Genomic DNA, 288,358 nt, shown 5'->3' with positions numbered 1-288,358 from the left:
ATTTTCAACCTCTCGACTGAAAGAAGGCTTGCATTAATTCCCACCTTTTTTTTATATCTACAAATCAATCTTTTACTAATTTAAACTTGCACGGAGTCGTAGGGAAAAGGGTTAACGTTCCGATTCGCGCGTCATAAATAAACAGAAAATGTAAATCGAGATCGATCGACGCTAATTACGCGAACAAACTGGTCGAAAACGTCCGCGTCGACGGGGGTGCCCCCCGGCTCTTCTAATGTAATTTAATCCGGCGCACTCGTTCCATTTCCGGTGTAAAATTTAAGAGCACGGAAGGGCAGAGGGGGAGGGGGAGGGGGAAGGGATGAATGCTCGAAGAATCGCGAGAGCTGTCGACTCGCATTCGACTCCGGTATCCATCGGCTGTGTTTAATTACGAGTCACCCGGCGTAGTTTCGCTCTCAGACTGCTTCAGCACGGAAGCACTAACTCCTGGTTATCTTAAGCGACATCGCGCACTGGATTCGTATAACTCGCGCCCGGCCGGATAACTTGAGCCTGAATTACTACACCGCGCTGGAGACAGCGCAGCGGGACGAAGGTTGACGAAGAACGGAGGGGGAGGGGGGCAGGGGGCGAGATTAAAATCACCTGGAGACCAATGCAAAGTTTTTAATAACCCTTGATGCTTGATTAAGTTATGACTCTTCGCCGGCTCGTCGCTCCTCTTTCTCTTGTTCGTCTTCGGGCGAAATAAATTTCGAGCAGAAATGCTTAGACCGCGCTCGAGTGAAACGGAGGGGGAGGGGGGGGGGGGCAAGGCACGAAGAGGGTGACCGGGAAGGAAGCAGAACTCGTCCGACTCTGCTGAATTAATGGAAGATCCGGCGGGATAGTTATCTCCGCGGGAGAACGCATGGAAGTTACGTTAACTTGGACGTTTTTAAGCTCGAAGAATTACGGCGAATAAAGGGCGTTCGTCGGAACTCGGCAACGTATTTAAAGCGTCGGTTTAAGATTCATTCGAATCCGGTAACTTCTGCTAGCGTTAACTGAGGATCCTGCTTATTAAAGAATAGTTTACGCAACGATGTTCCGCCGTAGGAATTTATTAACGCAGTGGAGCCCTGTATAACAGGGAAACAAATAAATTCGTGCGAGCTACGGAATTTCATTACGGTGTGGCCAGACTGGCTTAGAAACGTTAAAAAGACATTTTTCTCTTGGACGCTGTCGATTGTAGCTTTTCTTCAGCTTTGCGCATTTATTCAAGAGAGAAGAAGGTTTCTTACACGCTGGTATTATTTACATTTTATCAATTCAAAATATGAAAATTATTATGAAGAGAATATTGAAATTTCTTGAGACGACCGTGTGTAACGTTTAACTTACCACGGAAGTTACAAAATTTCAATGTAGTTTGTAAATTTTTTCTATGAAATTATAGTACTATGTATGCACATTTAGACTATAATTATTCAATATTTTTGTACTGATCTTTAAAATCCACGCTTTAAGAAAAGGTATGCGTCATAAAAGAGAAATATATCTTATGAATAAACTTCAAAACACAACACTCTATACGTATGATGCAAACATTAGGTGTACGTTGCTTCGTAAAAGTAAAAAAGAAAGACTGGTCATTTGACCGGTCATAGTAAGAATGAGGATACAGGGTGCTCTGCTACCCCTGGGAAAAATTTTAATGGGAGATTCTAGAGGCCAATATAAGACCAAAATCAAGAACATCAATTTCTTGTTTGAAGCTTCGTTAAAAAGTTATTAAAAAATTACATTAAAAAATTTCAAATCATTCTGGAAAAATTATTTTCAGTTGCGGGGGTCAATTACAATCAATTTTGGCAAATAGACCTAACCCCGAAATCCTACGCACTTTCGAGAAAAAAATTCGAGTAGGTGTGAAATTTTTTGGCAAAATTAAAAAATTTCAAATCGTTTCAAAAAAATTATTTGACTCCAAGAGTCAATTACAACTATTTTTAGTTAATACACATACCTCGAAATCCTACGTACTTTCGAGAAAAAAATTCCTTACCGAAAATATAATGTCTAATCATACCGTTGATATGTTCTACTGAAATTTCGTGCAAAAAGCAAACAACGCATATTTTGGTGAAGAATATGTAGAAATTCTTAAAATATTCGTAAAGTTGATCCTTAACCCCGTAAAGTAACGAAAACCCCAAAAAGTGGTCCAATTTTCAAACAACCATAACTCCTACAATATTGAATATATTTCAATAAAATGTTGGGAGCAAGTACAGCTCATGGATACCTACAAAAAAGTATTAAACAACTTTTCCGTACAGCGACAAACAAAATTATTAAAAATAGTAAATGAATTTTTAAGAAACCGACGGAGGTCAGGTGCCTAAATTTTTCGGTGAAAAAAAAATTTTCGAATCAATATAAAAAAATTATTTTCGGTTGTGGGGATCAATTACAATCATGTTTGGTGAATAGACATACCCTCCAAATCCTACGCACTTTCGAGAAAAAAATTCATTACCGAAAATATGATGTGAGGCCAGAAATGTTTCATTAATACCCTAATTTATAGGAACTTAGTTTTTAGCAGTATAAGCAATAGATAAAATTGAACACCGTGAAAGATTCACAAGAGCTTGTACAATAAATTAACCTGTTGCCAGACTCTAGTAATTTAGTAAGAGCTTTCGTATCCGAAGTAGTTCGCGTTGTTTCATTTACATCGCCATCGAATGTTTTGATTTCGTAATAAATCAATTCGAGCGGAACCGATGGCGGATTAATACACGACACCTGTTCTTTCTGTTTCAGGCTTTGGCTTCGTCACGTTTCAAAGCGAGGACGTGGTGGACAAAGTCTGCGAGATTCATTTCCACGAAATCAACAACAAAATGGTGAGTCGCCAACCGGGCAACAAAGCCTGTTTGTCGAATGAAGAGAGCACTCTCTCTCCCCACTACGTGCCCGCAGAGGTGGTATCAAACGGTATTTGCCTTCCGCTATCCGTCTGCGGATACGGCGTCGAGTGGAATTAATTTTCCGTATAATTGAGAAGGGCTGCCGTGGTTATTTGCATTTGACACGCACGCACGTGAACACACGTACGCGCGTCCACAGGCGAGTAGATCATACACGGAAGACGAAAAGCAGGTTCTGGAAAGCCCGTCATAGTGGAGATCGCGCAGGTCCTACGGTAATAGACAGTTCTGTTTGTCGTCTACTCCCACCAAAATTCCGCTGACGTCGATCAAGGATTTACCGGATGCCACTTCTCGTTACCCATAAATCCATCGCCTAGACGCTCCTGATTCTGTCAATAATCTTCGAAAACCCCTGTAAGGCATTAGCCACTTACTGGATGAAACAGCCTTCTGCTGAGAATGACTAGATTGCATTAGAAGATTACTCTGATTAATTATCATCGGATCGCCCTTCATTACGCGTGCCAAAACACAGATACAAATAGATTTGTAGCGGAGATGTTGGTCATGGGATTTCTATATCTATTGCATTTCTTTCTATGTTAGACATTTCTTGTTAAAACGGTTGACCTTGTGCAGAGATGCTATAATACTACGGTTCCTATGCACGTCGTCCCGTCCCCATTTCCACTTTCACGAATCGAAGTCTTAGAAACCAAGTACCCGGAAAATCGACTAATAACTGATTAACGGATTAACCGGTTAGTATTCGAGTATACGGATAGAACAGTTACGCTCGATACACGTGCATTAATCGATTGCACGTCGAGAAGAGAATCTAAATTACGTGTTACCGAATATTCTGACAAAGCTCGTAATTCGTGTTGACATACTTGATTCTCAACGAGGTTAACGCGATAAATTATTAATACTGGCGGTATTTGTTAATAGTAGATACTTTAATAACTATTAAAAAACCAAATAATATTTCAACTCTTTCGATCCCTTGCTTCTAGATTTTCTTGAAAATATTAAATAGAATATTTACTAAATATTTACTGCTTGTACAAAACTAGTATGGCATAGTATTGTTATTTGTTAATGTCTCTGTATCGCTTTATATTATTACTATAGATGGATGAAACTGGCCTTTTAAGAGAAACAAGTTTAAGTAGCTTTGAATGGGCAGCTGAATTTAATTCGATTAGAATTTCGTTCTAGGAAATCTGTCTGGACCAGTTGATTGCCATTTGACGTTAATATGTATACATTCTTGTATAACTGAATATTAGACGCCTAAACGGTTACGTGTTGAAATCTATCAAATCAACGTTGTCCACGACAAACTGACTAATATCCCCCGTTGTGTTCTCTATTACTATAAACACTAATCCCAAATAATAAATGGGCTTCACAGTAATGTTTGCCTGAACCAAATCGTCCCATGTTCCATGTTTGTCGATTTTTAAATTTTTGGAAAGGTCAAATCCACTGTGTTCTATGTATTATAAATCCCATTCAGTGATTTAACAGCGCGACAACTAGAATCCTTTCCAGAAGGTAAAAATGAATGTCCTTCTAATGTACACTCAGAGACAATAGGTCTAGGTGAAGAAGAATAGTCTCTGAACGATTCAAACTCTAGAGGGTTAAAAGCTTAGATCAGACGATGTAACAAAACATACGTTTCAAAAAATCTAATCTGTACCTAAATTACACGAGTCACACGAATCCCTATAAAATGCCAATAAATTATACAACGTTTAAATTTTATAGTATGTTATAAATCCAAGGAATAAATTATTAATTATTAAATGCGTACCATTGCGTTTTGGAAATGAATTCGATACGTGTAACCTATATGCGACAACTTGCGTGATTCACTATGAAATATTAATGTTCTCTCGCTGATGCAGATTTCATAGTTATTATTAGTTAATAATTTATTCCTTGGATTCATAACGCGTATTTTAATTAAAATATCCTGATACCATGGGCAGAACATTGATATTGCATAGCAATTCGTGCGACACGTTAAATATACACGTTGCGTATGTAGGTTGATCGCGTTGAAATTAAGTGTTTCGAAACGATCAAGTCGTCGTATCGCACGATTGACAGTATAGTGGTTACACTCTTCTACGTTGTGCATACCGCGGTAAGACCAATCGGCATATCGATAATTAGAAGCAGGACATACATTTGACGTACCGTATTCTCGTAAAACAGAACTAATTAAGGTAATTATTTACCACGTTAACGATGTCATCGACTACAATGGCCTTTAAGTATGCCGAAGAGGGCAGGTTACTGCGTAGTCTCAACCAATAGTCAAGAGTCTCAGAGCCTCAACTGAAAAGTTGGCATTTGGATTGAAGGACTGTGACGTCCATAACGAGAAATTTATAATAAAATCAATCAATTTTTCATGTACCAATCTTTTAGTTCAACATATCTAGATTCTCTTTTATTCTTGCCAAGACTTCCAATTAGTAGAATGAGATCTATTTATCTATAGAGTGTTATAACGTGTATTAGAAGACGCGATTGTATTCTATGATGTAGACTTTAAACACTTATGGCTTGATAACTAACAGTGAGAGACCATTAGTTTTGTCAGTAGAATATTTGTAAATCTATCTTCTTTAGTGTGTATACTTCAAGGTTTGTGAAATCGGTGAGGACGTTAATATTGTAAATTACCTGAATTAATGCCGCACAGTATACTGTGCATCCGCCAGATGTTGACTATGTACGGGAATGCGGGTTCAATTGATGTCTAAGTACCTATTCTAGTTCAGAGTCTAATAATTTCACCTTCCATAATACGCATTGTCGCTGTTGATCGAAATGATCAGTGGTATGTGTTAGGGAGAACCTATAGGTGGGGGACTATGAAAACGTCAAAGGTGGGGTCAGGGAAGTACTTGCTTCGCTTGACCCTTGTGCCATCTGACTAGTCATATTCTTGCAGTCACAGAGTACTTACACGAATCATACGCAAAAAGAACATTAGAGGAAGATAAATTTGTATGTTGGGCTTCAATAGTGGACAATATTGGGTCAGAGTTGGGCACATTTTAATCACAAACAACCAAGAGTTCGTTCAAATATCATCTAACTCTGCAGGAAAACAGAAAACCAAAAAATCAGGTGATCTGTTTATTGTGCTTACGATCTCAAAGGTTCTTTTAAACCGAGAAAAACTAGTTTACGAGTGACTCTGACTTCTTTGTTCGTTATTCGTGTATGAAATTTGCCCAACGAGACATTCGAGGCTCTCACAGCTTCAGTTCTGACAGTTGATACTGATCGAGTATTCTAGCGTTCACAGTATGTCCAACGACGAATAGTGTCGTTTCAGGTCTAAAGTTACCTACTGTGGAAAGCTCGTCCAGTATCGACTGTCAGAATTTGTTCGACTCTATACCGGGTATGCTGAAGGTCACTACTGACGATCCGTTTAAATTTCAAGGTCGAGTGCAAGAAAGCACAGCCGAAGGAAGTGATGCTCCCGGCGAACCTGGCGAAGACGCGAGCGGCCAACAGAGGCACATACGGTGAGTTGGTGATGGTCGCGACACCCACCCCCACCACCTATCGTTACGCGCCGTATCCCCTCCCAACGGCCGCTGCCGCGGCTGCACATGCAGCTGCAGCAGCCTCCGCTGGAACTCCCCACCACCACTTGCTCGCCCCGATAGTCGCTACCGCCGCACCAAACGCGGCCGCTACCTACCAATACGCCACCGGCGCAACCGCGCCTGCGGCTGCAGCTGCGGCCACCACCGCGGCCGTCTACGACGTCAAGAGGGCGCTCGCAGCAGCGGCTGCGGCCGCGGCCGCGGCCTCATACAGGCCTCATCCGGTCGCAGCCGCAGCTGCCTCACGGGCCGCCACTCTCACTTACTCCATGAGCGATCTGTTAGGCGTGCAGGGTCTCGACATGGGTGCCGTTTACCATCCGATTCCTACTATCGGTCTATGACCGACGATACTCACGCCCCTCTCGCGGCCCCAGTAGTATGGACGCGCGACAGGGGTACCAATTTCGCGTATCGGCTGCCTATTAACACAGGAGAACTGGGAAAAAGTGCCCCTGAGTTAAATCCAGATTTATAGAATTTTTTGGAAAGGTTATTCCACCGTTGGTCTGATAGCAGTATTACGTTTATTTCTCACGCGTCGTATCGCTCGGGGGCGTTCTTTATAGACACTTGCAGTACAGATACTCGCTTCAAATACATTTTGTAGTGATATTTTCAATTTGATATTTTGAAGTAGGAATTGTTTGATAGTTCTTGCATCGTTGTTTTTCTTTTAAAGGGATTTTCATTTTTGGTAGCAGAAAAATATTGAAAAATGTAAGAGGCCCTTTCTGAAGGTCTGTTTTTCAAGAAAGCTGACACTTTTAATTAACCCGTACGAAAATTAATTAAAGTTGGCTGTGTGTAATGTTAAAATGAATGGTTTTATAGAAGTCCAATCACTCTTTTTCATGTATTTTCTAACGAAAGATATAATTGCTCCTATTTCAAATATTCGTTGCCCGTTAGATCGTCAATTAATTGTCTATAAATTCTAATTTAAAGCAAACAAAAGAAGCAAATTTCAATTTATTTTGCTGTTATTTTTTAATTTCAGAACAGTCCAATTTATTCATTTTGCAGACCAATTTACGAAAAATGAGACTCTTTAAAATTAATAATATAACCGTTAACTGAATTCAACGCTGCGTCGAAATCTTGGTACGAGAAACTATACATGCAATTATTATATAATACATATTACAAGTTCTCAAGCAAGAATTAATGATAACCCTCTGCAAAGGACAGTCATCATAATCAATAACTGAAATTTCTTTCTGTCGATATTATTTGCTCTTAGAAACGTTCAAATTGTGGCCATTCATTGAAAACCAAAAAACAAATATTTTTTCATCACAGTACGATGGGTTTGGGTTAATTGATATTCTACCGTATCTATTACCGTCCAATTAAATAAATAACCGATTGTACAATTCATCGATATTATGATATTTATTAAATATACCCGGCAAATGGACGCTACTTCTTTGTTGATATAAATGAATAAAAATTTCGCGTTTCACGAATTATTTTAGGAAGTTCGCGTCTCTCTGGCAATAGTTGCCAATGCTTGTTATATTCTTCCAGCGTCCTGAATTTAAAATTAATTTGTTGAACGTTATTATTTATCTAAGCGAACAATTTCAATGGTGTTGTTTTTTAATCTTATTATATAACAGTGGCAGATTGTAGTCGCTTGGTTTCAATACCGTAAGACTGAGTCAGTATTCGATGCATCGATGCAGCGTTAATTTCAATTAATTTCCCTCGGATTAATTCAAATGTGTCAGTTTTTTAAAAAAATTATCCTATAAAACTAGGAAAAATAATTCAACGAACATAGAAGTGCCGTGATTGCAAAACATCAAAGCGAGTAACTGTACTTTTGCTGTCCTTTGTTGCGTAGACTTATCGGTTTGGACGTTGGTGTAGGTGGAACGTAGAACACGCAGGAATAGGAGCGTAGATTTTTATTTTTGGTACCAACTATATGGAAAATTCGTGCCAAAGAACGGTACAAATTCGGTAGCGTAGTTAGTAGTGTCTTCGTTAGACGAAAGTTTGACAAATCAATGCAAATGGTGGGCTGAAATTTTGTTGAATTGAACTTGAATGGTATCCCGTTTTTATTAATATCGTTTCTAAGTAAAAGAATTGTTTTTACGTCGCCGTGTCTTTACTTAACGATACACAGTTTTTTTAAGCGGGATACCGTGTGCCTTTTTACGGTGCACGAATACATTCCTGAAGTAGGACTTGTTGTCGCCTTCGTTTTCCAGAAAGTATTAGTATTAATATTCCATTGCTGTTGATTTCCCACCAGGCGTAGAAGCAGATCAAAGACATATCGAAAAGTGCAATAACGTATAGACTAGACGGAACCATTCCTTTTATTCCGTAGATTTGAGTGTGGGGAACGAGGAAATTCTCGCGAGACTGCTCGAGAAGCTCAGTTCGGTAATACTGTGATCGTAGTGAGAGAAAAAAAGATGAGAAAAAGTATTAAACCGCGTAGTGGATCATAGGTCTGTTCGACAGAACACGGTTAGTCACCTATGGGGCCTCATTTGTCTCGTAGCCAAAGAGTAGGTATTATAGCAACGAAACAAACGCATCGCAAAAGACTGGTAGTGTTTTCGTAGTCGATTAGCAAGGCAAATAGTAGGACAATAAGAAGAAGTGTTCAAATTTTCGAAAAGATACGCAAACGGGTTCGTTTCGGTGAGCAACGAGCAGGTTATCGATATATATATATCGAATGTCCCTTCTCTCCGATAAACGCGTTTAATTTCGTTCTCTCGTTAATTGGAACCTCCGATTACCAATGAAATCGAATTCAGAATAATTGCCAATAATTACACCGATGACGTTCGATTCGGAATAGGTCGACAGTCCATCCAGTTCTATTGAAACGTCACCAAAGAAAATTTCTCGAATTAACAGTATCGGCGTTAATTTATTGTAGACGTTTCAATGTTCTCTAAAAAATCATTTTCTCGATGCACGAAGGCAAGTCGAAGGTGTAATTAGCTTAACACTTTATGTTTATCAAATGATTTATTTATCCTCTATTGCATGTTTCAACGTTCAGACTATTTGCCTGCTGCAAGGCATAAATGAACATTTTTCTGAGGAGAGAAGGGGACGAAGTGTGGAAATAGGAGGGAAGAAAGAGTCGGTGGCAAGATGTCGGGTGTCTAGATACCTTTCGAGAGAACGAAGAAGATACAAATTCCTGCCTCGAACGACTCGCGGTCGCGACAACACGTCAATTTACACGTAGATTCTAGACAAGCTCGTAGAAACTTGAACGAGAAGCTTTAAGGTAGAAAAGTTGCCGTTCGAGGTGCCGAGGCGTCGAATTCGAACGGTAATCGGGAAGGGTCTCGAGGCTTCGATCGTCGTCGACATTCTATTTTCCGCGAACGCGAGGGTCGTTCGCTCGATTTCGTGAGCGCGGGGGCGCCCGTTGTCGAGATCGCAGATTGCGAGAATCTCGTCGATGGAAGAAGGGAGAAGACGAAAGGAAAAGGATATATATTTATTCCCAGGTAGCGGCACGCCGTGTATTGTTCCGTGAAGGAGGTGAATTTCTGATTTGCGCGCGACGATTTGTCGCCAGGCATAAATAACAACGCGAATACGTGAATGGTGAAGGCGGATAGCACGTCGGGAGCGCGCGGCAAATGGTCGGCGATAAGTATTTCTCATTCGTCGCGCCTTTCAGAGTATTTTTCGCAATGAATTTCATGAAATTTCATAATGTCGAGAAAACTAAAGAAACCCGCTCCAATACCGTGTACACGTAAAAAAAAATGGAGAGGGACGCGCGAGGTCGGATCTATCTATATGTATATAAATCCGCACGCGAATCTATATACATATACATACACACGCATATAATTAACGTGCATAATTATATGGATATACTGAAACGGAGAAAGGGATTAAAAAAGAAAGAAAAAAAGACGAAAGAAAAAATAAAACTGAATCCATTTTTAGATAACGGCAGACTATATACATATTATATATTGTTTTGTATCTATGTATTTGGTAAACGTCATATAGTATTTGATATTGATATCGATATATTTTGTGAGAGGCGCATTAAAACCTTCTAGTTTTTGTAATAGACCTTACCAGATATACATACCGAAGCATATCTATATCTCTATCTTATACATATCTAGGTAATTAGGTAAAACTTTATGTTGGTACAGACCTTAGTTTATTTAATGACATTTTTTAGGTGATCTAGGTTCGAATTAGTTAGAGCGAATAATTTTTGACGAATTACTATACTATGTATACGTTCCTATCATTGAGACTACTAGTTAACTATAGCTTTTTGGGAAGTCACTATGATACCGTTAGTTTAGATATATACTTTAGGTGTTTCTTCGTGGAGGATCTCGAGCCTCTCGTTTTCCGATCGTCGCCAAATTCGTCTCTCGTTCGAGAATCTGTACAAATTAATATCGATTTCCCGCGAGAAAACATATTTCGAGTCGCGAAAAACAGCCAGAGAGAGAGAAAAAAAAAGGAGAAACGTAGCGTTTTCCACGAAGAATGCATCCTATCAGCGGCTTCAAAGAGACCTATTACAATGTACCTATTACTTAACAAGCTACGTTACATAGTATGTTTATATTACGTTACACGTAATATTATACCTCTCTATAGGGTATATACTAAATATATGTCGTGCGTATACCCGTCTATACCTTATACCCTATACCCCTCGGTAAATACCCCCCCCCCCCCAACTACCTATTACTCGTTATATAGTATTTAACTCTTCTAAGCTATATAGCATCATTTACCTTAATAATAATGCGTGAGACGTGTGTCCTAGAAAGTACGTACTTTGCCCGAGAGGCTCAACAGTGTCAGTTTCGTAAGTAGACCAGATCTTAACATGCGGTTACCTTTCTGTTCACCTTTGTAATGCTTTGTTGGGCCGGATTTTGGTTGTACGGGGAACGTAGCGTTGCGCATAGACAACAACAACAACAACAACGACAGCATAGAAAAAGAACAAAAATATATACTCGGACGAAATGTGCGCCTACGTCGCAGAATTGGCGGTCGCAGCGCAAGTACACGAACCGGAACGATACAAAAAAAAAACAAAAAAATGAAAAAGGATTAAAGAAAAAAAAAAAGAAGTATTTGCGTTTCTTGGCAAATGTTTTTTCGCAACATTCTCTTTCTCTCTCTTCGGAAACATCCAGCGAGGAAGGATCAAAGAAATAGCCGTAAAATTCCGATAGAGTAACTCAATGGGATTCCACGTTGCCAAAGCTATCGATGTGACGTAAATGTTAATCGAGCGGCAACTCGATCGTAAACTCGAGTGGAACGAGCTTTATACGCTCCTCGAAACTGTAAGAGACTATTAATGTTAATGTCGTACGTAAACGTCTGCTTTACGTGAAATCGATTTGTTGCATCTGAGAAAGTACACGTATATTATTATTATTATTATTATTATTATATGCATACATACACGAATTAGCTATAATGACGACTATACATATATACCTACACGTCGCAATATACACACTGCAAATATTTATATAAATGAATAAATATATATATATACACATAAATTATATATATACATATATATAAATATCTAACATAAAAATCTATTTACGTATTATACACGGAATCGATATCTGCCAATATGACAGTGAAATTAATGATATTTAAATAAACACAAGATAATGTTTGAAGCACATGCGAAGTTTTTCATTGTCGTTCGGACGGATTTTGGAAAGAGAGCAAAGTAGAAAAAAAAAAAACGAACTGAAAACGAAAACGATGTCACACGAATGATAAAAGTTGTTGCGTGCTTGACGTAATCAAAACCAGCCCGGTAGAAAGACATTAGGTACGGAATCACTAATACTATTAATATGTATCAGTGTATTTTAATGGCTAGAATAAATGCTCTTATACTTTTTCCATCTGCGTATATTGTGAGAGCAGCGTCGATATGGACACTAGAATAGTGAATCAGTAGTGTAGTAATTGTGGTCGGTGTTTTTTTTCAATATTGTATCGTCGATTTAAATGTGGTAGTGGTGTCGATAATGTGTCGCGTGCCTCGACGAACGAAGTACGATTATCATAAACATCGAGAGCATATGATAAACAAATTTTTGTCGATTCGTCCGATTTTGCAAATGAATATTCAAATGTCTTCCTCGCGATCGCAAGACACATTACCGGCCCTTAGTCGATATCTAATAAGCTACATAGTCAGCCTAGCAATTATTACTTAACGGTAAATGATTAACCAATACCTTGAAGGCTACAATAACCATAGATCATAGGAGGGTTTATTTTGTCGTAGATTGGAAACACCTCGGCCGCGCGTAGTTACTAGTACCTTGTCACAGAATTTAGTCGATGCGCTACATAGTCGATGCGATATACATCTATAAATAGTCAGAAACTTAGTTGTGTGGTCTTTTCAATTAGTATAAAATTATGAAATTTCATGGATGCCTTAATTTCTATCTTTCTATTCTACTGTTCTCCACACTATTTCTTCTTACTATGTTTTTCCTTTCTCTCTATCTAACCTAGAAGGCTTTTAATCCTGATTTCTTGTTTCGAACTTTGTTTTCACTTTTTATTTACCCTTCTCTCATTGTTTGAACCTAGTCATCCGTTACACACGAACCGTCTATTCCGACGAATTTCTGCAACGCTTTGCTTCATATTTAACTTGTCTCCATGTACATATCTTAATTGTCTACGCATACCTTGGCCTGCACGAAGAAAAATATTGTGCACAAAACTTTTATCGGACACGTGAAAAATTAAAAAAAAAAGAAGGAACGTTCGATACGTTTCTCTGTTCTTTTATTATCGTCGTTGCTTTCTATCGACGATATCCTTTCGTCTATTTCCAATCCACCCGATACTTTTCTTCGTGCTTAGTTGCAGAAATTTTTATTGAGACTTAAAAGATCATTGCACTAACCGATATAAAAAAAGTAAATGGAGGGAAAAGAATGATACGAATAAAAAAAGACAAAATTTTAACTGTTTTGATCAATCTGAACTCGGTATTAATGTGATCTGTTTTTCCTTATAGATTTTATGTGGTCCCTGGGAGCATTACCTGATGGTGAGTATAAAATATGCACGAACATGTACACCAAAACGACTCCGATGTCCAGTGACATGTCTACCGTTTCTTAACACGTTTGACGTAAGACCATCGTTGCAATATTCACGAGCCGATCAATCACAAAGGATCCGGAAATATCGTGTTTGTTACTTACGTTGTTAGTTCGAGTCACCGGGCTCGTGCATTATTAACACGCCACCGGGGCTGTCTAGTCGTTTTATATGTTAACCGTGCAAATATTCGTCAATTCGAAGATACATTCGTTCGGTAACGCAATTATTTGTCCAATACCTAAATTGTCACGCGCTCTTTGACATCGCGCGAGAGGAATACGTAAATTGCATTGAAAGCACGAATTGCGTCGAAATTAAATTAAAATATTAAAAGCAAACGTGCACGGATTATTGACTATGCAAATCACGGGGATGATAATTTTATCGTGCACTTAATTGAAAATATTCTAATTAATATTACGGCGTGTAACCGAACAATATTTAATATATCAAATTTTATACAAAAATATTTTTTTAATTTTTTTTAATTCTATTATATATTGCTTTATTGTACGTTCGAAAATTTTTAATTTTGCACTGAAATTACGAGGTGATCGAACTTTGTTTAAAAGAATTTTTAAAGGAACTATTTATATTTCTTTATACGACAATTGTAGATTTCGAATACAGTCGAATCTGTAGAATGTAATAGATAAAATACTTATTCTTTGTTCATAGCTTCAAAAATTATTGAAACTGTAAAAGGATTACATAGTATCGTGTAATTCGTGGTATTGGGAAAAGGACGATTTTTTTGTACAAGAATAAATTAAAATGTTAGGATGAAATTTTTCTATACGAGGTTTTATGAATTAGTAATTACGGGTGCACCTGTTTCGAGCCTCGACTAAATAGATTTTAATATAGAGCTCTGTATTTATATTAAAATTACATTAAAGAAGTGATTTACGCTAAAGTTAGTACAAATCTCCTGATATTCAAAATCATAATGTTTTCGTGTAACTAACAATTTATTACATTAGTTTGTATTTAAACATCTCTAATAAAACAATCAGAGTAACATAACATCAAAATACTAAAGAGTTGAAGAGAATGTTTCCAAATAGAATTCAAAATTAGTGTGAGAATGTTTATATCTTCAAAAGTAATAATTAGATTGTGGATCTTTGTGCAAATTTATATTTTTATTGATAGAATTAATGAAATGGGAACTTCGTAGAGGGTTGTCTCGACCTCTGAATAAAATAATTCATATTTCTTATATTTTTGCATGTTAAGTAAATTCTACAATTTTTCGAGAATTAAAATTACCCATAATTGGATAAACATCATATGGGAGTAAGAGTCATGTAAATAGAGAATATAAAAAAACAATTGTCTATACTTAAATGCACTTGATTAACACTAACAAAAGGATGCAATCTATCCTGTAATAATATCTATTTAATGATTAAAAATGTTCTTTTGGTTGTAAAAAAAATGTTACATATACGAATGAAGGAGAAAAATTATACAATGATATATTTAATAGCATTTGCACCACGATGATTTCGATGAAATACATACTACGTACGGATGAGAAGTTGACTAGACTGATCTGTTATAGTATAGACTACTTCCTGGGCGACTAGAAAGAAGATTGCATTGCACGTTTGCGAGAAGTTGGCTAGCGGGACGGCACAGGGGTCAGGGGAATACTTTGCTTGCTCCACCCACTTTCATCGTACCACCAATCAGACCCACATTGCTTTCGCTAGCCAACATCTCGCGAACGCACTGTACTATAAACAGAGTCAAACCAGCTAATCAACTTCACATATCTGCACAGTACATTACATAACTGCAATTATTTATATTCGTACAATTATCAATTGATTATATATTCAATATTTCACACATTGCAACTCTGTAGCTTTCATCATCTTATAGAAGCACGTCAAAATAGAAAGGGACACGTGAAATTGCAAACTCATATGTAACAATTTTATCTCTCACTTTTAATTTATTTTTGAAATACCCCCTTGCCTCACCACGAATTACAAGACATTCTGTAGATAGACAAAGTTGCCCTCGATACATGACGATATTAACCCCTTCCCGTACTTTAACGAGTCTGACTCGTGATGATTTTGGCCCAAACATGAATATCACGCGCCTGACTCGCGAACAGAAAGTCGACCCAAAAGTAAACATTACGAGCCAGGCTCACGGACCGCAAATGACGAGTTAATTCCTATCAGTACGCCACGAGAGTCGGTCACGATTCTTATAATCTCTGTTACAAAGCAGTTTATCATCAGTCTAGTCTATTTATTGCGCGTTGACGCCTACCGTTTGGACCCGGATTTCGAGCTAAATGACACGGGAAGTGGTTAATACAAACTAGCAATGCATATTATAGCCCTAGAAACGTCGGAGTAAGCCCGAACCAAGAGGAAGAAACAGAATTTAACAGCTTGTTTTGGTCTGTTCGCAGGTTTCCCAGCGGCGTACGCGGCATACGCGGCAGGCCGTGGCTATTCTGGGTACCCTAGTTTCGGACTGCCCTACCCGACAGGTAACCACCTTAGCCTTAACCACCTTAACCACCATAATGCGGCCCACATCGCGCCCTTGAACCTGAATTTGAACCTCATACAGGCGCAGCCTGCCCCCCATCATAATCCGCCTACACCGACACCGCTCTTTTACCATCCCAATTTGGACCTCTACAACGCCATGCCTCTGTGAACTAACTTGTTATAATTAATAACAATTCGACTCGAGCTATGCGCACACTCTAACCCATTGCTACACCGCTAACTGTGCTCTCTCGCTGTCGCTGACGTCTACCGATGTCGTCGATCGATCCGAATCGACCGTGTACGCGTGGGTGTCGGGCGAACTGGTCGAGCCTCGGCTGATATCAGCCGAAGCCAGGCTGGTTCGAAGGAGAGGGTTCGCGTCGAGGATCTACGTTGCACCTCCCGGAGCCTTTGTCTCGAGAACCGGGTTCCCCCGGCCGAAACTCGGCGCGAACAAGGGCTCCGCGCGGCCAGGAACTTTCCGAGACGCGCATTACCCGGCAAACTAGCGCCCGATTATCCCAGGGTTCGTGCTCCTTCGAAACCACCCTCCGCGCGACGAGACGCGAGATCGAACGCGTACCATTTTTTCGCGTTCCGCCGCCCCCATCCGCGTCGAGTCGCATCTAGATAAATCTTTTGCATCGGGGCGAGCGGAGCGCGTCGACGTGGCTGGGAATCTATTTTTTTTTTGGCCAACGACGACTCGTTCCTCGGGAACACGGTCCCCGGTGCGCCTTACGTCCTCCGAAAGTGGGGGACAGTGTACATTATTGGGCCAAGCTTGCTCCGTGATCCGACGATCAACGACTTCCGCCGTGGAAGTTTCGATCGACGAACCGCCAACACCGAGACGCTCGATACGAAGGAGCGGTGAACATTGTACAAAATCGCTATAAATTATCGTATCGGTACAATCTTGTCGAGTTAAGATTTAAGATAGCGGGTAAGGAGGTTTTCGACTCTTAGGGAACTGCCCCGTTCCGTATCTGATCGACGAGACGATCGAGGAACGATCGAGGTACGATCGATTCCGACCGCGCGTGTCCATCGACGTTTACGAATTCGCGAGCAAATTATCGCTCGAATGGGATTCCTTTATCGATGGCGGTAGTATCGTAAATTCGACGGGTTCGCAATATCTCCGAAGAATTGTGTCGTTTTTATTCGATAGCGATAATCGGTTTTCGGGATTGCATAGCTTTTTTTTTACGATTAAATGGCGTTCGCAAAACCGCGAGGCCTTGTGTTTGGCGACTTACGGTAAATCGCACATTGTATAAACTCGTGTTATCTGGTGTTACTTTTTCTTATTTTCGTTCGTGTAAATATGCAAGATGAACTTGATAAGGGAAATGTATATTATTTAGTTTGATGGATTAAACGCGATACGATCTTGATTCTGTATTAATACAATTTTTCTGCCATCGGGTTGAGCCTGAAGGGAATCGTACAACCTCGTTGTTCGAGCCATGTCTTAATACAAAATTGAATTAATCTTATCGTATTTGCACAAAAGGAACGAATACTGTGCAATGCCCTTATTAAGTCACGCTTCAAATATGTTCGTCGTGTAATCGATGCATTAGAAACATTTACTGCGAAAACAAAATAGCAGGACGACTCATACATCTAACATCTTTATTTTTGTCCGTCCAGAAAAAATTGTATCATAAAATTAACGACGATGTCTGAATATATGTCACGTACTATACGAGAATTCGATTGACCCTAATGAATGTAGAAACTGTCCTTCTACAATGGACTTTATAATATTCTTCTACAGAAGTATCTCAAATTGAAATGTATAAATTTAAATATCCATATTAAATTGCGAAGTGAATCAGGAATATAGGATAATATAATTAAATTTCTCGGAAAAGTTAAAATTTCCCAACAGCTTCGGGAGTTGGTGCAATTTCAATCATCATAATCAAGTTTGATAATTTAAAAAGAATGGTAATAATGCAATTATTTAATTGGCGTAGAATTTTTAGGCAATATATCGTTTTTAATGCTCGCGTTTGCGCTGTGAATTATAACCGTAATACGATTTTCTATGCTTTTGCGAGGTTTCTATATACGCACAGCCTGCCGACGTAAAAACGTTGAAAAACTCAATTTACCAAACTAGGACAAGATAATGAGTGGTTGATGTATGGGAAAAGTTAGGTCGTTAAACCGACTCTGTATTTCTTAACTCTGCATTCAATAGCGGATTGCGTGCCTTCAACTATCAATAACAAAACACTCTGCTGTCATAGAATTTTCTTCGAAAGCATCGAGGCTGTGCGACGTAAAACGCTATGAAATTGTTCTCGCTAATCGATTAATCAATTTCAATTAAAGTCTTTCCTCGCGAGTCGTTAAAGCAATGTTTTCCAAATTAGGGCTGTTCAACAATCTAAGAATAGGGTACTTTAAACACGTTTCTATATTTAAAAAATTTCATCAGAATTTAAAAACACTATTCCATTTAATAAATGGGCACTTCCCTAAATTTTAGTTCAAGGAAATTATACAAACATGTTAACTTGAGTCTTCGAAATTCTTTAATTAAAGTGTAGTAACTGTCATTTATTTATTCATTTGCACAAGAATTTTATAAATATTTAGTTTGTCCAGATGCTTCTTTTAAATAATTCTTTCTATATTCAGTAAATAAAATAATCAATCGAAGTCAATGAAACTTCGTTAACGTAAACATAACAAAAATGTTTCGTATATAGATTAGTCCTAAGTTAAACGATCAAACTGTGATTGTTGTTCTATGAACAAAATTAATAATTATTTATATGACATTTATATATTATTTTTATTCATACTACACACTGTTACAGTTTAACCATTTAACTTGGAAATATCCTTCTTTAATGGTGGACCGGGGATATAAAAGCAATGGAAAAAATGTGTAATCATGCGCTGTATTTGATCTTGCTTTCGAGTTACAGCTACTTTTATGCTGCAATAATGTACATAGAGCTGCTTAAGTATATAGAAAGTGCTCGACATGGCCACGTTTAATTCGAATATACTCCTACAGTGAAATTAACAAGACTCGACGAAGTATTTTAACGCTAGCAATAGGTGTTGAGTAAACAATTATTATCAGTTGTTATAGGAAATAAAAATTCAGTGAATTCAAACCTAGGTCGAAATAGACATCTACTTTTAATACAACTTCTTTTAATAATTCATTCAATCGAGTACTCAAAAATTGACTAATTAATCTCCCATTAAGAGATCATCCCTCTGTGGAAGTTGCAAAATTTAGCAATTTTCATGAATTTTCTTAAATCAAATCCAACATTGTGATTCTTTTTTGTAGTTTATTTAACTATATTTTAGGTATACAATCATATTTTTTATACAGTTTTATGTAATTGTTTTTCACTGACGTAGATAATTGTAGTTCTCAAAGTGGTCCAAAACCGAAAAATTGAAAAGATTCCTAATCAATACATTTATCTCTATCATCCATGCAAAAATAAACGATTTATATTAAAAATTGGCAAAATGGTGAATGCTGAAAGTCAAAATTCTATTTTTTTTTTTTAGCTATGATACACTCAACATAAAAATATAATTCTAGTATCGACGAGAGCTAGTAATACGTGGAATAACCCATACGAATTTTAGAGCAATCGGTCATGTAGGTTAAAAAATTATTAGTAACTCGAGAACAAGATCAAATAAAACGTTTATACGAAGTTTTTTTTACTATTTCAATGCTCTCTGTCCACGATTAAAGTAGGTAGCACATACGGCGAAACGCTTTGTACATCTCGGGCGCGAAAGGAAGTTTGGAAAGCACTATGTCGGAGCATCGAATCCGATCGAGCAAGTTAACCCCCGACGAAAGAACTTTGCGCGCCGGCAAGCGAACGAAAATTAAATTAATTAAAGAAAAACCTCGATACGGAAACTCAGTTAGCGATTGAATTTGCGATCGTAAGCGGGTTGGAATTACGCGGACGTATTATGGCCCCGTTTGGAGTTCGCGCGAAGAGATCGGGTCGCCAACGGAACGGGGGCGCAGCTGATTTCGCGCAAGAACGGGAACCGTTTAAAGCTTCGGCCGCGCGAGTTTTCCCAAAGATACATTTAAATCCGGCAGTCTATTAAATCGATCGTAATTTAGGATTAATTGCGCGATCGCGGAACGGGGTAAAATGTCATTGTTAATATCAGGTAGGGGTAACGGGAGCGTGTATCGATTGCGAACGATAGGCGAGGGAACCGCGCCGCGGTTGACCCTGCACGCATAGATATACGTATATGCAACACATATACACTAGAGCAATTAATAGGAAACGTTTCGAAAATGAACGCATCCGTGGCTCGGTATCGACTGATCTAAATCGAAGCGGTTGATTGGAGGTAGTTGCGGGCAAACTTTTCGGGGTCAAGCGCCCTTCGCGTGGAATTCGAACTCGAAATGAAAATCCGCGGTCCATAACGGACGAAGAAAACCAAAATGGAGATCCGTCCTCTGTCCGTGTATCGGGACGGAAATTCACCGACGGAATCGTGCGCTTATTGTTCGCTTCGTTCGCGTCTTGAACGAATCCCAATAACTCTATCATCGATCATTCATCTTTAATTTCGTTTATTTCGGTTTCACGTTCATTAATTCGCGTCGTTAAATAAAAGGTAAACAGGTGGTACTAATCACGTCTGGGCTTTCGTAGGCGTAACACTAGTCTCAAAGAAGCTTCTTTTCGATCCCGTAACTTTACCCTTGCCCTCTGCTGTTCAGCCGTTGCTCTTACACGTCTTACTACAGCCCATTTGTTCCCTTCTCTTTCGTCCATTTCTGGCCATTTGTCTGTCTTGCTCGTCTCTCTTCGCGAACTGTCTCTTTCTCTTGTCTCTTTCTCTGTTCCACTTCCTTCTTTGCGCGCGTGCACCTTGAGTAGATGGTCCGAGAGAAAAAGTTTGAACTTGTTGGTCCCCTGCACTTGTGTACCTCCTCCCCCTAAGCTAGCACCGACGCTGCTCCTCTGTGTTAAGCATGGCACGAAGATAGCAAGGCGGTAAACACATAACGCCCAACGGTAGCGGACAAACTGCGACAGGTGTCCCGTGCACGTCGCCCGGACGTAAATTAGCGGCGAGAGAAAGGACGTGGACGTCGCGTGCGGACGATCCGTTTCCCTCGTCGACGTCGAATTCGACCGGGCCTCCGACATCTTCTCTTCTCTCGCGAGCACGTGCTTGGAACGATTCGCGATAGACGGGCGGAAAGAGAATTCATAAATAATGCATAATGTTTTTCGGACGTTGGCCTCCATCCCTCAGAACGAATCCCGGTGTCTTCCTTTCCTGTGGTGTTCCTGTTCCTGTAAACGTAACCGTATCCTTGCTTCCAGCCCTCCAGAGACACCGATGTCGATGCTTCCTCCAATTTCCCTACGCCGCCCGCTATTTAACGCATTTGAATAATCTTTGCCCCGGGAGGGGAGGACAGCAATCGCGCCTCCTCGTCTCTTTCGCTTCTCTCTTGTTGCGTATGGTTCACGAGGCATGGCGGTAGATGGAAAAGTGGATATCAGCCCACGATGATCGATCACCGTTAAACGAAAAACCCAAACCCGCCTTGAAAGTCGTCCGTACAACACCAATGTCCGAAAAACATTCGTTGGTTAGGCCACCCTCCGAATACGAAAGAGGGTTGGCCCGTTGCGCGCGAACGAATCTCCTCGAACGGTCGAGGATATTTCCACGGGAGTCGTTCGTATTTACATTCGACAGGAATTCTCTTTAGACCGTGCTGGAACCAGAAAACGTATTGTCTTGCTCGCTCGTATGACCGACGTTTGTTTCTGGAATCGATTCGTGAGGTGTCGTGTAGAGGTAATAACGTTATCAACAGGAAAAATTTAAGTGCGATTTAGCGAGATGTCTTGGAGTACGATTTCAAGTTCGGAAGGATTCGAACACCTTCTCTTTTAAATTTCTATAGTTTCATGCTTGATCCCTTGCTGACTAATTTGACGTCGTCCTTGTATTGTCTTTGAGATTTTGTTGATTTTTTCAGAAACAACGTGATATTAAATTCAATGTAGCCGTAGAGGAAAGAATCGTTATACGAGCCTCCGTTATCTGAACTGAGTACATTCTTTTAGAGTATACCTTTTGTGATTGAAATGTTTTTCCATAATGGTGAAAATTAATTTAGAAATATTGATAACATCAGCGTGATGCAATGACAGTTTATACATTGAAGAATAAAAGGAGAGACACAATTACTGGTATTGCGAATGATTTTAATAGGAATCATCCAAGTATTAATCGTATTAACACTAAACCTACCACGCTCGGCCAAATGATCGTTTTTAAAATTTCGTTTAGAGTTTCTAACATATAATATCATTTTAGCGACATTTAACTTCACGACCTTTCTTATATTAGATAATGTACAATAAATTTTTCAATATTTATAATTTTTTAAATTCTTCTATCTCCCTATTTGTTTTAGAATAGACTGACAACGAGTATTAAAAATAGTCAAACTTTAGATGCGTACAGTTTCGAAGCTACTGGTGTTTTATTAATAATTGAACCATTGTTAAAAATGGTAAGGCCTCCTCTTTAAAATGATTTTTGTTTTATGTCGATCCGACTTTCCGTTTTTGAGATATTTTAATTTATGTAAAAGGTAATTTCTAAAATTCCGCTCTCCGCCTTAGAAAAGGCTATTAACGCGCATTAAAAATACTAAAACTTTAATTACGTGCATTTTCGAAATTATTGGCATTTTCTCCATTATTGAGACAATGTTAGTGGCGGCAAAGCTTCCTCTTTAAAATGGCTTTTGGTTTTTGTCAATCCGACTTCCCGTTTCGGAGATATCGTAATTTATGTAAAAGGTAATGTTTCTAATTTGAACTATCTCTGTCTTCGTCTGACGCGTCGCGCCGGACCTCTCTTTCACGTACGTGACTCGTGACCGAGTGGTCGAGTGACCTAGCTACTACGAGCACGTGCCGGTCAACGACCTTAACAAGACCGTAGTAAGAATGTAAACAAACGTTTCGAATCCTTGTATCTCCGGAACTAGCCACCGCATCGACTTGAAACTAAAATCGCTATATCTCTGGAACTAATAAAGCTATCGACATGTTCGAACGTTCATTTTAAAGGGCATTTCATCCTCTATCCAATGACTCTAACAGCTACTATCATTTTTGCTGTCTTCTATGTTTATTTTCACATTTACTTTGACTCTGCATATCCAAAGACGTTTCAGCAATTCCTATTGATTATACGACTAATCTTGTATAAAACTGGATTATAAATTGTTTATTTAATTGAAAATGAATTTAAATTTGTATACAGGGTATTAGCATAACTACTACGCCATTTTTTCGTAAATACTTGTTTTCTCTAGAATTAACTAGGGTATCGACTTGAAAGAAAATTTGTTTTCAAGAGCATTTTATCTTCTATCTTATGAAAATGACTGATTTACTAAAATTATTAAAGTACTGATGCACGTTTAGAGTAAAAGTATTGAATATTTTTATACAGGTTCTTAGAATTCTTGCTTTCAATGCTTTAAGAAAAAATATGCGACATAAAAGAGAAGGATATCTTACGAATAAACTTCAAAATATAACATTCTATACATATAATGCAAACATTAGGAACACGTCGCTTCGTAGAAGAGAAAAAGAAAAATCATTTGACAGGTCATGATAGGAATGGGTGTACATGAAGTATCAGTAGGTTTAGTGTTAAAAATAGGGTCAATGAGATGTAGATAATGATGGGCTTAAGCACTCATTTAAATAACGACGTAATTGAAATTTTATGTATGCATGTTAAAGAGACTTGTGAGATCTAGCAATCATAAACTTTTAAAAAGTCGTTTGTTTATATTATATCAGAAGAGTAAATAATCAATTGTCTGGAAGTGACCATGATCACAATTCGTGTCTCTTCATTAGTTCAGATAGTGGAGGTACTCTAAATGTATATAAGAAGCTTAGGGTTAACTCACAAAACAGTAATTCGTTGAACCTCACCCTTTCGCCCTGCTTTTTCTACTGTATATCATGCTTTTGTCAACACTAGCTTGTATATTTTTCATTATGGTTAAATAACACTGAAATAAAAAGCAGTGGAAGTTCCAACTGTCCTTAATATTTTAGATGAGTAACTATAGGACATTCTTCTCGAATTGTCACGCTATATTGAATTTCATCGATATAACGTTACAAACTTTTTCAATTTGCACTAACAAAGTAAATAACGATTTGTAAATATTATAGTACAATATAAGATTGAATTTGTAGACTAAATTATCAGAATTCCATGTCGCTGAAGTCACAATCTGTAGGTCGTAGAATCGAGGTTCAATTAGTGCATAATAAATTAATCTAACATAACGAATTAAGTCACCACTTAAAATGAATTTAGCAGCTTTATTCCTCGTCGACGTCACCCTTAAACGTATTCAAAAAGACAGCTACACAAAAATTTCTCGCGAGTAGGCACATGGGGCACCGAGCTCGCAGTTTTTCCGCTACGACGCGCCAACTCCGTGTGTGATAACCCTGACGACCCGTGCTGACTGGAGAAACGAGTGCGTTGTCTAACCAACAGAAACCTCGAAAGACTGGAAAGAAAGAGAGACTGTATGCACGGAAGAGAGAAAGAGAGTATTTGCTTGGAGAAATAAAATAACTAGTATCGTGTGAGATCTAGGGACTTAGGGGGTTGGTGGTACTTTCAGGTGCCTTGGGACTACCGCACCTATCGGCCGGGGACGCGGCGCTACACAGCTTCTCCACAGAGTACAGAATCATTCCCGAACAATGAGCCCTAGAAATACGAAAAGACCCCGAAACGAAAATCGAAACGGGAAACGAGAACGATGTAAAAGAGCGCGATGTGTGTGAGAGCGTGTGTACGTGTGTCGTGATGCCAGGAGAAGAGCGTGAATCGAGATCGAGACGGAATTTCGGGGGCTGCAGGTTGCGTGGTAGGAAAGGAAATGGAGATGGGATGTTCCAGCCGATAACGTAGTCCTATCTTCTTCGTGTCGATGGAAATGTCGTCGTATGTTGGGCGACAAAGCAAGAGGCAGAAACTCGCGAAACGATCGAGTGGAGTACTTGTTCCTCCTGCTTCTTCCTTCCACTTTAGACTACTCTTCTAATAACGCGACACGCGGTTTCATCGTGCCTCTCGTACAGTCAACTTCGACGAACCGGCCTAACGACGCCTTCGAACGTGGTCGTGATAACGAGTTTCCTATTTTTTTTCTCCCTTTCTCTTTTTGGTGCTCTTGCTGCATCTCTGATGAATTTCAGCAAGATCTCGTGAGGCACAGGACCAAAATCAGCTGGAACATCCCTCTTCTCGGTTGCTTTCTTTTTCCGTAGAATCTCGCTGTCTAGCGTTCTGAACGATGTGTTTCATTCTTCTCTCTCTTCCTTTCCTTTGTACGAGACCTGACGACGTTGGACAGTTTCTTTGATGGTCCCCAGGCGTGAAAGAGTCTGAAAGGATGCGACGCGTGTACGTAGTATTGCGGCGTCCGCAGCGAAATTGTACGTCGATCGCGAGCTTACCGTTATTTTATTTATCATTTTGGACCATGCAAACTTGTCGATATATTTGTTCCTCTATTCCGAACGAACGTTTTTCTTTTCCACGCCTCTCTCGTCGCGTCTGTACTGTTTCGTGAATAATAAATCGGCGAAGTAAATGTTGTTTTTTTTGTAAAATATATTTGTTCTTACAATTGGAGAATATTCGTTTCATCGTGCAACTCCGAGAGAAGGTCGAGTGTTGATTAAAATCGGATTAAATCGGTTTCAATTTTAAACACATATTAACCTAATACTTATAATCTTTGAGCTAATTGAAATTTCTGCTTTCGACGGGCATTAAATTAATGGCTATCGCGATTTGTTAAATAAACGCGGTACAGCCCAGTTTAATAACGGAACTCTGCACAACCGTTTCTCAGGATAAGTTTTTTTATTATTTCCGTAAATCGATAGTCTGATAAATTCGGTTAAAAGTTATTCTTTGGCCGTGCGACGCATTCAAATCGCGCAATATATTCTGTAAACATTTTCGTTTTGATTTATTATTGACTTCTTTATCTTTCCGTCGCTGCATATTGAATACGGCTCCAGACTTGAAGAGAACCAATTTCACGAATACCGCTGTGAATTTGATTAATACCGCGACGAATCCTCGTTTTTGCGACTGAATAAAATTTTTCCTATCGTTTGAAGAGCCAACTAGTCCATGCTAGTTCCGTACTTTTGCGAAAATTCATTCTCTCGTGTATTGTTTCGTTGACTGAATATAGTCTGAACTAATTGACAATTTTTATTCGAAAACATTATATTTGCATACTGTTGCAACGAATCGAGTAACTAAAGAGGGGCCTTCGATCTTTCAAAATCTTTGTCTAGGTGAAATCAACTCGACAAATCGTATACAAGGTTCAATGAAAATTGGCAGGATTAAATTCTGGAAGTTCATACATAGAATCAGCATGAATTGTATATAGTAATGAATAGATAAATTAAATACAGAAATATAGTTTTCTATAACTTAACCCCTTGCTATACAATGATGAGTCTTGAGTCGTTACAAATTTTATATATTCAAATCGACACATTTTTATTCGTAAAATCTATTCTTCTTCTTGGCCATTCATCGTATCAACAAACTTAAACAAAATTAAATAGTATTTGAAAAATTATTAGAAATTAAATCGTACGTCAAAGGGTTAATTTGTACATTCATTTGTCTCCTCATTTACATTATTATATAATAATATTAGATTAATATTGAAAATGAGTACTATTTGTTTAGAAAATTTCTTTTCTATTGTTTAAGGATCTGGATATTACGTTTCGTCCCTGGTTTGATCATGCGTCGCTCGTATGCAGCTGTTTATATTTCCTGCCAATTCTCGTTGAACTGGTTATAGGGTTAGAAATATACAGTTACTCCCACTCGTATTCGTACACTATAAAGGTCATTTACTATAAATAAAAAATGCTGGTTTTTTTATGAATTGAGTTGTTTCTGAAACTGGTATAAATTTGTGTTTGAATAAATTAAATATAAAACTAATTAAGGATCGTGTCATGGTGAAAACACCGGAGCTCGTGTGATCAGAGAAGCTGGAAAAGCACCGCGTATTATTGATTTGTTTATTGTTTACAGTATTGTGTACTGTTTATATTATACCTCTCTATCGGTTTTGTAATTAAAAATAGTAATAATATATGTACTTCGTGAATAGAAGACCATTTGATAAAAATAAATGGGAAAGAATTCATAAGAAACAATTTCTTTTCATTTATAACGAATCACCATTACAGTGTACGAATACCAGTGGGAGTAACTGCATGAAATGGAATATTCTTATCAATAAATTCTTCAAACCAAGTATCATACAAATCAAAATTTTATCGAATAATGGCAACTGCCAAATTTCATAAATTGTTCAAAAATATACTCCTATAAATTCCCCTTTTCCCCAAGCAGGAATTCTAAATCCACCTTTGCGAAGATTATTTCAATAACGAATTCTTACGGGGATGATATCAGTAATTACAGTTATCCGGGTATCCGCGTATTCTCGGATGCTCCTCCATTACCAGAGCTCGTTCGGTGGCATCTTTGGCCGGTTGCCTTCCGATCGACAATTCCGTCTGCATATCATTATTCATCATCCATCAGGACGCTTTACCATCGGCCTAGCCAGCCGCGATAGACTAGTTCCCGAGCACGATCGATGGGGGTTCTCTGAAAATACTCTTTCAACCCGACGATATTTCCACACGTACATCAATCCGATGTACGACTGGTATACGCGTACGCGCATACACGGGGAGCAGTGCAACGTGCGCGTACGCGCACACGTTGAATCGAAACGCCCGTCCTTTCATTGGGGAGCCTGGCCGTGCAAGCGTGGTGGGGCATCGAGGGAGGGAGGGAGGGGGGGGGGCGAGTAAAGGGGTTGGAACCCGGGGGTTTGTACGGGCAGGAGAGGTGCACCGTCGTATTTCACAGTCATTACCGTAACGTGTTACCGTGCGCGCTCGTTGCGCCACGCAATAAATCGTCGGTTACCGTTACCATGGTTGGCGCGCAAGGAGGGTACGGGGTGTTCGAGGGGCGGGCTCGGGTGTTATTGTGGCGCTCCAAACCCCTCCGGCGTTCGTATTAACCCTCGAGCTACCCATGCGACGCGGTCTCTTCATAACAATCGTAACCTCTTTTTCTTCTCTTTCTCCCGTTCGCGCCTGCGGTACTTCCTTCGTCGCGAGACAACTCGAAGGAAGCGCGACGGATCGCCGATCCGGCTGGACAAAAGTTACTTTTTGGCGACCGTCGCGGAATCATACAGGAGAAATAAATTAATTTTCGTCGTACTTAGAGGACAGAATTTATGTCGTTATACAGTCACGAAACACTTTTGAAAAAGAATTTTATCGGTCCTTGTTATTGAACTCGTTATTATAGTCGATAATCGAGTTAAATAACAAGATAGAGTTCTTCTTTGAAAGTCGTCCCGCAAGTTATAATAGCATCTCTTTATTCCTTACACAGCAAGAGAAGATATTTATTTCTCCTGAAGCAATGATCCATAATGCGTATACAATACAAGAATAATAATACAACTCTAAATATCAAGTTTTACTTATGCAACTATGTTTTGAAAATACTAAAATCGTATAAGAATTTCATAAAAATGGAATCATCAACGTATTCATACACATCAAAATGTTAGTCCCAAATAGGTGTTGCTCGACCCCCCCAAATATCAATAAAATTCTATTTTAATTTCGATTTCCTCATTTAATTGTACACTCGTTTAACGCTTCGCCCGTCACTGTTTACCCCTACCTGATCTCTCGCAGTCGTTCGTTTCGATTTAGAAATCACCCCAGCTGCGAATAACGAACTCTTCTCCCGCGACGTTATACTTTGTACCGTTGTATGCTTTTCAATGGCTGCACTCCCTCCACTGTACCATACACACCGTAACTGTTGTACATAATTTCGCCCGTGGCGGGAGGAGGCAAAGCCACGCGTCGCAACTTACGAGAAACCTTGACTTCTAGCTAAGAATCCCAAGCGTTCGAAGTTTACACGTGACGCGTGACGTCCCAAAGAATTTTCCAGCGTGGGCGTTGAACGCGCGAAAACGCGTGCACGCGAGGGGTCGCGTCTCGTTCTCGGGACGAACAGAATCTCTGTATTCGTACGTGTTCGGTAGAAATACGTTCGAATTAGCATGTATACACGAGGGTGGTCGGAAGGCGATCTCGAGAACGTCTCTCGTTCGCAGAGTTGCACGGTGGGTCAGGATTCGTTCGTGACTGGTCGAAAATGAACGATTTCAGCGAGGACTCCGCGTAGGAAAATGTTCAATGAACTAAAAAATTTCTGTTATATTTCCGTTCCAAATTGAGAAAATCAAAAACCTTTTTTGATCGTTTAATTGATCGCTGCAGCTAGCAATGGTATCATCGAAATTATTGATTGATGGGTTTGATAAAATGTTGCGTTGTAAATTGAGAACAAATAGAGGTAATACCACTAATTGTTACAACAAACCGTAAATGGAATATTTATTAATTTATCACTGTAACAGGTAAACAAAATGAAGAAAATTACGTATCGTATAAAGCCAACTTACCCAGTGATTTTGTATACATTAACTGTTGTAAGGATCATTGTAAGTGGGCTTGTTATAGAATTTACGAAAGAAATTACTTATTGAATGTGTTACGAGCTATAAACCTCGCTAAAATCAATCGATCATTTTTGTCACGTTATGAATGAACTCTGACCTACTGAATAGTGGCCGCTTTTGGATCACCGTGTACATACGCGCGTTTATACGGTTACCAGTGGACGCGTGAAGATGCCTGTGTGTGTGCGTGTTATGCTTTGCTACAAGCGATAATTGGAAGAAGTTTAAAATTTTCTTTTTTGTTATAATTGGTTTACAGTAAACATGTTTATAGTTCATAACAAATACTGAATAGTGAGATAAAATATTAATTCAAAAATTAATTTGTATTCAATTTAAATTTTATATAAGAAGAAACCTCTTGATGTATAGATGGAGGAGTTAGGAAAGATCTCTGAGGGCGTTGAGGGATGAAAAATAGGGATATGATACTTTTTAAATAAAATAATACTATAATAGTTTATACTTTCATTTTAAAAATATGTACAGTGTAGATATATAGTAACCGATAACTTGATTATGCTCGGCCACGTATTTTCCACGCACACACTCAAGCATACACGCGTGAAAATATACATAATTATATATATAAATAAAGAATATATATATACACATGATTAATATAAATAAGAGAAAGAATTATATACATATGAATATAAATAAAAATATAAATATAAATATATATATATATATATAAATACAAGGGGATATATATATAATACAAAGGGAGCTATGTAAATTAATGTTGTTCATATTTGTTGAGATACAGATCGTATATAAATTATCGATCGAATATTATTCATTTCTACGATGACGATCGACCGCCATTGGTCAATACTTTTAAGTGTCACTACTGCAATACGCGGCGTTATTTATTGGATCAGCCTTTCTAATTTTTTACGGGAACCGTTGATACTCTGTCTCCATTTTATTTTTTCGTATTTCATTTGTATATCGTACGGTGTTTCGGATGTCGAACAATCGTTGTTGTCGCAAACAACGCGATATTGCGGCGCTTCTAATTACAAAAAACAATTTGACTGACAAGCCCGGCTTTTGTTCGTCCGCGATTGGCCGCGGCCATGTTTCCGAACACGCTCGCCAATCGGTCGAAATGATCGTATTGTCCGGGCCCGTGAAGCTTTTTCATTTCCATCAGTATCATTTGCAAGAAACGTACATTCTCGATCGATGGAAGTGTGACGGATCGATACATGAAGTACCGATTTAACGTTTTTTTTTTTTTTTCTTGAAAGCCTCGGTTACCGAGTATCGATTCGTAGTATTTAAACGACGTAAATAGCCTACAGTTATTAAACTAATCGAACTTATTGCTCGTGCACGATGAACCATGCCCAGAAACGATACGTTCGCGAACCGAACGGTTCCATGCGTCGATACGTCACGGATTTTTCTACCCAGAACAGCGTTGGGAAAGCGTCGGCTGAAAGCTGCCTGAGCAAGCACAATTTTACCAGAAGATTGTTCGCGAAACATTCTTCCCGATCGAGTCGAGCGAAAATCACCGCTGCCCTTACCCAACGCTGGGCAACAACGAATCCAAACCGAGTCCCCTAATTGCTCTGGTATCCGCTGAAACTCGATTCAGAAATAACCGACCGAAATAAAAAAAAAAAAAAAAGAAAAACTACCCTCTTCTCACGTGAATCTCTTGACCGGAAGTTACGAAAATGTTCACAGACGCATGGCTGGCAAACTCTGTGGTCCTTCGTCAAGCAAAGCGTCGTCTGCCTCTACCCCCATTCCATTAGGTACTGTTAAAGACACAAGATATCGAAAGATAAACGACACGCGCACGCCAACACACTCCAGTACACGCCGTACACACATGTACACCAATCTATATAACTACACGATCACACACGCAAACACGAAACGTGCGCGAGCACACGCGTTCACCGCGCACACGAGTATAGCTGCGATTTCAAGGGAAAAAGAGTAGTTGCGAAAGTGCAGCGCTGCTTTCCGCAAAAAAAGTTTCACGTTCGAACAGAGAGGAACGAAGGAAAGCCCCTGCGAGGAAAGAAACGGGTAAAAACACGTAAACACCGAACCAACCCCCTCTCAAAAAAAAATAAAAAAAAAGAAGAGAAAAGAGAGAAATCGATGCACGCGAGACGATCGTCGAGAATTTGTCCAGCTCCCGGAGGCTCCGACGTTCTCTCTTTTTTCTGTCCCTCCATTTCATCAACTTCTTCTTCTCTCTAACCAGTAGAATTAGGTAGATAATGTGTACTCCTATACTGTCACTTCGAGAGGAAACCATAACGAGGAAACAGAAAAGTGTAAACAGAGATGAACGCACGTCCGAATCTAGGATGCCCAATGGCGAGGCTGCGCGTCGTCGCCCGTTGCTTCCGGAAACGTTCTCGTTCGTAAACGTGTCCATTATAACGGGACTATAGATTCAGAAAATCGGGTCTTGATATCGTGTTTCGGAATGTCGAACGCCGACGCGCGTCAGCGTCGCCAGCCAGCCAAACCAATAGCCCCGGTGGAAGTAAAAAGCAACGATTAACACGAACAAAAATGAAAGCCGTCAAGATCATTCTTGCCCCTTCGTTATCGTGCATGCGTATGTGTAGGGGAGGGAAGGTAAAAGACGAAGCGGACAAAAAAAGACACGTCTGTTTCGAAGAAAACGCCAATGATCGCAAAGTCCGGGGTAGACACTTGTGCGAGGAGAGTACGATCCAAGAGCCAGTTTCCGAAGGTGATCGCGCCTGGGTCGCAATAAACGTTTACAATTATCATCCCGCCCCCCTCACGTTCCTTTCTTTCTCTCTGTCTCTTTTCCCCTTTACCCGGATTCGAGATCCATTCCCGACGATCCCTCTCGCCCTCCGCCACGATCCCGTCAGCCTGGAAAGAGTTTTAACGTGTTTCTCTCTAGTAGACGTTTGATCTTCGTAGTGGTTGAGATGTAGTCACGTTCTATGTAATCTCTAAGCTAAACACTTTAATCGAAAACACTTAGAGTAGGTCATATAGATATAACGATATAGGCGTTTCCGGGTGTTCAAGCTGAAGCATCCTGCCGGTGCCCGATGGTCGACGTGAACGCGGCTTAATGGACTGTCATTAGGCTAATCGAATTTTCCGTAATGGCAGTCGTCACCTAGAGCGGTTAGGTGTTTTAAAGCGGACCCACGATTTATTGCATAACTCTTTGACGCGTGCAAATCAAGTAAATCTTTGTTTAATTGATTGGATCGAAAGTATCGGTTGCGAAATGTTTTAGAGATGAATTCGACGAGACGAGTTTAGATTTCTGTGAAGCTTAACGAACCATGTTCAGGGTTTTGCGGTGCATTTATTTGAACAGTAAATTCAATTGAAACGTTTTAATAAAATCCTCGATTACGTCCCCCGTGTAGATGTAGAAAGAATCGTACGAAATGTGACCTCGAGCGAAGTAGAATTGGCAGGATGCTGACGTTGCGATACCGCAGTCTCTTATCCAGAGCAAGTTACATATTGCTAAACGTAGAGTAAGGCATCCGCTAAGTTAGGCGAGAGTAAAAACGTAAGAAAGAGAGTACCGATCCTCGTAGAAGAGATTACCGCACCGAAGCAAACTGCCCAGAAACAGATTCAACGAAGAAAAATTTTTCTGCTTTTTGTATCGTTATCCCGTTTACCTTTCACTGCCTGTTCAATGTCTTCGATCTCCGCCCTCCACCACCTTCCTGTCGAACATTGAAAATTGGAACGTAAAAGCAAGGACAGCGAAAAAGACACACCCCCTCCAGAAACTCGCGACCGCTGTTGTCGCGATCAACATCGATTTAAAAGCGATCGCGTTCCCAGCAGATTGGATTCCGTTGCAACCTAAATTGTTGACGTTGAATTTTCGACGAACGCCTTAATTTTTTCGATATCGTTTGTTCCGTTCGCGCACGCGTTTTACGAAGTATCCGATACGACGTGGAAAGAGTATTTCATCCGCGAAGCCAATTATTATAAAACATGCACGCTAGTAATTAAGGCGGGATTTTAATTAGTTCCACGGGCAAAGCAGTTTAATATTTCCGCGGTATTCCATTGTCAAGCTTACCGCGTTGTTGCAAACAACCTCCGAGCAAATGATTTCGAAAAAAATTGCAATCCGGTCGTGGATTCTTAACCGCTTAACGTTCGCCTTCGTTTTTTCTCAGATCGATGATTAACGATTTTTTAAAAATATAAACGATTTTAGTTTCTGATAGCATTTGCGTTGGTTATACTTAAGTTGGATTAGTGGAAAAACCCAATATCGTATAACGTAAGAGCGTTAAGGGGTTAATAGAACGATTAATATCGCATTAACGCGACATTTACGTCGACGCCGTCTCCTGCAGCTCGTACGCGATCGCGCACGTCGCGTTACAGCGAGAAGGGTTAACGATTATAATTAATTGCGATAAGATTCAAGGACGAAGATTAATTACGCGAAGGGTATCCGATACGTTTCACCGCGCGGCAAAGTCCTTTCTCAGCCTTGCTTTCTCGATCTTCCTTCCCTTAATGTTTTATTCTCCGCCTCTTTCACCCTCCGATCCTCGTCCCGTTGTAACGTAGAACGCGTTCGCGAGAAGCTGTGATTCCGATTTCGATTCTGTTGTGTTCTCGAGTCGTCGTGAAACGAACAAAAAAAAGAAAAAAAAAACTAATAACAGAAAACGAAAGACAGAAAATTCAGCGATCCTGACGGGGGATCGCGACCCACGAAACAGTGTCGGTGGTGTATACACGATAACACGATACAAATTACGCGCACGAAACGGAGAAGTGAAACTTAGACAGAGAGTTTTGCCCGTCCTCTTGCGCGAAGATTCACGAGGAAATCGAATCAGGTTCGACGCTCGTTCCCACGAATTATAATAATTGCTCGACGAGCCGGGAGCGTAAATAACGAATAAATAAATAAACGAAACGAAGTACGTCGAGGATTTTGTGAGTAATTAAGAAAGAGAGAGAGAGAGAGAGAGAGAGAGAGAGAGAAAGAGAGAGAAAGAGAGAGAGAGAGTGAGAGAGAGAGACATTGAGTCGATGGTGTAATAAGCTGATGCCAAAGAGAAGACACATCTGTCCTGAGCTTATACATATGTTAACGACACGATGCTTAAAACAATATTATTGATACTTTTATGCGTGGCTATAGTTCGCTCGCGTTAAACGTCACCGTCCTCCTAAAAGAAGAATAAAACAGAAAATTGTTCGTCGCGATCACTGTGCGAGAATTCTCGGCCCTCCGTTGCTTCCATTATTGATTATCTCGGTCGATCCCTGGCGATTATCGTTTGCTGCTGCCAAACAAAAAGTAACGAATTAAAGCGGAGAAAGAATAACGTGCGTTTGTCGCGGTACTCAGAACGACGCGGTTAACGTTATCGAGCTATGGTCCGATTGTTGCTATTCGTAAGATTGTTGTTATATCGCTGTGATCGCGCGTGGGTTTCTATAATACGTTGCCCGATCCGGAATCCGATCGATCGACCGCCTTTTGCGCTCACCGAATTATTTGCGTCGACGAGTAAGTAAAAGCGCGTAACGCGCGAACGCTCGAGAAGAGGCATCCGTAAGAATACTTGAAGACACGCGTCGTTCTCGTCACCGAGCTTGGAAAATTGGGGAAACGTTCGAAACATTATACCGTCCATGATGTTGAAATATTTATGGGAAAAAAAAAGAAACGCGCGATAATTGAGGAAACGCGTTCCGCGTATCGGTTACCGGTTGTGCTCGTGGTCTTTCCGTTGCGCCGAATCGTCCACGTTCGGAGATTTCGATGAGACAAAAGATCGATCCGTCGCGTGGAGAGGAGAGATTTTATACTTATTTACTCGATCAATCGATAATCGTCGATCATGAAAATATTTAACGTCGTTAATTTTATCGAATGATATATTTTAATGCTGTTTAACGAATTTTACCATCGACGAACGTTATTATTATTCGACTCTACGTTTCTTATCGCTCGAACAATTCGTTTCCAAACCTCCGTTTCTCATTGTTGCACCGCGAGTTGGCGAATGGGTATTTACGCAAGTTGTTCTCAGGAAGTCACTTCAAGTTTTCTTACCCATGCTTAACCGATTACTATTCGGCTCATTGACCGGTGATAATTATATATTATACATATACATACATACATATATCTTTCTTGATGTAAATTTTTTAAAATGACGCTTCTTCTTTGAAAACCCTATGCTCTAACGACGATGCGCCTTGGGAAGGATGTTTGTAAGGATATTCCGAGACACCACCTAACCAGGGTTCGGGCAATTTATTAAAAAACACCAACGATAAGACGAGAAACAAATTAATAAGAGGACATCCGCAGTCACGAGAGTTTTGTAAACGTTTCATGGGTACTCGGTAATAAGAGAAAAAAAAAATAAGAAAAAAAAACAAAACGTAACACCTAATGTCCATCAGAGATCACTCTGGAGCAAAATGAGAGAAACAAGTTTATTTACACGTGCGTACATATTAACGACACAATGTATTGATTCGCTGATGCTCTATTATTATAATAATTAAGGATTATAAATAATGAATGTCTGTAATAAATAAAAACTACCACGCAAACGGATGACATTGAAAGGGGAAAGAACATCCATGGTGTCTGATGCTGAGGGAAAATAACGAATTTGAAAATTCAAAATGACATTTGAAAATTTAAATAATAATAAAGATAAAAAGGAAACGAATATTTTTCTTCTCAGCGTGGGACAATGCTTTTCAGTTCGACTTACTATGAGCTAGGTGTTATCTAACGCGATCGGTACGCTTCCTTCTAGAGCCACCCCCGATGTATCTGATCGTGTTTCCCGATTAAATTTTTATATTTTTCCGACGTTCGTTACTTCCCATCACACTGCACTCTTCCGATGAAATTTCATTATATTCCGACATTAGGGAACAAAAAAAAAAAAGTACGGATCATGCTATTGTATACACGTGGACGAGTGCAGTTCTGGCGGTACGGGTACGCAACGAGGAAAGTTGAAGGCAGAACAACTTTGACTTGAATTTTCTAGGACGTACTCGAAACTTGCGATGCTGGATTAAGCGGGCTCCCGTCGTCGATGAAACAATATCAAACATCCCGTTACTCGCATCTCTGTAATTAGAATTCGCGTATTAACGTTTCGTGCTGTTTAACACAACTGTTTTTTTTTTTATCGCTGAGTACTGACTCGTTGTCGACTCGAAAGCTGGAATACCCAAATGCGAACCTCGTCGAATAAAAGAAAATATTTTTCGCGATTCTATTCGAATTAAAAAAAGAAGAAATTTTAATTCTCTAAAAAATTTACAAGCTTCTGTAATGTTTCGTTTATAAAACGGTGCATGAAATTGCGTTGTTACGTAAATACGTGATGTGTCTGTTTCACGATGCTTAATCCAGTAGCAGAACGGTACCTCTCGCGGGCGTACGATTAGCGTGAACGTAACCGTAACCTTTAATACATGTTAAACTTCCATAATCGCGATGTACCGGGGAAAAGTGTGCATAATATAAGATCGGTGATGTCTGTTGTTGGGTAGGAGCGGTCGTGTACCGCGCACTGGGGCCAAGGGTGGGCCGAGTGTCCGTGAGCCCCAGCGGGGGTTGCACCGGTAAGCTTCAACCCCAAAGTGCCAGGTTGTTCCACCAAGTTCTCGTGTTCTCGCTCGTGTTGACGGTAACCGTAATCCGTAGTACGTAGCACGTACCCAAATTCCACGTATACAAACACAAACAAGACACACACGCCCACGCACCACCACCGAGAACGAGTCCGTAAATATTTCTTTAGCTCGTCGTTATCGCCTAACTCGCGTTCGGTTAGGCGACAGTCTTCCAGGTGTTTCGAAATTTTGTAATGCTTCGAAATGAAAGCATTGGAAGCTCGCTCGAGAACGGCATTATCGTCCGGTCGATATGCTAATTATTAAAGTACAATGGGAGTCGGTCGATGGTCGAAATATGTAGATAATTAGCTAGTCGACGTCATAACGATATCATGCTTTGTTTGTATGAAAACAACGTCGCGGGATACGAGAGCCGCCGGGGATACCTTTGTTCAACAATTAATTCGCGTGTATTGAATTTAAATCTCGTCAAATCTGGTAAATTAGACGGTTCTTTCGACTCGTGTGAATCCCTGTTGCTCAAAAGTTTGAAAAATTCTTTCATCGTTAAAGTAAATCAGTTTTCGTACGTTTTACGAAGAGTATGGATAGTAGTTACGCATTACTCAAGTATAATCTGAGACTATAATTACAAGTGTATTGGTATTTAATTCTCAATACGTCATTGTGACTTTGTTGAGTAATAACTTATAACTTAAAGGTTTTTATTAAAATTCAAGTACCAGTTTGTATCAAATTATCAATTTCAATCTCTTCAGGAGTTAAAAATAATTCGAAGAAGATTTCTTGATTATCAACAACATTACTTTCAAAGTGGAAATACAAAAGAAAATTTTGAATGTAGAAAAGCACAAATAATTTAGATATATCTTTATATTAGTACAATGATCATAAAAGTTGAATAACTAGTGAAATTAAACACTTGGTAACTGAATCTGCAGAACTTGGATGTGCATATTTTACAGATCCAGTAAAATTTCCTCGATTAACTTAAAAGTGATTATCTTTATCCTGTTTCTAATAGGGCACATTAACAATCCCTCTTTATGAACTCCTTAAAAAAATAAAAATTTGTACCTGAAATGTTATTTAATAATGGAGGTTTATAGAACAGCATCAGAGAAATTAATTACCAGAAGAAACATATTTAGTAAAACGATTAACCTGAATAGTTTTTCTTTTATATTTCATATTTTCCTTTCTGTGTATATAGATCGAAAGGGGCTTCGAACTTTCTAGCAGCAACGTGTAATAATTTTTATTGAAATTCGAGAAAATGTTATGAACTCGATTCTAACCATTCACCGGACATTAAAGATCAAATTGTAATTTCTGCTTAGAAATCTGTCGAAATCTTTTGCAGTTTGACCATAAATTCCGAGCAACGTTTACGACCTTCCGATAACATCGGTGCACTCGACAGAAACACACACGCATACATCATAACCATAAAACTCACCAACCCTTACATGTTACTTGTTCCACGTTACTTGTTCTTAATTAATTGGATACGAATCTTTGTTGACAATTAGTTATTTTAGGTACCCATAGTTCGAGCATTGTTATCGATAGTGTTTATATTGAATTGGTAGGAATTTTGGTATATATACTGTTTTATATATATATATACATATATACATATTACAAATTATGGAATGCTTAGGAGAAAGAACGCCGTATGTTAGTTGTGCATCCGTTTGTTCGTTGTTTCGCCTGTAACCATTTCGTCAGCGAGGCCGACGATATACATACGTCGTCACGTGAATATCCGATCGCGTGACGAGACTGAAACGAATATTCATGGAAAAAAAGAGGGAAAACGAGATTTGCATCGCCTGAAAAATTGAGCGTTATTCCAACAAATTTTTATCCACATTGTTATTTGAATGTGATTTTGCAAGTTGCTTTGATCGGTCGTTATTCGCGTTGTATTCATCTTAGGACTGATTACTCTGAAATTAGTTGCGGACAAAATTTTATTCGAATAATGGACCAGATATAAACGACGCATAGTTTCGTTTGAATATCAATTTGTTTAATCGACCAGCTATTTTAAGAATTTCTAAATTAAATAGTAATTCAAATTGTTGTTATGTATTATGTAGAGTCTAGAATTGTAAATTAGAAGAATTTAAATACATAATGACGGGCTCGATTAACTATTGTTCCCTTTGTTTACTGATTCTATATAATCCTATGTTCAAATCAATCGTGTTTGCATTAACTACCATCATATTAATTCGAAATTCAGGCAATTTCATAGCCCAATTAATTGGCGAGAGTATTTAAACGATAAAACAAATCTCTGGTCGAACGTCGTACTGGACATATTAAGGTTTAGGAGAAATCAAATTGTGTAGTTTAATTTGTATTTTCGGAATAGCAAGTAAATCACTTTTACGGTGTCAAAGCATGTTGAATATTTAAAACAACAATATTTAAAAGACATAAATATTTTATCGATTTATTAACTAGTACAATCTGGACACTCGTACGTTATTCTTGTGATGAAATTATTTCGAAAACATACCTTCGTTTTCTAAATAATTAAAAATGCCATTCGACAGACAAGTGTTCCGCGAATAAATATTCGGCATAAACGATTGATCGACTGCTTAAATTTTTATTTGCGTGAAACTCCGTCCGTTACTTTCTTTCGTCGTCCATTAATCGAATAAGATTCCATCCGTCTTTGACATAGATCGCTGAACGCAAACGCGGCTGAAATTAATTACAAACGAGTGGAGAGAACGCGCATCTCTGCGAGATCCTCAGTTCTTTGCGAGTCTAACTGAAAGACACGGACACCCGGTCGTTTCATCGTCGCGAAAGGGAGAGAATCCGAAGAAGACGACTCAGAAAGGAAACTTGTTCCAGATTTTTAATGCGACTGGATTAATTCTCGTATATTCCCGTCGCGCAAAGTGTTGCCAGGAATATTAATATCGAACCTATTAGATTGAAACGAATCGACGTAGACCAGGGATGGGGAACCTGCGCCATTTTGAGGTGCTACATCCTACCTTTTCGCGTGTAAGTCCATTTATATTCACGTGGACCAATAGTGTTTTGTCATTGCTTTTTATTATAAATTTATGTATCTTGTAACGCATTTTGGTTTCAATCTACTAAATCATGCTTTTCAACCCTTTCTGAAAACCGTCCTCAAAATATATTATTTGTTATTCTGTATTATATATAAAATTAACAAGTAATTCTTACGTAGAGATGCATAATAATTATAAGTATAAAATCTTTTTCATCTAGTATCATATATATTATTAGTTCTTCAAACAACATTCTACTAAAATTACTTCTGCCTATAAGAAAGAAAAAATATTTCCCAGAATATATTCCATCGTATTTTTATCAAGATAAAAGAATCTTATACAGGTTATCAGATGACAAATTGATATTTTAAAAAAGACAAAAATATTAAGCTTCAAATACCTGCTTCAATAAATTGATACTAAAATGCGTTATATTTATTCAACGAACATACAATTATCGAAGGTATTAATCTTCTTAAAAAAGTTAACCGCTCTTATCGATCTATAATGTTCTCGTTTCTCGTTTGGTTCCTGAACGCGGAAAGAAACGTGTAATAAAAATAAAAACAATTGACTCTAGACAGGATACAGAGCTATCAGGGAACCCCATCCGACTTTCAACAAAATTTACAATTGTTCCAATAAAATTATTAGCTGAATATTGACAAGTATTCTAGCTAATATCAATTTTAACAATGATGAATCTATACGTTAGATTTTTTAATTATCTCCTACTGTTGGAGAAAAAGGTAGGTTGGGGTCCTCGGAGTTCTCTGTATCCACCATTAAAATTTAAAAATCGTTCTAAAAAATAGACTGTCCTTATTTACCCCATCGTTCCACAATTGGCGCGTCAGCTCTTTTTTTCTCGCTCGGTTCGCGGGACAAAACCCGTAAAAAAGAACATAAATTATTTCATCGTTCATGGGGTTCGTAAAAAGGCACGAATTTATAAGTAGGCAAGTATCTGATTGTTATCTTGGCAGCATCGCGGCCTTCCAATGCCAAAAGGTTCCCCACCTCTGACGTAAACCGAAAATAATCTTTCGATTCGATCCCGTGTTTTCCGCCGCTGGAAAAACACATATTTTACGCGCGGTCGGGCGGAATTTAATTCGCTGAAAAGATCATTGACCGGATGTTTTTCACCGTCGAGCGGATTTATTCAAACAATAACACGCGCCGCTTCCATCGCGACCGTGTCGGCGATTAAAGGTAGGGGAAAAAAATATAATAGAATTTTGAATCTGTTACGAGATGGGGGGAGGGGCCGATGCGCGAATAAAAACATCGACGTAGTTAATCACCGGCGATTCAGGAATTTCAACAATTTCCGCGATGCTAGTTGGCCGAACGGGCCGGAGAAACGGGGATCAACGAGAGGAAAATAAAAATAAACAGCGACGGAACCCGATGGGGATCGTTCGATAAACCAGATTTCCTGGTTAATCGAAAACAAAGTTCTCCCGCGTAATCCACGCTGCTCTGTAACACCCGATCGCGCGACGGGGAAGGAGGGAAGGGGGAGGGAAAGGTATCTCGCGGCGTTGATCCTTGATCACCGATATAATTAGTATTTCAAACGAGCGTGGAACGTTTCTCGACAGGCAAGTATCGAAGAAGCGATTTAGGGGCGGCCGAACGATTTCACCCGTGCGTCGAAACTTTGAATTACTTTTCGTCGACTCTTTTCAATCTTCCTCACTCGATCCCGTTCGTCTGCCAACCCCCGTTTCCGTTCCTCGTAATGCATTTCTGTTTCTCGAAGCGACTTCTGTTTACTCGGATTGATACAAGATTCCCGAAACTTTCTGGCCGAGGCTGACTTTCTTCTCCGCGGATCCCCGCGAGAAACTTGGACGTTGTTCGGATGTACAGGGTGATCCTAGAAACTGGGACGTGTTGCAGCTCTTTTCCAACCGTGGACGCAAAAAATAAATACTGGGGATAGTTTCTAGACTAACCTTTTCTGATGCAACTCTTTTTCTAGAGAACATATTTTTACAGAGATCGTTTCTATAGACGTCATTCTGCATAGAAAAGTATTCAGGAATCGTCATTCAGAAAGTAGTATTTTGTGGCTATATTCCTCAATATTAATTTTAAAATTGCATTGATCGAGCACAAATCTATCTTAAACCTATCTAATTCATTATACTAAACCGATCTAGTATAACGGATATAATTTTAATATAGTAATATCTTTGTATTGAAAAGTGACACTGAAACGTAACAAAATATTATGTTTTCAATGGTGATACCTCAATATTTTTATGTACAGGATAAGGAAGATATGTAAAACGTAATATCACAAAGGGATAGTCCCCACTCAGTATTAATTTTATATATCCTCGATTGAAAAAGAACAAGTTTCCAAGCATCGTTCCAATTTTTAAAATCACCCTATGCGTTTATTTACATCATTTATTCGAATGTAATTTTAATCGTCATAATTTACTCGTTGATCATGGAAATCTTATTTGATTAGTAGGCACAGAACGAAAATGAGGAACAGTGATTCACGAGTATATTTTTATCGTTATTACTGTATAATAGATTGAACAATTGTTTGAATAATTTTTCAGCTAAATAATCGCTGGTGAAATATCCATTCCAAACTTGTGCTTCAAAACCTGTATCTATTGAATCCCTGTAAAAATTATCTCAATGATTGTTTAACCGAACAAGTTGTTCCAGTAAAAATATATTCGTATACCAAATGATTCTCGTTCGTCGAATCTATTCGTCATCTATTCTTCAAATAAGATTCTATTCGGCCGCTTCTAATTTCTAAAAAAACGTAAGAGTACGTGATTGTTATCTATCCTTCTAATTGGATACAATTACGACCTTGTTTGTTGACTTCTTCGATATTTCCCAGTCACAGAAAGATGAACTGTCTTCGACTTTCATTTTCCGATTGTCCACATTCGCGTACTATGTTTTCCTTCTATGGTTGTTGCACATTGTCCCTGTTGAACGTGGACGCACGTGCGATGCTTGACGTTTTCTGAAAGAACCATTACAGAGATTAGAATATTAACCATGTTACTATATCGGTATGTCGGGTGTACTAAATAACTGTTTTTCAAATAACAAATGTAGCGTAAGAGTCTCCATTAAACTGTATTCTTCCTATATTCTACTTTTTACGTGTCGTACTCTTCTCCATAGCACCTAGAATAGCTGAAAAGTAATGGTAACGAGAGTTTTTTTAACTAATATGTATACATATACGTATATATATATACATACACAGATACTATATATATACTATATATTTAAATCCCGTATCTCGTACTGGTGTTGGATGACTGCCTAGCTCATAGTAAATAGATACTTCCAAGATTTCCAGTTTTATTATTCGTATGAGTAAAGAAGCCTAACCGCTACATTAGTTTTCACTAGAACTTAGCCTAACGTCTTTAGACCTGTTTTTTGGAAACGACGTATAAACGAGAAATTTGTGTGTACAATACGTATGTAGCATGGGAGAGAAAAGCTCAAAATCCTTTCCGGACCGACCGCAAACACGGAAAGGATTTCCATCGGTGAATGAGAAGGTATGGCCTGTCCTGAATTATGGCCTGGTCCCGACTCTCGTACGCGATCATTGTTCGACAATTTCCATCGGGGAAGTGCATGCATTCAGGTTCGATGTCTGTAGTTCTAGTGAAAACTGCAGTCCGTTCACGTTTTGAAAATAAAGTTTCTCCTTGGCCGCGGGACCCATAGCCAGACAAGAGTGCCAGCAATCGAGAATATCCACGATTTCGTTTCGTTTCTCTTTTCTTCTTTTTTTTCCAATTTACCGCCGTCGTCTGTTCGTTTTCGCGCGCTTGAGGCCTCGACGCGCCTGTACACGCTTTGTTCCGTTTCGAGCCGCGATTATTCGATCGTTTTGGTCCTGTATCGTCGCCTTAGCACCGGCTATGGGTCAAACTTTGTACCGCGATAGACACGAATTAATTTGAGTCGAGTAATCGCAAAAGAGGAGGGGAGACGTCTGGGACAGGACTGTTGCCGAGAACGATGACGAAGACTACCTCGAAGATGCAGTCACCTAGGGGCGAGTAATCTACCATCTACCTAAACCTACTGTCTCTTAGAAACGTCGTCGTATATAAAGTGGTTTTTTATTATTATACATTATTCATAGTAATCAGACCTAGTGCAACCACGACGGGGCGATCGTTGATGATCGATCGGTACGTTTCGCCGACTATGAGCTACCTCGATGTCGACGGTTAGGATCCGAGCGAACCAGTAACCTGTCACAATTGCCCTAATGCTTGCCGCGTCGATTGTTCGTTGAATCGTCAAAAATGAAATCCTCCCGTGGTGGTACAATAACGTAGACAAATTAGACAAATCGAGCTGAACGGATACAAATAGTCTCTGGTTAGAAGCAGTTGGTAGTTAAAGAGAGTCGTTGTCAAATTGACTTTTGTAATTTAACGTTTACAGTAATTACTATAGTTATCGTTTAAGGTTGTCAACGTTGTAACGCGAATCCGATTCGAACGTATCGATTTCTATGGCCGGTCAAAATTCAAACGAGCACGAAACGCGGATCAGTTGACAACCTTAGCGTTGTTTAGGCTCTAGTCAGAGTTACGATCTGAAATAGAACACGTCGACCGACCGTAAAGAGTATCTTTATCCATTGGAAGACAATTTATTAAGTGTCGTCTCAGTTTGATTAAATGGTTATAGACACAGTAGTACGAACAAGGCGAACCTGGAGGCTGTGGCTGACCAAACCGCAGCCTCGAAGTCGTCGATCCATAGTTCATAGATCAATTTGATAGAACAGTAGATTAGTGCGTAGATAGTATGAGAGTGAAACCTTTCTTTTGTGTGTCGTGTGTATATCCGCAGATTTAACTGTCCAATATCTCTTTAATACGTATATATACATATATTTATCCTTTTCATTGTACTGACCACCCGCTGTATCTACGAATAGTAATTTTTTGATATACTAGTTACTAATACCTGTTACTTCGACCGCTGTTACTGTTTAAACACCGTTGGAATTTACTTGACACTAGTGTTAGAACGCTAATTAGTATAGCCGAGTGAGACCACACTTTTTTGTCGCGTACGTAGTATTAGAGATCTCGACGTTTACAATCGATATACTTTCACTATATTTATGCCTATACATACGTTGAAGGTTTACGATTATTATATTCGATATTTTATCGTTGAATTACGTGTGTGTAGTTTAGGATGTGCAGATTAACCATGTTAAAGTGTTTCCTATGTTGACGCTTCGCGTTCTCGTCGCTGCACGAGGGCGTGCCAACTAACAAGCCCCGCTGATAATCAACTTTAACCAACGACGTCACTGTTGATTCAACACGTGATTTGTCCAGTGTGTTGCTTCTGTCCGAGCCGTGTGCTTGAAATACTTTCGGGAAACAAAGCTGCTTTTTCACTTTCACGAACCATCGAGTCGCGATCGTTGAACGCTATACCATCGTCGCGAAAACCGCAGTGATACGATCCCGATGCGATCGAACGCCACGATCGCGTTTTAAACGCTTTACCTTCGAGGATCGTTCCTGCTAAACGATTACGAATCACCGCGAAAGTTTCATCAATCGATTGCAAGTCTTTGCAAATCTTAATTTTCCTCTGCTTGTAATAACAACGATGTTGTGTTGTCCTGTGTCGTTGCACACAAGCAGAGCGGTCCCTTGATCAAAAAAAGATCGAAAATGTATAGTGAAATTTTTTCGTACGAGGCTTCCTTTTCGAGATAATTAATCTCGAAAATTTACGGGGCGCACGGCTATCGTAACAAAATTCGATTCTCGTTGCGAATATTTCTCATTTATACATACAATATAGCTTGTGAAAAGAAATTCATTCTCCAAGATGAAATACTGGGAACAGTTTGTAAGTGTATAAAATAATATTCCAGCGCGAACGAGTTTGTTAATCAAACGCGCGCGTGCTCCATATATCTTCAAAATCAATTATCTCGAGAACGAAACCTCCTTCAAAAAAACTTTATTCTACATTTTTTACTTAGTTTTTGACGAGGACCTCGATTTTATACTGTATTGGTGGTTTAAAGTGCTGCTGAATATTCCACGTTTATTTGATATCGATTACGATGATCAAACAGATTGTAATTATCTGTCTTCTTGATTGTGTAAACGTATTGATCGCCAAAGGTTTGACTTACTTCGAATACGGCAAAACTAAATATTCCTAAATGTATTAAATTTATTATTCGCAAGGATTCATCTACATTTTTAATGGTAACCAAAAACTATCGTAAGATTATTCCGGTATTTATACAAATATTTTTTGTTTCTTAAAGTACCTATTAAAACTTTAAATACATATAAATATCAATGCTTTATAAATATGTTAGGAATTTATTTTTTCTTGAACATAAGTAATTTAATACATTTAGGACAATTTAGCTTCGTTACATGTAAATCAAATCTACGGTGTCCAATGAAGATATTAAACAAGCGTATAATAATCAGTGAATTACAGTATATTAATACAGTATACATAACGCAGTTGGTGAAACGCTATTTATCCTATATTTGTAACTAACATTTCAGGAGGACGTATTTATAACGGTATTCGAAAATATATCTTCCAATATCCGATCCCCTTTCACGAAAACAGTTCGATGATCGTGCAAATATTATGCACTCGAGGAATATGTACACGGAAACACGCTGTTTGAGGCGCGCGTGTATTTTATTGGCTGCGCGTATCAATCGCGTGGCACACCGATCGACGAGTAATTTTATCCCCAAGCGCGTAATCGACGTTTTTCATTACTTAAAAACTGTTGTCGCGAGCCGCTCGCGAAACGATCACCCGGAAGACTTGAATCGCGGAGATTAATATTTCGATCACTGTCCGGACGTCAGTTTCAATTTTTGCGCCTCCGAAGCACGGCGCCAATTTATTAAATCGATTCCAGCTATCTCCTCGCTTTCCGTTAATTTCTCAAGCGGAACATACTAATTCCATAAAAACATCGCCCGAGGCGTCGGAATGTATTTCGATTTATCTCCCGCGTCCGGTTTTTGATTTACTCGAGTCAGTATTACACGGATCGAGGAATTAATTGCCCGGCCGACGCGATACGACAAAACGTTGGCCACGCGAACGCCGCCCGTTTGAAATCACTCTCCTGTCGGGATGTCACAGTTTTCTTGCTCGCCGATATTTCATATCCCGCGAGTGGATTTCGCAGCGCAACCCCCTTATCCGGACTCTCAATCGTATATACGTCAGCTGGAGATACACTCGAAATAGATGAACTCTTGGCCTAGATCTTTATGCGTCCGTCGTTTCGATGAAAACGATCGAACCGTGCCTCTAAGAATCTCCGCCAGGCTTCGAGGACCGTATATTACGGGCACCTGCGCTTTCAGGCTCGCGTTTTTCGTCGCGGACACGGAAACCAGTTGCCCTATTGACGCCCCATGGTCGTGAAATCCAGAAACTCGCCACCTATTCCCGCCCTCCCTGACACGTGGCCCCTTTTTTTTTTTCTACGAAACGTCCGATAAACGTATACGGGCAAGGTTTTCCGGTTCATTCGTCATTCCGCCCGACAGCGCTCCGATTTCGTTCTTTATGTCCGCGCCCCTGTTACGACACGGTCTCGAAGCTGCAACGACCAACGAGTTTCCACTGCCCGAATGTTCGCATTAAGGGTTTTCCTCGTGTCTCGGGCTGAAAAAGATTGATATTTCTGCCATTCTTTTTTATTGAAGCACGCTGAACAGTCTTAGATACCAGTATACATCCTTCGAACTATTGACTTCGAGTTTCGAGGCACGTAAGTTTACTAATTACTATTATTATTCATTTAGTAATCCATTAGTACAAAAAAAGTGATATGTAGGGAAAAAGAAAATAAAAATTATACAGATTTTGTAGTAGTACTACGACAATATAGATATATGCTTGCATCTAAGACCAAAATTGTGCAAAAATTTTTTTTCAAATTTGAGGTTTCAAACGCTTTTGAAATAGTAAGGCAAAATTTAAAAACTAAAACATGAGAATTTGCATTTTTTATTATAATGAAAACGATATCTCGGAAACTAAGGAATCGTTTTGAAACTTTGGTTACATGTAATGATTATTCCAATATGTCGAAAACTTTCTTCTATAATTCAGTTTTTTCTAACTCAGATGAAAGCTACATTATTTGATGAAGTGCAATTGTATTACTGTTATTAGAACTGGTTTAATATTAAATTAAGTTGCATGAAAAATTCGCGTAGTATTTACAAAAGCACATTAATAAGTAGAAAAAAGTTTCTGTTTAATATGCTAGATACTTTTGCTCAGAGAAAAGTCTGAAACAGTTTCCATTTTTTACCCAGAGTCACGAGGAAGCACCCTCAAGGAGTTTGCTTAGTTTGGAGGTAAACGAAATTGATTTTGAGTCTTTTATTTATTTGAATTCACACGACTACGTTTATGCACAGTAAAAATATTTTGGATGATCAGAAGAATAATTATCAAATTAAACATAGTTTTCTATGTAACTTTTATATAACTTCAAGGTAACTTGAATTTACAGTTTAACAAAGATGTATCCAGTTTTCTTAAGAAAAAATTTAAAATATAATTCAATTTTTATGGCTCTGATCTAGGCTTACTGTTCAATACATTATTATTACAGAATACACTGCCGATTATAAGTTTGAGATCGACCTCTTCGTCCTGATGCAATTTATAAAATATGAATCTAACGAATTTAGCACACTGAAATTTTAAGTTATGCTCATATTTTATGAAACACACTGCATCAGATGATACAGTAAGCAAACAACTATAATTTCCATTTAGCTGTATCTTCTAATGAGTAATTTCCGTCTATCTGCATATAAAATGATACTTGAATAAGCGCTTCGTGTCACCATTAAGTTAGTTGCACATATTATCTGAGTCAGTGTTTCTCAAGCTACGTTCTACGGGCACCTGGAGGTCCACGAGTACTCAAAAGAAAAGAAACAAGCGTAAAACAGTAATTTATTCTTATCACAAACATCCTACAAAGCGTTTTCTGTCGTCAATAGAAAATTAAATTGAGGAAAGCTTGATAGTTTGAAATAGCTGTAATTTTTTGTCTACCTTTGTCAATATCATATTTTACACTTGTAATATATTCCTTACTTATCATTCTGCTTCTATAAAAAGTAATCAACAATACTAAACTTTGTTGTACTATTATGTAAAAAAAATTAATTTACTATTAAAGAATATTACAAAAATCAGACAAATTCCTTCAGTAGACAATGCATAAAAGATTTAAATTATTTCAACATAAATACCTTTTATTCAGAAATAGTTTTCAAATACATGGAATAATTAATAATTCAATTTTATTCACTGAGATCATTCATTAGAAGATGTAGTCCGAGAAACACTGATTCACTCTACATAATATGGCGATGATATATGAATAGATAATTATACCTCGTGAATATCTTTGAACGAAAGCTACTTTAAGGTTCAGACAAACATAGAATACGGGATCGAACAATTACACAAATAGTCAATGTCATCTTATCTCGATAAAAGATAGAAGCCTCGAAATTTCGAATACGGAATATCAAATTCTCGTGAAACGAATCGTGTTCGATTCGGTTAAAGGTCGGTCTGAAATTTACAAACGGCAGTAAATCATGTATTCCGCGCGTTTAAACTTCTCCCGGTCGCCTATCGGTTAATCGGATCGTAGACGAAATTGTCGTGCATCGCGTACAACCATGGTGGCTTTATCGAGGACAAAAGTGCTGGCAAAACGTTTTCCGATGATTTCTTATTATTTCGTGACTCCCGTGTCGCTTTGAGAGTCCGGTTAATCCAGTGACGCAATTTCCATTCATAGTCCCGAGCGTACAGGGGGTAAAAAGATACGAAGTCACGTAAATCGTTACGCGATAGAGGCACGCGGCGAATATTCCTCTGTAGCTGCAACGGACCCAAAACTTCCGGTTGTAGCCCCGATAGAGAGAAGCCACACCATTAAGCGGCGTGATACCCCCATACAAATCACGTCGATCCGCGATTTATGGTCCGTTCACCTCCCCTCTCGCTATCGTGTTATCAGTCCGGCCAGTTACCAGTTCCTGAAACGAGATTCCACCCTGAGAAACACTCTGTTTTCACGCTGTCCGAACTTGATTCTTCCCTTTCGCGTAAACGACAAGTTTGGACACTGTCGCGTTCGATTCGAAGCGCGATTGAAAATTCCTCAAAATTCCATACCGTTTCGAGAACAAGAGGAAAGAAGAAATTCAACTCTTTCGACTCCGCGATTCGTTGAATCGCCCTGCAATCTCCCTCGATTCCCACGAGACTCGTTGACTCGAAGCTTTTCTTTCGGATTCGATGTTTCCTCTAGCTCCTATAGACTCTCTAACCATCTGCTGCGATCTTTGTATACGGAACCACTAACCCAATTAACCTGGAACTGGCTTTAGCGACGTTTCGTAATATTTTATGTTTCGTAGAAACTTTCAGCTACCTCTCATCGATTCCTTCCTACGTACATCCAACGTTTCCAGCGCTTATTTCCGCGAAACGAACCTCTTGTGCAAGTCGATCCAAAGGAGGGCTCGAAAAATCTAGGGGCAAGCAGTACTCTCGACAGTAGAAAAGGAAATGTTCGATTAACTCTGATCGACAAATCGATTCTATCGGAAGAATATGGGATTTTTCGTCTGAAAATTACAATTAGTTGCGTCTTTCGTTATCTCTTGTGCAAAACAATTGCAAAAGCATAAAGACTTTGACAGATAACGATAGCATCTCTTCTTCTATTATAATATTTTACGTACGCTACTAACACGCTCACTGTCCACTACGTAAATTTATAGCGTGCAATCAACATTTTTCTTTCATTACCAAACATCTAATAAACATAAATAAATTTAATAAATTGTACAAATTCACACAAGACACAAGGGTCTAGAAAAGTCCAAGTTTGGCTGCCATTGGTATTTCCTTCTAATTTTTATTCACAAAACGACACAGTACAATTTCTCTAGAAAATTCTCGGTCACCCTGAAACGCACACGCATAAAAAATTCGTATTTAAATTCCCCAGTGGAAAATAGGAGAAAAGACTGAATAGCCTCGAAAAGCTGTGTGGGCAGCGAGCGATGTTGAAACAAAAAGACGCGTATTGCACCGCCGGAAGTTGATTCTCAGGCGTACGTTAAGTGGACATTTTCTCTGCTTTCGCCAGTACTTGCGTCCTGCCCCGTAACCTTCGACCCAGATTTTGAATCGCACCGCGCTTTCATCGATTTAATTTCGCCCTCTTTATTTGGTATCGCTGCCGATTCATCACTCCCGATTCCCGCAAGTCCACGCAGATTTCGAATCGACCCTTGTACACGCCTCGCCGTCGCTTTGTACGACTCCAACAATGGCTATAATTCACTGGCGTGTATCCCCGTTTTCATTCCCCGTCTTTTCACCGTGTCCTGTCCATTCTCACTGTTTCCCGCGCCGCTCTTTCGCCGTCGATGTTCCGCGCTAATGTTTCGACGGACCGCCTTTGCGCGTCCAGACCGACTTTAAACCATTTACCCGAGATCCCTTGTGCGATATTTTTTTTTCCTTTTTTCTTTCTTTCTTTCTTTCCTTTTTTTTTCTTTTTTTTTTTTTGTTCTTACCCCGATTCCAACGCTAAACGCTCCGCTCGCGTAATGCGCGCGGCGGCGTGTTTGCCCCGCGAAAAGCGAACCGCCGAGGAAAAATTGCGGAACGTGACGTCAGACCGTCCGTATTCATTGACAGCACAAAACACGCTGGTATTTATTCAACCGGCTTAAAAGATCCTCGAGTTTTGTTCCCGCGGATACCCGCGTACGCGATGAAGTTTTTCTTTGCGCGCGTCGTTATAAATTCCGTGTTATCGGGCACGACCGGGAGTAATTAATGCCCCTGTAAGTAATTAACGTACGAAGATTACCGTCATTCTCGCAACGTATTTCGCGGCGCCCGGAATAAATCTGATCATAAATATCGATTCCTAACCCGTTCGGTAGATACGCGATTTGAAAAAGACGAATCTCACTGCCTTTATCGAGCGTCTGTTCGATCAATGTTTCAGTCGACTTGAGTTAAAATGATTTTCGTGAATGTCACTGCTATGATGCATGATGAAAAATAATAGATTTTATGATATTTACAACTACTATATTATTTCACATAAACTATTTGCTGGCACATTTACAATTACATTTATTGTTTGTCGATTTAGTTTCTATAATTCTGAAGATGATTTCGAACTGGTAGATCGAAGCATTCGTAGAATAGACGCTTGATCGAGATTGGAAAATTTGTCTCTTTCATTATATCTACAAGCTCTAATACTAATGACTTATTATTTTACTCCCTAATTTCGCGAAAGAAAAACCGTGGTTTTTAGTTTTTGACTTATATAAGATTATTCAAGATTACCAATCATTTATTACACAATGTCGGTCAAAATTATGGGACCACCTGCATTTAATATTTTTTTATCAAAGATGTCCTGAATGTCCTATTATTTAGAAAAATTAATTGTTGCGTTTTACGTTGAATTTACGTACGTATAAACAGGAGTTTCAGATGTGAACGTTTAACTCGAAACATCCAAATGAAAGACATAAAACCGGTTTTTTCATTAAAACAAAAATTCACGTAACTTCTTTTACGACACGTCAGTATTTGCTTGCTTCGGAACAAACGCACGTAGAGCAATTAAAAAACTAAAAAAATTTTTATTGTCTGGCTTACTAAATCATCGTAGAACGAGATTCTCTGCTTTCAGGATTCTTTATGGTCTCATACTTCTGACCGGCAGTGTAATAACAGAGATTGCATTGTCCAATTTTCTCTCGCGGAAAAACCACGTTTAGCCGCATCGAAATGTTACTGTTTACATTTGTATTATATTTATTTCCATCAAACTAGATCTCCACGATTCAAGAAACACATCGTTGGCTGTTTCCTGAACCAGCGAAAGATCAACTCATCACCCCCCATTTTTAATATACTGGGCGATCGCGTTATCGTCATCTAGAATTTTTCTTTTCGATGAACGAAACACATTCATTCAAATAAATCTCGAAAGTTTGTAATAAATTTCGAATCACGAATCTTATCGCAATTTTCTTTTTAATCGAATTGCACATGCTTTTTGATATTATCGATTATTGGCTGTGAGTTTGAAAAATTCAATAACTTTGATTTAAAAAATCAGATCGTTAATATAAAAATAGTAATATGAAGTAGTAAATAGTTTCTTCTACTTTTTCTTTACATCGTTCTTTCGCGAGACAAATTCTAGAAAATGATGACATGAATCCCCGGTATATGTGGTATTTTAATTGTTAGCACTAACTTAACTGGCTGTATTTATTTTATAAATATAAAAACTTGTTCTCGGAAGAAGTCAGTTTTTAATATATCAATACAATAAAGCATTCATGCCACCGAAGTATCGAATCCAAATAAGAGAATGTATAGAATCATTTTCTGAGATATCATATGAACTCCAGCTACCAGTTAAGCATGTGCTTACAATTTCAGAAACGCCCGGTATAAGTTATCGAGGAAATTCAGTTAAAAAGATTTTAATTTATTTTCTCGCCACCGCCCCCATCGTCCCCTTTTTTGTTTTATCCCACATTCTCAGCTCTCTTCTTGTTCTTTATTAATGTCAGGAGTGCCGGCAGTGTACTACCACGGAACCGGAAGTGAGAATGCGAGCCGCGCGTATACGGAGACACCGATGCAACACGTCCAACGGACTGCAATCCGGAAGAAATGTATGAAGTCGACATTCACTTTGGACTGGAAATACGCATTACGCCTTCTTTCCCCACTCTCATCTATGTCTCTGTTTTTCCAATTATCTTAGCAACTCTGACTATTTTTTTTGTACCTCTCTATTTTTGTATCCTCCTCTTCTTTGTCTGTCTCTTTCATTTTTTTCACTCGTCTTTCGAACATCGATCGCCCAATGCTTCAGCTTCCGCGCGTACGCGAAAATTCCGGTTTATGGTTTTACCGTCCGTTTCGCCAATTATCACCCTCGATCGTTCCCCGTTCCGCATCATTTATCGCGATTCATACATTTCTGCCCCCCGACCCCTTTGAAGCCCGCGTTCGCGGAAATAACAACGACGAAACGCTATTCGACGAGTCGAGCTCTACTCGGGGGAGCACACTATCGTAACCAGTTTCGCCCAATCAATAGCCCATTGGTTCTATTATTACATGACAAATATTTGATGAGCACTCGTCGCGTCCGTGCGAACGCGATATTCGATCTTGTCGATGAGACTTCGAGGAATCCTCCTGTTAATATTGCAGCACACGGGAAATATTCTAACGAGAAAACATCCGTCGCTACGAGTCTGACTGGCACACAGCGACGGAGCTTGAATTACCGAAGCCAGAGATTATAGTTTCAGAATAGTACGATCAATCGTTTACAAGATATTTAACGTTAAAATTTTAGCGTCCATGTTCGTCTGCTGAGATAGTGTCAGGTTCACGGAAGAAAAGCTCTGAGTGGAATTCGACGCAATACGCTAACTCTGTGACGTTTGTGAGCTAAATTGCATTGGTGGATGCATGATCTTGTGCAATAGGTACTCGATCATTTGAAAAGTATCGTACTTAATAATTAGATTATATAGACATTGAAATTTTTTTATGCATAAATATGCAAGGTGTTCGGCCACCCCTGGGAAAAATTTGAATGGGAGATTCTAGAGCCCAAAATAAGACGAAAATCAAGAATATCAATTAGTTGATTGAGGCTTCGTTAAAAAGTTATTAAAAGTTATTAAAAAATTAAATTAAAAAATTTCAAATCATTGACGGAAAAATTATTTTCGGTTGCGGGGGTTAATTACAATCATTTTTGTTGAATAGACATACCCCCGAAATCTTACGCACTTAGGCGGAAAAAATTCTTTACCGAAAATATAATGTCTGATCATGAATGATGATTCCCTTGAAATTCGGCGAAATTGAAAAGTTCAAATCCGTCTAAAAAAATTATTTTTCGTTGCAGGGATCAATTACAATCATTTTTGGTTAATACACATACCCTCGAAATCCTACGCAGTTTCGAGAAAAAAATTCCTAATCGAAAATGTAATTTATGGCCAAAAATGTTGCCCAGAAATTTCATGCGAATCTTTAAAATATCATAACTTCTGAACAGATTGGAGGATTTTAATGTTTCAAACGGCAAACAACGCGTATCTTGATGAAGAATATGTGGAAATTCAAAGAATATTCGAAAAGTTGTTCCTCAACCCCGTAAACTGAGAAAAACACCATAAAAATGGTCCAATATTCAAAAGACCATAACTCCTATAATAATGAATATATTTCAATGAAATTTTTTTCTGAAACAGAGCTCATAGGTACCTACAAAAAAGTATTAAACAACTTTTCCATAGGGCGTCAAACAAAATTAATAAAAATGTAAAATAGATTTTTAAGAAAAATCGACAGGGGGTGCTTAAATTTTTCGGCGAAAAAAAAATTTCAAATCATTCTGGAAAAATTATTTTCAATTGTGGGGATCAATTACAATCATTTTTGGTGAATAGACATACCCCCGAAATCCTATCCAATTTCGAGAAAAAAAATTTTTTATCGAAAATATACTGTGTGGCCGGAAATGTTTCTATAACTTTTTAACGAAGCCTCAATCAACAAATTAGTATCCTTAATTTTCGTCTTATTTTGGCCTCTAGAATCTCCTATTAAAATTTTCCTAGGGGTAGCCGAACACCCTGTATATAAATTGTAGAAAATACAAGTTACAGTTGCAACAAAAATATTTAAGAACACGATGCAAACATATGTTTACAGAAACTGTCTGCATTGATTTCAAGTTCCGTATCAATTCTTGAAATACTTCTCACGTATTATGGAACATTCTATATACATTTGCATTATAACTGTCTACTCTTTCTCGTGAAAACTCTTTATTATCTTCTCATCGTGGATAAACAGACTGGCAAAAATTGAAACGTTGCTCGTAAAAATTATTAACCGTATTCCCCTGAAACTATAACGACTGGCTTCAATATTCCACGATTCCGTCACTGTGCAGAACCCGAATGACCGGTCGAACTTGCGCCGAGGGGATGTTGCCTTGCAAGTAAGCGCATCGAGAAAGTCGTTTCTATTGTCCCCGGGCCGTTTCTTACGCGAGCATATTAACCAGACCGGCGTAATAACGTCGTACGCGAGTGTGCTTCCGACCGGATTCCCGGGCGAACCACTGTAGAGAAACAAAAGGGCGCAGGCAAAATGGAAACGAAGGAACGAAAGAACGGTCGGAGGAGAAGGTTTAATCCGGGGGATCGCGAAAGCGTCGCGACGCAGAAGGAAAACCGTGCTCGATCGTCGGCACGGTTTCAGGGGGAGGATCAGCGACGAAGCAACACACATGGAACAATCACGTCTCCGACTTCCTTTCGGCCCCTATCGCTTTGACGTCGCAATATTTGTTCTCTCGTTTAATTAGCCACCGGCTTGAGTGGCGGACGAGACAGACGCGGCGAAACGCGCGTACGCGTTGTGCATCAAGCGCGGAGCAGTTGTGATCAGAGTTTTATGTTTCAGTGGATCTTACCAACGGACAGCTCACCCCCAACAACAACACGCCCTTGCTCACGCAAGCTCTTTCTGGTACGTCTAAAGTTTTCCATTCTTTTCGGCTTCGATCGGCTACCGCTTTCTTAATTTGTCTCGCATTAAAGAAGGGCTCCCCTCGGGGGTGGGGTTTTTCTGTACATCAGAATGCACGGCCGATATATATATATATATGTATAGGTTCTAGCTGGGAACGACGCACGGTTTCCGATTCTTGATCGCTTTTCATTTATCGAGTCACGCGATAGAGAACGAAAGCAATAACAGGAGAGAATACGACGATAGCTTCCACGGGGCTTCTTACGAGGCCCTTCGTGATTGCTAGATCGAGACGTTACGATATACCAACGGGATCCGGTATTACGGGGCGTTGCAACGGGACTGGAACTCGTGTAATTCAATCCCCTTTCGTGATTCGATTCTCGAGCTTTAACCGAAACAAGCTTTGCATTACGCCGTAATGGCAAATTGCAACCCTAATGCGGCTTCTTCGTACCTCGAACCGTGAACGCGCGCTAAGACTCGCCGCCCTTCGCGGAACTTGCCAAAGGTTACGCCTGGCTGTACGCGATCGTTGTGCTCGAATCGTTTCTTAATTCGCGGAACAGCGACTTCTTCGAATCTCGAACCGACGGAGGACGCGATTGTCTCACGATGTTCGATTTCTTTCGATCGATCTGCATCTTGGTAGCGCTTTGTGTCGAAAATTTTTCACCAGTCTGGACGAAATTTCTAATCATCGAACGTGTAAACAGGTGTATGACGAAGTCCTTTCGAAGTTAATATAGTTCAACTAATAAAAGAGTCAAAGAAAATTATATAGGGACGAGTAGTTCAACACATTCAATGTGCAACAACAATTTGACTCTCGTAACATTTTTCTAATATATTTAAATAGGATCAGGTGTCCATTTTGTCGCTGATAAATGATGCATTTTCGATGCCACTGCCAGATATACAACCCCCGCGCCATTTGTCATCCGCCTCCGAATTTGACCGTAGAACATGTTTAATATTTATTGCAATATTCGATTTTCTCCACACGATTACCTTACCCATACGAAACGATGATATTTTTTGACTAGTCTATGAAACCTACAATTTCCTTTCTAACGCACAGATTCTTTCGAGAACTTCTATTATAGATAAAGAATATATTTTCTTATTTAATCGTTCTTCAACATCTGCCGCTATTTCCGAAACAGTAACTTCATTATACTTGATATTATAATATTTTTCGTTTCCACATTTATTAATGAAACGTCCGTAGCACACCCGATAACAAATTTCTGCTAAAACCGTGCTCCCCGAACAATAGTTTCTCGTATCACATTTCCCCTGAGTTATCGCAGAACTCGAAAGACGATCAACAATTTCCTGCGAGGAACGACTGTTTGAGGTCTCGCGGAGGGTAGATTGCGCGGACGAAATTTACGAGAAGAATGCTTCTAAATAAGTGAAAGAGATCGCCGCGATTCCTTCTCGAATTCTTTCTCAAGAATCTGGCGCTAATTTCTGGAAAATGGCTGCTAGTTCGAGCACCCCTCGCTTCGACGCGTCATGAAAAGACTTTCTTCTTGACTCGCGTACAGCTAGGTCAGTGATTCTTAACCTATATGCTGACACTAAATTTCTTCAAATTTGTTAAGTTGCCACAATTAATTCAATATTTAATTAGATACACTAGACACTTTAGTCAGCATTAAAAAGGCTATCGACTTATTTTTTCTTCGAAATACATCATATTCATATAAACACTTCTCTACACAAAAGGTTCTAGAACGATTTAATAGCGAAAATGGGGTTGAAAGATTAAATTATTTGACCAAAACAAGCGTGGAATCTAGCTATTATATTTCTGCGATTACTCTCGACAAAGATCTGTATTGGATTTTCTTTTCTAAGCCGTGCAGCAATTCGAAAGATATCAGAAACTTCTTCTAAACCGTGCCATGAGCTTAAAAAGGTTAAGAACCACTGAGGCAGGGCGAGGTGGGACGGGAGGGGGCGATGCAATCCAGACAGCATGGAAGAAAAGCAGCACGGAATACTGAAAAGTGTCACACATGTAGGACGGCGAGATGCCGGCAGCGAAATACGGCGATTCCACGGCAACCCTTTTATTTTTTATTCGGTTTTTCCCCCGTCGCAGAATCTGGCCTGATCCGCTCGCCTCGTTCATCCCCCCGTCCCTCCCACCGCGTCAGCGCCACCCCTGCCGTCCACAATCTCCTCTCAAATAAATCAAACTTTTGAATCGCGCCCCGGCTTCCTCTCCATCGACGAACCCGGCCACCGGCAGAAAACTTTGTAACCGGCCGCCATTGTCAAGAGTTTAAAAGCTGAATGGGGTTTTAGATTGTACATCGAGCGCTTTCGGTTTGTCATACTCCGTCCTCCGTCTTTTCTTCGAGCGAGTTTTCGAATTCCTTCGCGTTCCTCACCCCCATCGTCGCGCAATCTTTCGTCCTCCGCGACTTCTTTCTCGTCATCTTCGTATTTTTTCCCCCCAACTTTATTTCGCCTTCGTCGTACGCCCTCGCGGCATTACGCCGCGGACGTAACGATTTGTCGTGCAATAATTTCTATTCGAAGAAAATAAGACCATCCGTGCAAGTTCCATCGAGTCGGACGTTATAATCAACCTTTGTCAGGCAAATATAGTGGCTCGAACACGCGGTCCCATTGCTGGATGGGAGAGAAGCCATCTTTGTAGTCCAACAATTCGTTCATAAATTTGTACAGTAGATTCTAGTGAACTGGTGAAATACAATGTTCAATTCTTGCTTTCGTTAATGGGAAGGTTAACGAGACTATCTTTTCCTGCAAAACAACTATCGTAAATACGACAGTTCTGTAATCGCAAAGTCACTGGAGTTGAGGCACAAAGTCGTTGAAGTCGGCCATTTTGAATGACAATACGACACTATTTAATGACCATCGTTGCAACTAGATGTGTGACGCATTTTGGGTTAATCGTTACGTCTAAGGCCTCTATTGTATACCATGTATGGTAATTAAGTTCCAAAACCACGCTAATAGAAAGAAGGACTTGTATTTCTGATAAATAATTCAAATTTTCAACATCCATCGAGTTCCTTTCACTGTACTTATTATTTCGAGAGATTCCAACATATCGTTGACCATCAGGTCATTTTACAAGTCTCTACATTTGTTTTCTTAAACAAATTGTTTCATAGGAAAATATGTATCGTTTATGTTATTGTATAATTAGTAATCGACTTCAAAATAAATTTTATGTTACCTATTATTTTTCTTTTATTTTCTAATCTGTTTAATTTCAAAACTAACATACTAAGAATTCATTGAAATCAGAGCGATCGTCTAAAAAATACATAATTATTGAATTCTTGTTACGCTCATTTTTAACTAAAAAGTATTTACCTTGCCCAAGCCGATTTAACACTAAACCTACTGGCACTTCATGTATACCCATTTCTATCATGACCTGTCAAACGACCAGTTTTTCTTTTTCTGTTTTACGAGGCAACGTAACTTTTGCATCATATGTATAGAAAGTTGTGTTTCGATGTTTATTCGTAAGATATCCTTCTCTCTTATGTCAACAAATTTTTTAATTTTTAACGGATAGAAGATAGAACGCACTTGAAAATGAATTTTGTTTCAAGTTGATACCGTAGTTAGTTCTAGAGAAAACTAGGCTAGTAAATACTCAAACATCCTATATTTAAATTTAAATTAATTTTCAATCAAATAAACAATTTATGATCCAGTTTTATCGTGCACTAGTCGTATGATCAGTAGGAATTTCTAAAACTTCTTTGGATATATAGTGTCAAAGTAAATTTCAAAATAAACATAGAAGATGGCATAAATTATAATAGGTGGTATAGTCATTGGGTAGAGGATGAAATGCCCTTTAAAATGAGCGTTCGAACTAGTCGATAGCTTTATTAGTTCCGGAGATATAGCGATTTTAGTTTCAAGTCGATGCGGTGGCTAGTTCCGGAGATATAAGGATCCAAAGCGTTTGTTTACTTTCTTACTACGGTCTTGTCAAGGTCGTTGACCGGCACAGTCACGAGTCACGTGCGAGAAAGAGAGGTCTGGCGCGACGTGTCAGACGGAGACAGAGATAGTTCAAACTAGAAAAATTACCTTTTACATAAATTACGATATCTCCGAAACGAAAAGTCCGATCGTCAAAAACCAAAAACCATTTTAAAGAGGAAGGTTTGCCGCTTCCGACGATGTGTCAATTATTAATAAAACACTAGTAATTTTGGAACTGCACGCTTCTAAATTTGAACTATTTTAATACGCGTTGTAAGACTGTTCTAAGACAGTGGAAACTTAAGATTTTCTCCTTTCGTCTTTGCTATACATATATTTCCTATTTACATCGGAAGCTAACCAGAATTTGATACCAAATTATGTCCAGTTCAAATATAAATCATTCAACCGGTCAGATGCCCGGTCGTGGTAGGCAAAACAGACTACATATAATATTTTTCTCAATAAACAAACAATAAGAATATATGTGAATATTGTAAAATTCATTGTACGTATACTATAAGGAAACTCGTCAAGTTAAACAGCGGTAAAATAATATTGTGTGTTAGAAATTCTGAACAAAATTTAAAAAACGGTCATTTGATGACCGGTCGCGGCAGGTTTAGTGTTAAAAGCTTGCAAAATGACCTGATACATTTCATCATTAAAATTTAGGCTACCAGATATCTCCTAATAGCTTCAGATTTGTATTTTCATAAACAATCAGTACCCAGGGGTTTAAAATATTATTTTAAGAGCTGGTGTAATAGTTCTGAATCTACACAATATCTTTTTACAAGATCAAAATTTTTGGTATCACATTTACAAAATTTAAAAAACGCCGGCCATGCAAAGGTTTAAATATTCTACAAAATTGTTGCGTTAGCGTCGTCGTCCTCGATTCTCTTTGCGTTTCACGAGGTTCTATTCTTCGTCGATGGTCGTCTCGTTCCGTCCACGGACGGACAAAGTTTCGCTCCAATAATAATCTCTTTAAAATTATTCGAACAACGATCCAGTTAAAAGTTTAATCGACAAACGTCCTGACGCTGTTCCCGAGTTCTTTGGAATGCGCGCGCAAAATTCATTCCTTTTTCCGTTCGTTTTTGCAGCATGTTCCCTTTGTTATAATCGAACTAACACAAATATCGCGGGATGCGGCACGATAGCGCGAGTCAGATGTAAACGATTCCTCTCACGAGCGAAAAACAGGACATTAAACGGGTGACTCGAACTAAAAAGCACGTGCTCGACGTTGTTTCTGCGTTAGCCGGCGCGTTATTGACTCGTGGAATTGCGTTGCTTGCTCTGGCGACGCATGCAACGCCCGTATCTGTGCTGGCGGTTTCTGTTGCTCCATTACGCGCAAAGCTGTCTTGTAATCCGCTTATTCAGTATCTCCTTTTATCTGCTTCTTCCATGTTTACGTGTGTCACGATAATTTGTCTCCGTCGGAGACTTTATTGTACCACTCTTTGTGTATGTATCGTTGTGTACGCAGTGTCATGTGTCTGTCGGTGTAACTCGTCCTCATTCATCGGTGTGAATCTTTTTATTTTTTTACGGAGAAAAGGAAACGTAGACGATCGTTGAACACGTATTTCTTTTATGTGTAAGCGATATAGCATAAAGTGTCGCGCGAAATCGTATTACATCGAGATTGTTCATTGTGCTGCGGGATATACACATGTACAGAAATGGTAGTACAGTGATGCTGACTGCGTGATGAGTTTGTTGTTGACATTGTAAAGCGTGTTTTGTGATTTAAGTAAATTAGATACCATAAGTTTTCTATTAGAGCAAAATATGAGTAATAACGTAGAGGTGTATTAGTTAATATCGTTGTTTGGAAATCGTAGAGCCACACCAGCGGAGAAATCCAAACAGTTACGCGAATGATTGTAAACATGCAGATCGACACGTTTGCCTTTGTAGCATGCTGTTAGTGTGTCTTCGTACGTGTATGTGAAATGTATGACAATTAATTGTGTAAGACGGAAATTAAATGACAATCGGCCGTTTCGCGTTGGAATTTGATAAATGTTCGCTGTGCCCGATCGTTGGTTCGAAACAATGAATATTTTTCTCTTTGATTAGAATAATTGTACAGGTTGTGTCAAACCGAGACGAATCGAAACATCCAAATTGAGTGTAACAATAAAATATGCAAAATATTTTACCATTAAGTAATCTGAAATGTGTTAAAAATCATAGAAGTAGAAAATTTGTCTAAAATTTTTAGAACTGACTAAAATTAATTTAAATTGAATTTTGGGATTTTTCCTATTTAAAGAAATATGGTCTGTTTAACGATGTATCTTCTTCTCGGATACAAGTAAAAGATACAGATTTTATAAGTCATTTGTTAAATAGAATTCAGAATTTGAAGCATCAAGTGACGAAAATAAAAAGTTACGACCTCGTTTGAGGATTAATTTAAACATCCCTAAATTTTTATTTTCTACGTATGCAAAAATTGCACCACAGATTGTAAAGTGATAAAGATTGTTTTGATTTCTATTGCTATGGAAAATTGTCATGTTTCAATTCGTTCACCATACACCTGTACGATTTTGGACAATGTCATGATAAGCAAAAAAAACAGCAAAATTACGATACTTAAACACTGAGTGTATTGTTATACTCTAAAAACGCCCACGAATCAGTCATCGAGCCGCTCGAAACGCGTGCAATTGTTCTTCAGTCATGAGAAATCAAGTCAGCCGGATCTGATTGCGGTTCGTGTCGCGATTAATTTTCCTCGGTCGATCAGCTTCAAAAAACAGAAGAACGTTCTCGCGGTACGAATCCGTCGATAGCCCCCAAAAAATCCGGAAAACGCGTTTTCGATCTACGATTATACTGGGTGTCCACTTGAGAGCTTTTTCTGGACTGCTTCTATTGAGCATAAGACTATCTAATACAGTGCTCTCCAAACTAGAACTCATAAAAGTTCTCTGGGGTTTCATTAACAAGGAAAAACCGCGATGCAAAGATGTCGCCCACGACAGACCAGAGACTCTGGCGTCAAGGAACCCGAGGCATCACACACGACATGTGTTTAGTAACACGTTATAGAAGCAAGTCTAGTCCTACTATTTTCCGAAAATTTCAAGATGGTTGTCATGGCTGACCTCTATGACAACGTACTGTGCAGAGATCGTAAGTTGCCAAGTGCCCACAGACTACTGGTAAATCTTCACGATGAACATCCGGAATGTCCGAATAACCGGTATATTAACCCCAACTATACTTCAGTAAATATTATGGATTATATTTCACACAAACAAAGAAATCACAGCCGCATGCATCTAGCAGTGACGCCGATACTAAATAGTTGACGAATAAACCGTAGGAATTTTATATATTTTATTTTTTATTAATAAATTGTATTACTATATTGCCCACGGTTGTGTTCATTAAAAATCAAAAATAAATTTTTAAGAAAAATCGGTAGGGCGTAGGTGGCTAAATTTTTCGGAAAAAAAAGTTTTAATCATTCTGGAAAAATTATTTTCAGTTGCAGGGGTCAATTACAATCATTTTGTGTTAATAGACGTACCCCCGAAATCCTACGCATTTTCGAAAAAAAAATTCAGGAAGGTGGACAAATTTTTCGACAAAATTAAAAAATGTCAAATAGTTCTGGAAAAATTATTTTCGGTTGCTGGGGTTAATTTTAATCATTTTTGGTGAATAGGCATACCCCCGAAATCCTACGCACTTTCGAGAAAAAAATTCTTTACCGAAAATATGTCTGACCATACCATTGACATGTTTCACTGAAATTTCATATATATCTTCAAAACACCATAATTTCTGAACGGATTGGAGGATTATAATGTTTCAAAAGGCAAACAACGCGTATTTTGGCGAAGCATATGTAGAAATTCTAAAAATATTCGAAAACTTGATCCTTAACCCCGTAAAGTAAGGAAAACCCCATAAAAGTGGTCCAATTTTCAAATGACCATAACTCCTACAATAGTTAACATATTTCGTTGAAATTTTGGGAGAAAGTAGAGCTCATGGATACCTAAAAAGAAGTACTAAACAACTTTTCTGTACAACGTCAAACAAAATTACTAAAAATCAAAAACGAATTTTTAAGAAAAATCGACTAAGTGCTTAAATTTTTCGGAAATAAAAAAATTTCAAATCATTCTGGCAAAATAATTTTCAATTGTGGGGGTCAATTACAATCATTTTTGGTGAATAGACATACCCTCGAAATCCTATCCATTTTCAAGAAAAAAATTCTTTACCGAAAATATACTGTGTGACCAGATATGTTTCACCGAAATTTCATGCGTATACCTTTTCAGTGATTATATTCTTCGTTGCTATCATTCCATATGTAGGTATAGTTCATTTATCCGACATATTTGATTTCCCGGGATTGCCCTAGTCTTGAGTATGCCGGATAATCGGAATTTTACTCATGAATGAGATTAACTTAGCTAATAATGACAATCCGTGCTACCGAAGGTGGTACAGATAATTTCATTCGTCGACGACTTACGATCGCTGCATAGTGCATCCGCGAAAAGATGAGTATCTCCCATAGTGCCCAACGCATAGGTTGGTAGAACACGTCACGCGTCTCTAAACTAAAATAGAGCAGGGACTTAGGCACTTAATCAAGTTCTATCACACAGTAGAAGTCGGAAGCAGGCGCGCGAGGGGCTCCTACGCCGAAGAGCACTGTTGGAGTAAGCACGCAATTGATAGTATCGGTTCTTTCGCACGAACATCCGTAAGTCGAGCATGCGAGTGTCGAGTCGATTGTCCAGTATGGAGGACTCCCGTTTGCTCGTGCGGAAAGGCTCTCTTATCCTCGACGACCGGTCTCGGAAGAGCAAAACTGTGGACACCCAGCGTTAGTCGTGACGCGTCCGCGCGAGTGAAACGGGAACGTCGGCACGGCTGACGGTATTTGGCCGATGCAGGCTGTCGCGTCACGTGGAATGGTATAAAAATTAAGGCGCGTTCGTTGCAGTGATGAACAACTACCAGGCGGCCGCAGCGCAGGCCGGATTTCCGCCGGCGTCGCCTCACGCGGCCGGCGGCCACGGCGGGCCACAGGGTCGATCTTTTCCTGCGGCCAACTCGCCGGGCCCCATCGACATGTATAGTTCAAGCGCCGCAGCCGCAGCAGCAGCCGCAGCCGCGGACTCAGCAGTTGCCAGCTACGTCCAGGCCGCAGCTAGTCCGCAGCCCCCTACGACCGCGTTCCCTGCGATCGCTGTGTCCCGTGCCCCGCTCAACTACAGTCCCGTAAGTCCACTCTACGATCCCCCCTTTGGCCCAATCAGGCCCGCGCGCCAACAGTGTTGTCGAGCACGGTACAGTCCGAACGGAATTCATTGACTACTCAAGGCCTCGCTTTCCCCCCATCGAGTCACGCCAGACGAGAAGACTGAGACTCGGAGAGCGAAAGAATCGATTTGGGAGGCATTCTTCCAACTCTTCTCGCCTCTGACGATGGATCAGATTGCGACAGGGTTGAAAGTAACGATGGGGATGAAAGAGTGGAAGCTCTTATTCTTGGAATCTTTCATAGATATTATACTTTAACACGTTCATTGTGGAGAACACAGATTTACTTACTTCTGAGACTAACTTTCTTGTCGGGATAGAAGTATAGAAAATGATTCATCTGGTTCATAGAACAAGAGACAAAAATATAGTTTAACCACGTTGCTAGTCTTATGTGTAAATAGAATAGAATAATACAAAGTTCATACAATAAAATAATTAGCAAATAAAGAAGTATTTATTGTAAACAAGTATCTCGTAAAACGTGTCGAGAATGTAACTTCATATGTTAGTCTGAATAAAATAAATATTCAATATTTAATGACTATTGACTATGGATAATATATCTGAACAATGCGAATTTCCTTGTTAGGAAAGGATAAAATGTGATTATTATATTTATACTTATTATGTATTTATTACACAATGAACGTGGAAAATAATTGGGGCATGACTATACTCATCCGATTCTAATGTGTTTTTGCAGAATGGTCACATACAAGTTTTTGTTACTACCTGTAGGGATTAAGGGCAGAAACTCGATAATTTCAGAGACTATTCAAAATAACAGAACATGGGAACGTATTACAGTAATCTCCATATAAGCGAAATAATTAACAAACTGGTATTCCTTATTTTTTACTGCTCTAAAAACTTGCAAAATTCCATCGAATTTGAAGGACACTTTCCAGAAGGTCTTTGTGAGAAAGATAAAATAATATTGAATATTCAAAGCCATATTTTGTACTATATCTTTATGAGAGTATTACCAAAATATTGGTGAGGTTTCTTCATAGAAATTGAGCACAAAAACAGCCTCGTGATTTATTAAAAGACTTTCAACTACGTATTACTGAAACCAGTTCGAAATAGATCGTGTTTAGATTTATTTTACTCATAAAAATTTCACCACCCCATTGAAAAGACAGTGATAAATATAAAAATTACTATTTTCATCAATAAATGAAAATTGAACCGACCTATTTATCTTGCCATGAAGAAATATGAGCGTGGTTTCATTTTTTATTGTAATTTCGTTTCAGTTATCCGGGGAAAAATTGTTTCACTTAACCGAAAATTACTGTACATCATACGATACATTACTGTATACACTTATACATGTTATGAATTTATTTAGTGCCTAATTGTAATGCTTTACATGGTGAAACAAAGACTTGCATATGACTATCCTGCTAGAGCACGTCAACATCAAAGGAAATATTTCGAATCCTTTCCTCGTCAATGGCCTTCAGAAGTCAATTAATATTGTTCCAACTATAATCGTGAAGGGTCTAAACAGTCAAGTGGTACGAGTCTGTCGTGAGTTAACTCAAGGAGAGAATTGAGATGCAAATGTATCGGTCCATTACACGCGATTAAATTAATTTGGGAGAAGGAATTAGTGAAGATCATATATAGCTTCCAAAACTCCCGTAGTCTTACGGTTGTTCGATGGCGAACATATACCACTTAGCGCGCAGACCCCTCGCTTAATGAGAATATTTTCGCTTTCCAACCAAATTCGTATTTGTTATATACATCTGAAATTTTTAATAATAGAACTAAATTCTTAATCTAACAATTTCATCATTGGAAAAATATAATCAGGCTCGTTTTATCATGCTTGAGGTATAAATTTTCTGTTACAATTTCTTCAAATTGTACAGTTTCATTTACTTGAAGTATCAAATGAAGTTTTTAATTTCCGAATCTGATCACAGCGAATTACAATATTTTTTACAAGGACGAAAATTTCAACAATTAAATCGTATCGCCAGCTTTCGCAATTGAATCGATATTTATTTGTATTTGTGCTCGACTAACACTGTTTCCCGGAGAAGTATCCTATTGTTACCAAATATGCAAAGTAATAAAAGGGAAATATAATTCCTATGGAGGAATGAAAACGATCGTTGCACACTGATTGCAACAAATTTCTCTCGATTGCTATTCATTTAACAATTTGTTTAACTTCCACGTCGGGAAAGAACTTTAATTATGCTATCCGTTGATTGTGAGAGTCCCGACCGATCAAACTACATTTTCCAAGTGTTCAAAGTTTTCAAGAGCTAACCGTACTAACAGCATCGGATTATTAAACTTGTGTGTGACATTTTTTCCCACCCACTAAACGTACATCGGAAAGGTATTGGGATAAGATACAAAAAAAAAAATAAGTTGAGAGGTCCGAGAGTATGGTGCAAGTTTTTTTATTAGAGTTTGTAACTTATGTTGCTGCAGCTTAGATTGCAAAACAGCTCCGAACGCTGAGCTTCTCAGTTTGCCAATATTAAAACTTTTCTTTTCATTTTTTCTCTTCATTTTATATCTCCTTTTTAATACTTCCAATGAATTTTAACATTCAACGATGCAAACTTTTAGGATTGAGTATCGCAATTGCACGTAGTACACAAAAGTTATTTGAAGCTCACGAATAACCGTAGAACCTTATTTAATGTGCAATTGCACGAGAACTTTAACGAAACATCTGTCATTCTTGTTTTAGGGTCCTCTAATACCAGCGGCGTTCACTAATGGCTACCATTGAGCCTTGTTAAGACCTAATAACAGGTACGTAGTTACGTTTCCTCGCGATTCCTTGTAAAATCTTTTTGCCATTACTTCGAATATTTCATGTCACGTGATATTTAATGCCAAAGAGCTTCTCTGTTCGATAAATCAACCGCTCGTCGTAGGACCCCCGTACGATATGGAATTTGAACTGTTGCAAAGTATATGTAGTATAAATAGTTTATAGATAGTTCGTAATTGTAAGCACATCATCTTCTATATTCATCAGAAGCTATTTCAGTCGACACCGATCGAAAGATTATAATGTCTTCTGTTGTTTTTCCGAATTTAGCGCATAATCTTATGAGTACGGTAATGGAAAACCTTCATTCTTTTGTAGCAAACTGCAAACACGTTCACCATAAATTGATATAACAATAAACACCATATCCAGATCATTTTCTTCCTAACGATTAATTGTAAGGTTCAATCTAATACGCTATGTGGAATAACTATTGTTTATTTAACTACTGTGCTGGGAGCGAGATGCTTTCGTGATACTGGTAATTAAACTGGTACTTCGATGATGAAGTTCGCTAGCAAAGATAAATTTAATGGAAAGTATATCACGAAGGAATCTCTCTTTCCAACTTGTCCGTTCACTTTCAAGCACTCCAACAATAACACGATCCGCTTGCGCTGATTCACAAGATCATGGCTTACTTTCGACGAATTGCGTAGCGTATTGCTCCCGCGCGTACGTGAATTATTATTAACAAATGCACGATTTTCTTTTCGTCAGGATGGACGAGAGGGCAGAGCGCAGCACGGTCGACTGACGGTACAGTGAGCGATGTAAATGCCTTGGAAGAACTTATCACAATGAACGATCTCTGGACGGAGGAGGATGCGTACTACCACGAACAACAACCGGAAGAATCGCGATTTAGGTTTATAATATGTACGTAGAAGAGCGTAAAAGGTTTCCAACTGCGAGGAGGCTTCGTACTAGCGAATATATATAGCATCGATCGATTCCGCCAAACTGAAATCGATCGAAAGAAAATTACGCGATCTTCGAAACGAGACGGCGAAACGCCGAAAAACCGAAAACCGCATTAGGAAGAAAGGAAACAGGACGAAGACGAGAAGAAAAACGCGAGAGAAAAAAAAAAGGAAAATTGTACGTCCCGATCCGTGTCCAGAGCGTATGCGAGAAAAGCGATATAGAAGAGAAATCAGGGGGGGAAAAAAACGGCGAAAAAATGAAAAAAGCAAAAGAAACACAAAGGGCGAAAAAGAGCTGCGTGCAGCTAAACTGTGGCCGAAACTGCGTATTTGATGCCCGTTCTCCGACATTAATAAAGAATAATATAATAATAATAATGAATTAAATTAATATTATTAATTACTAAACAATTAAGCGACTAAGTCTAGAGTATATAAATACTATATATATAAATATATAAATATATATATAAAAATATATATATATATAAATAATTGATAAATATTAGACGATAACGTATGATCCTTAGTATTTAAGGGAAGACGAGAGGAGGACAGGAGGGAGAAAATACCAACGTACATACGAATATTATTATAATTACTGGTTATTATGTATAACATTATGGCGATTACAATGATTAACAAAACAAAAAAAGAGGAAGCCGCGGCGCGCAAGCTCGCGCGCAATATACATATATATAAATATAAATATAAATATGAATATAAATATAAATAAAAAAAAAAATATATAATTATTATACGCGTACACACGTTCGCACCCGGGAAGAGCGTTTTCCTTCCGGGCTTTCGTGGTTTAGGACGTTCAGATGCGGAGAGAGAGAAAGAGTAGAAAGAATTTTTCGAGGACGGCCGAGAGGGCGAAACGACGGCGCGGAAGGAAGAGGAAAGGCCGGAAAAGGGGGAGGGAGAGGGGCGCGAGGGGGTTGGAGGGATTAGGTGGAGATGACGAGGGCGCCTAGGCAGCCCGGAGTGGCTTCGCCCTTTTTCTTTGTTTCTTGCGCTCGCGCGTGTCCGCCACTTCTCGACGTGCTCTTTGCCGACTGAATGCCGGAATGGTACTTCTCTCGCCCCGGCGTCGTCGAACCACTCTTCTCTTTTCCCGGGTGTGCAACGAGGGAGAAAAAAAAATGACGGAAAGAATAAAAAGCACGGAAAGAGAGCGCGGAGTGGGGGAAGAGAAAAAAAAGTTACATACATGCATAGACACCGCGCGTCACACGGACGACGCGATGACGCGCGTTAGGATTACATTTTCGTCGTTGCGAGGAGGCGAGAAAGGCAAACGCGAGGGCTGAGAACCAAGATCGACCGATTCGGGGTTTCGCAAGGCTATGTAGTTAGACAAACAGAAAGAGAGATAGAGAGGGAGAGAAAGAGAGAGAGAGAAAGAGAGAGAGTGAGAGAGAGAGAAAGTATAGAACGCGTGAGAGTGAGAATGTTCGACTTTTGAGTTGACACGCGCATCGACGAGCATAGACGGAAGAAACGCTGTTCGAAAAAAAAAAAAATGGGAGACGTTAGACTCGCGAGGTCGCAAGATGGCGGCCGAACGAGAACGCTGGGTCCCGAGCGTTTGTATCGTCGAAAATCTGGCCTCATTCAATGCCGAAACGATGACCGTTGAATTCAATCGGCTGTTGTATAGCTGTCCAATCGATTTACTTGCATTAACGTCGGTACATACATACATATTACCCGTACGCGAATTATTGTATCATTGATTTACCATAATGGCGTATATGCATGACCCTATAGAGGAGCCAGTGGAAAACATAAGCAACGTTCATCGACACGTCTTTCACACACATTCACTGTAAACGTACATAAGACGCCTACACGATCACCCACACTTACACACACACACACGGATACGTACAATTGTATGTACACAGAGGCGCATACCGAACACCGTACACTCGCCTGTACAAGCGTCGGCGGCTTCAAACGAGTTCCACGATCACACGTCACACCCGAAAGAACTCATACACAACTCCATAATGTTACGCGACACAAGATTGCATTAAAGGGAAAAAAAATATATATATATACACACACGCATGTATACAGTTATTATACCGTTCGTCCGCAATGTACAGAACGTTAGTTAAAGGCGAGATCGCGAATCGCTAATATAACACGCCACGGGCGCGTTGTACGAGGAGCAGAGACGACAGAAGGGAGACCGCGAAATGGACGATGCTCCGACGAAAAGCGAAACTGTGCGTCTGTTCCTCGGATGTGTGAGAGGTACGAGAGAAAGAGAGAGAGAGAAAGTGACGGGTACGTGTGCGCGAGAGAGTTGTTTAAACATTAGGATTTACGAACACCGGTCATCTAAAATGCCATTGATGTAAAGTATAAGCGGGCTAGCAAGGAAAGACGCAAACGTGAGAGTATGAGAATAATAATGTACGTAGCCTTAATCGAAGAACGACTGGACACCAAATCTTGCGTTCTTTCGCGCTTCGAGTATTCGCTGATTGGACGGGCAAGGAACGAGGAATAGAAAAAAAAAAAAGAAGAAGAAATAAAACGGACGCTCCATTCGAATATATTCGCGATTGGATTAGGTTAATTGTGCCGCGAGGCGTAATATCGTTCGGGAAGCAGGGAGGTGTCGCGCGAAACAATGTCCCTTTTTTTCTTTCTTTCTTCCTTTCGGTCCATTCGCTATTATTGCCGTTCGCGTTGTTCCGTGGCAACGCGCGATCCTCCGAGGCTCGAAGAGCGCCGGAACGCGCTCGGAACCTCCCTACTTCCGGCGCAGGGAGAACCGTTGACGTGCATAACTCGTTCTGCGGACTAATTCACGTAATTCTGTTGGTATCGCTGATCCCAATGCTGTTTCTTACGAACGCTATTATTATTACGATTATTGAATTCTTGCGAAGTGAGAGTCGACGAGCGATTAATTATAATTACGAGAGACGACGGATACACGTGCGACAATTATAGTGCGGTTATTATTGTATTCAACAACAGGGTAAACTAACAAAAAAATGAAAAAAAAAAAATGAAGAAAACGAAAAAAAGCGTCGATTTTAAAATTGGGACGCGTGTCACGTCGAACGGCGGCCATTTTGTTTTTCTGTGCGCGGGTGTGCGTGCGCGCGATGAGAAAATCGAAAACTGTGAGGAGGAAAAAAAAAAATGATAAAAAAAAAACAAAAATAACATATAATACAAAATAAAATTAAACGAACGAGTCAATTGTCGCGAACGTTAGCAATACTTCGTCATGACCACAAATGATAAAAAATGGCAAATAATGAATTAAACTAAAAACGAAAAAAAGAAATGAGATGAGAATAAATAATGTACACGACTAAACTTATATCGCGGGTAACTAATATTCTTAAGTTGGTGACGCGTACGCGCGCGACGGGTGATCCCGCTCGTTCTCGAGATAGCGGACGTTTACCGCTTTTTAAACGCAGAGGGAAAATGCCGATTTCTTGCAAGCGAAACAAAATGGTAGCTGCTTCGTTACGCAACCCAGGAATTAACACGATTGCTGCGTTTGAGGGAAAAAAAAGAGTATATGTTTCTGACCAAACGTGGTATTCGGTGAAAATAATGGATGGAAAAGGAACGAGACGAGAGAGATAGGAATAACATCGATAGGTCGTAACCTGCGCAGAGAAGTAGCGAAACGAAGTAGCGAGCGTTTGGTTGACGGTACAGGGTTCAGATGTTTTGCGGTTTTGCCATTCGTTTCCCGAATTTCGGCTGTATTGCATAGATAACGCGGAACGGACTTCATCGCGAAGGAACAGAACCGGGAAAAGCGTCGTAGTTTTGCAAACATCTTGCGTTACTTTCTTTCTTTGTCGTTACGTTCGGGAGGCAATTAAGTTAAGCGAGCGTTAAACAGCCGTGTCGGGCGCTTCGCGAATCGCGGGATCGCGCTAATTGTTTAAATAGACGGAAAGAGATGGACTTCGCAAAAGAATAAAGGAATACACGTATATATATATACGAGAACTTGACACTACGGTTCGAGGAACGTGAAAATTTTTAATGGGATTCGTCGTACGTAGATTCGAGGGTTGCTGAGATCTGAGCAAAATGGCAAAATAAGAAACGCAAGGAGCACACACGCATATACGCAAAAAGAAAAGAGAGGTCATAATTAAATGTACAAGTTGTAACTTTTCGCAGTTAGAGTGAAAGGCATGCTCGAAAGGATTTTGGGTTCCTCGTGGATTCCTGACTAATTAAATTATGAAAACGACTGTTTGCAAGGTCTCGTAATATTTCAAAATATTGGTTGAATTTGCTTCGTGCATAACATACGACTGTGATGTTCGTTATCGCTTTTAAACGAAACGTTTTAATGTTATTTGTTTCACTTACTTTGTTTCACACGATGTTTTTGGCAGTCGGTTGTTGCTTTTCTCGACGACAAAGCGGAAACAGCTTTTAACGGGAACCCAGACGACTTTCAACGAGCATCCTTTGAAAGAGAATTATTATATATAAATATATACATATTCGAAAGAGATCTACGATCAATTATTAATTAGAACAAACAGGCAAAGAGAATGCGATCGACATACATGCGTGTTAATTGCGATGGCGGGGGTAAGAAAAAAAAAGAGTAGCCAGGGGAGGGAGAAGTGGTAGGGAAAAAGAAAGCAAGAGCAAACAAAATATATGTGAGTACAGTCCACGCGTTTATATTTATAAATATGAAATACATTAATATTGAAATATTACGTCTATATCTACATCTAGTATATATATAAATATATATAAATATAAATATACATAATGAACGATTAAGAAAGGCAAGAAGTATATTATGTCTATATAATAAACGATTAAGGCGACAAACAAACAAACAAAACAAAAATATGATGATTACAGAGATGAACAGATATATTGAGCCATTGTTTTATGCATTTGTATATATATATAGTTATTGATGTTTTAAAAGCTAATTATACTATTGTACTGAAAATTTTCCGATCACCAACGATCGTGAGAGAAAAACAGAGCGAGGGTGCAAACCGGGATTGGGCGAGAACCAGAAAGTTAGACGCGGAAAGGAGACACGAAACGAGGGGAAAGGAATGCGACCGAGGCGAGCTCGTTGTGCGATGCAGTCCAGTCTCTTTGTGATGCTTTTTCTTTTTATCGGGGGGATTTTTCGCGAAGAAACGAATCGAACGCGGCAGAATTAGGGCAAAGAAAGTAAAAGTTAGGAAAAACACGTCGCTCGCTGATCGATCGAGCTCGATCACTCGTCGCGCAAATTACACGCTCACACGAACTCATATACACGTATGTGAACACACAGACACAGACACACGTATTTATATAAATATAAATATACACGCGTATAAGTGATAAGTAATATTTACGATAATCGAAGAAAGAAATATATATATACACAGCAAGAAAAGGCGGGAATGGAGGTCACATTGTAAAGAGAGTGCGAGGAAGATGTTAATTAATTAATTAATTAAATCGATTATTGTCGTTCCGTGGTTGAACGGTGAAATGGAAGTCAGAATCACACGACTAAACAGATTTACAAGTAGAAACAAGTTTTGGTACACAGGCGACACACAGGCAGTTACACGTATTTAGATACGTATACGTGCATGTATACAAAAAAAAAGAAAAACGAAAAAATGCAGTGAAATAGCAGCCAGTTTATGGTAACTTAGTCTAATCGTCGCTTGAGTGCGAGTAGCGGTTGTAATTAACATTTTTCTTGTTCTTGTTACCATTACAATTATCGTCATCGTGGCGAACACGGTTTCTAAAGGAATGGGTAATGCAACACGAGTACCAATTGGTTTCTGATTTATCCTGTTACTTGTACAGTTGGGAAAAAATTCAGTTTCGTCGTTCGTTTCGATTCTCGTTGATGATAGTTGTAGTCGTGAATGATTTCGATCATTTCGTAAAAACCGAGTCGAAGTATCGTGATGTCGTTCGATCGTACGATATTTCGTAGAGGATAAAGCAATATCGAGTAATAATCGAACGAAAAAGCCTCAGTAAATGAAAACAACATAATCCATAATGCATTTAAGGGATCGTACGCGCAAAATTGTTTAAAAATTGATCGGTTCAATGGCGGCACGGTATGCGTTCACGATTGAATTCGTACCGTTCGGGCTTGGCCGAAGAGCAATAGTCGCTCGTGCGTGTACGATCAACATTTTAAAATAATCTTTCACCTTCTCCATTAATAATAAAGATAAACAGTTCCTCTTTCGGAACAGAGACGAACAGAGTGGCCCGAACGATTTAAGCGCCATTTTTAATTCTATCATCTTCCAAACCATACGCTCTATTGCATGAATTATACGTTACACGTTACAAATTATAAAACGATATTGTTTCACGGTTGTTCGTGCGTCTGTAAAGTAATTAACATTCGAACGGAACAATAAACGACTGAACTGGATGATAAAAACGTCAGTCTCTCGAACCCCGTAAAACGTGTTTCGACAAATTTTACAGGGTCGTTTCCCTCGGAATCAGGCAATTTCTCGGATTTAGGATAAAACTGTTTCATCACACTTCTCAACCACGCGTTTCCCTACGACATAACGAGAACAAATACCGCTCGAGGCAAATTTACGCGCGCACACACCGGCACGTGCATGCAAAACACGATCGAACTCATCCGAACAAAACAAAACGTACACGCCGAAATTTCTGCACGAACTAAATAAAAAAAAAAAACAAAAAACCAAAAAAGCAAAGAAAGACAAAGGGGAAGCAAGGGGCAAACAAAAAAAAAAAAACTGAATAATTTCACTTCGTTTCACGGATTCGTCGATATCGATCCTTCGATCACTTTCTGCGCACCCTCTATTTCTTGACTGCTGATATGTTTCCTAGAACGGCTAGTTTAGCGTACTTTTTGCTGTGCGACGCGAATACGCGCGATTTCGTTTTGGTTTCCTCAACTGACAGAAGCTGACGCGACAGGAAGTACATACGTGCGTTTGTCGTACGAACGAAACGCGCGCGCGCGATGTCACAATGTTCGAAAACAAACCCCCGTCGCTCTACGCGCGATGTGAATGAGTCGAGTAAGAAAGAGAGAAAGAGAGGGAGAGAGAGTGTGTGCGTGTGTCTGCATGAGACAGGGTGTATGAGAGGAATTCGCAAAAGTCCGTAGATAGATAGACAATTTTCGAAACATCGTTTTCATGCGTACGAGAAAACATCACCGAAATCTTGCTGCGACACGACACCGCGTTCGGGCAACTTTCCTCGCCAGAAATAATTAATATTCGGCCGAAATTTGCCCGGCACCATTTGTCTCTGGTGTTCGTTCAGCCTCCCATAGTCTCGTTGCAAAATGTCGAACGGGGGAGAGCGATCCAACGAGTGCACGATGCACGGTCGATGGAGTTTCAAGTCAGTTGTAATATAATCGATCGACACGGGATCGTGACCTTTGGTGACGTTCGGTGAAACGTCGCAGCCAAGATATAGGGTAAAGGATCCTACAGAGGAGTTTACTTTTACTCGCGCGTCAAGGGAACATGTGGGCTTACGAAGCTCACGCGTTTATTATTATTATTATTATTAATATTATTATTTTTGTTTTTCTTTTCTGTTGACTTATGTATTGTAAGAATTATTATTGCTATTGATCATCATTACGACTAATGTTATTATTGGATAGTATTACCACAATACGTCCGCTATCGTTTGCTATCTGTCAAAACGCAATAATCGCTATGTTACGAATACGATTGTCCGTTGTATTCGAGGTGACTTCGTTTTTTCAAGTTTTTACCGAGTACGCGGCCCGGACGAAATCGCCCACGCGGCTCGTCGGCGATATCAACGATGAAGCATTTTTGTAAACTTCCACGTACCAAACAGACTAATAGAGGAATAAAGCTATCTGTGTAGAGGAATCTGTTCAACGAAGTACCGATAGAGTCGACTCTGCGCGCTCGCCGCTAGTTACCAGTGTTAATTAATTAATAAAAGAAAAAGAGAAGAGAATAAGAAAATAAAAAAAAAAAAAAAAAACGACGAACCGGTGGCGGATTCGTTCGTGTCGCGAGCCGAATGCAATGTGAACGTAACCCCATACGATATGTATGTATATAATATATTATATATGCACACGCAAAGCATAAATATTACGATAAGTATATAATCATGTAATTACACGTGCACACGTTCGGATGCGCAGTTACATGTAATCTGTTAATATTCTTCCTGCGTGCAACAAGGACAACAGCCACGAGCTTCGATGAAGTTTTGCTAACCGTCGTACGGCGACCGCGTACGAGTTTAATTCAATACTCGCTATTATCGAAAATATTAGTTTCTTTTCTCGGCGCTCGCGGAACGTTCGCGCGATTGTCCTGTGCTCGATTCGCCGCAAACGATGGTTACACGGTGAACCATTCGTTTCACGCGAAGCATCGATGTCTCCGATTTACGCGTTGATACTTCAACCAACTAGTCAAAAAACGTTCTGATCATTATTTCTCACTTTGCCCACGGCCTCGATCGAACCGACTACCGATCGTACCGCTTTCCTAATTGTCGATAAACGTTTAATATTCTTTTATCGTAATATTTCGTTAACGTGCAAAACGTTCCTCTTTTTTACCCCGCAATACGCGACTCTCGGTTGCACGCTATTCAGTCGCACGACGTCTACACTCATCGCTATCGTGACTTTCTTCGTTTACGCTATTATGTCATCGCTCCAGTTTTGCGGTAAATGTTCGGTACCCGTTCGTGCAACCCGTAAAGGAAAACGCGATAGTAACCATGATGCAAACGTTTCTTCCTAGGGTACTCTTCCCCATCGTGACTGTGTTTGAATCGGTCAAACCGAGTTTGTTACACGCATTACAAACGTTCGTTTTGTTCGTTCGCCAGGTCGGAGATACGAATCGATACATAAGAGAATCGCGTGTCTTCGAGATAACCGTAGCAGTCGTGATCAGAGAACAAAAAACGAAACGTTTCGTTCGTGTTGTTTCGTTTATTTTCTACTTCACATATCAGTACCGATCGTCGAGATCTAGAAATTTCTGTTTCGTAGTCGAACGCTACAACACCAACCGTTCCGTAATCGTAGATTGTTCATCGCGGTTTTCTTTCCTATCATCGTACAGAATAATTAGCGACGACGTTATTGCATCGTAAATTGTGCCATTTATTCCCGTTTCGCCTTTTTGATTTTCGCCGCGACACGAAACGAACAGTCACGTAAACGTACACACGAACATACCGATTACAACACGAGCACAATATTCATTCGCCTCTTCTGTAAGGTAACGGTGGGGAAAATAAAAAAAAAAGAAGTTCTCTATAGAACTTGTAATACGAAATTAAAGAGAGAAGAACAAGAAGTCTGAGAAGCAATTTTAATCGATTCGAAATTTTTATGGGGAACCGCATCGTGATCATTGTGTGTATGTGTGAGAAACAAAATATTTACGAATTTCGAGCACTCGCTTCTCCCAATTCGTCGTTGTCCTTACTTTTGTGATATCTTTTCGTTCGTGGAAACAAAGAACACCGAATGTTCCGTGTACACGGCATGTTATGAATTCCGGGAGCCTGAGAATTCTCGTCGTCCGCGATCGTCGCGCTAGGAAAAAGAAACCATAGTCGCGATTCTGTTGTAACACGCGGCACGGAACGAGAAACTTTTTAAAATATTTTTTACGAACGCCTCGCGATGACACGAGCAAAAGGCGGAATAGCATGAAAGAATGGAACGGAAGCTCGGCGGCATGGTACAGCTTGCGATGAGGAAACTTGCAATATAACAAGCAATAAATAAGTCATTTTTAATTCCATGTATATTAAACAATTATGTGGATGCTTAATGAGATTTATTGACTTAAACGAGCAAAGACAACAACTAAAACGAAATACCGATTTTACATATTCTTACTAATCGTAAACGATTACAATACGTATAGTACGGCATACTAAAAATTATACGATTATGTATCGATTTAAAAGAGCAGATAAAGAAAAAAATGGTAAATAAATAATTATAAAAAAACGGCCGCCGACGGGCGACCGCCGGCGGACGGTAATCTAATCTACATAAGTATGTAAAAGTTTCAATTTTACACTACCGATAATAATGACATAACGGTAAGGCTCTATATAAGATATAATGATGATTTATAATAATTATAACGTTGTACAGAATATTTATGAAAGGCCCGCTGCTGACGAAAGAGCCGCGTGTTTCTGTGTTCGTCGGTCGTACACGTGACGAAACGTGAAATAAAAAAAAAGGGAGAGGCATAGAAGAAGAAAAAAAAGTAAACGACAAAATAATAAATAGAGAAACGAGTTAACGTTTGCCTTTCGCGTAACCAATAAATTGTTTGAATTAGTCGTGATTCGAAGCGAAAATTTCCAGGCATCCACAATGAGCGAGAAACGCGCGACTCTCTATTCAAAAGCGGCCAGGCTATAATGGATGTTTTGTAAGATAAAGCAAAACGATCACGGATTATATTGAGATCGTGTTCAGAGAAATGTATAGTCGATTGCGTATTCGAGACCGTTCGAATTAACTCGACGACGCCTTTCTCGATGGAAGAAATAAAAAGGAAAAAACGATGATAAAAAACGGAAATGAAAACCGCGGATCATTTCTTCCGCGAATAATTGAGCGTTCGCGACGTTGAAAGACAAATTACGGTCCTTGCATTAAATAGGGAAGGAGATTAAAAAGTAAAAAAAAGTGAAGCAAAAAATAGAAACAAAAGATAGAAAATGAGAGAATTTATCCGCCGCGGGTGTGGCGTAAGAAAGGGCCGATAATTTAAATTCATTGTGTATGTATACAGACAAAAGTAAATATAATATTGCGATTATAAATATTAAACTAATAAAGAATAACAATATTGTATCCCTCTGTACATATAAATATATATTACAATACGACGATTATTACTATATGATTTATTATAAATATATATACATAAATATAAATATATCTCATGAATTCACATTATTATGTTTATTATCGTTTACTTATTATTATTAAAATTATTATCATTGCGATGATAACGAGGATGATGATGATTATTATTATTATGATAATATTATTAATATTTAAGAAAAGGTTCACAACGTGCCGTGTGTATGTGGGAATAAAATATATAATATAATGGACATTGTTCAATTCAATCTAATGTCTTTGTTGTTTTTCTCTTCCCTTATTTCCTCTATCGCTAATAAAACGTTATTATTTTTCTCCGTAACATATAATATCCAAACGAAACAATTTTATGAATATTGCTTTGAGAGTGGAACGACAATTATTTTGTCCTTAACATGGTAATTAATATCTAAAAATGGGAAATTATAATCTAATGAACCATATTTATTTTTCGAATAAAAGTGACAAAGATTAGAATACTTTCATACAATTACTTACTAACGAATATTCTTCGTTTAGACACAAATTTCGACATAATAATGTGACAGATAAACATGAAGTTTAAGTAATATTTGATAACTGCATTATTATTATTATTATTATTATTATTATTATTAACGGTTTTCTTTCTCTACACCTATCCAGAGATGCCAAAGGGAGCGCCGGGTGCACCGGCAACACCTCATTCTATTTTCTCACACTATGCCAGATCACGCGTACGTGAGCTCGTAGAGTTCCGGAGAGTCAACAAAGGCGAACTGACACATGCCCTCTTTTTCAATTTTCCGAAGCTACCCGAAGTAATTTCGGACCGGTCTCGTGGGAGTCGAGAGAGGAGGGCTCACATTTGCCTCCTCGCTTTTGAACAACTGAAATTCGACCTCACGTCAACGGCATATGATTTTGGAATCTCGACTCCATAAGCAAAGTACTATAGCAAAAAAAAAATTTTGTGAAACTTTTTTCACGGAAATACACGTTTTAAGACCCCCTGATCATATTTCAATTATTGAAAAAAAAGAAATTATTTTTGTATTATTCCTATGTATGAGCGTACATATATACACTATTAATACGATTTTTCAAAATCAAAAAACTTTGAGATTGAAAATTAATAAATTAAAATGAGAGTCCACTCCTTGCCAGTATCGTTGACGCTGTAGCATTTTTCAAATGTTGAATTTCAGTTGTTCAAAAGCGAGGAGACAAATGTGAGCCTTCCTCTCTCGACTCCCACGAGATGGTCCGAAATTACTTCGGGCAGCTTCAGAGAATCGAAAAAGAGGACATGTGTTAGTTTGCCTTTGTCGACTCTCCGAAACTCTACGAGCTCACGTACGAGTGATGTGGCATAATGTGAGAAAATGGAATGAGGTGTCCCCGGTGCACCCAAGGCTCCGTCTGGAATCTTTACATCTATTGCGTTCATACTTGGCGCTTTGAATGAAAACGAGATATCGATAGGTCGATCATAAAACATGGCGCTGCCCACGATGTATTCCGTTGCCAGTACTTTAAGTACACCTGTCAAGTGTGACATGAATTCTCACTCAAATATCACATGCCAATTTGATCGATAACGTAGTTGGACAGTCAGAACGAAATGGGTATTTTCTTTTCCAAGAAAAAACCACCGAGTCGCGTAACCGAACAAGACAAAGCTGTACTGGTACGTTTTTCGCACTTTCCTAACCTCTATAGTCTCATTATGATGACCTTTAATACATCGTTAATACAATTTTGTTATAGCAATTAAAACAAACCAGGGATAAGATTAAACAGTATCAACGAAAAATCGAGCAAACGCTTGAAAAAGAACGATTACTTGCAAAGAAACTTATACAAAATGGGCAAAAGGAGTGAGTCTTACATTTTTCTGTATCTATTTTCGTCTCAATGCATGTATATATTAAAAAAATATTGTAAATGTGTTTCAGTCGAGCTTTACTTTTGTTACGGAAGAAGAAGTTCCAAGAACAACTATTATCAAAGACCGATGGACATCTTGAAAACCTTGAACGCATGGTGCATGACTTAGAGTTTGCACAAGTAGAATTAAAGGTTGTGGATGGATTAAAAGTGGGCAATACTGCATTGAAAAAGTTACATGAGTTGCTATCAATTGATGAAATTGAGAAAATTATGGATGAGACCAATGAAAGCATAGAAAAACAGAGAGAAATAGATGAAGTACTATTGGGAGCTCTTACGCAAGAGGATGAGAGTGAAGTTGAAGCAGAACTTGATGCTCTTTTAGAAGCTGAAGTTAAAGAAAAAGCACCAGAAGTACCAGAAGACATAACATTGCCAGAGGTACCAGAAGAATTACCAAGCAAGGAAAAAGGTACAATATCTATATGACTCTGTTGTATTGTTGTATTAATTTTCTTTTACAGAATATACATTTAATTGATTATTGTTTATGTTTACAGAGCGTACAAAAAAGAAAGTGCCAGAAGCTGTTGCTCTAGACGCATGAAGAGGTATTAAATACCATTATTGAAATTTGTACTTTATTGGCACTTTACACAGAGATCTATGTATATATGTACAGTACCTTGTATGTAAGGTTCAGCGTGAAATTTAATTCACACTCTAGAAGACTGTTTTCCATTACACAGTACATGTACATGATTTTAATAAGTAAACAATGGTTCTGAAGCAGTGGGTATAGGATTCAGGTAAATGTATATTCTTATTTCACATATTATGTATGTTGTGTACGGTTTACAACATTAATTACATTTGTACTACCTTATACTGTACAAGTTAGTTTTTATTTTATTATTGACCTCTCTTATACCCGTATAGATATACAAGGCGTGCAAAGGATTAAAAAACATTTTAATAAATAAGATTTTCTTTACAAAATGTTGTAGGAATTATTTAGCACCCAACAATTTTATAATACACTGTTCGAGATTAAAATATTCTCATAAAAATTCTATAAAGTTAACGAAAATATTTTCTAAAAGTTCGATAAGCTTCGAGGTTAGATAGAGATGAAATATTTGTTTGAATTCGTATGCAATATTTTGATCTCATCAATATTAAATATCTAATGGAGCTATTGTAGTAATTACCTTTTAGAGATTATGAATACTGCAATATATTACAGAAATATAGAATCCTAGGACTAATTAACACTCAAACGGTGGACGGTTGGGCGATTAGTAGTTCGATTCCAATTCGATTATTGAAAAAATCGATTCTTTCGGTACGACGCGCGTATAATGTTTGGATTTTCGAATCCATACCATATATTTATATACATATATATATACGATTTGTAAATATAAATATTACATTTCACTCTATAATTATAATTATTCCCAATAGTTAGAAAACACCGGTTTATTTTTTGGCTTGTTGAGGTTATTTGTCTTCTTATTTTTCGCAAGAGTGGGTTCGAACGGACCAAGGCGTCGCTAGAACTTCTTTTATTATTCTTTCGTATGAATATTTATAATCTACTGACCTGGAATATAAAAATTTGTAGCACTATAAAATTTGCATAGCATATTTTGTTCATTCTCAATCCATGATAAAGAATACACTGAAACAGAAGGTCGCACGTGATAAGTCAGCGTAAATTACTCAGAGTACGATAAGATAAACCGCTCGTGATGATGCACTCAAGCATACATTATTGTCTAGGAATTATTTTGCACCTACTTATTCTGCATAGGTATATTGCACTTGCTCCAGTATGTTTTCGTAAACAATAAAAATATTACGCAAACAAAAACAAGCGAAATGGAAAAGAAACATTAAGTTTACGAAAAATATATGTCGTATCATTGGAAAATAATTTCGTTTGTACGTTCTATAGTGTAATATGGTTTTTTGTTTACGAAAAGTGAAATAAGAAACAATGAATTCTTCAGAAGCGTACGTACCCAAGTTTGCAAAAAGGAGATCGTGAGATGCTTCGAGCAATTGTGTTACACGACGTCATAATTTAATACAATTTGACCTGTGCTTCACCGTAATCTACATAATTAGACAAGCACTTCGCAGCAGTGCGTATTAAATGTCACGTATGATGAGGCGGACTATGTAAATGGTACAAAAATTTCGTGTATGATTAGTATTTCTTTTTCGATGTCAGTAGCGTCGTATTATTGAGTCTAGAATATCAATGTGTCTATTAATCAAGATATTCGTGATGTTATAATTATAGTTCCGATCTCGTAATACTTATTATTTCGTACGTAACTAAGGAAATTCCAACTCTGCATGGTAGTTCCATTAGACGCGTGCCATTAATCGAAAGTAAAAGTTGGTACATGATATGCAATGCCGACACTCGTTCAACATGATAGAAGAGATTGTTTTATGGTCCTTATACGATCAAAATTTACTGGCGTGATATATGTAACACGCCGAATATGCAAGATATTTCATTAAATGTGTCTTACTCGGGAGGCTACAAAATTCTTAAACTGGGTCATATCAGTTGTCAAACCACAGTCGTTTGGGCCGACCTTTTTCTTTATTCCCAATGAACTCAAAATCTTCTCTTAATGCACGAAGAGTCCAAATGCCATGTTACATGAGTGATTTAAAGACAGCTCGAAGAATTCAAAAATACATAATACATACGAAAATAGGCAAGACATATCCAAATAGCATTGGCTCGATAAACCAATATACGTTCTTTATGCTTACTTTTAATTTTAGCTCGAGATCTCGATTACACAGAATTACTATCACTAGATTATTAATTACTGTAACTACGTAGAGATACGTAAACACTGCAGGTTAAACTTGACGTTAGCACGTATCAGTGGCCTACATGTAATTGGCTCTCATATACATATAAAACGAATCGCTCGAATCTGCATAAAGTTAAGTTTGATACGCTGACCTACATCAACTACACATTTTTTTTCTCCTTTTGAGAGTATTGCATGCTTTTAATTGCTTTAACTTTCTTTTTAAGTCATCCTATATAAATTATCTCATTACCGATTCTTAAATCTTGCTCGTTCTAAAAACATCCCACGACCTTCATTGTCTTCTGTTGAGACACATTTTGCTCATATAGCGGCGTCATTGTTGCTTTAAGTAGAACAAGAAGGCTGAATTTTTCAGTAGACCTGAGTGCTAAGCTTCGATTTCTCGATTTACTTATGCGGAGTTATAGCAATTGGGTTTCCGTTACTTTACACTTGTAGGTCGTATGAAAATATCATGCACGCGTGTGAACCACGACGGACCGTTCGATAAATTACGTGTCGTATGTCTCGAACAGCGTTGAAATTTCTTTTACGGACAATTAAATTCGATCGTGTCCGAAGACAGAGACATTAAAAGTAATTTGACGTTTGCCTCGTCGCATTGCATATATCCCTCGAGAACGAAGAAACTTTGATTGTTCGTTTCTACAACGACTACGCTCGAACACAATGTTTTACGTCTCGATGCGTCGCGTCGCGCAATGACGACGTATAACTATTTCGTTGAATCTCGTAAGCCGTATTTGCACGAAGAACGTCACTTCAATAGAAGGTGTCCGTTGTATTTAACTTCATCTGGAGAATCCAGATAAGACCAGCTCACGGCGCCAATAACAACGTTCAAATTGTTTCAACAAATCGCGTGGCGCCTCGAGTATCATTTTACAGACACCCGGCGATTAACACAATTTCAATGGTCAGGGACGATCAACCTGACAGCGCGGCCCTGATGATCCAGTAATAATCAGTGATAATCAGTTATCGATTGTCGATTAATCATGTTGGCCGCGCGCGAGCTCGCATTAATAAAGATATACGCGATCGTCGTTGCTGCACGAATTACAACGCCAATTACTTGCTGGCTTGTCACTTTTTATTAATGCCCGGAGTCCGCGAAAGGAAACTTTTATCGAAGACTATGCGATTCAGACGGCGATTAATCAGTCCTCTGTACGTTCGTTTCTCGAGTGCTCGAGAATTTTTCAATTTGAACGACGATACGCGAAGAGAAAAGCAATCCGTGGTGATATGTTTCCATGTCAAGAGAGTTCGTTACGCCGAAGATCAACGTTTGAGCGAGCTGTGGGACAGAAGGGAAATCACTGTGTTTATCGGAGGTCGAAAAGCACGGGGAATCAACAAATAAACCGCCATCGGTTGTGCGTAGCGACCGACCAACTGTTCTGGAACATCACGCGGACTCCGAACGGACGATCGCACATGGCGCGCGTGGCTAGCAGTAAATTACAGGAAGTATCGCGGTCTCTTGGTGTTTAAAATGACGCCTATACGGACCAGAAGTTCCGCATTTAAAACCGGATGACCTTCGAGAACGGTAGAGAGACGAAGAGAAAGGAAGAACGGCCGAGAAACGGGATCCCTTGACTAGCCTCAAACTCTCCGTTTCTTTTCTTTTCTGCTCAGCCGCAGTTGGCATCGACTTAAACAGCCCAACAAATATAAACGAATGTTCTTTAATCGAACGTTTAGTCATCATCAATTTAGTCACCGACCGTCGTTGGGTCTTTTCAGACCCGTATACGCGTACCCAAAGATGGACTTAAATTTTTGTCGCCCTTGGCCGCCATATTTTTGCCATTTCACAATGAAAGTAAAGGTCGAAAGTATTTTTTACGAAAATTTCTTATTTCTTATTTAAAAATTAGCATCAATCATTATAATAGTAGTCGAATCAGGTAAAATTGTTAGCATAAACTTCGTAAATTACTTTTCTAATGGTAGTATAAACCAGAAGAAGTGTTTGTTTAAGATTGCAAACTTATTGTAATAGTAATTAATTTGTTATGATGCCAATACATCATGAACTTACATAAAGATCATAAGTAGGCAAGAGGAAATGCGCAGAGAAAAATTGTATCTGATTTTAACATTTCTACGCGCAGATAGTATGAAGAATTAATTAGATATTATATCACTAGGATTAGATCCCACATTATATTTAAAGAGCCTCATTATATTAAGAAATCGTTTCGTTACCACGAAATAGTTAAAATCAAGGCTGTAACTTCTTCTTCAGGAAGCTTGTATCCGTACGCGAACAAAGGAAGTACAATTTTATGGTTTGGTAGTCAGAAGACAACTACATATTAGCACAGTCAATGCACAAAATCGTTTGGCGGTTGCTAAAGACCATGTAAATAAATACGTGTGAAGATAACACGCTGATTTTTTAAATCCACCATGATTATTTTAAACATTAAGCATGGCAGTGGAAATGTAAATATTAGTTTGTGGTTATTTCTCGTTATCGGATACAGGCAATTCACACTTCGTTGAAGGTACATTGTCAGGAGAAGCATATATAAATATTTTATAACAAAACCTACAGGGAATTGCTAAAAATATTGCAACAAAATAATACTCCATACATCGTTGCAAAATTATAAAAGAATTTTTCAATACAAATAATATTCAATTGTTATCATGACCATATTGGAATACTAATTTAAATCTATCTTGATGGTAATTATTTGAAATTAACTCAACAAAATAATACGTTAAATAAATGTTATTTACAAGCACGTTGATACTTATTGATTGCATGTTAAACAGAGTTGAGGATGTAATATAAAGTCGAGGATATCAAACACATATTAGTGTTTATATAAATTACTTTTATTACTTTTAAATTATGTTCGCTCACCTCCAATAATTTTTTATTATAAGTATATACGTTTGCCACTTATCAATCATTCTGTCTGAATTTTTCTACAATATACGATACATATGTTACTCATTAATATATCTATGTCAGTCATTAATCTCTTCTCTGCTATGCTGAAATATCTAGCTAAGGAAAATACGTTTTTCAGGCTTGTCAACACACTTTCCGCAGCGACTATATTTTCATCTAACCACAGTCTTTGATATTTCAGAAAGTTCAATGATTTATGAGCGAGTAATAGACGAATCAAACGTTGTTGTATAATATAGAACATTAAAGATTTTGCCTAGAATTGTACGTTTTTCTTCGTCGTGGATTACGCGGTTTGATAAATGGAAAATTACATGTTGAATTTAAACGTATTTGTATTCGACCAAGTATGCTGTCGAGAAAACGCACACTTCACGATCGTTTGAGAAAGAACGACAAGAAATTAATATCATTTTACACGTCAGTTTTTTCAAAGTTTTAGGGGTGTTCCGCGATTCGTATATCGTAACGATGGATATTTAATTGCTGGTACTTTTATCGCGACGTAATTTCTAGAATATCTCCAATGATTTCATCCGCTGAAAATGACTGTGACGGTATTCTGTCTATACGCAGATGCAGCTGAGAGCACTTAAAAGTGTCAATCTTGCTATTGGCATCGATTTTCTCTCTGTCTGCGACGACGTTAACTTTACCGAACCGTGCAACAGCACGATTTTACTGAAAACGACTGAGACTCAGTTTCGTTACGCACTTTTTCTAGATAATGAAATCTTGCCGAAAGAATTACAACTCGTACGCGTTCGTTGTTGTTCCGTCTGTCGGATTGCACACAACAATCCTTCGTTGCATCAGGTAGAAACACGGAACCGACGTCTTTGTTTCTTGCGTTACTGTTTACCCTTCAACAAATAAATAATACACACACCAGCGAGATTAGAAATTGTGCTTTTCGTTAGTATTTTGTAACTTGTGGCTTTATTTTTGCTTCGAGCAAGAGCAAAAATAACGAATAAGATCATGAGACTCGTTTCGATTAGTCTAAGAAAAATTTGAAATTAACGTGAAATTAACAAAGCTATCGCGGATCGGATTTTCTTGTACATAAATTTAATTAATGATTTCGTCTCACGATAAGTTTGCTTCCTACTTGAAAGGGTTTTCTTCAAAACGCCGGTTGCGCAGAATATTTCGCGGAGAGAAGAATATTCCTTATCTCAATTTCAAGTATCACAGATAAAACATTGGGACGTTACCTTATCTGAGTCGCATTACGTGACGTCTTTCAAGCAGGTTTTCCAGGTTAGTCGATGAACCTCAAAGCCATTATTTCCACGATTATCAGTTCTCTTTAAAACTATTCGAAATATCTATATTTGTCATTATTAAAAATTTAACTGTCTCAACAGCAACGTATGCACAATTTTTTAAATAATTGATTTCAAATTTACGTAAATTCTCAATTTTAAAATCAAGAACTTTTTTCAATTTTCGTATTTTAAATGTATCATTATATATCCAACGATAGAACAAAAATGAGTTTTAGAGTATCCAATTTAACTACTTTAAGCTGGTTGTATATTGTAATTTACATGGATTTAAATATTATTTTATACTATAAGATAATTAGTTCCTGAAAATAATACATATCCCTTGTCTACAATTTATTTCTGTTTATTTTCTATGAGAATTACTGGCATCTGTTGAAAAGAATTCCAAATCGTTTGGCACTAATGCAAGATAGCGGGCTTCGAGAGACGTTGTAGTTAAGAACTATTAAAATATAATAATACTTCCATTGTGCAACACGTCATGCTTCGATTAAGATATTATATTTATTCTGTACATAAACCTTTCATTTGTAATCTAAAATGTACCAGTTTACTCTTGGATGATGATATATTACTTTAGAAATAAGTCAATTAAGTTCCTAAATTTTATTTTTAATTGAAACTAAGTCTGTTCCACGACTTGATTCTTAAGTTATAATCTAACTTAAACACAACATGAATGAATGAATGTTTTTGTATGCAAGAGGAAAATGGAGAAAGTGTAGTAACATGAAAAATGGGGAATAGAAAAAAAAATAACTTGCATATTTAAAAACAGTAAATAACTTAAGACCCAAATAAGAATATTCAGTATGAAATAGGTAAAATTTCAATTTCTCTTAGTTGTAATCTTTATCGAAGATTAATCAACTAATTATGTTATTTAAATGAACGTGACACAGATCTGAAAAACACAGCCTCCTGTTTTGCCATGTCCCCAAGTTCTTCTTCTATTTTACTGTTATTCCGAACGGAAACAGCGATTCTTCGCGTAATAACAGTAACAACGCACCAATCAACTTAAATTACCTGGTGCACTGATTTACATACATTGATTTACCTCCTCCGTCAGTGTTCTGCCGCTAAATTTACATTGAATTACTTTTTAGCATATTTCGTCGATTTCGAGACTAGGATATCCTGCACAGATTTCTCACGCAATGTGTAACAGTACTCTGCGTACTTACGTTCGTATTCTATAGAGATCGCTGTATCATCTCTAGATCTATACTTATTCTATAGATCCAACTATAACTCTCAGGGTAAAATTAGCTAAATCACTTTTTAATTGCATGTACGTCAAAACAAGTTACGATTTCGATTAGCAACCGAGTAACTAAACAGAAAAATTGTTTCGTGTTCTACATAAATGAAAAAGTTATAGCGTAATATATCATTCAAGTCTACTTTGTTCAAATAATTGTAATGTATTTGAAAAATTTGATTTAAGTGCATACAATTTTGTGATGTTACTTATTGTCACTTGAGGGACTTTCAATTCGCTGAAAATATTAAAAATGAACGCAGTTGCTTTTTCTTTAAATGTGACTCTCGATTAGTTGTGTGATCAGTAACCTTGAAATCTTCTTGACACTTTCAAGAGCAAAAGATTACGCTCTCTAGTACCACTTTACGTAATATTTATTGGTCTCACATATGATTTGGAGCCATTTACGCTTTACGTAACTAACCCCGTACGTATAATAACTAATACACTATTACAATATTTATTTTTATTAACGCAATGATCTAATTTATGAAGAAACAATTCCGACTACGAATTCGATGACTTTGAAATCTCGTAAAACATGATCTTAAACAAAATCACAAGATTTCGCGAACAAGTGATTGCAAATTTAAAGTTACAAACATTAAGGAATTGAAATCGTGTCAAAATAAGAAATTATAAATCAAGATATCAATTTTCCATATTCTATACTAATGAATTTATTTTTATATCGAACAACGTACAATACCAGAGAATATGAAAGACGAATAGTTAAAGCTTATTTTGCCATTAAAACCAAGTGCAGATCTTTAATTATCCGAGTCCTTTCTGTTCATTAATAATTAAATACCACTCTCCCGTAACGAAAGTATTTGAATTTTTTAATAATAATAATTGCTCGAAAACGGAATCGATTTCTATAATAACCGGATATTGTAGCGAAAGTTAATATATCGTAAATATCAAGTTTATTGATAACGATGCGGAGGTGAAAGCTTTACCCACAATCAGTCAGATTAGATAGAGGAGTGGCTACCAAAGCAAACCGCCATCGAGCCCAGGAAGAAAAAAATAAACATCGAAGATAAATTAGGCATAGGAACAATGGAATTATGTTTTTATGTGGTGCAAGTCGAGATGAATCATATGCAAGCTCAAGTTAAGACACATCACACTGGAAACTGAAGCACTCTGTACACTGTTAGTGCTACAGACAGTAGCATCAGACGAAACATGATATTAAAGTGGATGTCTCACTCGTACTTAAAATCTCGTTGATAACGTAGTTCACATTCTGTTTTCTAAACAGAATTACGATACATGTTTCTATTCATTTTCGCAGCGTACATCGTCATCGGTTCGATGAAGAGAACACGAAGTCGATATCTTCGTTGATATCTGAAAAAATAGTTTGCAACACATGGTATATGACAGTAATTTGTACACGGAAAATACCATTTATTTAATAAAGGACAAACGACTGTCATTTGTTATGTTGCAACACGAGATAAAATCAAACACAAACTTCATACATATTTACACTTCAGCTTTGCACGGAATAATAACTTCGTTCGATTGCAAAGTAGTTACGTTAGTCTTCCTACGGAACACTTGCTAAAAATGGCTGGACATTGCCATAAATACTGGTAACATTTATCACTCTGTTCTTGCAGGATACAGTATATACAGGGTATTCGGCCACCCCGGAAAAATTTTAATGAGAGATTCTAGAGGCCAAAATAAGACGAAAATCAAGGATACTAATTTGTTGATTGAGGCCTCGTTAAAAAGTTATAGAAACTTTTCCGGCCACACAGTATAATTTCGCTAAAGAATTTTTATCTCGAAAGTACGTAGGAGTTCGGGAGTATGTGTATTAACCAAAAATAATTTTTCCAGAAGGATTTCTAATTTTTTAATTTTGTCGAAACATTTGTCCACCTTCCTGAATTTTTTTCTCGAAAATGCGAAGGATTTCGGAGGTATGTGTATTCACCAAGAATGATTGTAATTGACCCCCGCAACCGAAAATAATTTTTCCAGAATGATTTGAAACTTGTTGAAATTTCAGGGAAATTGGAATGCCAACGTCAGACATTGTAGTTTCAGTAAAGAATTTTTTTCTCGAAAGTGCGTAGGATTTCGTGGGTATGTGTAATGGCAGAAAATAATTGTAATTAACCCCTCTAGTTAAAAATAATTTTTTTAGCACGATTTGAAATTTTTTAATTTCGCCGAAAGATTTCAGCATCTACTCGAATTTTTTTCTCGAAAGTCGGTAGGATTTCAGGGGTATATCTATTGCCCAAAAATGGTTGTAATTGAGCACTACAAATGAAAATAATTTTTCTGTGAATGATTTGAAATTTTTTAATTTAATTTTTTAATAACTTTTTGACGAAGTCTAACAAATTGATATTATTTTGGGCTCCAGAATTTCCCATTGAAATTTTTCCTAGGGGTGGCTGAACATCCTGTTTAATATCTTGACGCGCAATCGTGAATCCAATGTAAATTGCAATTTTGTTACGAAGCAAAAGGTGAAGTTACCTGTTTAGTGCATTGAACTGTTCCTCCGATTCGTGCCGAAAATTTTAACGAGAGCCAGTCGCTGTTACAACGAAAGAACTCCATATTTCAAAAGCTGTCGCGTCGGGCAGTTCCAGGAGGAAGTATCGCTGTCAAGATATCGAATGAAGTTTTGTAACGTCGATGATTTACAAAATGTTTTGGGTCGTAGCGTCAGGCGACACGTCGTTTTTGTGGGCGATAGCGAGTACAAACGTGGCGATATGCTCCGAGATTTTATAAATAGACCGCGACATGAAAGAGTCGTCTCGTCTGGAGAACGTTAATTGTACCGTTGTTCCAAATGAGGCTGAGACGTGCAGACGATGCGGATCGAGCCACGGAGCGAGCAACTGGTTGTACGAAAGCGTTTCCAAACCACTTATCGTTTAGAGCAGGCATGGGCAACCTTTCTTGGCAGGCGAGCCATAAGTCTTTGTTCATCTTATTACCAGACGACGCTAAAATCTACGGAATTTAGGTAACAGCCCAAATACGTACCATAAAATCAATAATAATGTTGCAAGAATTTTATGTAATACACAAATTGATTTTTAAACAATTTTAGAGCTAATGTTTACATCTGTAATTGACATTCTGATACAATGTAACTATTAAACAGATGTCTGTCTATTACCAACTGTTTCTACGTACCCTAAACTCTAACTGCTTAAAGTCGATTTTCTGGGAAACGAATAAAAAAATAACATTCATATTTATACTCAATCGGCCATTTTAAATATATACAAACCACTGAGCGTTATGATTAGACTGATGTTTATGCATTTATGGGAAATTTTAATTCTCAAAAAACTACAGAATACACTTTATATGCAAATTTATTTTGTTATTTAATTATATTTAGGGGTTGAGACGACCCTTTACGAAGCTCCCATTTCATTATTTCTATTAATAAAAATATGAACTTGCATAAAGATTCGCAGTCTTATCACAATAATATAATATCTCGTTAAATTGTTGCATGTAAAAGTTTCGACAGTTTTTGTTATAAATGAAAAGATTGTAATATATTAATTATGTTTAATCAGTTTTGGAATTTCAGTTTGAATTTGGAACCCTATAATGTTGGTTGATGTGTTTAAGAAAATATTATTCCGTTTACACGATTATTATCTTCAAATAAAATAGTTTTAAAACGTCAAGAAAATATTGCGGCGTGTTCGTCGTTGTTAACTTTTTTTATCAAGCGAATCGCGCGAGAAACTTTCAGTATCTCTGTTCTAATCGGAGGCCGGCGCGGGTCAACTGGGAAGCGTTAATAGACGATAAATTGAAATTAATGTCTCTGTTCTTGAGTCTGTCGGGCATCTCTCAATGCTACACGAGCACGAAAAACTCAACGGATTAACGTAAATAGTGATGTCACTTTATTTCTGGCTTTATCTTCAGCTGTTTGCAATTGTCTTCTTGGCAGTGTTTCGAGCAACACTGCCATTCGCGAGATAAGCGTTTGCTAATACGTCTTGCCAATAAAATTTGGATGAATCACACTTAACGGGCATACGTGACATTTTTAGTGGCGAGGATGTAAAAAATTGCACGTAACAAATTTCAAGTGACATTCAGGTGACAATGGAAAAAATTAAAAACATCTTTCAGAACGTAGTTGCCATATTCGGTTCTCTTCGAGAAGAAATTGTGGAAAATTTTCATTTTGCTAACTGTTTACGATTTCCACTCCGGGATTTGATAAAAATTGTTTCAATATTTATCGTGTATGTGAATATAACAAGTATTTAATGTAGTCGACTGGAAATTACGTGAATTCAGACGATCGTAATCTGACGTACATCGACTATGCTTGTGAGGATTATTATAAGTTCCTTACTAGCGAAACATGCGAATTGTACGTTTTTAACGAAATTTAAATCAGCAAATATTTCATCACTTTGTTCAACTATTCAAGTTTCTTAAGATTGGTACCGCTGCAAGAAAACTGCTCGACTTTCCAACAGGTTTATCGTTTGAGAAATGGAAAGAAACGAATTACTTTCGACTATACAGTTAGAACGATCAATAACAAAGCGTAACAAAAATACGGCAGCGGAAAAGGCGAATTGGATCACCGTTGGCTGCGCCATAGAAGGGGAAATAGTTTAGTATTTTGTATAAAACTACAATTTTTCCGACTTTGAACTTTAATACATTAAATTTTCGATATACTCGTGATTTTCAGAATCATGAAATCTTAAAGAACCATCTTTATTATTCATTTTACATCACATTCTATTAATGTTCTTAACTAAGTATTTGTATAAGTAAATAATTAACGTGTTGTTATTAAATTACTGACCATGCTTAAACCGATACCCATCTTCGATAATGACATAGTGACATCGATCAATGATGTAAAATTATGTTAAAAATGATGTAATGCACAGTTATTTTCAAACTGATAAACAATTGCACGATAAGGTACTTCAGCGATATTGTCAAGCATACACTTGTAACAACATTTATCTTTCAACAGTAGCATTAATTTAAACACCTTCTGGTAAAAATATGTTATTTCCAACAAATGAAAGCTTTTATAGTTTATGTTAGATATGCTATTAATATGATCGAATAGCAGATAATATACTTATATTTTGTATGTATTGTTTAATGCTTATAACGATCTCACCGAGAGACTGTGATATAATGACTAAAAACAGAAATACATAATGAGATTACGTATCTCCGATATAAAATATTAATGTTCATATTAAACCATGTTTTTTACAAACAGTGACTCTCTGTAGAGTTCTTCGCGCCAAGAATTATAGTTAACGTGCTAATGATTAATTATTACTGCGGGTAACAAAAAGCCTGTTTAGTGGTTTCGCTATTTTTAAGTGTGTAATTCCATTCTGGGAGCAGTGAAAGTAACAGATTCGTACCTTTAAACATAGCGTTATCAAACGTTATTTCAGGCACGGAAACAGAGCACAAAAGATATCTATTGTGCTAGAAAAATTAATTCAAATTAAATCGAATTCTGTTTGTATTAAAAAACAAACGAGGCTATACAAGTGAACAGTATTATGTTAAGTAAAATTAATATTATTTAGTGTTTCAGAAATGCAATGTGCTACTTTTCGATCTAATTACCATTTCATAGTAAAATCTAAATAGATAAATTACAGAAACTGTGGCAAATGATGCTCATTTTATCGAATACACAATTCCACTCTTCTAAATACAATTCTATGAACACTTTCTAGCGTGTTCTGTTGCTTTAATTTATCAAACGGTAAACTAATTTTTTCCTTAATTGCTCGACACATGTAATTTGTTCGGAATAGAGAATTAATTTAATACCGAGCGGAGTTAGGTCAGGAGAGCGTGGTGGCCAAGCTATTATTCCACCGTGATCAATCTAACCAGATAGATACGACGGTTCATAACGAGAAAAGTAAGATAGTAGGACTGATATAAACCAATTCGTGACACTGGAGCGTACATAAAGACAGGCAGAGGCAGTAACTTGCAGCGATATACGTTAGGTTGAGACATAGTCAGTGCACGCATACTGGGCAAACATTTAAAGTCATCTTTCCATAGAAAATAAGATCTTGAAAAACCGATCACGCATCTGACGATGATAAATTTATGACTTTAGTTGAAATTCATGCTGAAATATTATCAGTTCATGATCAATAAAAATAAACATCGGAACTGTTCAATTAAATTTTGATGCACCTCCGTTTCAGAGTAACTTAAATTGGATATAAGAATAACAGCGATCGAAAGTGACTTTCATTGATGTATCTTAATTCGATCGGCCCGAACTTGATAGTAAAATGTCAGACATCGTATGGACGAAGAAAGTTTTTCAATGAAAAATGTAACAATGAAGCTTCTCGACAAATGTCACAAAGTAGAGTTCGCTCAGAGACTTGTAACGATTAAATTCTATACTTTTTAGTCGGGTCTCAGAAAGTCTGTTAATACAAAATTTACACAATTTTTAATGTACACATATTTTTAACATCAGTAAGGAGTGGACAGATTATCACAATATCAGTTATTGACCTGGTAAACTCAATATTTGTATTACTAAGCTCGTTTCAGAAAGAGTTTACCGACCTGTGGTTCAGCAGACAACGATCTTAAGATTACTAAACACGATGTCAAGACACTTTCAAGTGATCATAATATTAATGAAATGAAGTGGATGGCTCAATCCACTGACCTTAACCTTATCGAAATGTTATGGATCGACGTGGAAAAGTATGTAAAGCTACAAAACCGGATAATATAGAACAATTATACATCTTGGTAGAAGAAGCACGAACGTCAATACCTGTGAACAGGTGTATCGAATTAATTTCATGCTACGGAGATGTGCTATCGATGCACGCGAGAACAGCTTAAATTTCCAGTATTAATACGATAAAATTGCAAAAATAAACAAAATTTTCAGAAAAGCTGTTTATAAATTTTCTATACTCGAATTTTCTTGCTAATTTGTAAGATGAGGTTCAGATTTTCTGAAAATCTACATTTTTCAGCTAATTAAGCTCATGAATATCATTATAAATCTCGGTGCTTTCAAAGCGGAGGAAAAAATATATTAAATATAGTTTTAAGCACAAAAAGTGCCTTTGTTTATGAGGCTCTCAAGAAAGTTTGGAAACCACTAACGTTTTATCGAGACGAAAAGACTTTCCGTACAAGCAGTATTGGGTCAGACGTTGTAGTCAGCCTTCCTACGGTAATATTATTCGACGCTGTCCACATTCTACTGACTAGTGTCTCATTCCCCTTAAGCCTCAACAGTTAAATCTGTCTTCCTGCAATATATTCTATTCCACTGCTTCCTAAACTTTATATTTTTTACATATATTCGTATATGTAAACATTTTTAAAAATTATTAGCTAGGCTATAATGTTCAATACAGAATATCTATGGTTGCAAAAAATGATTGGAACAGCTGCGAGCAATTTTTCATCTACATACGTTTTAAAAAGACTCGTGGCTTTTTCTATTCCACTGCTTCCCAAACTTTATATTTTTTATATATACTCGTATATGTAAACATTCTAAAAAATGATTAGCTAGGCTATAATGTTCAATACAGAATATCTATGGTTGCAAAAATTGCTTGGAACAGCTGCGTGCAATTTCTGATCTACATACGTTTTAAAAAGACTCGTGGCTTTATGTTTGTTCTGGGCATCATTAATGGAAACGTTTTGTTGAAATAAGCAGGTAGTCTCCGAGTCGTGGAAACTTTTTTGCCAAGTTTTTCCGTCGATTTATTGCAAATTTTTTCTCCCGCGACACACCCACAATTTAGCCACGACACGCCAGCGTGCCCCGTCACACCTATTGGCCAGCACTCTGCTATTCCGCCGCGTTATCCTTCGTGGATTTTATTTTTCATCATTTTCTTCCATTACGGTAATACGCCTGTTGTATAATTACGCGCAACGTAGGCGTCCCCGACGTCTCTAGCACCAACTTTGTTCCCGAAGTTGCCGAAGAGACGGGACCAGCTTTATCGTCGCGTCCAAGAAACGGGTATCCGGTCGCCGGTGGCAGGAAGAACGAGCTGCTCGTACGTCTGCGCTCACATTTATGGGACGCGCTGTACTCGTACTTGACTCGAGCAGTAAAACTGGCAGCGTGGGTTAGACAGTGTGCAGAACCGGGAACCGTGTCAGTCCGCGCCGAGTCCTCCGTATGGGAGCTGCGCTCTCTTGGTGTGTTAAACGGGGGTTGATTATCGCGCCAGTATCGCCAAAAAACTAAACAATAATCTCCAGATGCGCAGAAGAGGAGCGATAGCTCGTCAAACGAAAATCAGAGATTCAGTGAGTTAAGATTTGTGTGTGACAAGAAAGCAATCGTCGGCTCCGCAGCTGCTCGTTCGCCACGTTCAGTCCAGGTAGGCATCGTGAACGTTTCTTTCATTTTCGTCGCACCGATGTACCAAAAATCACACGGGGAACGATTACAACTCGATTTAATTTTATATGAAAGGGACCTTCGAGTTTTCGCCCTTTCGAATTCACCCCTGGCAGTCTCAAGAGTTTGAAGTTTCAGCAAAGTGGCTCGTAGTCAAGATTGTATGCTGATTTTAGAATTATGATATATGTAGGAATATTATACAATGTTCGTGTAAAATTACCAGAGTACGATTTCTTAATTCGCCGAAATGAAGATGAGACTGGCGTTGCAAGATTCTGTCAGTAAATAATTTTACACGATATACTATAGAAATAAAAATTCGTAAAATTTCGATATTTAGACTTTCTATACAATTGTTCTCGAATAATACTAGAGATATGTTTGGAACCGTTGATCCGATGAAGTTTCAGTACATTTCTCAATACATACATATATCCAAAGTCTGTTAAACGTCGATATTTCTTTCAATAAAATGCAAATTCTCAGCTCCAGCTGCAAACATGCGGCTCCAAACGATCACGACTGTTCCATCAAAGTTTTTTTTTTCATTTGCTTTTCTCCATACGTAAATTTACTCTCAGGTAGATAAGGTTTTTCCAGGAAGATAAATTATTCCTCGGGCATATTTCACGGAAAATAATTAATTTCTTATTTGTATAGCCAACGTACGATTTCTTTTGAGTCTCCGAGCCTCAAAACGTAAACTACTTTTTCTTAAAACAACTCATATTTTTAGACCGAACTCTTGTTTAAGTACCTTCGTGTTTGCACAGCAAATTTTAGTGCATTTATCTGAGGATTCTTATTCCACATTTATCATGCTTATTTTCGCTCTATTATAAAAGCAATTTTCTTGAAATGTTTTTATAATATCTTATGCTATAGAATGACTTTTATTCGCCATGCGTGCAGTTACTTGTTGACTTTTATCGTCTTTCAAACAAAAGTTTACCAAATAGCTCTCTTTCATTGAAGTTTGCTTTTTCCTTGTGTCTATTACATTATACTTCCATAAACTTGTACTAAAGACGCGTTATTCCGCAAAATTTTTCCAGTAAACCGTTACAATATCTAGAACAAAGTTTCTTCGTGGACGATATTTACTATGACCGGCCTTTCGTTCCAGTTTTGCTTGGATTTTTGTAGTTAATTCAAACATTTTTTTATCTAATTTAACTATTTTGCATATGTTTCGTTCACGTGTCGTAATTTCAAAATTATCATACAGACGATTTTAACTGTTAGTTATAATACAATATATACTTGTAAACTATCCCTTTTCTTATCGAAACAATCTTTAACAAAGATCAAAATTAAATTTGAACCTAACAATTTAGAATGTAACTCACGACACTCACACGTAATAATAATCAAATAAAAATTCTGTAGGGCCAAATATGGAAACAGAACACAAGACACGAATATAATAAATTGCAAAGCGGTAGATGTGTTATGAATAAAACAAGAATGTATAGGACATAGTAAGACCCAATATGATATTCAACAGGTATGGTCAAACAGAAATATTGCTCGTCGAAAATATTCCTCAGAAAAATAAGTCCAATTAATAAACTGTTCTTCCCCGAAGAAACAAAGTAAATGTATCAAATGTGTTCATTTTGCTGAATACGTCGCTTCTGGCGATTACTTATCTAGTTGTTTTGCCTTCAATACTTATTTGTAGACAAGCGATAGCATCGTTTCGATATTAAACGACGGTGCACATCAACAAATGTTCGCTTCTTTACTGAAAGACACAGATCGTTAAATTCAATGTTTACTTTCGAAGCGAAACGGGAGACGACAAATATCTCCCGTACAATAATTTCGAACGCTTTATCGACTGCCATTAAAAACGCTTTCTAAATCAGCGGACTTGTTTATACGCTCTAAAAATCGCTTCCTAGGCGATAAATTCTCAGAACCGAACGACTGATTATCGTCACGGATTTACGAAGAATTGGAACAGGACATACCCGGCAACTGACAGTTCGACGATCCATATTCAAGATTGTAAACATATATATCAAGAACGACGTCGATGTAAATTGTTGCGGTGAACGAGGACGTACTCTCGAAAATGGTGTAATAGAATGTCAGCGATGTTATGAAATAATAACTCGACGTTAACGGTCGCCGCAATATTACTGGGTATCCCCATTAATACGATCGAGAAGTGGATGATTTTTATTTGAAAATATAAAAAGAATTGTGCAATCTTTCGTTATCGAGCACAACATTGAAAATCTGTCACTGTATTGATTCTACTTAGCGTGACATACAATGTGGATCTACGTAATTAAGATTTACAAATAACAAGTAGAACGTTCTACTTACTTATCGATGATATTTTCTACGTTTCATTTCATTGAACTAGGTATTACAGATATTAATAAGGTTATACTCTACAAAGTTATACTCGAGGTTTTGTTCTTAATTACTGAAAATTATACCACAAAATGTTACGTTATTTTTCTCATTTATTTCTGTATAAATCATTTTCTGCTATATTACGACTGGGGTATCCTGTCCATTTGACATCCTACGAATTAAAATGATTCCTCGTAAACGCCTCGATTATATTCTCGATGATCGTCGATCGTGCGTGTTTCCGCGTGCCGATTAAGATACGGTAAAAAAAAAAACCACAAGGATATTCTAATGTATGACTTTGAAGGCGTCCCCGCCTTCGGAGGCGTGTGTCGGTACCAGTCGCATTAGGAAACGGGATTGGTTGCAACAGGATTCTATTTGCAAACCGGTAATCACGATCCTCGTCAATCTTTTTCCATTCTCGAACCGCTTTACCGTTTTTTTTTTTCTTCCATTCCGGTTAAGTGGCGTGCATAAATACCGACGTTCTTGCGCGCCGTGGAACACGTAGCATAATTAGCCAACGTAATCTGCTACTCCGTTGCAACGTACGCACGTGGATCATCCTCGAGTCTCTCGATCGCGTGTTAAAGATCAGGAATACCCCGCGAACGTGACGCATTCCCTGTGATTTACCCGACTACTGTTCAAATTTAAAAAATCATCCTGAGACTCATTCATCAGAAATACGCGTCATCGTATTTTTGTACACGTCAAGATTTTTATTTCTCATGGTACTTGGAAGCATATTATCGATAAGTGACGAGAACGTTCTATCCTTCGACTACAGTTGTGAAAAAGTACGTCAGGGTTCTGATATTTATGTAACATCGACTATTTTTTAGGAATTATTTTATTATTTGTTATTATGCTGTTTATGCAACTTTTAACGCAGATAGAATGTTGACAAATATTAGACATTTTTTTCCGAGTAATTCAAGTGGTAAAAACTACCCTTAAATTTGTGACAGAAATAGCTATTTAAACATATAAAATTATATATTGATCATTCATATAATAGGTTATATCATTTACAATTTGTTTGAATACTGTTTGGAAACTAAATAGAGAGAGTGATAGAAACAAGTCTTAAATGTGGACAAAGTTTAGGTTTCGACTAGCTGAAGTATGGTCTAATTAAAAATTCCAGTAAAGTCTTGTACTTACTTTCTCCTGCGATAATTGATCGAGAAATCATGCAATTATCCATCTTAATACTATACCATGGACTTCTCCCACAACTTTGAGAACAGTTATTCACTCCTAAACGTATTAAATAATGTTTCAGAATATTTTATAAATCTTTCTATTCTTAACTGTGCAAACTCCTGTTACAGTATTTCAAACCACAAAATGCAGTTTCATGAATTACCTTACAAGACTGATGTAGTTTGTACTGAACTACACGTTCCCATAATTATGACATTTCTATTTTAGTCTTTGAGAAATTTAACTAGACAGTTTAAAATTTCATCCAGTGTGTTCGTATAATAGTTAAATGATGTTTATTTTTAGTGTAAAAACACAGCTGCCGAAAATATTCTTTCTTACTGAGAGCTTTTTCTAAATAAGGTTAATTATTGAAAAAATAAATAACATATTACATCACATTGCTACAATTGGAAGCAAGAAACATGATGTATCGCAAGGGGAATGTGAACAGTATTGACTAATTCTTACTGGTCAGACACTACAACGTCTGACACAATACGATTCCCAACTACTTCCAGAGACCAACTTCCCAGCGTCGGACAGTAAATTTCTGAAATTCGCATTGTCATTGATACTTGAACGCTTATCAACATTCGACTGTGTGCGAGAAATAGATTTAGAAACCCGCCTTGTTTGCAAACTCAAACGCGAAAGTCACGCGACGTATTTACTCGTTCCTGTTTGGCGGAACTAGATTTCAAACACGTGTAACAAGAATTATCGTCCCGTCGTAACACAAAACCACGGAAAATGTGATAGACTAACAATTTATCAGTGTCGATTACTTCCATAATTAGTCGATACAAAAAAAATTCGCGTACCAAGCGAATTATTATAATTCTTCGAAGCAATGAAAACGAACTTCGCAACAAAAAGTGTAATTCGAGAATACTTTTTTCACGGTTCGTAATTTGGAAAATTGCCTTTCGCGATCGAATTATTCTGTATTATTTTACATTTATCATTGATCGGTTGAACAAGCATAGCAAGTTTGCTCTCGTTATTAGCAGCTAATTATAGGTACAGCACGCTTGGAGGCACGAACCGGTCAAATTGCTAAATGAAATAAGACTCTGTATCATAATTTAATTAAGTTGACAGCTTGTGTCGTCGTCGAGCGTGGGATGGCAAGTTGTAAATCATGTTTTTCTTGCGGTCGATTAGAATGAACAAGGTCTTTAACAACAGCGTAGCGTTAACGATCTAACGTTGTCGTTATTATTTAACCGCGACTTAACAACGAAAGAATATTCATACGCGCCTATGCGCGAGACAATTTAGTGGATTAGAAATTTAAATTGGCGCTTTTTTGCGCTAGGAATATCTTATCTTCTGGTGGAAGATTTCTCAGACAGCACTTGATTTCCACAGAGATTTGTTTATTCGGTCGACGTTAGCATTTTGTTAACGTTTCTTTGGGCCAGTCACCTGGCGCAATATAAATATTTACATAAGAAAGATTCTTCAAAGAGAATCAAATCCACGATCGAATAACGTGTTTCTTAAGATCTAGACAAATGGAAACGAGATATTTCGTGCCGGCTGGTGGGCTTTATTCGCGAGAAACGCACAATCGCGAATGGCCATTCACTATTTCACAATTCTTGCACAGTTGGATGAGATTGCTATATATAACACGCAGCCTGTACGCAAAATACACTTTTAACTAGACGCTTTGAAACGATCGTTCGAAAAAAAATTCACTTATGAAGAAATTCACTTATTAGAAAACACGTTCATCTACTGCTTTCGCCAATTTTTTCCTCGTTTGCGATCTAATTTTATTTGATACCCATGCAAATTTATCTGAACATCATTATTAACGTCACGTCAAGAATGCAAATCTTTTTACGCGACTTTCATTTAAACAGCTTCATAATTAGCCTTCTCTTACTTTTAAATATACGCTATAGAGTACGTAACAATTTTTTTAATCGTCCACCTGCTGTTCTACGCATGAACAAATCTTTTATCTGGATTATATAAGATAAAATTAGTCATAAAGTGACCGATAACTTCTTATACTTTATTACGTAATTGTATTGGCTTGATATATTTAATGGTTTGTAACTCTTTTATCACATTTATATAAACACGTTGATAATTTTATATATTTACTTTTATTCTCGATCACAATATACGTTGAATTTTTCACATATTTTCTGCGAAGGTTCGAAATAAAATAGTTAATTCATCAACTTCATTTTACGAACATTTATTTGCACCAAGCAATAATTCAATTTCGTACTTCTTATCTAAATTATTCTCGTCATACGGTTTCATTCTTGATTCCTGCCATGCATACTCATTGTTTGAATAAAGATTAAACAATTGCGTATAAATTGCAAGGTTATTTATAATTAGAAAGACTTTATTCATGACTTAATTATGTTCTTTCGAATCAGACTTCGTCGAAAGAATTATTATTAGTATAAATCTTTGTTCATTAATCATGAACATATATATTTATTATTTCAATGAATTTTTTACGTATTTATTGATACGTGTGCAATTTTCATAGACGAAATAAGCAATAAGGAGACGGTGGAACGATATTAATGACGCGCTAGGTTCAATACCTCGTGATTGAACTTTGATAAATCCTTTCTTCTGAGCAAACAATGTTCGTTTACAATCGTTTAACGTTCAAATTTGGTATCTGGAGAACGAAGGTCGCACATATGCGCATATTGTCTGATGATACACGGCCATTAGCATAATATGTACTCTAAACGCTTCAGGTATATTGATAAAAGTCGCAAACAGTGATTAAACAAACACTAACTTTGCCATATCTAGAACTATAGAAGACGTTGACTTCAATGTTTCCGTTTTACTAGCAATTATATTACTCATATTCTCGTAATAATTTAACTGTCTATATGTACATTTGAAACCACTCGCCATTCATGCAAATACGATTCATGTGTAAATGCTTGACAAATGTTTTCGTAGAAGCTAAGCGAAAGATAAAATAAAGAAAAGTGTTAATCAGTAATTTAGTCAAGAAACCTGAAAGTTTACTTTTACTTTTTAATATTTTCATCTTTTTCTGGGGTTTCATTCTCTTCGAAGAGAATATTTCTTAAGCAAATATTTGTGTTCGACCAGGAGACTGTCCAAAAGAAATAAGTGAACAAAATGCTAACATCGACTGAATAAGTAATCTCAAGTGGCGTTTGTAAAATTTTCCATTTCAAGATAAAATTTTGTTAATCCAATATTGACAACTATTTCGCGTTTTATTATAATTCGATCGAACACGAAGACAATGATCTATGATAAAGAGACACAGATAAATGTTATTATTGCTTTCGCGTAAATTGTTTATTGTTTCTAAAAGAAATTCCGCGCCGAATAGAAAAAGTAACGAAACGATAAATCGACGAATTTATTTATCAGCAAGGTGGATTGAAACAAATTCAATCCTCCGAGACTCTCACTTCCACGGTTGACATTCAACTTTCCATTTCAAATGCACGTTCGAATGAACTGAGTCATCAGTACTCCGATCAATCGACCAATAAATATCCTATTTCGACACGAACTGGGGCAGAGTAAAAATCTGAAGCATAGATCGTAGACTAATAAGAATAATACAATCGAAAGAGAAAGAAAACATTGACAAAAGCGATCACTCGAAGAAACCATTGTTCTTCTTTCTTTACGTAGACGAGGCACGACGGATCGATTCACTGGAACACTAAGAATAGGGAACATAGAGACTGTATTCATAATAGAAACTAAAATTGAACGGGCGCTTGGGACTTATACTCGACGATTTTTATACTCATGATCTCATACCCGCGATTTCATATTCTGTATTTTATACTCAAATATTCATACTCGCGGCTATTCTCATCGCGAATCTCTAAGATGTCATTCTCGCGCAGGAAAGTATATTTTGAAGAAACAAAAGAAAAATACATGTTCAAATACTGGCACGTGATTTGAAAGACACATCAAACTGTCAGTCTGGATAATCAATTGTAATAGATTTAAACAATTTCGACTCGAGAATATTAAAATTTTAATGATACAAAATTTAAAATAGATTTTTTGGTCAATATTTGGTGAAAATATTTACAAAGAATGCAAATGATGTACTGTGAATCAAACATCACAAACAACGCAATGTCAATAACGTCACTTGCAGGTAGAGAATATGTATTTCAATTGATCGATTGACCAATTAAAAGCTCCATGTTAGCAGTCACGGATACATGACATAAACATAAATATTGCTCAATGGTAATCATGACTACGTAATATTATGCCATAAATACAAGTATTAATATTATCAATACTATCTCTGATAAAACTGCCAAATAATCCAAACCTGTCCAGACGCTGGAACACGTTGAATTGCTGATACCGAATTACGGTATGTTACACAGAATTAACGAAATATCTACATTCGAAAGCCCCTGATAGCATTGGTGAGATATCAAAAGTTGTTCACGTGGGAGAATTTCCAGAAAACACGATGGAACTTATATTGGAACGAATAGAATGTATCAAGTCCCAAGAAAATGAGGATGTTTGAGCTATGAAAAGTAGCAACCGAATAGAAAGGTAGACTAACGAGAAATACGTGTTTTAGTAACTTTCTTGCAAGTTGCATCACTCTTATGTAAATTTAATCCGACAACAATGACGTTTAACAAATGTAAAATAGGATTTACGTGGCCTTCTTTTTTGGTTGTAAAAGTATAAATGGCTTTATCTATATTGACGTTTCGGCTAGAGATAAAGGCTCTTTCGAAGATATATTTTTGAAGGGGTTTTCCCGTGAGTAAATGCATAATAATAATATACAAACGTTCTAGAATGAATAAATTAAAAGAATAGTAAAATTTTGTCTGATAAAGAATTTAAATATAATTAATTCAAACATGTCTAGAAAGTTACCCGTATTTATTTTTTGTGATAATACTAACCACAATACCAATAATACATATTCAATAGTATATCAATTATAAATACTGACTTATATAAAATAGACTTCTCACTATAATTTTTAATCATAAGTTGTAAACCTTTATATTTCTTTCGTTCGTATAAAATTAACTTTATGTTATACATTAAAATGATAACATTTTTTATATTTTCGTTAACATAAAAATACCATACAAATTCATTTTAAAGTGGATTCCATCTCTGGCCAACATGTTGATAAAAATGCAGTTGTTTCTGTATTACTCTTGTAACCAAAAGAGAAGTCTACATTAATTCCATTCTAAATTTAAAAAAAAAGTACCGTAGTCCTTCGTTTCAAGGACGAAAAATCGGGTCTGTCGATGGAGGAGTGAGATATATTTTGTAACGCACAAAAATACTGAGGATTCCTATAATGATGTGTATTAATACGAGTTGCTCCAGTATGTCTGTCTACTACCAACTGTTTCTACTTACGCTAAACTCTGAATCGTACTCTATTGCACGCGTACACAATAAATTTTTAAAGTCGATTTTCTGGGAAACGAATAAAAAAATAACGGTCATACTCAATCAGTCATCCTAAATATATACAATCCTCTGAGCGTTATGATTAGATTGATGTTTATGCATTTATGGGAAATTTTAATTCTCAAGAAAGTACAGAATGCACTTCACATGCAAAAATATCAAAAATACTTAGAGTAATATACGAATTGTTATATTTAGTGGTTGAGACGACCCTCTACAAAGCTTCCATTTCATTAATTCCATTAATAAAAAAAATGAATTTCCATGAAGATCCACAGTCTAATTACGATATTCATGAGTGATACTCACGAATTACGTTATCGTACCAATGTTTACTTTACATATACGATACAGTCGGGTTGTGCAATAAAAACGTTAAACAAATAAAATACATTTTGTATTTGTTCGAAGCAAATATTCGATGCGTTCAGAGTTCTCTGACGCGATCGCCTCTGTGATTCACCTTCGACTCTGAATCATTGAGAAAGAAGTGGATCGCCGCGAACGCAAAGTTTGGTAGAGACTCAACGATATCGTTGACGTTTATGTTGAGTCTAGGAGACCGCGATAACTCCAGCGGTATCAATGACGCAAACATGTTCATCGTCTGTGTACTGAAACCTTTTTTTTTCAACTTCTTTATCCATCTCGTTCCCCCGTTGTTGAACTCCCGCGCACGTAACGCGATCCGCGAGTCCGTAAATCATTTGTCGACGCTAATGATCGGCGTATCGCGAGCCTCTTTGCCCAGTTACGCGACAACGTCCTGCCGATCGGCACAGCGTTCGGCAAAAGGCGGCACAAGGCGGCACGGCCGTGCCACTGCTATGCACCGCGGAAAAGCCATTTCAGTACACAAAAAATGTACAGTGACGACGAAATAATAACTGGTGCTGCTGCAGTTATAGTAATAGCAAATGCAAAAAAAATGCCTAAAAAACGAAGATTTTGGATGCGTCCGAGTTTACGTAGCAGAAGAATATATAGTGCCAGTGATATGATGAAAGATTTAATTTTGGACGACGTAAACGCAATCAATCTGGAATACAGGTGTAACGGTGGCTTTAAAAATTTTTTCCGCATGTCCTCTACTGAATTTGAACAATTGCTAAATTTAATCGGGTCAAAAATTGCTGCGAAGGACACAAATTTTAGGGAAGCAATCCCTGCAAAAGTGCGTCTTGGTGTGACATTACGATTTTTGGCAACAGGGGATTCATATCACTCCCTTATGTACTTATTTAAAATTTCAAAACAAACAATTTCAAAAATCATTCCAAAAGTATGTGAAGCTCTCATTGATGTACTTCAAGATTATATAAAAGTAAGTATTGCTGGATCACGTTAGTTATAATATTAAATAATTAATCCTATTTTTTATATTAGATTTATTACTATTATTTACAATACAATACATAATTTATTTTACTAGATTCTATCCTATATTTATGAAGTGTCAAAATTATGTTCTATATTTTGTGCAGGTGTATGAGTGGAGGTGTATGCGGGTGTATGAATGGAGGTGTATGTGGGTGTATGAGTGGAGGGGTATGTGGGTGTATGAATGGAGGTGTATGTGGGTGTATGAGTGGAGGTGTATGTGGGTGTATGAATGGAGGTGTATGGGGGTGTATGAGTGGAGGGGTATGTGGGTGTATGAATGGAGGGGTATGTGGGTGTAAAAACAATTAATCTTTTCATTGCCGTTAAGAAACTTGTTACTGTTATTGTTACTTATTACTTGTTAAGATCACCTTAATTTTTTTTGTAAAATTGTATTTTTTTGGTCATAAATCGATGCATCTTTGTATCCTCTTAAAAAAAGTATAGAGGCCTTAAGTCGAAAATTGAATAGTTTAGGAGTTATTAATTTTGTCCCGAACTCCCATATACTTGTCACACTGTGCGACGTTTGGCCTTGAAGACCGTACCACCCGCGGAACAATATAGCCCTTCGCTGGTCAACTCGGGCCTAGCGCTTTCGTTTCGACAAAGCACTAAATTATTTTACAACAAAATTTGCCAGATGCGGAATATTCGAGGACTTTCGCGACGAAGTAACGGTTCCACATCTGGCAACATAAAAAAGCGTAAAAACCTGAGCTAATCAAACGGAACACTGACTTCGTCGACTAGTGCAGGGGATGAACAGTTAGTGGGGGTTGCGGAAAATTCCGTCGTTGAATGGAACGAAAGGCTATCGACTATGCAAAAATATGGGCACGAGGAAAAAATCTTTCGCCTATGACCATATTTGGTTACAAGACGGGGCTTTATGGCCCTGCCTGGGCCTTTCAGAACTGGAGGTAGCAATCGTCGCGCTGTGAAATTTTCCGTTCGATCGCGAAAGAATACCAATTTGTTGATGGAGGCTTTGTTAAAAAGTTATTAATGTTTAAAGTTCCTGTATCTTTGTATCTCGATGATGGTTTTGGAACGAAATTGACATGAAACTTTCGTGCTCTCGTGTCTTGGCACGATCTCTTTTGATGGTTACCGACATCGTGCCGATCGACTCGTCGGCATGCCGTTCGGCTTTTCAAGCCATGCTATCCAAGACGATGCAGTGTTTGGCTTTGCCGAGAAGTACTTAGGGTGCCGATCGGCCGTGCTAGATGACAGATGCGGACGCAGTGTAGACGCAATTCTCGGCTTTTGCCGATCGGCCGTGCCGAACGGCAAATGCCGACCCAGTGGGGACGCGGCTTTACACGACGACGCTAAGCAAGGGTATCACGATCGACGTCGTCACCGGGAGTGATTCAACCGAGCGTTGCCTCTTTTTCCAACTTCATCGATCGTTCGCGATCGTTACAGAATTTTCCTTCGATTCATTTTTTCCCCCCTCGGTTTCAAGGTACTTTGACAGCTCCAGGGAACGCGTCACGTGCTGGAGGTACTCGTGACCCCTGGCGCAATAAATGCAACAACATGCCACTGTCGCACGCGTGACTTACTCCGATGTTGATCTTCTTTTAAATACTTCTGCACCAAGGAAACGAACCACGCAAGGTCTTGCGTTTTTCATTTTTATGCTGAAAATAATACTCGAGAGGTCGCGTCGTCTTTGGGACGAAAGGAAATTCAAAATTTGTTTGTATAAACTGAGAGTTGATTCAAAATATCGCGGTACTGTTAAAAATATGACACCTGAAATGATTTGTTTCAAATGATGCGTTTGAATGAAAGTTTTTATGAAATTTGACATTAATATTGAGAATCGTATTATTTATAATGTAACGTATGATCTGTTTTCTTCTAGATTTGTTTGCTTTTAATTGCTATAATGTAATAATTTTAAGTAAAATGAAATTCTTCGTGATTACCTGTATTCTTGTTTGCTATTGTTTTATAGAAACGATATTTTACAGTAAATACATCTAATTATGCACTCGCTCGTATACTTTTTGCTGATTTAAATCTCCTGGTCATTAATTTTCCTTCACATTAATGATAACTAATTACATTGCAACGCGTGCTGCAACTGTTAATTACACGCGAACACGAACAGAACCAATACGTATGTTACGAAGCCAGTGATCATGCATTTCTATTTTATTGATCGTTTAGATCAAAAACATATGCAAGTAAAATCATTAAGTAAAAATGATAAAGTGGGGCTTGTTAATATTGAATATTTCTAACTGGAATATGTATTTTATGACACTTTAATGTGTCGCAGTAAGCGGAAGCATCGATTGTTTTTTCCCTCAAGCGTAAATTCCATACGAATAAAGCCTTCGAAATCGAAAAATAATGTTAGAAGAACTTTATTAGCAAAGGATATCGCGTCTTCGTCTCTTTTTGAATTGAAAAATCTGAGTGTTTCCATTTTCTCGAGGATAGTTTCGACTCAGGCTATAGCAATGCACTTAAATTTCGTTTTTTGTAACGAATTGAATCGAGAAAACTGCTCCTGAGAACAGCGTTACAAGGAAGCGAAAGAAACCGCAAATTGACGATTTTTGTGGTCGTTTGTCAATAAACGCGGCAACCATTTCGCACACACTTTGCGGTAACCTAAATGACTATACGCAATAGTCATAACACTACCGCGAGTTTCAGAGTTAGGTTTTAATGAAAAAATATTTTAAGTACTGTTTGAAATAATAGATGCTGTACGTTTCTATTAAAATAATATTTTATATAGGAAATTAAATATTTTAATTTTGATAAACTAAAGCATAAAATGTAAAAATCTTTTATACTTATCAAAATTATTATATTCTTCCCAAAAATAAGTATAATTTCGTATTCGTTTTATATTTTCTTGTAAAATATATTGTCTCTTATATAAAAGAAAATTATTTTGTATAATTTGGAGCTTTTAAAAAATGGTCTGGGTTAGATAGAATTAACATATGAGAAACTGAAATATTGGCTCAAGGTATTTTTAGCGAAATGTGCAGATCCGATATATCGGCTTCTGTATACTAAAATAGTCAACGCACAGAACAATTTTTAGCTATAATAAAGACACATTATTTTAGACTTCGAGACAGTCAGTCTGTCATTTTTATCTCTTTTTTATTCAAATAAAATTATACCGTCATCGTTCTAATTACTATTCATTTATCTAACTACTCACTCATGTTTAAGTAAACGTAGGAGGTACGTACATTAAAACTAACATCCAACGAAAGTAATTCACGTACGAGCACTCTATGTCTAATGTACTGTAATCTACTGTTATCTGATGTAGTTGAGTTGACACTTCACATCAACAACAATATTCTGTCTATCTAGTCACTTAACAGCATCTACGTATCTCTTTTAAAAAAGAATTTACGATAGGCGGGTATCCCATTTATCGAAGATCCACGCACGCAGGATTATTTGTGCCTCGTTAAGCATCATTACAAGATAGCATCTACAAATTGTAGGGAACGTTGACTGTAATGAAAAATAATCCTCTTGAAACTATTATTTTCAGAGACGGGCTATATTATGATCGACAGTCGCGGCAGAATAACATTTTTACCATTTTTAAATTGTAATTGATATAGCACATAATTACTAGTTAAATTTGTTTTCTTTGTAACGTTTTAAGTGAAGAAACGAATATCTAACTTAAAGATTTCAAAGTAGATACACGTGGAGCAGTTAGTAACTAGAAAAACAAGTCTTCGAATTCGTTTTGTAAAATTCAAAAATAAATCCAAAGTTTCAGTTTGTTAAAACTATAATTCGTGTTCATATTAATCTGAAAATGATCATCTACTATGATCGTCGTGTTAGTTAACCAAGAGAAGCGTGGAAAGAAAATTTGTAATATAAAAAGACACAAATAGCTTCAGTAATTCTTTTAATAGAACCTAGCTTGGAGAATAGTTTGGAGACCAGTGTCCTAGAAGATCAAGAATCATTTTAACCAGGAAGTCAAGTAGGTCACAGTCGAAATCGAGCGCAATCGACCCACTTCACTGCTGGATTGGGAACACATAAAGATTGAAAAAAGTTCATATAAACTTAAGCCCCATTTGACCGTCTTCCCGAGTTGTAGCCATTTTTGTACTCCTGGGAACATTAGTTGCTTACCTTGGCAGGAAGTGCTCGAAACGGCCTTACCTTCGGCCTAAATACAAGCATAAAGACTTCGTGTCACCGAGTTTCTCAGTTTTTTTAATATTCCACATACCTTGTTGAAGTATTTTAATCACAGCAATGGAGCAATTAATACACAAATGTTCTTAACTGCCCACAAAAATGAAAATCCAGTGAAATTTTGCAAGATTTGTTAAAAAATATTCAAGAATTGCTTGATTACTCTATTCGAAATGTAACGCTGCAATATTATGCATGAATTACGTACGACATACAATATCTGATGGAATATCTCGCAATAATTTATTCAACTGACTATTCATGAAATTGACGTAAGATTGACTTGCTAATCCTTCTTTAAGAAGAACAAGGAGTTATCGAACACTGTGTACGAAACCAGTTACACAAACTCAGTTTGTAATCATTATTTATGCCAATGCAAAAGTGATTATAAGTCAAGGAGAAGATCAGGTAGGACATGTGTTTATAAAGGTTTCTTTAATCGAAGTATGTTTAACTATGACTGACTCTGTGACATTGATTCAGTTTTAGATTTTTTGAAATGAATTAATTAATTTTGAAATTCTGATTTATATTGTATATCACTTTATAGTAAATTATAGCAAATTCTACAAATAGGAAGAAAATAAAATGGTAGAGATAATTTTGTTTGAACAAAGTATTAAACACCAATAAATAGAGGTTTTGTACCTTGATTAAAGAAATAAAGCAGAAACTAGAACGACGTCGATCGTAATAAACATTCTTGGCAAGAAAACTTTTCCTTAGATATTATAACAGATAACTATAACGGCATCGAACGATAACGCGACTTTAGAACAAGTTTCTAAATAGAATAAATGCAATTGAAGTAGTTTTATAATGAAAGCAATCGTGGAATCGAAATCCACATAAGCTTTGAAATTACCTCCTTTTCTATAAAGTAAGACAAATTGCTACTACCTTATATGTATCTTTCATTTCATACTTATTGGAATACATAATTGTTTGTTCAATACTGTCTCATTAGTTTATGTTACTTCTCTTTCGTAGTTTAGATTATTCTATTTAGTAATTTTAAAAGTGACCATAAACTGTTTCTTGTTTTTGATCGTAAGAACGATAAGCAGTAATCACTTGGCGAATAATGAATGTAAATTTGAGATTCGTTCGTAGACTAAATTCCATTTTTTTAAATCCACATCGAAACGAATCAAATTATACTTATTTGAATACACAATTTATTGGCCGGTACTTTCTTATTATTTAATGTTATTTTTCTTTTCTAGTTTAGATTATCCTATTTAGTAATTTGTATAGTGACCACAAACTGTTTGTTTCTTATTTTTGATCGTAAGAACGATAAGCTGTAATCACTTGGCGAATAATGAATGTGAATTTGAGATTCGTTCGTAGAGTAATTTCCATTTACGATTTTTTAAATCCACGTCGAAACGAATCAAAATCAAAATCTCTATACAAGTTTTATCGTGCTTTTGGTCAATTAGTTCGAATGCTTTCTTCGACACGTTGAACAACTTTTGTAGTTTACAACAATTTCTCTTTTGTAGTTTAGATTATCCAATTTACTAATTTTAAAAGTGACCACAAACTGTTTGTTTCTTATTTTCGATCATAAGAACGCTATAATTACTTGGCGAATAATGAATATAAAATTGAGATTCGTTCGTAGAATAATTTACGATTTTTTAAATCCACATCGAAACGATCAAAGTCGAAATCTCTATACAAGTTTTATCTTGCTTTTGGTCAATTAGTTCGAACGCTTTCTTCGACGCGTTGAACAACTTTTGTATTTTACAACAACTTCACTTTTGTAGTTTAGATTATGCAATTTATTAATTTCAAAAGTGACCACAAACTGTTTGTTTCTTGTTTTCGATCATAAGAACGCTATAATCACTTGGCGAATAATGTATATAAAGAGATTCGTTCGTAGACCAATTTCCATATACGATTTTTTAAATCCACGTCGCGTCGAAACGAATCAAAATTGAAATCTCTATACAAGTTTTATCGTGCTTCGGATCAATTAGTTCGAACACTTTCTACGATGCGTTGAACAACTTTTGTAGTTTACAACAACTTCTCTTTTGTAGTTTAGATTATCCAATTTACTAATTTTAAAAGTGACCCCAAACTGTTTGTTTCTTGTTTTCGATCATAAGAACGCTGTAATCACTTGACGAATAATGAATATAAATTTGAGATTCATTCGTAGACCAATTTCCATATACGATTTTTTAAATCCACGTCGAAACGAATCAAAATTGAAATCTCTATACAAGTTTTATCGTGCTTCGGGTCAATTAGTTCGAACACTTTTGACGACGCGTTGAACAACTGTTTCGCTCGGACAATCGGATATTAAAAATCCTCTGGCGCCCGTACAACGAACGAGGCTTGTCGGAAGAGGAAAGATCACGCGCCTCGTAATACTTAATGCCCCGTTAGCGTGCAGCTAAGCGAGCATAAAGTTGATCGTTTATTTATCGGTGCTCGCGTCGAGGTGCGAAATCGGGTTAAGGTTAAGCCGGCGTAACCAGCGAGCAACCAGCGACCAGCAACCGTGTAACTGTTGCAACGACGTTGATGCAACGATCAGCGTCAGGCTGCACGTTGAAAAGGCTCCGGTCAGGGAAACCGACGTCGTATGCATAATTTATGACGGAGGATCGCGCGTATTAAATATAGAGAAGCTCTAAACACCGCGCGAGAGTCTAGACGACCGTTAGCGATAACACGCGAGACGCAAGAAAGTGCGCCGAGGATCGATTTTCCCGGTCGAGAAACCTCGCTGCTCGCTACCAGGCGAACCAAGAAAATCGCTTTTTTTCCTCTTTTTCCACTCGAGAACAGGCGGTCGTGCGCGCACGTGTCCGATCCTCGACATTCCTTCGCGTCTGCATGAAATATTAGCGCTTCGTGCGCTTCGTCACGAAAGCGAACGCTTGCCATTAGATTTACGGACGTTGATTGTATACTTCTACTGAAACTCGTCACGTTGACATGGAACGTTAGAATGCGTTTTTTTTTGCATTACTGTAGCATTTAAACGACAGCTGAGTGGGACATATGCATTCGTTTTAACTGAGATTGTATTTATAATTATACAGAAAATCTTATACACTGATAGAGTATTATATGATTAACCCCAAAATTTAGAGCGTCTTGCCCTGGGAGCCAAGATTTTCTTTAAAGAAAACATGAAATTTTCCAAAATATAATAATTAAGTTACAGATTTATTATTGAAATGGCATTTACAGTAGTTTTTATTGAAAAAAAAACACTACTAGATATCCCGTAGTTGACAGTTTTGGTACATATGCTTTCTACTAGATATCTCGTAGTTGGCAGTCAATGGATTAAAATTGGTAATACATTTATAATTTATTTTCTATTGTTTCTTTTGAAAGGTTTAAACAAAAATAAGTTTCAAGATAAAGTCATGGTTTGAGATCGTCGATAAATGTCAATCAGTTTGTGTATATTATTAATTCTTAATACTTTTTCGACTGAGGTTTTTGCCTAAATGGAACAGACTGGCCACGAGCGGTACACGTTCTCCGTGTCTTTGTCTCGCGAAACGTAACACGAAGGGGACACGTGATTTTCATACACAGGGGTCGACAGAATTTTACCAATCCATTAACGATCGAAGGAAGATTATTTTTGGACACTGTTTCCTCAATTCGGAGATTTGTACAGTTATTAGGAATAATTCTGCGAAAGGAACGTGTTTGGTACAAGGTGTTCTTAAAACACATTTTGTGATTTCGCAGAAGTTATGAGAAATCAGGAGATATTATATATTGTGTTATCAAGTTTGGAGTGTATTTAGAATTAAAATACAGAGAATATTTTATGAAAACATTTTTAACGCAAACGTAAATTGCTAGAAAGATAATATTTATGATTTCTTCACCTTCGAGTATGAAATCTGAAATCCGACAAATTGACGAGTTTTATAAATATAATGTTAATTCGAGAACCGAATAGTCATTCGAAGCAGTGCGTAAGAGACAAACAAATCAATTATCGTTCTCTGATTCGCGAGTGACGTACGAACCATTCATTTTGGGCAACAGTGTTTTGGCTGTCTTCGAGAATATTAATGCCTCGCCAGTGGTCCTGGGACGTGGGACGTAATGTGACTGTTTTATGAATGAACTGGAAATTGTTGGTCGTATTTAACACATTGACGGTTCAATATCCCAAAAATTTTCTATGAGGACAAAATGTTGTCTTTAAACAATTATTCTGTTATCGAAACTGTTCATCTCTAATTAGTAATTATCAAAAGTTGCCATTTTCAACAATTTATCATTAATATTTCAAAAATTAATTATTTTTTAGAGGTTCTGTGGAAATGTAAAATATGGAGAACAGGTGTTCAAATTTTGCTTGCTCTTGTTCTGTAAATAAGTGTAATAGTAATCTTTTATAAAAGGAATTATATTATTTTCTTGCACAAGTGGATTATTTCATTATTCTATGCAAAAATATGGAAGTTATATAGTTGCATTTTTGCTGCACCTTTTGCACACAGAATTATAAGATTTATAAGAGGAATCGATTTGTATAAATGAGTTCTATTTAACTTTTCCATTCTGAAATTATTGAAAAGTTGCAGGATAAATTTGTCTGTATTATCATGCTAATTAAATGAATTTAGTTGATGTATGAAAATAATTTGATATATTGAAAATTTATTCATTTTGTTCGTTCTATTTCGTAATTACTTCAATATTATTCGTGTTATTTGTTAAATTGAAGAACAATCATTTCAAGGACGCAGTTTCCATTAGGCTTTCCGGAAGTCGTCGAAACGAATGAACGATACGGAAGCGAAGATAGAAAATTTGCATTTAAGAGTACAGCGTAATTATTGGAGGAATAAACCACGGATTATTCTAGTGAAACGTAAATTCATTACATATAATTAGTTACAATTTATGCACATAAATAAATCTTCAAGCTCAATTTGATTCTTACGAGCGGTATTATCGAATCTAAAAATACTTCAAGTATACATTATACATATTAGTTTCACTTACAATGTTTTACGCTATTAAAATAAAGTTGAAAGCAAATTAAAAATACATATACTTCGAGTACAGAGATGTAATTTATAAATCATATTCCGAGACTGCAATACTCTGGACTAATTTCTAAACTTACAGAATATGCTGTTGAAACATAAAGAAATTCCCACGGTAAAGGTAAAAAATCAATTGTTTTCTAATCTCTATTTCTCGTTTCACCTGCGAGAAATAATTATTTAATTTCATTTGGCCAACGAAAATATTAATTTATTTCGTTCGACTCGATAACAAAAAATATTGTGCGCCACTGTTGCAGCGTTGGTGGTAAATCTGGTATGTAAATAGTTAAGTGACATTTTCTTATACTTCGCGTATCGACGTGTGATAAACATACACGTCACTAGAAAATAAATATCTAAAGACAGACGTCGATAAGAGACACGTCGATAGCAACAGGTACTAATTCGGCTCGCAGACAGCTGCACGTCGCTCACGTTTCTCACGTTGGCAATCACGTTTCCCGCGTGGCACGTGTGTGTTTCGGTGAGCACAAAATGTTGCAACTTAAATTGTGAGAATTACGAATTCTTTGAAGGAATGCAATGTGATATTCAAAAATCGTTCGCACGTGTGTTTAATTGCAAATGGCGCTGTTTCGATCGAATCGATCTTCGTTCGAAAGCAAAATAGAATACATCGACGAAGAGCAAACCGTAATTCCTATAGTTAGAACGCGTCTCGGATATTTAGCATGCAAAACGTGTACGATCTTTTCGACTTTGATTTACATCTTATTATAGATTCGCACCAGTCGATTGCGAAAATAATGCTATAAATTAAGCGTTTCTTTGATTCTTGCTTACCTCGTGTGTCAGAGAAATGAATCGATCAAATTTATTTATTTTTTTTATTTGATTGCTTGTAAAGGGGACTCGCTAATAACACGCGAAAGAAAGTACTTCATATGTTTTGGAATGGTAATTTATTTTAAAAAGAACTGTTTCATGTAACTGACCTCATGGAACTAAATAGCTTCGGTAATCAGATTCCAGTTTATGCAATGTAATTGAAAGATAATTGCTAATATATGTACTCTATATACATAATGAATATGGTAATATATATATTTATTTTTTACTTTTCCTTACTTTTCCTTTTTGCTTACTCTATCTAAGTTTATCACTCCATAACCTATACTTATTTTTATTGCCAACGTATCAATTTTCTTTTTCTTCTGTTTTTACTCCTTATATTAATTTCTTTCCTTCGTACACAATTTTGATGCAATAAAGAACTATTATTGTTATTGTTATTACAATTATTATTATATATCGAATTTTATAGCCTACTTTGCTCACAAAGAAATTTGTTGTTATCAAATAATGCAATTGAGTTTCTCGATGAATAATTTTTCTTTCGATCGAGCGGCGAGAATTTGAATACAAACTTTGCAGGAGTGCTCGAGCGTCGGTTACGTTCGCGAGCAGCGATCTAAACTACTCTCAACTCGGTTATACATTGATGTTCCTGTAATAAATACGCTTCGTGTATTGCAATTTATCACGGGTGCTAATACGTTGCGCAATTACTCAAGGATTTATCAGTTATCGCGGGAATTCCATCTCCGTGCCATTGATTCGTTATCATTCAAACAACTGAATCAAGAAAAGGATCATTAATTCAGAACTATGCATGCATGAGAATCACCTGTTGTACTCCGCTCGTTTTAAATCAAAAAATATAAGTGGAATCTATTCGATAAGGTGTTGCTCAAAAGAATTCAGCGGTATCAGAGTTTAATTTACTTAATTCCGTCACGTATTATAATTCGAAAAAATAACAACGAAGTTGAGAATTTATGATTTCAGTTTAGACGTTGAAAAAAATATTTCTTAATTAATAGCCTTTTACGATTAATTATCAGTATATAATTCTTCGATAACGGAAATACTTTTCTAAGCTGACTTTCTTCCGCGTAATTATTTTAACGATAACCGTGCGAGCATTAAAACTTTTCATTGACGTAATTCAAGTACTTCATGATTGATTTTGTGACTGCAAAGGCAAAATGCGTTCGTGGCAATGCTATGGGCTTCTACGTGTTGTTGCAATATTGATATTTGTACCGTATCGGGGGATATAGTTGCGCAAATTAACACATGTTCCACCAGTGGGGAGTTTGAGGTTAAACAATAGTTAAAAGTAATCAAGGACAGTGATATCGGGACGAGATATTGCAATTCCTGTACGGTAGATGCGTATCGATGTGATTAATATATGTATTACGAAATGGTTCCATTTCTGGATACACGGTAAAATGACGTAAAAAGTCACACACAACCGCGATTTAGTTATTTAACGTGACTGATCGCTCGAGATAAGCAAATATCTGCATTGTAAATTACAATCTTCTCCCACTTTCTTCGTAATATCAGTGTGTTTTAACCAATGACATGATGCAATAATTTTTTTGCGCGTTACACTAAACATAAATATACTTTAATAGTTACAAGACCTCCAAAATTGAGATTTGTTATGAAGTAATGTTTGTAAATGAAGTTTGTAAATGAAGTACACGTTATTTAATTTCGATAAATGTTGAAAAATGTGTATCTAGAATTTTAAAAATATTCTGAATTTGTTTCACATGAAATCATAAATTATTTATACTTTTTACTTTTGAATAACTAATCCCATTTGACTAATATTATCAGGTACACTGCTGCTTCTTACTTATATAATTAATCGAACAGAGAAAGCTACGAATGTCCTATAATTTTACTTGTAACTGCGGCAGTCGGTTGTCGATAAAAAAGAGGTAATTCATCTGAAACTCGATGACTATGCAAATTGTCGTAATTGCTCACTCGATTACGAATATGTACGAAAGTTTCCATAGAAGCTAAAATATCAACCAATTTCGTACGTCTGTAGACGTACGTTTGACGTCATTGGCGATAGATATAGAACCGATCGAAATTAATGATAAGACACCGGGCGATACATCCCCTTGCTAAGTCGGTGCTTTAGATCGCTTTAAAGTATGCACGATCGGCGAGATATTTTAACGTAAAAGCACGATGGCGTCGAAAGGGGACTCGAATGGAAGAAAACCACGGAGCTACTGTTGCCGTTGCGCATTTCGTCGAGCAAAGAACGCATCGAACACAATGCTTAATCAGTTCTACGTTCAATCTCGAGTTCTTATCTTTTTCCGCGAAAAACATCGGGAAGGTTAATCAATTGCTGTTTGTTTTCATCGAAGGATCACCGCGAAGTTTACATTGCAACGAAAATAGCAACTTGTTCGCGGAACGTGCAAGAGGCACAAAGATAAAGCTTGACAGGGGACATGTCTGACTACCACACGCACGATTCTACTGATGAAAAGATTCACGACTACATCGCCGCTCAAAAGTTGAGTGCGCCGTTGTTTGGAGAAATAAACAATTGACATTTGTATACATTCTTTGAATATACCTGCAGCCCAAACATAACGATTTTACATTCTGCTGATATTGGTTCTTCTTAAAATATAAGACATTTTATATGTACTATGCGAATTACATATTGAGCTACACTAAAATTAGATTGTAATATTTTGTTTAATAACTTCAGTTTAATAAGAAGTAAAGAATCGAGACTGACGAAATCAAAAGAATATTTGTCAAAATTGTTTTTTTATAACACGATCGTATCTAAATTTCTGAATGAATTTGATTCATATTTGAATTATACATTCCCGTCTCAAGATTGAATTAAATCGATCATTACTTCTTATATATATTCGTTTTAAGATAGAATTTGATTTTAAGTAATGTTCTTTCAATATGTGAGAGCAAAATTCATCTTTATTTAAAGATCGATGTTCCAAGCTTTTGTAATATTTTGTGGCGTTGTATACTCGCTCATTGTTCCTGCTGACATTGTGAGCGCCGTGCGTGTGATTTTAACGAAGAAACGCGAACATTTTTCGAACAATGCACATCCCCAGATAAGAATAAACGGAACTGGCAACATCGTTCTTTATAATGTCGACCAAATAACCCTACGGGCTGAAAAATGCTGAGCCATCGATCTCTTGATATTCCGGAAAATCGTGCATAACGTCGTGTAATCGCAAACGTGATTGCAAATTGTTACGTACAATAATTAACGACAACGTTCGATATCGATCGAAATCAGGAAGTGATTGCTAATGGGCTATCGAAACGAGAAAAATGATAATTTCCAGCGCCTCTCTTGTTTAACCTTCCTCTTAAATATGGTAATTGTTTAAATTATCATAATTACATAAGGGAAGCCAGAGTATACTGGACATTGTGTAATCCCAATCGACCACTCCCATCCGACCAGATTACATGAATTTGACTTTTTTATCTGAATTTCGTCGGTGTCCGTTCGATTTTCGCGATTGGCAACGCGATAGGTTCTATATGCTGGATACAATCTTTTTATAGATGATTGAAAACAGTAGTTTGAAAATCTCCGATTCATATACATTTCGTTATGTTTAGTTATAAATATTTTCCACTCGAATCATCGTTGCTAACATTCTTTTCTTCTGCATTTCGAGGTGTACACAACACATAGAACGAAGAATACATCCGTACTACTTTTATATTTACGTGTAATGTACTGGGTGATCTTAGAATCTAAGACAATGAGCAGCTCTGAACGATACAAAAACTATGTATAGGAAAAAGTTGATTCCCTGGATGAATCGATTTTAGTGCTTTCCCAGCAAATCAACTTTCTACCATCGTTAAACTCTTTTATCGTTAAATGTCTCCAATCGCCTGAGCAAAATTATTTTCGCTACGTGTGAAACGAACATTACGTAAAAGTTGGTGGAATGATAAGATAGAGGCAGTTTCGCCCGTTATATTCAGTTGCCGCTTAAGAGGAGACCCTTTATAAACTTTCCGCGTGAGTTTAAGTAAACTTATTCGCGACGACTGACTGATAAGTTTAAAAAATTATCTTTATGATTCCTGTCCCGTTATCAGGTGTAATCCTGAGTATAAAGCCATAACTCTGTGTACCGTAGATAGACCCATCTATATTTTAGTCATTCAGAATATGTGATGCATGTCGAGGCACGAATTATCAGCGCTCGAGCGTCATATTAGTAGGGGAATGAAAACAATGATATTTTATTTATAAGAAAGAGAAACACGGCTTAATAATCTGGTATTCGTTGTGAAAATATAATGTACGTATTGCAATTTGTCATATTCATTCGTGATTTTACATTCATTTTACAGTCAAATTTCTGGGATATCTAATTAAGATAAGTACATTTATTTTAAGATTCAACTTTTTAAAGTCAAAGAAAACGTGTTCAATTTTTCGCTGGTTTTCAAAATTCCCTCTATTTTCATTCTCGTAGGATTCAATTTTTATATCGAATAGAGCGACATTCAAGGCGCAAACGTTTTGCATGCTCAATTTTTCCTTTCTGATATATTTTTGACGTTTAAAGATTACAATTTTATAGATTGGGATCATCATGATTCATCGTATAATACGAAATTTTGGAGTACTTCGTTTTACCATCCTGACGACCCAACTCTGTATTATACTTTTAAAATAGAACCAACAAATTAATTCAAATCCATATATGTCAGCTATATGTTTAGTAAGTATTTTAAGAATCCTATATTTTTTATAATTTACTATTTAGTTGCTTTGCATCAAATTGCAATATATTGTATACTTTTCCTAAGAGCTCTAAAAAGGATCCAGTATAAGGTTGAAACGTCGTCTCTATCTATTAATCAACTTATGTATATGTTATCAGCAGTACCGTAACCTATTCTTATGCTATTTCCGGCTACACGTGCAGTTTTCACGATTCTTGGAAGAACGGTGTGCCTGATTCTTATCAGCGGACATTGTTCTCGTTCATATTACTTCCAGGGTGCGAGAATATCAGCAAAATGAGCACGTTAATATTTGATCGGTTCTTCTTTCTGAAATAGCGTGTAGCATGACAGAGAAATGACAGATATCGATCGTGCTATTGCTAATGTCGAGATGGCCTACCTTTGCGGTATGTTCATTCTCGCATACCCTACTTTTCGCACAGCGCAAGAATATTTATAGACTTTTACTCCACACGAGCGTATTTCTTCGACGCTCAAAACAAACGATGGACGATCGATTTATATTTTTGCGTACACACGAACGCCTCGTTGTTGGAACCGACGTCACTGAACTTTCACAAATCTGCCAGACGACCACGTCCGTTTAAATATTCCCCCCAATTAATTTCAGAATTTTTTCGTCGACACACACTAAAAGTGTCAAGGTTGCTTTTACAGCATTATTAACTATCTGGAAACTTTAAAATAGAAATTCACCAGCATCAATGATCTTGCTGATGACTTGCTGATGAATGATGACTTGCTACGCGTTCTCTATTAGCATATTAAAAGTTGTATAAATTAGTTATATCGCGTATGATCATTTGCAAGAACCGAATGACGTATATTTTTGTTGTTCTTGTTTGGCCATGGACAAAATTTTATTGAAAAATATATTTATTATTTCTCACTTATAATGTATTCAACATTCGTTTAAAACTGACTGGTCTTAAATGCCTAAACAAGAAACTCGAATAAATTTTAAAAACTTGTATCGACTTATTTGACTTTCATATTTTGACATTTAAGAGCACTCAGTTTTAAACGAGTACAGACTGTGTTAATTTTATTACTGTAACACGAACGTTTGACAAATTGTGTCATATGAATATATTCCTTGTTTACTTTTACGCGATATAATATAGACAATTATATAAGATACCGAGAGCATTAGTCATTTGGTTTTTATATCGCACATAGGTAATGTGTCAACAATTGTCAGTACAATATCTATAGTTTACTTAACGAATATCTGTTAATTTTATTTTCATTTGCATAAAATTATTTACTACCAGTAGTCTTAGAGAAAATTAAGCTTTTGGAATTTGTTAGTAATGTGGGGTGATTGATATCAAGTACGTCAGCAATTGTACAAAATACATAATGAACAGATAATAATTAAAAAGTGATAAGTGACATCAAAGATTCCTGATTTTCCTCGAACGATAACCTTCGACGGAAAAAATCGTAGAAGAAACACAGTGATGGATTGACATTACGTTTGGGTTGAAGGATGTCACTCCAAGTATAAAACAGTGTGAAAATGGGTCATTGATATTTCGACGCTACAGCGAATAATAAGCGTCCTCGTGGCGATTGTATGTAAGTAAGTGCGTGCACGGTCGGTTGTTTTTCCCCTTGGAAACTATTATTTACACACCATCTAATTCCCGATACGCTTACTGCGTCACTTTTGGTGGCACACAACGGTAAATTGCTTCGTTCGACTGACCTACTTCGAAAAATAAGTTCCGTCCCTTTAACCTGTTAGGTATCGGCGCGTAAATGATTCCACTATCGTTCATATTCAACGAATTACATTTCGACTCCCGCGAGCATGAACACTAATGCAATCCCTCGGCTCCAAAATGGAAACAGGCAAAATTTTACTTAAATAATGGATAGACGAGTAAAAACCCAGTATACTGATTTATCAGTGGCATATATCGAAGCAAACTGTTGTTCAGAATTTTAGTTAATTAACCAATTTTAATTTTCATTCATTCTACGTGAAATATAAATTCATTTTATAATTTATATTAGAATTTCTGTTTAATATTTTTATTACGTTATATTCCTTTGTTAATTTTAAAATCAAACGAAATTTTCGATTTTTGTCTCGCAAAGAAATATTCTTGAACTTTGAACTATTCACGAACTAAAGCGAACAAAGTAAAACTTTTGCCATGAAAAGCTACATTGAGGAACTTTATAGCAATAAAGTTAACTGACATTATGCTGGTAGGTTAAAAAAAAATGGAACTTGAGACTCTGCGGATGTTCCTAGGAAGTTACAAACCGGCTCGAAACACATATCGCTCACTCTGCGTAATCCGAGGCGAAGTTTAGCGTTTCTACTACAATACATGTCATCGCGTACCGTACGAATCAATACCGTATAGCTGGAAATAAAGTACGTGGCAATATCCTTATCGTGCTTATATATAGCTCTATTTTCTAAAACTGGCCAATCCCATAAATAGACGTCGCTCTCTGTACACGTACATCAACGTAATCGAGACACGAAAGTGGAATATTACCTAAAAATAGACTCTGCGTATGTCTGAGGTATTGCCATCGACACTATCAGAGTATACGTTGCTTGTTTATTTATTGCCAATGTAATAAATTATTTCAGCGGTTTCAACTTCAATTAAATATTATTACATTTATTTTTAATATATTCCGACAAAATATTATCTATAATTTAATGGTTCTCGAACACTAAGGTAAATGCTCTTCTAAGAAGAAACAGGATTTCTGTGTCTGACATTTATAAGCAAAATATTTTATATTTATTTTAATTAATTCACATTTCAGTTATTTTTAATGAGTTTGATTCATCGAATATAGAATATTATTCGAAATTCTTTAAGTAGGAAATAAATTGTATTTACTATACTATACGTATAATTATGAGAATTCAAGTGACCAATTGCATAATTATTTTCAATTAAAAATTAGCAACGGTAATATTTATTAAGACGTATGCCAGACAATTGGAAACTACTTGATTTAAATTTTGACGTAATTCCTATTTTTATAACCTCGTTTAAAATTCATAAGTCCTATCTAGACTTGTCTTTTTAACATTTCATCTTGAGAATAAATTTTGTCAGCTCCTAATGAACCGATCTGTCACCCATATATAGATGACGTGAAAGACAACGTGTTAAATGAGACAAGTGGTTTATTTAAAGTGATATAACAAAAATATATTGATGTATTCGTTAAACTTCAAAACCAAGAGATGTTTATTTATTCACATTTTCTTTACTAAAAGTATTGTTTCGCTCTTTGCATTTTTTACTGTTTTCTTAGTAAAGCAGTTATGTATTACTGGTTTCTATCGGGCAACATAGTAGAGTTAATTATTTATTAATACCACGTTTCGATCGTAGATGTACTATGACCTCTTTAGAAGTAATCAATCTTTAAAAACGATCGTAAAGAAACAGTTATGCTAAGGCAGTAAACAAATTTCTTAATTCTTTATTCAGTCTTGTCACGGGCAAATCGAGGAAATTAAACTCAAAATTTAAATTCAATTCCAACATTTCTATCAACTACTCTAAAAATAAAAAAAAAGAATATATTAACATCATCCAAAGCAGGTAGATTAAATTTAAATACACCTTCAATTTTTCATCTTATACATTCACACCTTTTTTGTACTGTATACTGTATATATTTTTCCACTTCGTTAGGTAGAAGATCGAATTTAAATTTCAAATTTAATTTCCTCGATTGCCCACAACAAAATCAAATAAATATTCTGTTCACTTCCGAGCCCCAAGCATTTACACGGAATTCAAATAAAACATCTCCTTTATTTTCTTCTCATATTTTATATACACCTTGCTGGACTAAAAAACACAGTCTCGATGTTACGAAACCAAATCATATCTTTTTAGACTATATATATATTTTTTCACTTCGTTAACCCCTTAACGCTCATATTTTTCGAGTTAACCAAGAATGATCAGTTTTCTTTATTGGATTTGTTTCTAAAACTGCGGTTTTTGTTATTTACAATGTTGTATCCAACGTATAATTTGAAGAAAAACAAATATTATCATCCCTTAAACCATTAGATTAAACAAATATCGTTTTTCAAAGCAGTCAGACTCGGGCATGAACGTTAAGGGGTTAAGCAGATGATTCGAACTCTAGTCGAAGCGTTCGATCGAATTTAAATTTCAAATTTAATTTCCCTGATTGCCCGCAACAAGATCGAATAAATATTCTGTTCACTTCCGAATCCCAAGCATTTATATAGAATTCAAATAAAATATCTCGCTTATTCACCCCATATTTTATACACACCTTGATGGACCAGGAAACACACGGTCTTGACGTTACGAAACCAAATAAGGAAACATTAATTTCCCCGCGGAACTTGTCCTTCGGGTTTTATTATTCCCGAGAGAATTCGAAGGTATCCGCGGCCAAAAGAACGACGTCTGAGACCACGAGTTGTAAAATTGACAATCTCTGTTTGCGATTTCAGCAATGTCCTTGGAGGAGTCGAGGCGTTCGCAGCGTCCGTACAGGTACGGGATGGTTCTCCTTTGCGTTGGAGCTCTGATAAACTGGTTAGGCCTCGCCGAGAACTACGTTGAACCGGTACGATATGTCGGTGTTGCTTGCATAATCGCGGGGGCTCTTCTCATATGTGCCGCAATGTGCTGTTGGCTGCACGCACCGCCAAGTAGGGCAACCATGCACACACAACACACAAATCATCCGATCACAGCACAGGTAAGACTTCATTTTCTTAACCAGCGACAATGATAAACGTTTCGTCGAAACCATCAAGCACACCGGTGCGTCGGGATTAGTGTCACGGTGCCATTGAAGAAAAATCTTGGCGCAAGTTTAATTCAATAAAAGAAAAGAACTCCTTACGACCGACCAGGCGGGTAACATATGGAGCAGGGTTGTCTAAATCTCTTCCCTTTCATTGTTATTAGAACGTCTAATCACATTCAACGTACTCTTCATTATCGTTTACCTCTTCCCAATCGTCTGGTAATTTTTTAAATGTGAATTTAAAGATTTTGACTGGAATACATTTTCCTAACGACCGAGCAGGAGGGAAGCATATGGAGCAGGGATGTCTAAATCTCTTCCCTTTCATTGTTATTAGAACGTCTAATCACATTTAACGTATTATATATTCTTCATTATTATTTACCTCTTCCAAATCGTCTCGATTTTAAATCTGAATTCAAAGAATTTGATGATGTTTTACTGGAATACATTTTCGAGCTTATTTGTCAGGAAGGAAATGCAAAGTATTTTAAAAAGAATGGAGAGGGTGGATGCTGGGGAACCATCCAAGCTGGAGAGAGGATTATATTGAGAAAAAAGGGTGTCTAAGGAAATTTCAACCTTCGTATTATATTGAAGCTAAAACATTACATAATTTCATAAGATATTTCGGAAGGCATCATTGTTTTTATTAACGCTTACACGGCAGTCGGTAGATCCTTTTGGACTCTGGTATCAGTTATTTTTTTTATTTTTTATAATTTTTCTGGTGTAAGATTGATTATAATTCATTTTCTGACGAACGAAACGTGTATTCGATATTACTACAGGTTACAAATTTAATTACATAAAATAGAGTATGGGTCTAAGAAGACCCAGCGACTGATTCTCGCGTAACTATGTTAGCGATAGCGGTGCAAGTGTTAGTAAAGAAAACTGGTTTCGCATTCTGCAAGCAGTGATACGTAGAACATGGTTCAGTACATAAAATGAGCATCATGGGTTCCTGTAAGCTGTGGAGAAGAATGAAATATAGGAACTATTATTCTTCCAACCGCGACTTCATTCTCATTATTGACGAAATATGTATTAGAGAAATAGGTCCTTTCCTCAACTATGTATTTTATTATCGTCCACAAATACACTGTTTTCAATGAAAGCACGATTTGAAAACCGATAAAAGGTAGTTTTGAGAATCAATTTCTCAAACTCTGTTACGAAAAGTCTTACAACGAATTAATTCATTCTTGTAATAATTGATAAAGGCCAGGTTACAAAATAAAATAATTTAAGTGGTACAATTTTGCAATATTCACCTACTACGAGAAAAAGTACGCTCATCGTAATCGGTATTTACGTTTCGATACATTGTAACTATTTTTCAGGTATTTCCAGCGTATTCCACTATTATGCAAAACACTAATAGCGTACTCGAATTCCAAGTTTTAAATATTCTCATGAATTTTAATAGACTTAAATTATTCCATGGGCCATTACCGCTTCTATTTCTGTATTTGCCGATTGTTTCCCATTCCATACAATGGAAAAGCAATTTGTTCGCATAGTTTCCCTCGAAACTCCATTGTACGATTAACGAGCTCGTGATACGATATAATTATCGCGGTTTCCCTAATGGTTGCAAAAGCGATTCTACGATCGATACAATGTTCCACGTCGCTTCGTCGGAGTTCTTACTTTTTTCCTCGATGTAATGAACCGTACGTACGTCGCGGTTTAAGGGTTTCGAAACGCTGGTCTTGATCGAAGCCTCCAAAGATTATAGCGTTTTTAGATCGATCCGGGTCAACCCCCTCTCATATGTCGTAAGGTACTAGTGTATACTATAGCGGTGTACAACCTAGCCGTAATTATCGGTTGTTTATAAATGTGATACGGGATACGAATAATACAGTGGAACTGTCATTATCCGAACGTCTCTGTTACTTGAATACTTTACTATAACGTGGCTTCGTAGAATATCTCACCTTCTGTTAAAACACTTTTTTAAAACTCGCTGACGTACGATACAATCGTGTCAAGTCATTTAAAGTTTTCGATTATATACCTTTTTTCATTTTCAGATAAAATATTCAAGACACTATAATTTTTCGTGCAATAAAATTTGTTGTGTACTTCTCATTGTGACACTTTGGAAGGCAATTTCAACCCTTGTATGTAGAATAATATTGATGCAGTTACGCCCATTCAAACAATTTTAAATTTCATGGTTTGAAGTCTCTTTATAAGTTACTCTTGGCAGATATTAACTTTAAACTCCAATTAATTGTGTTTCCTAGAAAGAATTCACTAGTTTTTCTAGGCACCTGCTTATATGCTATTGTATTACATTTTTTGTGTTTATATTTCCTCAAAATTTGAATATATTTTCCATGTCTAAGCCAACATTTTGAAATAAAGAATTAATTGTAAATGAATATTACAACTTTTTAATGAAGCTAGTTTAAATCTATGTTTATATTACACTTTCATCTCACTTTTGTTCATAAATATAATCACAATTTTATCGTTTAACTTGGTAAAAAATTCTTTATTTAAATTTCCGTTTCTCCAGTTTTCTGTGCATACTTTAATATTCGAACGTCCTATTCTCGAAACACTTTACTATTAACAGTTAAATCTAATTCTGATCGTCACATCGTAGATCTGAAGTAGAAATAGAATTTGAAAGTATCATAAAATCAGTAAGAATTTATGGTATTTGGAAAGCTGTGGTTATTAAAATTGAAATCGTCTTCACGATGAATTTTTTAAGTACTCATGCCATTGAAAGAATATATTTCCTTATATTAGTTTTCCATTTATGTTATGTTCGATGGTTGCTGAAAGATTATAATCGCTTTAATCAAACCAATTTAGTACAGAAACTAAGAATAGAGTAAAATAGTTAACTTTCAATTTTTTCTTTAAGTTTCTTACAATCAACTTGTCATTCTATAAATAGGGTTAATGGAGTTTCAACTGTATGTACAGATAATTTCCTTGGCATAAGATGATAGTTCAGCGTTTTATTTAATTAATCGATGACCCTCTTTGAAGGTATATATATGTATATAGACAAAGGAACACGACTTCATAAGTTTTAAGTCTCGAAATCGAGAAACAATTTCAAAATTATATTTTAAACCCATCAAAAGATTTAGTTTAAAATTTCTTGGTTTCGTACTCTCATCCATCGTTTTCTATAAAGTCACGAATTTGGAGGATTCGAAATATAATTGTCAGATTATTTCTAAATTTTGAAATTCTTATAATGAAGAATGAAATGGTTTTCTTTTGTAAACTGTGCTTTGCTGTGCGTTGTTAATAATTTCTACAGCTACTGGTAGAACCACAAGCTCTTATGCTCGTAATCATGGATTCGAATTTCATTAACCAGGATAACAATATTGTTTTCTTTTTTAATTGGTCCGTTTTACGATTGCGATAGCATTGTATACGATAATCATTGTACACACTTCACGGACACACAGAAACACATTTTTTACCATTCACTTCTTCCGGGAAAACAACTTGGTTGACTTAGCAGTATACCAAGTTGGTGCAATTATAAATGAATCTCTTGGAGGAAGAAAAAAATGTATTTTATTTGACGTCTCTATAACGCACATACGTAAATTATTTACCAAGAAGCAAAGCAAGGTGCAACTGAAATATTTTAAACCTGAGCTCGAGAAAATGCATATAATACTAATAAACAATTAAATAGTCTATTAACCTAACCTCGAGTAGAGATTAAGGAGACAGGAGATGTTACATTTTTCCAAATGTCGACCATGACACAATATAATGCTACTTCTTGGGTGCAGAGGAAACTCCATAAACCCACTTTTGTTAAATTATACGGCGAACAAAATTAGAACCCGCGACCTCGAACTCATCTGCTTCCGCTTCTACGATCTACTTCGACGAAAGAAAGTGACAAAATTTGATATTCATAGTATACAGTTATTCCTCCTCGTATTTATACACTATAATGGCGTTCCACTGTAAATGAAAACAAACTTATGAATTTTTTCCATTTATTTTTACTAAATGTTTTTTAATGCACTGTATTATTTCTATTTACTAAATAGCTTTGCTTTCTTTTTTAATACTAAGTAATGGTCAATTACAAAACCAACAGAGAAATATAATATAAAGAGTATATAGTAATAACAATGTGAATAATACTCGGTTTTCTCAAGCGGTCACCCATCCTAGTACTGACCGCAGCCAACGTTGCTTAACTTCAGTAATCGAACACGACCTTCGACGAGTTTTCTTTTTAATTTATTCAAATACAAACTCTTAAAAACTCGATTTACGAAACAATTTATACCAGTTTCTAAAACTCGATTCATAAGAAACAACACTTTTTTTCCATTTCTAGTGAATCGTTATTATAATGTACGAATACGAGCAACTGTATCTCGGGTATATTCAGAACATCTTATCAACTTCTTTTTAAAAGTTCCTTAAATCCAAAGACTGACAGTTCCAGTCCTTCCCTTAACCAAGTATAGTTCTCAACGCCTTACCTCCGCGCGTAATTCACTCGCTAGCCTCTGGTATCGCGAACATTCGCGCGTGCCATGTGGTGTTTCGTAAATCCACGATTAATCGGCGTAAACTCGCGGCGGATGAATACAACGATCGTCGGGATTTACGTTTCACGTGTGGCCCGCGGGGAAAATCATCGATCGTCTAAATCGTCGAACACGTGGCGCGTCGTTCCGTCGAAAGCAGAAGTTGCATCAGGCAGATACGATCGTTGCATATTCTTTTTCGCGAACGTCACGGAATTTCCGGCGGTCGATCGGATTCGCGACCGTCGTTCGCGGAAGATTTTTTTTTTCGCGAGTCGCTCATCTCACCGCGATCCTATCGCGTCCACGCTCGTGGCGTCCCGCTTTCGTCGTTTCAGCGCCATTCTGTGTACGCTTTCATTGTCCCCGTGGATCTTGATCGCGCGTTGTTCCCACGAAAAGACTCGTTCTCGATCCTTTTTTTCTCTCCCTCCCCCCTCTTACAGAGCAGCGCGTAGGTGTAACGCGACTTAAAATAGCGGCCGTTTCTCTTTTCGTTGCGGGAGAGGAAACAATAGAAATGCATAGGTCTGTCTGCGGCTCGATGCATAAAAGAGGTCGGTGGTAGTTACAGCGATTAACTGCCATAAGGATATTCACCCGGAAGCTCGTATCTATATTTATCGGCAACCATCCTTCGATGTACGCTACAGTTACAATTGACATGCGTGCAAGTGTGAGAAAACAGTTTACGACGCGACGTGATAATGACAACGGTTCTGTAGCGGTTTACCTTGATGCAGTCGTATGCATAGTTTTTATTTAAAAATTTCTTGAGCAATTTGTGGCAACGAAAAAAATTAATTACGTATCACGTAAGACAGAGGCAAACAAATTGACAAGATTTTAAACGACAAGAATGCAGTAGGAAATTACGAACATACTATTCTTTCGGGTACTTTCTAGCTTCGAGTGCAACGAATATCTTGGTAGTTACTGTATTTTTTGATAATATAAATGAGATGACACGAGTTGGATTTTTTGAAAGGAAAAACTCAAGGTTCATGTATATTTCTTTGCTAAAACTGTAAATATAATTTACAGGAGGTCAACAACTGTCGTATGAGTAATATTAGATACCGGTAATTGGCTATGCAGCCAAAGACTATTTTGAGATTATAGTAATAGAGTAATTGGCTTTACGTTCGTTGTTTCACGAATTGCTAGACTTTACCTCGACAAAATTATCTTACTTTTCTTTAGCATTGAAAATGTTAGGAACTCATTCGAGAGTTGCACCCTTCTTTTCTTGCGTTGATAGAAAAAAGTAATTATTAAGCTCCCTTTTCTTAATGCTGATCACTTTACTCCATTTACGCAATTTTGATAATTCTTTGAATTTTTAAAAAAATTTTTGTAAATCTATTTTTAATGTTAATAATTCCAGCTGTTATTTCAATCGCTTTTAATAAAATTCTTTTCCATCGAAACGCTATGATTTGAACTTTTTAATATCTGAATATAGAAATACAAAGATTTCAGAAATGCAATAGTTAAGAACATCCTTTGAAGATCCTTTAAAAAACTATACAAAAATTGGAAAAAGAAATACTATTGTTATTACTGCTTCGCAATTAAGAAAAATGAGACCTTGCAGAATTTTCTAGGATAAGTAGAACCGGAAACATAGTGATTCAAAATTTGATAAAAGTATCGAAACAACGCAAAATAAGTTGAAACATGCATACTTTTTATTTCTTTTTTAAAGTTCTCTAATTGATATTATGAAATGTCTACTTTTAAATATTTCATTTCTTAATTTATTATTCTTCCGGATATTGAATCATCATGCTATAACGGTTTAAATTAATTCTAATCCTGAGAACATAGCGTGAAACTGACAATGTACGCTTTTGTATCTAATTATGGCATCAATGCAGAACCGTGAACAGTTAGTAACAGGAGCAACATATTATAGAGTAACCAGAAGTAATCGGAGTTTTATACAAAATTTTTGCAATTTTCGTATATAAATTATTTATTGTTTACATTTTATACTGCAAATTACCTGTTATATATCCTTTCACCTGATATAATTGCCTGTAGTTTTTGTTCTGGCTCTATTTTGACTCTATATTAACTCAGTGATCTTATATTCTTATATAATTATATTGTATATTAAAATACCCCTTCAAGAAAGTATGGTTCTGATAATTTTACCAAACGTTTGAAAATACAAATCAAAATACAAGGAAGTTGTTTATCAAACTTTGAATATATTATTAACGAAGATAATGCTTGTCAGATAACAAAAAGTGTAAGAAACGTTTGGAAATTTATTTATTTTTATAACATATTATGTAGAAATTATTTGTAGTAAATTCCTCGTAGATGGGAATCGAGGTACGAATGAATGGCTTGGAGGCTTTTCTAAAACAATATCGTTTATTACATGACAAAAACAACTGAAATCTAACTCACGGTAATTCTCACGACTCACAACTCGCAAAAACCCACAAAATGCCCACGAAAACTCTCTCTCAACTCGCTAAACTCGCTCTCGACTCACTGAAGCCTCTCTACACACAGCTTATATCCTTCTTCGAATTTATAAACATTCACACAGCACATTCATTCCTACACTACCTTTTCTGGAGTTTATTGTAGGCATAAAATCTCTGGAAAAGTATAGAAGTTTAGAGATCATTCATCACCAGATTTACGAAGAAAAGAATTCTGAAGTAAATTGCAACTTAAGTTGTCTTTATATTTCTGTTCTTTTAGTGTTTTCTATTCTTCTTTGAACTCTTTACGTTTATAACGCTATGGTCTATTCCTATAACCCGATGAATAACCTCGAAAACCGCCTTTCCAGAGATTATATGACTGAAGAGGGCACCAGGAAGAGAATCGAAACGTTGTTAAACAAATAAACGGATTTCCAAACATTTTCTATAGTTGCCCTCATTTGCTCTCATACAGGACGATGCGGAAATAGAATAATTCTACTTTTCCCAAGAATAAAGAAAGATAAACGTGGGTCTGAAAACCTTTGTTTTACGAAACACGAACGCGATTTATTTATGATGCAGTATTTTAGAAACATGCGTGAATATCTTAAAACCAATCCATCAATTTTGGTCAATAGTAATAATGATAAAAGTATTGCATAAAATAAAAAGAAATCCACAAAGAAGTCATCTTTTTTTACGAATAATACATTTTGTGGTCAAATATTTCACGAACTTAGTGGTTAAATCACGCGAAATTTCCTTCTTCGATTATTTATTTGTCTTCGCTGGTGGCAGAATTATAGCCCAGTTATTAGAATTGCTCTGCATATGTTCCGTTATTCACTGAATCGTGCTTACATTGAATCGGTATTACGATAATACATCGAACATGTGGAAACCTGGGCCAGGAACGAAACCAACGAGAAGCAAAACAGTGGCTGAGCGCGTCGCGGATAAAAACGTTCGATTTCGGTGCGGATAACCGACGCTGGGCTTCAGTCATTCACCTGGAGATTCAGCCCGAAACCGATTATGCAATTTTCCCCGAAGCTACTTCTAGTCTCGCATAACCGTGGCTATTTCCATCCTGCGTGTCCCGTACGTCACTTTGCGCCCTTTCGTGGCTTAGGTACGACCAGTTATAAACTTCGCAAAGAGTGTCGAGGCGAGTTGCATATATATCTACCAGCTATAGGTAGATATCTATAGACGACCCGCGATATATATAGATGAGTACCATTTCGGGGTTAATATCCTTACGGTCGGGCATAATGCCGTCATAAAGTCGCGTAATAAAAGTCCACTCGCCTTTGATGGGTCGTTTCTGTTTTTTTTTTTTTCGGAAACGGGAGGAGAAAAGCTTCGATTCCGCGTAGCTCGAATATGGAAATTTCTCGCGACTCGTTTCCGTCGATCGTTGCTTTCGTTCGAACCGGATTGCGTAGGAGTCGCGGAAAGTTCACGACGATACACGGTACCCCGAGGATGACTCACACGGTAACTTTCTTGATCGCAGATAGACGATCCGATCCATGTGATCTCCATCGAGGAACCATCTAGTGGATCTAGACAGAAGCCGCCTGACTACGAGGCTGTGACGGACGCGCCACCTAGTTACGACGATGCCATCAAGCTGAATCCTAGTCACCTGGTTAGGCTGAGCAATAGCAGCGCGTTGTCGCTACCAACTGTTCACAACATGGTCCCCAGAACCGTGGAAATTGTTTCTAGGGACCCGACGCCGTCGCCACCGCCACCGTACGCGAGGTAAAATTCATTTGCATCGAGTGTATTCCACGTTCAATGAAATTTTTTTATTCGTCTATACGATGAATGAACGATTCCCATTTAAGTAGCAAGGACGGTGTGGGATTCGTGGTATTTGTTTGTAAATCATTCGTGAGAAACGTTTGACCCGAAGAGACGTGAAAGCAGAGACGCGCGAAACGGGGTCGCGCGATTCCGTGTACGTAGGTGGAACTGTGACGTGGATTTCTGTGTCATGACGTCACTTAACGTGCTATGAAACAGGGTGACGTCATGGCATAGCACGGATACGGCACCCAATCGCTTATGGAGCCATTTTTATCCATCCGGAAATAGATGTCGTGTGTTCTTTTTTTCTTGAAACCGATACAACTTCCAGGAAACCATAATCGACTGTATTATTGGATCTGTTAGAAAGCTCGACATTTATTTCTGTATGGCTCTGGGGGGGAAAAAAAGATTACTGTACTTCTAAAAATACGTCAGAATGTACTGGAAACGTTTCACAAACTCAATTATTGGGTAATCGAGAATGTTAGATAGAGTAGTCTTGAAATAAAATATTACAAATATTTCTCTAATTTTCTTGAAAACTGCATAATTTTTCTGAGACTCACAAGATATTATAGAACTTTCCAAAACATGTGAATTTATAATTCCAATAAAAATCAGAAAGTCACTTACTATTTTGCAGTTCGAGGTTTCCTTATCGAGATATGAGCCCACTTTCGAGGCGCGCTATTTAAATTCCCCGACAGCAGAGTGTGCACTCATACACATACGAGAAACTTGCGTACACATGTAGTAGGTAGAATCGACAATGATGCAACAGAACCGTATCACGTTAACAATTTGTTGAAACTATTCGATAGCTGGATTTTGTATATTTATATATAAAAGAAATTTAATCTAAACGATATTTATTTCATTGACACTAAATTTTTGGCTTTAACCCTAGCGTGTTATATTTGTATTAATCTAGTTTACTTAGAAGCAGTAAATTGCAAGAGACATTGTTCGAAACGGTTCTACACGATTCCACTGCCAAAATAATACTGACTGCAAGAAGTTACGTTCGAGCTTAGCGGTACAGGTATCAGAGCCCAAATTCTACGTCATTTAGAATTTCGAAGTAATTAAGTAACTCGAAAAGCAGATCAGCGATTCGAGACAGATGGTCTCGATCGTTTTCGTGCAAAATTTATGACGGAATCGGGGTCATAAATCTATAGATTGAGTTACTGAATAAATCGAACAAACTGTTATCGTGACGCGTTTTATTGTACACTCGATTCTACAAGGACGAAGAAATATATCCGTACCATATGTGTTCTGTACAAATGTTACAATATTGATATAAAGTTTAGTAACATTGAAAGTTAGTGTGAAGAAGATTAGTAAAACCAATGATAAGTCTTCTAAATTCAAACTGTTAATACTCTGAAAAGGAATATGTAGAACATTGTAAATAACTTGAATGTCTAGTATTATGTAGATTCATTTTGATAATATTGTTCTCATGGCCTGACAAGACTAAAACAGAGTATTTAATTTTTGTCTGTAAATCTCGAAATTTATATTTATCTTTTAAAGGGGTTGCTTCTGAAGGGTTTCGAATCTACCAAACTATCCTCCCTATTATTTTCAATCCACCATATTAGAAGAAATATATCTATACCATATGCGTTCTGTATAGATATTATAATACTGATATAAAGTTTAATAACATTGGAAGTTAGTGCAGAGAAGATAAGACTTCTAAATTCAAACTGTTAATACACTGAAAAGGAATATGTAGAACATTGTAAATAACTTGAACGTCTCATATTATATAGATTAATTTTGATAAAATTGTTGTCATGGCCTGACAAGACTAAAACAGAGAATTTAAATCTTTGTCTGTAAATCTCGAAATTTATATTTATCTTTTAGAGGGGTTGCTTGTGAAAGGTTTCGAATCTAGCAAACTAGTGACTTTAGTATCCTTCCTATAATTTTTAGTTCGCTATATTACAAGTGATGAATGAAAAATTTTTTTTTAAATTTCAGGTGAGATCTTCGGCATCAGCAATCACGATCGCAACGAAAGATGTTTGCGGTGTGCTGGGGGTCCAGCGTTTTGCTACATAACATAGTGCCACGCAAGTATAACCGCGTGATGAGAGTGCGAGGACTCCGTCTTTCGTTTTCAACGCGACTCAGCAATGGCGTATGACGCGAGCGCACTCGAATAACGATTGCGACGAACGTTCCGTCGTCGTATCTCTGGACCTCGACTATGTAGACTAAACTGTTTGTGTTCAAAGAATTAAGCGAGTGGTCCTCCAGACAGGACACTTATTTTGTCACCGACATATATTATACGAACAACACACGAAGAAAGATAGAATCGATGGTAGAGGATACAAAATGTTAGTCGTTCTATTCAGCAGTGGATTCGTCTAAGAAGCAGACAACGAACGATCGAGCTTTGCGGGGAACGAAGAGGACGAAAGTCGACGAGGAACGTTGTGCCTTTCGTGGAAACCGCCTAAACGCGTGTACGAGATACACGTGGCTGGTAGAAAAGGTCACGAAACCGTCGAAACTTTGGGTGGACTTGACGCAAAACCGGCGTGGGGTACGAGCACGATTATCGATTTCGTCTGGCTAATTTGGAACGAGTTTAAAATAGCGAACACGAGTCATCGATAAAGAGACAAGCGACACGTGACGTTACAAGTGTATTCGTACGATATGTACACGCGCGCGATGCTTGAACGCGTCTCGTACGATCTTCGGAAGAAGAATGGTAGCGAAGAACTCGAGGATCTTGTAAAATATACAAAACAGATGAGAAATAGGCGTCCTAAAGTTCGGAACCGTATCACGCGTTCCAAGTTTCGTCGCTTAGATAATCGTGCGGCTTAATAGAGAAACAATTTTTTGCTTGCCATATGATTTCCATGATTGTCATTTTACACGTATACGTTACGCATGCGAAAGTCATTCGCACGTCCATTTTATTGTGATATATATAACGATGATGCTGGGTATTATGATACGTTACTTATCGAACGCGACGTTGCTTTGTAAAACAAGACTCTTTTTTTATAATGGAAATACAAATATAAAGATAGACAACTTTTAAATTAATACTTATTTTCTTGTCCCACTTCCATGCGCGAGAGTCGATGCGTACGAAACGTTGTTTCCTCGAAACTTGAATCTTTTGAATGCTGCGTAATACGAACCAATTAGTAGGCGATATTTGATTTTAGTGTCTCATTTTTGACGATTCAACTTTGAAATACGAATTTCGCTTGCAAATTTACATTGGAGCAGATCGTATCATGTAATGAGGCTTGATACATATCAGGTGCTAAGAAATATTTAATTAAGGAGAATACGAAATATTACATGGAGTTAATTGTAAAAAATTTGTAAAAGAATTGTAAAAGAATCGTAGAAACGTTAAGGAAAGTGTTAAAAGTCAGATAAACATAATTTTAAGTTAGAGTAGCAATTGCAAAAAGAATTACGCACTTTTGAGGTTTCGTTGTAAACACGTTTCGTATGTATCAGCTCAGAACTTTAAGAGAAGTTCTATTAATTAAGCTAAATATTCGATGACGTTTTATTCTACTTTTCAAAATTTATAGAAAAGAAGAAAATTTATAACTAAATAATAAGTACATGTATGATACGTTGTATCTGCTAATCGTTGAGGGTTAGTAGATGTCTGCAAAAGAAAACACTATGCGAAAATTTTGTACAACTTCTTCAATTTACAACGAATTTTTTCAATTAGATATCCCACTCGACACATTATGTGTCGACACAAATGTGTTTTTATATAAAGAAAGAAGTGAAGCCTTCCATTAGAATAATATTTTAATATTTTTAAATATTGTTGAACTCTTTTGTATCATTTCGTATTCATCTTCATATTATACGTACATTTACTTATCGTATTCTAATTATTTTAGATTATGTTAATATTTAAAAATGTTATTCCAAGAAAGGAATCTTTGAACTTTACCATACTGCCAAGGGTGCCTGTGGAGAAAAATAATTAATAACTCATTAACTTGTAGTTTTCCTTAAAATTAACAATATTAGATAAAATGTTTCTTCATAATAGTCCACCATTCTAGAAATTTATCAAGAAGAAAAGCAAATGATTTAATTCAGAAGCAATTTGATTGCCAACCCTTTGAGAAATCGCATTCCACGAAATTCATTATTTTATTTTGAGATCTATATTAAATTACAGAATTAACCAAACACTATGACATAATTTATATCAAGTTTTACTTTTTCTAACCACGGACCATTAATCTCATTCATTACTTGCCTATGTCAGTTTTTTAAAAGATTATACTGTACTCTAAACTTTATTCCGAAATTTGATTTAATAAATTTATTAGGTGATACATTCTAAATTGCATAACTGTACGAATTTATAGGCATTCATAAACTTATTTGTTTATTTAGTTACTAATACAATTTTTATTTATATAACACGAGAAAATTGTTTTAAAAAAGTTAAAGCTAGAAGTAATATTTTTCAAAGAATGCATTACTCACAATGAAAGCTTAAATTCTGTATCTGTAATCACGAACTCCTTCGCTGAGAGCCACGAGAGTCCCCCACTTCTAGCCAACCGATTCTTCCATTATCAGAGAGGGCGTCATGTTCCTTACTGATTACTTAGGTGCCTAGCGGGCCTTCGTTCCAGCTCTGAATAGTAGACATGGAGAGGGAAGATCTTCTCCGTTTGCCCGGAACAGAGAAGCAGCGTTAGGACCCACGACTGGCACGCGTCACCATCTTGTCAACCCGCTTTTACGTTTAAAATAATCGACGATCGCTAAAGTTTTTCATTATATCTGTCCTGTGGTGACACTATTTAAAAAATGAACAACTGTGGATGAAGGAAACTTACATACCAAATTAACACTTTGACTGTCACGCCATCTATACAGGGTGTTTGACCGCCTCTGGGAAAAATTTTAACGAGAGATTTTAGAGGCTAAAATAAGACGAAAATCAAGGATTATTAAATTGTAAAAACATTTCCGGCCACACTATATATTTTCGATAAAGAATTTTTTTTCTCGAAAATGGTTAGAATTTCGAGGGTATGTCTATTAACCAAAAATGATTGTAATTGTGCCCCACAACCGAACATAATTTATCCAGAACGATTTGAAATTTTTTTTTCTACGGAAAAGTTGTTTAATACTTTTTTGTGGGTATCTATGAGCTTTACTTCCTCCCAAAATTTCAATGAAATATATTCACTATTGTAGGAGTTATGGTCGTTTGAAGATTGGCCCACTTTTATGGGGTTAAGGATCAACTTTACGGGGTTAAGGATCAACTTTTCGAATATTTTTAGAATTTCTACATATTCTTCACCAAAATACGCGTTGTTTGCCGTTTGAATCATTAAAATCCTGCAATCAGTTCAGAAGTTACAGTGGTTTAAAGATATGCTTGAAATTTCAGTGAAATATATCAATGGTATGGTCAGACATTATATTGTCGGTAAAGAATTTTTTTCTCGAAAATGGGTAGGATTTCGGGGATATGTCTATTCACCAAAAATGATCGAAATTGACCCCCGCAACCGAAAATAATTTTTCCGCGAATGATTTGAAATTTTTTAATTTAATTTTTTAATAATTTTTTAACGAAGCCTCAATCAACAAATTGATATTCTTCATTTTCGTCTTATTTTGGTCTCTAGAATCTCCCATTAAAATTTTTCCCAGGGTTGGTCGAACACCCCGTTTATGCGTGACAAGACTTTACTATGGAAATAAAACAATAAGTTCTCTAGATGAAATGTTAAAGGAAATAAATTTTATGAGAAAATACGTACTAAGACAAATTTTAAGTTCTATACTTTACAATTGTCAAAAATCAAAGTTTTGTTCTCCTAACAAAATTTACGGTTTTGGTCTGGCAGTCAACACTTTAAGGAAAATCCGTTAATAAACTTATGTCAGCGTCACGGTGAATTTTGCAAAATTCGCGGCTTGTTCGTCGCGACAGCTACTTGCGTGCACGTATCGAGCAATGAAAGAGTTCAGGCTTCGTCGATAAATACCCTTTATTCAATCGGAGTAACATTTATACTTACTTAAAGCATGTCATTGAACTTATACGTTCGTACAACTTTATCAACGGCAACAATAATAATCGCAATAATGACGAGAACGTAACGACAATAGTGGTAATAATGGCAATAATAGGAATAATATCATCCAGAATGGTAACCTCGAGAGGATCGGAAACGACCGTTTACCGTGAGCGCGTTCCTCACCGTTTCCGTTCGCCGCCAGTGTCGATTTATGTTGAGCAAAAGAACAGATCTAATCACAGTGACAATGGCAATTATAATCGTAATGATAATGACAATGACAAGAATAATGATAACGTCGAGATTAATCGTAATCGCCGGCCGACTATCGCTATACTTTAATTTATTATTACCCTCACTACACGGTGTTTGGTTAAAGTATATCCCTCGTTTTTTTTTTTTGCGGTACCTTTCGTCGCGTCTGCTCTCGTACAGACAAATAATTGATTCTCCCGTACCTCTCGCGTGTTCTCTCGCTCCCTCTCTCTCTCTCTCTCTCTCGTTTATATACACCTTCGCGTCTCTACTAACAGCGACGAAATTCGTTCAGTCTGCAAAATAATAAGCACTGCTAGCCGATATCTCTGCCCCGTTGAATCGTCTCGCAGTCCTATCGTCGCTCGTGCAAGAAATTACTACCGATTATCATTTTCAATATCTTTTCTCATTTCTTTTACTTTTTTTTTGTTTCGTATACTTGTCGATACCAGAAACGAACCGAACGCGCTCGTGTTCGCCGATACAACGTCGCGTATTGTCAAACCTGTCCCGTCCGACGCGTCCGCCATTTGTTCGAGCGTCAAAGAGGCAGAGGATACACGTGTCTAAGACAGTCGCTTCGCAACGCGTTAAATATATTTACACTGAGTCCCTCGCGTATCTTACAATTCATTATAAAGACGGAAACTTATTCGTGTACGGGGATTTCTAAATGCGTCAACGAAAAAACCAATAACAACTTCGCGCGGATGCAGCCGTTGCGCGCGTTTTATCACCCGCTGCGTTCAAAGATAAATTTCTCCCAAAACGGAAATACGAACAAAACCTATTGCACATACGAACGAGTATATCCTTCGTCCTTGATTAATTAACTCGCGACGAGAACGATCGCGTCCTCGCGTTTCGTGCGACATCGATAAATACACCGTGTTTCACGATTCGACATGTATATCCCGAAAAATTCGTAACGTCGCGCGAACGATCCCGATCGCGTCTCGCAAAATGCACGGAGACGCCAACGAGCACCCTCGTCGATCGTTCGCGCGACATTCGTGGTCTCTCTTGCGATTATGTACACCCCCTATGGACAAATGTGTTGCACCGTTCGTAGTTCTCGTTGATAATATAAATGCGTCGGTATACTCGTCGCTATATCCCTATATCAGACAGTAATAAGAGTTAGTGGTAGCAATAATAATGACTTGGATTAATCCTAGAAACGATCTCGGTGGTTGTAACAGTGACAATAGTAGTAATAATAGTATCTAGCGGTAATGATTACGCAATAGTAATTCATAATTAAGTAGCCGTCGGTTCAGCAGAAGCAGCGTATTCAGCGGTTCCCTCGTCTCCATTAAATTTAAACGTTGATTGCTTAACGGGTAGTAACAGTTATACACTGGTAAGAGCAGTACGTTTTTTTTTCCGATATACATCTAAGCTGGATCATTCGATTATCGCCTGGCCATTCCGTTTTTACACGCCTCGTTAGTGAGACTGATCGCGTTTACGTACCTCCAATAATATAAATGCTTTTCTCCTCCTATTTACACGATGACTGCGCGGTCTTCGCTACCGGGCCTTAATACTTACGTGGTACAAGTTCATTATGTACAAAAAATGATATCGCTATGAGCAACGTCAGTCCGCGAGATCGCCCCTAACCATCGAGGGTGGGGCATGCTTTTTAGATACCGTTGTAACATTTACTAACAGTCTATACAGTCGACGACGTTTATCGGTGAAAGCACCATCGTCGTCTGGTACGCAACCAGATCACCCGATAATTTGTAAAAACATTGTCTTTGGTACGTCCTTTGGGTCTCTTCCTACAATTAAAAAGTTCCCCCTCCAACATTTAACGACGCACGATTCCCGTTCGTTTTTTCGACGCACAATGTGTCCAATTGCAACCACGCGAACAGTGTTTATTATTTTCTTTAACGTTCACAACGCTTCGGTCACTGCGTTAAACGTGTCCGTGTCGCGTTGTAATCGATCATCGAGCTTTAAGGGTGGTCTCAGATGGGTGTCGGTAGGACCGTGAAGTCCTGAAGCGCGGTCTTCACCGTCTCGTATATCGGCCTGTTGGCCTCGTCCGTGCAGTAGCCATCGGCGGTGCACAAGGTCTGTAGCTTCGTTAGGTAACTGTCGAAGTTTTCGTGACCCATTTTCTCCTGCGGTCCGCCCGGGGCGTTCGGTATTCGTACGTGCTCCAGCAACGTTATCATGTTATCGCGCAGCGACTGGTAGTACTCGGTCAGGTTGTTGTTCCGCTGGGCGATCGTCGTTGTTTCCTGTGGCAAAGCGAACCCTTTTATTATAAATACACTTTAGAGTTTTTACAAAATAGGGGTTGAACGATCGCTTTTACCAATAGTTGGTAAGAAGAATTCTACGTTAACTGCAAGGGTTGATCGTTTAGGGGCGCGGATCCACTACGAAGCTAGTGAAACTTCTCTTTCGTTTGTTAATTTTTGTTCAGATACTAAAATATATCTAATTTTCTTACAATCTCAATTTAAACTTAATAATATGCAAACTTACTATTGATGATAGTGTTACATTCAACTGAATGGAAAAGTGAAATTTTAATATTATCATAGGTTCCCAAAATGTTTCTTCCTAGTACAAAACTGTGTACATAAATGCAATTTTTCTTTGTCTAGTATTTATTATATTTGAAATCTATTTTCTTGTTTGAATGTCTAAATTTTAGGATAATCATATTAAAGTGAATTTTAATAAAAAATGAGTTATGAGATGTCTAGTCATGAGATCCAGCTTATTTTTTGTTTTGGCAAGATTATTCGAATAAAATTTTATTCCAATGAATCATTATCACGCATAACAATTTATTCGAATAATACTCAACTCGATTTGAGACTTTTAGAAATTGGCAAGTTTCGTTCAACAGTCTCAACTTAGATTCAGTAAGTTTCCATGTTACTAACGTCCAGTAACAACAATATTCTACATTAACTACAGGTTCTGGGATTTGATGGTCACGGTTCACGTTAATCTGGACTGAGATTTTCAGACATCAGCGTATCAGCACTTGTGATACTACACGAAAATCACATGTTTAAAATGATATTGGTTGATTTATGTCTGACAGTCTGAACCCAAATGTGATCGTTATTGTTACCAACAAATAGTAAGATCAACATTCTACGTTTAATATTAACTACAGGATTTGGGATTTAATGATTAAAGAATAATCTTGGCTGGGACTTTCAGACACTGAAATTTAACTGTACGTTCTCGAATTGACTAGATTAAGCATTTAAAATAACACAATATATGTCAGACAGTCTCAGCCCAAATTTGGTAAAATTGTGATTATTACCAACATCTAGTAGCAACGGCACTCCACATTAACTACAGGTATTGGGATTTGCTGATAACAGTCCACGTTAATCTGGGCTGAAACTATCAGAAATACAAAATTCAACCACTGTAACTTCTGATATCGATCAAATTAAACATTTAAAATAACACGGTTAGCTTAAATCCAACAATTTCAGCCTAAATTTGGAAAAATTCCACGTTACTGTTACCAACAACTAATAGGAATGGCACTCCACATTAACTACAGGTTTCAGGGTTTTGTGATTCCAGCTGATCCGGGCTCAAACTCTCAGAGTTAATACTTAAATCTCTCGATAGCGTAAAAATTCAACACTCAACACGATATCGCCGGCTTAGCTCTGACAAATCTCAGCCCAAATTCGACCAATCTCTACGTTATTAATAATCGGGAATTTCCAGACCTCCTCTATCTTCGTACGGTAATAATCGATTACCGACCGAGTAACCGTGTACTGACCTTTTCACCTTGCTTCAACTGATTCTCCATGGCGGTGATATCGGAGCGCAAGCGCAGCACCTGCGATTCGACCCGAGCGTTCTCTCTCTGGAGTTCCGTAATCTCGGCCTCCAGTGTGTAGAGATCCTCGCCCTGACCAGTGGCGGTACCGCTACCACTCGTGTTACCCTGAACCGTACCCACCGCACCCCCGTGAGCCGGACCACTGGTGTCCACTCCTGAATATACGACATACAGGGTCTACTTTAAACAGCCTGTTCGTCCTCTGTCGGTTACATAATTTTTCTCGATTTCTGACAGCCTCCTCGCGCGAACGCCTGCTCTCGAAACATCGTCACGACCTCGTTCGACAGATGGATCGGTAAACGTTTAACGAAACAGCAATTATCGAGGGTGCAAGCGTGCACGCGGGAAACTGCCAGAAAGCCAAGAATGTCCTCAACCCAATCACGAACCGCAGCTCGTTAAGAGCCCCGTCCACTCGTACGGAAGCGACTCGATGTTACAGAGAGTAATGTACTAATACGTTTTCTTAACAGGTGTGCGGGATTCATATATATAAATATATACAATAAAATGTGAGAATGTGGCGAGCATGTAAGTAGCGCCAGGAATGGTTTCAGCGATTTGGGTCGGCCCGGTAGTGAGAATCGTTCATCGAATATGAAACGGATCGTTATTATCGTTAATCAACGCGACGCGGGTCGCTTTGGCCGGGCAACGGAAACTGTCCCAAGTCGCTGCGTTAGGATTTTGTCTGAAATGCGGGATCGGTTACGGTTTCTTCTGCGAGTGGTTCGTGCTGAAGTGATGGACAAGTTATTCTAGCCGTAGGCGTAATGACAAGACTGGTTACATTCGGCGGTACGAGTGACTTCGCTAGCTCATCGACAGACGCACGAACCTGACAGGAGTGCCGCAGGAACAAAATGATTCGGGAACAATGTCAGTTAAGGGTGTTTAAGGTAGCGTGAGGTGCCATCATACCAGATAGAAGAAAAAAATGGGAGACACCGAGTGCTGGCCTTTACATTTCTCTTCGTTTTTTTTTTTTTTTTCTTATTCGATAGACATTGTCCTCGCGTGCCGAGTATATCGCGAAACGTATCGTTTCGAGCTGTCACTGGGCATAGAAGCTCCCCGATGCTGCCAACACTCGGTCGTCATCTCGTAAAAGTAAAATTACTGGTGTGTGGATTTTGTATGTAACACCGAAAACACATAGAAAACAAATTGCGAGTACGTCAGTCCCTTACCTTCAAAAGTAAATGTTCTCCTCAAAGCTCAATGACAGGAAAGGAGCTGATCGTGATCCCAGAATAAATCAGAATATATTATTTTTCATTATTATGACATACGGTTGCTTTTCTTTCTTTGTTTTGGCTTTACATTTCGTTTCTTGCACATAATAATTGTGGGAGCAGGATTATCGCGGGGGCCAGATTCGTTATCGGAGGGGGGGAATGGGGGAGGGGGAGGTAAAAAAATGTGACACAGTTGGAAGTCGAGGGTTTCCAGAGTTCAGGTGTTTCTCATTCCCGTTGCTGGTTTAAAAGAACACTTCGCGTGTCTCAGTGCTATTTTAAGCGAAGCGACCTCGAAAACACCTGGATAGCAATGTTTCACAGAAAAAAGGGGGAACGAGAATTGAAACGTAACACTCAAGTAAAAACGACAAATGAAATAACTGAATATATATAAGGGCAGAGAGATGTGGGAGAGGAAGAAGGACGAGGTTACTCTTGTTGGTATGACAGCACATCATTGCGTGAAGAGTAGAGTATGGCATAGCACGGGATCAAGTACAAGGTTATATATGCACAAGTTTTACAAATAAAGGTTCAATAATTTTGTCACGGTTTTTTTGCGTCGACTCGTCCAACTTGCGTTTCACGCGATTCAAATGGCTCGTAGATCTCGATTATTCTTCGTCGTTTCGATAAATATTCAAGCCGTTATCAAGAGAGAATTCGCCTGGACGAGTACGACATGGAAGCATAGAAAAAGAATAAAAGGCAAACTTAGATGATCATGCCTACTCTAGAACTTCTCTTCTACCTCATTTCGGTAGGCAATCACATGTCGCAACATCAGGTCCGTAGCCCAGCGTGAATGGAGTCTCCAATTTGCATGGACATTGAATTTTACGGTTTCGATTTCATCGACTCGCCTCACGCAGAGCCGGCCCGCAGTTTTTCTCTTATTCTTCGATTAACAGTGGTGGGTATCGATAATCGAGGACATCAATGACATCAGAGGCAGCTTGATCCTCACCGGCGATTCCTTTGCTGTACATGCTAGACATGTCCTCGAACTTGGGCTTCTTCACCGCGTGCCCGGCTATGGGGCATCCGGATAGGGACCTGTGAGTCGAGAAAGAGCCGTTTATGTGGCCGATTCCGTCACAGCCTGGCGTAGGACAATTGACACCCTCGAACTTCATCGCCGTCGCCGCCGCCACCGCTGCTTTGTGCTGCTCCACCGTACCTCCCGACTCCAGTACACGCATTTTGTTCCTGTTGGCAATGGGGCAGCCAGATGCGCTGCAACAAAAGTCACCAACGTTGAAGTTATATCATTTCATCGGCCCTAATGACGAATATTTCAACCTTTCTAGCTGCAATGTTAAGTCTAAGGATCGCGAGGCCTGCCTAGTTTGGAGATTTGGAAAGAAATTAGTTGTTACGTATTTAAATTAATTTTCAGTTAAATAAACAATTTATAATCCAGTTATATTGCACATTAGTCGTATAATCGATAGGAATTGTTGAAACGTCTTTGGGTATGTAGCGTCAATGTAAATGTGAAAATAAACATAGAAGACAGCATAAATTATAGTAGTTGGTATATACATCGGATAGAGGATGAAATTCCCTTTAAAACGAGCGTTTGTACAAGGCGATAGCTTTATTAGTTCCGGAGATATAGTGATTTTAGTTTCAAGTGAATGCGGTGGCTAAACTTATTTGGTAGTTGAAGATCAATTTCTCGATTGTAAGTGACGTTAAAAACTACTTTCTACCATACAGTATAATTGCAAGTCTCGTTCGAAGCTGTATGAATGTGTCCTCTATTTGCTCTTTTGTTACCAATCAAATCTATTCAATTTGTCATCCCTTTTCTATGGATGTTTATATCTGTTAGATTTAAAATAAATGATAAAGTGAAGTATACGACAAAATTGCAATGTTAGCTCTAAATGGCCTTGAGAAGTCAATGCACATCGACTATAGTTGATGCTGCGTTATGTATGTACGCCATGTATAGTCGTAATAATAGATGCAGAGAGGGTTAAAGCAGCATAAGGAAATTTACTATTAAACAGCAATAGTTTACAGCAACTACGAATAACAGGTCAAGGTTGAAATCGGAGTCCAATTACGTAATTAATAGATTACTGCTATTCTTGTAACTTCCAAGTTCATGGGAAGATGTAAGTTACAACGAGTCTTGAATTGGATCCATTTTTCAGGAATAACTATTACGTTAACAGTAAAAATAATATCAAATCAGCGATTAGAATTCTTATAGCTAATTCTGTCTGAGGCTTCTGCGTTTAAATCGTGTTATTTTAAAAGAATATTCGTGTCATCGGTATGGCATCTAGATTTATCATCGATAGTAAATACACACAGTGATACTTGTAAGCACTTTACGATCATCAATGACTTTGATTGATCAAAGTAAATAAACTGTAAGTTGGTACAGATGTTGTTAAAGTAGCAGCTAAGTATTAGTATCCTATTTAGAGAAGAATTCTGAAAATCATTTTCTTACTGGCATTTTTATTTAAATGTGGTATGAGAAGATATGAAATCCAGATTTGGATAAAATGCACTGTAATGTTTTGCTAAAGTTTTCTATAATATATGCACATATATTGAATAAAAAGAAATATTATATTCAATAACAGTTTTGATTTCGTTGTTACATCAACTTAATCAACTGATACACTGTGTCTACAGTTTTTCAAACTCCTACTACAGTTAATTATAATATTAGCAAAATAACTGAACACTGTCAAAAGAATATGGCCTACACCTAAAAGCCTCGAAAAATATATTAACACGTTGAGTGTCTCACTAATTTGAAAAAATATAATTACACTAATATTTAAAGTTACAGGAGCCATAAATATTATTTGTTAAAAATTTATATTGAACTTCATTGATCTAATGGTGTGCAACTATATTCTAATTAAAAGAGAAACTGCATTTTAATGAAATCATCAACATGATAGATTTCGATAAAAATATGTGCAATGTTAATAGCACCCAAAAAATATTCTATAGTTGTAACATTTATTGCAATAAAATATCATTGTTGTCTACTCGTATTCAGTATGAACAGTTTCATAGGGACAATCAACGTGGTAATAATATTGCTATACCAACAGTGTAGTGTCCTAAAAGAAGCGGGAAAAGAATTTTTAGTTAGTTCCGACGATAAATCGACGAAAGTCTTACCTGCGGTGCGACAAGAATTTGCCAGTGGCATGGCCAGAGCCGTCGCAACCCGGGATTGGACATCTGTCGTCCGAAAATCCAACACCGCCATTACCAACACCATACAATCCATCCACACAGAGTGAGCATGAAATGAGCGGAAACCGCTAGTTATTAGTCAGCGTCTTCGTCTTTGCATTTAGGAAATGGATGGGGTTAAGGGATACGGTTCCAAAAGGGTCGGGATCTTCCCTTTTCGGTCTCCTGGTGGATCTTGGTACGTGCAATGTGGTCAGGAAGATAACCGCGTAGCTGCGTGCAACGTGCGAACGCGGTGAAAGCGCAAATTGAGATCGCGATTACGTGGAATACAACAAGTTGCAGAGTTTGCAAGAGGCTGGAATCCTCCCTCGAGTAATTCTACTCTATCTCATCCAGCGATAAGATCCGCCGGGAGTCAATTGCACCGATTTCAGATAAGTTTCGTGTTGTAATTGTTTTCAACGATTTCGCGAGGAACAGTCTCGAACGGCGGGGTTTAAAGATCGTTCTAACAAGAGATCGAAGATAAATTCAAGCGGATTCTACCGCGAATTATAGCAACGTCAACAGCGACAGACCTTAATGGCTCGGAGTCCTGTCCATCTCGCGGCTTGCTCTTCGGTTTGTTGGCTCGCGGACAGCCGGACAAACTTCTGTGAGACGAGTAGTTCCCGGTGACGTGGCCGGAACCATCGCACCCTGGCGTAGGGCATTTCAGCTCCTGGGAGTGCGCCTGGATCTGGGAACGATCGGCCCGCGGGCAACCGGAAAGGCTGCAAATAAAACAAAAGCTCCCGTTGTTCAAACTCGCTCGAAACGTACCATGACGATTACGCGCCACCGCCTCGTAGACTAAATTTCAAGACGAATCGAGAGATTCGAGCGATAAATGTCACCCGGTAGCGCGACAATCCCCATGGTCGGAACCACGAACGCACACCTCAAAAACATCCAACGATGGCTTCAGCAACACATCGCATGCAATATACGCGACGTTGCCAAGAAGTCTCGAGTACTTACGTTCCATGTATGAAAGAAGATCTCGATGGGCGATCGAAGCCTCGTGAAATAAACAGTATCTCATTATTGCGGCATTTTTTCGTTTCTCGACACGACGGGACGATTCAGCTCACCGAGATCGTCTATCGAGGCTGCGTGCGCGTTAAAGTCACTTTAAAGAGGCAGCCATCTTGCGCGGCTGGATTCTTGGACGACTTGCCTTGCGTCCAGTTCGAACGAAGACAATTGACAAGGTAAGCTTATAAGTACGCTCGTTCTCTCTCGAAAACGTGAACGATATCGATTTCACGGATATTTGGTGGATGGTCGCACAGTCGAAACGGGCAATCAACGATGTATAATTATGTGTGTTAAGCATGCAAATGGCAACGCCGTGTTCCAGTTGGATCACTCATGAGGTGTCGCTCGTATACGATCGATCGCGTTTTCAGGTTCATGTCAATACAAGGTCAGCCTTACTCTAGGAACACTGAAGGGGAGAGCAGGGAGCACACTCACACCTGACCCCAGTGAAACTCGTCAATTGCCAATTGTCGTTTTATCTCCGTTCTCTAGTCAAACGATCACGCGTTTTACTTTCGTCGTTTTCACATCTGGCTCTGCTCTGACATGGTCATTGACAACAGTTCGCTACGAAGCTGCCCACTCGAGGCTGGCGAAGCGTTTCTTAAACGGGCGGGTTCGGTGTTCGTATATATATATATATATATATATATTTATATGCGTATATGAAAACGAACATCAACGTTATACGATTAAAGACAGACTGGTGGAAGCGTCGTAGACGCGACAACTGCTCTTCGCCGCGATCTTAGTCTCAATGATTTTGCCATCCCTTTTCGTAGGGGTCGGGTCGAAACGGGGAGCAAATACTTCATTCAACACGAAACTCATCTACACACTTTGGAATAATATATCGTACGGTAACGCAATAAAAGGGATACGGAATGTAAAATAGTACACAAATGGAAAAAGTGACGAAAATATAGACAGACCGTGATAGATAAAGAAAAAAAATAATCAAACTTAAACGTTACATCGTACGCTTAACGTAATTAGCTAATCATGTCAAATGGGTATTCACACGTATAATTAAAATATAGATATGCAACAATATCGAGTAGGTTGTACAAGACTTGGTTAGCTAGGAAATGGAGGTGAACGGGTATTCTAGACAAACGATCAGTGTCACATAACACTTAAGAAGCCACTACGCCACGGACCACCAATATGCATCGATGCAAAAACCCATCTATGTCTCGCAATTTCGTGACATTACTCGGACATGTACGGTGTTTTGTTATGTTGTGTGTTGTATGTTTTAGAAAATCAATTTGAAATCATCATCATCCTATCGATCGTACGTTATCTTAGGTTCTTATAATTACGATTATTTGTTTATCTATTGGACACAAAAATTGGTCGCTAAACTTGTGTAATAAATTACTTGATTCAAATAATGCTGATTTTGTTATAATGAAGTAATATCACTTTTGTTTTTCTTTTAGAATGATTTTTTTTTAATCGTCGTAGTAAATACAAATATATCTTTATTGTTTCGAAATTCTATACGAAAAAGAATCAATTATTGAGTTTAAAAATGAAAATAATCTATAAAAATTAAGGTAAGTTTCCTCTTATTAATCTTATTAATCATGATAGAAGATGAAGAAAATATATATTTGCACAAGCATTATACATACGTTTTAAATATTCAACACATTTTCTATTATATTTTTATGAAAATAGTTTTGTACTTTGTAGCTCTTGGCCTATTCTATTCAATTAAACTCCGATTTTCAAATTCTGCAACACTGATTCCTAATTCTTTCTGTGATAAATTGCCAACAGAATGTATTCTGTCAAGAGCGTGGGATGGAAGGGAGTGCTGTTGCTCAAACTACAATGCAAATATTTGGTCAGATTCTAAGATGGAATAAACCTAACAAGGGCTACAGACATTACGATTAATCATACGATGAATCGACGTTACAATACTCCAAAGTGTAATAATAGCATCCAAGTGTTATTTATTAAAAAATAATAGACGTGGTCATGAAATGAAACAATTACGATTTAATGCATTTGCTTTAAAATTGAAATTGTACTGAGAACTTTTAATATCGACTCGAAAAGAAAGAATAGACAATTTTAATGCTACTTGGTTTGTAATAAGATTATTAACACATTGATAGCCACGTCAAATAGAAATATTCGAGAGATTAATAGTATTATTATTTTACAGCTATACTAATGCCAGTGATGTTATTTAAAAGTATACAAATATTACAGATCATTTATTGCAAATACATTAAAGAAATATTAGATTGAAGCGTTGGTCATAAACTACCATTATGATATTCAATGTATTAATAACTCATGATTTCTATTAGACAAGAATGAATTGTTATTGTTATTGTAGTTGTACAATTCTTCACACGATCAATCGTTATGTCTATGGCCCCTAGAAGGAATGGGTCTTCATGAACCTAACGTCCATCGCCAGAATGTTAACTAGCATGACTATTCGATTGATGGTAAAATAGCACAGATTTAAATGCGTTGTCGAAAGAGTTTCAAAAATGTGATTTAACTAAAATTAAGAATCGTATAATGTATAATGCATATTTGTACATGTATGTTATATATACATATATATTTATATAATTATGCAATAATCTTTCCCAATATATTTTACATTGTACATCTATAATTTGTCCAAAAGTGTTACAAGAAAAGCTACCAGATAATAAATCCCAACCTTGAAATTGCGTTAAGATTCCAGGTTTAAAAGAGTCAAAAATGAAATTGAAAACTGGTTTGACCCATAGAAGTCACTTAAATATCAGTGAAAAATGCATTAAAAGTTGACTAAAATAGAAAGGTTTACACATTCACAAATCGCTATAAAATATATTCTCCAACGAAGGATAGTTATTTGTGTTTAATTAAAAATACTTTAAACTACTTAAATAAAACACTACATTTTCACCATATAACTAACAATACAAATTCATTTAAAAATAAATAAAAATGATACGATTGACTTAGCTATTTTGAAACAGTTACCAGTAGCATTTCAAAATTATATATTTGCGAATCTCGTAGTATATAAAATATTCTATTTTATTATCGAATAGTCTTACTAGTAAGCAAATCTGCTTTGGACCGTGACAATAGGATACTAAGGTCTCTGGAATGTACGTGTTTGCGTGTGTTCCTGTGAGTCCAGCGTGCGTGAGTGCGTGCTGCATCGCTATACCAATATATAAATATACATAATCGTATGTCGTCGTCAATGTTAATGTCAGTGTCAATGCCAATGCTGCCTTGCCTTCTGTGGGTAGCGTAGTTCCCCGAGACATGACCCATGCCATCACAGGACGACGTGGGGCACTGTATCAGCTCCTTGCCATCGCGACCACGAGGAGCGGGACGAGGTGCAAAATTCAACGAGTGCCGCCTCATATTCATACTGCACCGAACAACATCAACAATAAAACACTCTCAACGCGATTGCTCGTCTCTCTTATGCCTGCTTCTAACCGTTTCATGCTCGACTACCGCGCGATCGCTGCCAGACGTCGTACAGTGGATGACGATAAACAATTCGTAAGAAAAATTTCGTTATTTCAAGCAACCCTCCAGTTACTTTTGAGATCCGAAAAGATCTGTTCCAAAAGGTACTTCAAGTCCTATCGTGGACTAGGTTAAAATACAATAGATAAAATCACTTAAAACTAATTAAGAGCAAAGGTATATTCTTAACGTTATGACAACAAAGGTTTAGTTTTGTCTTCGCGTTGAAGTTTTTAAAATTTGTTGAGGTTGACTTTAAACCTTGTTGAGAATACGCTTGCTTCCAAAATTACTGTTAATAATATTGTTTATGATGTTTTTGTAGGAGAATAATTGGTAAGAGATTTGTATGCCCTCGTAATCGATTCTTGATTTGGTAATATTAATAGTTTTTGTAGGAAGGGTGATATTATTGGTAAGGCTTATGTAAGAGATTCTGCTTCAAGCGTGATACTATTAATCATTGGACACAATCTGTTCAAACTATGTTCTAATAAACCTGTCGAGTAATTGGAAACTGTTAAAAAGATTAATAGCGTCACGTTGAGGGCAAGGTGATGTGTTCAAGTAACAGATTCAAAATGATGCACGATAATATTGCTCGTCGTAGCAAACTTATTATTTATTGTACGAAAAAGAGTATTTTTGTCGGATGTCAAAACGGTTTGAAACTTGCACGAAAGTATCAAATTATAAAATTCAGGACATTCTAATTTTGTCAAGATGATCAATAAATGTATTGTTCGTGAGATTTATTCGATCGAATAGTTAAATTTTTATCCGATCAAGTTTCAATCTCATGCAATTATTTAAAGTAATTACTTTCTCGAATTATATTCTTTTAAATACTTAAAGTAACATTTATTTCCATGCTCTGTATATTTCATATTAATTGGATTTTCGTTATATATGTTTACAGTTTCATGTGTTATTAATGGCGAATGGTGACTATGTAGTCCTAGATCTCGAGCTTATTCAGTAGATTAATATTTTGAAGGAATTCAGTAACCCTCTGGGAGTAGACCTATGTTCCCCGTACCACCTGTATTCAATCAGTGAGTACATATGTTTAATCATGGCTTGGGTTCCCCATGTTTCACAATTAGGTGAATTCAACCTTCCCATAAGATGATTACGTATTACTCTTATGTACTCTACTCTGAGTCTTATTGATTTTATTTTTCTATTTCTGATATATTTAAAATAATAGCAATCTGTGTAAATTCTAGACCCCTCGTGCATGTATGGAAACTGTTTGTCACACAAGGCTAATTAACTTGGAGTCGATAAGATCGATCAGTCGAAGATTGCATATTTATTTTTAACGATCAAATTTTTCAATTTAAAATATTCTTCGAAAGTCGGATAAATTAAACTTGTTTACGATACATCATATTGCGGTAACATTAAAAGAATGATATTATGGGTCATTGAACGATAGATGAATTAATCGAGTATTTTGTGACAACAAACACTCGAAGCGTATTATTATTAAATTCTATTATTATATGAACTGGAATTTACTTGTTAAATCTTTCGCGATCTAGTTATTTTTATTCCCCTCTTTTGTTACACATTTGTACTCATGTTTACATCTCATCTAAGGACAAAATTATTGAAAGCAAAATGGCGTTCTTCGTAAATTTCGAAGGCGTGGTGAAAATTCCAACAGGGGTTCGTATTTCATCTTGAAATAGATCTTTTCAGGTCTCGAAAGCACGTCACCCATCGAGCATCCAGCGTACGAACGAGGCCGCAACGCAATCGGCGCGTTTCATCGTTAGAGAGCGGGATAACGACGGAAAGTTTTATTGCGCTTTGCAACTTTTCCTTCTCACGGCGAGAGGGAGGGAGCCCGTGTATGATAGCGGGCGTGATAGCGACACACGAGAGAGAGAAAAAATCTGAAAAGTTCGCCCGGTGGAGAAAGAGCGGGAAGTGGGCGCAGGAGGAGGAGGAAGGAATATACGCGGATCAGAGTCCGAGAGCAGTTTGCTTCTGCTTTTTTCTCGTCTCCTCGTAGTCTCGTAGATGAACGAACTACCGCGGGCTATGAGAAGCCTCGAAAACCTCGATGACCCTTGAGTGGCCACGATATTGCCGGCCAACCGAGCCGACGGATGCGGACTTGAGTGCAATTCACCGGTATACACCCCACCTCCCAACGAATGCTCTGCCTTCGTATTTTTCCAACCTCCGTCTAACCACTTTCCTCTGCCTTCGAACGAACGATAAGTCACGCTGTTGGATCCCTCGTCCTTCGTCCACCACGTTTCATCAGAGTTTGTCGGTGAACACTGTCGAAACGTTTGTGGCGACAAAGATTTTTCTATTTAATTATTTCGAGTAGCTCCTTCAAGGGTACGGATTTTCGAGAAAAGAATTTGATCGAAGGATGAACGAAGGTAATAAGGACTGCTGATAAAAATGAAACTTCATATTAACCCATAAATGACATTGTATGGATCTTTCCTACTGAAATTATTCCTAACAAGTATTGATTAGGGGATGTAAAATATTAGTCATTTTTTACCGTTTTAGATTAGATAGGATCTTGTTCCACGACAAATGCAAATATTACGCAGTATGTATTAATTCAAATGTCATGATGTTTTTGAAAACTAGAATATGTACAGATGAAGTAATAAAGTTATACGATGCTCTTGGTCAACAAGTTGAAAGAAAATGTATTATTATTATAGGAAGAAAGAAGTGTAGGTTATAATTATAGAGTGTAGAAAGCAGAGAAAAATTAGTCTAATGTTGAAAATGTGATACTACTATTTTCTAGATGCTCCCCTTTCTAAAAGACAGGAATTATCTACGCCCATTATAAGTGTTAGTGATACAAGAAAAATATACTATAACAGTACGTTAAACTTTTATATTCAATGTAACAATGGAATAAAATGTTTAAATTATCCACACATTTTCACATGAAAAATTTTCTTCTACGCCTACCTAAGGTTGTGGTAAGTGTCTTCCCCCTTTCTTATGAGTCATGCTCGTCATTTTAGAACGAATTTACGCGATAATTAAGTTCTCTAAGACGTCTGACTCAGTACAACTAGTTTCCACTAGGACAGATCCTTCTTCCTTCCTACAATATATTCAGTATATAGTCTTCGTTTAAAATAAATAAAAAGTAAACAGACCCCCAAGGACTTTTCCATGAGACGACAAATCGAAGAAATTCCATTTTGTACAGGAATATGTAACCCAAAACATATACAAGAGCATAAGTAAGAACCACAATGGCGTATCTACGAATCCGTGAAGCTCGAGGGCTCTCTGCACAATGTTGTACATTTTGACGAGTAGGTACCGTGTAAATTTAAAGCCTGGGAACGACACTTTCGCGTACTCTGCATTAATTAAATCTGTTTTCTACGAGACTTCCCGGAACACCGACGCAACAAAGGACGTTAAATTCCAGGCTGGTCGGAGATTAGAAAAGAAACGAAACCAGTGTTGCCCGAGGTATCCGAGGTGCATTTCAAGGGTCTAACCTCGATGGGACGACGCGGGTCTCGCCCCATAATCCAGTGCGGTGGCAACTGATTATACCCCACCTCCCCTTTCGACCTTATCCACCCTTGGCAGCTCACCGCCTCCCACACCCTCGTTCCACCTCCTCTCCTTATGCGCCGAACCGCGCCTTCTCCACCATACCGCCCGAGCTTTACGTCAATTAGAATAAGGTTGGCACTTTCGGTACGAAGAGTAATTACTTTAATTAACAAAATGGAGGTAGGTATGCGCGACCTGCGCCTCCCTCTACGCTGACGTTAGCCGTCGTTGCCTCCGTGCCTTTTCAGCCGCGAACCTATCGCGAGAGAGATTCGCGCGATCCTTTCCGCAAGGCAAGTACCAAATCTGCGATCCTCGCATGCGCGATCGTATCCGTGGACGTTTGTCCAGCTCGTTAAAACGCCACGGGCCAACCAGAACGCCCGTTGCGTTTCATTGTAGTTCGATTTACTTTTTACTTATACTCTACATACACTATAACGAAACGTAAAGGAAGTAATGTCGTTTTTCTAGAAATTGTTTAGATTTCTTTTGATAATTACTGGTATCGATATCGTATGTTTTGCTTCAGATGACCTCTTCAGGGACGAATCGTTTCACTTGAAATAATTGAGAATTTTAATCGATCTTGTGTCTTGTATGAATGGTTACTTCCAAGTTACGATAATTAGAGTAACTTGAGAAATAAATGTTTATGAGTTTTCAAAGAAGTTTCAAGTGAGGTTAATAAGTGCATTTTAGGTTTTGCATGTGATGATTTAGGACTTTAGAGTAAGTTGGATCGAAATTAGCTGACCATTTAAGGACACTAGATCTGCTTAAAATAGAATCTGTGTCTGAAGAGACCAGCTACATGATCAATAAACAATTTAAAGAATTTAGAAAGTAGAGATTAAGTACACTAATAAAAATCAATTTCAAAACTTCGTTGAGTTTAACAGGTCTCAATGTTTTCTAAAAGTAGAAACACGTTCTACAAATTTAAAAAAATGCATAGCCAATAGTTTTCCGAAACCACTCAATCCTAATCTTAACGTGAAACTTATAAATACTGAAGTCAAAATCATATTCGAAATAAGCTACGAAACTTGAAATATATGAAAAATACAATGCAAGCAACAAAACGACATTACTTATGTTTGTTCCTGATGTATCTTTAACCAATTAAGTTACAAGCAAGCAATATATCAATTTTGTGAAAGTAAGGGTTACATTTAAGTATGAAATAGCATCCTCCTGTTTTCTATACACGGTTCAGAACGTGAAGTTCCCGATGAACCGGAATTTTCTCAATAATCGTGGTATTATTTTAAACAAATAGTCGAGTTTCTTACCTATCGTCTTTACCCGTGGGTTTATCGAGAGGCCCGACCGTGTGCTGCGGGGGCGGCATACTGTAGCAAGGTGTCGGCGTGTATCCAGCTGGGATTTGGTAACCGGAAGTCACAGGGCCTCCGGGATAAGTTCCACCGCAATTGTAACCAGCGGTGGGGTAAGGGGTGTAAGTGTTCCCTGGATATTCCGGCTGAACGCCTGTCATTCCGTAGCCTGGATGCGGGCTCATTGGTCCATATCCTAGGAACAAAATTCATTTATAACTTAATTCCGTACACAAATACTCTACGAAAACAATTAGTCATCCATATCCATAGCGTAGCTATTTCAGTATTGTCATAGAAACGAAGAGATCGTTAAATTAGACATCGAAACCCTGTCTGAACTTTTGACGGATTCTATGATTACACTTTCTTCGCTAGTTATTTGCAGCGGACGTTTGCGTTATGAAATTTTACTGTAAACAACTAAGAATACGGTAAACGTTGTTACGGTAAATCTTGTTATTTATTATCTTTGCGAATTAATGTTCGATTGTCTGAGACACGATAACTTGTACTCTTCTTTCAAAGATCTTCAAGGAAGTAGATAATATCTCGAACGACTTAATTACTGTGCAATTTTTTAAATAGAGATGAAGAGACGCTGAAGAAGTAAAACGTTAAGTGATACAAAAATGCATTTTCCATTATCATTCCGGAAAGCAGATTAGTAATATTTACAAATTCTAGACAAAGGCAAACTAAAATTCAGTAACAAAAATTAAGCGTACGACGTTAAATATAAATTTAAAATAGTTTCAAGTGAACTTCGACATTTACCATTTTTTAAATTAGAAATCCAACTTCCTCGGCAAAATGTGCCTCTATTTTTTTCAAATGGAGGACACGAACAGCAACGTATAATAAAGCGACAAAAACTCGAACAGAAACGATACGAACACGGACGCGCGTACTACCAGCCTCTGTCGATTTGATGAGAATGGCGTCTGCCCGCGTACGGGGCACAATAACGAAGTAAACAAAGATGCGCCGAAAAAACAAGAAGTCGGACAGAGGCTCGTCGCAAAGGCACGGTAGGTAGGCGACGCGTCGCTTGATTAACCGTTGTAAAATCTACGCATTTATTTACCCGCAAGAATTCATTTCGTCTGCAGTGCAAATAGCCGACGGACGAAGGGTCGCGCGACGTCGCGCGCGAACACGACGACGCCGAACGAACGAACATCAGCCGCTGTGTGCTCGAATGTTTCAATTTCAATAACTACTCCCCAGCGTCGGAGTCCGCACAATATTGGCCGCGCCGGACTTTTGCCGGCTACGTGTACGCGAAATATTGATAATTAACAATGGTCGTGTACCGCCACAGGGAGGGGGCGTGGGTGGTAGGGGGAGGGGGGGAGAGAGAACGTCGGTCCGGTAGGAAGGGTGCCCGTGCACATCCACAGAATGAGAGCAGGGAAAAGAGGACGAGGGCGAAGAGGGAAAGAGATGGACAGGGAGAGGTGCCGACAGGGACGAAGAGAATGGGCTGTAGGTTTGGAATGCCAAGGCACAGAGAGACCGGAGGAAAATGAGAGTCGGGCCATAGGTGCCTATTATGGCAGTCATGTACTGTTCTGACGAATTTTTATTCGACGGTTGTAACCGCGTATCGCGCGCTCGTTCCACTCCTCTCCCTGCCTACCCCCTAGGGCGTCGAGCTCTTTGTTCTTTTTCGTATCCCTTGTACGTTGGATCTCCGCCCTGCATCCCCCATATCGTTCACCGTTACACGCCGCCGATGCAGCGACATGCTCACGCTTCGCGTGTACCCCGAGCACAGCTGCCAGAAATTTAGAACGTCAAGAACACACGCTTTCGTCATCCCCTCCTCCTACGACGTTCGTTGGTATAATTCACTTTAGCGTCTCTATTTGGAGGGGCAGGGAACTGCACGACTCGTTAAGTTTTTATCGAGACTTCGTAAATATTTAATGAAGAAAAAAATTCAATTGATCGGGATACTCAACATTTGATGAGATATTAGGTCGTTCCATGTGTTCGTGTCGAGTTTTGTACTATAATTCTTTTTTGCTATTTTCCTATAAAAATTTATAATTTGCCTATGAGCAATAGGTGATTAATAATATGTCGGTGTTCGTCCAATGGAGACTGTGTAATGATTTGAGTGCACTATAATTTAAAGTAATATTTTAAACATATGAAATTTGATGAAAATTAGTAAATCTCTTCTCGGTTGACAGGTCCCTCCTCTTACTTCAGCACAGCCATTCTATCGTCGCTACAAAACTTCTTTGATTTTTTATTAAAGTTCAACGCTGTTCCTTAAAACATTGACATTTTCAAATCGTTTACCCACTAATTGGCCTGGAAATTGTCGTACACGCTCCATTTCCTATTTTCAGTTATTAAATATATTGAGGAACAGAATAACCTATTTATTATTGCACCTTTACTAGACGGGAGTGGATATTCTAGCAGAAATAAATGAAACTTATGATTTTTTATTACCAGCTCACGATTAAAGATATCGTGACAAATTTTGAACGCATTTCTATGATGCACTTACTTAAAATATTAGTGACATAATATTACAGTGTTAAAAAAAAATTTCGAATAAGACGATAATTTTTAGCAATACAAACTTTTGCGACCTTGTATAAATCATGTTTAAATAGCAAAATATTGTTCATAATTTATGAATTAATTTTATTAATAGATGTTTGTCAATTCAAATATGAACTCGCTTGCATCATACTGTCGTCATATTGACTGAGCTATTACGTAGCAATTTCGTTTAATACCATGTTACGCTTCGATCACTATGGCGTGCACTGTCATGCGGAATAGTCACACTGCACAGCTAGAAATATAACGTAAATTGTTTAAAATGCAACGGGAAAATAAATATATTATCGCTATGTTTTCGATGAAGTCCACGGTCCATCTATGTATGTCTGCTATCGATTAAAAATGAATCGTATGCAGAGAACATTTTAAATAATTCATTAAGATTTGTTCGAGTTATTTCAAGAATCAGAAATGGGTATACAACATTAACCCACTTGCATCTATTTTAAAAAAATAGCATTTCGATATACGAAATGTATCTGATCAAAGTTCTTATTAACACATTTTTCCCGATAAATATAAAAGACAATTTTGCCCGTGTTGAAATATTACAGTATTTAATATTCTTTAAGCAAATTGAATTCTCTAGCCTTGTATCTTCTAAAGTATTCTATGTCTTCTGCCTTGTTCAAGTAAACTCTCGCCCATCCTTGAACAAAGAACACGATGCAGCTACAACTGGGTCAAAATGATTCTGCATATTCTGTGCAAGATTTAATAAAATCCCTAATGACTTCAGTACCTGGAGTTTCTAACAGACGTTTCTTTCTCCAAGTTATAGGAAATTCCATAGAAACACTTGGTATTTTCAGAAAAATAGAAATTACTTTGAGAAGAAACTAAAGTATACATTAATGCACAAACGTACAGCAGACAAGAAATTCTAGTTTATTACTGTTCCATAGTAGTCGTGGAAGGTGATGATTCTACTACTGGCTGAATAGGGATCAAATGTTTTTAGACTCTTTATCTACGAAACCTGATAAACCTGATGCATAACACGATTAGTAGTCCCCTTACTACTATTTAACACCTTTTGCACTCGCAAGGAAGTGATGTCATCTACAAAATCACCTTCGTTCAAATTTCCTTTATTCGACTATTGTTGAGACGATCAATGTGCTTTGTGAAACAGCGTCGATGCGGTTTAAGCGATAACTGTGTCAACGACGGACCTTCGAAAGATGAATGTTCGCGATAGGAAGCTCAGGATAGGAGAGTCGCGGGTCATAAAGCGTTCCTGGGAGATGGATGACGCGCTGTCTGGTAAGTTAAGCGATAAACAGTGATAGCTCACCAGTGGGATCACGGTAGGCGTCCATGTAGTGGGAACCTCCACTGTCGGGGGTGCTTTCACGACTGTACGCCGCGACGTGCACACCGGGTGGTGGAAATCCTGGCACAGGCCTGATTCCGGGACCCCCGCTGAAATTGACCGGCTCGTTCGCCGTTGAGAAATCCACGGGCTCGGTTTGTTCCTCGATTGGTCTCGGCGCAGGGAATCCTGGTCCAACCGGAACCGCCACGGCTTCTCCGTGGCCGGTTGGATATTGGGGACTAGGTGCTCCACTGTAATCAGACGAAAGTAATGGAACGATTTAATACCTTGCCTTCCTTTTCACATAATATTTATAATTCCTAGTACAATGAGCGTTCTTCGACTAATGTCCATTCACAAATATATGGCTGTAGCCTCATTTATATTCATACAGGGTATTGTAACCATTGTGTCTGTTACAAGTATACAATAAAATTTGTTCCGTTTCCTAGAAAATATTTAAAAAAAAAAATAGTATATTATAACTCGAAAGTGAGCTAAATATAGCCCCTCAAAAATTAATATTGTATTCAGCATAGCCTTCGTTCAACTAATTTCTGGAACAATGGAGTAATTTTCAAAAACTATCACATGGAATAAATTTAAAAAAGAAATCATTTTCTTACTTTCAAAATTAAACAAAATCTTTAAACGATCGATACGAAAATAAAATTTTATTCAAAGTACTCTAGTCTAAATAATTTCTCCAAACAGTAGAACAATTTTCTTCAAAATCTGTCGCTTCGAAACTTCAATATATTTGTCAACACAGAACATGTGAATATCGTATTACCTGTGAAGCCTGTTCACGCTGAGATCTAGGGTCTGCCCCTGTGGACTCGGGACCTGAGGACTAGCCGTCAAGTGAGGACTCGCAGCAGCTTGTGGACTGCCGCCTACGGTCTGACCGCCGCCATATTGAGGGCTCAGACTATTAGAACCGTACGGGGGCGCCTGTAAGGAATACCATCATTTCTTAAAGGACTTCATTGATCGCTGCTTTGACGCTCATGATCAAAGATACCGAGAAATAGAGCTTCACCTGAGGACTCGTAGACGTGACGCTGGAAGTGGACAGGTCCATCACCGACCCCCCAGGCGAAGTCGGCGGGCCCCCTGGTTTCTGCATCTGCTGCACCTGCGCCACCGTGACGCACTTCACTGCAACAGTGAACATTTCCATCGCTACGAATTACTCCAATTTTGACATCAGCGGCGGTACGAGTACTTCAACGTCCCACGCGAGGAAACGGTTAAAAAATTCTTACCATCTTCGGTTTTCATCATTCCGGCGGCCGTGGCAGCGGCCATCGCCATCTGATGCTGCTGAGCCGCGGCTGCAGCTTCTTGATGGTACACTCGTTCCTGTTCCTCGGGCGTCATTCCAGTCTGTCCGAGATAGTACATGTTCGTCCTCGAGTGCAGCTGCTGTTGCTGTTGCTGCTGTTGTTGTTGCTGCTGCTGCTGTTGCTGTTGGGACTGGATAGGCGCGCAGCTCTGCGTGTCGTATCTGTCGTAGGCGGACGTGGTGCCAGGATCGTACGGTCGATGGTTGGCGGCGCTGGCCACGGCGTTCTCGTAGCCCCTCGCGTTCGCGATCTCGTTGGAGTAGGAGACGACCGGTCGCGCGATATTACTCGCACCAGGGTGCATGTAGGCCCTCGCGTGCTCGGCCGTTCTGTGATGATAGAGATCCTCGCTGGTGGTGGCCGCCGCAGCGGCCGCTGCAGCCGCCGCCATCATGGCTGATGGCTCGTAAGGCGATCTCTGGGACATCTGATGGCTCATCCTGGTGTCCTCGACCATGGGCATCGGATAAGCGACCGTGGGCTGCATGGGCAGAACGTGGTGGGTCGGGTGCTGGCTCGGATGATGTATCGTCGCGCCGATGGATCCTCTGGACCCCATTGCGTCCAGCGACGACATCGACGAGGAGTTCGAGTCTTGATTCATGTAGGAGTCGTAGGTGGATCGTACGGTTGGCGGTGGCGGCGGTGGCGGCGAATTCACGCGACAGGAAGCGGTCTCCTCTGTCTTGGGCACCAACAAATCGGACGTATTCTGACCTCTGGTCGGCAACGTGTTGCAGCAACTGCCGCTCGGTGTCATGTTTTCGGTTTTAGGGACTACTTTAGTGCTACGGGACGAAGGGCTCTCCTCCGGAGTTTTGGGAGGTTTTACGTTGATCCCCGCGCTTTTCGTTGTCGTGTAATAGTCGTAGGTCAGGCTATTTAGCACCGGCTTTGTGTCCTGCGCCGTGGAACCGTACTGGGAGTAGCTCTTGCTATCCATCGACGGCGGCAACAGGTTCGTACTTATGTACTCTGGCGGGATCCCGGACACTGTCGCGAGAACACAAAATTTATCGCTCGTTTATATCGCTGCTCGAACCATGGAGCGATTAGATCGACGGTTGTACTTTGTTACGCTTGTCGTTTGATTAGTAAATACGCTAACGTCTACGAAAATTATGCGCAAAAAGCATGCTTCTACGAATAAAAAGGCATCGAGGATGTGACTAGGGCGTTCATTGAATCATACAAAGCGTGAATTATTAAATGTTATGATATACCTAAAACTTATAAAAGCAAGATTATATGTAGTAATCGAATGAGCACGCTTACGCAGCCGTCCATCATGAAAACCAAAAATAAGATTCGATATGGGTATAATTATAGAACGGAAACAATAAAATACATAAGTTTTGATTTCTGATTTTATAATTTGTTCGAGCGTATCGTCGCTACAGTTTGTTCTGTTCTAATTGAGATGCCTATGAGCAATGCCGTTTTTTTATAATTACATATTTTACATCTTTATGTTTCAAAGGAAATCACTTGTGTTACGTTAAATTTTCATTGTGTAATTTTGAACGTAAGATTTTAATCGTTGTTGTGAATTCGAATGGGTTACGTGCATCTGGCGCAATCCAGGCATTGAAATCTCTTATGCAGAAATCAGCTGCTCTTTTAATTTAATTCTTGTTCGAAGGGTTGAAATTACGTTTGTCGAACTTTCTAAATGTTCTCTGGTTTTTTTCTAATGCTTATTATGGTTTCATAAACACACATGAAGTATACAGAACTTGGTCGTTCATTTTTTAAATTTATTAACGCTATTCCTTACGAAATTACTGTTTTGGTAAAATAAACTTCACAATTCTTGGTTACAAATAATTAGTTTTTGCAGTCATTATGTTTTTAATACCTTTGACTTTTATGAAACTTTAAAGGTTAATAGAACAGTCAAAAATGAGAGATACGTATTTTTTTTTATTGGTAGTAATTCAAACTTAAAAATTGAAACTATCCACTAAAAATTTGTCTTATGATGACATTTTAAAATTACTAAAATTTTTGGAAGAAGAAGGGTCAATACTAGACGAAGATTCGACCCTGGGTCCTCCACTTTATCCTCGAACTATTCAACCCTAATAATTCTTTCTCTCCGTGAACCTTACATACAATATGGCTAGCTCAATTACGACCATAATCCTACGAATGCACTGACCTAATAAAACTCGTCTCGCTTTGGCTCGCAGGCAGCGTGTTGGAAACTAAAGAAAGTCGGGCGAATTAATTTCGCGCGATGCTGGAACCCGATTGCTCGATAAACCGCATTACTCATGGGCACCGTCAAAGCCAAAGGCAAAAAAAAGGGGCAGGAGTATATATCGGGGCTCGCGTGAACGCGAGAACTGCCACGAAACGATCCACGTCCCGCGGCGGATTACTTTTCCCGGCCTGCTGGAAAGCTTAAGCCCCCGATCTGATTTCACGGGGGTGGACTCTCCACGCGTGGATTTTCGTGCCTGGGAAATTCCGGGCACGTCGTAGGGCTGCTGTGCCGCCTTACCTTGAGCCTTGTGTCGTGCCTCGCGTGCGGCCTGCTTATTGGCCGCGGCAATGGGACATCCGGACAGGCTCCTGTGCGTGTTCCGGTTCGAGCTGACATGGCCACGGCCGTTGCAACCAGGCGTCGGGCATTTCAAAATAGTCTCATGCATCGCCAGAACTGCGAGAACCCAGAGACACGTGGCGTGGTTACAGAACGCTATTCGAGACGGTTTTACACGCGGCTTCCACGCAACAGCACTCGTCGAACCACACCCCCACGCATTCACGCACACCGGATCGCGAGGATCGTGACGATAACGGTCATGGACGCGAGGATTTTGTAACAAGTCTAATTGCAACCATTGTCGCACGCAAGAACGGGCAAAGACATATTTTGTCACCAATTGTGCTAGATTTAGTAAATATTTCTGCATCAAAGTTATGCATTTTTAATTCTAGTTTTATTTCCTGTGATAGAAATACAGGGTGTTCGGCCACTCCTGGGAAAAATTTTAATTTGTTGATAGAGGCGTCCTTAAAAAGTTATAGAAACATGTCCGGCCACATAGTATATTTTCGGTAAAGAATTTTTTTCCCGAAAGTACGTAGGATTTCGGGAGTATGTGTATTCGCCAAAAATGATTGTAATTGACCTCCGCAACCGAAAATAATTTTTCCAGAACGATTTGAACAAATTATTTTTCGCCGTAAAATTTAGGCACCTGTCGATTCTTCTTAAAAATTCGTTTTTGATTTTTCATAATTTTGTTTGATACCCTATAGAAAAGTTGTCAAATACTTTTTTGTAGGTATCCATAGGGCCTACTTCAAAAAAAAGTTTCATTGAAATATATTCACTATTGTACGAGTTATGGCTGTTTGAAAATTGGACCATTTTCATGGAGTTTTTCTTACTTTACGAGGTCAAGGAACAATTTTTCCAATATTGTTAGAATTTTTACATATTCTTCACTCAAATACGCGTCATTTGCCTTTTGAAACATTAAAATCCTCCAATCCGTTCAGAAGTTATGATATTTTAAATATTTGCAAGAAATTTCGAGGAAGCATTTGTGGCCAGAAATTATATTTTCGGTACAGAATTTTTTACTCGAAAGTGCGTAGGATTTCGAGGATATATATATTGATCAAAAATTATTATAATTGACCCGTGTAACTAAAAATAATTTTTTTAGAACAATTTGAAATTTTTTAATTTCGCTGAAAAATTTCAGCACCTACTCGAATTTTTTTCTTGAAAGTGAGTAGGATTTTGGGGGTACGTCTATTGACCAAAAATTATTGTAATTGGCCCCCACAACCGAAAATAATTTTTCCGTGAATGATTTGAAATTTTTTAATTTAGGTTTTTTAATAACTTTTTAACGAGGTCTGAATCAACAAATTGATATTCTTGATTTTCGTCTTATTTTCGCTTCTAGAATCTCCCATTAAATTTCTTCTAAGGAATGACCGAACACCCTGTATATTTCTTGGTTTTGATGACGGGAAGAAAATATATTTTACATTTCACTTAAATGCTTAGTATTTAAATTTTTATCTGTTCGTTATGAAATATTTGTTCCATAGTTAAAATGTTTATTTGTATTCAACGACTAATGTTAAACTCTTGCTTATCTTCTATTCGATATTTAAAATTTTCTTTGGAGTACATTATGGGTCATCTCTGACCCAGATCTACCATCCAGAATTTAACATATGTTATGAGTTTGGTAAATTTTATTCACGAATAACAAATAAAAATTTTAGATTCGTCTGTAAAGTAGATTCCATTACATTTTTTAAATTGACATTCAGGCAAATGAATCTAAAATTTCTATTCATTATTCGCTAATAAAATTTGCCTCAGCATATATATTCTAACATATTTCGTCTATAAAATAATTCAATTGTGCCCATTCCTACACTCAACACAGCAGTGTTGTACGACAATTGTATAACAATCCACATTTTACAATAATCGTCGAGCCAACGTCATCAACGATAGTTGTACAAATTATTACATGAAAAATCGTTACGTCCGTGACCATTGCAACCATTAGCTTTTCAGCTTATTTGTTATGCATTGAGTATAATTACTGAGTATAATTATCGACTCTTCCTTGACACGTTCCGTTCCGACGAAGAACACCGAGCGAGAGAGATGTTGTGTATATAGAGAGGAAAGAATGAAACAGAAACATAAAGGAGGGAAGAACAGAGAAATTTCGGACGGGGTACAACAACGTCATGGGATGAAATACAAATCAATGTGTATAACAGAACAATCAAGTATACCGAGCGGGTAGAGAGAAACTCAAGTAAAGACATAATCAATCCAGTGAAAAATTATAAGACAACAACTTGCAGTTCGTGTACTGTGATTGGGTTAGCCGTGTGTTCTGTGTCGGGACAGCTGGTCTCTCGTGAACAGACATCGTATACAAAGTGCAAGTTCTTCGCTCCACGTGTTCTCGAAATGTACACCGTGATTTTATCCTTTAAAAAATTTATACTCAGGGGGACATCGATAAAAGTTTCTTTGATTTCGATTATCCGCCGACAGGGTAAAATTCTATGGTGGAATTGAAAAAAAGAAACGTGTACATTTAAAATAAATAATTTTCTTAAAATTACTTTTACTCTTAATCGAGCCCTCGGTGTATATACGAATGATTTTATATTCGATGAATGGTCCAGTTTCGTGTAATGAGGATTAACGTTTGATTATAATAAAAACGAAAAATGAGGAATAATTGCTGAGAACTGGAGTTGCGTTTGAGTTATCTACGACTTCGAGGGTGTATCGTTATCAACAATCTTTCTTCGTTTGGATGTATGTACGAGGTGATTCATCGTGTGTGTTCTAAAGCGTTCGACGAGCGCCGTTTCTCCGGGAACCGTGTCACAGGAGTGTGTGATCGACGTTCAATTATACTCAATCGCACAAATCCTCCGTTTCGATTCAGGCGTGCGCGCATACGCATATTTATATACATATATTCGTATATATAACGGGTGGTCGCACACCGCCCGTGTCTCGAGTTCTCCAGATGTTCGTAGGTACGTAGGCCAACATAACCAAGTTCAAGTGTGGTGAGATAATTCTCTACAATAATGAACTACAAACAGAACGAGAAATTAAAACGGAAGTGAACGCAATAAATAAAGCTCTCTACCCCGCAAAACGAAAAGCACAAAGAATGTAACAGACAGACACATAGACACACATAGAAACGGGCTGACTCTTCTTCCCGTCGACTCGTTAGAAGCACGTCGTGAAGAATCTTGTTTTCATTTTCGGTTCGGTAGTGTCGCGTGGCTGTGTTTCGACCGGAAGCGAGCTAGTTCGTACGCTTCTTCGGAAATTAATGTATCGCGCGCGCGAAAACGAGGACGACATCAAGCTGTGATTTCTCCGGGTCGAGATACATCGATCGCTAGGTGATCGTTGCCGATCAACAGAAACGCTCTACCGTGAGGAAACAAGTGCATACATCCGTTCACGCTCGCTCACCACTTCCTTCACCGTCGCGTGAAAAAGGCAATCTCGCAAAAAGAAGATGCATCTATGTAGCTACGATAAGAAGTAATAATGATATTGCTCGTTGGCGATTACTTACTTTCTGGCGTTAGTTTATCCTTCCTTGGACAACCGGAGAGACTGAAATCACAGTAATGAAAGATGATAAAATCTACTTGTACGGTATTTTCATGCGAATTACTTAGATTTCGAGTTGCTTGAACTCTGACACCTGGCTGTTATAAAAGGCTGATATAAAATTAATTACAAGTCGAACGCGTCCGATACTTTTAGGCTATAATTTTTAAAATTATCCGAAGTTTGAGTTAGATGACAGAAAAATACGATTTTTCTAGTTTTGCGAATATAAAATAATCTATTGACGTTTCGATCCTTTATTATGGGTCCTCTTCGGAATAACGACGTCAATTATTACACTTTTCATTAATTTCATTTTTTGCATATTAGACTCATGAATAATATACGTTTGAAAATAATATAAGAAATACAAAATAATAAAATAAAATATGAGCACAATAAACACTTTGAGAAATTATGGAATATTAATTTTTACTCATTCCATACAACTTATTTTACAAAATAAGGCGCTCAAATTTTTTTTCTGTAAATTCCCCACAGTTCATTTTCATATTTACGCCACGATTATTTCAATATTGAACGTATTATTAAGAAGCCTGTGGTTAGCTTTGAAAGCCATATTATGTATAATTGGAACTATCTAAAATTAGTTGGATATTCGAGACGCGGGTATATAATATTCAATTAATTATACAGTACTATTAGCAACGGTAGATATATGACTATGAAGTCAGCATAATTGAATACTGTGCTGGAAATAATATCTACCATTGCATTACGTGTATTTGCATCCAAAAGAAAATTTGATGTTATTTATACAATTAGGTCACTTGTGAGGAGTGTAGAAATTATTCCTCTACTTTAATGATTTGATTATTTGTCAAATGCATAAATTACAAATCGAAGAACAAACATTAATTTACAAACTTAAGGTAATAATGATCACAAATAAGAATTATTGAATGTTTTAAAACAAAACACAATCAAGTTTAAAAGGAAAATGTATATGTTAATTACAAATATATATAATTTCAATAATGATCTCAAGTACGCATTTTTCATTTTATTTATGTAATTTTGTTCTACCCATCTTTAAACAAGAAGAATTTAGTCCGATTAGTTTTATTATTTTGACAAAGCTTACACTTTATCACTGGGCATTTAAAACTTTTAAATTCCAAGTATATTATTCGAAATTATATATTCTATATTCTTCTCGTCCAATTTAATTACTTGCATATTTTTACGTAGACAGAATTATATTTTGTATACTAAAGAGGGCCCAAATCAAGAATCGAAACGTTAATTTATTATTACGATATTTGTTACGAAGCAGTTCAATTGGCATCTTAATACATTAATATTGCTAATAATGCTTCATAGTAAAGGTTTCGTTTGTCGTTACGCGAGATTCTAGAGGCTCCTCTATGCACACATTTGTTGTTAAAGTGGCCATATCCACAACTGTGCGACTTAGTCATGAGCCGATACGTCGAATCGGTTTGCTGGTGTCAGTTCTATTCACACACAGTTCCGCTCGGTGTTTCCCTCGCAGCGCGTAGGTGTCTAATCGACCAGGGCAAAGTGCAGAGCACAGGTTAATTACCGATAATTGCTTACCTGCGGTGGTGAGAGTAGAGTCCGGTCACGTGACCCTGCCCCGTGCAGCCTGGGGTCGGGCACTTGTTGCCCTCTGTAACAAATCAAAGCACGACAAATGGTCAGATTTCGTACGGTCACCGTCCTCCTATCTTCTCAATATCAAAATTGATATCGTACGAACAAGCAAAGAGAGAAATCCCATCGATATTACGAAGTAGGTTTCGTTACGATTCGTAAGTTAACATTGCACTACTAACATACTAAACAAATTTATCTAATAGTCCTTATGTAGCTTAGAATCAATCGTCATATAATTTTGATAAATTTAAAGAGTATGACAATTGTGTAATTTGTGATTAAATTCTCTTAAAGTAATATTCAGTGATATTTTAAATCTTACTATAAATTGTTTTGTATTACTCTTATTAAAATATTGAATATTTTACGAGTTGTGGTAATTGTTATATAACTTTTATAAATTTTAAATATTTCATAATTATTTGGTGACTGTTTATATAGCATTTTCTATACTTTATAAAATTAACTATTTTATTTGTTTCATTGTATCATAGAGACATCGTAAAACGTTCGCTGTAAAGAAAGAGTGACGAATACGTGTAATCTAAAGTAATTTGACTGTAATATTACGTAATTATACGTAACATGATAATTACGTTAATTGGAAGTATAGAAAATTGAAAACACAATTCTTTAATTCCAATGAGTGTAATTTATGGCTAGAGGTTAATTCTCCATTTATCAGGAGCTTGCGCAAAGAATGTCTCGATTATTTAATAGAGTGCAGAAAGGGAGACTGTGGATGGCACGGAATAAGTAAGTTGAAAGTTAATCTCAGGATAGAGGAAGTATCTTTATTCCGACCTTGGTGGAAATAATTTCTGACTTCTGCAAATGAAAAGTTTACGAACTGAGATCAGTTAAACAGGCGCAGACAATTTCCCTTGCAGACAATACCTCGGGCATTGAAACACTAAACGAGCGCAGACTTTAGTTGTTTTACAACTCTGTTACTCCTTGCAGTATAGCGGTAATCGTCGGTGGAAAGGCGAGGCAGAGATCACTTAATCAGATATTAGATCCTCGACGATGACCATTTATACTAATATACGATACCTTCGAAGATATAAATTATTTTATATTTTGTTTAGATGCTATTATATGAAGTAAACGTATATCATATTTCAAGCTAAATGGTACACATCAGAATTAATTTCTGGTCACACAGAAGAACGTCTGAATGCAAATACTATTTTACGAAGACATACTTGATAAAGAAACTTCTGCTACGATTAAAATTTTTCATACCTTCATGGAATGAATACGAAGAGAAATTCTTTTTCACACACAGTAACATAGTTCACAGTACTAGATCGTTAACACGTGCAAGTGTCTCTTATAGCGAGCATAGCATCGAACACATCGATAGCTGGTCGTTCGATTTAAACTAAAAAGTTTGAGCGATTGTTTGGACGTAATTGTTGCTAGTCGATACGAGACGTCGACGATAAACCGTGCCAGTTTCGATTCACGCGACGAGTTTAAATCGATCGCATTGTGCTCTCTAATTAATATCGATTATGCGCCGCCGTAATTGTAATATCGAGTAAACTGTAACTCGTCCTTTCCGCGGTCCATCGTTTCACTGCGGAATTTAATGACTGCGACAAGCTGGTTTGATTGTGAAATAAATTGCGCGTACATGGCGTGTCGGAATCTCGGTTGAAACGACGAATGAAGCGTGACAGTGGTCCGATACGAGAGAAAATATTGTTACCGCGGTTCGTTTTTGTAATACAGAGGCACACGAGCCGAGGCTCGGATATTCACTTTCGCTCTGGCGGTCGAATAAACCTCGCGAATCGATATTCGAGGCGGCATACTGGTGACAGGACACAGTCTTTATGTACATGGAAAATGAAGGCTTCCCCTCGATACCGATATTATAATAATTTGTCCATCGTATCGTGAAATATTGATAGAGATCCATTACGTATCGTTAGTTGCTTCCAAGACTGAAAATATTTTAACGTAAGAAAAGCTTTATCGGCGAGAATATGTGGAATAAATAAATGCAAAATGAAACTACACTGTTTTTTAATAATATCAGGTAGTAATAGCTATTTCAATAGAATAATAAACGTTTTCGAGCTCTGTCAAAACATAAAATATTTCGTGATTCTTTTTTTAAACGACACTCACGCGAACGAAACCGTGGTAAGAAGCTAATATCACATAAATTCTCGTATAACTCGAAATGTTTTATGAAGGACGTTTTAACATTATATGTAATTTTTAATAACAAATTTTATACAGGTTGATTTTTATGGAATGGAGCTACAGTATATTTTTCTGAAATTTGCGATCATTGTGTACTATTCTGACTGTTACATTATTAACATTACTACATAGAAATATTCTCAAATATTTTGTACCACACATAGTCACATTTTTTAATTGTCAAGTGTAGCTATCAAAAAACAGAAAATTATACGTTCTATGCATTATATTAAACAATCAGGTGCACTGTGTTTTCCTATAAAAATTACTATTGAGTACAGTATTAATTGATCCAAGAAACGAATATTATTTCTACATCCCCACCTAAATTCTGGTTTTAGACAAAACAGTGGTATCGCCAAGAATCTAAAATTAATTACCAATTTTTGTTTTCACTGTGGCTTACAATTTCTCTTAAAAGTTAAATGTCACGATAAACGTTCGTTTATAAGTGTTACGGTTGTCACTCGTTCGGATAAAGTGTAAGGCGAGGCTGTCCGAGACAAAGCGCGATCGTTAGAAATGGAATTCTTAATAAATACAGTGAGATTCCGCGAATGGAAAAATGCGAGGAACAATAAAAAGCCCGTCGTTCGACATCCTTTCACAGCAACCGCAGTGGTGCGTGTAGAATTGAATGAAAATTACCTATCAAATGGTTGACAACTGCTATGTCCGACATCGTGGTGTAGTTTCACTCGCTACACCGTCAGAGAATGCGCTGTATTTCTGGTTTGCCAATATTCATGTATACTTTATATTCCTTGCTCGGATCGTTGAACCTACAAGCAAATAAACTAGTCGTTTATTGCTTTATCCCGAAAGTATGATTTAAGGGAAGTTTGGTCACTATTTCTCGGGGCGCTTTAAAGAAATATGCACCAGAACTAGTCAGTCGGCTTCCCGTTCTGTGCGATATATTTTTAAGCAACTCGATAAGTGCTTTTCCATTGAGTTTCGTGTACCAAGTATTACTCAAAATTTGTTTCATTTTATACTATTCTTACTAATAACATATTTTCTACATAATGAATTTCTTGAATATTTTGCTTATAGTCACATTCTATTAATCAGAACCAAATGTAATTAGGAAAAAAATGGAACAGAAATTCATGAATTCCTTATACATTAACGTATAATATTTCCTGTGTAATTTAATCCAAATTCGTATTATTATTGTAAACGAAAAAAAAATAATTTTCTTAATAAATTATGAGAATATTGAAGCACAAGTATGATTAATTAATCCATCAATTTTTGTTACTGATCTTACGTTGATTTGTCCAGAAGGAAAAATGTAATACATACGCTGTAGATTGTACTAGATGGAAGTTCTCCTTTAAATTCAGTCTTAAACGATGCATTTAGTAAACAGTCAAACATTTAGCAAAATACGGAATGGAGAATTTAATAATTAGTATTATAATTGCATTGTATGTAAAATATTAATTCTCTTTAAATTTCCATTTTTAGCAGCGTAGAAGAAACTAATGAAAATTGACGTGCCAGTAAAGAGGACCGAAATATCAGCGTGTGACCACCTTGGATCTTGTTGCACGAGTTACGCATTTGCGAATAACCACCAGGATTTCTCTGTCCCGTAACTAAGCCCCAGGGATTAACACTACGGGCATGTTCGGCCTAAACTTCTCCGTAAAACAAGAAACAAACTTGTCTTCGCTATCATTGCAACGAAACGAGACCACCGAAATTCGGATCATTCGAATCTTTTTTATTAAAAACATCAATTTTCAATTTAGACCAATACTTTTCGAAAAAGTATTGGGTAATAATATCTACAGCTTAAAAACTATATTAATATTATACGTTACGAAGAATGAGAAATTCATATAAAATAGTTGATTAAATCACACTTTTGCACGAAAAGAAAATTGAAAAATTACCAATATCCACAATTTGTCTCGGATCTTTCTCAGATATTATCTATCGTTTTGATTTATCGCAACATCGAGAAGTGCGATGTAGAAATGAAAAGGTCACGGAAAAGGGAATTTAATTCGCATTGAACTTCAAGATTTTTCGAAGATAGGTACTAATGGCGGCAACAGACGTACATACAATATACAAGGGGGGCACGTTACGTGGAACATTGTCCCGAAGTTCTCGTGCGATGAAAGTTTGTGAAATTTTTTTGTTTCCCCAATCCTTCTCCACATCCACTCTGACCGTTCTTGCAACTGTCACGAAATTACATCGGGGACATGCTCAAGCAACCTGCACCATCTGTCGTGCGCTGGTTGTAACTTAATGGCTGGTATGGTGCACGTCATGTACGATCGTGTTCGTGTTCTGAGAGTGACCTCGCGTGACCAGACAATTACAGGTTTCGAACACGTTGTACGTAGCCCCAGAAGTACCAATCGCTTCGGATGAGAAGATCTACCCGGACCCTCCGTTTCCCAGCCGCGATGTTGATTTTAACAAGTTTTCTGCGAGTAATTCTTCTTTGCAACGATGAAGATTAAACCTCGCGACACTGTCGCGGGTCCAGTAAAGACTATAATTTTTGTAGTCGACGGGTACGATAAACGTAATGGAGTCTTTCCTACGGCAGTTTTCGCTGCTGGCAGTTAACACTTGCTGCACACTGTAATTTCGCTAGAATATAGTAATCTTTCGTTAAAATTTTATTATATATATATACGAAATTCAGAAACTCTATCCGGTGAGTAGGAAACTGAAATGTGACGTTTGGGCCATTTATGTGTCATCATCGAAAGATTTCACAGATCTATCTTCTACATAAACTGTATTTTATGGCTGTTTATACTTTTATATAATTAACTACAATCTCTATAATTATTTCAGCCCATGACTGACTTCTTTAGTCAAAATATTATTCTGTTTTTATGTTAAGAATATTATTCTGATTCTAGAGCAGTTGCTGCTTTTCCAAGACATATTAAAAAAAAATTAAACAGTATTGATATATTAGGTAGATATCATTATTATGTGTTCAATGCACTTTGCATTTTTCCAAGATGGCTGTTTAAAAGGAAGATTCTAAAATTACGATACCTCTGCCTTCTATTGTATGATAAATTCCTCACTCATTTTTGTTGCCAATTTATTTACAATTTATAAAGTGTATTTATGTCTTGACAATCAATAGAATATATAAAGTGATTTTACGTTCAAGAATTTAAATATAAATAACTGCAAGATTCGTTATCTGGATACTCGAATCAACTCTTTAACTAATGTTTCGCCGACAGAAAATCTGTACCCGACGCCACGAGTCAACACTTTCGTGGAATCTGTAATCCCGTTCGGATGAGTTTAGCGGGATCACAACCTTTATCTTGCGCATTAACTCATTTCATCCCCGGGCGAGGCCAATTCGACGTTTCTTAACACGGAAAGCTTCGGACAGCGCATAGGTACGTTCGTCACGTGTGTCAGAGGGGTTCGATAAAGGGACGTCGAAGGAGCTCGAAGGGGAGGCCAGCTTTAGGTTAGTTGCGGGGGTTGGGGGTTCCCATGGAGTGAGCGCACTTTTATAAACTTTGTCGTGTACTAATCCTCCTCTGGCCCTGATCCCTCCTAGCCAACTACGCCCGACCCCGAAACGGCCGCCATGATGCCGAGAAACTTCATCAGGCCGTCATTTCGCGTTCCAGAAAGAGAACCAGAGAGAGAGAGAGAGAGAGAGAGAGAGAGAGAGAGAGAGAGAGAGAGAGAGAGAGAGAGAGAGAGAGGGGCCCGAGCCGATCCCTGCTTAGATACTCGCCTCCTCTTAAGGCTGGTCCACCTTCCGTAAATTGGATTACGATACGTGACGTCATTAGCGACATACTTTATTCGTCGAACCAAAGAAACACGAGGACACGATCTCATCTCTCGAGTGAAGATTTTTCAAAATTAAACTGCACGTTACCCAGGTTAAATAGATGAGAAAGTCTCCAAAAATGCTTTATGAAAACGATATAATCTTTCAAAGATATTTATAATTTACTGTGACAGAACACATAAGTGTTAATAGTTCTAGTGTTAACAAATCCTGAAAGAAATTCTAAGAAGTTTTAAAAACATACAGAGATTTTTAAGTTTTCATTAAATAGTTAAAATTCTGCGTTTGCCAAGGAACAAAAAATCGATCGAAGAGAGTGAAATTCAGATAACAAGTTGGTTGGATAAAATGTTAACTGTATTGGAAATCTGTAACTACACCAACTGTAAGATTAACTTATAAAAAATTTTTGTAAAAGGTTATCTCGTTATTTGTCTATAGAATATTCTGATAAACGAATCGTGATTTCGACAGCGGCTGTGTTAATGAAGAAACAAGTAACGGCCGCGAGTTCCGCGAAGAAACGACGCCCGGGATTCCGGGTGCTTTTTAATTAGCGGCAAGGTAAAAAAAAAAGAAAAAGGAAACAGGAGAAAGAGAAAAATGGCAAAGCCGGGGTAAGTGAGGGCAAGCGAGAGCGGTCGGCCGCCAGCAGGATTAATAAATTAGCCGTAAGGTTTTAAAACGGGTGGCCGGCGCCTAAGCTCCAGGACAAGAGAGGAAAAAAGAGCGAAGGGGCAGATAATGGTTCCGGTCAACAAAATGAATACCGGCACGCGCTGTTCTTTCCGGATCTCTGAATAGACTTGTAACGAGTCGGTCGGACCTCTCTCCTTTTCTCCTTTTTCTCCTCCGCCTGTGCTAGCTCTCTATCCCCGTCCTTTTTCCCTATGGGAACCCGTGGCGGGTTTGCGATGGCGAGAGAGGGTCACAGGGAAAAGAGGAAAAAGCGGATCCGAGGGGGCGAGAACGAGGATGAGTACCGGCCACCGAGGGTGAGGCCGTGGCCGAGTGTGTAATTGTGTTATTTTGTTGCCATTTCACGTGAGGGTCACCACGGGAGGGCCAGAGGTGTACATAAACACCAGGATTGTTTTATTCATTCGACCCGGTGCGCGAGCGACGCGTGCCGTGTTCTTTTTTCCCTTTCCTCTCGCGTTCTTATCCCGGGTGATCTTGTTTGGGTACAGCAAAAATCTCTTCGCCCAAATATTCGTTACTGAACTGTAAGAACACCCTGTTCGAAAATTCTAATGTTTCATCTTTGATTTGATCGTTCTTTTGTAATTTATTGATGTGTCGTCAATAACTACAGAGTGCATGGCTACCCCTGAGGAAAATATTAATGGGAGATTCTAGAGGGCAAAATAAGACGAAAATCAAGAACACCAATTTGTTGATGGAGGCTTCGTTAAAAACTTATTAACGTTTAAGGTACCGCCTGTAAAACGGCTCTAGAGCTCCATTAATACGCATTGTTTGCATTTTGAATTATTAAAATTCTTCAATCTGTCCAGAAGTTATGATGTTTTAAAGATACACACGAAATTTTGGAGTGACATTTCTGGTCTGAAATTATATTTTCGGTAAGGAATTTTTTTCTTGAAAATGGTTAGGATTTCGAGGGTATGTCTTTTGAAAAAAAATTATTGTAATTGACCCTTGCAGTTGAAAATAATTTTTCCAGAACGGTTTGAAATTTTTTAATTCCGCCGAAAAATTTGTCAACCTTCCTGAATTTTTTTCTCGAAGATGCGTGGGATTTCGAGGGTATATCTATTGACTAAAAATGATTGTAAATGACCCCTGCAATTGAAAATAATTTTTTCAGAACGGTTTGAAATTTTGTAATTTCGCCGAAAAGTTTGTCAACCTTCCTGAATTTTTTTTTCGAAGATGCGTAGGATTTCGGGAGTATGCGTATTCACTAAAAATGATTGTAATTGACCCCCGCAACAGAAAATAATTTTTTCAGAACGATTCGAAATTTTTTTTGCAGAAAAATTTAAGCACCTACCCACCCTCGATTATTCTTAAAAATTCATTTTTTATTTATAATAAATTTGTTTGATGCTCGACGGAAAAGTTGTTTAATACTTTTTTGTAGGTACCCATGAGACCTACTTCAGAAAAAAGTTTGATTGAAATATATTCACTATTGTAGGAGTTATGGATGTTTGAATATTTGACCACTTTTATGGGGTTTCCCTTACTTTACGGGGTTAAGGATCAACTTTTCGAATATTTTTAGAATTTCTACATATTCTTCACCAAAATACGTGTTGTTTGCCTTTTGAAACATTAAAATCTTTCAATTCGTTCAAAAGTTATGATGTTTTAAAGATATGCATGAAATTTCAGTGAAACATATCAATGGTATGGTCAGGCATATTTTCGGCAAAGAATTTTTTTCTCAAAAGTGCGTAGGATTTCGGGGATATGTCTATTCACCAAAATTGATCGTAATTAATCACCGTAACTAAAAATAATTTTTTCAGAATGATTTGAAATTTTTTAAATTTAATTTTTAATAACGTTTTAATGAAGCCTCAATCAAGAAATTGATATTCTTGATTTTCACCTTATTTTGGCCTATAGAGTCTCCCAGTAAAACTTGTCCCAGTGGTGGCTGAACATTCTGTATATAAAACTATTATTCAAGGTTATCGACGATATGTTTCTAGTCATCGTCGGAAGAACAAATTTAAAGTTACATTACTGAAAGTACGAAACATATTTGTTGGTTATGTGATTAATAAAATATGACGTTTCGTCCTAAATTTGCCAGAGCACTCATCGATAAGATTAATTTAGTGTCCCTATATGTATGTTTTTATATACCATTCCTTCTGATTGTGTAATTATAGCAAGTGTTTATGCTTTCTATTGGAACGTATAATGGACGCTGTGTTGTATCGAAATCGTGGGAGGAAACTACAGTTAAATCGCACCGACGCTGACGATAGAAATTCCATTGTATATTCGTGATTAATCGATGGACAAATTTAAACATTCATATAACGGAGTCAATAAATAGCAACGTACTTATTTTAATCTTCCGATACTGTCGACCTTCGATACCTTCTTTTACACGTCGAAGAAAAATGCAAGTAGAGACATCTTCGACCCTGCAGGTTTATAACTAACCTTATTTACATTTAGCTAAGGAAGTTTCCGTACATCTTGTACTCTCTACTTTAACAGGGTTTCATTTTTATTCAAAGATTTTGAAATTCGATTCAGTAATGAATGGAAAATTTAACATTTTCGAATACTATAATTGACAAGAATTATGGGGGTAAAGAAGAATATAAGAAAGAATCGGAGAAATCTGCATGAAATTGCAAATCATTGATCTGGTTCTGGTAACAAAACATTAAATGTATCATAATGAATATATCTGAAAATATACTTTCACTGTTCGTCGATAACTATTGTTTAGTGTAAGTTGAATAAATCATGTTAAAGAAATAATATTCACTTCAATAGATATAATTCATGAAGTAACAATCCATAACTTTAAAACTTGCTACAAAAATAATATAAAATGATTCTTCAACAAAATAAACATTAAAACAGATTCACTAACCCCAATAAATAAGGAGGAACAAATATGATCACTAGTGAATATGAATGCTTGACAGATAAACGAATGTTTGAAACAACATTCACTGACGAGACAATTGAAGCTAATCCAGTCATTAGTAATTGTACATGATCACTGTTACTTTCACATTCACGATAATATACAGGATATTTCAGTAATCATAGTGCAATCGGAAATGAGATGATTCTATGTCAAGAAAGAATTGATCATATACGACTGGACATCGGCGTAAGTAGAATTAGCCAATAATGGGCAGACGCGCCAAAAAAATAAAACATGCTATAAAATTTTATTCTACATTTTTCTCGTGATTATAAAATAATAATAATATATTTATTTTTAATCATTAATGTACTGATCATTGTTTTCATTGACTTTTTTTATTTCTCAATCACTATTTTGATTCCATCTTCTCAATATTAAGTGCTATCAGAAAGATCAGAAATCTCATTTCGAAATTTGGAAAACCACAGTTGACACTTTCTTATAATCAAAACACGTACCCATACACACAAACATTTTTAACTTTATCTTCGACTATATTGTCTTTTTCAAATTCATAGAGCACCGGATAGCCAAAAATGAATTTCGTCGAGATTTTTAAATATAAAATACTGATTTCGTTTCAGATTGATAAGAGCATACTTCTCAAAATACACAGGGGGAAATTTCAACATACGAACATTTATATAAACTATTATAAGAAACTACCAAATTTATATGACCTAATAGAATCACCGATTCCAAGATTGTAGCGCGATATCACCATAAACTGTCTCGAATATGTTACTGTACGGTCACCGAAAAAATCCCTACGGTCGGTCGAGACAACCCTTCGCCTTAAGCAGCTCTCAGACGCGCGACGCAGAAGACGTAGGAATCTAAAACGAGTAAGCGGGTCCAGAGAACAATCGCTAGGTACGTATTTACACGCGGCGACGCGCGCCCTTAACACGAGGGTAGAGCCCCTGCGCGCGAGTAAAGGTCCTTTTTATGCGTGCGGTCGCAAAGGCAGCGTAAAATTGAGTTACAGGGCAGTTTATTTTTTTATTAGCCAGGCCAACCCTGCCTGCCGCGCGGTTTCAACGCGGAAAGGGTGGTGTTTGCGGCCGACGGATTTCCCGATAGCGGTTTTATGGCGTGTCAACACGCTCTTACGCGGCGCTGTGCCCCCGCGCACGCGTCGAGCAGAAGAGAAAAAACCATACGGAAGAAGCAGAAAGAAACATGAAAAAGGGGCACGCGGCTCACGCGAACCGCTCGCTAAATCGAAAGGATCGAGGAGCCAGCGGCGCGAACGGCCGAGGCGAACGAGCCGACGATTAAAACTATACCTCGAGACCAGGGTCCGGCACGCCTGTACCGCCGTCACGCTTGTAAGTATGCGATTAATCGTGCCCACTTATCACGGGGCTGCGTTTATTCGGCGAGATTTCCGCGATGGTGGATTAACTCTGCCTATCGGACGCCGGAGATCTTTTAACGATCGAGCGCTAGCCGAGATTGACAGTTTCACGGTGAAATTGCTTGAAAATAAATCTCACCGGTGGCTAAACAATGGCTTTGTTCCTTGGAACTTTTTAGGAAACGACGACCACTCTGTGGCATTTGAGAATACACAGCTATGTACAAGTCGAATTATTAAATTTAAATTAGTTTCCGTTCATTCAGATTAATAAGAATATCCTACAACCGGTGGTGAAAGATTTTAATAGGAATTAAAAATATAGAATAAAGTTTTTTTCGTGCAAGCTTTTGTTTTCGAAATAATTGTTACTGAAAATTTATTAGGCTCGATCGAGTATCACTTCTGTTGCGTAATTTCATGTTACTTCTACTTACGTTGGGTGTTTCTAGATGTTGGTGCAATACTATTTGTTTCCACTTGGAAAACAAGTTTGAAAGAAAATAAATAGTATCGTATCATATTAGAAACACCGAAACGAGTAGAAATAGAGAGTAATGGGTAGCCACAATAGCCAAGTCAGCAAAACAATTTTCTTGAAAATAAAGTATCGTATGAAACAATGTTATTCTATAATTTCGATTGACTTTTTCATGTAGAATTATTATATTATGTTGTGCAACATATGTTACGCATTATTATAACTTCAAAATCTGTTATTTGATCTATTTTATCATCACATAAATGCTACATATGTAAACAACTTGGAATAATTAAATATACATGCGGCACAAAAACCAATAAACGTTGAATTGTTGGTAAAATTCAAAACTCAGAATTTGTGCCTCACGTCATAGAAAGTTTAATTTGCCTTTGAATAAACACTATTTATATAATTTCGATACTATTCCATGTAAACAAATCAACAAATAAAATGACGAAAATAACAAACAAGCTTGCATTATTACTATGTTTTCAAACTCATACGACTCCCATAATTAATGATTTTATATTCCATTCAGCAATTATACAGATGTTATCAACGTGTCCTTAAAAGAATTGTAAATAGATTAATTTTTTTTAAATTAATTTCTTCAGATACTAAACTGGTTATATCGGTACTAATATTCCTAGTTAAACTTCGACGAGTTCAAACTCTCTGGATACACTTCAGAAAATACTTTCAACACTAGACTAACGGTAACACGTCAATTTGACAGGCTACAGATTCTATACTTACACTTAAAGAACTCATAATATCGTCTGTTAGCAATTTACATTAAATTTGATTAACCCAATATAAATGTACATCCCAATCGAAAAGAAAATCACGTTTTAACGAAATTGTTAACACGACGGGTTCGGATAAAAATACGCGGCAATCAATGACCGTAAATCCAGCGTTAAATGCTGCTCACTGTTCGAAGATTATCGGGGAGGACCGTTCGAAATTCTCTCTCTGCGCCTATCCGCGCCAATTCGCTTCAGGAATGTTCATCTCCGCAGGTTCAGCCAGAGAAAACGCTAAGGGGATAATGAGGACAGGCAGCAGAGCCGCACGGTGGTAATAAGGTAGCGTGGTGTGGCTGGGATGCTAGTCACGTTTCTAGCTGCTGACAGCTGCGGCTTATACGTATGACGTGGTATCAACCCCAAATTTCCCCGCCTAGGCACATCGTGTCATCGCTGCCCTAAGACCCCGGAATGCACTCGAACTCCCACCTGTCACGCCGCGCAATACCTTGCCTCCCGGCGTATAAGGATGTTTTCTGATCTCTTATTACAGGAGTCATCCCCAGATCCTCGGGGTGTCCCAACCTCCTCTTTATACAAGATATTAGCCAAAATAATCGGTCCTATCCCCTGCACGTGATTACACATAATGAAATGTCCCTTCAGGATTCTTATTATCCTTCATATAAAAAATTATCTCTAGTTATAGTTGAGCTGTAATTAAATATATTAAAAATGATCATCAAGAATTCGTATAAGATCTACAGAGTGCCCTATTTTCGTGTTTATACAAGATATTAACCAAAATAAATAATGGTCCCTTCAGAATTATTATTATCCTTCGTATAAAAAGTATCTGTAGTTATAGTTGAATTGTAATTAAATATATTAAAAATGAACAACTAGGTAATATAGTCTATCAAAATTAGTTACCTCAAGAAAAATGTAATTACTGTTATATTTGCATTTCATGTGCAAGTCGAGGATGACGGTTTGATTATAGAAGAAAGAGGAAAGGTTACCAAATAATGGCCTAGAAATCGTTCGCAGCCCTCGCGACACAGAGCCACGAAGTGCACGTGCTCGAACGCTTCCGATAGTTGCAAGTTTCCCCGTGTCACGAGTCTTTACAATCATCGCGACGTTCCACGATCGAGCGAATAGTTTCGGAGCCGCGTCAAAGACGAAGACAAAGTGGCTGTAGCGGAGGATATGGAGAATAACTTTACTTTGAGAGACCTTGATTTCACCATTTGAGTCATCGCCCCTCGCTTCGTAATTATTGATTTTCCGCGCTACCCTAACTGCCCTAACTTCATAGAGAAAGTAAGAGAGAGCTCGCGCCAGAAAGAGATACATACACAGAAGAGCACGCGGGAGAGTCGAAAATGCCTTTTGTCCCCCTTTCGCAGGGGATAACACAAGGACGGTAACCCTACCACCACGAACGTCAGTCTTATCAATGATTTCACAAATTTCTTAAGCGCCAACGTGTATTTGCATCCTTGTCGGAACCAACGAGGCCTCGAATTCGAACGACGCGACTCGAAGCACCGTGCTCGCCGTCGTTGAAGTCTCGACGGAACACGCGAGTTAAAAATCGACTAGGGTCTCTCTGGTGTTCCCTCTCGAATCCTTTCGAAGGGCAAGGATCCCTTCGCGATAGTTTAAATTCCAGAACCGTCATGACTCGCACGATAAGACATTGGAATTCTCACCTCTGTTGAGACTGGACGGAGACATGGACATTCCTGGCCTGCTCCCGTCGAAGGTCCCCGACCTCTCTGGCATTTTCATGACATTCTCTTGTTGACCTGTTCCACTTCCGGATGACACGTCGCCGCCGGTCGCGGGACTGGACGTGGTCGTGCTGGTCGAGACGGCGGTAATGGTGATGCTAGCCACATTGTTACCGTTTCCGTTACCGGTCGGATTACCGTTGTTGCTCGCGTTACCACCACTGTTGCTGTTCGTCGTTTTGCTCGTTACGTTGCTGTTACAGCTGCCACCGTTACCGTTACCGTTGTTCCCGGTGGTCGAGCCACCGTTCGCGGTGCTACAACTGCTCACGGCCGTCACACTGACCACCCCCTCCCTGGCTATGTCCTGGAGGGCACTAGCGGCACGCGAGCCAACCCCGGCCGGCTGTAGGATCGTGTACTGTTTCGACGAGTCGGGGCTCGTGACCGCTGGCAGACCACTGGTCGGGCTTTTACTGCTGGTCACCGGATTCGACGTGACCTCGTGCCTGGTCACGTGGTGGGTATCCTCTTTCGATGATTTCAACTGAAGCAGTGAGACTGTGGAGGAATGTTTGTCCTCCGGCGTGGGCGCGATCCCGGTAACAGGTTGAGGGGTGGGCATCGTTGGTCCTGGACCAGGTGTCGGGTAACCAACGAACGTGGCGGATGCTGGATACGGTCCGATAGGTGGAATCGCCGCGGATGGCACGGCCACTGACGGCGTGCCTCGACCAGTCGCCTTCGCGTGGTCCGTGTTGGGCGGTCTGAACGCCGACGTCGCGGAGAACGGAGAATTCGACGGCGGCGTTGAACCAGAAGACGTCGTGGCGGTCGCCAGAGCCTTCATACTGTTTTCACTGTACTGTCTATGGTAGTTCGCGTAAAGCTGATGTTGCTGCTGTTGCTGGTGTCTGGCAGCGTTCTGGGGCGATTGTCCGTTCCTGCACCCGCGATCCCTGTCCCTGTCGTTCATTTTCTCCCTGTCGACGTCGTCTTTGTCCGTGGTCGGGTCCGACATGTCGATCTCGAGCTCGTTCGACGAGTCATCTACCAGCTCGTTGAAGTCCGGCGGATCGTATCTGGAATATTTGTCCGTCTGTCGACCTTGAGGGTCCACGTGCGCACCGACCATGTTTCTGTCATTTCTCTCCTTGCTCGACAACGATCTCACGGGCACCGGTCTGATTTTACCCGGCTCGTTCGGGTTCACGTTGTTCACTTGACTCTGAACGCCGATACTCTCGTGTTCCGCTTTCAGAAAATGGTCCAGATCCTTTTTAACTTTCGCGGGGTGCTGTTGCTGCTTGGTCGCTTCCAGTCTCAGCTGTTGCTGCGATTTACTTCTGTCTTGCTGTCCGCGGAATGTTATCACATCCTTCAACGAGCAACCAGCCTCGTTGCTGGTGGTCGACGAGTTCGACACCGACGACGGCGAGAGTTTCGGGTTTTCCTTCTTTTCTTCGAAAAGATTCTCGAAATTCGATTCGTACTTGTCCTCGTCGGAGTTGCCTCTCTGATAGAGGGATCCTCTGGGGCCTGGCCAGCTCCCGGACAAACTTTTCAACGCAGCCTCGGTCTCCCTGATAAGAGTCTCGTCGTCCTCAGGCTCTTCCGAGTGCTTGCTGGACTTTCTTGCGGGGCTGCCGCAGTTGCCAGCGGCGAACGCTCGTTTCTTTTGCGGCAACGGTATGGTCTTGCCGAGATCGTTGGCGTCCAGCGACTTTCGCGTCTCGTCGTCCCGTACGCTTTTCCTCCTTCGCTTGGCAGCAGCATCAGCTGTCTCCATTTCTTGAGTAATGACCGGTTGTGCGCCCTTCTTGTTGATCAACGGTAGCTGTTGCTGAAACGGCTGCTGTTGCTGTAGCTGCTGCGGTTGCTTAGGATTCGGGTTGACGGACTCTGCTTCCAGCTTCCGTTTTTTGAGATGAGCCATCGCATTCTGGCCACCCGGCACGCTGGTCAGTTCCACCCTGGAACACAAAAATTCCAGAGGATCAGGAAATCTGCTCTCTCGTCGGATGCATGGATGCAGTGTGAGTTTTTTTTGATTTATGAGTGCAAGGTCGTCGGCTCAAGGTCGCCGCGATTCCAACAGACTTTTTTTTTTTGTTCACACCCGTCTTCTCGATTTACTTAACCCGTGCTCTATCGAAAGCCTAAAGGATCGTCTCTCGAGAAATTTCACCTGAAAGCTGTCGGCGGCCGTCGAGGGCCATCGCCCCGGATCTTAGGACCCGTTCCATCCAGTCGCAACGTTCCAATCTCCAGATGAACAACTGCCAGCGTTTCCTCCGATCGAACCACACCGCGTCGTGAGACTCTCTCCTGGAACGGACCCGACAAAAATTTCTCGGAAACCACGCACGCGCGTGCGTGTTTACGCACCAGTCACGCGTGTTCCCCGTAGCCACCGTGTATACGTACGAACGGGGCCTTTGCGTAGCACAAGTGCGCGGTGAGCCCTTCCAGACGAGGTGCTCGCGAGCTACTGTGCTATGTTTAAGTTCGTTCGGGGGTGGCGATCTTCCGGAGCCCACGGAGGGGATGAAGGCTTGCGCGGGCAACCGGCAGCTTCTGCTTCGCCGCGAAAAGTGGGGGCGGGTTCTGCGCACTGTCCACCCCTTTCAGCTTAGCTGGAACGCGATTCCCGGCCTCTCAGCACGTCCCCTTACTCGCCTCACCACCCCCTGCGATAGCAGAGAATGGAACACGACCCCTGGATGCACACCGAGCCGTCCAGTGTGTTGGGATACGTGCGCCGTACACCTCCGGTCGCTTATATTCGCCCACATCTTAACTTCCACCGCCCCGTTTCGCCTCGACCTACGTGTACCTGTGCTACCTGGTTCTCCTCGCTGCCTTAAGAGTCCCGACAACACTGATTCCCGGCCAGAGACCTTTTTTTTCTCCTCTCCTTTTCGAATTCCGCCCGGAGCTTCGTGCAACGAGCAACGTCAAATTAAATTAGATTTAATAACGAAAACCCCCAACGATCGTTGCTCTCTTTTCTTTTCATTACGCTGATGTAACGTTCAGCGAGAACGCCGAGGTTCTCGAACGTTATATTAAACTAAAAAACACGTCGGTGGAAATACGTTGTCTTGCTAGGTTTTCTCTATGCTATAATGCGTAATTTTTATACAGAGCGACTATCTCGAACGATTACCTAGAAAATGTACGTTCAAGATAACATCTTATTTGCACCACCTAGAGTGCCACATTTTCACGATGGTTATCTGTTAATATTATACAGTACATCGCGTTTCGTACTTGGAAATATAAATAAACTCGTTCCAACAGTTTCATGTTTCCGTTGCCTTCGCTATGCACGAAAGGTCTCGAAACTACGCAAATTCTTGAGGCATACGAGAAATTAATACACACTCGAATGTTTGACGTTACGACGTTAAATTTCAATTATCTTTGAACGACGGTTTATCCATTTGATACGTAACGTAACTTTGGCTTCTTTCTGGAAACGATTGTAACCATATTTTCAATCGTCATCCCCCCCTCTCCACGGTTTGTTCGTACGGTTTAGAGCGATAGCGAGAACCTACAACTCGAATTAGATAAACCCAGGTTCCAAGAGGTGGTACAGGAAGAAGAAGAAGAGCAGGATCAGCGTCAGCGCTTAGCGGAGCTTCCAAGGATCTCGGGAGTGAGAGGGCTTTCCTTAAACCCTAAACCCTCCTCAGACCGCGGGAGCTCGGAGTTTAGAGCAACGAACTCATAGAAAGGACTGCCGGGAAGAGAATGTGCCCCCGAACTAAAATCGGAAGTTAAATCGCACCGACGGCTTAAGACATTATCACTTTTCTTCACTGGCCAATGCTCGTCGGTCCAGCCCGGGGTAGTCGAGAGTTCGAGAACGAGAGAAAGAGAGGAGCGGACAGTGTCGGAGCAAGGAACAGCTTGGAATCCCTTCCAGTTAGGGATCAATGCTTCCTCGTCCACCCTCCAATTACGTGTCATCCCTTATGGCCTGTGGGGAATAATTAGAAAGCAGCCCTTCTCTTGCCCCGAGTGCCTGCGTTCGTCGACGGTATCGCGAAAAGATTAGTTTCGTTTTCGTACCGAATGTGTCGCGTACGCGGTTAAAGTCTCCGACTGCACCAGCGTTCGCTGCTTTAGAATTTTATTTCGTCGCAATCAGGAAGGAAGAAAAGACGTCGACGAAGCATGGAGATTCTGTTTACGTAATATCGATAGATTTTTTAATAGAAACATGGAACGCGAATATTACCGAGTATTTTGATCCGACCGGATGTACTTGCTATTCAGCCTGCGCCGACAGATAACAGTCCACCCTCTCAACAGACATGAAGATCTCGACACCTCAAAATCCGTACTCGTCAATTAATTAGCAAGTGCCGTTCGTAGCGGAGGAGATGGTTACCCAGGAACACGAGGCTGCATTGCGGACGATGGTGCCTCCTCTGAAGGGATTAGAGTATTAGGCGACGTCACGTCACTAGAGTCTAAAGCAGCCTCCTTGGGACTGTGCTCTTAGAGATAGCCCAAACTTACACACCCCCCGCCTTACCGATGGTTCTTTAGGTACCCCCCTTCGCGCTCTCTTCCCCCGTTATCTCGCCCAGATCCCTCTCTCTCCCTCTGTTATCATCTTTCCTCGTTGCTTCTGGATGTCCCTGGCGTCCTTCTTCCGAGCCCTCGACAATTCCAATTAGATAAACCACCGCCGGATCACGGCACTCTTAGCGGTCGTATTGGAGGTTAAGTCTCTGTCTTCGGATTTCTACCGAAATAACTGCACTCCGTGAAATATTGGCATCGATATCGGCTGATGAACATCAACTGTCCATGCAACAAACGATTTCTGCTACGAGTAAACTCTATATTAGTTCGAACGTCTCTTTATTTTGGTTCCCTTCTTCTTCTTGTGTGTCTATAGTTATCACTAGCAAGGAGTAAAATAATAATAGGTTTACTCAGACTGCTAAAAAATGAAAATTCTGTTCCAAAAGCAATTATTAAATGGTCTCTTTTATAACATAAATTTAAAATGAACGTAGATTGGCAGGGGATGCAATAGGGCAAAATTTACTTTAATATAGCTAATTAATACCAAGTATAGATAACGTACAGTTTCTGGAAACTGTTTTAAACGAATCGGAATCATTTTCTTCGCTCCTATTTCGACCGAATACCCTACAAGGGTGTTCTCGCGAAAGGAACTCGTACATCTTTTTCTCGCCGACATTCAAGGGGTGGGAGAAGTCGACGCTAGGCGAACGCCGGATAATTTAGGGGTCTCTCACGCGTGGATAATGGGGAACTTGGCTAATGCACCCCACTTGGCACCACGTGGATTCGCGTGAGTTTTGTGGCTCAGACTCTTCCTGTTACCCTTGGCTTTCTTAGACTGAATGAAAGCACACCAAGGGTGCAGAACAATTTCAAACGCTCCGCCAGAGTTCGAAGTCACGAAACCCTAGCGATAAAAACCAACGTTTCCCACAGAGGAAATTGCCTCCTACGACTCGATCACGACAATTTTAATTTTTTAATTCTTCCATACTGCATACTAATTTTATCATTCCTTCCAAGACACGAATATATTTAATATTTGTCCTCGGCTAAAATAATATTTACTTTATAAGCAAAATTAACACTAATTTCTAAAGAAATTCTTCGATCTCGACAACGAGTAAACACAATGTGTGCACGAACTTAAAAATCCGAATTATTAAGATTCCAAATTAGACGGACCCCTCGAACCTGAGCGATCGTTGGAGTCGATTACGGAATTCTGGAGCGTTAATTATAATCGCCAGAAAATTCCGAAGGCTGAAATCGGGAATCAGAATGCCGAGGACTCTTATTTAACGAACCGAGAATAGTGGAGCCATTGTCTGACCATCGACGGTGGCATTCTACTGAACATGATTCCTGTCCGAGAAACCTAACGAATTGGCTTTATTTCCAAGGGGATTCTGCGATTCTGCCTCTATTCTCCGTCGAGCCGCTTTCATGGCAGGGGCCGAGGGAAGATTTTAAAGCGTACTCGTGTCGTGGCATTAGTGCGAGCGGAGGACGGACGGCTGCGACTGGGACAGCTGCCCCCGTCGGACATCGCTTCGACTCCCGGCTCCGGGGAATACCTCGTCCCTTTACTAACTATCCGCCCTTACGTCAACCACTTCGCTCTCCGACCGTTTCTTTTCCTCTTGCTTTTTCGACCCGCTCGGAGACTGACGTCTTAAACCAATCGAATTCCGATCAAATATTTAACGCTGCCGGGACCGACGCTTTAAGTGGCTCTTCCATCGCTGGACCCTGTTTTTCAGCGAGAAACACCTTACGTCGTTGTCCTGTTCCATCGAGTTTCCCTGTTCTACGCCGCTCTAAGTAGGAAATATGGTCCCTTATTTTTTCAAGTTTTAAGTGTTCCTACGGCAGCTAACGCGATTCCAATGACTCCTGCCCGATACTTTGCGAGGAGGCCAGGGAAGACGAAAAGGGGTGCGTCTGTCAGAAATTGTCCGACTCGAGGGAAATATTTTCAATTCTTTTACTAACATCCGCGCACATTCAGGCTGGTTTCTACGACAAATAGTATTCCTCACGAAAGAAAGAGTACATTTAGTTTTAAATATTGACAAATCGATGTAGTTTAAAGTGTTAAGTTGATTGACAAGTTTGCTGATTTTTCTGGAGAAAATGGACAGGTGTTACTGCTTTTATATCGACGTGTCTCAACAAATAATAAATATATTTAGCATTTGTTTCTTAAACTAATTGAATCCCAATAAAATAGTTTAAAGTATTGGGTTGATTGACAAGTTTGCTGATGTTTCTGGAGAAGATGAACACAGGTGTTGCTGCTTTTATATCGACGTGTCTCAACAAATAATAAATATATTTAGCATTTGTTTTTTTTCATTTTTAAAAAATTTGTGAAACTACCAAACTTGACTCGTCACAAAAAACGAAACTACAATTCTATAATTAAACTTGAAATTCATATAGAGTTTAATTTGGACTCTACATTATATTTCAATTCTTTATGTTTCTAATTTTGCCTTAACAACAATTTCAATTTCTTCTGCCTTAAAAGTGTCTTATCAATATATCGAATTATGGACGTTCCAATATATTTCTTTATAATCATTCGTGTTATATAATACAGTATTTCCCTTCAGGAAGCTGACGAACTATTGTCGATAGGTTTAGGGACCCCCTTCAGTTTGAGAAACGCGTATAATGTTAGGGTTGGTTCAGTGTCCACCATGGCAGTCAAAGTGTTAAGACGTATGTATTTCTCGTGGCAAGGTGCAGCAGAGGTTTCTCTGGTTCGATTAACGGGCCAGCCGTGGATCAGCGGTCCTGGTCCAAAGTAGAGGTTGCCTTTTTTGTCCCTTTCGGCATACGGCAATACGTCACGCGTCCCGGTTTTCGGGGTGTAATTAAAGAGAGCGCAGAACAGCATGACGCCTCGGGCTTGTCTGGGGTAAGGAGCGGGGCGAGACGACCAGGGTCGTGGGTGTGGGGTATAAGGGATGTGTTTTACCGAGGGATACTTATACCATCCCTACGCGGCACATATTTTCATATAACAAAACCATCTGCGTGCCGCGCATAACAAATTTCAACTGATTTATAGTGAGGCTGGGGCAGGCGGGCGCAAATTTTCGCAGTTACGTCGACGCCGACGCCGACGCCGACGCCGACGCCGCCGTCAGACGCTCGGACGTGGCGGTACATCCTTTTAACAATTTACGAGCGTAGTACTCTTTTCTTCGACAGGCGAAACAGTGTGTGTGGTGTTAATTGGTCCGATATGTGTGCTTTCAAATAGGGTAGTTGTCCGAGTAATAGCTCATTTGGCAACGCTTTCGTTCGATAATGTAATATTATTAATTTAATCAACGATCCCTGTATTTTATCTTTTTCTACGCTGATAGCATAAATAACTTAAAAATCACAATGGTGATTGCTTGTAATGAGGCTTAAAAAATGTGACGTTTGTTCGCTATCTTTATCGAAGTAGAAATTAAAGATTATTATATTTTACTAGGGTCACTAATTAGATCAGATTATTAGGACATCTTGGTACTTTCAAATTGAATTAAATACTATTTTAATATTATTTTTATCCATAAAACTTTATATTATTATTGTTACATGTCATTATGAACTATAGGATGAACTATAACTAAATAACTATTACTGAATATTCCATATTCCATAATTGGTATCTCCTGTGTTTACATTTTATTAGATACGCGAAATAATCATCCCCTTTATGGTTTGCCAGAAATTCATGTAACACTGCATTAGAACACCATCGTACTATTGAAAAGTAAAAAATAATTTATACAATTACTCAATAATTATATTTCTTACAGTGAAATATTTGCATGGATAAAAAATGCAATGTAAAAATGTATTATAAAGATGTTTATGTTTTCTCTGTATAAATATTCGTACAGAAAAAGATTGAAGGAACTCGATATTACGTATAAGAGAATTAAACGTAGAAACGTTAACAAGATTTGCATATGTCTCAACGTTTCCTGAACAGCGCGCAAGAGAAATCGGAAAGGACGTCTCTGCAAGTTTCACACTGATATCTGTGAGGAACGCGACCCTAAAGGGTTGCACGGAGGGGGTTGCAAAGTCGGGTATGTACATAGAAGGGCAAAGAGGGGAGGGGGTGGTAAGAAGGGACTATACTCGGACCAACCGTCGTCGGACCGAGCCATTGGATCGATAATGTCATAGTGACAAGTACCAGCACATGTATCCTTCTTATGCTTACAGCGATATTGTCCATGTTCTTATTTATGCGACCTGCCCTTAGAAACTTCGTCTTAGAGAAAACACGGTACGGCACTCGGTACTCGGAAACCAGTATTCAACAATTATAATACTATTACTTAAAGGTTAAACGTTACTTGAAGTCGGACATACTGAATCATGGTGTACCTTATTTTATGATATAATGCAAGATCAGTATATGTGATTATTTATTTCTTAAATTTATATATTTAATTCTCAGTGAATAGTGCTTTTGATTGATACTAAATTCGATAAAAAGAAAACAGAATAAATTACAGGGGATTGTTATAATTTTCTCAGTCTCCATTCTTGTTGTCGTAAGATATCGTTGCAAAAAATATATGAATCGAGTCCATATTTTTGGGGCAGATTAATAACCTTTGATTGACACTTTCATTGTGTCGAAACGCGGCGAAAACAAACGTAGTTCTTACTGTAAAACGCGCGGGGCAGTAAATCCCGAAACGAACCCGGAATAAACTGTCCGAGCTACGACCATAATAATATGCCTCCGTCGACGCCGCCGCCAGATTGTTACGGCTTGTTGGAATTGCCTCTCCGAAAACCAGTCCGCTTCGCGGTGTTCTTGGATTACGATGCAATTTCTCGAGCCTCATGGGCTTGCACTGATGACGGCCCTTAAAACTCAAAAGCCCCCTCTACCGAGATTCCTCGGGCCGGAATTACGTGTAGCCGTGTGTGTCGATGAATTCGAACGATGCCCTCGACTGTTTCCGGTGTCACAAAACTTTTTCACGGAGCGCATCTCATGAATAAATGAATCGGTCATTTCGGGGAGGGCGTAACTACAGTTCTCGACAATGGTCCCATTTTTACGGTAAATTCGTTCCATGACGGTTGCTGGAACCCGTATTTCTCGAAACACGGGCACCTCGAAAATAATGCTTTCAAAATGGTCAGTTTTCACGATGTTTGATAACTAGACTTAAGTCTCTGGTAGATTTACGATTTATACTGAACGAGCACGAAACTCAATAATTGGAATTTTGGTAACAGGTACGTTCAATTTCATTTCGTTTCATTTATCCATAACCATAGATAACATTCACCATGTTTCTGGTCAACATCTCTTAACACTAGATTCATGGACATTGCACACTTTGTATCAAGATACTTTACATCGACAATTATATAGAAATTTTTCTTTCAACGTGGAAGTATATTTGATAGAATAAATTGCAAGTAAGTAATAGTTGCTAGTTCTGTAACTTCAAAGATGGACACTCGTAAAATTGATCCCTAAATGTAGTGTCGAATCAACTAACATCACGAAATTTCAATTATTCGAGTATTCGTAATAATTGATACGATCGTGGCCGATGACACGAACAATTTTCCAAGGTTCCCCAGACCGTGAGTCGCGTACAAATCTCGTTTACGGGCCCGGCTCTCTTTTCCACCCATAAATACACGTAACGCAGAGTTCGCCAACTCTCTCATTCCGTGCGGCGAAGTGTTATACGTGCGTGCACACGGCCATAAAGTGAAAAAGGTCCACGGCAGTTTGTTACCAGGAGCAGTTGTAACGGAAGGGCACGTATCGGGTAACATGATTACAAATATATCATAACCTTCTTCGCCCTTTCTTCGGCAACGTTCTCGAATGGGCCCCGGCTGGAAGCGGGAGCGTGTCCTTCGACACGCGATACACGTGCGTCGCCTGTCGATGCGGCTTTATCGCAGCAAATCACTGCCGGCCCGAAGAAATAAAGACAAAAGGTGGTCGTCGGGGGGCGGGAGGAACCAGCTAGGGGCACGTAGCACATCCCTTGGCTAAATCGAATTGACAGAGCACGCTTCGTGTGTACTCTGCAGCCGAGGAAAGACCTGGGATGCGATCATGGCACGGGATACAACGTTACTCGTCCTTTACACTATCCTTTATTGATTCTAAATTGCTTGCACGACCATATTGAGATGTCTAATTTCTGGCTTGCATCTTCTCCTGAGTGTACTTTTGCTGTACACACTTCTGTTTGGTATTTTTCCTCTATGTAACTTGATGTACTATTATTTATACGTGACATCAAATTACATACGTGGTCAACGAAATGTATCCATGGTGCCAGAATCTTAGCCAAATATAGTAGCGAACAATTGCAGCTTAATTTAGGCGAGAAGGAATTAATTACTGAACAGATAGTAAAGTTGACATTTTAAAATGCTGCCCTTACTGATTCTTATTGTTGGAATTTTAATCGCTATTTCCAGCTTTTGACTTGGCGAGTGTTATCCTCTGCACACTCAGGAGATGTATCGTTTATTGTGCAATCACATTTAATAAATAAGTTTACTTTGTGTGTTTAAATCATTCAGATTCATTACCTTAACCGAACACTTATATTTGTGAGGGAGATTCTTATATTTTATAAAGGAACTGGGACACTAAATCGAGCACTTGTGTGAAGGTGTAGCCCAATCAGACAATAAAGTTGACAGCATTTTAAAATACATCCTTACTGATTCTTATATTTGTAAAAGAGAGGGGAGCTGGGACGTTGAATGGCCCATCGAGTACTTGTGAGAGAGCCCTTTGCTGGCGAGCGCAAAAAGTGTCACCACGTGTTATTCAATATTCTTCGAACTTAACCTAAAAAGATTGATCTAAAACATTTTATATTATTCTCACCACTATCGGAGGTCTACCTTCTCTTTTATATCAAGAAAAAGTAATAAAGAAACTTTGTACGATTCGAGGTAAAATCAATCATCCTAATTTACTGGACGATTGCTCGACGAGATGCTCCCTTGTATTCCTGGGATCTAATGAAACACTGTTCGACGACGGACGGAATAATTTGTGCGACAGCCAAACGATGATTCGACGCGAGAGTCCGAAGGCCTGTCCGAGGGTAAAGGCCAAACGACTAATATAAGAATATTATGGATAGAGGAGCAGCGATCGTATCGCGGATCAGCGTCCCGGAAACGGGGACCGCCCCGTAGCCAAGGCAGCCAGATATCTGGGAATGTTTTACACCTCATTAGGCAACAATGTGTTGTTGCCAGGGTGAATTATATCGGGCATGAGACGCCCGTCAAGACAAATGGCTCGAACCGGAGGTAATTGTGGGCTTTTATTAGCTCTGGTTTCTCCTGTTGGCTGCAAATCGCGCAACGCCGAGTCGGAGACGTCGAGGCAGCAACGATGGCGCGAGGCAATAGTAACTCACAGCCCTGGCTAAACCCTTCCAGCGTCTTCTCCTCTATTTTCCTTCTCTCCGTGAAGTCTCTCGTCGTTCGTCTTCGTCTCTCTTCGCTGGGCCTGCCGCGCGTCGTTTTCGGTGCTGTGTAATTACTCGCGTGACAGTAATGCAGGAATGCGAATCTCGTCTCTCTAATTCCTGCAGACTCATCCCCCGCCCTCGTCTCGCAGTTAAGCGACTCATATCAATCGTTTTTCAGTCGTTTCCCTTTCTTTACGTGGTTTTTTGCTCGATAATACATAATGTAAGAATTTAAGCTTCTAAAGTATTTAGGTCAACAATGAGATGTTTCACGAAAATAGATTGCAAAGTTAAATTTGTACACAGTTATTCGACAAACGTTTATTTTTGCGAGTTAAATCTTGCGCTGAAAAATCGTTCCTCGACAGTGACACTGATTAGATCGTTTCTGGACATCCGAAATAAACAAATCGAATTTAATTGTATATTGGAGATTGCTCGTACTAGAATAAGAGAATTTAAATGATTTATAACGAAATGGTAGCAAAGTGCAATTTTCTATTTTCAGTAAGAATTTGTCTACTTCCACAATCTAAAATAAGATCCCTAAATATTCAACGTTTTAACTTAAAAATCTGAAGCAATTTTTAAGATTTTTAATTCAAGCTTTTGAAATATATCAAGAGACAAGAAAATAGATTTCTTTGTGCTTAAAAAGGGGTATAGTTCTTTGGGATTTCACAATTTCAGCGTATTTTGAATCATCACTTGTTAACTCTTGCAGAGCTCTTTGTAGCGTAATAAACTTCCAACAAATTTCTTAGTCGACGCAGAGGCCGCAAGCTCGTTGGTATTAGTACCCTCTACACATGTTTTGGGTTATTTACGTGAAGCAGCTGAGTATAGCCGTCGACGTTGGTTAAAGTATGCCCGAACGGATCGTCAAGATTAATGTGGTCAGCGTGTTTCTTGAGATATTTCACATACTTGCAAGGTTAATTACATCGCCGTGAAAATTGTTGCGGCTAAAGTACCGTCTATGATCCGGGACAAAATATTCGTTGGCTACCCCTTCAATCACCTCGTGCCTCGAGAGTTCAGTCTTCAGTATCGAAACAAATCAAAATAAATAAACATTAAAGACGTGATTATCACCAATGACGTTCTTATTGTTGAGTAGTTGAAATTTTATGTTTCGATCCTTTGTAAATCTTTGTCTTATAATGGTACAAAAATGATTTAGAAAATATCAGAAACTAAAAAAGTGTTATTTGACTGAATGATACCATTAATTTTGTTGAGTTTCGAACGTTTTAATTCACTCTTCGTCTTCCAACTTGAGTTAGAAAGCACAAAATATGGTGAAGTTTTCGAGGAACTAAGATGAAAGAAAATTACAGTATTCAATATTAATCAGTAAAGGGATGCAGCAATGATTTCTACGTATATCTATGTGTACGAACCTGGTCTTTGGTAGCGTGATAAAATAGTAATCACAGCTGAGGTTCGTCCGTCACGGAAGTTCTAAGAAGAATCTTACTACTAAAACAGAGTTCTCACAAGTAACAGTATGAAATGACGTGAAACCTAGTTTCGCTGTGCTCTGTAATTACTACCCAGAAACTTTTGAGCGTTTAACTTAAGAATAAGGTTTCGAGGTATGTGTGCATGCGTCGGATTGATTAGGTAAGAGTTACGAAAGTCTCTGCGGGTAAGTGAGAATCCTTAAATATAGTCAATACATTATGTATTTTATACGTAATATGTAATTTATTCCACAGCTTTCGAGAGAAAATTAGGTTTGTTTCAGAGTTACTTCTGAGTGTTAGGCTCTATCTATAGTATTGTAGGGAATCGTGCCGGTAAAAACTATTAAGAAATTATTAAATCGCGCATAAATTTCAGCCGAACAGCGAATCGTTCGCTGTCCGGCACAAGCGGAGAAAAACTATCAACACGCGGCGAGCGAACGGCCGATCAGCTGACGGGTGAACAACCCAAAGAGCGAGAGAGCATAGAGAGGAAGAGAGAAAGATCGAAAAGTTTGGCAATCGCCGAACGTAAGTGTAAATGTAGTGAGCAAAATAAATACGAGCGAGCCGCGAAGAAAAGGTTAGACATTGTCGAGCGTGTTAAGAGAAAGAGTAAAAAGAGTGTAACGTGTGCGAATAAAATATCGTTGAAAATCCGATAAATCGATTTAAAAACTAATTAACCAAACCACCGCCGCTTGGAAAATATCCTACAGTATTTCTCCCTTAAATTTGATATATCCGTGAAAAAATAAATTGTAGCCATGAACTTCAGGGAACTGAAAAATTGAATTATTCGATCTTTAAAATTTCAAGACATAAACTAACAATTTTTTATTTTTCCTAATTAGTCCTTTCGATTCCATAAAATTTGCATCTATATCTTACTTGTACCTAGTGTGTGATAAAAAGTGTAAAACGCTGACACGCGTGAAAGATAGGTGAAATAAACGAACGACGCCGTTTTAACGATTCCTTTCCTGCCATGTTTACCATAAACGGTGGCGAGAATCCGAAAGGAATAAAATGCTCTCTCATTCCTCATCCGTGTCGCGGGTTCTCGAGGCTCAGACCGAAATCGCAGTATTTTTTCGAGGGGGAACCACGACATTCCCGAAAGGTCGCATTTTCGCGAGAAGAGAACTGGTATCCACGCGTTATTACGCCTCTAGGAGGTACAACTCGCTCGAGGCATATGCGGGCCAAGCTGGTCCCCGTCCCTCTTTCGTTAGTAGTTTCGCCGTGGTTCATGTATTTATGCATTTCCATCCCCGCTGCTTCTTGACTAGAGTCTACGCGCGCGTATATGGACGCAGCATTGTATGCCAGACGATTTACATCTATTGCCCCTCGATGATGTGCCATAAAAGATGGCCAGACGTGGGGCGAAAGTGTACCAGAGAAGACAGAGAATTGCTTTTAAATTAGCGACGCGATATTTCGGTCGTGACTTTCTTATTCCCCCGATGAATTATTGCAGAGAACAAGTTCTTTGTAATCCAATTTTCTAATTAAATTTTTGTCTCTCTGAATTAGTACCATTTGCTTATGATACACATTATGAAAGAGACAATCGAAAACCAATAACCAAGCTCTAAAAAAAAGCTACTTTGAATTAATTCTATTTCCAGTAATTGTAAACAACGTAAAGAATGTTTTAGATTATTTAAGATTTTTATTCGAATCAAGAGACTCTGTCGTATTTATTTATTAATTCACGTAATCGAATTTTCTTTTTAATCCAATTTTCTAACTAATTTTGTGTCTCTTCGAATTTGTACCATGTTTTTTATGATACACAATTATATAAGGGGTATTTAAAAATGGATAATCAAGTTCCAGAATCATGCTACTTTTAATTCAGCTCAATCTATTTCCAATAATTGTAAACAACGTAAAGAATATTTTAGATTGTTATTCGAATCAAGAGACTCTGTCGTATTTATTTATTAATTCACGTAATCGAATTTTCGAATAAAAGTTTTTTAAAGGCCGTAACGTTGAAATGATCTTCGTCGGACGAAATCTCGTTTTCGCGGTAACGGATGGATCCGTGGTTGCCTTTCATTATTCGACCGCCATATTTACTCATTGAATTCAATTCGGATTCACTTATGGTATGATTTACTCAGCGAAGGCGTACCTGAGGATGGTGATGGGAATTTATTGGAGACGTAGGTCGTCCCGAAAACGGGGAAGGAAAACGCAGACAGAGAGGGAGGATGCGAGAGGAAGAAACCTAAAGAAGAGCTCGGTAAAAGGGACAACGGGCAACCAAGGGAGAGAAGAGCAAAGGGCGAGTCTTTCTCTCATATTCTATATCACATATGGTGGCCCGTAAAAGTTACAAGGGCATCTTCTCGAAATTCAGATTTACCGTTTCGCGTTTGCCTTATCCGTGAGATACGTTTTTGTTACTTCAACGCTTTGGAAATGAAGATTTCGTGCATCAGATACTATTGTTGAATACCAATTTTAGAAAGTTCTTAAAGCTTTGTTTATTATTTTTTTTTTAATTTATATCATACATTTGTAATGAAGCTAACGGTTTAAACAATGCAGAAAATTTGTTAATATTTCCCACGAAAAGCTGATATTTTTTTCACTGTGCTAATCTTGTTACAAGATAAATAAATTTTTTGTGTATTACATTTTCTCCACTTCGAAAAATAAGAATAGTGATATTTCAATCTACTTTTCACGTTCAAGCTGTTAGTATGCAACGAATAAATATTGCACATACTAGAATAGCGTGCTTTCAACATTTAGATTTTGTTAATGCGTCAAGTAATCCGTACAAATCTGAGTATAAAGGAAATCCAGACCTTTCGTGGGGTCTTTTTGAGAATGAATGTCCGTCCAGTAGCTTTGAATGTATAGGATGCTGCTTTATAGAAGGATACTGAATTTTTGGTCATCCCCTACGCAAACAAAGGCCACGCAGAACTATCTTGCAGCCATCCTTTAAAATCTATGCTGCCCTTAAATCAAGACAACAATAATTGTGTCCAGTATGTGGACACGGTCGATCGGATTTGGGATATTTGGTGCTTTCTTACCCTCTGCTATCAATTGTTGGATCTGCTGAATCCTGAATTTTATTTGGGGCGATAATCCAGTTAAAAGATAAGATTAACGACTTTTGAAAGAATAAGATTTGCGAAGATCTGGAAATTCTCTGTTGGATATAAAATTTTTAATCTAAAAGAATTACTAGTGTTAAAAAATTAACGAATAAAATAAATTAACGAATGGAACATTCAGAGAAAATAATATCGTTTTAAATATACAGTGTTTCGTTTATTCCTCTTTTTAGTATAGTTTTCTCAATTATCATGATATTCTATAATTACTTTGAACAGTATATAAACTTCAACTGACAGCTGTAGAGTGGACAATGTGTGCCAAAATTATTCGCGTTTGGATGTTCCCATAATTAGACGTTACGTGTCATTACCAATAATCATATAAAAGGATACTTTATCATCGGTTCTTCTAGGATAAATTTATATATTCATGCATTTCCTCCGGGTTATTAGGAATGGGGAAAAGCACCTAATTATTATCTAAAAGTATATAGCCCATCTGGTACTTCCATTCTATAATTACTATAATTCTCCAACTATAATGTCATACCGTTCTTTTCATCAGATGTGGATATGAAATTGTTATGTATCTAATCCCTTCCATTTCGAAATAAATTATCTGAAATTATCTATAAGTGTTTTAATTATTATAACCACAATATTAAACCAAATATTTTTTACATTATAAACCATTACGACAGTTCTAATTCCTCTATACAATTAAATCTATATTATTACTGTTTATTAATGAATTTACTTTTCCCATGAACAATACTAACTTGATCTTCTGAACCTGATTCTTTAACACTAGAATTATCGACAATTATAGTGTGTTTATTTGTACCAAAGAAATTGAAACGATAGATACGCGAAGAAATACATAATGCAATGGAAATAAGTGTTTATATATTCTCTTATAAAAAATTACGATAAATGTTCAAAAATTCAATCGAGTAAATTTTTTACAAGTTTTATTAGAAATTACGAATGGGTCATTTTGACTGGTTTGGTAGTGCCAGTGTTAAGAAAAAACAAAATTCTCTTGTTAAAATTTTCATAGTACGCTAAACGCAACGAGCAAAAGATTCCGTAAACGGTAAATTAGAAAACAAAAAACGAGAATCAGCGTCAAAATGAGCGACAACGTTGTCGTAGCACGGACCAATTTACGGACGGAGTGAATTCTGGCCGATCAACAGGGGGGCTCAGAATGCCACAGACCGAAAGTGGTGCCAGGGGGTTGGAGGAAAGGGGGAGGACACACCCCCCGCGAACTCGAACATGAATTAAAGTTTTAATTTCTCTAAATCACTGTTCGCCCTCGAGCGCTTTCCACCAGACGGTCCGTTACTTATAGCCTTTGCCCTTTTTACCGCCTTCTTTTTTCCCATTCGCCTCGATCTTACCACCGTCCAACCCTCGGCAATCGGGAGAAATCGATATGCACTTATCCGATGACTCTTGAGACCCCAGGCCCTCCTTTTTTTCAGGCGTACTTTCGTAGGCATAACAGTCGGCGATCGGTCGCTCGCGGAGATTTAAACTTCGCGAGCCAACATTTTCGTCGATGTTACTCGAAAACCGTTCGGGGCTAATTCATACGTCCTCTATTCGAACGAATACTTATCGAATATAGCTTATAGAGAGGCGGGAGCAATCTATAAATCAGAATTTTCAACTGGGTTACACGCTATCTTGAGTTTCTGTACCATTAAAGTCGAGCAAAGGAGGTTGTAGAAATAATCTATGGGTTGTTGGAACGGTCTGATTGGTTAGAACAAACCAGATTTAAATTCTGACGTAGTAACTCGATCATTCGATACGCCCTTTTCTTACAAGTTAGAAAATTATAAGTTTAAAATTCCGTGCAAGGCAGTTTTAGCAGATCTGGTGCAGGCAGAGGTGGGCAAATTTTATTCACAAATGATAAATACAAATTTTAGATCCGTTTGCAAACTAATTTTGTTTGTAACTTTGTAAATGGGAATTTGGTAATGGATTTTTCAAATCAACATTTAGGCAAGTAGAATCGTGGCCTAGAGCTAGTTTACGAACGAATCCAAAATTTGTATTGTTGTTCTTAAATAAAATTTGTCAAACTCTGGGTACAGGTATACAAATCATTTCATATAAAAAAATGAAGTCGAGCTTTATACCTCAAGAATACCATTTATATTATTTTATGTATTTTCTTAAATCCTACAACTTCTGTAAGTAACATTTTCTCCGCATTGTTCGAAATAATCGAAATATTTAAGTGGACAGAGTTCGTGAGACACACTATATATGATAGCATTTTACGTTTCAAATGTTACAATATTTTAAAGTAATTTCATATTGCTGCGTTTGATCGAAGACTTTTTGCTAGGGGTTGTAGATTAATCAACACGAAGTTAATACGTGGCGACAGTTCCTGTACTCGCCAGTAGAGGGCTACGCTCAACCTGTACCTCTCTCACAAGTACTCGACGGATCATCTCGTTCAGTTCTTTCTACAATAACAGGCCTCCACAATTCATTTTAATACAAATACTGCATAGAGATATTAAAAGAAATGCCTCATCAAATAATGTATACGATTAGAAATAAATCTGTTCTATTAAAAGTTTGCAATAATTTCTAAAGGATTATTGGATCCATTCTTTGTTCATTCCCATCGAGTGTCACAAATTATTAAACTTTCAATCAAGGTTTAATAATACAATTATTATGATTCTCACGACTCAGATATCTGTGTACACCGAATCGCCTAGATCCTAGAATAAAAATTTGCCCGTCCTGGGATCTGCAGATTCCCCGATACTCGTCAAAAGGCGTCCACTTTCCACCGTCGTCCCGAGACCCGAATAGGTTACTTACGAATGGGGGTTGTAAATTACGATCAGCCCCCCGCGTTAATGTATCGAGACCGATTTTCAGCCGCGTCTTGGAAACTGGATCACGCGGCACACGCTCGATCCGCTTTATCCCTCGGTGCCGCGCGACAGGGTGAGACCGGGGGTTGTTCATTTAAAATCATGACGTCGAGCGTAGGGCGCAGTCACGACGGAGGCGTTAGTATTAACGTTAGGTGCCACACCAGACCGGGGCCACCTACAAGAACTTCGTGCACCCCTTACCGCCGGTGACATATTGTTTCCATTCTGCTCTCGGGCTAAAGCGCAATAAAAAACTGGCATAAATATCGCCGCCCTCGGCGTCCCGCGGCACCGATGCCATCCAAAGCGGTGGCCCGCGACACCGAGCCACGGGCACAAGAACAGGAGAGGCACTGGGATACCGGCGGTCTACAACTACGTGGAAACGTTCTTTCGCGCGGGAGAAACGGCAGGGACTAATTTGTCTGAGTGGCTTTTTCGACGGCTATAGAAAGGGCGACGCAGATTGCGAGCCGCGCTATGATCTTTCGGGCTTTGGTAAATTGTCGCGGCAACGAAATATTCGAGCGATTAGAATATTCTTCGGGGACCTGCGGTCAGATTGTTTACTACGATGCAGCAGACATGCCAAACATACTACCCCTTATTCGTTGAGTTAGTTTAGAAAATCCCTCTTGTTCATTTTCATTTTATTTGCTATTCATCTATTTATATTTTACAGTTTGATTGATATTTGTATTTAGTTTTTTATTGTGAGCAATCTTGTCATCTGTATAATATATTTGAGAGTGTGCAGAGTGAACCACATAATTCATTGAATTTATTTATAAAATCACCTTTGTTCGTTGAATATTCTTTTCATTCCATTTACTATACATCTATTTATATTTTACGGTTTGATTGATATTTGTATTTAGTTTTTTATTGTGAGCAATCTTGTCATTTGTGTAATACAGGGTGGTCCACGTAATTGTTACAAGTCATAACTCCGTTATTATTGCATTTCCGAAAAAATGCCAAAGGAAAAAGATAAATGGTTCGAAGGGCACTACATCTGTAGGCCTTAAAATTTTTTTTAGATGCAGCAGTGCATGTGCAATTAACAATTATTAATTATCTTCTTCAATAAAGACATTTTTTTAAAATATCTCGAGATCTAATAATTTTTTTGCCATGGCACCCTAATCATTTTTTACGTAGAATGAATAGAAGAATCGATCTGTCTAAAAAAAAATATGCATTTCTATTTAAAGAAATGATGCAATTGTTAATTGCACATGCACTGCTGCATCTAAAAAAAATTTAAAGGCCTACAGATGTAGTGCTCTTCGAACCATTTATCTTTTTCCTTTGGCATTTTTTCGGAAATACAATAATAACGGAGTTATGACTTGTAACAATTGCGTGGACCACCCTGTATATTTGAGGGTGTGCAGAGTGAACCATATTATTCATTGAATTAATTTGTAAAATCACCCTTGTTGGTTGAATATCCTTTTCATTCCATTTGCTATACACTTTCTATTTATATTTTACAGTTCAATTGATATTTATATCTATTTTTCTATTGTGAGCAATTTTGTCACCTGTAGAATATGTTTGAGGGTGTGCAGAGTGAACCACGTAACTTGATCAACTTAATTTTTTCTGGTACTAATGGTCCATTAAAAATGTTTTTTTAGTAGTATAGCACCGTTTAGAGCTTTGAGATGAGTGTACTAAATTTTTTGCTAATTGTTTCTTTTCTATTTGTGAAACTCTTGCAACTAAAAATTCTTCTCAACTTTCTTTTTTTATGTAAATAGAATAAAATATATTTATTATGCTGGTTGCCAAATTCATTGAATGATAAATGTAAAAAAATAAATAGGTTTCTTCATAAAAAACTATGGGATGAATTTTAAATTGCATTGTACTTACAGCGTAACAGGTTCCTCAGGACTCGAAGGTGAAATTGAAAGCGACATAGTAGTGGTTAGGCATCGTGATGTTCCTGGCGATCTAACACGATCGTTCACCTAAAACAGGAGGGAAACAATAAGTTATAAATATCGCTGCTTCCAAAAACATATTAGAATATCTCTACAAATCTTCTAAAATTTTGCTTAAACGTGTCTTTCTTCAAACAGAAAAATTTGTGCCTCGTTTTCATGAGTACTGTGTAACATTCTTTACCCAAAACAATTATAATTATTAATTCCGCTACGTTAAGAAAAAAATATTTGAAAAGATTAAACTATTCAAACACACGGTTAAATGCTTCTAAATTTTGTATTTTTTCTACTACATGCTTAACGACTAATTCAGTTTACTAAATTTTACGAATGGCCATATTAAAAGTACCCCTTAACCCTGTCGTTAAATAGAGTTTCGTATAACTGATAGCATGACGCGAAACGTTCGATTCGGTCGTCGAACTACGACGCGATTCAGTTTAAGGGATTATGCACACGATCGGATTGAAAAATGCAGAAGGAACATTCGTTCGTGCACCTTTCAAATTCTTTGCACGATCCTCGCTGTCGTCGATGGGGAATTGAGCAACAGGTAGAGCAGATATGTCCTCGAGGCATCATGCTCGACAGAGCGTACGCGTGATTTACCGTATAAGTGACTCATCGAAAGCATCCTTTTTCTCTTATCTTCGACTCTTCGCTTGAAACGCGAAGGAAATAATTCTTTTAGTAGAAACCAAGAATTCATATTCGAGGATACTATTCATATAAATTATCAATTTTAGTGGAATTAATATTTCAAAGCATTAATATAACACTCCTTTTTATAATTATTATTTTAATGATATTCTTACTAACATTCAATAAGTATTATTTCATTCTTCAACTTTAATTTTAGCAAATTTCTATTCGTTAATGCGATAGAGAAATGTACTGATTATTACATCAATTTATGTTTACAATTTTGACATTTATTTTGTTCTCATCGATTCATTCATATTTTCATAATCACTACGTCGCTATTCGCATGTTTAAATGTTGAAATCATATTTCACTTCAGTATTTCTCCCGATTAAAATTAGTACAGACATTTTACAATACTTTCCTAATGCATCGCTTCGATGCTATCTTAAACGAAGAAAATAAGTATTTGAACAAGAGCAATATTTCCCGCGAATAAAAGTTACCCAACTCTGTTGAACAGCATGATCCATAACCATAACCATTCTCCAGGCTCTCGATCGAGACACCGGATCGTCGCGAGAAACACAAATTCAGTCGAAATTGAGCCACCCGCGTTCAAAGAAATATTACAGCCATATTTTTCTCCGGTGAACGATGACTGAAGCTCTCCCGCGATTTCCAAGGGATTAATAATGGCAGTAGACCGTTCTACGACAATCGCGGAGAGAAACAAACACAGCCCCCGGGCAAGTGGACCAGACTCGCACCGACATCAATCTGAACGAGCGAGCCGCACCCCTAACGAGCCACCGAGTCATATAAATTTTATTGCCATTTCATAAATCTCGACAACTACCGCGAGTAACCGTTCCGGGGCTCTCTGAGAGATTATCAGGAACGTATAAAGTTGCGGATCGTTGCGCGGTTACGGCTCGATTCTGTCTTTAGCGACGCTCGCGGCGCGACTCTGCGGGGGTTGGTCGTGGAAAATATCGCGAAAACGTTCGAATAATATCGTTAGTTCTCGCTGGCGATCGAACGCGGCGTAAAATGGTAGATTTATCGTCCCTGGATATTTTTAATCGCTTCCGAGCCTCTTAACGACACCTCGAAGACAATCTAAGTATGCTATTGGTACTTAATAATTTATCACCCAAATTTTGCATTCCACCTAGAATGCATTTATATGTATAATAAGACGATGATGGACATTTAAAAGTGTACACAGATTAATGTACGAGTTTTCGATTTTTAACTTATAATTAGTGATCTATATACAATACATATGTAGAATGTGAATTTGAATGTATGTAATAGAGGTGTGTGCTAATTAGTGAAATAAATTTCGATCAGAAAATGATTTTAACTGTTCCTTGGAAGTAGTCGAATCTTTGGGATTCTATTTTTATTAACTACTTTCATAAATTCTTCCTTTAAAGGAATTCGTGAAGTTTATGAACGTCTTAATAGTGTTCATTAAATTTTGTAATAAGGTTGTAACGCAGCAGACTCTCAGGCTAATTTATTTTCTTTATCGAAGTAACAACATTTTCTGAAACTTCTTCCGTTGATGTCTTTAGTAGTGTCCGTTATTTTTATTAAACGCGGTTGTTGTGATTGTTAACATCTTCTATTGCCAATTTTTAACGATATCGTAGCTAATAATTATTTACCTTTTGAGCATAGCAATGTGCTGTTTTATTACATTACGTCCGACGTTTCAACCTGATTTGAAATTCTCTTAAGGGAAAATTAATACTAAAACTTAAAGATTTTTCATATGATTATACTAGGAAATTCCGAAATTTCTTAGTAAAATCTTCTGAAATATTATAAAGTAACAATACAACATTATATAAATTTTATACAATCTTTGTATAATGTCGCACAAATAAAATAGAAAAATGCATGACGTGTATTATAAATATTTCCGTATCGCATGAAAGATTTCGATCTAAGCATGTAAATAGAAACATTAAATGCGATGCAAGCGGGGACGAGGGAAACGAAAGTATCAAGACTATATTTATAATAAATAAGAAGGAACCGCGTACGCGAAAAAGGAAAAAGGAGCACAGTTAATTCAGTTTTATACGACAACACTTCCGATCCACGGGTAAGCCGGCGACAGTCTCAAGTTACTTCCCCCGTGTTCTCTTCATCTTAACGCAAAGACGAACCAAAACCTGATTTACATTTCTTTCTCTCCTCGCTATAAAAATTCTGCGACGATAACTTCCTTTGTTCCACCCTCTATGGTCGTAGGGACGAGCGACCCCTGCGGCTGGAAAGCCATGGGGAGTCCCCATAACCACGACTAGTTTTCGGTTTACATTACATTTTTTTCCTTAATTAAAGGCAATGCGCATTCAGGTTTGTCGAAAACCGTCCTTCTTTCAGCGAAACATATATTCAGCGTATATTCCACCCCTTGAAATTTTCCATCGAACGATTCGATAAATTAAATTAATTCCACTTAATCTAATTCTTCTTCAGTTTTAATTCTTCGTCGAATCGTCAATGTTAGAAAAGGGCTTGAAAATTTCAAGAATTAAATTTCAAGTACTTAATGTTAACTAACATTATAAAATTTTGTTTTCGACCATTACATATACAGTTATTCTCCACTCGTATTCGTACAGTATAGGGAAACTTTCTTGTAAATTTTGTCCATTTATTTTTACCAAATGTTTATTACAACTAGTATTTTTAGTATTTTAGTAGTATTTCTTTGTAATATCGACGATAGATAGGTATAATATAAACAGTATATTATAATAATAATGTCAACAATATATGTGATCATTTTCAAGCGGTGACCCATCTTAGTACTGACCACGCCCAATGAAGCTGAACTTCAGTGATCACACGAGAACCATTTCCAGTTTAAATAACATTTATTAGACACTACATTTGGTAACAAAATACAATAATATAATTACATTAGCGTAGATGTTGAATATATTCAATATTTTACAGAAGTTCCTATTTATTTAGTCTAAGCTTTACCTTCATTTTTCATTATATTACGTATTTGAGCATCGCTTGTTTATTATTTCAAAAGTAATGGTAGTTCGGATATTACAAAAGTATTTGTTCCCAGTTTTTGCAGGAAATTAGTTTGTGAGAAAAGCTGCTTACGAATAGATTACACGAGAACTAGTTGACAAGATTTATTTTTAATTTACACCCTTAAAAAAATGTATACAAAAATGAATTTATATCAATTTCAAAAATTTTTGTCCTGCTTTCTTTTACTTATAGTGAACCACCATTATAGTATACAAATACAAGTGGGAGCAACTGTATGTGTTAAAGAGTATTTGATCATTCCTGAATCAGATTTACATTTTATTCTTTCATGCACCCTTTTCAATCGTTAAAAATATTCTTTGTTTTCCTTTTCAAATTCAATTTTCTCAAAAATATTCTGCCTATCGTTTTCACTGCAATCTACAGCTTCGAATCGCGAGGAGAGAATCTATTCATGCATTTCCTCTGGGTTATTAGGAATGGGGAGAAGCACCTAATTACGGAAAAAAGACTATCAAAATTTAGTATATAGTCCAACTGGTACTTCCATTCTATAATTACTGTAATTCTCCAATAATATCATATCGTTCTTTTCATCAGATGTGGATTATACATGTACATTTTGAAATAAATTATTTGAAACTACCTACAAGTGTTTTAATTACTATAACCACAATATTAAATCAAATATTCTTTACATTATAAACCATTACGACGGGCTCATTTTAAATTTAATTTTCTCAAAAACGAATGAAAAAATTTCGTTTTTTACTTACTTCCTCGCGAAGAATCTTCTCCCTATCGTTTCCACTATAATCTACAGCTTCGAGTCGCGAGGAAAGAATCGGTTCGAATCGAACATCGACATAATAAATTCGCACAACAGTCGGTCGAAGCTGATGATCGTTCCGTTCAGTCGACGAAATCCCCGGCGCCGTAGGAGAGAAAGAGATGGAAAGAGGGCAAGACAGGATCGAAATGTAATTAAGAGAGCAAATAATCCGAGCCGAACAAACTCCATGAAATGGATCAAAGAACTCGCGAGCGAGATGTAGATCCAATAGGGGGAAGAAGAGAGAAAGAGAGAGAGAGAGGTGGGACATGTACCGATAGAGGCGCGTCGTTGAAAGGTAGCAGGACGAGCTACGACCGACTGCTTCTCCCTGTCGTCGTCCTGTCTAGCCCGAAGGAGTAGGGCAACGAGGGGGCCTCGGCAAAGACCCTCGATAAATATTTCCGTCAAGTGACCGGGGTTGGAATTCAAAGAGAGCCGAAAGGTGGAATCGAGAGCGAAACGAGTCCATCCTCTCTTCAACGGCAGTTCAAGGGATGGCCGACGAGAACTACGAAGGGTTGGGGGAGGCCTGGCAGCCAGTATATTTGCGTTACGTTACGTAGTTGCGCGTTTAATCAGCCGTATACCCGGAAAGGGCGCGTGTGAGAGGGAAGAAGGAAAAGAGGAACGGGAGTAAGAGGAACTGCCTCGACTTCCGGATACTAAAGAAGGACGGGGCTAAACATCCTACCTTTTGTAAAGGCTGAAGAGACCAGATTCTCTTTACCAAACGGACCTGTCCTCTGCACCGTCGTACGACTACTTGCAGAGGCCAGATTTGTCGGTTGCTTCTGGCATTTTTCAGTTATTTTTTTCTCGTGTTTGGAAGACCCTATGGCAACCGGTCTGGGCTCGATGTTTTCGAGAATACACCGAGGGTCGTATATGCTCGAAAGAAATTGTTTGTTCGGCGTCCCGGAGAACTCTGAGGTCTCATCAAGAGACTCGAATTTTTCCGTTCAACAATTACAGAATGGTAGCAACCTCTGGAACTTGAAGAATTCTGAATCTAAATCTGCAATTTTTATTAACCCCTAGCCGTACAATAACGAGTCTGACTCGTTACAAGTTCTTGATGCCAAGGTTACATTGACTAGGTATTCATAAAACAAATCTATTCTTTTTTGTGGCCATTCCTTGTACGAACAAATTTATATAAAATTGAATAATATACGTTTGAAAAATTATTTGGAATTAAATCGTACGTCAAGGGGTTAATGCTCAAAGTGTATTTCTCGCTCTTATAGTGCAAAATACAGTCCCATAGTATCTAATTAATTATGTTCATTCTTACTTATATATTATATGAAGTTCATATTTTAATATTATTACTGTTATTTCTCTATGCAAAATGAAATATATATCATTAATGAAAAGATAGTTTGATTTTTGGATCCACAAGGAGATCATCGTACAGGGAGTTATATTAGACTGTCTTTGAAATACTGAAATCATTTAAATTTAAAATTGAATTAGTTGTTGTTATTTTGAAATTGATAGTAGCACAAATAAAAAAGTATGAACCTTGATTTGCAAACTGTAGATGTGAGAACACATGAAAGATGTGCACAAAACATAATAGTATTGACATTTAATTTTTCACAAGCACATGTATTCTCAATAAAATTTTCAGTCTAGTAATAAAAAATTGATTTATGAATCTTGTACCCTGTTTTCATTAGTCCTATTAAAGTATCAAAATTTTTGATAGAACAAAATTTCCTTTTAATTTCTCATTTTCCTTCATTTCTCAACACCCCTAACCAGAAATCTCAGCCTCTTCAAGGATATATTATATTGCTTGAAATAAATTAAAATTCATATCGATATTGACTCACGATACGAGTTAATTTTGTGACGAAGTCGTATTTTATTATTCAGATATTTAATTATGAATTTTTCTACACAATTTTAGTGACGTCTTCAATATTCTCCGATTAAGATAGCTAGAAAATGAAATGCACACACACGTATTAGTTTCCTTGAATATTTTAAACTGTGTGTACATTAAAGACACTTTTCTACGAATATTCACTGAAAAAACTAAATGACTTGTTCTTCGGTTGTCTTATATTTTTTAATAGATTCAGGTAATAATTCTTTCGCGATTCGTTCGTACAGAAAAGTGCGAAAGGAGAGGTAGCCAGAGAAAACAGAAGAGATGGCGCCTGCGAGACGTCGATGGCGTGACAGATTGCCTCCAGTATTTTCCACCACATATATCATCGGCATCCGCCAGCCCTTAGTTCTAGTTCAATGCTCACCACCGTCGTCTCCCTTAATTGGCATCACCTATACCAATCTACCTGTGCCTTCGTTCAGAAAATTTCCTACCACAGTTAGTTACGATAAATTATATTTGGCGGAATGTTCCTGTTAAATGATCGACGAAGACCCCGTACGTCGTACATTCTCTCCCACTTTCCAACTGAAACTCCTAATAATATCTCGTGGCATAATTTGTCCTACCACCAATTACATAATTTTCAGTTAATATAACAAAAACCTAGGACTTCAAAATTTTTAAAGACGTTTCAATAATTACAAGAATAAGTTATGAGTAACATATGCGTGAATATTCCTAAATTTTTGAACGAGCCTTGCTTTCTAAATGAATCGTTACTTCAGCCGATTTACAACGATTTAAAATTTTAGACATCCCTTCACAGAAACGCGAATTATGACGGTCAGTCGTAACTAAAAATAAAAGGTCGTTAATTATCCTTTCGCCTACGGGATTGGATTTCGAATTAAACTAAGGAAGAGCGTAATGTGGCAGGATAATATATCGATAACAAAACGAAGGGTCAGTGACAAACTGCAAACCGCACTTTCATCGTCAGGGATACGATTAGGGAAAAATTCGTCCTGTTTTAATGGCCAGTGAAAATTAAATACCGCGGTGTCCACCCCTTAGGTCCGGCCACCTAATAATTCATACGAGGAATGTAAAAAGGGCGAGCCCTTTCCCCCACCACTGGCGCGAGCTGGAAGAGCGAGACCGAGAAAGCCAAGGGGGTAGAAAAATACGAGCTTGTGTTTATCTTGAGATTTGTAGCCGCCCTGTTCTCGATATTTATTGGCCTTCCAGGAACGGCCGATGCCACGGCCTGACGGACCGTTAAATTTTATTATGTTTTTTTCACCGTTGCCGAAATAACGCGTCACTGGATACGGCTGGCGACGGCGTCGTAAAGATAAATCCCGATCGTCCGTGGATCATTGTTTCCTCGCGGAACCCCGCATCGAGACGCTTCTGTTTCTCTCGATATCTTTTACTACCATCTTCTACGACAGGTGTCAATTGCATTTAAAACCGATACAATATAATGATTTAACACATTGACTGTTACGTATATGGGTGACATGAATTTTTATTAAGGAGCTGAAAAAATTAATTCTTAAGATTGGATGTAGGACTCTTGAATTTTAACGAAGCAGTAAACATAAATCCTGTATTGTCTAAAAATAATGTTTCGTTTTCGTGGACAATTCGATTTGGTCTTGGATTTTAAATATTTTTAAGCTCCTAATTTAAAAAATACAACGATTTTTTAAATATCTGTCAAATTTTAATATTCGTCTTGAAAATTAGAAAATTTGTACAGACTACTCTCTTAAAGGTTCCACGAGTTCGTATACCAGGAGCACTGGAACGAAGATTTACAAGACCTGACGGGAGCATAAACGATAACCCGCGTCTTACCCCAACGAATTCATAAAGAAGGATCTGGAGGACGCGTAGTCCTCGCGCGAGGGTACACGAACGGCCTAACTGCCTACACGAGGTCATATTTAGGATTAAGGAGACGGCGGTTGCAGCCTCTTCAGGGTGATAGTTGCGAGCGCAGTACGGGCGCCTCGCTAAACCGGGCAGCCCATTATCTTAACAAATCTAATCTCGTGGTGGGTGTTTATAAATGTCTTGTTTTCCAGCGTAAGACCGACGCGAGTCGAGAGGAAGGGGGACAGAAACGTTTCTAACCGCATTTCTGCCAGGTTCCCTCATTAACGAAAGAGGGTGGCGAGACACGAGAAACGTACTCGTGAACGAGTCGCGTTTCTTAGAAACAGCGCGTAAATTAATATTGGAATGCATGGAAAAAAGTGGTAAGAAAATTAGATTAAGCTATTTCGTCGATATTTGCACATTTAGCTACGAAAATATCAGGCTTAATCTCATTGTACTAAACTTGGGATACACAATTAAAGAATATGAAGAATACTTAGGGCTAAAGCATAGTTGTAAAAGTTCAAATCACGAGAAGTTTATGACGTATAAAAGGTAACTTTAGCTGAAGATTTAAATTCCCCTTTCCTAATTTTTTTATCTTAGTTTCTAAAAAATTCAAGTATAAAAAAGAAATGTTTACAATAGCCCATAGGTAGTATAATTATTATAATATAAATACAATGTACTATGTTTGTGTTCTACGATAAAATTGTTTTTACTTCTATTGTAATGTAATTTTGTTACTCTTAACTCGTTAGTATCTACAGACAACGAACGTTTTAGAGCCTAATCGAGTCTCCTATGTCTCCGTTCGAGCGCTGATCGGCAGTCTGTCGAGGAATTCGGCCAAATTCTAGTCGCGAGCATGCCCCGAGTGGTTGAGATCGCGCACAGCCTCGAACATAGATAAACGCAACGAGCAAAGGTGGTGAACACAACTATGGCATCCGAGGTAGGGTGGGTCTCTGTTATTAAAGGATGGAGAGTACAGCTTGCCGCAAAACCAGAGGCCCTAATCCCTTAAGAACAATAATAAGAATCCTTTCTCTGTTGCTCCTGGAATCGGTGTTAAAGTTGCCGTGGCGAGCAGAGGACAAAGACGGGGAGAACGTTCCAACCTAATTCAAGGTCTCGTGGAAGGTTGCGCCGTAATCTCCTATTCGACTCTCCCCTTGAGATCCTTCAAGACCACCAGCTAAACCGCCGTTCACGCTTTCTTTTAACCCTTCTTACGCTGTATCTTACAACGCTTTTCATATTTTAAGCGCCGCTGGGGGATTAACTAACGTCGGACGATTTGCTCGAGTAAACGAGTACAGTTGTCGCGGGAATAAATGGCGTCCTCACAATAAAAGCAACGTTCGGCGAACGGCAGTGAAAATTGCGTCGATTAAAATTAAAACTATGCAGTGCAGTCGTTTGGTTTATCGTGGATTCGGTTATGGTTACGCCATTGGAGTCGCGTGAGGCCCCTGCGGACCGTCGCCCGCCATGCGCGATTGAAAATGTTCGATGGAGAATGTCGCTGTGTGAATCATGTAACGTGATATAATGAGAAAATGTATTTTATTTAAAGCAAAGTAATGTTGTTAACACCTTTACTCGTATTCAACTAATTGTAAGCTAAATAAACAGATACTCGTAAGAGTAAACATGTGTTATTTCTTTTACCTAACCTTACAAGAAAATTGTGATTTTTCACGTTACACGTTTCACTGAAAACTGTAACTAATTGTAATTTTAAAAATTTATAATCGAATTATTGGCTCTCGCAGCGTTCGTGGAGTCGACTTATTTAGCAAATAGTGTCTTAAAAATTTAAGATTCTCCTTTTCAGGAGAATAATAGATATGTAACAGCCTAGTATGTGTGGTGATTAGATTGGTAAATCGATGCTTGTTTTCCTTGGTGGGTCAATCCCCTACTTAGTCGCGTACGAGGGTAGTTAACGTCGAGGTCGAGGACACGAGTGATCAGCTCCAAGGTACCACTGGAAAAAGACTTGATTAAAGGAGCTACTGCACAGTTCACGGTATGCTAATTTCTATCGAAATGTGCAGAAATTTTATGTCATTAAAGCAACTTCTAAAATCCGAAATTTAAATAAAAACTGCACATACCAAACGGTCCTACCATAAGCTCAGCTTTGGAAACCTAAACGAAGCACCTAACCCAGACCTTAATCCTATAGAAAGCTTATGAAGTTGGCACGTGACGTGTGTAATAATTGCAGACACTTCAGCACGAATGATCTTGAAATAACGATTAGATACAAGTAACATTAATCCGTTAATTAAAAAAGGCGGGAATCATGTATAATGTTTTATCAAAATATTTAAATATTGCTGTATAAATGTTTTCTATGAGCGAACTTATCATTTATTCATATCCTCCATCCTACCGAAGCTTGGTAGAGATACACTCTCGCCGGATAAATTATGCGTTAAGTATAGTTTGATAATTTAGAATTAATTACTAGAAAGTTACTGCAACAAAAGGACACTGTTAGACCGCGTTGCTCGACTTTTCGCGGGTGATTTTGTAACGACTTCGGACTGGTTATCAATATTAACAACGAGAAAGGACTTAATCAGGCTTTCCGCTGGAAGGGAACTATGGCTGCGATGGGAACTCTTTGGGTTTAAATTTTCATTCGGCTCTCGTACAAGGAGGTTGCGTCAGGGACTTGTTTCATCCTCGGAGCCAGGACTGAGAGTCTCTCCTGCGTCCTCGTCCTGGGCGCAATTTGCACACAAAGTACTGAGGAGGTGTACTGTGCTATGCGATATATGTGTGCGCTGTGTACGTATAGACACGTCCACACACGTTACGTACGGTCTGTATTCAAAAACATTATGCTAACGTTCCTCTCTTCTATCCGATGCCCTCATCTTAATAGTTATTGCGTGACTATGAACGGCATAATATTTTCATGTTAACGCCGTAATTATAAAGAGGATTTATACAGGCTTTGAATAAAACCGAGATAAACTCTTGTTACGTCACTGTTCCCAGTTTCTATTTTCGTCTTACTTTTCTGGATCTTCTTCTAACTATACTTGATGTAATTTTTCGATATTCTGTGCACTTGAGATGTTAAATGCACAATCAAAATCGCAAGAATGTTTCTTTGAACATTTAAATGATTTAATTTCAGACGCTTGTAAATGTATATTTATCCAAAATTAAATTTTTAGTTCTCTTCAAGGGTAGAAATAGAAAATATATAAAGACAAGAAAGAAAGAATCACGTTAACTTGAAAAAATATATACACACAAAATGGAGAGGTAAATGTATATGAACTGATGAAAACTTTCGTTAAATATTAAAATATATAAAGAAGCAATTAAAGATTAAATCAATGATTGTTATGGTACTGTTAATATTACCAATACAAATTGGACTGTATGTATATATTTTATTACTTTCTATTTTCCTATTGTTCAACCTATTTCTAAATAAAGTATGTAGAGATCATACAAATTCGACTGGTTCCTTAATTTCTCAGTTTGATCACGCATAATATATGTACACTGCTTAACTTCCTTAAAATTGTATTTTAAGTTTATTGAAATACTGGAAATCATAACTTCAATTCAGGTGGTCATATTGACGCTACTTAGTTTGTCGATTCGTGAACATGTATCATCGTACTTAATTAATGGCTAATTACATATTTCTACAATATTGCATAATATTGTCTTGACTTCTATGCTTCCAAGTATGCAATATGTGCCTCAAAAAACATTTATAATTTGTGTAATCGTTTGATGTATACTATTTGTTCCACTTTATGGATCAAAAACGCTTATCTCATCATTTAAATATTAATTTCTATTCCACCAAAGATTTTTCCTTTTCAAACGTAATAGGATTGCAAGTAAAATGCAATCCAACCTGTAAGGACGAATTAATGATAGAATTTGAAAGATATTCAATTTGAGAAAGATTTCCCCGCGTTCGGTTTGTAAGCTGCCTTCCAATTTGAATATCAGAACGCTAATAGGGAATTAGGTGTGTCGCGTATATACATAGCTAACGAGCTCGGCCAGCTTCGACGGACAAGGAAGAAAGTCTTTCTATCGGATAATAAAAAACCTGTCACGTAGCGGCGGGTCCGCCGAGGACCACCGACTGAAACCGTAGGGGCGGCGAGGAAGAAGGAAAAGAATACTAATTCATTATTCAATCTGGGTCGAGTGATTAGCATGCGCCAGTACCCGGCATCTTCGTCCTCGGCTCCTTCTAAATAATGTAAGACGTATACCACCGCAAGAACGTGGTGGTACAGGCATCGTCGCGAAGAATCCCTGCCTCCCTTCGTACAATCTTGCGCCGCTTCGAGTTCACATTTAAATAATTATGCGCGACGTTCTGGCTACCTGCATGGAAAAGATATTTTGCAGCGGAGCCGGGTAAAAGTATAGCGTTTAAATATCGCGGGAAGAACGAACGGGAGGTCACACACGAGAAATTCTGCGACGATGCACGCCATTAACCCTTCCCTGCATAATGTGATCGATTAGGAATCTGATTATCGCATCTAACGATCGTCTGACGAACGATGTCTCCTTATAGGGACGTTCAGTAACTTCCCACTTATGGCTTACTTCAAATATTTTAATTTGTCTTTTTAAGTTTGGAAAGAGTGAAATTTTATAATAATTCGAATAAGGCATGCAGAAATTTGAATAGTGTTTTTACTATTGACGATATAGATTTTTACTGAAAACAAAATACTACGAGTGTTATTACATTTATTCTGTATCTATCATCTGTGCTTATTTTTTTTAAAGAAAATTATGAAAAGCATCAGTATCAAACGAGAAGCTTCCAGTTTTTCTACTCGAGCATCATCTCTATCTATACAATCGAAGACAACTGAAACCACGAAAATTTAAGAAGACAATTTTAAGTGAATGAAATCGAAGCTAAAATGTACAATTCTCTAATCACGAATGCTGATACAACGTTAACAGCAATTACACGGAACTTTGGTTCCTCGACAGTAAGTTTCACTATTACGACATATTTGCGATGAATTACAGTCTGAAAAACTTCACAATGTCGGCATTAAATCGACCTTCGTCAACGGGAAAAAATCTCGGCAAACTGAATTCCGAGGGACGAGTTAGGCGACCAGAGATAAAGCATTTTTAATACAATTAAGTGAGAATCTCCACGGTATCCGGTTCTTCTTTCTTCGTTCCCACCCCTGGCGTCACCCCGGGCCACGGTGGTCTCGGTTCGAGATCTGGATGTAAGAAGGGTTGTACTCAGCTTGCCTCCGGGGCATGTTAATGCACTCCAAGATCTTAGCACTTACACTCCAACACGCCCGTCCTCCTCCTCGTCGTCGTTGTCGTTCTCCTGCCTGCTTTTCCATCCCCAGCCATTTTCTCTTTCTCTTAAACTACCCCCGACCAAGTCTCCGGCGCCTCTAGAGGGCTTTCACGGACGACGCCTTAAATCCGGATCTCTGCCCTCTCCCCCCACCCCCCGAGGATTCTTATTCAGCCACCTTCTCAGCCGCCTGCGAATCCGACGGCGTTGGTGCCGCGATTTTCTTCGCTGGAACGCCCAGGAATCAAGTTTTCAAAATGTACGGCTTCTGCGGTACGGGGCTACCAAAGACAACGGAGGAAACCACGGTTCCAGAATTTTTTATGGGGTCTCGCGAAAGGCGTAAAGAATGGTGTAGAACGTACATCGTATTATTCGATTCAGTTATTGTATGAAACTTTATGGACATCGCGGTTAGAAAATTACCTTCGATGATTCGATTAGAAATTGAAAGAAATGAATCTTTCAAGACTATATTCACTGTACTCGCGGTTGGGTAAAATTTGGAAAGGAATATCTCAAATTCTGAACATTACCACGTAGTTCAAATGATATAACATTTTAAATGAAAAGAATAAATTTGAAATATTTATGAGAATAAAAACAAATCGAATCTTTCAATTGAGGAATACATGGACTCAGCGTTGAAGGCCAATTTGATACAGGGCATATATGCTTTGACAAATGTCTTTCAAATACATTTCATAACTTCCAGTTTATCCCAATACACCTTCTTTCTTGGTTCGAATAATCATAACTCTATAAATTACGGTAATTTATTTTACTAAAAGAGGGTCTCAAACGTTGGACTGTAAGAAACATTGGCAACTACAGAAACAAAGATAGCGCCAGCAGAAATATTGGATTTCGTTCGAACTCTATGTTGTAGTTGTCTAACATTAAGAACAAAGATACTATTATCTTATAGAAAACCGATGGTGCATGAAAGTGATAGTTAATTCTTGATGATGTGTTAGCTATATTATTGAGCCTTCATCAGACAAAACATGAATGTATATTTGTGTGTAATAATTATACTAATAAATAACTATGCACTATCTACTACATTTATCTATCACCAACTTTTACATTATAATTACATCAGTGTTCTGCTAACACCAAATCTACCACAATACGTTAAATTACAGTTCTCAAAATTTCCTTTAGAATTTCTAACATACAATGTTATTTTAGAGCTATTTAACTTCACGACTTTTCTTATATTAGTATACGTACAATGAATTTTTCAATATTCGTCATCACTATCTTCCTATCCGCTTTAGAACAGTCTATCAACGCGTATTGAAGATAGTCAAACTTTACACGCGTGCAGTTCCAAAATTACTAGTGTTTTCTCCATAATTGAGCCATCATTAGAAGCGGCAAAACTTCCCCTTTAAAATGGCTTTCGAGTTTTTGTCGAGCCGACTTTCCGTTTTCGAGATATCCTAATTAATGAAAAATGTAATTTTTCTTAATTTGACTATGTCTGTTTCCGTCTGTCGCGTCGGACCTCTCCGTTGTGCGTGAGTCGAGACAGTCACGTGACCAGGAAGTCGTAGTATTTTCAAGAATTTACTACGCACTGTTTACTACTATTTACGCGCGCGCGGTCATTCGCCTCGCGTCAATGAACGTAAACAAACGCTTTAGACCCTCGTATCACTGAAACTAGCCACCGCATCGACTTGAAACTGAAATCCTCATATCTCCGGAACTAATAAAGCTATCGACTTGTTCGAACGCCCGTTTTAAAGGGCATTTCATCATCTATCTAATGACTATACCAATTATTATAATTTATGCTGTCTTCCATGTTTATTTTCACATTTACTTTGGCGCTACATACCCAAAGACGTTTAAGCAATTCCTATTGATTATACGACTGGTGTACGATAAAACAGGATTATAAATTATTTATTTAATTGAAAATGAATTTCAATTCGTATACAATGTGTTCACGTAATTACTATCATTTTTTCGTAAATAATGATTTTCTCTGGTATAAAACTTGAAACAAAATTCGTTTTATCTTCCATCCGACGAAAATTAAAAAATCTCGACGTAGTTCGTAAATTTCCTGTACGAAGTTAAAGTATCAACTGTAGTCTCGCGCACTACAATCGTTCAATTTACCTCTAACGAACGCGCGACGCGTTTCGTTGTCCCGTTAAGTAACTCATGGAAAATCGGATCCTCGCGTAAAGCGGGCGACGAGCTCGTGGAAACTCGAGGGGGAAAAAAGCGAAAGAGGGGGCGGAACGAAGAGGGACGGGCAACCGCTCGCAGAAAGAAATCTTAATTAACGAAAGCATTGTTTCGACCGTGGAAACTCGACGAGAGGCGACAGCCACGAGGTTCGAGCGTGGCTTACCGTGGACGATGGGGGTGGAGGCGAAGTCGTTTCGTCGGTGGCTAGGGTGGAAAGGAAAAAAGGGCCGGTTTTTTTCAAGGACGATGGGCACACCGGCCGCACCGACCACCGGCGGTGCCGCGCACAAGGGCACACAAAGCCCTTGACGGATGGGTAGCCACTAGGCTGTGCCGCAACCCTCACGGTTACGAGTGACCACCTGTTGAGGGTCCTGCACGCACCTGTCTACGCACACACGGCCCATCCTACGCGCCCAACCCTCCCCCCTCACCAGCTTCCTGAACGTGGATGATATTTCCAACCGTGATGACCGAAGAAACGGCCCGGAATAACGAGTGCCAACGCGCCGTGTCCGCAGCGTGTGAAGTCGCTCGGAAGAATCGCGCGTCGACGGTTACGTATGACTCTCTGGCAACAGGGGTAATTGCCCCCCACCCTCGCGATTAACACTTTGACTACCATATCACCCATATACGAGTAGCAGGACTTTTCACAGTGGAATCGAAACAATTTCCAAGTAGAAATGTTAAAGGAAATAGATTTGAATATGATTCATGAATTTTAATTACAAAAATAAGCACTAAGACAAATTTTAAATTGCATAGTTTACAATTGTCTGAAACCAAGGCTTGGTCTTGTAAACACCCATACATGAGTGGCAGGACTTCTCACTGTGGAATTAAAACAATTCTCAAATTGAAATGTTAAGAGAAATAGATTTGAATATGATTCATGAATTTTAATTACAAAAATAAGTACTGAGACAAATTTTAAATTGTATAGTTTACAATTGTCTAAAATCTAAGTTTTGGTCTTGTAAAAAATGTTACGGTTCTCAAAATGTACTGATTTAACTAATTATTTATAGGATTCGTGAGACCATTGTAAGGAAAGGATTTTAACCCCAAATTTTTGCTTTTGAAAAAGAGGACGTAATATGGAGATAGCAAATAGAGGAATATCAGTAATTAGATACACACGTATTTCAATTTTTAAATAATTGCATTATAAAATCACGATTTGTAACGCTGTGGTCACGGTGGACAATGGAACGCAGAGCTTGTATGTACTTTTATTTTTTAAAGAATATTTGCTTATATTCTTATATATTTGTTCTAGTTCATTAAATGTAATATTCACAGGTTTTGAAAAGTGACATTGAATATTACACAGTATATTTGCGTACTGAGTCTTTCATAATTTCTTCATCGAATAATATCGTAAAATATGAAATAAAATTCATTAAGAAGAACACCTTTCAATGGAATTGAAGAGCAGTTGAAGTATATTTTTTATACACGATACAGTTTCTCAAGAAACTATTTATTTTAGTATAGTATTTTCTTCTATTGAGACTAGATAGAAGATATCACTATCATTTTCAGTGATATTTATATGACGTTGAACGAATAATATTCTTTGCTCTTCATCAAACTCAGAACATGTATCTAACACAAAATAATTAATTAAAACGATTTATAAGATGTTGAAGACAGACTATTATTTTGCTTCTTAAGCTCCTTATTTGCATGTATTTCTAAAATACCCTATCTTTGATCCACTGTTCTTCCAAAGCCAACCTACGATTTATTTCACAAACAGTATCGTGATTATCAGCCCCTCGATAGCAGCAACAGATCCCGTTACACTTGGAGGAGCATTCCTGGTCGAAACCAGGGTATCGAAAGTGGTGGAAAAGTGCTCTGTCGTTTTTACCGGTCGAGCGCTCGTCAATCCGGAGATCGAGGGCGGTTTTGTTTTATTCCCTGTCCCATCCCTTCGTCGGTCCTCGTGGCCGAGCCACAACCGGAGGACGGACGAGAACGCTTTATTTCCACCCCCGTCGCGATCATTCCATTTGTTTCACAGTCGGCATTGCATGGCTCGCGGCGACGAGCTTTCTCTCTTACCTTCTCTGTTTACCCACCCCCGTTCCCTTCGTCGACTGGGCGTTCTCTGTACACCCCCCATGGCAGATTCGACCGGTGGATGAATCGACCCAACGTTATCTCGACATATCCACAGGTACGCTTAATACGTCCCGCCGACGTATTTGTTCGCCGAGACACTCTTCCAGCTTGATGAATCACGCGCCATCGCGTGTCCGTTTGAACGATGTGAGCATATTTGCGACCGGGTATGGCGAACCGAAAATCTGGAAAACGCGGACCTTCGAACGTCGCGGTGCACCTTGTCGATATCCCAAGTATTCGACTTTTACAATTTTAAACAGTCAGCTGTGGCGACCTCTTTCCAGAGCGCACACTTCTTTGTTTTATTTCGTTTTGACCACCAATGGATTCTGAACGTATTGAAATTTACGAATATATTTTAGTTATCGCTAAAATTACAATTTAAATAGCAAATGGTAACTAAATTTTACGCACAATGGATATACTCATCGTGACACAAAATACTGCCATTTCTCCATGACGGATATAGTCGTCAAACACAGCTGACTGGTTAATTGAGAAATATAGGGTAACACTTCAGACGATATACTTTTTTTATGGTTATCACTTCTTTTGACTATTTGTTCACTCTGTTATTTGATACTTGACTCGTGATAATACATATCGCAATAAATACCAAATTTTCTTTTAATATTGGATATGTTTTCTTCCATCCTGTGTCTTTTAAATATTTGTTTTTATATTTATTTTGGACGTGAGCTCTCATATATAATAAAAACAAATTCCACTACAATATAAATATACTATATAGGAACCACCTACAAAAATGCTACTCACAATTACATTCCTTTTAAAACCATTTCACACTTAAATTAATACAAAATAATTGTTTTGTTCGATAACTTAAAAATTAAGGCATGGTAAGAAGAAGAATAGCTAGAATCTTCATCAATGTGACTCGACATTTAAAACTGTTAGAAACATGTTTTCGTGCAGCAAGTACTTTCTCAGTAATTTGAAGTCGCAGAGTTAAGCTGTTGATTGTTACAAGAAAATTTACGAAGTGCTTTCTCTCCATTTTGATAAAACTTTGTGAAGTTTGCAGGAGTGGTCGAAAATAAGGGATACGAAATTCTTTTAATTGTGGTAACTCGAGTTTAAGGATTGAAATTGCCCACCAAAGTTTCGAACCCCAACGTTATCTTGAAAGCTATTGAAGACTCGATGAATAAGTAGAATAAGTTAAAATGATTGGTTGTAGATTTTATTTAAAATAATAGCGGAAACTAGTAAAAACGTGCGTTTAATCATTTTTATTAAACGTTTTGTCTTCAATTTTTGGAACTTCTTTAGTACAATGATGAAACAAATATAGTAATAAGCATGAATAAATTGATGATTTTTAAAACTTCAATCTTATTGAGTATACTAAAAGTAAGAATCATATTAACGATGACATTAGGAAAAATTTCAAGAATTTCTGAGAATTTATATCTTAATGTCACCAGTTATACAATTCCTACTTGTATTTAGTACATTTCATAAGACTGATATTGTAAATTTTTATACATATCACACTGGTTTTGCAAAAATTAAAACTTTATACACTAATTGAGAATAAGAAATATCAACATATTTTGTTAAACTTCTATAAAATGCTTGCTTTGAAAGGCATACTTAAAAAATAGCTAAAACAAAAATTTGCAAATTGAGCTCCACAAATTATCGTCTAAGTCCCATAAATCTTCATGTGTGTTTAAATATTGTTTCTAGTAATGTATAGTTATTAAAATAGAAGTATACATACTATAGACAAGATTGGGACTATTCGAATAATTTGGTATTCGAATATTTTACAATTATTAGAATACTACGAAAGAAATTTGAAAAGTTGAATATCAATATACAAATATTCGAGTATTCGAATATGAAACGAAACTGAAATTTAAAAAAGAATAATTAATTTATACATTGCACGATTTAAATATTAAGAATATTTAGACTTATGATAAGTATTCAAAATATGCAACCAATAAATTATTTAAATTATATTATTCGAATATTCGAGTACAGAAAAATTCTACAAGCAACCCAGTCTTGGTCGCCAAAGTTTCTCAGAATGGTATTTATAACATATTTTACTTTATGATGATGCAATGTTTCACGCCATCGACGCAATAAGACGCGTTATTACCAAGTAATTCTTTAAAAAGTTGATACTCCAAGATTTTACTACACCGTAGTTTAATGCGCGATGAAAAGAAGGTTAACAACTATGAAGACGAAACGTTAGGACGAAGGAACCGGGAAATATTTCCATCAAGATCGATGCTTATTAGTAATCCAAGATCGTCTTAGCCATTACGCATTAAGATTCCGAGATAACCCCTGAGATGCTATTTCCAACCCTCTATTCACGTTTCACCTTCTCCTTGGCAATCCTTCGTCGTCAGTCTCAACCGCCTTGTCGTCGCGTAAGATTGAACATCGCGTTCGTTGAGGATGTAGGCACGTCTTCAAATTGCATTGGCTCGTGTCATCTGTTCAAATCTGTTCCTGATTTTATCGTCGCGTGCAACGAATGCGTTAATTTACCATATACTCATATTCGCTGGCAATTAAAAGAATTCTTTATAAATTATTATTAGAATTCATAAATTATTTCCAAATGCAAGCTTCGATTTTAATGTTCGTCTTCGATATTTACTTCCATTGGAACAGTAGCATAAGTTAGCGATTAAAACTATTGGTAATTTTATTTCATTAGCGGCAGTACTTCTTACGTTATCCTTATTCGTGTATTCACGTTGAGAGTGAGAATTTAATTTCGATATTACGATACTTTTTTTAATATTAACAGGCAAATAGTGTCCAATTAGGAAACCGATAAAGTCGTATAATATAAACAGTATAAATTATACGACAATGTTTAACGTAACATATATTGCTCAATTTATATATTGCAATGTTGCTTAACTTCGGTGATCAGACAAAGACCGGTGTTTTCAACGTGATAAAAGCGATTCTTCAAATATTAAAATTAAAAAGTATTGTGGCGTCGCCTCCCATGCTCGCCACCAGAGGGGTCGTGCTCTCACAAGCGCTCGACCGACTCCTCGGTTGCAATATGTATACATTCCTCGAACGACTTCCCATTATCCCAGTCGTCTAAGTCAGGGCCTTACTGATCAGTTCTCTTACGATTCTCACGAGTTCCTATCCACAACAGCAGCGAAGCATCGCCACAGTATCAATGGATTATGCAAAGTGATACAAGATTCCCATCAATTACTGTATATGTTTAATGAAATCTACTTAAAGACTTTACACAATAATTATTAACACTTTGACTGCCACGTCACCCATATACGGGTGATAAGACTTTCCCACTATGGAACTAAAGCAATTCATTCTAGACTCAAAATTGAAATGTTAAATAAATTTTAATAGGACGAAGTTTAGCGAGATTACGATAATAAGTACCGAAGACAAATTTTAAGTTAAGCAGTTTACAATTGCCTAAAATCGAAGTTATGGTCTCGTAAAAAATTGTACAGTTTTGATGTGGCGGTCAACGTGTTAAAATGAAAATGTGTTGCAATACAATTTTCTTAAAAATAGTATTACGACATCGAAATACAAATAGGACTATTGTTATCCTGTTTGAAGTTATTTTGCATCATTTAAACATAGGTGTACAAGGAATATTCGTAGTCGATAGTTACCTAACGTAATTCTTTGCTCGAGCAAACGATCTACGGCGTTAATCAATCTCTTTAAACAATCGATCAACGTCTAATTGCGATTCAATCGGCTCGCGGGTGCTCGAATTCGTCAAAGCGGTCAAAGCGAAACGAAAGGAGGGTCAGGCGAGCCGTCAGCGACGGGAACGGTCGGTTGCATCGAAAGGCAATCGTCGAAGAAAGTGGCACGAGTGGGCCACCGGTCGACTGGCCAAGCTTTTTCAACTTCAGCGTTCCGACGGCGGAAGAGATCGGCCGTTTAAGTGGCGGACCGCTAATGATAGTCCAACCCTTCGAGGACTCCACGAGCTGGCCTCTCGAAGTCAGCCTGCATCTGATGGTAACTTCAATCCGTTAATTGGTGTACAATTTTTTTGCTGTACTTCTTCTCCTCCTCTTGCCTTCCGTGCCGGTCGCCGCGCGGCTCGCCGGGCTTTTCCTCTTTCGGGCACAAGTGGAAAGGAAAAATTTTATTAAATTAGCGGACGACAGGCGACGTCGCGCGGTGGCTTCACAGAAAAAATATCCCTCTGGTCTGCAATCTCTCCCGTCCCTCTATATTTTCATCCACCCTCCACCCCTCCCGCCTCTCCCGAACCGTCCCATCGTCACTGGCCACCCACTTTATCCAGTTCGCCCTCGCTCGTTCTCGACATTCGTGCTTGAAAGAACTTCGAAAACTCGTTTAATCGCACGGCGAGTAATTTTTTAAGCCTTCTCGGCCGTGCGCGCTGGTCATCGCTGGTAAACGCGACTTCGCGTCGGTCAGCTCTGCCTCTTTGAGCGTGGAACGTGAACCAGAGAAAGTAGGTAATTTACGGCTTCTCCCGAAAAAAGACGAGTCATCGCTGCGTACATTTGATAAAAATTAACGCTCGTTCGGATAAATGTATGAATTAATCAAACATCAAACGTAACGTGTGTTCGATGTTTGTACATTAAGCGCGCAGAAAAACGACGAATTGGACAAACGTAGCCTCATTATGAGAACGTGATACGTGATACGTGATACGTGACAATGTCGAGAGCTTAAAATAATATTTCGTGTAAACTACCACGCTTTTTCTATAGAAGAAGTAATTCATAAACATGGAACTTCGTTATCCAGGCTGAAGAAATATTATTTTTTAGTACAGTCAGTTCAATTTTAACAAAACAAGAAAGGGAGGAAAATGTTTCACGTTTATGGTGTAAAGGTTTTGTTTTAGAATTCGTTACGTTGTTTATATCTAATGTCAGAAATAAAACTTAAAGAGGGTTGTAAAATGAAGACCGAATCGTTTGTTGCATTAAATAATGAATTCTACTGTAATTAAAAGTACAAAAGTCCGTCAAGGCGTGACGATACCAAGAGCGGTGCTCCCACGTGTTGTGAGTTATTATTGTTATCGATTTCCGCTGGTCGGAATGATTACTTAGCAATTCTAACTGAAACAATCGACGTAAAGAGGGACAGAAGTGGATTCGAATCGATTAAAGAAGGAAGTAGATATCACCGGCGGTATTCAAATCGATTACACGACAGGCAATGTAAAAATTATGCAAATGCCGTTTACAAGTGAATGGGACCCTCGCGACGAGCAAGGTTACAATTAAGCAGGAGCCAATTCAATATCGAGGTCCATTCGACGGAATATTCAACGCGATGGCATTAAACGTCGCCTGGTACGTTTGTACAAAGATGAATCGATGGTATCTTTAATCTGATTATATATTGTAACACGTAACGAGACGCATACGTAATCTATTCTGGTGATTATTGATATATTTTCCGGAAATTAATGTATTCAAATTGAAAAATAAACATACTGTTACATGAGATTTGAGATGAACTTTCACATAAAAATTAAATTAAATTAAATTAGTATATAATAGAATTTTTAGAATTTTTTCTAAAGATAAACATTCAAAAATGAGATTACAATCTATAAACAGATATTGTAGATCTAACTTAAAATATAAAAGCAAGTCTAATGAAATTCTAAAATATTAAGATTCTACGACCCAATCATTTCCATAACAAGTTACTCTAACATACTTTGAAGTCGACAATTCTGCTCGACTTCACCCATTACCTAAGATGATTTTAGTGTATTAAAAATTCTTCGTGTTCACTTTCAGGGTCGAATTTTCTGTATTATACGAAGTTCGGTTTCATCTAACAATACTGACTGTTTCTTTTGAGAGAGTAGAAATTTAATTAAGAAACCTTTTAATCTCGGACGTTTTTGGACGCATAGTAATTCTCAGACGCTGAATCCAACCGCATAAAATTACATTTCTAGCAAACGTCGCTGTGTTAAATCACAGACAGGGATCCGTCTCTTAAGCAGACTTTGCTCCCATGCTTAAAGCATCGATGGAATTACCGGTGGGTGATGAGTTTAACAGAAGGGATAGACGAGATGAGTGATCTTTTCTCTCTCTCCGCCTTCACCTTTTCCGTCCTGCCTATCATCTTCCCTTTTCGATCTTACTCTTCCTGTCTCTCCTATCCCCTGACAGAACGTCCTTTGCAACGTAGTCAAGGAACCGCATTGATGTAGGTTTCGTACTCTCACCCTCTTCGTTTTATCGTGAATATTATCGCGGTAACTTCTGTTTTGCAACACTTCGTAAGGCAATGAAGAATTTAAAAAATTTTCTTTTCGATAATACTTCTAATTATCGAATAACTGTATAATAATTCAGTTTTAAAATCAACTGGGATAAAGGTAGAAAACGTGATCCATGTATTGGCTATTTCAAAAGATTTTTCAATTGCTGAAGTCGAACATTTCTTGTACGTTCAATTTTTTAGTCATTTAAGTTCTTCAAGATAAATTTTCGAGCATAATTATTTACATATTACGAGCTTGTATTAGTAAATAATTTTAAAAAATATTACATTTGGTGGTGAAATTTTATTTCGTTCCTTTGAAAACAGAAACTATTATTAAACAAATATTTAGGTACAAGCTTTTAAACGAACGACGACATTAAATCATCGCTCGAATTACAATATAATTATAATATTATATTGCAATTAGATTTAATTAATAAAGTTAAAATTTAAAATTTATGCTTTCCAACATTATTTAACATTCTACAGTTTTTTAGTATAAATTGCTAATCTGACTAATTACTCTGACATTTTGCTTTATTTTTATATTGAAACCAATTTCTCAGAAATGAAAATCAGAGGCTACACAATCCACAATTAAATTATATTTAACCATCGATGAACACTCTCGCTGTATAATATTATCATTAGATGACTTTACATTGAGACATGGAAAATACATTGATTCAAAACAATCAATTTATAGAGTACGATCAGACTATAAAAACGGAGGCGTTCTTAACCGAATCTTCGAACGTTTGCTATATTATGAGCCTCTAGCTCCTCGCGACCGCCTTCATCTACATATGTTCTCGTCAGCTGCGCTTTGTTTCCGGAATAAGAGCTCATTACGAATGCAAAACCGTCCATTCATATTCAAAATTTTATATCTCGTCCGCGTTCCCGCGGCGGGGCTAATTTATTCGGATTCGATCCGCACCGCGACAAATCCAACGACTCTTGCTCTCTCTGTCGACGCCCCCTTCGTCTTCTTCCACTGCTCCGCCATTCTATTTCGTCCCGAATCACGCGGCTATTTAATAATACCGTTTTTTTTATTGCCACTCTCATTCTGAGTCTCAGATCAATTTTTACGATCGAAAGAATTGATGCCAGCTGACGTGTTCGTACTATTTGGAGCAGTTTCGATGGTAGAACTAGTCGATGAAGTCTACCACTACAGGTTGGTTCACAGAGAAGAAGACACCTCGTTGTCTACAAAAGAACGAGCAATATTTGTTTCATCTCAAGAAAATATACCTTTAGTTATAAACTATTTAAATATCAGACGATTACACGTACGTTTCATACGAGCTTTTTCCATATTCCATGATTTAAATAATGAAATAAATTTTAAACATACACGCAAAATATATGTTTTTCTTCCTTGTTACAACTAACTGATTTGTAATATTCTTGATTAAATTTTTCACCCTCTTAGACTCCTTTTAATTATGTATATAAGTGGTGTTTTCCTTTTTCTTCTTAAATATACTTTAAAATAATTTACAAAAAAGTATTGCTTAATCGTATGTTATACAAATTATTTTTTTAGAATCGAATAATTATTTCGTCGATATAATTTTATATTTCTAAAATTATCTTCTTCGTTACATCCACAGACTTTACTACCAATAATTTAATTTTCTACGGGATGAAATCGAGCATTTTCCAATACCTCGGGATCAGGTACGAAGTAAAACCTTTCGACGAAAGAACTCCCTAAAAACTGCAACCCACCCGAGCCGCGCCACGACCGAACGCTTTCCCACAAAACCGTGGAACCAAAGTTTCGAACTTTAGAGCGCTGTAAAGAATGTTACCCGAAATTAATTTAATCGCGACTACCCTCCAGTGAGCGATGTCGTAGCGTCCGGGCGAAAAATCGGGGTATCCACATCTGGTGAAACTGGAACGGCGCGAATGGGAATTTTATACCCCGTAATGCATGCATAATGTATGCATACAGTCCTAACTCGTTGCTTCGACGCGGGTTACCAGATCCCGGGCAGCGCATCGGGGCTCTGCACCTCGTTCCCTTTTCGTTCTCCGTTTCTCTTTAACTCGCTTTACCTCTCGTCGAAGAGATAATCATATTAACCGGGCTATAACTTGTCTATGCATAAGCATAATACCGTGGCGCCGTGGTCCCGGGATCCTGGCCAGGATACGGGGTATATTTTACGCGCTCCGCCTCGTCCTCGCGCACCCCCTCCGAAGCCAGCCAGACCCGAGAGCTCCACTGTCGTCGGCTGCTGAAGCTCGCCCGCGCCGGCAGAAGGGCGAAACCGGGGAGAAGTTGCAACGTACAACGTTAATCAGCCTAATTGAATTAAGCACGCGCGACTCTTGTAATTATGACTATTTATAATGACTCCACCGCGCGTATCTGCCCCACGATTCGTCTTTCTCGCGACACGCGCGCGCGCCACCGAGGAATATTCATTTACACGCGCGATTAGAGCTCCGTGCCGCTTTAACAACCAATTGCAACGAGGTATCTTGACCAACGATTCCCATTCGATATCATTTACCATGCTGGACAGTTGCATTTCGTCCTAGTCAACGTCAAATTGTAGAATTTATACGATTCCAATTGGGGGTTAAACAGTTCAGACAACCGGGTTGCAAAATTAGAATCGTTATGAAGAAGAAGCAAGAAAATCGTAGAATTCTATTTATACGATCCCTACTGGGGGCTAAGCAATTCAGATAACCGGGATAATTAGGTTTACGGAATGTCAATTTAACGCATTCAGATTCTAAACCTATCGTTACAGAACTCACAAATATTATTTGTTACCAATTTATGTTGAATTTAATTCATGTAATAATATACCTGTAATGTAACTGTCAACACAGCAAATTAGTGTCAAAGGTGTTTTTTATTCCTTTTTGATCCATTAGAGTTGTGTCAGGTTTTATATCGTATTTACTTTTCATTTGTTCAGTTTCACTGCACTCGTGTAGTAAATGGTCGACTCTCATGAGCTCGATACCGCAGTAGTTGCAATAGGGTGACTTTGGTATGTCAACGTAAACCTTCGCGTATAAAAAATCGAAACCACAAATACGTAATCCGGTAGGAGACGTTGAAAGAATTGACCGTGTCTTTCGGGGCAAACAGCATAACCTACTTATCTAATTCGCTCCCTCTTTAGCCGTAAATACGTCCCCGGTTAAACGTAGCGCGATAATGAAAGCGGATGTTTAGTCAGGATTTCCGGTCGAGTCGTTCTCTTTCCGCCTTTCCGTATTTATATCTTTCCCCGTCGTTGGCCCCCCTGTCACGCGGTCTCTCTCGCGCACGCATGCATCAGAAGTCGTACTTCATTAAGTCGGTAACACTTCTTCCAGCCGCGCTGCTCATCCCTTTCAGGACCGGGTCTCTATGAGAAAGCGGGATCGAGAGGGAGTAAGATTAATTGCATTCCGTCAAGAGAGGAGGCGTATTTTAAACGAAACCGCCGGTGCTCGCGCAGAAACGCCGAGGCGACTGAAAGGAAACCGAAAGGAGAGACAGAAGGACGAGGGAGGGGGGGGTGGTGGAAAACGACAAGCCTCGAAGAGGACGAGACGGAACCGTGAGCAGAGCGAGATTCCTGCCACCGATGGAAGAAGAGGACTCCGTTCGCGGCTGCAAAGAGAACCCCGACCGAGCGAGGGTGGAAAGGGGGCAGCCAAAAGAGGAGACACCGCCTAAGGCCTTGTTGTATTTATCATATAATTACCATAATAGAGCCTCGAACCACCCGTCGCCACCTCCTGCTCCACCGCGACCCTCTCGGTGCCGACCAACCACCCCCTCATCTACGCTCTGTTCTAACAGCCACAACCGCAAATTGGAAACTCTCGAATACATTTTCCCTTCGTTGCTCTCTCGTTCTTCTCGCCCGAAATTGTTTGCCGTTGGATGTCGGCCGTTTCGCCCGAGAGGATGTTAACGACGCGGATCATCGGAAACGAAGTATTAATGCTCGGACCCGTTGGTATTTCGCGCAACCCCTCGGTACGCTTAAACCAGCGTCAAGTATTTTCAATTCGTCCGTTCTGCAAGGACTGGAGTAGAGTAATTAATTAGAAATTGAAATTGTAAAAGAGAAGTTTCGATGCATCACGTTGAATTCTGATTCTGAGTTACAGTGAGCAAAATGTCCACCATGTGCTTTTTTACAGTGTAAATATGTCTTTCAAAATTATTTTCGTAAATTTCGATTATCGAAACGAATTTCTCTCCTTATTAGTTCCTAAATATATTAAATATACGAATTTTAATTGTTGTACCAAATGTATCCAAACGGATGCTCGAATAATCATCCCAGTTTGAGAATCGTTATTCGAAACGAACGCGAGGTCCAAGACGACCTCCAATCTAACTTTTGCGTTAATTCCAGCCCGGAGTCCTCGGTCAGAAAATAAATAAGCAATTTCCCGAAGTACGTGGAGCGCCCGGGACGGACGAACGTACGCTTTTCAAAATTTCATTTCTCCAGAGAATTTCGCGCCGTAGGCGGTGGTAAAAATTCGCGGACCGCTCGTCCGCGTTATCCCAGGACCCCCGACGCGTCTTCGCGCGAAATATCCCCGGGGCTGGCGATGCATACGTTATATACGAACAAACTTTCCACGAGTGGCTTTCTTTTTTTCCCCGTTCTGCTCGCTATACGCGACAGGGACGACGAAGACGCCGACGACGACGGCGGCGTCAGTGGATGGAGCAATTTATATCGATGGCTTATTCCACCCTGGCTGCGCGATCGGTCCTGAATCTATTTTCAAGGTCTATTTCGAGTCGTTTGTATCCTTTCCTCGCGATATTGGCTACGACATCGGGCTAAAGCACGACAGGGCTCCGAGGATGGCTGCTTATGGTTCTCTCTTCTGGTCGTTTCGTTCCAACCGCCCCGCGACCTAGCGGTACGCGCAATATCTTCCGTTCCTGATAGTCTCTTCGGTGATTCCTTTCAATAAGGGTATTTTTCTTCCAGTTTCTTACTACTGTTCCATTAAGGCGCCCGGTATATTTTGCGTGGAAAACTTATTGGTACTTACGGAACTCTAAATCAGGGTTATTCCGCGGAAATATGACGCTGGTCGTGGCTACGGCTTGGGGGCGACTTAAAAATTTACAGCATGTTATCGAAGGAAAGGACGTTTGGAGACCGTTCCTCGTTTCTTATACCTTCGCCTGTTTTCATTTTCGAAAACATTCTCCGGTTACTCGGTTTGTGTACTCGGGAAATATACTTCGAGGCACAGTTGAGATCAACGACTAAATTCTCTGCATGGGTACGTATTTAATATCCTGCATAATTCGTTCCAAAGAAAAGTAATTGAAATGAAACTGAAAATGTGTAAACAATAAATATTTATAATTTTTTCTTCTACATCAGAAAAATTAAAATTGTACCACATTTATTTCCAACATACAGGGTGTTCCGCCACCCCTGGGGAAAATTTTAATGGGAGATCTAGAGGCCAACATAAGACGAAAATCAAGAATATCAATTTGTTGATCGAGGCTCCCTTAAAAAGTTATTAAAAAATTAAATGAAACAATTTCAAATCGTTATAAAAAAATTATTTTTGGTTCCAGAAGTCAACTACAATAATTTTTGGTCAATAGATATACCCCCGAAATCCTACGAAATTTCGAGAAAAAAATTCGAGAAGGTGCCTAATTTTTCGGCAAAAAAAAAAATTTCAAATCGTTCTAAAAAAATTACTTTTAGATTTGGGGGGCAATTACAATCATTTTTGGTAAATAGACATACCCTCAAAATCCTAACCAGTTTCGAAAAAAAAATTCACTAAGTGGAATTTTTCGACAAAATGAAAAAATTTGAAATCCTTCTAAAATAATTATTTTTATTTACGCCGGTCAATTACAATCATTTTTGGTGAATAGACGCACCCCCGAAATCCTGCGCACTTTCGAGAAAAAAATTCGTAACCGAAAATATACTGTGTGGCCGGAAATGTTTCTATAACTTTTTAACGAAGCCTTAATGAACAAATTATTATCCTTGATTTTCATCTTATTTTGACCTTTAGAATCTCCCATTAAAATTTTTCCCAGGGGTGGTCGAACACCCTGTATAAACATAAGTGCAAATAATGTCCATCGAAAAGAATCTCAAGTCCAAATTGTTTTCAACGGCCACAAAGTTTCTAAAGATAAGTACCTGTGTTTCCTCGACATCTGATTACATCTTGAAGTGTTTATTCGTCTATGAATAAACAGGATAATCAGGATATTCACCAGCCAGATTCGCAAAGCAAACTTATCAGTATCGATTCTTTGGCAGCGTGTTCACACTTCCTTAATTTTGTCTACCGGCTCGGGCCAAGTAACTTTGGATGAACTGACGAGATGAAGAGAGAGAAAGGGCAAAAGATAGTAGACTGTTCTTAAAGAGGGCCAGAGGTGGCTCCTCCGGTTTCTTCGCCAACCACGAATCACCACTTCGACCCCTTCCACCCTCTTTTGGATCCCTGAACCCCCTTTTCTGGTCACCAATGTGCACCCGCTGGAAAGATACTGCAGCTAAACACTCGGTTCTTTGATGCCGTCTCGGCCCCATCCCTTTAAACTCAGCTAGATAATTAACATTAAAGGTTGATCCCGCGGAGAACCATGCTTGGACAAAGATGGAATCATGAAAGAGAGATTTAACGTTCATAGAGATGAATTCGTTAACAATTTATGTTTAATTGACTCGACGAAATTTGATATGCAGCTACTGTAATATCATATAAATTCACATAATACAATATCACAAATATTTTCAACTACGGATGCCTCGTCAAAAACGCTTTTCTAAACAAAATTGAAATTTAAATAAACGCAAGTTATTCTATATATTATTTATAACATGCAACATTAAACTCTTTTTCAAGTTACGAGTTTTCAATGAACATTTCTGTTAAAATGCAAGCACGAATGAATTTTACAAGCTTCTAACGAGGCCTGAAAATGTCGAAACATTACGAGCAAAAAAATTGTCGAAATTTTCTATAGAAAATGAAAAACGGGTAACGTCGGTCCACTTTGTACGGTACATGGTAAACGCATAAAATTCGCAGTCTGTTAATTGCCGATGTAGCCCGGTAAACATTGCAATTAATGAAAACGGAATCGTGAAAAGAGCAGAAATTACGCGCTCGGCGGCGCTCGAGTGTCCTTCACGGTCGTTTCTTTGCCCGGGAAATCGTCCACGGTCGAGGAACGGTCAGAGTGGCGCGCGAGGCGCGTAAAAACGCCTAAATTGCGCGTAAATAATTATATTTGCATATTCATTGAAAGGTAAATATTTAATGCCGACGTGGCAGAAAGGGGCAGCGTGAAGTGTAACGTATACGAGGAAAGTGAGGCGCGCGAGTGTCCGGGACGTGGAAGAGGAGGAACACGGGGGCTGGGGTTGTCCCTGGCCAGGCTGGCCACCGGCCGAGAACCAGCGGAAAAGGGGTTGAATATACATCGCGGCTCGACGGAAATTTTAGCTTAATTTTACTTAACTACACCGGGCTACCAGTGGGTCTCCGCTGCAGGGACAAGTGTTATTTTTGTAATTCTGGCCGGCGCTAATGGGAGACCTCGGCTTAACTCCCGGCGACCAACAAAAGAGAGTGTTTACCGCGAGCAACGAATTCACAAATCCGCCAGTGTAAACGACACCCTGGTAACGATGTTTAAAACGCCACCTACACCACCACTGTCTTTGTTATATTCGTAGCGATGACGCAAATTCAATAATATACTTGTCGTAATCCATTAGGAAGTTTTTATTATCGAAATTCATGTTACTTCACGTTCAATAAATAAAATTATGTTGGCCCTGATCGATACCTAAATTTAATCGATACGAAGAATGTCATCGAAAACGCGAACGTGCGTTTGGTTGGCGTTGACGTTTGGATATGGCCTTTGAAGGTAATCGAGAAGAAATTTCTGCAAACGACTCATCCGTTTTCGTTGAATATTCTTTTTTGTTAACGAAGTGTGCGTTCTAGTTATCAGTTAATTGTTTAACTAGTTAAAAGTTTTAATCGATATGAAAAGAATAACGAGACAAAGTCTGGGTCGCCCAAGAGGACCTGATAGAAGTAGCCCAAGAGCAATGGCTGATGAAGTTGTTTCTCTGACATACTTAATACTCATTTGTATCAGCTGTGATATCAAACAAGTATCAAGATAAGTTATCATTGGTGGTGGTACAAGCTTGTAGATGTTTTTTATGATATCGATAGGTAATACTAGCATAGGAAATATTATTTCATTTATTTTGTTTTGAAGTACCTACATGTAAATGGTAAAATGATCCTGAGTGTGGGAATATTACTATACTTGTGAAGGTGTACTATTAATATAATAAAGTATTTAATATTAAAATTCTAGTACATAAAATTGGAATATATCTTTCAAATCTGTTGTTCTTACATCTTTATTTTCCAAGATACAAGAGACATTCTTGCAAATAGTTTGATACCACAGTATGAATTTTAAATATAAGTGTATCAATAATATAAAATACACCATTCCATTACTACAATTTTGTTAACCTCCTCACTGATCCCCATTTCGCCCTACGAGTGGTGCTGTATGATAGATTAATTTAGCTTGAATTAACTTATGAACAAGTATGCACGTTCATCTCATCGAAAATCTATGCTAATTTTATTTTTCTATTATATGTTGGATTGTGTGTCAGTGTTGTAAAAGTCACATAAAAACAGCTCTAGGTTTACTATTTACTATCTTACGTTTCGTACGAACGAAAGTATATTTTTTCTCTTCCCAACACAGTCCAATTTCTATGGATATTACAATATTTGCGAAAGTACTTCGGAGTTTCAGTTTTGTTCCGCCTCCGTTCAGAGTTGTTAAACTAAGATTGTTAGAAGTGAATAATTGAATACCTGTATCGAAGCTATGTCTGACCTAGGACCGTAAACATCCACTTCGCGCAGCAAGAACAGACGGAAGTATAGTTTCTCGTGAATTACGATGGCCAGTTTTCGATACGATCGTTTAAAAACTTTGGTTTCAGGGTACCATCCATAAATTACAACACTTTTTTTCAAGAAAAAGAGAAACGTATTACGATTTAAATATTATGATATACATAGTGGTAGAATTAAGATCATGGTTATAAGGTTTAGAGTCCACGACTGAAATAACTAAAATAATTAAAATTGTTATTTAACACATAGCGAATAATTACTTCCCTATTATTTGAAATCTTTATCTACATTTAAACTACCTCAAATCCACCCTCATATGCTGATACCTCAAAAGATAGCCTAACATCCCTCGTCAATAAATATCAACACCCTCGAAAAATATTGTTCCCGTCACGATAATTAAGACATACATCTCCACGATGTCTTGGAGAATTTCTTCCAAAATTCTTTAAATTAAAGTAATTCTTTAAAATCATAATTAAAATCCACCGTTGGTCATTGAACGGGAAACATCGTTCGAGTCCCGACGCTATTTTCCGCAAAAGTTCGCGGCGACGTTTAAACGAATTTCCAATTTTCCGTGGGTTAACACAAAAGCGTTAAAGTCGCCGAGCGCCGCAAAATCAATTACGAATTCGTCTAATTCGGGCCGCTCGTTAATTTTGATTTTCCAACGAGGCGACCCCGTAGCAACAATACCGGCCAAAAACAGTTTCCCTCGCGCGCCCTTATCCCGGGGGCGAGCCAAGTACACGTTACTCAAGAAGACGTGAAAGGGACGCTGATGAGATTCGAGGGAAAGCGTAGAGGCATCAAGCGTCGCGAGTTACAGAAGCTGGGACGCGTATCGAGCGTGAATATTACATCGATCAGGGTTTGACGATGATACGGAAGAAGGAGAGAAGATCGGAAGTGGGGGATGATGTCGCCTATTATCCAACGAAACACCTGAGCCCCCGGTTCACCGTTACACGTCGCTCGTGCCTCTCGCGTCGAGAGTGTATGAAAACCAGCACGCACTCCACCGCCGGCGGCGTCGGTATCGCGGCTAAATTACACGGGCTCCGCGTATTATCCGCCCCTAAATTATTCCCTGCTAACCACAAAAATAGCCCCTTGCCGCCCCTATTTCTCTTCGCATGGTTTCCCGGTTTTCTCCGTTCGCGCTGGTGTCACCCGGCACGGTCATCGTCTCAACCGCATCGACGGTATATTTTACGACCTGGCTGGCGAATATTCTTTACTATATTTATTCCACCGCCCCACTCCACGTCACTGTACCTGCCGAATCCTCTGAAAAATCGTTGCACGAAGCATTTTATTCCTTTCCTTACGAGTCGCGAATTTTCTTCGATGAAACATTGCATCCGAGTCACGTATACATTTTGCATCTCAAGATTTTGATAAGATTTTCAGCAAAATCAGTCTACTTGTAATATTAGAGAAATCTACACAGTACTGCCTCTAACAGAAAAAATTAAATAAAATCTTATTCACTGCATACTCGAACCACGTGACGTATTTATATTGCCCCACTTGATTCAATTTTAAAACACGAGGGTAAAACATCACCTCTTTATGAAAGGGTAATCTACCCTTTATAATATAAATGAAACTTGTTGTTTTTCGTAACAATATTAATATTAGTTGATACAGATACTAAGTTCTTACAGTAATTCAATCATACGAAGATAACAATTTAATTTAATAAATTATATTATAAACAAATATTTAATATAAAAATATTGTAAATAAAATTACTTTATATTTTATATTACAACTTATTTATTTATTATAAAACTAAAAACTTTTTCCAATACTTTTATTTGTAATAATATGCTCTTTGAGAGTATTTGTTCATATTTACTAAAAGTATTCTCCAATAATGATAAGTCGTCCGAGAAGATGATTACCACGTCATTAAGGGTTGAATAAATTCTAGTAGTAGTCGAATAAGTTCAATTTCTTACGTATTTCTCAAATTATATTGTTTGCTTTGGAAAATGTAATATTTCGTTCGCGTTACGTAGGATAAAAGTTAACCGTTGATGCAACACGCTAATGATGACATATTTTCTCGACGTCAGACCCGAGTTGCGGGCGCATCTACGTGCATCGATAATCGTTAACAAAATTCCCTGCATGTCCGTCGATGTTTGAACTTTCTCCGGTGATATCACGCAGCACAGGTGAATATTAACGAATGTTTGCCTGGGGGAACGTGATCTGTCCAAGCATGATGGACGCTTTCGAAGGCCGAAGTTCGGATAGAAGTAAGCTTCTGACGTCCAATGTTCGACCCCTGTTCGACAAGAGATGGATCGACCAGTTCCCAGTACACTTATCCGGCAGCCAAGCAACGTATATTGCAAATTATCTACATAACAATATATCCGCGATTACTTTGCGTTTATCGTCTCCAATCGCGATCGAAGGAATTCAATAATCTTTGGAAAAAAATGTGTTCCGCGTACGCGAGCTCGAAAACCGAACTTCAAATCTATCCGTAAGTGGTTTCACGTGTCGAACTGACAAGTTTCAGATTAATATTGATAAACACGGAAACACGATCAGCGCACACGTACGAGGCAGACGAAAAGTTTAATCATAAAAATTGAACGTGGAAACGGACAGCTGACCACCCGCCATGGTGAAAGATATATCACTCGAATCTCGTTATATTTTCGCAGTTTGAAATATTTACGCGCGAGTAGGAACTTTCGAAACAATCTCGAACCACCTCGGCGAAAGTAGCATACAAGTACGGGAGAATGTTCCGGCACCTTCGATGATAAACATGCCTGCAACAATATTATTCATCGACACTACCTGTGTTAAGACTTTCCCGAGAAATGCAGCGAATACGTTCATTGTGCTTTGTTCACTCATTGAAGAGTACTATGAAAAATACAGAATTTAAGGTTTTTACTGTAATACAAGCATCGATGCCAAAACTGAATATATATAAATTCGAAAATGCAAATTAACACTTTGTGTATGCTATAATAATCCAAATAACTCTGAATATATTTATTTATTTATTTACGAAAATAAATGACGAAATTACGAAAAATTGTTTATCCGATAACGGACAAAGAATCAACAGACACAGAGTATTTATTAGTATCTGAGTTAAGAAAACGAGATGTCGAGTGCTTCGAAATAAAACTACAAGTAAACCTGAATCTTAAAGGAGCATAAATGCACTTAATAAAAGCTACCTACAAATAGAGACAAAAATGATATATTTTCTATTTTTGAAACAAACTTACTTTCCCAATATATTAATAAATACAAAATCATAATCATTGAAAATATTTTGTTTCTTAGAAACTGTACGATTTAAGAAAGTCTGATTCTTATTGTTTTGCCAACATGTAGCAAGCATTTTTCGATCGGTTCGTTAAAGATCAAATTTTGGAAAACTTGGAGAGTGGAGGGATTTCGATAACCTTTCCCCCCTATTGTTTAAATACAGATGCACAGCTGGCAACGGAGAAAGTTCTCGGGAGCAAAAGTTGCGCGCAAAAGCATCGGCCTGACCATCAGGTTCGATTCGATAAAAGATGGATGATCCGGTATCGAGCGTACAACCGATCGATCTCGTGGCTGACGCTTTCGAAGATGAAATGCACCCTTGGCGACGTCGAAACCGACCCTAACGCTCTGTCGGCCCGTCGTCCTCTGCCCCCCTCCCCCGCTCTTCTGTTTTTGCAAGGCAACGGCACTCGACCAACCGAACAGGCATATTTACGAGAAAGACGCGTGCCCCGCGTTGGAAGCTACGATCATCCCCTGGATACGGCCGATTTCGAATACAAATTCCTCCATATGTAACTTCGAGATACGGTTATTGGCCCAACTAAAGGTTATTAGGTCCGAGGTAAGTGGATACTTTTCCTCGGTGACCAGGCACCTCACGTCCTATCATGAATCGAGCGTCCCAGATGCAAACACTTTTCGTTTTATTTATAGTGAAATCGGGTCAGACATAGTACATCTTCCATCTCTAATGTTCCTTCCGGGAAATCATTTCCTTCATAGGATATCAAAATTATTATTTTTATAACAGCATCGTAGCACTTTGCCCCTTTATTGTTTACTTTTATTGGTACTAAATAGTCCGTTTTCCATCGATATTAATTAACGAGTCGATGTTGATCTTGAACCTTGGTAGTGCAAGTAAGCAATACTCACGTCCAAATATTAACCTCGCCCGGAGGTTAAACAATATCGTTTTGGCTAAGAAAACATAAACTGATAATTATTCTAAACAGTCTGCTCGATATTAACATTATATTCCACGATGGATTGAAAGTGATGAATAAACTGCTGATCTTTATGCAAATTCGTATTCTTATTAATAGAAATCAGAGCTTTGTAGAGATAATGCATTGTCCCCTAAATATAATAATTCGTATCTTATTTTATATTTTATATTTTTGTATATTAAGTGCATTCTGTAGTTTGAGAATTAAAATTATTCGTAAATGCATAAACATCCGTAGTGATGAATAATGAAAATCAGACTTTGGAAGATTAAAAGGTTGAAGCAATAAAAATAAAGAAGACTCGTCACAATTATTAAATTCGATCAACGTTTAGTTGTCGTATACGAAATCGTAAAAGGGGAAGAGGAAACCGTGAAATACCTGTTACCCAAATACATCTACCCCCCAAAAATACATCTTACTCAAATTACCCATAAATGCATAAAAATTCGTAGTGATGGATGATCAAAACCAGACTTTAGAAGATTAAAAGGTCGAAGCAATGAAAATAAAGAAAACTAATCACAATTATTAAATTCGATCAACCATCCGTTTGGTTGTTGTATATGAAACCATGAAAGGAAGAAAGGAAACCGTGAAATACCTCTTACCCAAAAGAAATACACTTTACCCAAATTACCCATAAATGCATAAAAATTCGTAGTAATGAATAATCAAAACCAGACTTTAGAAGATTAAAAGGTCGAAGCAATAAAAACAAAGAAGACTCGTCACAATTATTAAATTCGATCGACCTTCCGTTTAGTTGTTGTACACGAAATCGTGAAATGGAAAGAGGAAACCGTGAAATACCTCTTTCAATAACGGCTCGATAATGCTTCCTACTCGTAACTTAAGGAGATTTAACGAGTGCACGGGCCAAGGTGGCCCCGTCCCAGAGATTTATACGAAGGGACAAGCGAAAGAGCCGAAGAGGGCGCGAGGGGTTTCGGGTTTCCTCGCGGGGTCCCAGCACGATGGCTGCCGGTGCCGTGGAGCCAGCGGTACATTATTTCTTGATGTCAAATAAAGCAATTAGCATGTGCCCTGACCAGGGTCCACGGGTTCTAACCCGAGTAATCTCACCGGGGTCCCCGGCGTGTGCGACATCTTCATCAGAGACAGGACCCTCCCTCTCCTTGCTCCGGCGCTTTCTATCCTACCGCCCCCTTCGTCGGACGATACTCCCGCTCGCGTGACTATCCAGCACCCCCAGAGACGAAAGACTGAACGCCCGGAGAACAAGGGAACCAGAGAGAGACAGACACCGAAGTAGAATTGGAGTAGAGAATAGGGTATGAATGGCGAAAAGGCGACGCGTCCAGCCGGTGCAGCCGCTTCCAAGGGAAATTTCACAAAGGCTGACCCGTTGCTAATGAATGTTATATAACCCTTTTAATGCTTTAAGCCTCTTAGATTTTTCAGAGAGCCCTCCACGCGCCTCCTTCTACCCCGGAGGACTCTTTCCTCTCGCGGTGCACCAGAAGTGGCCTGCCAACGCTGGAGGAGAAAAAGAACGAGGGGGGTCGTGCCTCGGGGGTAGGTAATTATGTGGCGGACGTAAATTAAGCTTGTTTAGATTGGGATTTTTATTAAGGTCCTTTATGAAAGAGTGCCGCCACTAAATAGCGCCCGAACACTTTATCCCCCGGCATTCCTTTAAAGGCTGCTTAAAAACGAACGACACCGCTTTTCGATATAAAATTTAAATCTTTTTACGACCGTTCGAGCCGCGTTTATTAGGGCAAAGTTCTCGGGATTGTCTCACCGTTGAAATTGTTGTTATTGTTTAATAAGAAAGTATATGTCATGGTTGGGGAAATTTCCTCCGAGGAACCCAAAGAAACCGTAACCAACGATCAGGAACTACGTATATAAAGGCGAAGCAGGATGTACGCTCCAAGGTGTACGGAAGAAATAACTAAGGGTTAGTTTAATGGTGCTTTAGGAGTCGAAGGTTTTAACGTTTCCGTTGTCCCCCATTTACCGAGGGTAAGAAAGGACTGCAATGGGTCCCACAGATAATAGGAAATCCAGTTTGTTGTTATATTGTATGGCTGGAAATAAAATCCTATTAATTGACAAGATAATACCTATATGCCTTTAATTTCGCTCTCCCAAAACTTCTACTGTTTACAGATACTATATAGTGATCCATCAACTAGTTAGCTCTTTCAACTGAGTTTGGCATAACATAATTTTCCAGAACCTGAACACATTTTGATTTGAATAGTAAGTAACAAATAATAAATGGAAATAAACTTTTACTTCATATTATTTTACTCCTTCAAGGTATAAAAATATAGGTTCATTATTCGCTTGAAATTTGATTAAATCCTTACTTGAAAGGACAATATTCTATTTAATATTTAGAAATAGACTTAAGAATAGATTTTTTTGAAATACAAGTTACTAATCATAGTAAAGGAAAGAAATAAGTTTGCACAAATTTTAATTACAGGCTCGTGTGTTCGATCGATTTTGAAAGGTACTTGGAAAGCAACGTCTCCCAATTGAGCAAAGTAATTTTTCGTTAATTTTAGTTGACCTCTAACGAAGGGCCATTGCAGCCCAGCAAACGAGTAACCAGCTTCACGGTAAGGTTTGCGAGGTGAACTTCGAAAAGCAGTTCGCAGGTACAAACTGTTGGCTATATATTGGAAATACGCATGCCTTCGGAGCAGCGGGTGGAGAACGAAGTTCTCGGTAGAAGTTTAATTTAACTGGGCGGGCAACCGGGCGTAAACGCTGAATGATTTGTTGCAAATCGCAAACGCTCGGGTGCACTTTTGCACAGGAATCGGAAAACGGTATCTTATCTGTCGCGTCGCGATCACGCCAACGTCACAGTGTGTATCCACGCGTTTTAGAACTAATTGCTCCTGTACGCTGCGAGCGGGAAACGTGAAAGGTAATTACTGCAAGAAACATCATTTTATTTGGTGAACTTGTATATACGTATCAGGTTAATTCACAAATCTTTGAATATCTTTTTACAAGTAAATTGTATTGGAAGAAACTGCATATAGGCACAAAATATGTGTCTGTTTTCTAAATCGTTAATAATTTTGATTTTCGTAGAGCTGATTTTCTATGAATTTTTCTTACATTCAGAACATTGCACTAAACTTGTATTTCGGCTTTATAATTGAGAAAAAATTTCTATGAATTTATATTTTATCCGTAATGGTTCGTCAGCAACAGATCGTATAATTACCTGTTTTATGAAATTCCGAAAGGAAAGTTTACCTCGATACATCAAAAAATGGATCAGAAAATTACGTAATAAATTTTGACAAGACTAAATAAAAATTAAAAGATGTGAAAATAATTATCATCGATGAGAAACGTTTCGAAAAACTGGAGCACGGTGTGTGTTAAGATGCATCGTACAATTCGAGGCGAGCATATTTCTGGCGAGACTTCCACGCGAACGAAATAATCGATAACAATTAACGAGCGCCGCGACGGTTGCCGTGGATTCCGCGAGCGTCTTGCGAAGCGACGTCCGCCTTCGAGTATCGAAAATCGAGAATCGACGTTGATTTTCTCGGATAGCTTTCGCGAGGCGAGGTCGGGTGTATGCTTGCTCGTTCTCTCGATTAGGCTTTGCCGTCATTAAAAGTTTATAAAGAAGCAGAGCTAGCAGCCGGGGCACGCCGACGCCAGGAGGAACGAAGGTGGCTAGAGGGGGGGAGGTAGGGGGTTGAAGGGATCAACAGCCCCCTTCGTCGAGCGGGAGGGCGTAGCAGAAGAGAGCCAGACGACGTCGGAGCGATCAAGAAGGAAAGAGATTCCAAGCTAGTTTTCTCATGTGCAATGCATAATGAGGAAAGGCAGACGGCGCATAAAGGGCCTACAAATGAGGCTCGGGTTATACATATACATCCCGTAACCAACGCGTACAAATACAACACACAAACGCCTACAGACGGGCGTGAACGACTTCATGTATCTCCTGGCCCCTCAGGTTACAGTGTTACCTGACTTCTAAACGCGCAACGACGCTAAAAACTTTCCCCTTTGATTTTAGTTATCTCTCCCCCCTCCAACTTCGGAAACGATGGACTCGTAAAGTTTTTCGTTAATCTTCCGCTTATGCAGTGCTTGCGTTGCATCGCGCGATGAATTCCTCTGTGGGTTAGTATTTCAGACGCCATTTTGTTAAGTAGCGACCCCTTGGGGTATTTAACTATTTTCAGACTATATTCTAGCTGGTCGAAGTTGAATTCTATGATACATGATTATTTCGTTAACCCTTTGTCGTACAATGTCAGACTCGTCATAAATTCTTTGTGTCAAGTTTCACGATGACAAAGCTACACATAGAAGTCTATTAAAATTAACACAGTTTTATATCTGCATTTGTAAAACAAATCTGTTCTCTTTTCTGAGCATTGAAGCAAAAGAAATTTAAATAAAATTAAATAGTATACACTTGAAAAATTACGTCAAAGGGTTAGTGGACCATATTTACAAATTTTCAAGATACATAGTCGACTCTTTCGTGAAACGCTTTGTACTATTAACCGTAGAACGTTATAATTCATAGTGCACTTCGCGTACTTCAAAATTTTCCGCGAGTTCTCGTAGATTTCAATAGTGGCCTAGAATGTGAATCGTAGAGCAATTATGGCTCTATCAATGGATTTTGACTCGTGAAAGCGTTGTTGATTGCTTGGCGCAGGCTACCGAAGTAACGGCGAGCAAAAGTACGAGCACGCTATGAGCGAGGCATGTTGCATGAAAACCGATTAAAGGTGTTGGATCGATCTTCCCTAGTAACTGACTCGCCATATTTGCTGACGGAAGGTGCAAATCGTCGATCGAGTTGGCAACTGCGCACGACTCTCCTTATGTACGAGATAAATACGTCGCTCGAGGTGCGTTGCACCGGATTTAATGCCACGAACTAATCGAATTTATTCGTGATTAAGCGACCCGGGCGTGTGAAATTTTTTCGCTTACCTTGTTCATGATTTGGCGGGGATAGTCCCGCCTTGCGAGGGTCGACTCTGCAACAGAAAAAAATTGTACGTTAGTGGTGTTGTTTCAAATATAACATCAACACAGATAGTCGATCAGAAATTGGGATATTTAATTTTAAAATTGAAACGAGTAAATATATTGGTTATTGAATGATACGAGTTACAGATTTGTTTTAATTAACGTAATATTAGGCAAAATCGACGAATAATTAAATTCACTCGATAGTAAATGAAATAGAATTCACTCCAGGTGCTTTTCACCTATAAAATTAGGTAATCTTTTTATTTTGTACTTCGTAACGTTATTAATGCACACGAAATTAGTCCTCGACCGTGCACCCAGTCTCGCATCTCCAACGACCCCCTACCCCTCGCACAATCTTCTCCGCCATCCCTTAAACGGGGTACCACCGAATTCCCGTAATCTAATGAATGGCCTAACCCCAATATCCTCTCGGTTCAGCCTCACCGCCACCTACCCTCTATGTGCCAGAGTTGTATGTAACATGCACGTAAATATGTTCACGGACGAAAGACTCTGGGCGATTTCTTTAAAACTCCGCAACCCTCCAGCGATAATTAATTATTCTGACGTTATCGAGAGCGGTCCCTCGATGCTTACACTTTGATTTAACCGGGACGATCGAGGCAATTACTATTCGCAGATCGTTACGAACGAGAGGACTTTGCACGCAGATAACGAGAGAAAGACCGCTTCTGACGGGTCCAACCTGAAGTCTTTCAAAAATACATGGGGGCAGGGGCTGAAGAAATTAGGATTATTTTGCTAAGCCGAAGGTTTGTTTATTAGGCATAGGTGGGCAAAACTTAATACGAGTAATATATAGGGAATAAAATATTTTTACCGTAGATTTTTTTTATTTTTAAAATTATTAATAATCGTAATTCATCCAGTGTTTAGAATCTAGGACACCCTTTCAGGGCAATGAATTTTTTAAGTAAAAGATGATTCAAGAATATCCGTGCAATAGTTCGCATGATAATGAAAGATCATAAATCACTATAAATTAATAATCCTAATAATCCAGTCAGGTGGTAGGCGTCTGACCGGATGCAATGTGCACAATATCGAAAGTAAAACGAACAAAACAGATTGCACGGCTGTTAACCGATATAGGAATCTGCATACACGGCGCAATTCAAATTTAAGCTCACTTCCTCGGAACAACGGTTAATTACTCGACGTGGAAGGCGAAGTTCTTTCGGGGGCCAGAACGAGGGAGGAACAAGGCGTGCTCGAGGCGAGGCTGCACAGCAATCCGCCTCGCGAGAGGGCAAGGAAGCGCAAATGTGTTTATTTTCGGAGAATAATAAAAAGGGTCGTCCAGCGGCCGTGACGACGGGCGATCGTACCAAAGTTGGGAATAATGTTTCGGACACGACGCTCGTCTGGCTTTGCCCCGTCGCTACACCCACCTACACCCACCCCGTTCCTCCCTCCGATCTCCACCAGCCTACCCTTATACGCGTGTCCGCCGCAGATTCAGACTCCTAATTAAGACGAGGGTGCGAGAGGGGTTTCAGGGGTTTCTCCCGGGTTCTCCCCGTAGGGAGGTGGGAGGATGTGGGCGAGGGTAGCAGGAGGGTTTCCACGAGGTAAGGGGCACCCGTACCGCGCCGGAGGGGTAAGCCAAGGCAAAGGGGGTAAGGAATATTGATCACGGGACCACCACGCCGGCGAGGCAGGGACTGCCCGTACCCTTCCTCTCTCTCTCTTTCACCCATTTCCTCTCTCTCTCTCACCCTCACTCTGGCCTTCTATCGTCTTGCCTCGTGTAAGTGTGTCCCACGCTATCCCACGTAACCGTTTGCCGGCGTCTTTCGTTGTTCCTCTCGTCGTGCAAGCAGCGCGGACCAGGCCAGACTAAACCACCAAACGCCAGATGCGTGAAATCAGTCGGTTAGAGGCTGCCCCGCAGCCTTTGCGAATTATTGACGCTGAAACCGCGACCGTGGAACAGATGATGCTGCGAGCTATTCCGAGAACCCGAGCCTTCGGGACGAACGAGCCACCGGGACGCCTTCCTAGAAGTATAACGAATACGAACACCCTCGGAGAAGGGTTGGCTGCGACACCTTGCTCGCTGGGCTGACGTCTCGAGGTGACGACGTAATTATTTCGCGATTACGGAGAATCTGAGTCCCACTCGCTTGCGGTCTTTCGAAGCAATATTCTACATCACCGTGAATTATACTGATACGGCAGTGGGGGCTTTCGAACGTATCGATAGAAATCGCAGTTAATAATGTTTGACTCGTATTATGTTACAGTTACTCCCACTCGCATTCGTACACTATCATGGTGAGTTGTTATAAATGAAAGGAAACTTGTTTTTTTACGAATTCTTTCCATTTATTTTTACCAAATGTTATTTATTATACCGTACTATTTCTATTTATGAAGTAGTTTTTTAAAAATGTTAACCCCTTGACTACAATGACGAGTTTGGCGCAAGTTCTTGATGTCAAGTTTCACAATCATGAGGCACTCGTCGTCAAGTTCTATATATTAAAATCGACACATTTTTACATTCACAAGGTACTCGTAAAATATGTTTATTCTTTTCGTGGCCATTCATTCTACGAACAAATTTAAACAAAATTAAGTATACGTTTTAAAAATTATTTATAATTAAATCGTACGTTAAGGGGTTAACAGGCTAGTTCAATTACAAAACCGATGGAGAGGTATAGTATAACTATTATATAATGATAATATCAATAACAATACGCGATTTTCCCAAATGGTAACCCATCTTAGTATTGACCCAACCCAATGATGCTTGACTTCGATGATCGGACGAGAACTGCGGTTTTTAACGTGGAATATTAAATATCTCAATGTATGAAAAAATGGAGTTTCAAAAACAATGGCTCAGTTCGTAGGAAACAACCTTTTCCTCATTTATAGTGAATCACCGTTATAATATACGAATACCAATGGAATTAATTATATATGAATAAATGGAAGTTGCTAACTCTTGGAACTCTGAAACGATTGTTCGTATCATTACTTTTTTTGTACCTTCTCTAATTATTAAGCTAATTTTATTATATGGAATCGTGACCAAAGAGGCACGTTCGGTTTGTACAATATTAAATAGAATTATCAATCTATAGTTTTAGGGTAAGTTATTCATATAACATATATGAGGAGGTCATGTCGAAGCCATCAATCAAAAATTCCTAAAAATTGTACTATTCATCTCGTGTAAAATATTTTTGAAGTACCATTTATTGATTTAACGAGAATACTAATGGTCGAAAAGAATGAAAAGCGACATGGTACAATAGCGTTCTGATTTTCTTCTCATAAAAATAAAAAACAATACAATAGCAATTTCTATGTTCCCAATCTGAGTTTGAAGCTCTAAATGCAAGTAATGCAATTTCTAGACGCGAATGACGTGAATGCACTTTGATGACATGGAAATAGTCTTGGCACGAACACCATAGAAAATTTTGTCGCGCAACCTTTCGGGCGAAAATTATTATTGGAACGAAGGTACAAATTATTGAAAAATTAATTAAAATTACGGAACTGAAAATTCATTTCGAAACCAAAAAAGAAATATGCCCGACCGCATACAATGTTTAATTAAGAATAAAGGCAAGCTTACAAAATATTAAATTACGAACTCAAGCTTAAGCAATGTTTCGCGATTCTGGTGCAAACGATTAATTTGTTTTAATTTCTTTCTATTGTCTGGGCTCTCTGGCATTTGATATCTACTTTTTTACGAAATTTTAGATTGAATTATTTTTCATTTTGTGACCTTCTTATATCAAAACCTTGTGCTAAAGAAACATGAAATATAATTCAATAGGCATACAGATGGACGCTAAACGGGTTACAGGAACACCTTGTTACAACATAGAACAATCAGAACAAATCATATTAGTAAATTTAATTTATACTGTGATTAATCTGATCCACTCCCTTTGCTCTTGAGAAACCCTACAAATATATAGCGAATGGTAGAGGTTCGAGAACTATTCTACTACCTTCCCAGAATTAATGTAAATCCATAAAATAATTTTATCGGAAGAAATCGATTTTTCTTCCGGTGATTACACTAATTTTATTCAATTTTTCGGCAAACTAGAGCTTGAAATTCTCGAGCAACGACGGTTGCGTCGCGATCGTTCTGTGCAGGTGAAGTCAGCCCGACGGGAACGGCTTTGTTCCCGCACGGGGTTCGTGCAATGTCGAAGAGAGAAACAGGACTGTCGGACGAAACTTCTGCTCCCTGAAATCGGGGGTGGCCTGACGAACTTTGACGCACACGCTCGGCCGAACAGATCTACGCCGTAGACGTGTGCAGCGTTCTCACGAGTTTTCGAGAGATCTTCCAGAATGGCAAGAAGGAGGAACGACTTGGCTCGTTCCCGAGGCTACGACAGGAAGAACGGGACGACGGACGAGCTCGAGTTTACACGACGTAGCGACTCGTCTTTCTGTCCGTCGCTCCGCCTTAATTAAATCTCTCGACCCTTCCCGAACAACTCGCGGCTCTAGCGGAGAACTAGAAGTAGAATGGCCCGCCCTTGTCGTTTCTTTGCCCGACTCGCTGTCGCAACGCGTCCGGATTACGAGATTTTTCCCGCTAATTGCCGCGACTGTTCCTGCAAACGGTACCAGGCAGTTCATCGACTATAAATGTAAATGAGGATCTATAATATTTCGTCGATTCAGTTTTCTGTTATAGCCCCAAATATATTTACAAATTTGTTTAGAATTGGTATTTGGCAACACTTATGTAACAATATAATTAATAAATAAAGTTAGATATTAAATTGACGTTCAATTATTGTCAGTTCATAACTTGCGACATAATTTACTCGATTTATTTTAGGTCAAGAATCTTCGAGATTTATTCTAGTTTGGACAGAGCATTGAAATCTTTCAGGGAGACTGATGCAACCTTGCCTGACACGCGACTGCATATTACAATTAATTCCTGAGTGAAATATTCGAAAATTTAAAAGAATCATTTGCACGTATTGCAGAAGTGATTCTTAAGATGACCATCACTCGAGAGTACACGCGTTCATCTTTCGTACAGCGGAGGTGAAATTCGACACCAGCAGATGTTCATATACAGCGATATCGCTGAGCCTCGGAGAGAAAATATCGTCTTTCAGCTCGTATCGCTTTTTAAATGCCGTTTCTCACGCTTCACTGGCTCCAAAGGGCCTTCCCCCCAGTTGTGAGGAACAGAAACGTTCAACTTACGAATCACTACTGTATATCGTCGAAACACCTGAAGAAGACACTTACTATTTAAACGTTCGTAGTCGAAGATACAGCGTAAAATAAAACTAGCATTCTCTATGATTCCTCTCGTTCCGTCTCCCAAAAAGTTCGCGCGAAAACACATAATCTTCCCGGGAAAGAGTGCCAAACGACAATCGTTACGAACGAAAAGTTAACGAATGGTCTTCCCGCCGTATAATGAACGATCGATCTATCACGGGCAGCGTCTTTTCTCAGTCGACCTCTTCGCAAATTCAATACGCCACCATTTTCATGGCTCTAGGTGCCGTTATTCGGTCCGGTAACGAACGTCAAGGGCGACCTCGACGAGGCCGGAAGAGATCTCATTGTCCAGAAGCGGAGGCCACGATAGGAGGGTTGCGCACTGCCGGCAACCAGCCAACTCAAACTTTGATATGGTTTCCTAAATAACCAAGGCGACCGATACCGCAGCACGATAGCCCCCTCCCCCCTTCCACCCAACCCCTCCTCCCACTACCCCTTCCCCACGTCTGCTTCTGCATCCACTCCGATCTATGGCGGGTCCAGGGTGGGTATCGTAACTACTGTCGAAGCATATTGAAACCCTCACACCATCGATGACCTAACTCGACGTTTCCTCGTTCCACCCACGCGCGGGCCGTGGAACCGGCACACCGGTGCCCTTCGCGTGCAAAACCATCGAACAGCGAGTGCGTTTGTCGTTTCGAGCGAAGGTTGCCCGCATGCAGCGCGGTGGATCGACCGCCGACGCTTCTCGGTAACGCGGACCGTGTTTGAGCAATTTGAAAGCGGAGTGACAGGCAATCTGGACGCCCGGACGAGCTAAGAAGAGGAGGGAACGAACCAGGGGGGGGGGCGAAGGGACACGCGTAATGACCAGCAATTTATCCGTACGAGAACGAGCCACGAATTTGAAATTAAAATCTCCCGCGGTCGTAATTACTCGTGGAAACTTGAGACAGTTGAACTCGGAGAAGCCTGTGTGGCAAATTCGCTGGCGACAGGTAGCATTTTAACGAGGAAAATATTAACGGCATTATCGCTCTTCGCGGGCAATTCGATGATGAGTTCATAGGGGTTCTGGAAAATGTCTCTTAATAATTTTGTTGACGAAGTCTCTTATTGGAAGGAATAATATAAACGATGGTTGATTTTTTGGGAATTGAGGGAGTTTTTGTATTAACAATTTTATAATATGAGAATCCATTTTGTTAGAGATTAACACTAGAGTAAATTTTTTACTATTTTTATTAGACCGCTTCGATAGTTTTAGTGTTAAAAAACTTTGTACTTAGAAGGATTGCAAGAAGATCCGAATATTTTTGGAAATTATCAACCTTTTGCATTCCAGGTATGTCTTCCAGAAACACTTCAAAGTATATCTCACTGTTATCTGCTGATTTTCGTACACTCACACGGGTCGTATCAGTTACAGTCCCTCGTCTACTATACGTCTGCATTTTAAAGTGAACCGACTGACGAGAAAAATTTGACCACAGAAGATTGGACAAACTTTTCCAGTCAATGATTAGCAATCTTTGCTTCCTCCACGGCAGGAAGAGGCGGACGATAACGATCGAAAAACGAATTCATGTGCAGGGGGCTTAGAATATCCTCCTCGGGTACCGGCGAGCGGCGAGGCTGTATCTGGAGGTTAACTGTTTGTCCGCTAATTAGAAGCTAACAGCAGAACTAAAGTTCGGAACTTTAAAGTTTCTTGCTTCTGCAGAAACCTCCTACGCCCAGCCGGTACCCTCTTCTTGGGGCGGTGCAGACACCCCCAGAGGCGAACGCCCTATCGTCTTTCCACTCTTCTTCTCTTTCGCTCCTTCGTCCTACGACCGGCTAGCGTTAATTACTAATTAATTGTTTCGCATGTTTGAGTTTTAAATGGATAAGTTAAACAGCGCATAAGAGCCCTGGACGTGTAGAACGGCGAGTCTACCTTCCCCCTTTCGTTCTGCCTCTTCGTCTATCGTTGCGTACCCGGTGCCTCCCTTCTTTTACTCTCGTCTCTTTCACCTCGTCCCATTCCCTTTGCGTACGATTACCGTGCAAACGGTGTACTGTCGGTTAACGAGGTTAGGATGACCGTGTGAGCGAGCGCTGGGGAACCACTCTCGTTCGTTTATTCGTTTTTCACCTCGTCATCAAAACGCTGCAACCCCCGAGTGTGCGTTACATTACATTACTCGTGGGCGCGAAACTCTGATACGGCGATTACGCGAAAAGAAAATTAATTTTCCCGACCAGCAGCGGCGAGGAAGACCTTTGACATTAGATTCGCGTATTTAGAATTCATTTTGACCATAGAGATTACATAATACGCAATTGCGAAGTGCAATATTTTTGTTTGAAACTTGAAGTAATTTCTGTATACAATGTGAAAAAAGTGGAGCGAGTTTGCAATGAAAAGGAGAAAATTAAATGTAATAACAATTTTGTACGAGACAATCTGTGAATCTATTAAATTTTTCATAATTAAACAATCAATAAGTTGCTCGTGTATTAACCCTTGTGTGAACAACCAAAGTGCTCACGGTTGTTGAGCAACCAGGGTACCCTATAATATCCCTTTCATACTTTCCCTAAACTCTTACTTTTCCCTTCCTATAACATATCAAACACTGTTTTAAACGATTTGAGCGAAAAAGTTACTGGAAACTGCGGTGTAATTTCATGGTAAAATCAATCGTTTATATAAACAAGAATACGCATTCAGGAAACGAACTAGGGGACGAAACTAACAGTAAGTAAAATGTTCTATGGAGTTTCATCCTGAAACGCACATTGTCTTCGTTTACAATTTCTAAAAGTGAAATTTGGGGGGAAGAATTTCTTTTTCTATCCATTAAAAGTCAAATCTCGAACGTGCTAAACATTATCCTCATATTATTTTTATTTTGTATGTTAATAACAACCAACATTAATAAAGAAGTTTGAGGCTTCAATATTTAAAATTGTTTGCATAAATATTTAGTTGGAAAACGTAAATCGACATAAAAGTGACGAAAATGAAAATCCAAGGCTGTTTTGCAATATTTTCACAGGGATATAAAACGCCCAGTTGCTTTTATAAGGGTTAAATATGATTCTCAGCTATCTATGAATTTGTATCTCGTTGTTGTGTCAACCTTATTCATCGCGCAGAAGCTCTTTACGTACACAAATTGATGTTTCGTATTATTCTCACCTTCCCCGGTCGAATTACTAAACTCGTAGGGCCGAAATCCCCGATGATTCGGTCGTGTCGCGAGTCTACAAATCGTTTTACCTCAATCTTGCGTCAAGGGAGCGGAACGGGGGGACGGTTTACCCCTCAAAAGTGGAACGAAACTTCCCACAGCCGTAATCGGCGCTCAAATAAAAAGGCGTAATGCCAGATAAAGCATCCCATTTGTCTAACGACGATTTTTTTTTTCCTCCGTTCTGTGTACCTTCTCTCCTCCGCGAGTGTCAGGGGCTGGGGGATGAATCGGGGTGGTAATCATCTTAAACACCATTGTCACAGACACCTCGTGTAGGCCGGTTGCCACTCGGTGCCACGCCACCTGATTCTTCAGTAATTGAGATGGATCGATAAGGACAACCCCCCTCCAAGGGCAAAAAAAGGAAGCGGGCAGAGTCGAGGGCGCTGCTTTTTTAATTCAATGAGCTAATGTACCGACAGTTACATTAATGGTGTCCCTGGGGCGTCGCTCTTTTTCACGGTGCCAAGGCTTTCCCTTGCAAATTCAGAATTCAGAATTCGGAAATCGATTGACTTTGCATACTGCAATGTCCTGCAGAATTATGAATTATGAATTGTATTATGAATTAACTGCGTAAGTGATTAAAGCAGGAGAACGGAGGGGGAATAGGAAACACCTGTGGACCCTGTTTATTTTTCATTTGGGTTTTCTTTATGGAATACTATAGCACTCTAGGAGCCTGAATGAGAGATTTTAAAAAAATACGAAAATGTAACTTTCGATAGTTGTTCGATGATCATCATAGTTTTATAAAATAGAATGAACTCTTGATATATTATACAAATGCTCACATACATATAAAGACCTATAAGATTTACGTGTTTATAGTTCAGACGTTAACTATTTAAAATTCGGTTCACATTCGACAAAATTGTACTCCGTATTACTTTCATCAGATTTGTTAATTATAAACGATACTTGGATTCAACGAATCGAATAAACGAGACCTAATTATTACTTACTCTTATAAAAAATTCTAGAATGTAGAGTATTCGAGTCAACGAGAGAATTATTAATTTTTTATCAAAGTGCAACACCAAGGGAAGCTCATTCGATGCTCGACGCGGAAGATCGGTGACGCGAAACGGGGCAGTCGAGTTCGAGTCACATTTAAATCGAGTGATAGGTAGGAGCTTCCATCGAGAGTAAATAATGAAGCCGGAATAGACTGCGGAGGCACGGGGCCAGGAATAAATCTCGAATAATCGGAAAACGGGCCGTCGAAATCGAGGTCTGTTATTGACTGGCGTGCAGGAGCTTAGCAGGGTTGGAAAAAGAGGAAGCGGAGGAGAGAGCGTTGGGGCAGAAAGGTGGTAAACAAGAGTATGGGACGATTCGGTGTCTTAACCGGACGACGGGGGGCGACAATTATTTACCGGGGGCGTCTAGTACGACGTTCTAGCGCGACGCTACCATTGCGTCGTCGACGAGAGGCGAGAGTCCGCGGCTGTTAATTGCTGGCTGTCAGGGGCACGCAGTGACACGGACCGCCGTTACCGAGGGACTGGCTCGTCGAAGGCTTCGCACGCGTTTACCAAACCCTCCGTTCTGGGGAGGAAACGCACCAAACGACCGATGCTGGACTTGGACCACTTTTCTCTCCTGTCTATCTTGATACGACCTTCGCAAGACACGTTCATTCGATATTCGCTACTTCTAAATGCATTACTAATTTTATTTGGAGGCACGGGAAATTATTATTTGCAATTCCATTCTACGATCTTTAGAAAATTACAAAAATTAATTTAAAAATCTCTATAATATAAATCAAAATACGTAAATATTTATATCTGTCGGAGAAGCAACTTCATCAACCATTGCTCTTGGACTACTTCTATCAGGTCCTCTTGAGCGACCAAGTCTTTGTCTTGTCACTCTTTTCATTTTGGTTGAAACTTCTAACTGATTAAATTTATAAAGGTATCGACAACATAATTATATTTATTCAACGTGAAGTAACATGAACTTCGATAATAAAAACTTTCTAATGTATTACGACATATAAATAGAATCGTAACCTGGTCTGTAGCTGTACAATTGGTCTATTTTAACTTAGGTTTACAGTTTATAGGGTTCGTTTTTGTTCGTACTAGGTTAACTTAAATTCCACTAAATCGATTATAATTAAGTCACCATGGAGGGTTAGGCAATTGAGACATGTCTTTAACACTTTGATTACCACCCATATTTGGATGACAGGATTTCCTCACTATGGAACTAGAAAAATTAATTCTCAAGTTGTGAACGTTAAGGGAAATTTACGAATTTTAGCAATGTTAACAAAATAAGTCCCGAAACAAATTCTAGATTATGTTAGGAACTTGGCGAGGTTTACGATACGGTCGCTTGTGAATACCGCTATTTTTGAGGATAGCTAATTTCAATTCGCTTGTTAATAGTTACAGCTAAACGAGGAGTCAGGGCCCTAAAGAATCATTACAAAATTGAAGCAATTAGGAAGGGCCCTGCTCCGTCGTCCTCAATAGCGATTGACGTGTCATAAACCTTACAACTAGTCGCGCGGTCGAGTAACGACCTTAGTACCTGGGCACGGTCCCCGGTCGGGTGTTAGGAATTTTCCATTTCCAGGGAGGTCTAGTTTGTACCCCAACTGGTGGGCGGCAACCTAGACTAGGCGATTTTTGGAAATCCAAACCCCGACCAGGGACGTCGACCGATTGGTCAGGTCCTTCACGCCTCATCGGCAATTTTAGTATATAAGAAGAACATTGGAAGAGTTTAGTTAGATTAGCAACAGAATCATAGTTAGAAACGTTACTGTAATACTTATTGAATTCAATAAACACCAAATACACAACCACTAATTTCCTTCAAACGAAGGTGGTCCTTCGAGTTTTGTATTAGTCGGCACACACGTGCAAACTCAACAATTTCCGAACGAGCAACACTCGACCACGGAAAGAACATTGGTCCTTCGAGCCGGATTTGGTAGCAGCAGACATAGCAACGGTGGAATTGGAATTCAATACAAAGGTTTAGTGACACTAGAACCGAGGATTCTTCATTGGAAGGAGGATCTTCACAACAGCAGATTGGATCTGATGTAGCAGAATCTCCCAGCATTCATCGTCGGAGATTTGCAACTTGCAACAAGGAATCACACAATTGATTCCCACAACCACATTCGTCGATCACTGAACAATCTCTTGGTGAGAAATCGTCCAAATTCCGCGGAGAACCTGTGGCAGCCAAAACAGCATTCAGGATAGAGGCAGTGCACGTCATCTTCGAAGGACGTACTCCACCTGAACGAGATAGCAACGTTGTCGCAGGAGACAATATCAACGGTCAACAGCGTACCTGGACAAGACGAGCCAGCATCGCCATCTCCGTCAATTGTTCCCTATACTGTAAGTCTCCTTTCAATTTCTAATTGCAAAGAATAGTGTATAAAATGGACAGTCAATTGAAAGAACTCGCTATGGAACGCGGAAGAATCAAGTCTGCCTTGACTCGCTTTAGGAATTTTTTCGATTCGTCCGCGAACACCACTAGTATAGAAATTCTCGAAAAACGTTTAAAATTAAACGAACCCTTACACGACAAATTTGATGAAATACAATCGCGAATAGAGACATTAGCAGTAGGATCGGATATTGAAACAATTCATGCAAAGGAACGGGATGAATTTGAAGTGGCGTACTTTGAAATTATTACGAGAGTCGAACAACATATTGCACAATTCCGTAGAGCTAGATCAACGCCAATTTCAAGCTCGTCCTCGCCCGCGATTAAGGAACCACCGATCACGCCGCGATTACCTACAATAGTTTTACGCGAATTCAATGGGGATTATAACGATTGGTTGCGTTTCCGTGACACATTTGAGTCATTAATTCATAATAATGAAACGCTATCGGATATACAGCGATTTCATTATTTGAATTCTGCATTGAAAGGACCCGCGGCTAGAGTCACACAATCTTTGGGTGTTTCTGAGGCAAACTATCGGATTGCATGGTTTGCTCTAAAAAATAGATTTGAAGACCTTAGGTCATTAGTTCATCACCATACCAATGCGTTATTGGATCTACCGATCATGCAAAAACAAACTAGTTCGAGTCTCCGAGAATTCATCGATACGGCAAATAACCACATTCGTGCATTGGGTGCTCTCGGTGAACCGGTTCAAACGTGGGATACCTTGCTTATTTCGATCCTTAGCAAAAAATTAGATCCATTCACGGCTAAAAAATGGGAAGAACGCGTAGTCACTATGCCAGGAAGGCTCAAGCTACACGATTTAGTGGATTTCCTTGAGCAGCAATCAAAACTGCTCGAACACACAACAACCAATCGACAACCAACCGTAAATTTCCCAAAACTTACGAACAAAATAGATACCACTAAACCAAGAATTAAAACTCAATTCGGTGTAGCCTCTCACCTTGCAAGTACGCAAGTTCAATGCATATTTTGCAAGGGAGAACATTGGTTACAATATTGCGATAAATTGAAAGCGATGCCTCACGCTCAATTACACGACACCATTAAACGGTTGCAATGCTGCTTTAATTGTCTGCAATTGGGACATAGCATAAAAAATTGTACACGCGGACATTGTAGACGGTGTGGAAAAAAGCATCATACGCTTTTGCATCGAGATGATGCTACTTCACAGACGCGCGAACCATCTCACTTAGACTCTCAAGCAATCGCTAGCACATCTCAAGTACAATCATGTTTGTCAGGCTCAAAAACGCCCGCAATAGATTTCACGGTCCTCTCTACAGCATTGATACATATTGAAGATTCATTCGCGAAAAGTCACGAATGTTGTGCATTATTAGACGCGGGCTCACAAGCCCATTTTATAACCGAGGATTTGTGCAGTAAGCTAAGACTTCCATTAAAATCTACCGCGACGACCATTGGCGGTGTCGGTAGATCGATTAACCCTATTAACTCTCGGACAGAGGTAGTCATACGGTCAGTGTGTAATACTTTCAAATCAAACTTGTCGTGTTTAGTGATCGAAAATATAACCGAGAACATGCCAAATGTGCCGCTCAATCGTTCAAATATTCCGATACCTGACGGAATCACAATAGCCGACCCTCATTTCAATGAGCCAAAACGAATCGACTTGTTAATAGGTGCCGGACTTTTCTGGCAGCTATTATGCATAGGCCAACACAAGGTTGGAAACGGATTAGTATGGCAGAAAACTCGCTTCGGTTGGGTGTTGGGAGGCAGCCTGAGCTGGCCAATAAATTATCCGATAGTCAACGTCAACACGTGTCATATCGCGAACGACGAATTGCACCGGGCAATTTCTAGATTTTGGGAGATAGAAGACGGGCACTCGAATCAATTAGAAGCCAGTAACCATCTAGAAGACTCGGAACGACATTTTACAGACACAACGATACGCGACAATAACGGGCGCTACGTAGTAGGGATTCCATTCAACGCGCAAGTTAAGGAACTCGGAGAATCCAAGGCACAAGCGACAAATCGCTTAATGTCCATAGAAAGAAAATTCGCGAGACAGCCCGAATTGTATAGACAGTACGTAGACTTCATGGACGAATACGAAACCCTTGGACATATGACACGTGTTGATGAAAATTCGAATATTACAGAAATAGAATTGCACGGATTTTCAGACGCGTCGGAGAAGGCATATGGCGCGTGTTTGTACCTACGATCACTAGACATCGATAGTACTTGGACTGTCCGATTGTTATGTGCAAAATCTCGAATCGCTCCGTTAAAGAAGTCCACAACAGTGCCGCGATTGGAACTTTGCGCGGCCCTTCTCCTCGCTCAATTAGCATCTAAGGTAAAAAATGCTCTCCGCATAGAGATAGACAAGAAACACCGTTGGTCGGATTCTATGATAGTTCTAGCATGGATTCAAAGTCAACCCTCTAGATGGAAACCATTCGTAGCCAATCGCACATCCGAAATTCGATACTTGACAAATGCTGAGAGTTGGTCACATGTAATTTCCGAAGAAAATCCCGCGGACGTAATTTCGCGCGGTTCAAGTCCCCTTTTGCTAGCAGGTAACGAACTTTGGTGGTACGGGCCGAAATGGTTAATGCAGGAGGTCGAGCAATGACCTACTGCACCTATGACGGTCCAAAATATACCTGAGGAACGACAACATCAGACAAACTGTATTGTAACAGATACGACACTCTTAGACAATTTCGACATTTTTACGCGATACTCATCCTATTCGAAATTACGCCGAATAGTCGGTTACTGTTTATATTTCATTCGAATCCTCAAAGATCGGATTCAAAGACGTGAAACGTGTAGCACGACCACATTATATGAGACAAATAGAAAATCATATAATTTATCCGCAAACGATCTTATACTGGCTGAGAGAATCTTGGTTAAAATTGCCCAGAGGGAATGTTTCAGCGCAGACTTAAAGGCGTTGAGACACAACAAACAGGTTTTAGCTAAACCAATCCTAGCATCGCTTAATCCGTTTCTGGATAAAGACGAACTAATTAGGGTGGGCGGTAGACTCGTTAACGCATCCATAACATATGATCAGAAACATCCAATGATATTGCCATCAAATCATCCATTGACCTCATTGATTATTGAACACGAGCACCATAGATTACTACATGCTGGGTGCCAGCTAACACTTTCGTCCTTACGCAGACGATTTTGGCCATTGTCAGGGAAACGCACCGTAAGGGGAATATTGCACCGGTGCGTCAGATGTTTTAGAACGAATCCCAAAGGCGAAAGTTACCTTATGGGAAACTTACCTGCTGCACGAGTGACACCAGCACGGGCTTTTTCTACCTGCGGTGTAGATTACGCAGATCCATTTTTAGTCAAAGAAAGGGGACGCGCACGAATCACTCGTAAAACCTACATTTGTATTTTTGTATGCTTTGTGACAAAGGCTGTGCATATTGAACTTGCCACAGACCTGAGTAGTGACGCATTCCTCAATTGCCTGCATCGTTTCATGGGTCGCAGAGTTCGTAGCCAATGTATCTATTCCGATAACGGGACTAATTTCATCGGAGCTAAAAATCAATTAAACGAATTAGGAATACTGCTAAATAGTAAAACACATAAGGACCGCATACAAGGTGTCCTAACCCAAGAACAAATGCAGTGGCATATGATCCCACCTCATGCACCGCATTTCGGCGGTTTATGGGAAGGGGCGGTCAAATCAGTCAAAACACATTTAAAGCGAGTCATAGGCGAACAAAATTTGACTTTCGAAGAATTATACACTATTCTTGTGCAAATAGAAGCTTGTTTGAATTCCCGTCCCCTCCACCCTTTGTCCAACGATCCTAAGGATTTAGCGCCACTAACTCCTAGTCATTTTCTAATTGGCGATGCAATTACGGCACTTCCACACCCAGATCTAGCCCACGTGAAACAAAATCGACTGAATCGGTATCAACTGATTCAATATACTATCCAGCATTTTTGGAAACGATGGCATCAGGAATATTTGCACGAACTACAGCAACGCCATAAATGGCAAACAAATTCACCTGGTGCCATCAAAATCGGAACCTTAGTTGTCATCCGCGAAGATAATCTCCCCCCTCTTCGATGGCGTTTGGGACGAATCATAGAAATCCACACCGGTTCCGACAACGTAGTTCGAGTGGTCACGTTAAGGGTAGCCGACGGTCTAATTAAACGACCCGTAACAAAAATTTGTCGTCTTCCTATAGCTGAAGAAAGTCAGAAATAGAAATCATTCGCCCACGTGTACATCTTGTATATATATGTATATGAATATATCGACCTAACGTAAAATAAGTTAGAATAGTGTAGGATCAGGAAAGTGATAAATATTAACAAATTAAACGGAATATAATTAAACCAAACTTTAACACTTTAAACTAAACAGCCATTAATGTTACACGTCGGTATTCTTAAATGTACGTCTTCGCGTTTCGACCTTCGCCATTCGACTGACTATCGATGTTTATCATCGCTTGGCCCGTTGCGATGATAAACATCTCATCAATGCACCCTTGCTCCGCGACGAGCTTCGGCCCGGTCAAGCCACGTACACAGGTACTCGCCGATGCACCCTGCTTCTCCCCTTTCTACACTCCCCTCCCTACACTCGGCCATCCTGTTCTAGCATCTGTCCTCAGATGCTGCATCTTCAGGATCACTTTCTTCGCTGCTCATGTCGTGGTCTACTTGGGCCCACGGTTTCATGTAGTCTGCTACAGTAGTTGTCTGTTTCGGCCCTTCTTGATCCCCAATCTTCTCGACCACATATCGGTTATTTCGCAACGTTTTTATAATTCGGTAGGGACCTAGATATTTCGCTGCCAACTTCATACCAGGTCCCGTTTGCGTTCGCTTGATCGCTACTAATTCGTTATCATGATAGGTCCGTGCTTCTTTTCTCTTTTTGTTGTATGTCTTCTGATTTTCCCTTTGAACCTTCGCGATATTTTCCCTGGCCTCCATTCTTTCTTCATCCCGTTTCTCCTCAAACATCGCCGCCCACTCCTGTTCCAACATCTCTCTGATTGGCGCATCGTCTCTTGTCCGCATCCGTGTTCCAAAGAACAATTGAAACGGTGTTGTATTTATACTTCGGTGATGTGTTGCGTTGATATATTTCTGCACCGCCTCTAAATACCTGTACCACTCCTCCGGTTTAGGTGCGGCTAATTTTGTAAGTATTGGGATGAGTGTTTTATTGACCCGCTCCACTTGTCCGTTGCCTCGTGGAACTCCGGTCGCGATAAGCAGATGTTCAATCTTTTCCCTCGCACAATACTCCCTAAACTCTCCGGATGTGAACGCAGTACCTCTGTCAGAGATAATACGCCGTGGATTTCCAAACGTAGTTGCTTGTTTTTCGAGGTGTCGCACTACCTCGCTGGTGTTTGTCGTTTTCGTTGTATAGAGCCAGACGAATTTGGTGAACGCATCAACGATGACCAGAATGTGATGATAACTTTTTTTTGTTGATGCCAGAGGTCCTAGGTGATCGACATGGAATGTGTCGAGCGGAGCCTCTCCCTTATTTATTGGTGTAAGGAAGCCGTCCTGTTTTCCTGTCTTCCTTTCTGCCAATATACAATCGATACAATTCCTTACTGTTTTTTCGATCCTGGGTCTCATGTCTTGGAACCAGTAGTCTCTCTTCAACGCTGTTTCCGTCTTAGCCACCGAGAAGTGTCCTTTCTCATGCATTCGCCGTATAAATTGTGACTGCAAACTTCTAGGGAGGACCACACGAATGTCATCATCTACTACCTTGAAAAGCACCCCACCTCTTACCAGATAACCGTCTATCTTCCCCTCTTCGGCCAACTCCAAAATTCTCCGCACTTTTTCGTCCTCTTGCTGCGCTCTCCGTATTCTTTCCGTCATACCCCTTTCGTCCTCACTAATAATTAGGCATGTTGGCAAAGGGTGCCTGCTTAATGCATCGACGTGTGCCATTCGGTTGCCGGACCGATGCTCAATAACATAATCAAACTCTTCCAATGACAATGCCCATCGCGCCACACGCATACACAAATCACGCTTGCTCATTGTTAACGAAAACGCTTTACAGTCTGTTACAATCTTAAAACGAATCCCTAATAAATAAACTCGGAACTTTTTGAGTGACCGTACAACCGCAAGGACTTCCAGTTCATAGCTCGAGTATTTCGCCTCCGCTTGCGTTGTTTTCCCGCTCGCAAAATGCACCGGATGCATCTCCCCGTCGTCGTCGCTACGCTGTAATAAAACCGCTCCAAAACCGAACATTGACGCATCGGTATGCAGTTCGGTTTGCGCTCCTGCTTTGTATAATTTAAGCACAGGCTGTCTACATAAACTGGCCTTTAGCTCCTCGAATGCTTCTGTTTCCCCGGAACCGAATGTAAATTTTATGTTCATCCGCAGCAAATTCGTCAACGGCCTTGCGATTAACGAATATCCTTGTATAAACTTGCGGAAATACCCGGTTAAACCTAGGAAGCTTTGTACTTGCTTGACGCTCGTCGGCTTCGGGAATCTTTGAACGGCAACCAATTTACTTTCAGACGGACGAACACTGCCGTTTTCAATAACGTGACCGAGAAATTCAACTTTCGTTTGTAATATTTTACATTTTTTCCAATTAATTTCTAATCCGGCGTTCCTCGCCACCATTAATACCGTTCCGAGATTCCGAATTCCGCTTATAACATCACCCGTTGGTACAATCAAATCGTCCACGTACACTAACACAATTCGTCTATTGATGAGTTCTCTAAAAACCGCGTGAATAAATTTCATAAAAACAGCAGGTGAATTACACAACCCAAACGGTACACGCAGAAATTCATACTGTCCGTCAGGTACAATAAATGATGTGAATTTACGACTATCTTCGCTTACCGCCACGTGAAAGAAACCGTTCCGCAGATCAAGCGTACTGTACACTTTAGCGCCCTGCAATGCATCCAATTGGTCCTCCACGAGCGGCAAAGGGTACCGATCTTTCACAATTTTTTCGTTTATTTTTCGGTAATCGACACACAAGCGCGCCGAGCCGTCTTTTTTCTTTACCATCACGATGGGACTTGCGTATTCAGAGAGCGATGGCTGTACAATACCGTCTCGCAACCACTCGCTAATCTGCACATTGATCTTTTCTCTCTCTATCGGAGCTAAACGCCGCGCTCTCTGAAAAACAGGCTCATCATCCTTCAATATGAGACGCATTTCTACATCTACCTCACTTGTCTTTTTGGGGACGTAACCGTCGATCATTGCCCGGACCCTTCGCCTGATCGTGTCGTCCCTAAGATGTGCCAAATCTACACCAGACCCATTTTCGTCGCATTCAATATGGAATATTTCTGGCACGCCCTCAGTATCGATGGAGTCCTGCTTCGCTTTTCCAATTGTGACTACGCCTTGCCTTACTGTAAGATTCACCGAATTTAAAAAGTCCGTTCCTATAAGTAAATCATATTTTAACAGTGAGTCCGATACTACATTTATTCCAACAGAGTAAGGGTTGCCGTCGACATGGAGATTCGCTATGAATTTGCCTAGCGTCCTATTTACATCTGTTCCGACACCTCGAAACACTATTTCACCCGCTTCCAACCCCGGTGCTCCCATTTTAATGTAACATTCTGCTCGCATGAGTGTTAAGTCGCTACCCGTATCGATAAGCGCTATTATATCTAAACCATTCAGCCTTACCGCCTTGCATATTTTCTCTACTGGGGCCTGCTCCACCAGGTTGGCAGTTTTGCTCACTTCATCATAGCGCTTCGGGCATGCTGTGGAAATGTGTCCGTAAACCCCGCAGCTGTAGCACCTCATACCTCGGTCTTTGGTCGGACACATTCTGCTAAGATGACCCATCGCTCCGCAGTTGTAACACCTCGTTGCTTCTTCCCTGGATGTCCCTGCATTGACCTGCTGAATCCGCTCCTGACGTGCCCCCACTGGTGGTCTAAGCTGAGTCCCTCTGATGTTGTTCCCATACGCAACCGTTGGCAATACTAATCGTTCAAATGCTCGCAACAGCGCATCCGGCGTACTGAAACAGTGCATCCTCGCCTGGTTTCGTAATATCTGGTCCGGTATTCCTTCTACTAGATAATCGACTAGCTCTATCTGGTTTTCGATGGGGATGCGATTTGCCTTTATCACCTTATCGTGGTAATAGTTCTCGAAAGGCTCACCCCGTTTCCAAGTGCGCTCTTGGAAACGTTGACGCGCGACAATGGTGCTGGGTCTGTGATGAAACATATTTTCGAATTCCACTAATAAGGCGTCAACGCTCATTTCGATGAACCGAGGATGGGAGTGCATCCATTCACGAGCTTTCCCCTGAAGCCTCATTCCTATCAAAATTTTCGCCTCGTCGTCGTTCAAGCGGTAGGTCGCTTGCAATATCCGTACCTGTTTCGACCAGCTCGGGAAATCCTCTGACGTACCGTCGAAGTAGCCAAGCAATTCGGCAATGGTCTTGACGCCTATTCGTGAATTTTGTGGTGCGGACCGCTCTGCTCCAGACGGCCCCGACTGCAGCATACCTCGAACTAGAGCTAGTTCGCGTTGTGCGAGTTCAAGCTCTCTCTCCATCAGGGCCTTTTCCCGTCGAAGTAGGTCCATTTCCCGATGTTGTTGTACCATTTCCTCGGTTACTGTCGTAACCGGCACGTTCATTTCCCCGTGTGCGCCTTCCTCCTCCGCAGAAACGGCTGAAGAGACACCATCCCTTCGCGAATTCACTCCGTCTTCGTCAGCACTCATCCATAACCCCGAAGGGTCAAATTCGTGCAGCCGCGCCAGTAGCTCGGCCTTTGCGCCGGTTGTACCTAAATTACGGGCTCTTAAGAGTTCCTTTAGGTCGGTCACCGTGTAATTGATCGCGTTCTTGCCTCTAAGCATTTTTTCCTCTATTTATCACCGCACCGTCACTGACACCTCGCACACAATTTCTATTGTCACCTCACTTCCCGATCCGCGTTTCTCTGTATCCCGGACGAGCCCCCAATTTTGTAGGATCAGGAAAGTGATAAATATTAACAAATTAAACGGAATATAATTAAACCAAACTTTAACACTTTAAACTAAACAGCCATTAATGTTACACGTCGGTATTCTTAAATGTACGTCTTCGCGTTTCGACCTTCGCCATTCGACTGACTATCGATGTTTATCATCGCTTGGCCCGTTGCGATGATAAACATCTCATCAATGCACCCTTGCTCCGCGACGAGCTTCGGCCCGGTCAAGCCACGTACACAGGTACTCGCCGATGCACCCTGCTTCTCCCCTTTCTACACTCCCCTCCCTACAATAGTAATCGCACTCATTGTAAATTTTAGAATATAAGCTAATATTCCGTCTTTGAGCATATGTATAGTTTCGAACTGCAGAGCAGTTCAAGGCGGGCGGGATGTTAGGAACTTGGCGAGGTTTACGATACGGTCGCTTGTGAATACCGCTATTTTTGAGGATACCTAATTTCAATTCGCTTGTTAATAGTTACAGCTAAACGAGGAGTCAGGGCCCTAAAGAATCATTACAAAATTGAAGCAATTAGGAAGGGCCCTGCTCCGTCGTCCTCAATAGCGATTGACGTGTCATAAACCTTACAACTAGTCGCGCGATCGAGTAACGACCTTAGTACCTGGGCACGGTCCCCGGTCGGGTGTTAGGAATTTTCCATTTCCAGGGAGGTCTAGTTTGTACCCCGACTGGTGGGCGGCAACCTAGACTAGGCGGTTTTTGGAAATCCAACCCCCGACCAGGGACGTCGACCGATTGGTCAGGTCCTTCACGCCTCATCGGCAATTTTAGTATATAAGAAGAACATTGGAAGAGTTTAGTTAGATTAGCAACAGAATCATAGTTAGAAACGTTACTGTATTACTTATTGAATTCAATAAACACCAAATACACAACCATTAATTTCCTTCAAACGAAGGTGGTCCTTCGAGTTTGTATTAGTCGGCACACACGTGCAAACTCAACAATTTCTGAACGAGCAACACTCGACCACGGAAAGAACAGATTATATAATTTACAATATTCTAAAATCAAAAGTTTTGATCTGATCGTGACTCTGTTAAACCCGTTATCTCGTAGATAGAAAATAATGTTGGTAGAGTTAAACAGTTTAAAACAGACCGTGTTCAAATTAAAAGATTTAACTGCGTCTATGTCATCTAATAGAAATTTAAATACCAAAATGACAGGTAAGGTGACTACGGAACATCTTGGACTCAGCTCTGAACCCTTCCATTCCCGTTCAGCCAGGTTACGAATGGCGACGAGGCAGAGAGGCAAGCGACTCCGGCGCAGGACGTAATTCGAACGTTGACAGGTATTTATCCTGCGCGGCAGGAATCGGCGCTATGTGGGCGGTCGAGCGAAGGTGGGAAAGGAGGAGCAGAGAAGTAGCGTGACGACGTTAAGAGCATTAAAGAGACGTTTTCCGCCCGACACTTAGGTTTTCGTTCCCGCGCCCACTCCATAGATTCCCGGCCTATCGGCTTAGCGCTTGGCGGGCGGTCCCGAGCCACCCCTGGGCTTCCTTCTGCGCTGTCTGCCAGGTTCTACGAGCCGCCACCCACCGGAGGACGGTTTGTTGGTGCTGTTACCGTTGTCGTTTCTCTCTAGGAAATATTTTCTTAAACGTAAGAACTTAAGTACCCGGGGCACATACGGAGCTTCAGCTCATTAAAGAGTCCTCTTTGTGGAGCGACAGCCTCCGCGGGGTACTGGTTACCCGAACCACCCAGCGAAATTCGAAGCTTCGACGATGTTACGGGGAAGCGATTTAATCGTAGATTAATCTTTTTAAAGTCTAGTCTTACAATTAGTCTATCGCAGTCTAAATTTTTTCGATCATTCTACGGTGTGACTTCAAATAAAATGTTGGGAAATTAGGAATTGTACAAGTTTTGTTTGTAATTTAAATTGCAATTCTTTGATGCAGGATAAAATTTTGAATCTTTGCGATAGTCATAAAAATTTTCTTCGGTAAATTCGAAAACAATGAAAAAGAGGTTTCAGAATGAGATTGTGATGGAAAGAAGGGTCTAGACTGTGAATAACGTATGAAATGGTCGAAGGCAGTCTATGATAGAAAATTTGCAAGCAAAATTTAAATAGTAATTCATTTTCTAGCGTTGGAAACGTTGAAGAAACAAGAACGAACGTTCGAGTGTTAGTGGAAGGCGGAAGAAGATCGCGCGAGTTCCGTTTAGTTGTAGTGTTTCGACGCCCAACAGTCTCCGAAGAGGGTGGCGAAACGCAACGCTGGCGGTTGCGAATTATCAGCTAAGAGGAAATTATGGAAATAGATATAAATCGAGAAGAAGAGCGCAGACAGCGTCCTCGCGGTTAGGCGAACCAACCAATTCCTGTAGGGTGGCGTGAGTCGGTGTACCATGGAGGTTCGTCCGCCTTTAAAATAATGGAGCTTAAGTAGCCAATTTGAAATGTAAAGATCCATCAACATAAATTAAATATGGCGCGCCGACGTAAAGGATTGCTTTAGCCTCATTGACGATCACGTCTGCAAGACACTGAATAGAATTTTGACAAAATTTCTGCGTACCATGTAGTTTTAATTCCAAGTAAACACACCCCCTAATTTCAGGCATCTACAATATTAATCACATATTTCGACACGCGTTAAATTTAATCGTAAGAGAACTTCTAATGCCAAAACGGCAAAAAAAATATTTCATTCGAAGAAGACGAGCAGCCACCTGTCGCCAGAGTTTCAGCGAACCTCTTCAAAAGGTCCCATTAAAAAATCATCCTCTCGTCTCCGTAACAAAGTGGATTTCGAATTTAATCGCCCCCGAACGAGAGAGCAATATCCTCGGGGGTCAAGTGCTCGTCGACGCGGTCGATTTGCCGGTAATTTTTTTCTCCTTTTTCAGTTATCTTTTTTTTTCGTTCCAGCGAGAGATCCGTAAGGGTCTCCCCCGCCAGCGGGAATTCGCGCGGAATGATCAGAAAGCGAAGAATACGCCGCGATGGGGTCGGGGCAGCCGGCTGGCTACGGAGCCTGTAAGCTCGCGTCATGTGCAGCGGACGCGCGAATTAACAACTCACGCGTCATATCGCGCATTATTATCCGATACATCGAGTTATATATCAAACACCTACGCCCGCGGCAGCCTGGCAACCGGCGAACGCGCATCGCGCGATTTACGCAGAAAACGCGCCGACATCGTGCTTAACGAAGTCCCCGCGAAGGGTGGAGGAGGACTATCAGTTCCAGACGAAAGCCAAGACACCGTTTCGACGTGCTCAGTCTCGCGTGCCACCAGCCCTTAACACGCCCTGGCTCTAGTGACGTTTCTTCTTCGACGACTGCGATCGATTTTCACCATTTTTTATTAAGAATCGCTACCCTGGTAGGAATGGTCGGAGATCAGAACAAAAATCTTTAAATGGGACGAGCATTAATTTTATAAAGGAACATTTCTTTGTTAGAATTCTTTATAATTTGCATATGGTGGACATTTTAAAGATTTTTATATGTGTAGGAAAGCTACAGGACTTTGAGGAACCATACCTGATATCCCTACAATACATACAGTAAACTTTGTTTGAACGTTCTACTTAAATATCCTATCATTGGAACATGTCCTAAAATATAAATGTAAAACTAATTCTGAAAGCCATAAGTTGCAAAAGGAATTCGATAATAGCATGAAATATTAATACAGAATGATGAATCTCTACTGGATTTAGCCTATCACATTTATCAATCGCTCGAACTGTCAAAATATCCGCTATAATCGTATCAACTAAAAGAATTGAATTCTATCATCGTTTACAAAACCTCATTCGCGAGTACCTGAACTTCGGAAGGCGTATTCTGGGGTGATTTCAACCACCCCCGAATCATTCTCGCATCCGTCCAGGACGGCGAGGAGTTATTTAATCGAATCGAGCCCGCAGTCTATAAAACATAATTAACGCTTTGCCGCGGCAACAGCGTTTCTTCGAATATTGATCGTCGGAATCGTCGAAACGAGAGGGAAAAGCGTGGCAGCGGCCTGCGGAGGAGCAGAGGAGGTTACCGTTTCGACCGAAACTGCACGCGTTGAAAAGGGTTGATTAGGGATTCGGCGTGTTGGGGTCGAACACGTCGGGTATGTTGAAAGGATGCTGGACCGTGCTTGTAGGCATCCGGCGGTTCGAGGGGCCCCGCCAGGTTCGGGGCAAATGGCAGCGGGATGATTGATCGCCCGGCTAATTGGATGATCGATGACTCAAGTTCATCAGTGGCTGTTCAGCTCCTGGCAAAGGATGCCTCGTTCGCACGTGAGCTAACCAGCGCCTCCGCGTGGGTGTCTGTGTGTGTGCACGTCGAGTCGGTACACGAGAGATTTGTGTGAGACACGCGAGGGAGGCAGGTTAGGTTCCGGTGTCTCCGGACGAGCTTGAAACAAGCCCACGCTAATATTCTTCCGAGGGTCTCTCTTTCTCTTTTTGCTCCTCTACGGTGTCTGATGCCTTCTTTTCGTTTTAGTCATCCGTGTCACTCGTTTAACCACCCTGCTCCGAAAGTTATACCGGCCTGCGTGGCCTCTGTGAGAGTGTTCGGGACGTGGACGTACTTGTGGAAGTTTAGAAATATTTAAATTAAATCGAATTACGGGTATTTTATTTTTGTTCAGTTATCGAACATGCAAACGTAAAGTGTAAGTCAACGATTTTTTAACGATTTAAAATGACCGTCATGAGCTTTGGGCCCTCCAAAAAAAGGCACTTTCACAGGAGGAGTTGACTTTGACTCGTGAAAATATTGATACGTTTCTTTCTATTTATTAACCCCTTGACATACGATTTAATTTCAAATAATTTGTCGAATGTAACAAGTTTGATGACGAGTAAGTGGACTATAATTGTGAAACTTGACATCAAGAACTTATAACGAGTCGGACACGTCATTATACGGCAAGGGGTTAATAATGTGTCATAGTAAATTAGCCTGTAAAAATCGGTTTTGTATCAAGCTACGACTCGAGTGAACGGTTTGCCCCCTGAAAAGTTTCTTTTCAGATGTTTTCGAAAGAATTAGCCGAGTGAAATACTTTCTGCTACCGCGACGCGTTAAAAAGCCACCGTCTTCGCAGGCATCTCCGCCGCGAACGAAAGTAGATTCCAGCGAAGGGTAACCCAACCGGTAGAAAGCTTAGTTCATAGTGTATGCATGATATACGGTTGGCACGTGAATGCAAATCAGACCGTAAATCACGAGAACAATGTCTTAATGTCCAGGTCGTACGACGCCCACTGGCGCTGGAAGACAACAGCCTTGGTTTTCGCGGGAAGGAAAGGGTGCCTTTTCGGATATTCATAGGGAAATAAATTAGTAGGCACACGCGTCGCGAAGGAGCCATTACCGGTACCTTGGTGTGTATTTGACTCGTAGAAGGGTACACAAACCGCTGATATAATCGCGATCGGAAATTTAAATCCTCGACTCCGATGAAACTTTGTTATACTGAAGGTGCCTGGAGCAAACGATTCTACGAGTAAAACTAAATCGAAAATGTAGAATAACATTTTTGTGCATGGGCTATTATTAACTCATAAGTCTAAACGAATATGAAACTCTCTATATACATATTATATTTCTGCAATATTCGTATAAAAATATTTACGATGAAATTGTGTTCCTGTTTAAAAATTATTACACTCTCGTATTATATTCACATATGTTAGATAGATATACAGGGTGTTCGACTACCCCTGGGAAAAATTTCAATGGGAGATTCTAGAGGCCAAAATAAGACGAAAATCAAGAATATCAATTTCTTGATTGAGGTTTCGTTAAAAAGTTATTAAAAAATTAAATTAGAAATTTCAAATCATTCACGAAAAAATTATTTTCAATTGCAGGGGTCAATTACAATCATTTTTGGTCAACAGACATACCCCCGAATTCCTACCCATTTCCGAGAAAAAAATTCATTACTGAAAATATAATGTCTGACCAGGAATATTCTACTTCGAAAAAAAAAATTTTAAATCGTTCTAAAAAAAACATTTTCGTTTGGAAAAACGGAATGGTCTGCGAGCTCCAAACAGTTTCAACATTGTTTTTCGATTTAGTTTTGCACGTAGATACATCCCTAGTAAAAAATATTTATTTAGTTATTTATTTAACAGGGAGGCCTTTTAGAATATATGATTGCAAAGAATATGGCAGGAAATGTGAGCATATCTTTAGTTTGTAAAAGATTTTAAACATGTATAAATACAAACGAAAATTACTTGATTAATCAGTGTGCGTCCATGATAGCATATTATCGAAAAAGTTATAACTTTTTAATTTGAAAATGAGAATCATTTATCTTACTGCATCAAAGGCTTTTCCAAAATCCGTATAAGTAGAATCTGTTTGAGAGCGGGTTTTCAGGGATTTCAAAGTAAAATACGTACCGTTAATGGGAATGTTTTTCAGGGCGAGAAGCCTGAAATTTTGTCACCAGCCCCGAAGATTTCGAAGTCCCCGGATGAAAAAGAAAGACAAAGAGTATCTACTTCGAGTGTTCGTTTATGCCATTTAACTTGCAAATCCTTCCACCGGGACCGCTGATACCCGTGGAACATGTGTGGAAACTGAAGAAAACTCTTAGTCTTGTCCCGCCTTGGCGAAGAAGCGTCGAGAGGGTCGACGATGGAACGGGGAGAAGGAAAGGTGGAGGGAAAGAAGGGCGTGTGAAAAATCCAAAGAAACAAAGGTGCTCGGGTCCTGCGACAGGAGTGGAAAGTAGCGATCCCTCGCGAGGGGGAGCTCAAAAGGGGTACAGAGACGTCGGATGAAATATTTTCCGTGTAAAATTTGTAATCGAACAATGGGACTGCGATGCTGCTAAGCAACTATCGTGAGAATCAACCATACAAAAATTATTTTCTAATTCGATCATTATGGACTACAAATTGAACGAGAAACCAAGGCAGAGTATCATTATTATTTTAAAGAGACGATAAATATATTTTTTAAATAACTTTAGAAATTTTTAATCCCTTGACGTACAATTTAATTCCAAATAATTTTTTAAACGCACACTAACTAACTTGTTTTGTTCGTGCAAGGAAAATATAAAAATGTGTTGATTTTAATATATAAGATTTGACGACAAATAAGTAGCTTCACGATTTGAGAAACTTGACATCAAGAGCTTGTGATGAGTTAGGGGTTAATGTAACGAATATATATTAGAAAAATCAATAACCCTGAGGACTATTCCACGAACCTATTTTATTCAGAATCGAATCAAAACACTAAATTAGACTAAATCGTGTTAAAGATTTATTTCGAAAGAATTTACTACAGTGTTCTCCATTAAAATACACTCGATTCGAATTCATTACACTTGTGTTTCGATATGTGTGTTCGCCTCGAAAAAATAATTATACCAGTAACCTGACTCTGTACACATTTTATCCCGTAAAACATCGAAGAATTTCTATCGAATGATCCCCAACGATGCCTGGGCCATCGAACAATCCTGTCAAAGTTGCTGGTGGAAGGATACGAGATCCAGGCGAGAAGTAAAGAGTTTAAGGAAGAATTCGTTGAATGTAATCCCGGAGGAAAGAAGGTTTGGAGGCGATAGCGAGAGGGCATTCGCAGAGGGTGCATTGAGTGCGCCTCTGCTATACAGATTCCTCGCTATAACGGCACTCCAACGTTAGCGGAGATGAGAGGATGATGGAGAAGTGGGTGCGATCAGAGTCGGTTGTCGGATAGTTTACGTCGAGGAGGTTCGAGCCCTCTCCCACCTTCCTCCTTTTGAGGGATGGAGACGAAGGGGACGAAAGGGGGATAGTCGGTTTACGATGATGGCGCGATTCCCTTTATGCTCGCCGCGGGTCCGACGTCGCCGCCAAATCTTAGCTTCTTTAGCGATATCCTTCTCCACGGCGGAATACTCGCGACGTGGAAGGATTCCCGGTGGCGATAATCGCTCGTAAAACCGGCAACCCCCCCGTTGAATATCATTATCGCGCTGCTCGGTCGGGGATTGTACAGTGTGTCAGTCGTAACGCAGCGAAATCGTGCAATTTTTCGCCCCGCTGCACGCTCTACGATCGTCGGCCAACGCTGATAACCGACGCGATTTTATCGCGGGGCATACGTTGAGACGATCCTGATCTTTATTGTCCTTTCCGTCGCGATTTGTCGCGTACGCGTCCCGACGAATATGCCGAGGACCTGTTACTTCGAAGTTTCTCGTACATTGAGAACTTCTCGACTGACAATAAAATGTCAATGAAACGAGACGTCAACAGGAAAACGAAGCGATATTGCAAGATTTATTCGCACCGTGGAATTCGTTTCTGCGTTACAATAAATGCGAACCGAAACGAACGTTACAGGGACACTGCAGAGAGCAGTTTCGAGTGACGATAAAATGTCAATGAAACGAAATGTCAACAGGAAGAAGCAATATTGTCGTGAAATTGATTCACACTGTGAAATTTGTTTCTACGTTATGATAAATGTGAATTGAAACGAGAACGTCCTCGATCTTGAGTTTCGCAAAATGAAATTCGTTTCTGCATTACGATAAATGTGAATGAAAAATCAGTATCTCTTCGTCTTTCATTTTCTCTTTTCAGGCAAAACATAGAAGATATTGTACGAGAGCAACGTACATTTAACGCGAGCACACAGATTTTTCTATAACTCGTTGATGCACGAGTATAGGAGAAACTTATAAATACCATTTCTATTACGAGTATTATTTCTCTTGGTCTTGAATATCCTCTAATTACAGAGAATTACATTTAACATCTTCACGCATACTGACTCATATGCAGGGTGTTCGGCCAGCCCTGGGAAAAATTGTAATGGGAGATTCTAGAGGCCAAAATAGAACGAAAATCAAGGATACTAATTTGTTGATGGAGGCTTTGTTAAAAAGTTACTAACGTTTAAAGTTCCGCCCGTACTGAATTTTTTGCTCGAAACTGGGTAAGATTTCGAGGGTATGCGTGTTCACCAAAAATGATTGTAATTGACCCTCGCAACCGAAAATAATTTTTCCAGAGCGATTCGAAATTTTTTTTTTCACCGAAAAATTTAAGCATCCTTGTCGATTTTTCCTAAAAATTTGTTTTTGATTTTTAATAATTTTGTTTGACGCCCTACAGAAAAGTTGTCTAATACTTTTTTGTAGGTACCCATGATCTCTACTTCAGAAAAAAGCTTTATTGAAATATATTCACTATTGTAGGAGTTATGGCTGTTGGAAAATTGGACCATTTTTATGGGGGTTTTCTGACTTTACGGTGTGAAGGAGCAACTTTTCGACTAGTTTTTAAATTTCTACATATTCTTCACGAAAATACGCGTAGTTTGCATTTTTAAACATTAAAATCGTCCGATCCGTTCAGGAGTTATGATGTGTCAAAGATTCACATGAAATTTCGGGGAAGCATTTCAGCCTCAGATTATTTTCGGTAAGGAATTTTTTTCTCGTAAATGGGTAGAATTTTGAGGGTATGTCTATTTACCAAAAATGCTTGTAATTGACCCCTGTAACTAAATATAATTTTTTCAGAATGATTTGAAATTTTTCAATTTAATTTTTTAATAATTTCTTACCGAAACCTCAGTCAAGAAATTAATATTCTTGATTTTCGTTTTATTTTTGTCTCTAGAATTTCCCATTAAAATTTTTCCCAGAGAAAATTGATGGACGTCGTGGGTGAATGTTAATTTGCATTCTCGTTTATTAGGACCAAATTATTTTAGTCCTGAACAGGTTAAAAATAGTTGAATGTAATTATAATATTGTCAGAAGCTAAAAATGATTCGACTCTAACAGTCGAATCGTATAAATAAATTAATATTTTATTCTAAGACAGCAATGTTTAAATAAAGCTTCAATTTCTTATACCTACCAATCTTTCTATTCTCTTCCAAGCGTGGTCAGAGTGGATTTCACAAAATACATTTTGTCCAAAAACATCAACGCGAGTTAAAATACCGCCAGTAACAAAATCTCTCTCGTAAGAACTTTCAACATCACCCTTCCCTTTCGCGATCTCCGAAACTCTCGAAATTAGTATACCGTGTAAAGTTAATACGCATACGAGCCCCATGTTTTTCGCTTAAATAATATATTCTGTGCTTCCATCCTTGAATAAAAAAATTTAAAACTCGCTGGTGCGCGCGATATAAATTTTTACCCGACTTGTGACTTCCACATCTCGACGTTCCAACTTCTTCGAATATTAATTGCCATCTTCGCGACGTACCCATGTATTGCAGAGACGCGAGCTTTTTATGCGAACGTCTTCGTCGCCGTGTTTCCGTTTCTCTTAGTCTACGAAGATTCCTCCGCGAACGGCACAAATTTCCGTCGATAAATCCACGGGAGCAACAAAAATCTCCCCCACGGCGAACGGGTAATCGTATTCCCGTTTTAAATGTATTCACTGGCCGCCCCTTCTCGCATGCCAACCCCCCTGTGGAGCGCGTTGTCCGTGTGTGGGTGTGCGAAGGGCGACGGAGAAAATGGTATAAGAAGGTAACAGGTTTCGCAAAGGACACACCGCCTCTCGCGAAAACACATGTAAGGGCTGCCGGAGGCGAGGTTAAGGTAAGAGGTTCCGACGAGGGGCAAGAAAAGAGGATTCGGACGGCTTGTAATCTCGGCTCAAGGTGTCGCTCGTCGCCTCGATATCCTGCCGGGCATGAACGCGAGCTTGAGACGATAGAAGATTAAGGTGTGCTCGAGCTGACCCCCGGAATGTGACGTATATCGGTGTGGGGATTCGAGTAATGCTCGAGACGAGAGGAAGTAACTCGCGCGGAACTGTGAAATCTGCTATCGTATCTTCTGCTATTCTCAATTTTCAGGACAATTAGTTTTCTGACACGTTAAAAGTATCGTTTGTAAAATTAAATAGGCGTTTCTGCTACATTCGCCTTGAATATCGTTACGCGTTAACACTAGAAGTACCGACAATTATAGTGTATTTATTTGTTGCAAGGAAATTAAAATGATTGATATTTGAAGAAATGTATAATGCAATTGGAAATAAATGTTTATTTTCTTTTAGAAAACAACTGTTTGCAAAAATCCTATCGGGTAAATTTGTAACAATTTTTATTAGAAATAGGTCACTTTCACCAGCTCAATTAATTTCTTAGATTTGCAAATTTTTAAAGCAAACAAACCTATAAAAATATATTCTCTATTCTTGAGTATAGTGCTCTTTAGAGTACAATAATAAAAACAGTGTCGTTATTTTAAATAAAGATACACATATAACCCTTCAATAACAAAAATGGCCCGAGTTGCCAGAAGAAAATATTGATATTAAATAACTGATGATTTCACCACTCTGAGCAAGATAAATCGATGAATCTAATCGTATCATGAAAACGAGTATTCGAGATCGAAATGAGCAACGATGGAGCAGAGTCTGGGGGGTTGCAGGCAATTCTGTAGTGGTAAATAGGGCCCGAACGGGGGGGAGGCATAAGTAAATTAGGCTGGACGAGACGAAAGGTTTTGATAAGGATCTCTCCCTCGGCTTTTTTAAAAGCTGACTCCCAGGGAATTGAGACGTCATCACGATGCTCTGGCTCGTTTTCCTCCTCTCCCTACCCCGGCCTTTTCGCCTCCTTCGAGAGCCGTTTAATGCCAAAGAGACGCGTCGTTTGCCCTCGCAACGGCGTACTCGCGCCTCGTCCTTTGTTTCGCCTTCATGAGATTTTTAAACAGCGCGAAATGAGCTTCGCAGCTCGTCGCCCGAGAACGAACGATTATCGTCTCAGTCGGCTGACTTAATTTCTTCGTCCCTTTCACGGGCGAATATATTTTAAAAATTACTCTCGACCAAACTCGCCGTGTCTCGTCAACTTCCAAACTAGTATAATACACTCGCATTCTACTAAGGACTATAAAAATGTACTCACGTGTTTTAATGTAATCCAATTTCTCGAAATATATTGCTTTTAAGCTTTTTAAAGTTCGTGTTTAGGAAGTGACATTTTTTCAGATTGAATCACTCGAAAATAATTTGAGATAAAAAAATTATGAAGATAACACTTATTTTTAATTAAAGACAGATTTTTATGAAAAACAATCCGGCAAAATCAGAATAGGAAGCTCTGTTTAATCACACTTGGTGCCAGTATAGTTAAAAAGAACTGTTCTTGCTGAAGTTCTGATGATTTGAATCTCCAGGATGTTCTTGGAGGAGTTTTTAACACTTGTTATATTTCACCGACCGTACACGTTTGATTGCTTCGACGATTACTAGACGACTGACTAGATTTAACGGTGAATTTGAGCCTGTTGACGATACGAACATGAATACTGTTCTTCCACGAGGAGAAGGCACAGGCGTGTTTACGTTTCCACTACTGGCCCAAGACGGTGACGAAGATCGTCAGCTCTCATAGTGGGTCTGAGACAAAATATTCACTCGTTGTTAGCAGAATTGGCGAATATTATGTCTCATTCGCTTTCGATAAGATCGTTGTTGTTCCTCGTTAGTGTTCTTTGCCAATAATGGGAACGTAAACACGCTTCTTTTCGTCGAAGGATAGCAGTTTACATTCAAAAACACGTGATGTCTTATTATATTGGGTTGGCCAAAAAGTACGTGCAGATTTTGGCAATAATGTTTTCAGGTGTCCCGAAATGCAACATCAGATCAAATTTTAAAAGCACATGGTTAATCGATAACTAATATTTAACCATAAATAGTAACAACAAATTTTGAAGATTAGATTTGTTTCATAATTTTGGCATAATTTTACGAATGAAATAAAAATGGAAACAGCAAGGTGCAGACCTATAAAAATGTATGAAGAGAATGCAATCAAGGACTGCACTTATCAAAACTGGTCTTTTTATATGAAATACAAATTTTTGAATTATCTGTTTTCCATTTTGCAAAATTCTTTTAATTCCTAAGAGGCTATTAAATAGCTCTTAATTAGTTTTTTGAGGGAAACAGACGGATTCTCACTTCGAAAGATGAGAGTAGGTGTTAGAATAGAAAGTTCATTATTGTATAAAGAATTATGTACAAACTTTTTGGCCAACCTAATAATGTGGTACATCGACAATGAAAACCTCACATATTCTTCCAAATACAAGTATAAAAAATTACCGAAACTTCGTTTCATTCCCTATCCATTTCAACGTGCTGCGTCACGATTAATCTCTCGAGGTACAAGAACATAAAAAAGACGTTGGTAAAAACGACGC

General features: G+C 38.6%; 5 protein-coding genes across 8 annotated transcripts in view; 4 read left to right on the top strand and 1 right to left on the bottom strand.

Moving 5' to 3' along the window:
- Nucleotides 1-80,375, top strand: part of LOC122401420 (RNA-binding protein Musashi homolog Rbp6) — a 1,207,497-nt gene extending 1,127,122 nt beyond the window's left edge. The window contains exons 8-16 of one of the 4 annotated variants that reach the window (XM_043403530.1): nucleotides 2,779-2,861; nucleotides 6,364-6,448; nucleotides 13,587-13,619; nucleotides 16,113-16,193; nucleotides 54,366-54,470; nucleotides 57,298-57,363; nucleotides 66,362-66,639; nucleotides 69,407-69,471; nucleotides 70,214-80,375. In XM_043403530.1, coding sequence (XP_043259465.1) covers nucleotides 2,779-2,861; nucleotides 6,364-6,448; nucleotides 13,587-13,619; nucleotides 16,113-16,193; nucleotides 54,366-54,470; nucleotides 57,298-57,363; nucleotides 66,362-66,639; nucleotides 69,407-69,448 — 773 coding nt within the window. In that variant the 3' untranslated portion in view covers nucleotides 69,449-69,471; nucleotides 70,214-80,375. Of the gene's footprint in view, nucleotides 1-2,778; nucleotides 2,862-6,363; nucleotides 6,449-13,586; nucleotides 13,620-16,112; nucleotides 16,194-37,501; nucleotides 37,574-54,365; nucleotides 54,471-57,297; nucleotides 57,364-66,361; nucleotides 66,640-69,406; nucleotides 69,472-70,213 lie in introns of all 4 variants that reach the window. The other 3 variants (XM_043403531.1, XM_043403532.1, XM_043403533.1) reach the window with 3 other exon arrangements.
- A 2,481-nt stretch (nucleotides 80,376-82,856) lies between these two features.
- Nucleotides 82,857-84,179, top strand: LOC122401378 (charged multivesicular body protein 6). The gene is made up of 4 exons (XM_043403464.1): nucleotides 82,857-83,030; nucleotides 83,111-83,220; nucleotides 83,299-83,705; nucleotides 83,794-84,179. The coding sequence occupies exons 1-4, from the start codon at nucleotides 82,965-82,967 to the stop codon at nucleotides 83,838-83,840; spliced, it is 630 nt and encodes a 209-aa protein (XP_043259399.1). The 5' UTR covers nucleotides 82,857-82,964; the 3' UTR covers nucleotides 83,841-84,179.
- A 15,614-nt stretch (nucleotides 84,180-99,793) lies between these two features.
- On the top strand, nucleotides 99,794-142,051 carry LOC122401389. The gene is made up of 4 exons (XM_043403477.1): nucleotides 99,794-100,020; nucleotides 129,867-130,117; nucleotides 138,685-138,935; nucleotides 140,985-142,051. Exons 2-4 carry the CDS (start codon nucleotides 129,869-129,871, stop codon nucleotides 140,986-140,988), a joined length of 504 nt encoding a protein of 167 aa, XP_043259412.1. The 5' UTR covers nucleotides 99,794-100,020; nucleotides 129,867-129,868; the 3' UTR covers nucleotides 140,989-142,051.
- A 3,073-nt stretch (nucleotides 142,052-145,124) lies between these two features.
- On the bottom strand, nucleotides 145,125-261,415 carry LOC122401356. The gene is made up of 18 exons (XM_043403436.1): nucleotides 261,370-261,415; nucleotides 254,083-254,129; nucleotides 211,584-211,681; nucleotides 190,150-192,143; nucleotides 176,096-176,168; nucleotides 174,477-174,517; nucleotides 170,873-171,031; nucleotides 168,286-169,359; nucleotides 168,060-168,178; nucleotides 167,811-167,971; nucleotides 166,997-167,268; nucleotides 163,066-163,306; nucleotides 157,956-158,096; nucleotides 154,180-154,374; nucleotides 153,581-153,643; nucleotides 151,389-151,657; nucleotides 149,115-149,332; nucleotides 145,125-147,582 (listed from the first exon to the last, which is right to left on the bottom strand). The coding sequence occupies exons 1-18, from the start codon at nucleotides 261,413-261,415 to the stop codon at nucleotides 147,307-147,309; spliced, it is 5,487 nt and encodes a 1,828-aa protein (XP_043259371.1). The 3' UTR covers nucleotides 145,125-147,306.
- A 4,634-nt stretch (nucleotides 261,416-266,049) lies between these two features.
- LOC122401355 lies at nucleotides 266,050-268,722 on the top strand. Its single transcript, XM_043403435.1, has one exon. The coding sequence runs from the start codon at nucleotides 266,050-266,052 to the stop codon at nucleotides 268,720-268,722; it is 2,673 nt and encodes an 890-aa protein (XP_043259370.1).
- The last annotated feature ends 19,636 nt before the right edge of the window (nucleotides 268,723-288,358 follow it).

This window comes from Colletes gigas, unplaced genomic scaffold, assembly GCF_013123115.1.
Source record: "Colletes gigas isolate AHSC1104 unplaced genomic scaffold, ASM1312311v1 Colletes_gigas_Sc00024, whole genome shotgun sequence".
NCBI lineage: Eukaryota > Metazoa > Arthropoda > Insecta > Hymenoptera > Colletidae > Colletes > Colletes gigas.
This window is presented reverse-complemented; position numbering and strand designations above follow the sequence as displayed.

Coding starts and splice junctions, on each gene's coding strand:
- LOC122401378 (XM_043403464.1), top strand. CDS start 82,965: ATGGGTATTTTCTTTTCCAAGAAAAAACCACCGAGTCGCGTAACCGAA. Junction 83,221..83,298: donor ATACAAAATGGGCAAAAGGA/GTGAGTCTTACA, acceptor AATGTGTTTCAG/TCGAGCTTTACTTTTGTTAC. Junction 83,706..83,793: donor ATTACCAAGCAAGGAAAAAG/GTACAATATCTA, acceptor TTATGTTTACAG/AGCGTACAAAAAAGAAAGTG.
- LOC122401389 (XM_043403477.1), top strand. CDS start 129,869: ATGTCCTTGGAGGAGTCGAGGCGTTCGCAGCGTCCGTACAGGTACGGG. Junction 130,118..138,684: donor ATCATCCGATCACAGCACAG/GTAAGACTTCAT, acceptor TCTTGATCGCAG/ATAGACGATCCGATCCATGT.
- LOC122401356 (XM_043403436.1), bottom strand. CDS start 261,415: ATGGGACGAGGTGAAAGAGACGAGAGTAAAAGAAGGGAGGCACCGG. Junction 167,269..167,810: donor AGCGTGAACAGGCTTCACAG/GTAATACGATAT, acceptor GTCTGATTACAG/TGGAGCACCTAGTCCCCAAT. Junction 163,307..166,996: donor CGCCTACCGTGATCCCACTG/GTGAGCTATCAC, acceptor TTTTGTTCCTAG/GATATGGACCAATGAGCCCG.
- LOC122401355 (XM_043403435.1), top strand. CDS start 266,050: ATGGACAGTCAATTGAAAGAACTCGCTATGGAACGCGGAAGAATCAAG.